Source organism: Pongo pygmaeus, chromosome 7 (assembly GCF_028885625.2).
Source record: "Pongo pygmaeus isolate AG05252 chromosome 7, NHGRI_mPonPyg2-v2.0_pri, whole genome shotgun sequence".
NCBI lineage: Eukaryota > Metazoa > Chordata > Mammalia > Primates > Hominidae > Pongo > Pongo pygmaeus.
Genome location: NC_072380.2, coordinates 7502710 through 7781223, shown reverse-complemented (window position 1 = coordinate 7781223; position 278514 = coordinate 7502710). Strand labels below are relative to the sequence as shown.

The 278514-nt window shown below is 46.3% G+C and overlaps 22 protein-coding genes and 2 pseudogenes across 22 annotated transcripts; 2 read left to right on the top strand and 22 right to left on the bottom strand.

Annotated features, from left to right (window-relative positions):
- Positions 1-31909: 31909 nt before the first annotated feature.
- LOC129042014 (beta-defensin 134) lies at positions 31910-34181 on the bottom strand. The gene is made up of 2 exons (XM_054497582.1): positions 34124-34181; positions 31910-32052 (listed from the first exon to the last, which is right to left on the bottom strand). The coding sequence occupies exons 1-2, from the start codon at positions 34179-34181 to the stop codon at positions 31910-31912; spliced, it is 201 nt and encodes a 66-aa protein (XP_054353557.1).
- Positions 34182-41384: 7203 nt separating this feature from the next.
- Positions 41385-48740, bottom strand: LOC129042908 (beta-defensin 131A-like). Its single transcript, XM_054499228.1, has 3 exons — positions 48715-48740; positions 47438-47490; positions 41385-41536 (listed from the first exon to the last, which is right to left on the bottom strand). The coding sequence occupies exons 1-3, from the start codon at positions 48738-48740 to the stop codon at positions 41385-41387; spliced, it is 231 nt and encodes a 76-aa protein (XP_054355203.1).
- A 13567-nt stretch (positions 48741-62307) lies between these two features.
- Positions 62308-69651, bottom strand: LOC129041940 (beta-defensin 130B). The gene is made up of 2 exons (XM_054497367.1): positions 69594-69651; positions 62308-62489 (listed from the first exon to the last, which is right to left on the bottom strand). The coding sequence occupies exons 1-2, from the start codon at positions 69649-69651 to the stop codon at positions 62308-62310; spliced, it is 240 nt and encodes a 79-aa protein (XP_054353342.1).
- A 23571-nt stretch (positions 69652-93222) lies between these two features.
- Positions 93223-97660, bottom strand: LOC129042907 (beta-defensin 108B-like). The gene is made up of 3 exons (XM_054499226.1): positions 97573-97660; positions 93322-93493; positions 93223-93235 (listed from the first exon to the last, which is right to left on the bottom strand). The coding sequence occupies exons 1-3, from the start codon at positions 97658-97660 to the stop codon at positions 93223-93225; spliced, it is 273 nt and encodes a 90-aa protein (XP_054355201.1).
- A 6517-nt stretch (positions 97661-104177) lies between these two features.
- Positions 104178-108665, top strand: LOC129042906 (zinc finger protein 705A-like; annotated as a pseudogene).
- Positions 108666-111289: 2624 nt separating this feature from the next.
- LOC129042593 (uncharacterized) lies at positions 111290-160509 on the top strand (annotated as a pseudogene).
- Positions 131688-138881, bottom strand: LOC129042594 (beta-defensin 109). Its single transcript, XM_054498803.2, has 2 exons — positions 138824-138881; positions 131688-132036 (listed from the first exon to the last, which is right to left on the bottom strand). Exons 1-2 carry the CDS (start codon positions 138879-138881, stop codon positions 131831-131833), a joined length of 264 nt encoding a protein of 87 aa, XP_054354778.1. The 3' UTR covers positions 131688-131830.
- Positions 153688-156611, bottom strand: LOC129042592 (protein FAM90A3-like). The gene is made up of 4 exons (XM_054498801.2): positions 156462-156611; positions 155797-155996; positions 155230-155338; positions 153688-154650 (listed from the first exon to the last, which is right to left on the bottom strand). The coding sequence occupies exons 1-4, from the start codon at positions 156588-156590 to the stop codon at positions 153688-153690; spliced, it is 1401 nt and encodes a 466-aa protein (XP_054354776.2). The 5' UTR covers positions 156591-156611.
- A 707-nt stretch (positions 160510-161216) lies between the features above and the next one.
- Positions 161217-164140, bottom strand: LOC129042591 (putative protein FAM90A26). The gene is made up of 4 exons (XM_054498800.2): positions 163991-164140; positions 163326-163525; positions 162759-162867; positions 161217-162179 (listed from the first exon to the last, which is right to left on the bottom strand). The coding sequence occupies exons 1-4, from the start codon at positions 164117-164119 to the stop codon at positions 161217-161219; spliced, it is 1401 nt and encodes a 466-aa protein (XP_054354775.2). The 5' UTR covers positions 164120-164140.
- A 4605-nt stretch (positions 164141-168745) lies between these two features.
- LOC134739986 (putative protein FAM90A26) lies at positions 168746-171669 on the bottom strand. Its single transcript, XM_063668504.1, has 4 exons — positions 171520-171669; positions 170855-171054; positions 170288-170396; positions 168746-169708 (listed from the first exon to the last, which is right to left on the bottom strand). The coding sequence occupies exons 1-4, from the start codon at positions 171646-171648 to the stop codon at positions 168746-168748; spliced, it is 1401 nt and encodes a 466-aa protein (XP_063524574.1). The 5' UTR covers positions 171649-171669.
- A 4605-nt stretch (positions 171670-176274) lies between these two features.
- On the bottom strand, positions 176275-179198 carry LOC134740079 (putative protein FAM90A26). Its single transcript, XM_063669438.1, has 4 exons — positions 179049-179198; positions 178384-178583; positions 177817-177925; positions 176275-177237 (listed from the first exon to the last, which is right to left on the bottom strand). The coding sequence occupies exons 1-4, from the start codon at positions 179175-179177 to the stop codon at positions 176275-176277; spliced, it is 1401 nt and encodes a 466-aa protein (XP_063525508.1). The 5' UTR covers positions 179178-179198.
- A 4605-nt stretch (positions 179199-183803) lies between these two features.
- Positions 183804-189861, bottom strand: LOC134739985 (protein FAM90A3-like). The gene is made up of 4 exons (XM_063668503.1): positions 186578-189861; positions 185913-186112; positions 185346-185454; positions 183804-184766 (listed from the first exon to the last, which is right to left on the bottom strand). Exons 1-4 carry the CDS (start codon positions 186704-186706, stop codon positions 183804-183806), a joined length of 1401 nt encoding a protein of 466 aa, XP_063524573.1. The 5' UTR covers positions 186707-189861.
- A 1473-nt stretch (positions 189862-191334) lies between these two features.
- Positions 191335-194228, bottom strand: LOC129042588 (protein FAM90A5-like). The gene is made up of 4 exons (XM_054498796.2): positions 194109-194228; positions 193444-193643; positions 192877-192985; positions 191335-192297 (listed from the first exon to the last, which is right to left on the bottom strand). Exons 1-4 carry the CDS (start codon positions 194226-194228, stop codon positions 191335-191337), a joined length of 1392 nt encoding a protein of 463 aa, XP_054354771.2.
- A 4084-nt stretch (positions 194229-198312) lies between these two features.
- On the bottom strand, positions 198313-201759 carry LOC129042585 (protein FAM90A5-like). Its single transcript, XM_054498794.2, has 4 exons — positions 201640-201759; positions 200975-201174; positions 200408-200516; positions 198313-199828 (listed from the first exon to the last, which is right to left on the bottom strand). Exons 1-4 carry the CDS (start codon positions 201757-201759, stop codon positions 198866-198868), a joined length of 1392 nt encoding a protein of 463 aa, XP_054354769.2. The 3' UTR covers positions 198313-198865.
- Positions 201760-205864: 4105 nt separating this feature from the next.
- LOC129042582 (protein FAM90A5-like) lies at positions 205865-209290 on the bottom strand. Its single transcript, XM_054498792.2, has 4 exons — positions 209171-209290; positions 208506-208705; positions 207939-208047; positions 205865-207359 (listed from the first exon to the last, which is right to left on the bottom strand). The coding sequence occupies exons 1-4, from the start codon at positions 209288-209290 to the stop codon at positions 206397-206399; spliced, it is 1392 nt and encodes a 463-aa protein (XP_054354767.2). The 3' UTR covers positions 205865-206396.
- A 4397-nt stretch (positions 209291-213687) lies between these two features.
- Positions 213688-216178, bottom strand: LOC129042584 (protein FAM90A5-like). The gene is made up of 3 exons (XM_054498793.2): positions 216036-216178; positions 215469-215577; positions 213688-214889 (listed from the first exon to the last, which is right to left on the bottom strand). Exons 1-3 carry the CDS (start codon positions 216176-216178, stop codon positions 213927-213929), a joined length of 1215 nt encoding a protein of 404 aa, XP_054354768.2. The 3' UTR covers positions 213688-213926.
- Positions 216179-221217: 5039 nt separating this feature from the next.
- LOC129042577 (protein FAM90A5-like) lies at positions 221218-223708 on the bottom strand. Its single transcript, XM_054498782.2, has 3 exons — positions 223566-223708; positions 222999-223107; positions 221218-222419 (listed from the first exon to the last, which is right to left on the bottom strand). Exons 1-3 carry the CDS (start codon positions 223706-223708, stop codon positions 221457-221459), a joined length of 1215 nt encoding a protein of 404 aa, XP_054354757.2. The 3' UTR covers positions 221218-221456.
- A 5039-nt stretch (positions 223709-228747) lies between these two features.
- LOC129043069 (protein FAM90A3-like) lies at positions 228748-236302 on the bottom strand. Its single transcript, XM_054499600.2, has 8 exons — positions 236180-236302; positions 234066-234151; positions 233326-233532; positions 231998-232067; positions 231761-231892; positions 231096-231295; positions 230529-230637; positions 228748-229949 (listed from the first exon to the last, which is right to left on the bottom strand). Exons 1-8 carry the CDS (start codon positions 236300-236302, stop codon positions 228987-228989), a joined length of 1890 nt encoding a protein of 629 aa, XP_054355575.2. The 3' UTR covers positions 228748-228986.
- Positions 235964-239440, bottom strand: LOC129042552 (protein FAM90A3). Its single transcript, XM_054498746.2, has 4 exons — positions 239291-239440; positions 238626-238825; positions 238059-238167; positions 235964-237479 (listed from the first exon to the last, which is right to left on the bottom strand). The coding sequence occupies exons 1-4, from the start codon at positions 239417-239419 to the stop codon at positions 236517-236519; spliced, it is 1401 nt and encodes a 466-aa protein (XP_054354721.2). The 5' UTR covers positions 239420-239440; the 3' UTR covers positions 235964-236516.
- A 1789-nt stretch (positions 239441-241229) lies between these two features.
- On the bottom strand, positions 241230-246999 carry LOC129042557 (protein FAM90A3). The gene is made up of 4 exons (XM_054498750.2): positions 246821-246999; positions 246156-246355; positions 245589-245697; positions 241230-245009 (listed from the first exon to the last, which is right to left on the bottom strand). Exons 1-4 carry the CDS (start codon positions 246947-246949, stop codon positions 244047-244049), a joined length of 1401 nt encoding a protein of 466 aa, XP_054354725.2. The 5' UTR covers positions 246950-246999; the 3' UTR covers positions 241230-244046.
- A 4025-nt stretch (positions 247000-251024) lies between these two features.
- Positions 251025-254501, bottom strand: LOC129042564 (protein FAM90A3). Its single transcript, XM_054498760.2, has 4 exons — positions 254352-254501; positions 253687-253886; positions 253120-253228; positions 251025-252540 (listed from the first exon to the last, which is right to left on the bottom strand). Exons 1-4 carry the CDS (start codon positions 254478-254480, stop codon positions 251578-251580), a joined length of 1401 nt encoding a protein of 466 aa, XP_054354735.2. The 5' UTR covers positions 254481-254501; the 3' UTR covers positions 251025-251577.
- A 4367-nt stretch (positions 254502-258868) lies between these two features.
- Positions 258869-261359, bottom strand: LOC129042555 (protein FAM90A5-like). Its single transcript, XM_054498748.2, has 3 exons — positions 261217-261359; positions 260650-260758; positions 258869-260070 (listed from the first exon to the last, which is right to left on the bottom strand). Exons 1-3 carry the CDS (start codon positions 261357-261359, stop codon positions 259108-259110), a joined length of 1215 nt encoding a protein of 404 aa, XP_054354723.2. The 3' UTR covers positions 258869-259107.
- A 5039-nt stretch (positions 261360-266398) lies between these two features.
- On the bottom strand, positions 266399-268889 carry LOC129042553 (protein FAM90A5-like). Its single transcript, XM_054498747.2, has 3 exons — positions 268747-268889; positions 268180-268288; positions 266399-267600 (listed from the first exon to the last, which is right to left on the bottom strand). Exons 1-3 carry the CDS (start codon positions 268887-268889, stop codon positions 266638-266640), a joined length of 1215 nt encoding a protein of 404 aa, XP_054354722.2. The 3' UTR covers positions 266399-266637.
- A 4725-nt stretch (positions 268890-273614) lies between these two features.
- Positions 273615-277091, bottom strand: LOC129042518 (protein FAM90A3). Its single transcript, XM_054498671.2, has 4 exons — positions 276942-277091; positions 276277-276476; positions 275710-275818; positions 273615-275130 (listed from the first exon to the last, which is right to left on the bottom strand). The coding sequence occupies exons 1-4, from the start codon at positions 277068-277070 to the stop codon at positions 274168-274170; spliced, it is 1401 nt and encodes a 466-aa protein (XP_054354646.2). The 5' UTR covers positions 277071-277091; the 3' UTR covers positions 273615-274167.
- Between the last annotated feature and the right edge of the window lie 1423 nt (positions 277092-278514).

Here is a 278514-nt window from a genome sequence, read left to right as displayed (position 1 = left end):
TGATATTACATTCAATATCACAGTAGGTGTACACCCACCCAGTGATATTGATCCGAATATAATCTCCAGGGGGTGGAGTATGACGTTACTCCCAATATTGCAGTGGGTGTACATCCACCCGGTGGTATTGCTCCTCATATTCACGGAAGAAGAGAATGCTATTACTCCCAGTACACCCCCTTCTGTGATACTGTTCCTAATATCTGGAGGGTGAGAGGGCGATATTACTGATATTACTGGGAGCCTCTAGGCACCCTGCAGAGGCAAGCAAAATAGTTTTTGGAGCAAGGTAGTGTCATCCTGGACCTGAAATGATTACTATAAATATATTTTTAGTGGAATGAGCAGCACACAATGAAAGGTAACCTGACACCAAAAGAAAATAAGATACTGTGAGGAGAACAAGGAGAAAGAACAGGCAAGAGAATCAGATCTACAAATGCTTTGACTGCTGGAATAGTCAGAGTGGGACCCTCCCACTGACACATACAAAAATAAAACCCACCAAAAATATAATTAGCATACTTAAGGAAATATAGAAGAAGCTAGGAAATATCTGCAGGAAACTTTCAAGAGCAATATACCAGAATTTTTTTTCCTTCTCTTTCAATGACTTTGAAACACAGCAGATTTTAAAAGGAAGCAAAAAGAACTTGTGCAAATGAAAAATACAATAACTGAAAATTAAAAGTTCAGTAATGAATGGGTGTAACAGCAGATTGGACACAATTAAAGAAAGAATTAGTGAGTAGGAAGTTATCCAGAAGAAATTAACCAGAATGCGACATGAAGAAATGAGACAATGGAAAACAGAGAAGAAAGGATAAGATATATAGAAGACAGAATCAGTTTAGTTGAATCCCAGAAGAGAGAACAGAATAGAGGCAATAATTGAAGTGATAATAGTTAATTATTTTCTAGAACTGATAAAAGGCCCAAATCCACAACTCAAGTCTAATAGAATAAATTGCTACCTGAATAAATAAAACATACTTCCACACATCTTAATAAAGCTGGAGAAAACCAAAGACAAAGAAAAAAATCTTAAAGTAGCCAGACAAAATTAATAATAGAATTCCGAAGGTAATCAAATTCTTTCTTTCTTTCTTTCCTTTTATTTTATTTATTTATTTTTTTGAGACACAGTCTTGCTCTGTCACCCAGGCTGGAGTCAAATGGCACAATCTTGGTTCACTGTAGCCTCCACCTCCTGGGTTCCAGTGATTCTCCTTCCTCAGCCTCCTGAGTAGCTGGGATTACAGGTGCATGCCACCACACCTGACTAATTTTTGTATTTTTAGTAGAGATGGGGTTTCACTATGTTGGCCAGGCTGGTCTTGAATTGACCTCAGATGATCCGCCCACCTTGGCCTCAAAAATTGCTAGGATTACAGATGTAAGCCAATGAGCCCAACTTATTTTTTCTTGAGACAGAGTTTGGCTCCGTCACTCAGGCCATAGTGCAGTGGCATGATCACGGCCCAATGCAGCCTCAACCTTTCAGGCTCAAGTGATTTTTCTGCCTCAGTCTCCATAGTAGCTGGGACCACCCATGTGCACTACCACCACACTCTACTAATTTTTAATTTTTACTTATTTATTTATTTAACTTTTTATTTTGAGTAGAGATGAGGTCTTGGTATGCTACCCAGGCTGGTGTCGATCTCCTGAGATAGAATGATCCTCCCACCTTGGCCTCCCAATATGTTGGGATTACAGGCAAGTGCCACCACTCACAGTCAATAGCACTCAATTTTATACTTTGATGAGAAGTTAACTCTGTATGTTTAATTGCTAGACTAATCATGATAAAATAGTGCATATACTTTTCAAATTAGTAGAGGGAAAGAATGGAATGATAACATTAAATAAAGTGACGAAGAGCCAGGTGTGGTGGCTCATGCCTGTAATCTCAGCACTTTGGGAGGCTGAGGCAGGTGGACTGTTTGAACCCAGGAGTTTGAGATCAGCCTGGTCAACATGGTGAAACCATCTCAACAAAAAATTTTAAAATTGGCTGGGTGTAGTCGCTTCCACCTGTAATTCTAGCTATGCAGGAGGCTGAGGCAGGAGAATTCCTTAAACACAGGAGGTTGAGGCCATAGTGAGCTGTAATCATGCCACTGCACTACAGCCTTAGGCAACAGAGCAAGATTCTGTCTCAAAAAAATAAATAAATAAAAAATAAAAAAAGCGATGGTAAGAAGAGAGAGAAAAACAAACATAGAACAGTCAGGACAAATAGAAAATTACAAAAGAGGCGAGCACAGTGGCTCAAGCCTGTAATCCCAGCACTTTGGGAGGCTGAGGCAAGTGGATCACGAAGTCAAGAGATCGAGACCATCCTGGCCAACATGGTGAAACTCCGTCTCTACTAAAAATACAAATATAAGATGGGCATGGTGGCGCACACTTGTAGTCCCAGCTACTTGGGAGGCTGAGGCAGGAGAATCGCTTGAACCTGGCAGGCAGAGGAGAGATCGCACCACTGCACTCCAGCCTGGTGACAGAGTGAGACTCCATCTCAAAAATAAATAAATAAATAAATTAATTAATTAATTAAAAAAAGAAAATGACAAAAGTAGTGGTAGATTTAACTCAAATATGTCAGTAATGACATTAAATGTAAATGCACTAAGTGCTCTTCTTAATAGACAGATCTTAAGACCATAGAAGGTAACTCCACCTGGACCATAGAGAGGAAACTCACCTCCCTCAGGTCCACCAGGAGCCATGGCAGGGCCAGCAGCTCGGGTGACATGCTTCCTGGTCCTGTGTTCTGTCAACTCTGCTCAATTCAATTCAACCCAGCCCGTTTATGTAGAACAGCCTGTGCTGGTGAGGCCGGGGACAATTTCGGAACATACAAATATATCAAACAAGGTTTCTATCCTAAAAGCATTTTCCCAAGTGAGGAGAAAGTACGGTGTAGCATGAATTCTCGGGATACATATTCCTGTAACGGCATATGGACACATCATATCTTCACGGGGTGCCGAAAACAGCTCGGTCATGGAGACCCTAACCCAGTGGCACTAGAGGAATTAAAGACACCCACACAGAAATATAGTGTGGAGTGGGAAATCAGGGGTCTCACAGCCTTCAGAGCTGAGAGCCTGGAACAGAGATTTACCCATGTATTTATTGACAGCAAGCCAGTGATAAGCATTGTTTCTATAGATTATACATTAACTAAAAGTATTCCTTATGGAAAATAAAGGGATGGGCAAAAGTAAAGGGATGGGTCTGGCTCATTATCTGTAGCACGAACATGTACTTAAGGCACAGATCCCTCATCCTATCATTTGTGGTTTAAGAACGCCTTTAAGCGGTTTTCCGCCCTGGGTGGGCCAGGTGTTCCTTGCTCTCATTCCGGTAAACCCACAACCTTCCAGCGTGGGTGTCATGGCCATCACGAAAATGTCACAGTGCTGCAGAGATTTTGTTTATGGCCAGTCTTGGGGTAGTTTATGGCCAGATTTTGAGGCCAGTTCCCGAACAACGGGGGCTGGGTTGGGGGTGGTGATGTTTTGGGGCTGTGCCCAAGAATGGCTCTGCCTGTGCCTGGCTGTCCACCACATTGGACACATGCAGGCAATGGGCAGGGCCGGAGTAGGTGCTTTTCTGAATGGAAATTCATCAATACACTTCTGCCTGCTGTGGTTATCAGTGTTGCTATATCAGTGAGTAATGGTAAAGCCTTCACCGGGCTCATGCCAGATGCAGAGGGTGGGGGTGCGGGCCTGTGATAGGCTGGGGTCCTCTGTCATCAGAAAACATGAGCTCATGCCAAGGTTTCCGCAGGTCACTGAGATAGCACCGGCTCTCTGGAGACAGGCGTGACCCCCAGGTCGGCTCCTTGTCATTGAACTAAGTGGGCTCAGTGTCAGCTTGAATGTTAGTGGTGATAAGGGCCAGATAATGGTAGCCAAACTCCCACGGCCTCTTTAGGCCTCCCCTGGGGCCCTGAGGCCAGCAAGAGGGCAGGTCAGGGAGGGGCCAGTAGGAGGAGCAGGCAGGGAGGCTGCTGGTGCCTTTGGCTCAGCCAGTGGGGCTCTCAGCCCTCTGGAGTGTGCCCTGGGGACCAGTTTGTCCATGCCCCTGCCTCCAGGCCAGTCACTAGGACCAACAGATTTCCCAAGGAAGACACCGGCCACGACTGCATCCTGGAACCGTATCAAACTGGCAGCACTTACTTCTCTGGACTTGTTTTTGTTTCATCAAATTTGCTGGATCTGTTGGCAAATTTGAGTGAGTGGGGAAGCTGTGGATGTGTGTTCAGGCTCTGCCATGGACCTGGGGGCCAGGGTTAATCTGCTGGCGGTTTCAGGAGGGAAAGACCAGAGCTTGATCACAGCACACACAGCACCTAGGGATATTTCTCAGCCTCTGCGCTCCCTGGTCCTGAGTCTGTCACCTGTGAAGTCAAGCTTCCTAAGCCTTCCTGGGCCTGAAAGTAAGCCACAACACTTCCAAAATAATGACATCTGTGTGCAACCCAGATGGGAGCATGGTCCTGGCCGTGGGTCTGAATCTCTGGGCTGCTCCCCAGCACACAGAGAAGGGCAGGAGGTGGGTTTTATGCTAGGAGGGCCTTAGTTGGCCTCCTGGGTTAGCAGCATGCATGCTGCCCCATCCCTCTCATGCCCCTCTATTGCTGGTCCAGGACTGAACCTTTTCTTTCTCTGCCCAGAGCAGCCTCCAGGGAGCCACTGTCAGTGGACAAGAGGCGGCATGTGACATGGGAGGATTTGCCACCCCTGAATCAGTCCAACTCTCCCATTCTCAGAGGAGAGCACTGAGGCAGGGAGGGTCCTGGCCAGCTGAAGCCCTGTCTGCTGCTCGGCTGAGCAAGAGGGACATGAACGCAGCTCTCCGTCCTCTGCCCTGTGATTGCATTCTCTTGAGCTTTCTCTCTAGGTAAAGAAATCATTCTTTTAGTTAATTTTTTTTAATTTTATTTTTAAATTTTTATTTATTTATTTTGATTCGGGGTTATGAGACTGGCTAATTTTTGTATTTTTGCTGGAGATGCGGATCTTGCTATGTTGCCCAGGCTGATCTCGAACTCTTGGCCTCAAGTGATCCACCTGCCTCATCCTCCCAAAGTGCTGGGATTACAGGCGTGAGCCACCGCACCCAGTCACAACTGAAATCATTCGAGGTGTCATTGTTTCCGATGTTACTTTACATTTTGAAAAATAAAGCTACTGCATTTTGCAGGTGAACAGTTTCAGACTGCAAAGCGAGTCAGCACTACCACAGAGGGAATCCCAAACTCGCTGCTGAGAACAGAACAGCTGTGCCCTCACCGACTGGGACCCGAGTGACATCTACTGGAGCAAGCAGGCGCTGCACGTGAGCAGGCAGCCATTCAGTCACTCCGTCATTCCAACACAATCGAATTTATGTAGAAAATTTACATGCATCGTAGGCTATTTATGAATATATGCACACGTAGAAAGAGGACAAATGCGCTTGGAAATAGTAAACATAACTTCAAGATAGTAGTTACCTTTGGGTTGGGTAGGGGTGAAGGAGTGGTAAGGGTTTTAGTTTTATCTGTAACCATTTCTTTTTTCACTGATTTATTGGTAGAGATGGGAGTCTCACTATGTTGCCCAGGGTAGTCCTGGTCTCAAGCAATCTTCCCACCTTGGCTTCCCGAAATGCTGGGATCACAGGCGTGAGCCACCATACCTGGCCACAACTTGCTTTCTCTTTCAAAACATCCGATACCAGTGTGCCAAAGTATTGACATCTATTAAATCCTTCATGTGGTCCTACTGAGGTCTGTTTTTCTGTGCTTATCTCTATGTTTATAATAGTTCATAATAAATATATAGTTTATATTAAGAGTAATATTATACAGTATATATTTATTACACTATATATTTATTACATTGTATACATTTTATATTCGTTATATATTGTATACTAACATTTATGGAGGGAAAATAAAAAATAAAAATGGAAAATTTGTGGTCCAGATTCTTGGTCCCAATGGTAGCAGGGCAGTTTAATAGCAAAAGTTCTTAATACTTGTTGGCTGCTGTTATCATCATTAATAAGTATCCTGGAGTTTACTGGAGTAACTGAACAGCAGTCGAAGCTCATGTATAGGCTAGAGGAGAATCACGCTCTTCAGCAGCGGTGACAAGATGAAGATACACTGAGAAGACTCATTTATTTGCTATTATTGAAAAATTGTTCATATCCCATAGGAAGATGTGGCATAGAATATCAGAATGGTCTTAGAATTGGGAAACTGTCATGTAGGAGGCTGAAAGAGAAAGCCAAAATGACTATTTTATTTCCAGATTAAAGTTGTGCCTAGAAATGATCACAAACACAACCTCCCACTGTTAGAACCAGAGTCCAGAAGCACCTAACACAGGCAGCAGTACTAGAGCAGGGCTCACAATATTTTGATAGCTCAAGTTATAACTTTATGAGTTTTTACATATCCAGGTACCTATTGTACTATTATTCGTATAATATATTTTTAAAACCTCACTTTTTATGCCAGAGCTTTGAATGTAATCGGTCTGGGTTGTGTCTTGGGCTTTTAAAAAATGTCCCCAGTTGCGTAAATATAAGCCAAGATTGAAAACCATTTCTTCAAATCAAGAAAGAGGAGTCCCAGATGCCAGAGATGAAGAGGACATGGAAAGGTAGAGTGGCGGTGGGGCGTGGGCGCTCACGCTTGTAATCCCAGCACTTTAGGAGGCCGAGGTGGGCAGATCACAAGGTCAGGAGATCGAGACCACAGTGAAACCCTTTCTCTACTAAAAATACAAAAAATTAGCCAGGCGTGGTGTCATGCACCTGTAATCCTAGCTACTGGGAGAGGCTGAGGCAGGAGAATGGCGTGAACCCAGGAGGTGGAGCTTGCAGTGAGTGGAGATCATGCCACTGCACTCCAGCCTGGGCGACAGAGTGAGACTCTGTTTCCAAACAAACAAACAAACAAAACAAAAAACAAAAAGAAAGGTAGAGTGGCAAGTGTGAGAGCCGATGTGGGGGAGCCGGAGCCTGGGTGGGGCACATTCTGATGCATGCTCACAGGGACAGGTGATGAGGCCTTAGAAAGGGGAGCTGGATCTGAGATTTGTGCAAAAGTCAGGACCCTTGAAAAGCTGCCTGCTCAGTGAATGGGAGACCAGACAAATCCTGCTTGCTGGTGAGGGAGACTTCAGTTGCTTAGGCTCTCTGTGGGGAAAAAAAATCTCTCTCATGTAATAAACCAAAATCTAAGCTGAGAAATTCACTTAAACATTGGTCCAAACAACTCAAATATCCATCCATGGATGAATGGACAGACTAAACGTGGAATATACGTACAATGGAATATTATTCTGCCTTAAAAAAGAAAGGAAATTCTGATACATACCATAACACGGATGAACCTTGAGGACATTATGCCAAGTGAAAGAAGCCAGATGCAGAAGGACAAATACTGTATAATTCTGCTTATATGAGGTACCTAAAGAAGTCAAATTAATAGAGACAGAAGGTAGAATTGTGGTTATCAGGGCTGGGAAAGAGTGGAATGGGGAGTTAGTGTTTCATGTGCACAGAGTTTCAGTTTGGGATGATGAAAAAGTTGTGGAAATGGATGGTGGTGATGGTTGTCCAATAATGCAAATATACTTGATGCCACTGAACTGTACACTTACAAATGTTTAAAATGGTCAATTTATGTTATGTGTATTTTATCACAATAGACAAAAATGATCCCAAGTTTATGATACCCTTCATGGAGCATCTGGAAGAATCAAATAGTAAAGTACATGATTCTCTTCCCAGTGTGCAGAATTTCTACAATAGAATGGCAGGGAGTGGGGTGGCAAGTCCTCACTGAAATAAGTGAAAAAATGAATAAGTAAATCCTCACTGAAAAAAGTTCAGTAAATTAAAGTTCAATAAATTAATAGTTCAACAAATTTCTACAATAGAATGGCAGGGAGTGGGGTGGTAAATCCTCACTGAAAATAAGTTCAGTAAACTAGAGTTCAATAAATTAATAAATTAAAGTTCAATAAATTAAAGTTCAGTAAATTAAAGTTCAATAAATCCACACTGAAAATACATCACAAAACACATAGAAAAATAGCCTGCCATGATAGTCAGTAGACACCATGAATACCAGGATTACTGCCAAAGATACTGAGATAATGGTACAATCTGAAAGCAAACAAATAAACATGTGAGAGATGAAACTATAAGAAAATGCTATTATGAGAAAGATGAGCTATTTACATACAGCTAAATAGAAAATCAACAAATAAGAATAGAGAGCTGAGGAAACTGCCACATTTGAGGCTCAGAGCTAAAAAGCAATGAAAAATATAGAAATGAAGCCAAGAGATATGAAAGATCAAATGAGAAGTTTCACTATAAATTTGAAGATGATGCTGGTCATGCATTGTGCTAATTTGCTTGACCTATCTGATTTTGTGCAGCCGTAGTTCAGTGCCAACATTTCATGCACATTTCATGGGCAATGCCAGCATCCCTTCCCAACAGCAGACCACAGTGTCTCTCTGTTCTTCTGACTCTGGGCTTTTCCCAACACTGCAAAAGCCCATTTAGCTTATGCACAAATAGTTCAGACATTTGAAGGTGTAGACACAGCTGGCAGCAGCCCTCAACTAATGAGGGATGAGAATAAGTAGATAAATGTATCAACTCAACTGTCCTTTGGTGAGATAATTTAAGTCATTCTCTATTAATTTATTCAAAGAATCCTCAGCAGGACTGAACCCCAGGGAATCTCAGTGGTAGCCAGCTCATAATACAGCTTTATTGGATTTTCTGTTTTACTCTTCTGATTCCATCTCTTCTGTTCACTGTGACCACCTCTAAAATTAACTCAAGTCTTCCTTTCAGGTTCTGCTTTCATAGGAACTTAAACTAAGGCAAAAGGGGGAAATGCAAAGAATTAGGGAAAGGCAATATTTGAAACGATAATACTTGAGAGCTTTTCAGAAATGTTGAAGGACAGATATCCTTAGATTCAGGAAACACAAGTCCTAAAAAGGTTTTAAAAAATTGATTTCCGTATGCATTGTAGAATACCAAAGATAGGGGGAAAATTTCTAAAGCAACTAGAGAGAAAGAATGGATTAGCATGCCAAGGCACAGCATTCTGATGGTCAATAGACATTTAAACAGTTATAAAAAACCAGAATACAATGGAATAAGTATTGAAGGAAAATGACTGGTGACCTGGAATTTTGTACCCAACGAAACTGGGTACAGCTTGAGAATAACGGGGGGGAAAATAAACCCAAAAAACCAAAAATATGTTCATACAAAGATGGAGTTTATCTATTCACACACACTAATTGAAAGAACTATTACATTATGTACCCTTGATGCTGGTTCTATTCCTTGTGGCCACAAGAGCAAAATTCAATCTCATTTTCCAGAGGATCCTCTTATATTTCTTCTTTGGGCCTGTGGTGGAGGGGTGAGGGATGATTTCTTCTTCAATAGCTCTGTTTAACCTTGGCAGCCCCCTTCTGAATAAACTTGCCATCTTCACAAGGAGATTTGGGACGGGGTGGTTCAGTAGGCACTGGGAGCTTTAGTCTTCAGCTTCTGGTTCTAGGCTTCCTGGTTCCCCTCTCTCCTCATAGAGTTAGATTTTGGATTGTGCTGGCACTCAGTATCTGTGGGTCTGCTCACATTCAAGAACTTTGCCAGAATTTCTCCTTGGGAGGAGGAATGAACACTCACTGGTGTCTACAAATTGAATTTCCCTCTCCTCCTCCACTTACACAGAGAGAAAGAGAAATAATTGTAGACTTGCAGAAATTAATTTTTACTTTGGGTGTGATACTCTACCTCATTTTTCTCAGTCCAGGCCTCAGTTTCACCATTGATAAAGACACAATGTTGACTCAAATTAAACCCTTTCCTGAATTTAACACTGAGGAACACTTCCAGCCACCCCCCCCCCCACCCCAAGTTCTTTGCAGTGGTAGCTATTTTTCCAGGATATCCTGGCATTGGGGCTGCCTTCTTCCCGCCTGCCTCTGCTCCTGTGTCCCTCTCCACCCCATCTGGAGAATGGGAATCAGGCTGCATCACAGTTGCCACAGAAAACAAGGCATTTATTTTCTTTCTTGGCCTTTGTTTAGATCATAGTATCTACAGTGACTGGATTCTACTCTTGCTGATTTTAAAAAATCAAAAAGTGTTTATAAATTCATAAGTAATACAGAAACTTACTTCCATTGCAGAATAATTCAGATAATGCACAGAAAGCAAAAGATACTTTTCCCACCTTCAATTCTAGTCCTTCCATTTAAAGATGACCACCACTGTCATTTTAGTGTATACTCCTTCCAGCTCTCTCTCTCTCTCTCTCGAGATATATATACACACATACACACACACATATATGTGCTTTTTCCCTTTTGTTGCTTACATGGTATAATCCATATACATTTTGCAATTTTTAAGAACTTACATATTTGGGGAATCTTTTCATTCTGGTATAAAGACTTTTCTTATTCTCTCTGACTGGTACATAGTATTCCAGAGCATTGTTATACTGTGCTATAATATAATTTATCTAAGGAAACATCAGATATAAGAAAGAAAGAAAAAAACTAAAGGAAAGATATAAAAGCAACAATAAAATACTATATTTAACCACTCCCTTGTCAATTAACATTTAGGTTGTTTATAATTTTCGCTACTAAATTCTGCATGAGCATTCTTGTACATATTTCTGTGTGTCTAGATGCAAGCATTTCTCTTGGGAAGATATGGAAGGTACACTTCCAATCAAGAGAAGACACATTTAACATTTCAAGATTTTAGCATTTAGAGATTGCTCTCCATAAATGCTGTATCAATACACACCCTCATAATCAGTGTATGAAAATACCCACTGCTTCATCCTTTTACCCAAACTAGTTGTTTTCCGTTTTTAAAATGTTTTTTCCTTCTGATTGTTGTCTTTCTCCTCAGCATCTTCCACGTCTTGTCTCCCTTCTTGCCATCTTCTTTTCATACAGCACGCCCCAGACAGACATGATTCACAGAAAATGGTCGCAATGTATAGCCATGTGGTCAGAAGTCATGGGATGAAAACACTCAAATAGACACACACAAGAGTTTGCAAAATCACACGCGCACGTCTTCACACACAAGCACAGTATTCTTTCCAGTCAAGATAAGAATATTAGTGGGAAAAGTCGTGCTGGACTATCTCATTTCCCTGTGTGGGCGGCCCAGATAAGTGGCCTCAGCCCGACAGCTTGTCTGCGGCCTCTCCCGCCCCTCCAGAGAAGCCTCTGCAATGATGACTGTTCTGGGGTGGGGACCAGCAAGGGGTGTACAGCTCTGAGCAGACCCAATGGGCAGACAGTGATGGCAAGAGGAGCTCTTGGGGCCTGGGAGGGGGATGCAGCTCATGGCGGCGGCAGTGCAGGGGATACACCAGAGCCAGACCGGTGCCCAGAATCACCCGGAGTGTGATGGCGGGGCAAATCAGAGTCATTAGAGTAACAGGGAGGCCAATGAATCATACTAGGAAGCAGGGATGTGAGGTGGCTCAGCTTGTGGGTGGCCACAGCAGCTTTGAAAACCTCCTTCCTCCCTTTCTTCCATTCCCAGGGCACACGGGCAGGATGGTGCCTGAAAACAAGGCCTCCCACTTCCTCCGCTGCATTCATCCTCTCCCACACTTCTCAGGCTCTATGCCTCTTCTTCAGCAGTTTAGGAGGTTCCTGGAACTCTGCTGGTTCTGGAGAATACAAAGAATAAGCCCCATTCCTGCATCCGAGAAACTCAAGATATCGGGGGCCCTCCAGGGCCCATCTGCCACTGCAACTCTAGACAGTCTCTCCCGCTTCTTGTGGTGCAAGGAGTTGCACACAGCCCCTTGCAGTTCTGCCTGATATTTATGGTCTTGGTCCCACTGATTCAGGTTGCTTTTGTTATCCATTTTAAGTCATTTTGTCTTCTTTTTAAAAGTTCTTTTAAAACAAATTTTTATTTTTGTAGAGACAGGGTCTTGCTATGTTGCTCAGGCTGGTCTCAAATTCCTGGCCCCAAGTGATCCTCCTGCTCTGGCCTCCAAAAGTGCTGGTATTACAGGTGTGAGCCACTGTGCCCAGCCATCATTTCCTCTGCATGTCAAATGAAGTCATGGGGAAGGGTGTCTGGAGTGGTGAGTGGGGCTCTCACTTCCTCAGGATGGTGGGAAGTTCTATCTTGATCTGAGGTGGGGGATCAGGTTGCTCCTTGTCCCCATATCCAGGGTTGGGAGGAGAGGCTGGAGCCCAGGAGAGTCTGCTTGGAAACCTGGAGACTGTGGCAGGCATTGCAGAGTGTGGAGTCGTCCACATTTGTGGTCTTGTTTGATTCCTACCACCTGGAAGGGAGAAAGAGCAAGACTTCTTGTATCTGTCACAGATGAGGAAACTGTAGCCTGCAAAGGTTAAATGACTCACTCACGGTTGCACAGCCGGGAAGGAAAGAACCTAGGTCTCTGGACTTGAAATCTGGGGTCCTAGCCATGGGCCATGTTCTTGGAAACTTGCACCATATGGCAGCAACCTAGAAGGAGGAGAGGGAGGAAAGGGAGGAAAGGGAGGCCAACTGCTCTGGAGGGCGTGCTCTCAGGACTTAGACCCTGTGGACACCCTTAGTGAGGGGTGGACAGAGAAAGTTACACTTATGTGCTACGCAGCCCCTAACACCGGTAGTAGATATCACATTGTTAAAAAGGGGGAAAGAAACATTAAGGGTGAACTTGAGGGGCAGCCTGTCTGGAAGTTGGTTATGGGCTGCCTGGAAATATGCCTAATATTTTCAGCTCTAGTTGATGAAGTTACTGGCCTTTTTCTTACACAGAGCCTGAGTCATTTTCTCTCCAGTCTGATTGAAACCCCAAACCCTCAGATTTTTTTTTTTTTTTTTTTTTTTTGAGACTGAGTCTTGCTCTGTCACCCAGGCTGGAGTGCAATGGTGTGATCTTGGCTCACTGCAACCTGCATCTGCCGGGTTCAAACAATTCTCCCGCTTCCCAAGTAGCTGAGATTACAGGCATCTGCCACCAAGCCACCATGCCCGGCTAATTTTTTGTATTTTTAGTAGACAGAGTTTTGCCATGTTGGCCAGACTGGTCTTGAACGCCTGACCTCATGTGATCACCTGCCTCAGTCTCCCAAAGTGCTGGGATTACAGGCATGAGCCACTATGCCTGGCCTGACTTTTTACTTTTTATTTTCTCCTTTCCTTCCTCCTTTCCTTCCTTCCTCCCTTCCTCCCTTCCTCCCTTCCTCCCTTCCTCCCTTCCTCCCTTCCTCCCTTCCTCCCTCCCCTCCCCTCCCCTTCCCTTCCCTTCCGTTCACTTCCCTTCCCTTCCCTTCCCTTTCCAACAGGGTCTTGCTTTATCACCCAGGCAGGAGTGCAGTTGTGCAATCACAGCTCATTGCAGCATCAACCTCCCACACTCCAGAGATCCTTCTGCATCAGCCCCCCAAGTAGCTGGGACTATGCACACCACCACATTGGGCTCGGATAATTTTTAAATTTTTAGTAGAGACCGGGACTCATTTTACCCACGCTGGTCTCGAACCTCTGGGCTCAAGCAATCCTCCCACCTCAGTCTCTCAAAGTGCTGGGATTACAGGTGTGAGCTATTGTGCTCAACCTAGACCCACCCTTCCTTCCTTCCTTCCCTCCTTCCTTCCTTCCTTCCATCCCTTTCTTTTTTTGAGACAGAGTCTCACTCTGACGCCCAGGCAGGAGTGCAGTGGTGGAATCTCAGCTCACTGCAGACTCCGCTTCCTGGGTTCAAGCAATTATCCTGCCTCAGCCTCCCGAGTAGCTGGGAGTACAGGTGTACACCACTACACCTGGCTAATTTTTGTATTTTTATTAGAGATGGGGTTTCTCCATGTTGGCCAGGCTGGTCTCAAACTCCTGAATACAAGTGGTCCCCCCACCTCGGCCTCCCAATGTGCTGGGATTAGAGGCATGAGCTGCCGCACCAGGCCTACTTTCTTATTTACTGAATAGCTGATACCCTCATCGCAGTAGCAGTCACATCCCTGGTGCCATGTGCTCAGGCATGAGGGGCCATTGGAAGCATCCTACCAGGGTCCGTCTGTCCTGGGAAGAGTCAGAGAGGTGAATCTAAGCCAAAATTTTGTAAAAGAATTGAGGGTTAGGTTGGGAGCAGTGGCTCATGCCTGTAATCCTAGCACATTGGGAGGCTGAGGCGGGCAGATCACGAGATCAGGAGTTCGAGACCAGCCTGGCCAACATGGTGAAACCCCATCTCTACTAAAAATACAAAAATTAGCTAGGCATGGTGGCACGTGTCTGTAATTCCAGCTACGTGGGAGGCTGAGGCATGAGAACCCCTTGAAACCAGGAGGCAGAGGTTGCAGTGAGCTGAGATCGCGCCACGCACTCCAGCCTGAGCAACAGAGTGAGACTCCATATCAAAAAAAAAAAAAAGAAAGAAAAAAGAAAATTCAGGGTTAATGTCAGGTGCACAGAAAACCAAAGGCATACAATGGGTTCAGGGCAGGAATGAAGCTGAGGAGAGCAGCCAGGGATTTGGAGTTGTGTTGAGAGGAGATTTGAGTTGCACATGAGGTTTGAAATGACAGGGGAGGGTCAAGGAGAACACTGGAAGTGCCTTTGGCACCTGGTTTTTAAGTGTTCTGAGCTGCAGAGTCCACTTTCGTCCCAAAAGGTTTGTTTTGGGTTTGCTATTCCCCGTGAAGTGTGGCAGTGTCTGTTGATGAGCACTTTCACCAACACTCATTCTCACCATTAAAAAATGGCATCTCATGAAGACCGTGGGCCTGGAGGGTCTTCCCGTCTAGGGGCATGTAGGTGCCTGGGGCTTTCCCAGTGCTCAGCGCATGGCAGGGCCTCCATGGCCTCAGCAGGAATCTCTGCAGGTCATCACTGACCATGACTCCCGGGCTGTGCAGAGGGAGGCACAGAAGTCAGCCCTCTGGGACCTCACTCAACTGTCACTCTAGGGACAGAGTGAGTATCCTCTCTTGGGGTAACTGGCTGGACATTGAGGCTCCTCTCCAAAACCAGAACCAGGAAACCCTGATCTTATTTTGGAACAAGCTGCTTGGTGGGGTGGTCACTGGCTCTCTCCTTTCTGTGTTCACAAGCACAAGATGGAGACCCGTAAACACCCTCCCAATCTACGGAGGTGTTGTGGGGCAGAGAACGCATGCTAATCAGGTAGAGAGACAGAAGAGCCTAATGCACATGCAAGGATCCCTCAGAGGCAGGCAGAAGATGGGTAAAAACATGAAATCTGATGAGAAACAGTGTCCACGGCCCTTCCTGCTCCTGGGGTTACTCCCTGACCCTGTCCCACATCCACCCTTTAAGAGACAGGAGCAGGCTCTACCATGGAGATGATTCCCAGCCACAAAGAGGTGAATGAGAGTCACTCAGAGTCTGCACAAAGGCTCAACAGAGTAAACTGGCCTCTGGTGCCCTGAGATGCATAGGAAGTAGCTCCCAGGGAGTGGTGTCTGGGTGAGAACATTGACTTGGGGAGATTCGAGAAGGGGAGTGCATTCTCCATCCATTGGCATCTGCCCCTCTGGGTGCAGAAGAGGCATGACACAGTTCTCTTCTGTTTTTTGGTTTGTTTTTTGAGACACAGTCTCACTCTGTCACCCAGGATGGCACAATCTTGGCTCACTGCAACCGCCGCCTCCCTGGTTCAAGCAATTCTCATGCCTCAGCCTCCCAAGCAGCTGGGACTACAGGCATGTGCCACCATGCCTGGCTAATTTTTTGTAATTTTAATAGAGATGGGGTTTCGCCATTTTGGCCAGGCTGGTCTCAAACTCCTGGCCTCATATGATCCACCCACCTCGGCCTCCCTAAGCACTGGGATTACAGGTGTGAGCCACCACGCCAGGCCCAGTTCTCTTCTCATGTTGGGCAAAGCCTGCTTCTCCATCTAGTGATTCTGATGTGTCTGGGCACCAGGAATTGCAGTGTGTCCCATCCCAGGCTGAAACAGAGAGGGACACCTGAAACCCACGATCCAGCACGTGGGAGTCCGGGGCTACCTTGGGGGTCCAGAGCCCCCACTTATACACTCAAAGGGTGGTGTAGTCGAACTGAGAAAGTCAGGCTGAAGCTGACTACCCCACCAAGGCCATCGTATATCATAGAAACCCTCACCACCAGACAGACCCAGGTAATAAAAGTAACTCATGGAGGTCAAGGCTGCAGTGAGCTATGATCGTGTCTCTGCACTCCAGCCTGGGCAATAGAAGGAGACCTTGACTCTATTTAGAACAAAACAAAACAAAAAAACTCGCATTTATTGAGTGCTTACTACGCACTGGGCACAAAGCAGTAATTGTTACAACAATGTGCTGAGATGGTAACAGTTATGTCCCCATTTTACAGATGAGACCACTGAGGTCCAGCAAGGTTAGGTAACTTACTTGGCGCAAGCTCACATGGCTGTGGGAAACCCAAGCCCAGCTCCAGCCGGTGCCCGCTTAGGGGTGACAGCACGTGCTCCATTCCGTCCAGGGCAGCAACCGGTACTTGTAAAGCATTGGACCAGCTGGAAAAAGACCAACAGTAAAGCCACCAGTGCAGTGACATGCCGAGGTGGGATGTAGCCCTTTCCCTGGGGCCACTGCCTGCCTGAGCAACTCTCTCCACACTCCCTGTGGGCCCCTCCATAGTCACGTATGGTGCCATCAAGGAAGGGGGCTGAGGAGCAGGAGAGTGGACACCCGGATCTAGACAGTGATCGAGGCTTTAATTCCTGCTCTGGATTAAAAACGACTGGACTGGACTGACACTTCCAACCTGGACCAAATGAATGGACTGTGGTCAGCAGCTTGGGGGCTCAGGACCGGGAGCAAGGACTCAGAAAGGGAGGCTCCTCTGTTATCTGTTCCTAACTCAGCTGCTGTGCACCCCAGCGCAGTGTGGAGGAGGGAGGAGGTCAGGCTGGGAGAGGCGGCCACGTGCAGGGGCAGTGCTGGTCCCGGGTGGCAGGGACCCTGGAGCAAGGCTGTGGCTCCTCTGATTTGAAGGCTGTGGCTGACACTCCACAGAGCCTCGTCCTGTGCCAAAGTAACCAGAGCAGAGGCCAGCCTTGGTGCTCCCTTCCGCTCCCTTTCCGGAGGCCTGGCTGGCTGATAGGAGCTGTATCCCTCAGATGAAGTCATCTGTTTTGGTGCCAGGGAAGGGAAGGGCTGGGGGAGCTGGCGGAGGGGCCATCAGGGCCCGTGCTCTGTCTGCTTTTCCCAGGCTGGCGCCGCAGGGAGGAAAGCCTGGGTCTTGTCTGGGAGTGCCCATCGCTCGGGAGGCAGTGGGTGGGTGGCTCGAGGGCGGGGCCTGGGCATTGTTAGAAAATTAGGAAGGGAGAACAGGAGCTTGGTTGAAATGTCAGCGGGGCGGTGGGGCGTTGGCGGGGGGCGGGGCGGTCTGTAGGCTTCTCGCTAATGTTGTCTAGCTAATGTTTTGAATGATTTCCTCAGTGATCGGATGTGAGCACGCATCTTGGAAGACACACTGTCCTACAGTCTATGGAAGATGAAAAGGACTGAAAGGGCATTCAGCACTGTAAACACTTGGCCCTGCTCTCAGGCGCTTCTGTGATTTGTTGCTCTTTGAGGGAAGCCCTACGCAGTTTGCAAGTTTTCTATCTAGACCTCAGCAAAGCTTGGATTTTTGATAAATTCTATCTTGTCAAAAGGAATCTGGGTGTAGGTCTGACATGTGCTATCAATTCTTATCATCCATGAATAGAATCAGATGCACTCAACATCTATTGAACTCACATGAGGTACTAGATATTGTGCTAACTGCATTAACTTCCTCATGCTGTACTGTGCAATTATTATTTTTCTGTTTAGCAGTGAGTAACTGAAGTTCAGAAAGTTCAATACCTTCCAGAATGTCACGTAGCTAGTAAGTGACACACTGAGCAGAGCCCAGGCTGACTGCATCCAAGTCTCTAACATCTTTCAGTGCTGCTCTCTTGGTACTCTTTTTTTTTTTTTTTTTTTTTTTTTTTTTGAGAGGGTCTCACTCTCACCCAGGCTGGAGTGCAATGGTCCAATCTCGGCTCACTGCAGCCTCTACTTCCTGGGGTCAAGTGATCCTCCCATGTCAGCCACTGGAGTAGCTGGGACCACAGGTGTGCACCACCACATCTGGCTATATTTTTTTCTTTTTTTTGAGAGAGGGTCTCACTCTGTCACCCAGGCTGGAGTGCAGTGGTGCGATCCCGGGTCACTGCAACCTCTGCCTCCCAGGTTCAAGCAGTTCTCCTGCCTCAGTCTCCCAAGTAGCTGAGATTACAGGCACGCACCACCACACCTGGCTAATTTTTGTATTTTTAGTGTGGGGTTTCACCATGTTGGCCAGGCTGGTCTTGAACTCCTGACCTCAAGTGATCTGCCCACCTCTGCCTCCCAAAGTGTTGGGATTACAGGTGTGAGCCACTGCACCTGGCCCCAGCTGTGTTTTTATTTTTTGAAGAGATGGGCGGTGGTGGTGGGGTCTCTCTATGTTGCCCAGGCTGGAATCAGACTCCTAGATTCAAGTGATCTCCTCACCTCAGCCTTCCAAATTGCTTGGATTACAGCCGTGAGCCACCGGGCCAGCACGGTGCTGTTCTGTTCACTGATTATTATTACTTTTGTTTTGCCTCCACCTGCCTTGTTTTCCAAATTTGTGTCTTTCCTTTTATATACATTTTGAATGTACAACTTTTTACAGAATTAAACCCAATTGATACATCTTATCAACTTATCTTTGCTAAGGATTTCCACTTTCTAAGTGGTCAGAAATTGATTTCCACCCATTGTTTTTGCCAACTTCCTTCCTTAAATGCACATGGTGTGGTGCATGGGGCACTGGGCTGCCCCTCCGCAGACCTGAGATCCAGTGAGGTTTCTGGCCTCCCTCACAGTGTGGTCCTGGCAATGTTCCTTCACCTCTCTGAGCCTCAGTTTACTCATCTTCAGAGGTGATTTCCAAGGGCCTTGCCAGATCCATCTCCAGGCATGTGTGTGTGTGTTTGCAGGCGAGGGAGCTGTCATGGGCAGCTTGGCCTTCTGGCAGCTGTCTCATGGGCCCACAGCAGGGGTGGCTTTTCTGGGTCAGACCCAGCAGTGGCAGGAGGGTCTCCCCTGGGACGGCCTCACCCAGTGCTCAGTCTCCCGCTATCCCACCATTAGGACACTCACTGCTGTGCTCCTTGGTTTGAATGCTTATTTGGGCCCTAGCTCCCCCTTGCTGTGAGAGGAAGGCCACAGCTGTAACCTCTTGTGCCTTTAGTGTTGTAAACTGTCACGTTCTGCAAACAGGTCACAGACAATTTGGAGAGTGGACATTCTTGTAGAGAAATTATGCAAAGAGAGGCTTTGCCTTTATTAATCTACTTTGCATTTATTTATTAATTTATTTGAGATGAGCCTCGCTGTGTTGCCCAGGCTGGAGTGCAATGGTACGATCTCGGCTCACTGCAACCTTCGCCTCCTGTGTTCAAGCGATTCTCCTGCCTCAGCCTCCCAACCAAGTAGCTGGGATTACAGATGTAGGCCACCATGCCCAGCTAATTTTTGTATTTTTAGTAGAGACAGGGTTTCACCATGTTGGCCAGGCTGGTCTCGAACTCCTGACCTCAGGTGATCCACCTGCCTCAACCTCCCAAAGTGCTGGGATTACAGGCACAAGCCACCATGCCCAACCCATTAATCTACTTTGCTTTTAAATTTTGTGTTATTGTTATTATTTTTGATAGAAATGATAACAGGAGGTGTAAGCACACGATGATGAGCACCACCTTGGGGTTGGGGTTGGGTAAAGAAAGGCCTGATTTATTTATTTATTTAGTCGCAGTTTCACTCATGTTGCCCAGGCTGGAGTGCAATGGCATGATCTTGGCTCACTGCAGCCTCCACTTCCTTGGTCCAAGCAGTACTCCTGCCTCAGCCTCCCAAGTAGCTGGGACTACAGGCACATGCCACCACACCCAGCTAATTTTTTGTATTTTTAGTAGAGACGGCATTTCACCGTGTTGGCCAGGCTGGTCTCAAACTCCTGACCTCAGGGAACTCACCCACTTTGGGCTCCTAAAGTGCTAGGATTACAGGCATGAGCCACCACCCCCTGCCAATAGCTCTATTTTTAATAATGAAAAAGTGGAGGCAAGCCAAATGCTCATCAATAGGAGAACAGACACACTGTGTTATAGACAGTAATAAAAAAGAATGAACTGCTCTTTCACAAGCAGAATGAACCTAATAAACATAACCTTGACCAAAAGAAACCAGTCACACGAGACTGCACATAGTGTGATTCCGTTAACGCCAAGTTCAGCCACAGACAAAATTCACTGATGGTCACATAATTTAGAGTAGTAGCTGTCTCTGGTAGGGTTAATGCCTGAGAATGGCATGAGGGACTTTTCTGGGGTTGTGGGAACATCTGATACCTTGATCTGTGTATGGTACGTATGTTGTGCAGCACATTACACGTGTGTATGTATGTACACATGTTCGTACATGTACATATATAAATCTTTCCCTGCACTCTTCCTTCAAAACAATTGCCATTTTTGTAATTATTAACTTGTTTATTTTTATTTATTTTTTAGTTTATCATCTCTATTATGCTGTAAACTCAAAGAGGATAGACCTCCAGGCTTTTTGGAGGGTGTCTACTTACATAGTAGGTGTGAATTATATGTTTGTAAGATGAATACCTGAATGAATGAATAAACAAATGAAATTTGGCATTTTGGGATGCTTTATTCTTGCTCTAGAGGGAATAACACTGCTCAGAATTGCATGGAATGGTCAGGAGTAGTGTTCATCGGAAAGCTTTTTGAAAAATTTTTAAATTATTTTTAAATTAAAAAAAATTTTTTTTGAGACAGGGTCTTGCTATGTTGCCTAGGCTGGTTTTGACCTCCTAGGTTCAAGTGGTCCTCCCACCCTGGCCTCCCAAATGCTGGGATTACAGGATTGATCCATCTTGCACGGCCCCATTGGGAAGTGTTTTTTATTCTTTCATAGTTAAGGAAACAAAAGTATCAACTAGTAAGCATCTAACATGTGTCAGGCCCTGTGCTTTGCAAATGTGTCATTTAAGCTCCATAACAATCCTTGGGGATAAGCATTGTTTCCTCAAATAGGAGGAGAAGCTGAGATTTAGAGTTCATAACTCATCCAAATTCACACTGGAGGGCTGAGGACAGAAGGTTTGTGGATGATTCAGGCACTCCCTTCTTGCTATTCCTCCTTTGCCCTCTGGTGTCTGTGCTCCCTTTGGTATTCCTGGAGAGAAGACCAGAGCCTTGTTCACAGAGCTCCAATGGGAGTGGGGTACTCCCTGGGGCAGCATGGGGACTTCATCTCTACCTCCCCACGGGCCAAGCACAGTGCCTGGCACACAGCGAGTGCAGGGCAAACCCTCTAGGAGTGAATGGAAAAGCTGTGATGATATGAAAGAATATTATTGCATGTTCCCCCTTCCTATACTTACTCATCTTTCACAAACGTGTAGATTAGAAGCTGCTTGAGGGCAGAGTCTTGGTGCAAGCTTCTCTGTATGGCGCTCTGTGGTAGGCCACAGCAGCTGAAATGTCCCATTGGAGTAGGAGTTGGCAAACTGCACCCTGTGGGCTAAATCTGACAACTGTCTGTTTGTATAAATAAAGTTTTATTGAAACACGGCTTCACTCATATATTGTCTATGGCTACTTTCACTCCATCGTAGAGCTGAGTAGTTGTAATGTGGACCGCATGCCCTGCAAAGCCTACAATATTTACTCTCTGGCCTTCACAGAAAAAGTTTGTTGATCCTTACAATTGAGATTCCCTTGTGGATTCAGCTTGTCTCAGCCTCTTTGAGATGAACATTGCTGAGAGTGGGGTGGCAGGTGCTCTGGTAAAGGAGGAAGTAACCAGCAGTAGACAAGGGCAGAAGCCTATAAACCTTGACCTACTCCACTTCATAGTTTACTCATTATTGCCCCAAACTTACACAACTCAAGACAGGAATCCCAGGATGAAGTCTTTGAGACAAAGCATGACTGGCTTTTGTAGATGGAAAATTCATATTAGTAGTCGGTGGTGCGACTCCCACAAAATGAGTTTGGTTTCAAGCTGTATTCATGGAATTTTGGGATCTGAGATTAGAGACAAGAGCATCCCATTCTTTCTCTGTCTTCAGGCTGGACCAGATGTAAAATATCCTGCTTGAAACAAACGGGAGCTCAGCAGGAGTGGGGGCCGCTCAGACACAGCTCTGAGCAGTGTCCTGGGAATCAGAGCAGCTGGGTGCTTTAGCCTGGAGATCAGAGCGAAGTGAGGGCTGAGAAGAGGAGTGAGCTCACTTGTCTTGGGAGGTCCCCAGGGTTGGATGTGGAATATGTGTCCTGAAGTTCTGGGCAGAAATTGCAATGTCCATCTCTCTTCCCTGGAAGTTCGATCTTTGAGCCCATGAGTACTTTCTGGACACATTCTGGGCAGCAAGAGAGTTTGGGGAGATGGGGTTGGGATTAGCTTTTAGTAGGTGATAAAGCTTAGGCCAAAATAATCAACCTAGTTCTTCGTTTTTCACAGCATTCAAATGGAAAGAGCACTAGACTGTGAGTCAAGACAGCTGCCTGGACGCCCCAGCTCCCCTATTCTCTAGCTATATGTCTTTGTATAGATCATTTTACTGTTTGCGCTGTGGTTTCCTTCTCTAAAAGAAAATGGAATAATGAACTCTGTCCACGTTATGTGAAAGCAGCTCATGAATCCTGCCGTGCTCTGTGGGTGAGGGCCTAGCTCAAGAGTGCTGTTGGGAGAAGCCTTCAGGTGCAGTTCCTTGGCTCCCTGGACACTCAGCTGGGGGCCCAGGGGTCCTGGGGAGGGCTCTGCGCTGTGTATTTCTGCAATGCCTCCACGCTAGTCATGAGCTGGTGCTTCCTGGGCACCGTCTACTGTCTCCAGATGTTTTCTAGACTGGTGCCCTCTTTCTTCCTTAGTAGAGAGTACCATGGTACCTCAGTCCAACCCTTCACATTGCAGGCAGTTGAGGTGATGTGCCTAGAGTCACAGAGATGGTCAGTGCATGGGTGAGGAAACCGCTGACTCCCAGACCTGGGCTTTGCTCATGAGCCACACGACCTCCTAGCAGGCTGGTGTGAGGCTGCCAAGGGAAGGGTGATTGTGGGGGAGGGGTGCTGCTGTGGCTGGGAAGACAGGATGGCTGTGGGAACTCTCTCCCTAATGGGTGGGCCACGGACTCTCCTGTCCATTAATGGGTACATCTAGGAACAGGTCCTTCTAACGGTTAGTGAATCTGAGCCTACGGGGCACTGGAGGTGGCTGCCTTGACCCGTTGTGCCATTGATGTGGTGCAGTGAGAAGATAATTCGGCAAGAATTAGAAGGCAAAAACCACTTCCAAATAACAGCAGCAGCAGCAGCAGCAGCAACAGCTACTACCTGCTGAGTGCTTACTTACTGGTTAATACTCATCGAGCACTTGCTATTTGCCAGCCGTCATGATCAGTACTTTTTAAGCTCACTTAATCCTCCCAACAGTCCTGTGAATTAACTTCTCTTATTATCCCTGTTTTAGGGAAGAGCACATTGAAGCTGAAAGAGGTTAAATGACTCATTCCTATCATCCAGCTAACAAGTGGCTCAGGAAGAATCAGGTTTGAGATCCAGCTGTTCAATACTAAAGCCCACTCAAAACCAGCCCATGGCCCTGTGGCCACGGATGAGATTTGGATGGCATCCCAGGCCCCTGTTCCCAGGACAGGCAGCCAGCAGCCCTGGGAGCAGCATGTGCTCCCCACTTGCCCTGTCCCTACTGCCTCTCATGCACTCTGTCATCAGATATTTCTTGAGTCCCACACCAGTGTCCTGCAGGCACAGGTCAGGATGCAGCCTGGGCTAAGTGGGCAGAGGGGTGTGGAGAATGAGTTCTTAGCCATGGTGGTTTGCCATGGGCTGAGCAAAAAGTCAGCATACCCTGGGCCAGCACAACCCCGTATTTATTTGTAATTACTCTGTGTATCCTCCAAAGATTCTGCTTTACATGAAACAGAGGGGACTAAGAGAAGGAGAGCAAGAGTGAGGGTGGGGGATCTTCATGGCTTAGACATTTGCCTAAGCATCCTTTCCTTTAGAGAAACAAAGGGGAAATATCATGTTCTTCCTCAATGAAGATGTGGAGCATTGCATTACTTTCCATTTTCCTTTGAGACATTGAGAGAAGAATAAATAGATTTTGGCCTAAAATGAACCTCTTGCTGCTTCCAGAATAACTAAGGCTTCTGAGCCCACAGCAGGGAATTGCAGAACTGGGAGGGATTTTAGATTCCCCTAGAGCAAAGGTGAAGAAAAGCACAAGTATGTTCAGTAATATTAGGCTGGGTCTCCTGAGGGGCTTTTTTAATTTTAATTTTTGGGACAGGGTGTTGGTGTCTCACCCAGGCTGTATGCAGTGGTGCAATCATGGCTCACTGCAGCCTCAATCTCTGCAGGCTCAAGCGATCCCCCCACCTCAGCCTCCTGAGTAGCTGGGAGTACTGGTGCGAGCCACCACACCTGGCTAAGTTTTGTATTGTTTGTAGATACAGCCATGTTGCCCAGGCTGGCCTTAAACGCCTGTGCTCAAGCAATCTGCCCCACTTTGGAGTTCCAAAGTGCTGGAATTACAGGCATGAACCATGGCACTCAGCCCCAAGGGGCTTTTATATTTGGGCCTGGCTCACAGTTCTCAGCATTTGAGATGAAACAAACCCAGCAAATAGAAGTTCAGAAAGTTTATTTGGCCGGGTTCCCTAGAAGCAATTTAGATTGTGGTTACCAAGCCCACAAGATATCTGGCTGTAAAGTCAGAAAGCCACTTATTTCTGGTGTGTGTGAAGGGAACATCCTATACAGAACACCTGCTCAGTGTCAGGAGGCCAGCTACAGATGACAGGGCCTTGTGAGTATACAAGGAGAGAGTGTAAGACTTTCGATATTCTGCCAAATCCAATAAACACCTTTCCCCATTCCAGGGAGTTTTTGGTCTGTGAAAGAGACCTGGGACACCAGCAACATTTGTACTCCTTCTGCCCTTTTCCAGGCCCATTGAAGGCCATCAAGATACAGGTTGCTCCTGTCAGGACTCAAGCTGGAGCCGGCCAGACACCTGACAGTCAGCCTGCCCCTGAGGTTGTGGGAGGAAAAGCACCATCAAGTGCAGCCCAAAGAACTTGATTCAAGGTCTTTTATCCCTCTGGGAGTGAGCTAACTCCAGGGCAGTTGAAGGAAAGGTCAGTTTCTTCTGCAGCTTCTCCTTCTTCTCAATTCCTCTCTTGTCTAGCTCCTCAGTTGAGCAGAGCTGAGCAGTGCTAACCTGTGGAGAAAACCAGACAGAAGCTAGAAATCTCCTGTCCGGATACTGGGAAGGGAATTTCTTAGATGAGGTTCAACCTGTAAGGTCCTGTCAAAGTACCAGGCTATGAGCTTAAGGATCCCTGCCTCATGATCTGGTTTGAAGGGTGGATTTCTCCTGACATCCTGACCCATGCTTTTCTAACCTGACTCCACATCTCCAGAAAGTTGCAGTTCACCTCTTCCCCTTCCTGTTACAGCAGTGCTCTCAGAGAGACCGAGGCTTCATGTTACAGATCAGGAAGCAGAAAGGGAGTGGCTAGATTTGTGTTTGAATCCCAGTTTTGCACACTGATGAGTTGTGTGGTCCTGGGAAAATGTCTTGCCTGCTCTGAATGTTAGCTTTTACACCTGTACTTTAGTTATGAAAGATTTTACACTATCAGGTCCCCTGATGGGTTGGCAATTAGTTGAGTAATCTGCTTCAATATTTTTTTTTGAGATGGAGTCTTGTTTTGTCTCCCAGGCTAGAGTGCAGTAGTGCCATCTTGGCTCACTGCAACCTCTGCTTTCCAGGTTCAAGCAATTCTCCTGCTTCAGCCTCCCAAGTAGCTGGGATTACAGGCACCTGCCACCATGCCCAGCTAATTTTGGTATTTTTAGTAGAGACCGGGTTTCACCATGTTGGCCAGGCTGGTCTTGAACTCCTGACCTCGTGATCTGCCCGCGTTGGCCTCCCAAAGTGCTGGGATTACAGGCATGAGCCACTGCACCCAGCCAATTTGCTCCATTTTTTTTTTTTTTTTTTTTTTTGAGACAGAGTCTCGCTCTGTTGCCCAGGCTGGATGGAGTGCAGTGGTGTGATCTCGGCTCACTGCAAGCTCTGCCTCCTGGGTTCACGCCATTCTCTGTCTCAGCCTCTGGAGTAGCTGGGACTACAGGCGCCCGCCACCACAGCTGGCTAATTTTTTGTATTTTTTGTAGAGATGTGGTTTCATCGTGTTAGCCAGGATGGTCTCGATTTCCTGACCTCGTGATCTGCCTGCCTTGGCCTCCCAAAGTGCTGGGATTACAGGCGTGAGCCACTGCACCCGGCCAATTTGCTCCAATTATAGAGAACAAGATTGGAAGACTTTCTCACATACAACCTCAGGAATCAGGGTGAGGAATCCATCTGAACACCTCATGCTCACAGTCAATTACTCCTGTATTGTGCACTGGTCGTGATTCCAGCCTGAGTTAAGAAGCCATGACATAGGCTGGGCGCGGTGGCTCATGCCAGTAATCCCAGCACTTTGGGAGGTCGAGGCTGGTGGATCACCTGAGTTCAAGGTCTCAAGACCAGCCTGGCCAACACAGTGAAACCCCTTCTCAACTAAAAATACAAAAAAATTAGTTGGACGTGGTAGCACTTGCCCATAGTCCCAGCTACTTAGGAGGCTGAGGCAGGAAAGTTGCTTGAACCTGGGAGGTGGAGGTTGCAGTCAGCCAAGATCGCACCACTTCACTCCAGCCTGGTGACAGAGCGAGACTCCATTTCAAAAAAGAAAATAAAAAAGAAGAAGCCATGACTGAGGTCTAGAATACTAAGTCATTGTCCCTTCAGAATGTGGCCATTGGCATTGCCTGCTTAAACCCCAAACTGTGAGTGTTGGCACAGCTTGTGAAACATGCTGCAATATGAAGCAATCAGGTATCTTTTGGAGGGAGCTTAAGGAACTGCTACTCCCATCAACTCTGTGCGATGGAATTGCTTTTGTCCTCAGAAGCAGATGAGTGGGCTAAGAAGAGCTGGGATATCTCATAATTTGAGAAAAAACCTGTCTGTGTCCCCAAACCAAAGCACCAGCAGATAAAGAAGGCACTGTTGTCCCAACGTGTTGACTCCAGCCTTTCCTGCCTGATCGGGTCAGAAGCTCTCTGCTGGTGCTAGCGGAGAAGGACTGAGCAGCAGAGGCTTCTACCAAGGTTTTGTGGGGATAACACAGCACCCGGATCTGACAGGTGGAGCTGACTATTGCTCGATTGTCGGGGGAACAAAGGCAGGGAATTTAGCTTCTATACCGCTGTGGCTGACCGTACTTTCCAATAGGCCAAGCCTGAACCTCAGGGTCTGCCTGTGACTCAGCAGCCATGCCTTGCTCAGTCCCATCTGCTGGGATGTCTGGGCATGAACCCAGCACAGTGGGCAGTTATTGTGGAGATGGGAGACATGTGTTCCCTGCCAAAGGCCAGTTTCAGGAAACTGATGAGACCTCTGCTCTTATTCGGGATCTCTGAACATCCAATGGTAGGGACAGCTAGTCGCTAACAGAATCCTGCCTTTCTTAGGGTCTGACACCGTCTCAGTGATGGTGGACATCATAATGATCTCAGGGGACACAACATGACCTGGTTCTGTTGTGCAGGAGTTGATTGCTCTTCTCAAGTCCCCTCACTCCCAGACCAATGACCAGAGGGAGAAGTTGAACTGGTTTCTAGAAGGGCCCCACAGAGGCAATAATAAAACAGCGCCCTCTCCTTTTCACTCCTCTCATCTCACTTGCTCATTCCACTAAAAATGGTTGTTTCCAGCATGGTTTTTGGAGTTCTTGAGATGCAACATCAGGAACTGGGTGGTAAGAGGAGTCTGATGTTTGTTGAACAAAAGCTGAGCTTCTGCATACCTGGAACTTGAAAGGCAGAGATGCTGGCTTTTGGAAAAGTGCCGTGGCTCCAGATCTGAACCCTTTAATGTAACTTGACAGACACAGGATGGGGAGTCCTCAGTGATTATTATTTGACAGCTGAGTACTTTTGAAAAGATGTGATTTGGCCAGTTGCGGTGGGTCTATCTGTAATCCCAGCACTTTGGGAGGTCGAGGTGGATGGATCACCTGAGGTCAGGACTTCAAGACCAGCCCGGCTAGTTTTTGTATTTTTGTAGAGATGGAGTTTCACCATGTTGGCCAGGCTAGTATCGAACTCCTGACCTCAGATGATCTGCCCACCTCGGCTTCCCAAAGTGCTGGGATTACAGGTGTGAGCCACCGCACCTGGCCAGAATTCTTGGTTTCAAGTAACAGACACTAACTCTGGATATCTTAAGCATACAGAAAGTGTACTGGGAATATATCTTACCACCACAGAATAGATGTGAGATGTGCCTATACACCAAGGGGGCTCTGCAGGGCTGTTCTGTCGAATCAATGTCCTGAAACAGTTTGCTGCATCGGGACGAACGGATATCTCAATGGCACCCATGTGATTCTGTCATTCACCCCAGTAAAATTTCTGGGGATATAGGTCTCTAAGCCTAAATTGTGGACCCTCCTCATGGCTGTCCTGGGACTTGGAGAGTGAGATTGACACCTGTGGCCCCCTCAGAGATGCTGCCCACTGACTCAGAGTCCACACCCAGTGGGCTACAGGGTCAATACATTATGCTGTTTGTGTGTGATAATTTAGTATTCTTGTTTCTTGTGTGGGTTTTCAGCAAAAGTAATTGTAAATGTTTCAGTCCTCTCTGAATGCTGCTGGAGAGAGTTGTGTCTTTTCTGCACCCCACTGTCAAAGTTACAGCAGCATCTCCATCAGGCTGGAGTGACCATGGCCTTAGAAACTGCAAGAAAAGGGTTGGGGTTTTTAGCTTTTTTGAGCATTAGATCCTTTTGACATCTGGTGAAAGAATATCTGCTTTTTCCCTTCACCCAGTTTTCTCTTTTGTTTTCTATTTTTATGTTAATTTCATTGAATTTATATTGTTTGGTGAACTTTTGCAATGTCCTTCCCTGTATTTTTTTTTCTTTTTTTTGATAAGGGGGTGGTTTGAAATGAGCACGTGCAGGTGTCTGATGCCACAGGACCACTGTAGACACACAGACACGAAGGGATCAGCTGAAGCATGATGCCCTCGGAGGCTCAACTCATGGACCATGATGATCTCTGATTTTTCTTCTTTGGTGGAATTTGGGTGATTGATGTTGAGGCTGGGCTCTGAGTAGTCAGCTCACCCCTGCTTAGCATTCAGTGCAGACTTTCAGAGTGCAACATTTATTAGGCAATCATATCTCAATAAAACTGGAAAAAATGTCAAAAATTAGCTCTAAGTAAAAATGAGTTTCCCTAAAGACAGAGCTTGTTCTTACCTTTGAGGCTTCTCAGAATCTCTATTACAAATTCTAGATATCCCAGATAAATGCTAGATGTTGCTTTTAGACAATGCAGTTTTCACTACTGAATGTGTAAGATTTCAGGGAACGATATTCAGAAAGTATTTTGAAGAGAGTTTGCTCCGTATTGTGACAAATCCCTTCCCCATTTTCTTTCTATACAGATAGATTTGGTAAATACTTAAGTTATGTTTTAAAAAGCTTTGGATCTTGGAATTGGGTTTCTTTTGGAAGTGTCAATGTACAGAGACCAACCAAAGTTAGTGAATATCTGTTCAGGTTCCTTCAGCAAGGCTGGAGGGTGGGCATATAACAAACACATTTTCTCTCAAAAGAATAAAGTTTGCAGCTACCTTGGTTGTTACAGAGTTCATTTCCTGACAGGGTATATGGCTTGTCAAGGGTAAGGTGAAGGCAGTGCAGGATTAGCAAATTTCCATGGGAAGGAGCCGGGAGGTGGGATAAGGAGGTTTAATATTGGCTGGTGCAAATAGTAGAGCAGAGTCTAAGGCATAGAGGTTGCCTGGCCCTGATGTAATAGCCTTATTTTGATATCATGAAGCAGTGGAAAGTTCTGTCCATGCAGAGCTTAACCAGATTCCAGAGAGTACTTTCTAGCACAGAGAATGTAGACTCTCTTCCTGGCTTTGGGGATCAGCTTTCTACTTAGTCTGTAAAGTGTCATCACACCTCATTCTTCAGAGTGTCAGCAGGCTGGATTGTTTTCAGGTTTCTCTTTATCTGTATGTGTAGAGAACTTGCACCCAACTAGGAGGAGTGAGATGAAAAGCAAGCCTAAGACTGTCCACGATGTTATGAGGCCAATGTTTCAGAAGATTTGGTGCTCTTCCGGTAGGGACCCCTCTACCTCCCTCAGTGGCAGTTTTCCTGGCCATGTCTGGATGCATTTACTCTGCACACTTAGTAACGATAGTTACAATTCCAGGCCATCTCTGTTCCCATTCAATTTTAACCAAACTTCTCTACAGTCTATATAGGGAGTCTGGGCCTCAGAGAGGACATATTCCACTGGATTTTTAGTATCTTCCTCTCCAAAGACACCAACACTGAATTTGCTTAAAGGTTGGACATTTGCTGGAAGTACAGAACTCCTTACAACCCATCATGCTTTTTCTCCAGCTGTTCTCTTTTCATCCCTTCCCAGCAGCCATGTGTGGTTGGGCAGGCAGCACTGTCATCTCAGCCCCAGAACTAAGATACTGTATCCTTATCCTTGTACCACATCAGCAACTGGCTATTTGTGGCAAGAGCCCCACACTGTCAATCCCACATCACTAGAGAGCCTGAGCCATATCCATCACTGAAGATCATGAAAGTTGCTCCACAGCCAGAATCTACTTTCCTTTGCCACCCAGTCTTTAGCCTGAACAGCAGATACAGAACTCACACATTCATGCATCTATAAGAGTGAATGTTGTTGAAAAATGAAGCAAGAATTCACCAGCGTAGCCAGTAGGGCCAGAAGCAACATGACAGAAGTTGCTAAGTTTTCCTGTTACACCTTCATAAAGTTTATTGGTAAAGAAAACCATGAGTCCAAATGGATTTAGGCAGTTTATTAGTTACACATATAGCAGAGCAAGATCAGCATGGTGTTAGCTCTTAAGCCACAGGATGACACCCATCCAGAAGGGTCAGATGATGGGCAGCAGAGGTGGCATCACTCTGCTGCTAAGGAACCAACACTAAACCACAGGATTGTCATCTTATAGCCTGTAGCTGAACCCTAGGGGCTCAGGTGGGAAGTTCCATTGCTCAACTGAAACTAGGGAGGTGGATGAGAAATTACTTTGTGCTAGCCCATCACAAGATGGCCTCTCCTGTTCCAAAGGAATTTCAGGGTCAGACTTAGTTCAGACTTAGGCCAGCCTGTAATGAAGCCCTGCCTGTGTGGTTTATGTGAGAGATGTACAAGGTTGTCAGAAGGCCATGGCAAATCTGCTTCTCTAAAGTTGGGAATTTCACAGAAATGGGAAATGGGAAGCTGAAGTGAAGGTAAGACATGACTTAGATGTCAAAATTTGTTTCTCTTGAAGCCTCTCTAAATAATAAGAATATCCTCTATGATTAGAGGGAGAAACAGGTGCTGATGAGCACACTGGACACCACTTTGAAGTGAGAAAATATCTTCTACATTGTTTTTGTGAAAAACCAAGCTCTTTTAAAGAAAGCTAAAGCTCAGCTCTTTAAATTTAAGACCACAAGAGTCTGCTGGCTTATAAAAATGCTAAAAACCAGTAGTCATGGACATATCATGGTATCACAGTTTGATCTAAATTCCCTGGTTTTGTGAAAGATGATAGAATCAAGGGCCTTTAGGATAGTGGCCATTCACTGGTTTCTTATGTCAGGGTGCAGGATTTCCTTTGACACAGCACTCCAGCTGAAACATACAGTAGGCAACTAACATTTCACTCTTATAGCATTCAAGTCTGCAGATGCCCTTTTTATAGCATTTCTTGTGCATTTCTGATGATAATGAATTTATACCTGGAAGGAAAATGAGTAGAAAGACAATTCACTACAGGTCTTTTTGGACCATAAAATTGCTAGTCCCTCAATTTTTATCCAACTGGATTCCAAGGAGATTTGGTTATGATAATTGATCCTGTAACTGAAAAAAATAATTAGTGGTAGGGGCTGAATTGTGTCACCCCAAAATTCATATGCTGAAACCTTAACCCCTGATGTGACTGTCTTTGGAGATAGGGCCTTCATGAAGCAATGTAAGTTAAATGAGGTCATGATGGTGGAACCCTAATCCAATAAGATTGATAGGCTAATCCAATAGGATTGATGGTCTTGTTAGTGAAGCTCACAGCAAAAAGATGGCCATCTAAAAGCTTGAAAGCAAGCCCTAATCAGAAATTGAATCAGCTAGCACCTTGATCTTGGATTTCTCATCTTCTGGAACTATGAGAAAATAAATTTTGTCTAAGCCACAGTCTGCGGAATTTTGTTATCGCAGCCCAAGCTGACTAAAACAACTAATAATTTGGAAGTTTCCCTGAATTTGTCAATGAATATAACCCAAACAATCAAGCTAGCTATTCACATAGTCATTCACTCATTATTTTTTAAATAATTCCTTACTCATTATTATTCATAAACCAATTTTTATAAATCCTGTGAATCAAGGACTGTTGGGGTACAGATTTCAGTATGATATAGAGTTTAACCTCAATGAATTTTCATTCTAGACAAAAAGAGAAGAAATATAAAATATCTCTGAGAGAGGAAAAAACATGACAAGTGCAGTGATGTATTTGCAATGTGGAATGGTCTTGTGAGTTTGGAGGAGGATGAAATCAATTCTGAAGATTTGAGAAGTCTTATTGAGGCTCAAGGAATCCGCAGAAATTTTGAGCAAACACATACCCTATCTGAGTCATAATGCCCTGGAAGTTAATTGTCCTACAGGAACAAGAAGGGATCAGTGTTACTTAGTTTGCAAGACAGGAGCCCTAGAGGACAATCTGTAACACTTTTGGGAAGATGAAATATAATGGTCTATGAAATGAGACAAGAAATTTTGATGGAAATGACAAGTTATGAGAATGCAAAAGGAATGGAAGGGAATATTGTACACTAGATGGGGTTCTTTGTCTGGAGACCACAAATCCATTGCCACAAACCATAGTGGAATTGGTTCCATCAACAGCTTTAAGAGGCCATGATACCATGAATTCTTAAATTTAGCCTGGTGAGTCACATAACCTGAACATCTGATTCATTTGCCTGGAGAATACTTCAGGTAAACACTTCAGTCCATCTAGGCAGATGAACCAATCTGACTGGACCGATTCAGTAACACTGAGTGAAAAGAATTTTCAAGATAAGATTGCTAAAGTCAGAAAGGATATGGTGAAGCTAGAGTACAGGGCCACTCACACTCTCTGTCATGTCTCCCTGGCTGCTATCTCATCTGATCAGGCATTTCTTCTATCGCAGAAAGCTCAGTGATTCTCTTGAAACTAGCCATTCTAAATGTGTTTCCTCATGTAACTAATGGATTCACAAATAGTAAATTAACTGTAGGAAATTTCAGTATATTAGAAAATTAACAAATTGTGTTGTCACTATTTTCTGGTTTTGACTATTATACTTAGATACGTTCTTGAATTAGAGACAAAATAACAGCAGGAAGACAGGTTGGGCATTACTAATGAAAATACAATGATAGCTCTCATGAGCCAGGTACTTTTCATATTATGTATGGACATATTCCATATATGATCCGACTTAATCCTTGTGAGACTATTCATTTCCATTTTTCAAATGAAGAAACTAAGGCTCATTGGTGCTGATCAGTTCAGCCAAAAAAAAAAAAAAAAAAAGGAAACTAAGGCTCAGAGAAGCTTAGACCTTTGTCCAAAGCTATATAGTTAACAAGTTGGACAGCCAGATTCAAGCCCAGGTCTTGCTGACATCAAAAGTAGTTGATGCTTTCTTCTAGTTTGAAAATTAAATGGCCCATGGGTGGAGTATGTTTATTGGGTTGTTTAGTGGCACTGTTCTTCTATATGAAGCACCCCTAACCCCCAAAATATGCCAGTTTTACCTGCCAGCACTGGATCCCAAAGGAAAAGAAAGACAAACATAACGAGGAGAGGCTTCATGGCTGGGAACTTCTGTTGAGGAGGCTAGTGGCAGGGTCTGACGTTGGCTGTCAGGGAATAGAGAGAAGGGGTTGAGCACACAGTCCTATACAAACCTCTCAGGGCTGGGGTATGCCTCACTTCAGGTAGATATGCTACACTGAACACCCCTGAGGCAGCTGTGTTGGCAATGCTCATCTGAGGAAAAAACTGGACAGCGCTTTCTTGTTTGACAGCTTTTCCTATTGACAAAGACACTGTTCTCCCACCCAGTTTTTCCAAAAGTACACGGAGGCCTGAGAACTATGTGCTCTTACTCTATTAAATGAATAAAATTAAAATTTGATAGGCTTTTGTTACAATAAAAATGTAAATGCTAATTTTAGCATATTGGTAAAATATTAAACATGACAAGGATGGACAAGTTACACTTGAACTTCTCTTCTCAGAGACAAACTGTCATTCTAAATAAAGTTTCATTTATGCCTAGTTTGTTGTTTAATATTTTGTTTTACATAGCTGTAAACAATATTCTTATAATTAGATATCCTGCTTTGTAACTTGATATACACTATATATCAGTATCACTATAAACTTCATAAATAGTATTTTTAAATGTTGCACAATATTTTGTCAAGGTTATTTAAAATAATTGTCACTATTTAAAAAAACATTTTTATTGAAGTATAAATGACATACAATAAACTTCAAACAGTAAAGTGTACAATCGGATAACTTTTGCCATATCTATACATTTGTGAAACTATCGTCACATTCAAAATAATGAACAGATCCATTCCCCCTAACATTTCTTCATGCCTTTTGTAATATTCCCCTCCTGATTCTCTTTCACCTCAGTCTCCAGGCCACAACTTTTCTGCTGACACTGTAGATTACTTTGTATTTTCTTGCAATTTTATGTGAATAGAGTAATATATTCTATACTCTTTCTTGTTGGGTTTCTTTTACTCAGCATAATTATTTGAGATTCCTCCTTGCTATAATATGAATTAGTTGTTCATTCCTTTTCATTGCTGAACACCATTGCATGGATATACATCCGTGTGTTTATCCAGTCACGTATTGATGGATGTTTGATTATTTCCAGTTTTTGGCTATTGTAAATAAAGCTGCTATGGACATTCATGTACAAGTCATGGTATGGATATATGCTTTCATTTTTCTTTTGCAAATATTCAGGAGTAGAAAGGCTGGCCACAGCTCTATGTTGTCATCAAGAGATCTCACATGCAATGACATTCATAGCCTCAAAGTAAAGGGATGGAGAAAGATCTAGCAAGCAAATGGAAAAGAAAAAGAACAGTGGTTGCTATTCTTATTTCAGACAAAACAGACTAAAAGCAATAATGATCAAAAAGGACAAAGAAAGGCATTACAAAATGGTAAAGTGTTCAATTCAAAAAGAAGACTTAATAATCCTAAATATATATGCACCCAACATTGGAGCACTGAGATTTATAAAACAAGTTCTTAGAGACCTATGAAGAGACTTAGATAACCACACAATAATAATGAGAGACATTGACACCCCACTGACAGTGTTAAGCAGACCATTGAGGCAGAAAACAAATAAAGATATTGAGGACCTAAACTCAACCCTTGACCAAATGGACTTAACAGACATCTATGGAGCATTCCACTGCACACCAACAGAATACACATTCTTGTCATCTGTACATGGCACATGCTCTAAGATCAACCACATGCTTGGCCATAAAGCAATTCTTAACAAATTAAAAAGAACTCATACCAGTAACATTCTCAGACCGCTATGCAATAAAGATAGAAATCAATACCAAGAAGATCTCTCAAAATGATACAAGTACATGGAAATTAAACAATATGCTCCTTAATGATTTTTGGGTAAAGGATGAAATGAAGGCAGAAATCAAGAAATTCTTTGAAACTGGGCCAGGTGCAGTGGCTCACACCTGTCATGCCAGCACTTTGAAAGGTTAAGGAAGGTAGATCGCTTGAGTCCAGGAGTTTAAGGCCAGCTTGTGCAACATGGTGGGACTCTGTCTCTACAAGATTAAAAAAAAAATTAACCAGGTGTGATGGTGCACGACTGTAGTCCCAACTACTTGGGAGGTCGAGGTGGGAGAATTGCTTGAGCCTAAGGGGCTGGGACTACAGTAAGCTGTGGTTGTCCTGCTGCACCCAAGCCTGGGTGATAGAGTGAGACACTGTCTAAAAAAAAAAAAAGAAGTTCATTGAAACCGATGAAAACAAAGGTCCAATACCAGAATCCCTGAGACACTAAAGCAGTGTTAAGAGGAACATTTATAGCCCGAAAATGCCTACACTAAAAAGTTAGAAAGATCTCAAATTAAGAACCTAACATCACACTTAGAAGAACTAAAAAAACAAGAGCAAATCAACCCAAAACAGCCGAGGAAAGAAATAACCAAAATCAGAGCTGAACTGAATGAAATAGAGACATGAACCAATACAAAAGATTAATGAAACCAAAAGTTGGCTCTTTAAAAGAATGAATAAGTCTGCTTATTTAGACTGCTGCTAGACTAAAAAAAGAAGATCCAAATAAACACAATCAGAAATGAGAAAGAGAATATTACCACTGACGCAAAAGAAATGCAAAAAACCGTCAGAGACTATTAGGAGCATCTGCATGCATTCATGCTACAAAGCCTAGAAGAAATTGATAAATTCCTGGAACAGTACAACCTCCCAAGATCGAACTAGAAAGAAATTGAATGCCTGAACAAACCAATAATGAGATCTGAAATAGAATCAGTAGTAAACCACCTACCCAACAAAAAAAGCCCAAGGCAGTAATCCATCATTTCTACCTTGTGTTCCTACCTTGGTTTCAAGTGAGAACCAGCTGGAAGTTCATACTAAAATTGACACAAGGGGTGCCTGGTCATATCATGTCCAATTTCTTAGCAACCAGCTAGTGAGGGCATGGGTTTGTGAAAAGCAGGTATGGGAGTATAAAAGTCATAAACAGTATAAAGAATTACTGGCTGAGGCTCCCAAACAAGTCAGCAATCATTCTGAGAAACAAAAGACCTGGAAACCTCAACCTCAGAGAGGACATGCTCAATGGGATATTGGCATTGCCCATGCAAAGAAAGCATTGAATATGACTCAAGAAGAAATAATAAAGCAATATACTTTTATCTATGTTGATAAACAGCTGGAAGAGGCTTTAACCCAAGCAAAAATAAAGTTGCTTACAAAGCCAAAGTTAAAAAACCCCAAGACCACTGTAGTGCCACATTCTTTTCCCCAGAACGGACTATTACTATTATTCTCTCACTATTGATAAGGACCTGGTTCACTGACTAGGTCACCAACTACAAGCAATTCCTGATTGTACTTAAATATCAGAACAGGACAGCCTCTGAGTTTTGCTCTAAGAGGTAAAGAAGAATTTCAACAACTGTCAGAGATCATCTCTTGTTATCTAGAGCTCCCCTGTCTCAGTGTCTGGTTCACTGTGGGTGCCACGAGTTGGGAGCTGACCTAGTTCATAGACTTTGGGGATAAAGAGGAGAGATCTGTGCATCATTTGAAAACAAGTTTGTGGTTTAAAAAGCCAGCACACCAGCTTTTTTTTTTCATCCATATATTCCCCTAAGGCCACATGGTGCTCTGGGACTAGAAAATGGAGAAGTACAGTATGCTCCATGCTAGGACTAGATGGCTCTTTCTTCTGCCTCCTGGGTTTGGTATTTATTTAGGGTCATCATGTTACTCTTCTCATCTTCCTCATCTGTGGTTGTTCTGCAACGCCATACTCTCAGCTGCAATGGAAATGTCGCTGTCTGACCCTCAGAATTACAGATTCAATATGCAGCCTTTCCAAATAACAATCCTAATAAACAGAAATGTATTCTAGCCAACAGTGGGAGATGCAGAAGGAAGCAGTTTCTGTATCCTCTGTGAAGAGATGGTCTTCCTTCCCATTACACATTTTCAGAGCACCCATTCCTTTTTTTCATAGCACTTGTCACAATTGTAGCTATATAAATTAGTTGTGTCTCTATGATTAGACTGTGAGATCCGAGTACAGATTTCCATGACTGTCTTATTTATCATTTTACACCAGTATTGGGCTCAAAGTCTAGCAGGCCATCAATGCCAAAGGTATATTTGCTGAAGAAATAAATGAACTCTAGATGTTAGGTTTATACTTTAACTTTACAATATATAGTAGTTATCCCTTATTCACGGGGCTGTGTTCCAAGACCCCCAGTAGATGCTTGAAACAGTGGATAATACAGAACTCTATATATACTGTGTTTTTTTCTATACAGGCAGACCTATGATAAAGTTAAATTTATAAATTTGGCACAGTAAGATTTTAATAGCAATAACTAATAATAAAATAGAACAATTATAACAATATGCTATAATAACAATACTATAAAAGTTATGTGAATGTGAATTCTGTCTCCCACAAAATATCTTATTGTGCTGTGCTCACTCTTCTTCTTGTGCTGATGTAAGATGATAAAATGCCTATGTGATGAGAGGAAGTGAGGAAAATCACATAGGCATTGTGACATAGCATTAGGCTACTGCTAATCTTCTGACCATACGTCAGAAGGAGGATCGTCTGCTTCGGGTGATCCTGGGTCACTGAGCCATGACGATGTTAATGGCCGGATCTCAGAAGCAGATGATTTCGATAACTAATGGGCATGCAGTGTTTACAGTCTGGATACACTGGACAAAGGGATGATTCACATTCTGGGTGCATGGAGCTGCGTTGTGCAAGATTTCGTGTTACTCAGAACAGCCTGCAATTTAAAACATTAATTGTTTATTTATAGAATTTTGTGTTTATTCATTTATTTTTTTTGAGATGGAGTCTTGCTCTTTCGCCCAGGCTGGAGTGCAGTGGCATGATCTTGGCTCACTGCAACCTCTCCCTCCCGGGTTCAAGCAATTCTCCTGCCTCAGCCTCCTGAGTAGCTGATTACAGGCACCTGCCACCACACCCGGCTGATTTTTGTATTTTTAGTACAGATGGGGTTTCACCCTGTTGGCCAGGCTGGTCTCAAACCCTTGCCATCCAGTGATCCACCCACCTTGGTCTCCCAAAGTGCTGGGGTTACAGGCGTGAGCCACTGCACACAGCGTATGTAATATTTTGGACTGTGGTTGACTGTAAGTAACTAGAACTGTGGCTGTGTGGGGAACTACTGCAGATATATTCCTAACAACTGGTATTTGGGGCACTTTGAGGCATCAACGATTGTAGTATGTATTTTTTTTAATATTGCCTCACTTAATCTTACAAATGCTCTTTTAACTAGACATTTTCGCCATTCACATTTTCAAGATGTTGAAGCAGAGATTTGAGTAATTCTTCTAAAATCACACATGTGGGACTGAGAAGTCTTACAGAGATTCTAGAACCCAAATTTATTAACCACTGTTCTATATTGTCTCCTGGGATAAAGGGGTTCTGAAATATAGCAAAAATTCTAGTTTGAATCTAGTCTGGGCCAGTCAGGAAGAATTAGTAGATGCCAGGGCCTGGGGAACTAGAACTTATGGTAAGGAAGTGACACTAAAAAAGCTAAAGAAGCTTTCTCTTTCCTTCCTTTTTTCTTTTTCCTTTCTTTCTTTCTTTCTTTCTTTCTTTCTTTCTTTCTTTCTTTCTTTCTTTTTCTTTCACAGATGTCTTGGGACGCAAAGGGCCAAGGCATCGGCAACACTTGGTACCAGCTTCCACAACAACAATGAGAGGTAACCCCAGTGCTTCCACTACCAACAGGACATTATCACTTGCAGGCAGAAAAACAGACAAGAAAAATAGTGTATGCCACATATTAGGACTCATCTGAGATGTGATGCAAGACTTTTTAGAAAGAATTTGAGGTGAGATGAGGCTGGGCTCTCTGCAGTAGTACAAGAGAAATACTATTTTGTGGCCCTTATTGGGACTTACTTGTAACCTAAGGACCTAGGATGCTGCTTGAGGAGCAGGACCAACCAATGTACCAAAGAATGGGCCTCACCCAAAGAGCTTTACAAATTTTATTAAAAATAAGAATGAGACACAACTCAGCAGTTGTACCTAGATTAGTGACAGAAGATCAGATGAGAATGAAGATGTTTTAGTAGGTTAACATAATAAATGCTCTCCCAGATACCTCATCACTGCTTACTTCTTTTGGAACTTAAAAATAACTTGGAGAAGATATGATCAACTATTAATTGGCTAAGTTTATGTTTCTGTGACCAGGCAAAATAAGATTCCTAATAGGAATTCAGTTAATTTATAGAACAGGAAAATTATACTTTTGTAAATATGCCTAGTAGACTGACATATCCCTTACATGACTAAAACCCTATTATGCCAAAACATCTCTTCATTGACTCTCCCCACATTCCCAACCTCCTTTCTCTTCTGGCCCTTCTAGTTTAGTGAGTTATATTGGCATCCATCTTTTTATCAGCTTTGAAATCTCAGAATCATCATTCATGCCTTCTCAATATATCATATGGCCAATAAATCCTGCCAATCCTAATTCTAAAATTCACCTTGCATCTCTTCTTTCTTTTTAGTTCTCACTACTAGTGATCAAGTCCTAGATTACTGGAATAGAATAATGTTGCATTAATAGATTGTGTTTATATAAAATTATATATCTCATAACCTGAAAAATATACCTTATTTTCAAAACCACCTAACATTTTAACAAATATGAACTCTCAGGCCACACAGAATAATTATATAAAACCCCAAAAGCAATAAGATGGATCAGATTCTTGGGTTTCATGAAATTATAGCTAACATTTATATAATGTCTATAATAGGGTCAAATGCTGTTTAAGAACTTCACATATACTAACTCATATAATCCTAACAGTACCACAATGTAGGTACCTATTGCTATACCATTTTATAAATAAGGAAGCTGAGATAGACAGAAAAGAAATAGCTTGCCCAAGCTTGAACAGGTAATAAGTGGTAGGGCTGGGATATAGTACTATGGGTGAAACAACAATGTGGTTGTGGATGTAAATTAAGGGAGTAAATGTTAAAATGCACAAATGAAAATAGAGTGTGAGCATTTATAAAATTTATATTTATTTTCACCTGACCATCTAAACATGCAACTATAATAATTTTCATCCATCATGTTAATTATTCATAGATAAGAGAGTTTAAGACACGTTTTTTTCTCCCGGAGTCTGAAGAAGATGGAGTTAGAATTTTCACTTCTTCTGTCCATCAATTTCAATGATCTTCAGTTTGCAGCAGATGCTGAAGTCAGCACAGTATCTAATTGCATGTTCATCAGCATTGCACTTCAGTCTGCAATGATAATGTTCTGAAGGACATTCATCATTAGAAATGAAGCTTCTGGCTTTAAAAAGAGAAGACTACTTATATGACCCAATATTACTTACTTTTTATTTTTAAATATCTGAAATGTTTTATAATAAATTAAAAACATTAAAGAACTTTCCCAGAAAAACAAAAACAACAGCAAATGAATGCAAGAGAAAAAGTGGAGATGCTGAATAAAGACAAATGATGATTTCTTCTATAAAGAGAGTAGACAAATGAGGCAGTAGCTGGAAATATACACAATTTTAAATGAGAACTATTGCCACATATTTCTACCTAAAATGAATTATCCAGCTTGGGGGTCGTGTAGAGATTCATAATGCAGGAAATAATGTTTAACTTCTGGAGTTAAATTCTTAAAACGTCATTGGGGATGGAATCTAGTGTAAGTGGAGGGGTTGGCCTTGAATCAGAGAGTGAAGAGAAGGTAGATTATAGATAAAGATAAAACTATGTGAAGAGATATGGTGGTGGAAAAGTGGAAAATCTATCTTTGGTTGCTTCTCTATTCTTGATGAAATGAGAAAAAAGAATCCTTAATTGAGAGAAGGAGTCAGAAGGAGTTGAGTCTTAGTTCCAGCTTCCCAGTGTATTTGGGCTCAAGGCCATGTCTTCTTTACTGAGGAAGTTACTGAGATATGCACAGGAGCCTATAACCCATAATCTCCCATAAATATTCCCTTTAAACCTATCAGTCCTTCCCAAATCCTTTTGTTACAATTTATAAGTTAAAATAATTGCCATGACCAACATCATGAAAGTTTCTCCTTATGTTTTCTTCTATAAGTTTTACAGTCTCAGGTAATTATGTTTAAATGTGTAGTTCATTTTGAGTTGCTTTTTGTGTGTAGTGTAAGATACAGGCCCAATTTTATTCTTTTGCATGTGAACATTCAGTTTTCTCAGTACCATGTATTGAAGAAACCATCTTTTCCCCATTATATATTCTTCACATGTTTGTGGAAGGACAGTTGACTGTAGAAGTGTGGGTTTATTTCTGGGCCCTTTATTCTCTTCCACTGGCCTATTGTCTGTCTTTATGCCAGTAGCACACAGTTTTGATTACTCTATCTTTATAATACATTTTGAAATTAGAAAATGTGATGCCCCTAGCTTTGTTTTTCTTGCTCATTGTTTTGACTATTCTGGGTCCTTTGTGGTTTTATATGAATTTTAAGATTGTTTTTTCTATTTCTGTCAAGAGTGCCATTAGGATTTGGATAGGGATTGTATATAATCTATAAATTGCTTTGAATAGTATGGATATTTTAATATTATTATGTCTTCCAATTCATGAACTTGGGATATCTTTCCACTGATTTGTGTCTTCTTTAATTTCTTTCATGAATGTCTGCAATTTTTAATGTACCAGTCTTTCATCTTTTTGTTGTTTATTCTTAAGTATCTTATCTTTTTCTTGCTATTGTGAATGGGATTTTCTTTACTTGCTTTCCAGTTGCTTGTTGTTAGTGTTATAGAAACACAACAGATATTTGTATGTTGATTTTCTATCCTGCAACTTGACTGAATTTGTTATTAGTTTTAATAATTTTGGGGGAGTGAAGTTTTGGGTTTTTTACAAAAAAATTATGTCATTTGGAAATAGATAGTTTTACTCATTCCCCACCACCCCAACAGTTTCAATGCCATTTATTTCCTTTTCTTGCCTAATTGTTCTTGCTAGAACTTTTAGTATCATGTTAAATAAATGTGGCAAGAAGGGGCACTTTTGCTTGTTCCTGATCTTAGAAGAAAAGCTTTTAGTTTTTCACCATTGAGTATGAGTGAGGAATTTATTTTTACTTTTATTGTAAGGTAGGACTACTGGTGACAAACTCTATTTTTGTTTACCTAAGAAAATTATGCATTTTTACTTTAAATTTAAAGGGTAGGCTGGGTGCAGTGGCCTGCACCTTTAATCCTGGCAATTTGGGAGGCCAAGGCAGGCAGATCACCTGAGGTCAGGAGTTCGAGACCAGCCTTGCCAACATAGCGAAAGCCAGTCTTTACTAAAAATACAAAATTAGCCAGGCATGGTGGTGGCTGTCTGAGACATGAGATTGCTTAGACCCAGGAGGCAGAGGCTGCAGTGAGCCAGGGTCACTGCCACTGCACTCCAGCCTGAGTGACAAAGTGAGACTCTGTCTGAAAAAAAAAAAAAGATAATTTTGCTAGGTAGAGAGTTTTAAGATAGTGTTCTTTTTTTTTTTTTTTAAACACTTTAATATTTCACTATCTTCTCTTTTTGCTTATGTGGTTTAAGGGAAGTCTGATGTAATTCTTATCCTTGGTTGTCCATAGATAAAGATATTTTCCCCTCCTGGCTTCTTTTAAGATTTTCTTTTTGTCTTTGATTTTTGGCAGTTTCAATATAATATGCCTATGTTTAATTTTTTTGTATTTATCTTGCTTGGTATTCTCTCAGCTTCCTAGATATGTAGATTTTGTTTATTTTCAATTTTGGGAAAATCTCAGTCAGAATTTCTTCAAATATTTCTTCTGTTCCTTTCTTTCTCCTCCTCCTGATACTTCATTACACATATATTGTTCCTTTTGTAATTGGCCTACACTTATTAAATATTCTGTTCTTTTTAATTCTTTTTTCTTTGCTTTTAAGTTTTGGAAGTTGCTATTTAAACTTCTTTAAGCTCACTGATTCTTTCCTTGATCATATCAGTCTATTGATGAATTCATCGTTATGGGCTAACCAGTGTTCCTCCAAAATTTGTATGTTGAAGTTCCAATCTTTAGTATCTCAGAATGTAATCATATTTGAAGATAAGTTTTTTTTTTTTTTAAGGAGTGATAAATATAAAATGACACTCCCAGGGTATGGCCCTCATGCAATATGGCTGATGTCCTTATTAGAAGAGGAAGAGACACCAGGAATGCATGTGCACAGAAAAAATGCCATCAGAGGACATGGCAAGAAGGCAACCAGCTGCAAGCCAAGACAGGCCTCAGGAGGAACCAAATGTGTTGACATCTTGATCTTAGACTTATAACTTCCAGAACTGTGAGAAAATGAACTTTTGTTATTTAAGGCACCCATTCTGTGGTACTTTATTATGATAACCCTATAGCAATGCAAGAATGGCCTAATACATCTATATTTATATTGGACAAAATTGACTTTAAGTGAAAAAACATAAAAAGAGACAAAGAAGGTGATCATATAATGATAAAAGGGCCAATTCAGCAAGAGGGTATAAAAGTCCCAAATGTGTATATATATGTACTCAGTAGTGGAATACTTAGATATATTAAAAATGTCATTAGAGCTAAAGAGAGAGATACACCTCAACATAATGATAACTGAGGACTTCAACACCCGACTTTCAGCATTGGACAGATCATCTAGGTAGAAAGCTAACAAATAATCATCGAATTTAATCTGTACCACAGACCAAATAGACTAAACAGACATTTACGGAACATTTCATCCAATAGCTGTGGAATACACATTCTTCTCCTCATCACATAGAGCATTCTCCAGGCTAGAACATATGTTAAGACACAAAACAAGTTTCAACAAATTTTGAAAAATCAACATTATATCAAGTATATTCTAGACAAAAATAGACTAGAACTAGAAATGAATACTAGGAAGAACTTTGGAAACCATACAGATAACATGGAAATTAAACAACATGCTTCTGAACAACCATTGAGTCAATGGAAAAACTAAGAAGAAAATAACAAATGTTCTTGAAATAAATGCAAATGGAAACACAACATACCAAAACCTATGGAATACAACAAAGACAGTGCTAAGAGAGAATTTTATAGCAATAAATGCCTACTGCAAGAACATAGTAAGATTATAAACAAGCTACTATGCACCTCAAGGAACAAGAAAAACAAGAAAAAATGAAATCCAAACTTAGGAGAAGGAAAGAAATAATAAAAATCAGAGCAGAACTAAGTGAATTAGAGATTTAAAAAATGCAAAGAATTAATGAAACAAAAAGTTGACTTTTGGAAGAGATAAACAGACTTTATAAACTGCTAGCTAGAATAACCAAGAACAAAGAGAGAATGCCAAATAAATAAAATCAGAAGTAAAACAGGAGACGTTACAACTGATATAAGAGAAGCACAATGGATCATTAGAGTCTGTTATAAACAACCATATGCTAAATAATCCATACGATGAATTTTTTTTACCAACGCCAATAATCAATCTAACTTTCCCAAATTAATTTTAAAATCCACCAATACTTTATAATAAATACATATTAAACCGTGGTTTATACCAGAGATTTAGATTATCAATTGACTTATTTATCTTTTCTGAAGCACATATTACGTCAGAGCACATTTTAATATTTATGTCAAGATTCCATCGTTTATACAATTATACAGAATTATACTTTTCCTCCGTGAATGTTGGTGTTTTATATTTTTATTGAGATATAATTTACTATAAAATTCACTCCTTTAGAGTGTTCCATTTAGTGAGTATCAGTGGATTCTTAAAATGGGATATACTGATGACCACTGAATGAAGGAATGAAGTACGAATATATGCCACAACATGGATGAATCTTGAAAACATTATGCTAAATGAAAGAAGACAGACATGAAGGATCACATATTTATTATTCTGTTCAGAGTAAATGTCCAGAATAGGAATATACATAGAGACAAAAATTAGATCAGTGGTTGCTAGGGACTGGGAGGAGGAGAGATTTCTTCTTGGGGTTATAAAAATATTCTAGAATTAGATAGTGGTGAGGGTTGCACAATTTTAAGAATACACTGATAACCACTGAATAGAACACTTTAAGGCAATGAATTTTACGGTAAATTGTGTCTCAATAAAAATATAAAAAACCCACTAACATTCATGGAGGAAAGGCATAATTATTTGTAATTATATAAATAAGGGAACCTGGAATCATGAAGTATGACATAAATGAGGAAATCTTGAATTGTGAAGTATTAAAATGTGCTTCAGAAATGATAAATAAGTCAACCAGTACTCTAAATCTCAGGTATAAACCACAGTTTAACATGTTTTTATTATGGAATATTGATGAATTTTAAAATTAACTTGGGAAAGTCATATTGATAAATAAATATGTTTATATATAATTGGCTAGTTATGTGGTTAAAAATTAAGGTGGAATCCTAACTCTCACCATACAAAAAGTAATTTCCATATACATTAAATGATATCATATGAATTTTATTCAACTTTAAAGGAACACAGAGGCTAGGTCCTTGCCTGGATCAGTGGTGAAAGTATCCTGTGAACCAAGGATTATGGTGGAGTACCCACCTGTTCACCTCTAGCCCTTCTTCTAGTCATCATTCGCTTTTCATTTTTCCAATTCTTTAAATTTCCTGTGTTCTGTGTGCACCCTTTCACCATCTTTTGATCAAACACAACTCTCAAGTAAGTTTATTTTTTATTATTATTATTTTTTGAGACAGGGTCTCACTCTGTTGCCCAGGCTGGTGTTCAGTGGCATGACCTAAGCTGAATGCAGCCTTGACATCTCAGGCTCAAGCGATCCTCCTGCCTAGGCTTCCTGAGTAGCCAGAACCACAGGCACGTACCACTATACCTGACTAATTTTTTGTATTTTTTTTTTGTAGAGATGGGGTTTCACCCTGTTGCCCCCACTGGGCTGGTCTAGAACTCCTGAGCTTACCCACCTCAAACTCCCCAAATGCTGGGATTATAGACATGAGCCACTGTGCCCAGCCTCAAGTGAGTTTATCATAGGTTAAATCACTGCAGTGAACCACCTTATTGATTTCTTTAGTATCAACTCTTCAATCCTCTGAGCAGCCTTCATGGTACAGTAAAATCTGCCCATGCCTAATTTATTTTCAGACTCTTGAAAGACCTTGCATTTTCTTTTACTTATATTTTTAGAACTTTGGAATAAAAAAGTTTCTGTCTTACCTGGAAGAACTGTGGACATCAAGGAAAGGACTCCAAAGACAAAAAACAAGACCCTTATAGTTGAATAGGTAAAGCACGTTAGAGAGAATCAGTAGCTGAGATGAAGGCGACTTCTGTGTACATTCATTCCTCTTAAGAGGTGAGTTGCTGAGTGATTATTGAACCTTTCAGGAGCAAGAACATGTCTGTGTTTCAATGAGATTTTATATCAGGAGACAGCATGCAATCATCATGACTATCAGTCATTTAAAGTACATTTATCAAAGGTCAACAGGGTGTGTGCAAAGGTAGTAGAAAGCACAGCCATGGCAAAGGCAGGAGAGAGACTGTTGAAATATCGGCATTGTCTTATGCATTCTGGAGGAACTGTAAAATTTAAGGAAGCAGTTATAGAGGAAAAGCATTCATTTTATTTTTCTGATAATAGGAAGAAGAATGTAATGCAACAGCATGCCTATTTATTAATATTTTGGCACTGTGTGTTAGCATGCTTAAGCAATGGAATTCAATTTGAAATTATAAACAGACTAGTGAGATACAGAAAAGCTTTTATTTGCTCATCTTTCTGTCCAATCAATCGAATGAGATAAACTAACTTTTATATGGAAATCTAAGTTAACACAAACTGTTTGCACATCAGTTATATGGAATATGAGAGGAATTAAAGAAAGAAGAGTGGGCCTTAGGGAATCTGTAATATACTTTGGAAAGCAAATAATATATAGAAAGAAACGGCAATGCAACACGAGTATATTTCTGACAAAGATGCACAAATTACTTCTTAGACACTAAGGAAATGAACATAAACACCAGAATACTCTGGGTGCCGTAGGGAATGCTTAAAGAGGGTATGAGTAAACTTTATTTATTTATTTATTTTTTATTTAGAGACAGGGTCTCACACTTTCGCCCAGGCTGGAGTGCAGTGGTGCGATCTTGGCTCACTGCAACCTCTGCCTCCCGGGTTCAAGTGATTCTCCTGCCTCAGCCTCCCATGTAGCTGGGAATAGAGGCACATGTCTTCATGCCTAGCTAAGCTTTGTATCTTTAGTAGCAACAGGGTCTTGCCATGTTGGCCAGGCTGGTCTCGAATGCCTGGCCTCAAGTGATCCACCCGCCTCGGCCTCACAAAGTGCTGGGATTACAGGGGTGAGCCACCACGTCTGGCCAGAATATCAACTTCAGAAACTGCAAAGTACATGCACATTCCTGGTCTTACTTGACCTTCATTCCTTTCTAGATGGTCTCACTACAGGTGAAGTAACTTTTCTCTGTACCAAGAAGGAAGGTCTCTTTCTGCCATGGCTTCTTCTTGGTGCCACTTCTATAATACTTCAGACTGTTAGTGAATGGAACATGTGGTTACATTATTTCAGCAGGTCCTCCCTGCCTTTAGAGACTTTGAAAATGAAATCTTGAGTCAGGGATTGGGAGGTCTTGGAAGAGGCAAACTTCCCAAGTCTTAGCCTAAGGAGGGCCAGTGAGGGGCATGAAAGCTCTGGGGATGTTTTTCCCTAAACCTCCATTCAGGTCATTCCTCCTGAGTTGCTGGGGCAGCGGTTCCTGGGCACAAGCCTCTGCCAGCACCCTAGAAACTCAGAGGGGGATCTTAGGGTCATTGTGCTGGTTATTGCTGACTATTCCATTTACTGAAGCCAGAATGGCCTAGGATCATTAGCATCTCTGATCAAGAATCCAGAATTTACTGATTTTTCTCACCTATCTGAGAATTATTTCTTTCTTGATCATGAGGGAAAGCTTTGGAAGTACAGTTTACACTGCAAAGCAATACAATGTATGAGAACAGATAATTGAAATCCTTTATGGAACACTAAGGGCATAATTTTCACTGCTTGATATTTTCTATGAACATTTGTTTGCCAGCCTGATACAGGTTGCTGCAAAGGTAATTGCGGTTTTTGCCATTAATTTCAATGGCAAAAATCGCAATTATGTTTGCACCAACCTAAGAGATTTGGAGCAAGGAGGCAGGCTTGGAATCCTGCCCAGGAAGCCCAAGAACATTGTGTAACCCATGGGCTGGCAATCAGGGATATCAAAGAAGGGTCAGAGGGAGGTTCATTGCATTCTGGGGGTGGACCAGTAGGTACCAGATGAGCATTGAAAGATGGCTTAGATTGCAGAGGGCTTCAGCAAAGAAAGATAAAGTGCTTTGACCAATGACTTTCCTTAAAAGAACACCAAGAAGAAAATCAGATAGCTATCAAGGTATCAAATATAAGTTGTCACAGTAGAAAAAGAAAGAAGGCAATTTACCATTAGATAATTACATGTGACCCAGAAATTATTGCGTTTTATTGCACATAACTCTCCAGGAAGGCACCAGATTTTCAACAAACAATTTATAATCAAGTATTCATTGTTTATCTTCCTTCCCTGCCTTCAGCAGTACTGACAGTTTTGGGGACTTTGATGCATTAATTATCTATTTTTCTTCTTGTTGTTGCTGGTTTTCTTTTTCTTATTTATTTATTTATTTGAGACAGAGTCTTACTCTGTCACTGAGGCTGGAGGGCAGCGGCATGATCTAAGCTCACTGCAACCTCCACCTCCAGGTTCAAGTGAATCTCCTGCCTCAGCCTCCCGCATAGCTGGGATTACAGGGGTGTGCCACTACACCCAGATAATTTTTGTATTTTTGGTAGAGATGAGGTTTCACCATGTCCACCAGGCTGGTCTTGAACTCTTGGCCTCAAGCGATCTGCCTGCCTCTGCCTCCCAAAGTGCTGGGATTACAGCAGTGAGCTATGTGCCTGGCTGCTGCCAGCTTTCTAAATCCATTGTTTTCCTTACTTTAAGTCTATCAATATCCTCAAGTTCCTGCCATGTTAAAAACAAAACACAAAATTGTCTTTCCTGTATTTAGTTTTTTTTTTAATGAATGCCCTAGCCTTTTCCCTTTCTCCCTCAGGAAAATCATAGTCTCTATGCTTCATTTTCATTTTATCTTTCATTCACTTCTTATCCCACACGTGGCTGACATTTTCCCTCAGCTTTCCATTGAATATACTTTTGCTAAATCACTCACAAATTTTTCTCTGTATAAGAGTAGACAAACACATATATGCCTATATCCTATATGTATATTTATTTTTATTGATTCCTAAATAGTTTTTTATTTAAAAATTGGAAAAATAAGATTATCATGATAATAGATATAACACATTACTTGATAACTTAAAAGATCATTACTATTTTAGTTTATTTACTTTCCATTAAATTTCTCTCTCTCTTATTCTTGTGATTCACCTATAGCTTTATTTATTTAATAGGTATTACTTTATTGTAAATATTTTCCTATGCTATTTTCAAATACTCCAAAAGAGTAATTTTTACTTTCTGCATAATATTCCATATTATGGATATTTCATAATATATTTATGTAATCATCCTTTCATTGTTGGGCATTGTTTGGTGTTTATACTTTCACTATTGAAATGTTATGCGATTGTCCCAAGGGGCTTCTCTACTGTTTCTAAATCAGTTTCTGACTAGGTCTCCAGACTCAAGTGGCTGCTGGAGTTGCAGGTGTGCTTAAATTATATAGAGTGAGTGAAATCTTTAGTTCAATACATTGTTAATTGAAAGGGGAATCTTAGTATAGACTATTTTCCAATATGGGTAAGAAATGGATAATAACTTTGTTCAACTAGCAAAATAAGAGAAAAAGATAAAAAATAAGGTAAAAATAAATGATAGACATAAGGTCAAACAAAATGAGTAAAATCACTCCATCAGTTGTTAGGAGACATTTTTTTTTCTCTTTCTATGCTTGAGTTGATCAAGTCTATAGATAGATTCTCTTCATAGCTATGAGAAGCATATTGGCACAAGGTTGCTGTCTCTCTCTGTGTAAATGAAGTATTAGCTCTAGCCTGGATGTACCCCATAAGCTTCAGAATAAAAAAATTCAACTATTGACTTGACATCTACTGTTGGATGTCTAATAAGCAACTCAAGAATTCCAGAATGAGTTTTTGATTCATACCGCTTTCTCTGTTAATACTCACACTCTCCTTAGTCTTGCTCTCTCAATGATGGGCTCATGTACCTAGTTGTTTAGGTTAAAAAACAAAAACAAACAAAAACTCTGGGTGTACCTTTGATTCTCTCATTTCATAATTACAACCCATTAGCAAGCCCAGTTCTATCTTTAAAATATCTTTTTTATTTTTTATTTTTTAAAATTTTTGAGACAGAGTTTCACTCTGTTACCTAGGCTGGAGTACAATGGTGTGATCTCTGCTCACTGCAACCTCTGCTTCCCAGTTTCAAGCGATTCTTGTGTCTCAGCCTCCCGAGTAACTGGGATTACAGGTGCTAGCTACCAATTCTCAGCTAATTTTTGTATCTTATTTTTGTAGAGATGGGGTTTCGCCATGTTGGTCAGGCTGTTCTCAAACTCCTGTCCTCAGATGATCCGCCTGCCTTGGCCTCCCAAAGTGCTGGGATTATCGGTGTGAGTCACTGGGCCCAGCCTAAAATGTGTCTTAAATCTAACCTTTGTTCACTTCATCTGTCATTGCAACATTGTCCAAGTCACTAGTGTCTCTGGAGAGAGCCCTCTAACTTGTCTCTATGTTTCTATGAGAGCTTTGCATACTCTAATTTGTGTTCAGACACCAGAGATATGTTTCTAAAATGCAAATTAAATCAAATTATTTCCTTATTGAAAATCTAATTACTTTTTTAAAAAAACTACATAGAATAAAATCCAGTCTGTTTACATGGCACACAATGTCCTACCTGATTTGGTTGCTGAATATTTCTCCAATCTTTTTTTTCCCGCTAGTGTTCCCTCTTTTCATTCTGTTCCACACGTATTAGTTTTCTTGCTCTTCCATTAACATTTCAAACTCATTTCTACCTCATAGCCTCTGTTTTTACTATTACCATTGCAAGGATTATTCTTTTCTAAGATATTTCTATGGAAACTCTGTCTGCCTATTTCATTCAGTCTTTGTTCCTGTGTCACCATCACAGAGAGGCTTTCCATAATTATTGAATAAATTCTAAAATAAAATTGATATTAAAAAGGTCATGCTCCCTGCAGCAAGTTGCTAATATCAGAAATCAATAACAATAAGATATATTCCCAAATTCATACACAGAGATATTAAAACACAACACATTCCTACATAACATTTGGGCTAAGGCGTATATAAAAATGAATACAAAATAATTAGATCTGAAAAAACGGAAAGCACTATAAATGAAATCCTGTGGAATGGAGCCAAAGTGGTATAAAAACAGACATTTATGGTCTTCAAGACATTTACTAGGATTCACGAAAGTATGAAAGCAGCATACTGCTCAACTGAAGACTCGAAATAAATAACAAAATAAAAAGAAGCAAAATCTGAAACAAAATAGGAAGCAGTAAACAAAAATAATATCACACATAAATAAGAAACAAAACAAAGCAAGAAACATTGTAGAGTTATTTAGTCAGACCACTAGGTAGTTTATGGGAAGATTCATATATTAGATGAGTCTTAGGAAAACATCATGAGAAAAAGAGAAAAAAAAATAATACAGGGAAGAAAACGAACATAGACTACAGATAGAGCTTTGATATCATGATAGAATACTTTAAACCCTCTATCCTGAATATGTGAATGAAATGGACACTTTTAGGGAAATATAAATGAATAATATTGACCAAAACAAACTTACAAGTAGTCAATGTTCTATCTTTTTACATCCAAAAGGTGCTAGAACTAGCAAGATTTTATGTACAATCCTGAGGGAATAGATAATTCCTATTTCTTTTTTTTGTTTTTTTGAGACGAAGTCTTGCTCTGTCACCCAGGCTGGAGTGCAGTGGCGCGATCTCGACTCACTGCAAGCTCCGCCTCCCGGGTTCACGCCATTCTCCTGCCTCAGCCTCCCGAGTAGCTGGGACTACAGGCACCCGCCACCACACCCGGCTAATTTTTTTTTTTGTATTTTTTAGTAGAGACGGGGTTTCCTCCTGTTAGCCAGGATGGTCCCGATCTACTGACCTCCTGATCAGCCCGCCTTGGCCTCCCAAAGTGTGATAATTCCTATTTCTTAAGAATAGAGATTACAGATGGAGCTAGGTGGTTACTCAACACATTTTATGAAAGAGAATAAGCACAATATAGAAATTTCACAGGGGTAGTGTATTAGTTATTGTTGCATAACAAGATATTCCAAAATGTAGTGGCTTAAAACAACAAACTGATTATCACAAGTTTCTGTGCGATGAGGCTTAACTGGGTGCTTTTGGCTAAAGGTCTGTGTTGAGGTTGCAGACAAAAGCTGTCAGCTGGGGCTGCATTTTAATCTGAAGACTGGGAGTGTGGGGGTTATATATAAACTCATTCACTGGCTTTTTTCATGCAGCATAATGTTGTGGAAGTTCATCCATGATGTATCATGTACTAGTATTTGTTCTTTTTTATTACGAAATAGTATTTCTCTGTATAGATATAGTACATTTTGTTTATCCTTATACTAATATATGGGATAGAAACCTAAGAATAGTATCATTAAATTGCATGATATATTCATATTTATCAGCTTTAAGAAAAGGCCAAAGTATTTTCCAAAGCGGTGATATTATTTTATATTTCCATCAGCACTGTAAAGGGCCCTCATTTAGCCACATCTTCATGGACATATTTTACCACTGGTCATTTTTATTATAGTTACTCTAGTGTGTGTTAAGTGGCTTCTCATTGTGGTTTTAATTTGCATTTCACTAATGACTAATGATTCTGATAATCTTTTCATGTGTTTATGCCCATTCACATATTTTCTTTGGTGAAATGTGTACTCAAATCTTTTGCCTGTTATCTTATTTATTAACAAATTATTAATTATAAATTGATAAATTATAGTTGTCTTATTTATTGTGTACAAAGTGATGTTATGATTTATGAATTCAATGTGGAATAATTAGATCAAGCTAATTAACACACCAATCACCTAAAATCATTATTTTTTTGTCTTGAGAATGGTTGAAATGTACTCTCTTGGCAATTTCGAAATGTATAATACATTTTTTACTATATTCACCATGCTGTGCAGTATATCTTAAAGAAACCTTATACTCCTGTCCAGTTGAGGCTTTGTACTGTTTGACCATGATGTCCTCATCCCTTTACCATCCCCAGTCTCTGGTAACCACTGTTCTACTCTCTGCTTATTTGAATTTGATTGTTTTAGATTCCACAAATAAGTGAAACATGTAATATTTTTCTTTCTGTGCCAGCCTTATTTCACTTAGCATAATTCTCCAATTCCATCTTTGTTGCTGCAAATAAAAAAGTTTCTTTTCTTTAAGGTAGAATAGTATTCTACTGTGTATATATACTATATTTTCTTTATCCATTTATCTGTTGATAGACACTTAGGTTGATTCCAAAACTTGACTATTGCAAAAAGTGCTGCAATGAATATGGAAATGCAGACATCTCTTCAATATACAAATTTCCAGTCTTTTCAGTAAATACCCAGACGTGAGATTGCTAGGTCATATGTAATTTTATTTTTATTTTTGTTGAGAAACTTATAAGTTTTACATAATGGCTACAGTAATTTACATTCCTACAACAGTGTGCAAGTGTTCCCTTTTCTACACATCCTCTCCAACAACTGTTATATTTCCTTTATTCAGTAGTAGCCATTCTTGCAGGTGTGAGGTGATATCTCATTGTGGTTTTAATTTCCGTTTCCCTAATGATTAGTGATGTTGAATACTTTTTCATATGTTTGTTTGTCATTTTTATGTCTTCTTTTCAGAAATGCCTATGCACCTCCCTTGCCCATTTTTTAATTGGACTATTTGTTTTCTTTCTGTAGAGTTGTTTGAGTTCCTTATAAATGTTGTCTATTAACCCCTTATCAGATGTATGGCTTGCAAATATTTTCTCCCAATCTGTAGATTGTCTCTTTAATTGTTTTGTTTGGTGTGCATAAGCTTTTTATTTTGATTATAATCGAATTTGTCTATTTTTGCTTGCATTGTCTGTGCTTTTGAGGCTAGAACTTAAGTTAGAACTTAAAATGTCCAATGTCAAGTGCAGCAGGTTTCTCACCTCAAGGGACAAGAGAACAAAGCCAGGAGCCTGGTACCAGCTTCCCAGCATTAGGGAACACAGCCCAGGTGTAATGAGCTGAGACTTGGCCCCCAGAGGTTTCCCAGAAATGAAGCCAGTCAACGGAACACACCTTATTCCACAATCAAACCGTCAAAGATGTCAAAGAATATAAGAGCAAAAACACCATCCAAAGGACAGTGATATGGTTTGGCTGTGTGTCCCCACCCAAGTGTCACCTTGAATAAATCCCCATGTGTCAAGGGCAGGACCAGATGGAGATAACTTAATCATGGTGGTGGTTCCCCCATGAGTGAGCTCTCATGAGATATGATGATTTTATTAATGGGAATTCCCCTGCACAAGCTCCCTTGCCTGACACCAGGTAAGATGTAACATTACTCCTCATTTGCCATGATTGTTAGGCCTCCCCAATCATGTGGAATTGTGAGCAAATTAAACCTCTTTCCTTTTAAATTACCCAGTTTCTGGTATGTCTTTATTACCAGATTGAGAACAGATTAATACAGACAGCAACACCAAAGATTAAAGAAACATCAGTCTACACCGATTAAAAAGAACCAGCACAAGAACTCTGGCAACTCAAAAAGCCAGAGTGTCTTCTTACCTTCAAGGGACTGCAGTAGCTCCCCAGCAATGGTTCTTAACTGGGCTGAAATGACAGACATATAATTTAGAATCAGGATAGGAATGAAGATCATCGAGATTCAGGAGAAAGTTGAAACCAAATTCAACAAATCTAAGGAATCTAATAAAATGATATGAGTTGAAAGACAAAATAGCCCTTTTAAGAAAGAACAAAACTGGTCTGACAGATATGAAAAACTCACTATGAGAATTTAATAATACAATCACAAGTATTAACAGCAAAATAGGCCATGCTGATGCACACGTGTTTATTGCGGCACTATTCACAACAGCAAGACTTGGAACCAACCCAAATTTCCATCAGTGATAGACTGGATTAAGAAAATGTGGCACACATACACCATGGAATATTATGCAGCCATAAGAAAAGGATGACTCCATGTCTTTTGTAGGGACATGGATGAAGCTGGAAATCATCATTGTCAGCAAACTATCCCAAGGACAGAAAACCAAACACCGCATGTTCTCACTCATAGGTGGGAATTGAGCAATGAGAACACTTGGACACAGGAAGGGGAACATCACACACTGAGGCCTGTCATGGGGTAGTGGGAGGGGGGAAGGATAGCAATAGGAGATATACCCAGTGTAAATTATGAGTTAATGGGTGCAGCATACCAGCATGGCACATGTATACATATGTAACAAATGTACACATTGTGCACATGTACCCTAGAACTTAAAGTATAATAATAATAAAAAAATAGGCCATGCTGAGGGAAGAAATCTCAGAGATCGAAGACTTGTTCAGTTAGACAAAAATAAAGAAAAAATAATTCAAAAAAATGAACAAACCTCTGAGAAATATGGAATTATGTAAAGCGACCAGATATATGACTCACTGGCATCCTTGAAAGAGCAGGAGAGAAAGCAAACAACTTGGGAAACATATTTGAGGATATCTTCCACAAAAATTTCCCCAACCTCACTAGAGAGGTTGATTCAAATTTAGGAAATGCAGAGAACCCCTGCCAGATACTACACAAGACAACCATCCCCTAGACATATGTCATCAGATTCTCCAAGGTCGACATGAAAGAAAGAGTATTAAAGGCAGCTAGAGAAAAGGAGCAGGTAACCCAAAAAGGGAATCCCATTAGGCTAACAGCTGACTGTTAAGCTGAAACTCTATAAGCCAGAAGAGATTGTGGGCCTACATTCAGCATTCTTAAAGACAAGAAATCCCAACCAAGAATTTTATATCCATCTAAACTAAACTTTATAAGCAAAGGAGAAATAAAATCCTTTTCAGACAAGCAAATGCTAAGGAAATTTGTTACCATCGGACATGCCTTACCAGAGGTCCCTAAGGGAGTGCTAAATATGGAAATGAAAGAGTACCAGCCACCACAAAACACAATTAATCACATAGATATTGACACCACAGAGCAACACACAATGAAGTCTGCATAATAACCGGCTAACAACACAATAACAGGATCAACTCCACACATAGCAATATTAACCTTGAACGTAAATGGACTAAATGCCCTACTTAAAAGGCACAAAGTGACACGTTGGATAAAGAAGCAAGCCCCAACTGTATGCTGTCTTCGGTGTCATTGCATGTAAGACTCGTCACTCATAGGCTCAAAGTAAAGGCTCAAAGAATGATCTCCCAAGCAAATGGGAAACTAAAAAGCAGGGGTTGCCATTCTAATTTCAGACAAAAGAGACTTTAAGCCAACAAAGATAGAAATAGACAAAGAAGGGCATTACATAATGGTAAAGGGTTCAATTCAACAAGAAGACTTAGCTATCTTAAATGTATATGCACCCAAGACAAGTGTGTGCAAATTCATAAAACAAGTTATTAGGGACCTACAAAAAGACTTAGATAACCACACAGTAGTACTGGGAGACTTCAACACCTCACTGACAGCATTCGACAGATCATTGAGAGCGAAAACTAACAAAGATATTTAGGCCTTAACTAGACATTTGACCAAATGGACCTAAAAGACATCTACAGAACAGTCCACCCAACAACAGAATATACATTCTTCTCATCTGCACATGGTACACACTCTAAAATCAACCATGTGATTGGCCATAAAACAATATTCAGCAAATTCAAAAAACTCGAAATTATACCAACCACCCTCTCTGATCACAACCCAATAAAAATAGAAATAAATATTAGGAAAATCACTAAAAACCATACAATTACATGGAAATTAAACAACCTGCTCCTGAATGACTTTTGGGAATGACTTTTGAGGCTGCATCTGGAACCACATGTAAGCAGGGCTGCAGCAGGGTCCACAGGCAGATGGCGGTGTTTCTGTGTTCATGGCCAGGTCTATGATTGGTGAGCCTACTCCCGGGGCATGGGCCTGCCTTCTCAAAGCAGTTTTCCTTGGTCTTGGGCTTCAGTGGGTTGTCATGACCTCCTGACTGGGTCCTGACGTTCCCACAAAGACATTTTATCCATGGATGGTTGCCAAATCAGTGTTCCGTGGGTGGATGAAGGCTGGGGACCTTCTACTTAGCCATCTTACAGATGTCCTGTTTCATTTGTTCTTTGATTTCTTTTTCTTCTTTTTTTCAAGTAGTTGGGTCATTGTGATTATTCAATTTTTTTTGTAATTAAACTGTTGTGTTATTTAAGAGTTGCTTTAGTGTTCATAGTATTGCTCTTTAACCCATCGCAGTCTATCATTGGGTGTCATACAACTTTACATATAATATAAAAACCTTTCAAGGTTATATGAGCTATGGTTCTTACAGCAGCAGAAATATTTTATTTTGTATTTTGAATATGGAAATTGCAATCTTTTTCTAGTGATAGTAAAATCCATTTTACTTGGACTATTTTCAAGTATTTTTGTGACTTGCCATTTATTCGGAAACTCTATTGTCTCGATCATATCAAATTTTCCAGAAAGATAGAAAGAACAAAACAAACTTCTAAATGTACAACTGGCAAAGGTCTGAGAGTATCTCAGGCCTTCATGATATATAGTATTGCCCTTGCCTTTTTTTTTTCTTTTTTGAGATGGAGACTCGCTCTGTCGCCCAGGCTCGAGTGCAGTTGTGCAATCTCGGCTCACTGCAACCTCTGCCTCCTGGGTTCAAGCAATTCTCCTGCCTCAGCTTCCCGAGTAGCTGGGATTACAGGCACCCACCATCATGCCTGGCTAATTTTTGTATTTTTACTAGAGATGGGGTTTTGACATGTTGGCCAGGCTGGTCTTGAACTCCTGACTTTGGCCTCCAAAATTGTTGGGATTACAGGTGTGAGCCACTGCATCCAGCCAGCCTTTGCCTTTATATAACAATAAAATTAACTTCTTTGGGGTTTATCAACTATGCCCTCATAAATTAGTATCAATATAATATGTTCCATGCACAGAATCATATCATTGTATACAGTAAACATGGCCTTCTCCAGAAGATATAGTCAAGTACTCCAAGAGATTGCATGTAATTCACCCAGTCTTATTATCAAAAGGCACAGACAGCCTTTTCCCAGAAATCTTTTAAATGTCCCTAAAACGTGGATTTCTCCACCTCTGGATGAGATATCAGAGCAATATTGCCCTAAAATCTGAATGGTTAAGATATGGTCAGGTATTTATAACAACTAGCACAGCAGTAAAAAAACCAAAGGGGTTATCTCTAGATCTATCTCTTTCAGATAAAGAGACATAATTCATCTTTGGATTGTCAGAAGAATTTTCTGATCTATTATTTTATATGTGAAGCTGTCTTACTTTTTGAAAGTTTACAGGCAAAGGGCTCTATTTGAGTGAATTTTCTAACTCCTATTTACTTTCAACTTTGATGATTTCTTTACTATAGCGGTTTGCAACTAGGGACAATGTTGCCCTCAGAGGACTTTTAGTAATGTGTAGAGATTTTTCATTGTTTGTTTGTTTATTTATTTTTTGGTCACAGGTGGGAGAAATGTTTTAGATGCAAGAGAGGCTGCTAAACATTCTACAATATACAGGAAAGCTCCCCACAGCAAAAAAAAAAAAAAAAAAAAATTGTTCTCAAAATGTTGACAGTGCTGGAGATGAGAGACATTGCTTTACTTTATATTTTATTGTCTGTCCCTGAACTTATTTATTAAATGGCCAATATTTTATGGTAAAATCGAGAGTATCATTAGAAAAAAAATTAAGAAAAACAATCAGAATTAGAAATTAGAGGCTCCCCTGCCTATGGATAGCCATTCTTTTATTCCTTTACTTTCTTAATAAACTTTGTCTCACTTAAAAATAAAAAGAAATTAGATTTTCTGGACTGATTCTTTTTGTTCCTTATCTTTTTCATTTCCTTTACCTGTTTTTTCTTCTTGCTCAGAGATAAAAAACGTTCTGTCCAGGCGCGGTGGCTCACGCCTGTAATCCCAGCACTTTGGGAGGGCGAGGCGGGCGGATCACGAGGTCAGGAGATCGAGACAATCCTGGCTAACAGGGTGAAACCCTGTCTCTACTAAAAATACAAAAAATTAGCCAGGCGTGGTGGCAGGCACCTGAAGTCCCAGCTACTTGGGAGGCTGAGGCAGGAGAATAGCGAGAACCCGGAAGGCGGAGCTTGCAGTGAGCAGAGATGGCGCCACTGCACTCCAGCCTGGGTGACAGAGCGAGACTCCGTCTCAAAAAAAAAAAAAAAAAAAAAAGTTCTTTTTGCTTCAGTGAGTTGAGATGTTATATTAATTCAATGCCAAGTCTCTGAAGAAACTTTCACTAATTCACTAAGACGGAGAATAAGAAATGAGTGATTTTTTTTTTTTTTTGCTTACATTTAATAGAAAAATTTGGACTTAACAAGGGGAAGATAATTTCATTTCAGGCAGTAATTCATTTGGATTCTAATGTCGTTGGGCTTTAACATAGAGATTGAAGAGATTCAATCTTTGACCTTCAATTTATGCCTAGAAATTTTATAAGAAAACTTGTTTATATTCAAAGGTGGGAAATTTTTCTTTTTTAGCATTTTAATATAGGAGGGTATTTATGATTTTTAAAGTCTCTTAATGTCATTTAATTATCAAAGAATCTCTAATGTACTACACTGGAGAATGTAGTGGCACATAACTTAAGATGACAAAGAAGAGGAGATGTAAATTTTCAGCTATGTGTAAAATGTATATGGTAAAAATTGTATTAGTGTATTATTCTGAGATTAGCTTAGAATCTGATCTCAGAGTAATATGCTGTTCATGAGTGCTTCTGAGAAGATATAGAAAAAGTAATGACTAGTATTAAAGAAACAGATCCATGAAGATGAGATTAGAGTTATTTTAATAGACTCCTGACATCTCATCTGCATAGGGAGATAACCCATCCTCCCCTGATTGATTGACCATAAGCTTCGTGGTTACAGAAATACAAAATCTTGAATTTTGTTTGTGGGGTAATTTGGCCTCATTCTAGATGTTTTCCATCTTTGTGACACTCATGGCATGTCATACTCCTGGTATCCTCCCTGCCCTTTAATTTTCTTGGCCCCAGGAAAAGGAGTTATCTAATGGAGGGTTTGGAAAGAACTAACCAGGCATGCTGCTGAGTTAGCAACTCTTCAGCTCTACAGCTCCTCCTAGTGAGCCTACTTGTAGAAAGAAGGTCTTCTTTTCTACTTCTCTAGGGGCAGGGGGCAGTAGAGGGGAGACCCGCTTCAAGTGCTGGAATGACTGGAATGATCATGCGCCTAATTCTCAGGTGCAATGTTAGCAAGGTCACATGACTAGCAGGCTTTAACCCTTATTATCTAAGTACGTCTCTATTAGTAATGAAAATGATATTTCTTCAGAACTGGATGAGGAAGAAGACTGACATTGCACTTCAAATAATCAAAGACTGCCTACTGATACTTCATATTCTTATTGTTTTACATATTTAACATTTTTATATTTTTTCTTAGAAACTTATTTTTATAAGTACCTGTAGGGTATGAGATTCTTCTGTTATTTACTTTATTCTTATAGTTCTTAAGAGGCTTGCATGTGCATCAAGAAGAAATGCTCCAGGAGGCAGTCGGTACATGTGGGATTAGGACAACATTTATTTCCAGTCAAGGAAGAATAAGAAATTGGGTTAAACAGGAGTCTGCAAAATTTATCCATCCATTCTGGAGTTCAAAGGGCTTAACGTTTGCTCCCACCTAAGGAGATTTTCCTTTGGGAACCGGAGTTGGATACGGCTCAAATATCCACCACCTTCTACAACATTTTTTTTCTTCATTACATATACCAATGGTATCATCTAGTGTGCTGCATAGTTTGTCTCTGCACACCCCTTTCAAAGCAATACACTGTTTTTGTCCTGGAATAACGCCAGTCTTTCCTACACAGGAAGAGATTTAAGAACATCATTAATTCACTATTGAAAATATACATAAAACAATAAACCCCCAGAAGAATGGCTTTGGGATAGGAAAGAAAACATTGTCTGTATGAAAGGATCAGACCCGTAGACAGAAATTGTGCCTTTTTATGGGAAGGGAGCTAAGATTTTAGATTATATACACCTTGGAGGAAATAGGCCAATTTCTAAAATCCTTTAAAGGGATTGTCCTCCCCCAGCACAGTACATTTTGAAATGTGTGGGACCATTTGTTCTTGCCACCATGCCTAGGGAAGGTGTCTTTGGTATTTAGCAGATAGCACAGCATTGCTAAATTTTTCACCTAAGGAATTGTCTTGCACCAAACACCAACAATGCCACCAATAAGAAACTGTTTCAAAGGAAGTATGTGTCCCTCTAAATTCCCATCTCTGCATACATCATCCCTATCAAATGGTTCATGTTCATATCTTTATCTCCTTTAATAGAAAGCCTATCAATCCTTTAGATTTTATCTAAAGTAATTTCCTCATTTCAGGACTATGTAAGAAGTACCTTTCCTATTTTGCTCAATACCTCATAGATAGATGGAGGGATGGATGGATAGATAGATAGATAGATAGATAGATAGATAGATAGATAGACAGACAGATAGACACCTGGGGAGAATTACTCACAGAGCTAAAATGTATTTTCCCTTAAGTGTATCCACATGTTCTCTTAATTCATCTGGTTGTTGAGAAGCATATTGCTAAGGGTGTGCTCTAATTCAGTAGTTCTCTCTATGCTTACTATCCTTTCTCTTGCCTTCTCAGCACAACCATAGTTTATTTTTCATACTGTATATCACTGCAGATGTTATATAAGAAAGACACTTTTGCTGATGTTCATTAACAGACATTAGTTCCTTAACCATCCTGTTAACACACCTGGATCTTATTTTGTTTTTACTGTCCTCTAATATACTACCTCTGGCTTCTTTGCTTCTGTAGATGAGTAACAGTTTGGTGGCCTTTTCAGCTCTCAATCTTTTTGTTGCTGTTTGTTATTGTTTTGTATTTAAACTAGGCTATCATTATTGTTTCTCTACTCTGTAGAAATAGATCCATAGCCAGAAAAACCAATGCAGCCTTTTGGAACTGAGTGCTCACAATCTATGCAAGATTGTCTTCTACTCTTGTTAGAAGCTTCAACCTAGTGCAATCTGGTATTATACTCTACTATCAGACTAACAGTTCATAAACTCAGGGTTTCTGTGCAGCAAGAGAATATCATGATGCGGGAGTTGGGTAATATCTTGTAATATTCTCTCTTTTTTCCAAAACTATTGTGGAAGAGAAAGTGGCTGCCTTTCAGAGAGAGACCTGAAGTCTCCCCAGCCAGTTGTGGAAGGTGCTGGTTCAACTGCATTGTCTACACAGAACACAGGCTTCACGCTCAGAAGCATAGCAGACCTGTTGCTAGCCATTGGTCTTTTCCCTGATAACTTCATCCATACATTTAACGTCTGGCAACATTGTCAGACTTTTTAAATGAAGCTAAAATCAGGGGTTATTAGTACTGGGAAAGATATAGTAAGAGACAGAGTATGGTATCAAGGAGGCCTATGCATGTGAACTTAGAGGCATCCATGCAAAATGAGGTGGAATGTGAATCTTCAGCTGAAGCCAAAAGAGTGAACTTCCTCTCAGTAGTATGCGTCACCTACGATACTGTAAAGTTCAGCCTAATGACACAGCATGTAGCCTAAGACAGTGCCAATTCCTCTATTTGGGAGATGTCCCTTGCTTCACTCAAAAGGAGTGGAACAGTTCATCACTGGTAGGCCAGTGATGCGCTTCTTGCTACATGAGAAGTTTAATTTAAGGAGATATGCTTTGAGCATGAAGCCAAAGAGTTATAATCTCCCTTTTTACCGATGACAGTGACATATCATCATGCCAAGGGCACTAGTTTAAGTCAAAAAGATAAGATTAAATTACTTAATTCATATTCAGACTCATATTCCTCATTCATGAGGAAGGAAATTTCTTCCCAGATACTCACATTTATTTTCAGACTTATTGACAGAAGTATATACATATAGAGCAAAAGAAGAGAGGCACTCTCTAATACGCTTCAGAATTTATTTGACATGAATATGTTATAATGGTTATATCACATGGCAGTTGAGGAAAGGATGCATATTTAATAAGTGCCTTTGGAAACAATTTAGATGTTCACTTCATATTATATCACAACATTAATTTCTGTGGATGCAGTGAGAAGGACTTAGAATCACACTGGAAAAGACCCTTAATAGCACATTCATCTACTTTCTAAAAGGATATAACTTTCTTAGCATTAGAACTCATTGAGTTAGTAACTTTTAAGTTTTTTTTTGGGTGATGTAGAGGATTTAAATGGAACAGGCTCTTCCTGGAACTTTATCAATCAAAAAATGGAAGTGAAGTTTCCTTTTCTCTACATAATGTGAGTTCAAGCTGCCTTCTGCTCCTGTCCAATGTCGTGTATTTAGATATTATGTTATTCTCCACAGTCAGTGTAAGAAGAATGCTATAATTTTCTTAATTCTCAGAGAGCTAATGCAGCAATCCAAGATTTATGCCATTCTAACCTCCTTAGACTCATATTCCCAGCATATATATGTATGTTTGTGTGTATATATAAATCTATATGAGCTATTCCAATTTTTTGTAGGATACCATGGATTCTTTTTGGAATAAATATAAGGATATATAAAAACATATATTCAAGTAGCTATAACTTAATATTCATCAGACATTAAGCTGATAAACTAATATTTCAGATTATGTAGTTTCTTTGGAGAAATTTTTTCATGGAAACAATAACTTTTTTACTTAATTGGATATTTTTGGTGTAAAAATGTCTTTAACGAAACTCTTCATGATCTAGCCACTCAATTTTTCTTAAAAGAATTTTATGAGATAAAAGTTATATAGGAGTTATAAAATTTCTAAGATTATCAGAATGCTTCTAGACACCTGATAAATTCTACATGCCCAACAGTCACAGCAGAGATTAAGATCAGAATTTTTGGAGTGCGGTATTATTAAATTGTATAGACAGCTCAGCAATTAACTATTCAGTACTAAGAGACCACACAAAACTGATAATGAAATTCCTATTTTTTGACCTGAGTGTTCTGGGTCCCACTTCATAATGTGTCCAAGAACATCTCAATATGCACAAGTAAGGTATTTTGACCTTTACATATGGTTTTAATATCCTCTGATCACAAGAAACTTGGCTATTCAAAAGTGATTCCCTCCTGTGCAGAATTATAGGACCTTCATTTAGTCCTTCTTCGTGGTATAACTGATTTGGAAGGAACAAAGAAGGGCTGATATATGCATTCCTGCAGGAAGATGTCACGGCTTGAAAGACAGGCCTCTGAAGGATTCTTGTCATATTTGTGGGGAGATTAACTCAGCTTTCAACCTCAAATAACCTCTTGTTCTTCATCTTTTATTTTATTGTGGTAATAACAATTAAAGTGAGACCTACCTTCTTAAGAAATTTTTAAGTGCTATAGGTATAATACTATATAGTTGATATTTAGAGCTTATTCATCTAATAAAACTGAAAACTTTTACTCATTAAATAGCAGCTCCCTATTTCCTCCTCCCTCCCCAGTCCCTGGAAACCACCATTCTGCTACCTCTTTCCATGAGTTTGACTATTTTAGGCACCTCATATAAGTGGAATCATGCAGTATTTGTCTTCTGTGACTGGCTTATTTCATTTAGCATAATGTCCTCCAGGTTCATCTATGTTGTCACATATAGCAGAAAACCTCCTTAGTTTCCTCAATCTATAATTAGAAGATTTTGAGGAAAAAGTCTGGCAGAAATCAGAGTTATCATTTTTGTATGCATATCTACACCTATGGATTGATTAAAAACCACATTGACCCAGATTAAAGAGATTGGCTTTTAGCTGCAATATTGCTACTACCTATGTGATTGGAGTAAAATCACATTCTTTATCTGTACATGGGTTTTATTATCTAAAATAAAAACAATTGCCACTAAATTTTATTTTAATTTCAAATTATTACCATCATATAATTTCATATCAGATGTCACTACAAGTGTATCTGACCTCAATTGTATCTTCTGACCAAAGCTGAGAACCAAATAGAATTGCATAAGCTCCTTCAGAAGGAGGCAATCATATGTGAGGTGGATCTCAACATGTCCACAGATTAGTTAAAGATCAAACAATTGAGTGGCTTCGATTGCACTTAAAAGAATCTCAGAACTGGAACAAAACAAGAGTGATCTCTCTCACCATCCTAATCAACATAGTACTGGAAATATGAGCCAGACCAATCAGCTTTTTGAAATAAAAGGTATCTAAATAGGAAAAGAAGAAATCAAATTACCTCTTTTTATTGATGATATTATTCTGCACTTAAGAAACCCTAAAGATTGTTTCAAAGCCTCCTGGACCTGATAGACAACTTTAGTAAAGTTTCAGGATGCAAAATCAATGCACAAGATCAGTAGCCTTTCTATACACCAATAATGTTCAACCCGAGAGCTGAGTCAAGAATGCAATCCCATTTACAATAGCCACACAAAAAATTAAATATCCATGAATACATTTAACCAAAGAGGTGAAAGATCTCTACAAGTGACACTACAAATCACTACTGAAAGAAATCACAGATGACACAAATAGAAAAATATTCCCTGCTGTGGATTGGAAGAATCAATATTGTGAAAATGGCCATATTGCCCAAAGCAATTTATAGATACAGTGCTATTCCTATCAAACTACCAATGACATTTTTCACAGAACAGAAGAAACTATTCTAAAATTCATATGAAACCATAAAACAACTCAGACAACCAAAATAATCCTGAGGAAAAAGAACAACACTGGATGCATCATCCTACTTGACTTCAAATTATACTATAAGGCTACAGTAACTAAAACGGCATGGGACTGGAACAAAAGCAGACACATGAACCACTGGAACAGAATGGAGAACCCAGAAATAAAGCTGCACATTTATAACTATCTTCTCTTTGACACAGTTGACAAAAATAACAACGGGAAAAGGACTCCCTGTTCAATAAATGGTGCTGGGATAGCTAGCCAGCCATAAGCAGAAGAATAAAACTGGATGCCTATCTTTCACCATATACAAAAAATTAACTCATGATGGATTAAGTATTTAAATGTAAGACCTCAAACTATAAGAATCCTAGAAGAAAACCTAAGAAACACCATTCTAGATATTGGCCTTGGGGAATAATTTATGACTAAGTACTCAAAAGCAATTGCAACAAAAACAAAAGTTGACAAGTAGAGCTGAATTAAACTAAAGAACTTCTGCAGAGAAAAAGAAACTATTAACAGGGTAAACAGAAAACAACAGAATGGGAAAAAATATTTGCTAACTATGCATCTGACACAAATTTAATATCTGGAATCTACAGGGAATTTAAATCAACAAGCAAAAAACAAATAAAGTGGGGAAAAGACATGAAAAACATGAACAGATTCTTCTCAAAAGAAGACATAGAAGCAGCCAGCAAACATGAAAAATAGCTCAACATCACTAATCACTAGAGAAATGCAAATCAAAACCACAATGAGAACTATCTTACACCAATGAGAATGGCTATTTTTAAAAAGTCAAAAAATAACAGAAATGCAGATGAGGCTGTGGAGAAAAGGAGTGCTTATACACTGTTGGTGGAAATGTAAATTAGTTCAGCCACTGTGGAAAGCAGTCTGAAGATTTCTCAAAGAACTTAAAACAGAGCTACCATTCCACCCAGCAATTCCATTACTGGGTATATCATCCAAAAGAAAACAAACAATTCTACCCAAAACATACCTGCACTCCTATGTTCATCACAGAACTACTCACAATAGTAAAGACAAAGAATCAACCCAGGTGCTCATCAATGGTGGACTTGATAAAGAAAATGTGGTACATATAGACCATGGAATACTATGAAGCCATAAAAAAGAACAAAATCATATCCTTTGTAGCAACATTGATGCAGCTGGAGGACTGCAAATTAATGCAGAAATAGAAAACCAAATACTGCATGTTCTCACTTATAAGTGGGAGTTAACATTGGATACTCATGGACATGAAGATGGGACATTGGAGACCACTAGAGTGGGGAGGGAGGAAAACAAGGATTGAAAACCTATTTGGTACTATGCTCACTACTTGAGTGATGGGATTACCATCATGCCCCAAACCTCACATCACAAAATATACCAACATAACAAACCTGCACGTGCACCCCCTGAATCTACAATATAAGTTGAAATTATTTAAAAAATAATCTCAGAGATAAAGGGAGGAATAGATCTTTGTTCATTGACCACACACTTTATTTTGGGGAATATGAACATCCCACTATTAACAGTGGAGATAATAATTTTATCATATCTTACCAGGATCTGGATGAAACACCCTGAAGGTGTTTGATTCTACATTTCAATATTTAAACTTCTGAATCATGGACCCTAAGGATGCAACTAAGAGTCTTGTCTTATGCTTAAAATTTTACCATTAAAGCTTCATACCACTGTTTATTCTTTTCCAAATTCCCTTGCTCCCAAATTTCTATTGGTCTTTTATAATTTGATGCAAAATTTTCTTGTTGAACTCTGTCTTATTTGCCTAACTGCTACCCTTCACAAATATTCCTCACCAATAGACTCTACATCACTTCCATTCACTGCCGAGTCTCAACCAAGAACTGTCATCTTCACTCTCCTTTTTGGAGAGTGAAGCCTTGATGACAGCTGTTTGCTTTATTTACTAACCTTTAAATCACATATCGGAGCTTCTATACCCCTAACTCTATTTCAGCCCCATTTTCTAATTATCGAGCCCTTGAACCCCCATTTTCTGTTGAAAGAACTCCTTGTCCTGCTTCTCAATTGTGGCCTCATTAGTACCAAAGAAGATAAACATGTTGGATTTCTGAATTCCTAAGGCTGTGAATTGGGGTCTGAGTTAGGATGGCCACAGTGTAATTATCTCAGTAGACCTCCTCTGGTCTAGGCGTCCCAATAGACCTCTACAATCATTCACCGTCTTACCTTTTGGTATTAAAGTCACAAAGAGGAGGAGAACAGAAATAAGGGAATGGAGTTTCATGGTTGAGTGCCCAAGAGAGAGGTGAGTGATCAGGGCTGGTGGAACACAGGGGCTTTTATTTAATTCTGGGGCCCTGAGGTTCCTTTTGGTCAGTGAAGCTTAACAGAAAGGAAATAAAACAGCTTCCGTTGGAATATTTCCAAACTCTAGAGTCTCTAAATTTGGTGACAAATTAACCTAATTGTAGGAAACCAGATGGCTAACGCTTTCCTTTTTCTATGGCTCTCAATTTCACCAGAGGTTAATTCATACCTTTAGTTAATTTTCTTCCTTGAATGGGGCCAAGAAGTAAGGCCATGTGAGTACAGAACATCCTTATTGCAAAAGTCCTAGGGCTTGTAAGGAAATATTTCCATAATACACTATTTTTTTTTTTTTTTTTACAAGAGGGGCAAGAGTATTATCTAAGGTCCATTTATGAAAAGCTATGTTTTTTTTTTTGTTGTTTGTTTGTTTGTTTGTTTTTTTAAGTTAGTCCTTAAAAGAGAGGCTGTCACTTGTGTGAGGTGTTCTTTTTTTTTTTTTTTTTTTTTTGAGATGGAATCTCCCTCTGTCGCCCAGACTGCAGGCTGGAGTGCGGTGGCGTGATCTCGGCTCACTGCAAGCTCCGCCTCCCAGATTCACGCCATTCTCCTACCTCAGCCTCCCCAGTAGCTGGGACTACAGGCGCCCACCACCACGCCTGGCTAATTTTTTGTATTTTTAGTAGAGACGGGGTTTCACCGTGTTAGCCAGGATGGTCCTGATCTCCTGACCTCATGATCTGCCCGCCTTGGACTCCCAAAGTGCTGGGATTACAGGCGTGAGCCACTGCGCCCGGCCGTGAGGTGTTCTTAATCACATCTGAAAGGTGGATACATTTAATTCATATTGAAAACAAGTATTTTTTAATCGTTATTGATCCTTTGTATAATTATCTCATACAACAAGAGAAGTAAGATCAGGAGAGTTGAAAGATAAAAGAGTAAAGTGCACAGCTCCTGTCAAAAGACTCTGAGCCTATAGCTTAAAGAGATTCCCCTAACCTTTCACCCTAACCCACCACATAGCAACAAAATATCGAAATCTTCAGAGCATGCCTTTAATCAAGAATCAATTGAGGAAAATCCAACTTACCCAAAACAAATTTACCTTCTGTTAAATTCCTTATTGGCGTATTTCCCTGAATTGATATTTTTTTAAATTTGTCAACTTTCATATATGGTGTCAGTCTTTTTGGAAAAATTCTAGATACATATTATATATAACTTTTATATAGCTTTTATTTGACTACTTTTGATCATTTTCATGTTAGCTGATGTATTTATGAGCATTTGCTAATTTATTTCTTCATTAATAATTTATGCCTTAATAATTTTAGGTTTGCATAAATGTTCCAAAAGACTAAGATTCAAAATGTTTTTTGAAAAGGAACAAAGCCAGAGAATTTAGACTGCCTTGTTTCAAGACAAAGCTACAATAATGAAGACACTGTGATACTGGAATAAGGACAGACAGATAGTTCAACAGAACATAATAGAGAGTCAAGGATAAGACCATCATATGAATGGTCTGTATATGGGTAAGACCATACACATTTATCCATGCTCAATGATTTTGACAAAGGTGCTAAGTAAAGTTGTTTTTTTTTTTTTTTTTTAATGCCCTCATTCTTGTTATGTAACTCATTCAAGTGGTTCGTATGCAGGTTTGTAACATGGATAAACTGTGTGTCCTGGGGGTTTGGTATACAGATAATTTTCCCAAGTATTCAGCATGTTACTCAATAGGTAGTTTTTCAATCCTCACCCTCCTCCCACCCTCCACCCCCGGTAGGCCTTAGTGTCTGTTGTTCCCTTCTTTGTGTCCATGTGTATTCAGTGTTTAGCTTCCCCCCTTTTTTTTTTTTTTTGAGACAGAGTCTTGCTCTGTTGTCCAGGCTGGAGGGCAGTGGCATGATCTTGGCTCACTGCAACGTCCGCCTCCCGGGTCCAAGTGATTCTCCTGCCTCAGCCTCCTGAGTAGCTGGGACTACAGGTGTGTGCCACCATGCACAGCTAAATTTTTGTATTTTTAGTAGAGACAAGATTTCACCATGTTAGCCAGGATGGTCTCAATCTGCTGACCTCATGATCTGCCTGCCTCAGCCTCCCAATAGCTTCCCCTTTTATGTAAGAATATATGGTATTTGGCTTTCTGTTTCTGTGTTAATTTGGTTAGAATAATGGCCTCCAGCTGCATCCATGCTGCTGCAAAGGACAAGATTTTTTCTTTTTCATGGCTTCATAGTATTCCATGGTGCATATATGCCACATTTTCTTTATCTAGTCCACTGTTAATGGGCATCAAGGTTGATTCCATGTCTTTACTATTGTGAATAATGCTGCAATGAACATACACATGCATGTATCTTTATGGTGGAATAATTGATATTCATTTAGATATATACTAAGTAATGGGATTGCTGTGTCAAATATTGCTTCTATTTTAAGTGTTTTCAGAAATCTTCAGACTACTTTCCACTATAGCTGAACTAATTTATATTTCCACTAGCAGTGTATAAGCATTCCCTTTTCTCCAAAGCCTCACCAGGGTCTGTTATTATTTGACTTTTAATAATATCTATTCTGACTGGTGTGAGAGGGGATCTTACTGTGGTTTTGATTTGCATTTCTCTAGTTATTAGTGATATTGGGCATTTTTAAAAATATGTTGGGTGTCTCTCTGTATGTCTGCTTTTGAGAAGTGTCCATGTTTTCCAAATTTTTAAATAAAGGTTTTAGTTTTTGCTTGTTGATTTAAATTCCTTATAGATTCTGGATATCAGACTTTTGTCAGATGCATGGTTTGCAAATATTTTCTCCCATTCTGTAGTTTGCTGTTTACTCTGTTAATAGTTTTTTTTTTTTTTTTTCCTCTCTGCAGAAGCTCTTTAGTTTAATTCAGCTCCACTCATCAATTTTTGTTTTTGTTACAGTTGCTTTTGAGGACTTAGTCATGCATTATTTCCCAAGGCCAATGTCTAACATGATGTTTCCTAGATTTTCTTCTAGAATTCTTATAGTTTGAGGCCTTACATTGAAATCTTTAATCCATCTTGAGTTAGTTTTTTGTATATGGTGAAAGGTAGGCATTCAGTTTCATCCTTCTACATATGGCTAGCCAGCTATCTCAGCACCATTTATTGAACAGGGAGTCTTTTCCCCATTGTTTATTTTTGTCAACTTTGTCAAAGAGCAGATGGTTATAGGTGTGCAGCTTTATTTCTGTGTTACAGCAATCTGGAATAGAGATTCTGTTCCACCGGTCCATGTGTCTGCTTTTGTACCAGTCCCATGTTGTTTTGGTTTCTGCAGCTTTGTCATATAGTTTGAAGTCAGGTAGTGTGATGCCTCCAGTGTTGTTCTCTTTTGCTTAGGATTACTTTCACTCATCAGACTCTTTTTTTTTTTTTGGTCTCACATGAATTTTAAAATAGGTTTTCTATCTCTGTAAACATGTCATTGATAGTTTGATAGGAATTGCACTGAATCTGTAAATTGCTTTGAGCGGTATGGCCATTTTAAGAATATTGATTCTTCCTATCCGTGAGCATAGAATGTTTTTTCATTTGTTTGTGTCATCCCTGATTTCTTTCAGCATTGTTTTATAATTCTCATTTAGAGATCTTTCATCCTCCTGGTTAGCTGTATTCCTAGGTATTTTTATTTTTTCTTCCAGCTATTATGAATGGGATTTTGTTCTTGGTGTGGCCCACAACTTGGTGTGTAGAAATGATATTGATTTTTTATACATTGATTTTACATCCTGAAACTTTACTGATTATCAGGTCTATGGCCTTTGGGCAGAGACTGTGGAATTTTCTCATTATAGAGTCATATCGTCTGTGAAGAGATACAGTTTGACTTCCTCTCTTTCTAGTTGGATGCCTTTTATTTCTTTCTCTTACCTGATTGCTCTGGCTAAGATTTCCAGTCTTTCAGCTAGTGGTTCTGGGGAGGCAGATACAAACAGAAGTCATATAACCTATTATTATGTAGCCTGAGAAGTCAGAAAGCATCATCTGCACTGTATTTATTAGTTAATGCAGTTACAAAGGTTTGCCTCAGATCAAGCAGAGGGAACGTAGACTTCACCTCTTAGTGGAGGAGTATCTATGTTACATTATAAAAAGATCTTGTGGGATGGAATATGTATTTTTAGAAAACTACAATTTTTGGCAATGCATTTTTGAAAAATACAATGTGCCACTGTAGCTATAATTTTTTTTCAGTTTCAAAAATGTCAATTTTATGTGGTTCAATCCATTATGCTCTTGACTAAAATTGCCAGAATTTTATTGTCCCTCATTTTTAATATTGAGAATGTTGTGACTAATAATAATAGTATAATGAATAAATTATACTATACAAATAAATTTGTGCCATATAATGAATAAAGTATATGGTACAAATAATATAATAAAAAGGTTGTGGTGTAGTGACATCAGCAAAAATGGAATAAAAATGTTCAAAATTTTATCTCTTTATAAAATATACTAAAAAACTGGCAACGACTGTCAAAATAAAGCTTTTTAGAACTCTGAAAACTAACCTAAGGTTTTCAGCAATCTAGGGAGTGCTAATTCTATCAAAATATCTGGTCTCAGTAAGAACATCGACATGTGGTTTTTAACTTACCCTGTTTCCATTCTTCACAGAGAAGCAGCAGGCTTGAAAATAATGCCAGATTCTTAATACCAATGCCAGAAGAAACAGAAGGGACCTCATTCATGAAAAATTGATCTGCCTTTTGACTCCCTGGAATATATTCTCAAAAGCCTTGTTTTTTCACCTAATCTGGACCTCACGCAGTGGTAAAGCTGCTACTTGGTGTAGGGGGGTGTTAGAAAACATTTACAGAAAAACATTATAAATACTGCTGCCTGAACACTGGGGAAAACAATAGACTAAACAAAAATCTTGAGAGAAAGTACTGGGAATGAGATGCTTTGGGGAATATGGGCTTTGAAAATCTTCAACATATTTCTGAGAATTCGCAAAACTGTGTATGTCAGGGCTGTGTGCATGTTCAGTAACAACCTGGGAAATTTCTACCTTCTCTGTACAAGCAGAAAGTGTAGGCCAAGGCAGAGTTGTAAAGTGTCTGGCTGAGTGTTGAAAGCAGGGACCAACACATACACAAAGCCCCTCTGCAAGTTCCAAACACATATGGAAATCTTTGTCAAATTATTAGCTGACCTCTAAGCTAATGGAAAAAATATTTTACTCGACATAGGTGACAAAAAATAGAGATCACAAAGTTTATTCAGAAAAGATACTAAACAAACAAATAACTACAATGAGGAGTACAACGTGGGGAGGAGGGAGAATCTTATTTCTAGAGTGGCCACATTGTCATGTTTAAAAAGTCTGGTATTCAAAAAAAGTATGGGACATGCAAAATAAAAAACCCAAGAAATTATTGCACATGGAAAAGAAAAAATGCAGTTAATAAAAACTACCCCTGAAGAGATCCAGACACTGGCCTTAATAGAAACAGACTTTAAATCAACTATTTTAGATATGTTCAAAGAGCTAAAGGAAACGACATCTAAGGAACTAAAGAGAAACATGAGAAAGATATCTTACAAAAATAGATAACATCAATAAGAGACAATTTTTTTTAAAAAACATGAGAATGATATCTCACAAAATAGAGACTATCAATAATTTTTTTAAAAAAAATTATTTATTTTATAATGTTCTTTTAAAAAGAAATCAAACAGAAATTCTGGAGTTGAAAGATAAAATAATGGAAATGAAAAATGCTCTAGATGGCTAAACAACAGATTTGAGGAGGTACAAGAAATTAGTGAACATGAAAATAGGTCAATTGAGATTATCCAGTTAGAGAAAATCTCAGTTAGAGAAAAGAATGAAGAATAATAAATGGAGCCTAATAGACCTGTGGAACACCATCAAGATATCAACATAGGCATAATGGAATTTCCAAAAAGAAAAGAGAGAGAGAAAGGTACACAAAATATATTTGAAGATATAATTGTCTAATACTTACCAAATTTTATGAAAAATTTAATCTACATGTACAATAAGCTCAATGTACTCTAGATGGATAAACTCAAAGCGACCACCCAAAGACATATCATAACCAAATGGCTCAAATCCAAAGCCAAAGAGTAAATCTTGAAAACAGTAGGAGAGTAGAGACTTATCATTTATAGTAGTTCCTTCTTATCCATGAGGGATACATTTCAAAACTCCTAGTGAATGCCTGAAACCATGGATAGTATTGAATCATACACATATTATGTTTCTTAATACATACTTACAATAACATTTAATCAAAGTTTAAAATTTGATAATTTTAATATATAAATTAGGGGGAGTACTCTTGCATTTTGGGGCCATTATTAAGTAAAATTAGGGTTACTTGAATACAGGACTGTGATAGTGTGACAGTCAATCTGATAACCAGGACAGGTGCTAATTGACTAATGGGTCAGTAGCATATACAGGATGAATATTTTGGACAAAGGAATCGTTCACATCCCAAGTGGGATGAAGCCAGATAGCATGAGATTTCATCATGCTACTCAAATGGCATGCAACTGAAAATTGTTTATTTCTGAAATTTTCCATTTCATATTTTCAGGTGAAAGTTGACTATAGGTAACTGAAGCCATGGAAAGGAAAATTGCAGATAAGGGGAGATTAGTTATTCGTGATTTACAGTAAATTTACAGCTGACCTCTTTTAAGAATGGAGTGGGATGATAAAAAATTCTATGAGGAGTTATTTGGGTTGAAATGAAAGAACATTAGATAGTAATTTCAAACACATAAATGAGTAAAAATGCTGGGGAGGGTGTGTGTGTGTGTATCTTTAATAAAGGTAACTTTAGTATATATAAGCAATATCCTCTTTTCTTCTGATTTAAAAACAACTGCATATCACATGGCAGCATTACTCACAATACCCAAGATATTGAAAAAACCTAAGTGGTTATGAACAGATTGATAAAGGAATTACATACATAATAAAATATCACTCAGTTTTATAAAGAAGTTTCTTTCATTTGCATCAACATGAATGAACCTAGAAGACATTATGCTAATAATAAATCAGGCACAGAAAGAAAAATACTGCATTATCTCATTTATAGGTAGACCCTAAACAAAAAAGCCCCACAAAAGCCCTAAGAAATAGAAAGGTTAGAAAGAGGTGGGAGGCATGCGGAAGATGGAAGATGAAAGCTAAAGGGTACAAGTTTCAGCTATATAAAATAAATAATCTTAGAGATCTCATGTACAACACAAGAGCTGTAGTTAATAACGTATCATACTCCAGAAATTTGCCCAGAGTAGATTTTAGATACTTTTACCACGAAAAAGTAACTATGTGAGATGATGGATATGTTAATTTGCTTGATTATGGCAATCATTGCACTACATATACATGTATATGTATATATACACAAACATATTGTATGTCTTAAATACAATAAAAAGAAAGTCAATGCATAAAGCAATAAATATAAACCTATGTTAATGATCATTCAATGTATAAAGATGTGATTTAGGTCGGGCCCGGTTGCTCACGCCTGTAATCCCAGCACTTTGGGTGGCCGAGGCGGGCGGATCACCTGAGGTCAGGAGTTCGAGAGCAGCCTGACCAACATGGAGAAATCCCGTGTCTACCAAAAATACAAAATTAGCTGGGCATGGTGGCCCATGCCTGTAATCCCAGCAAAAAAAGGCAGGGGTTGCTATCCTAGTCCCTGATAAAACAGAGTTTAAACCAACAAAGATAAAAAAAGACAAAGAAGAGTATTACATAATAATAAAAGGATCAATTCAACAAGAAGAGCTAACTATCCTAAATATATATGCTCCCAATACAGGAGCACCTAGATTCATAAAACAAATTCTTAGACACTACAAAGAGACTTAGACTCCTGCAAAATAATAATGGGAGACTTTAACACCCCACTGTCAATATTAGATCAACAAGACAGAAAATTAACAAAGATATGCAGGATTTGAACTCAGCTCTGGATCAAGTGGACTTAATAGACGTCTACAGAACTCTCCACCCCAAATCAACAGAATATATATTCTAATCAGTGCCACATGACACATATTCTAAAATCGACTACATAGTTGGAAGTAAAACACTCGTCAGAAAATGCAAAAGAACTGAAAATACAACAAACCATCTCTCAGACCACAGTGCAACCAAATTAGACCTCAGGATGAAGAAACTCACTCAAAACCACACAACTACATGGAAATTGAACAACCTGCTCCTGAATGATTCCTGGGTAAATAATGAAATTAAGGCAGAAATCAAGAAATTATTTGAAACCAATGAGAACAAAGACAATGTACCAGAATCTCTGGGACACAGCTAAAGCAGTGTTAAGAGGGAAATTTATAGCACTAAATGCCCACATCAGAAAGCTAGAAAGATCTCAAAAATGACAGCCTAACATCACAATTAGAAGAGCTAGAGAAGCAACAGCAAACAAATCCTAAAGCTAGCAGAAGGCAAGAAATAACTAAGATCAGAGCAGAACTGAAGGAGATAGAGATACAAAAAAACCCTTCAAGAAATCAATTAATCTACAAGATGATTTCTTGAAGAAATTAACAAAATAGACCACTAGCTAGACTAATAAAGAAGAAAAGAGAGGAGAATCAAATAGACACAATAAAAATGATAAAGGGGATATCACCACTGACCCTACAGAAATACAAACTATCACTAGAGAATACTATAAATACCTCTATGCAAATAAACTAGAAAACCTAGAAGAAATGGATAAATTCCTGGACATATACACCCTCTCAAGACTAAACCAGGAAGAAGGTGAATCCCTGAATAGACTAATAAGAAGCTGTGAAATTGAGACAGTAATTAATAGTCTACCATCCAAAAAATGTCCAGGACCAGACTGATTCAGAGCTGAATTCTACCAGAGATAGAAATCCATCACAAGACAAGGATGCCCTCTCTCACCGCTCCTATTCAACATAGTATTGGAATTTCTGGCGAGGGCAGTCGGGCAAGAGAAAGAAATAAAAGTACTCAAATAGGAAGAGAAGAAGTCAAATTGTCTCTGTTTGCAGACGATGTGATTCCCTATTTAATAAATGGTGATGGGAAAACTGGCTAGCCATATTCAGAAAATTAAAACTGGACCACTTCCTTACACCTTATATAAAATTTAACTCAAGATGGATTAAAGACTTAAATTTAAAACCCCAAACCATGAAAATTATAGGAGAAAACCTAGGCAATGCCATTCAGGACCTAGGCATGGGCAAAGACTTCATGATGAAAATGCCAAAAGCATTTGCAACAAAAGTCAAAATTGACAAATGGGATCTAATTAAGCTAAAGAGCTTCTGCACAGCAAAAGAAACTATCATCAGAGTGAACAGGAAACCTACAGAATGGGAGAAAATTTTTGCAATCTACCCATCTGACAAAGTCTAATATCCAGAATCTAGAAGGAGCTTAAGCAAATTTACAAGAAAAAACAATCCCATTAAAATGTGGGCAAAGAATATGAACAGACACTTCTCAAAAGAAGACATTTATGTGGCTAACAAACATACAAAAAAAAAGCTCAACATCACTGATTATTAAAGAAATGCAAATCAAAACCACAATGACATACTATCTCATGCCAGTCAGAATGGTGATTATTAAAAAGTCAAGAAGCAATAGATGCTGGTGATGCTCTGGAGAAATAAGAATGCTTTTACACCATTGGTGGGAATGTAAATCAGATCAACCATTGTAGAAGACAGTGTGGCGGTTCTTCAAGGATCTAGAACCAGAAATACCATTTGTCCCAGCAATCCCATTACTGGGCATATACCCAAAGGAATAATAAATCATTCTATTGTAAAGACACACGCACATGTATGTTTATTACAGCACTATTTACAATAGCAAAGACATGTAACCAACCCAAATGCCTATCAATGATAGACTGGTAAAGAAAATGTGGTAAATATACACCATGGGATACTATGCAGCCATAAAAAGGAATGAGATCATATCCTTTGCAGGGACATGGATGAAGCTGGAAGCCATCATCCTCAGCAAACTAACACAGGAACAGAAAAACTAACACCACATGTTCTCACTCATAAGTGGGAGTTGAACAATGAGAATATATGGACACAGGAAGGGGAACAACACACACCAGGGCCAGTCAGGGGATGGGGGGCGCTAGGGGAGGGAGAGCATTAGGATAAATAGCTCATGCATGTGGAGCTTAAAACCTAAATGAGGGGTTGGTAGGAGCAGCAAACCACCAGGGCACAGGTAAACCTTGCAACAAACCTACACGTTTTGCACTTGTATCCCAGAACTTAAAGGAAAATGAAATAATAAAAAAAAAAGTAGTATAAGAACAAGATAATTAAAATGACACACTAGAAATATTTAATACAAAGGAAGGCAATAATGGAGGAATGAAAGAATTGAAGAACAAAAAACATATAAGATATATAGACAACAAATAGAAAAATGGCAGAAATCCTTCCTTATTAGTAATTATATTCCATGTAAATGAATTAAATTCTACAATTAAAGGCAGAGATTGAGAGAATATATTTAAAAACATGCTCCAATTATATGTTATCTATGGGGCTCATTTTAGATTAAAATACACAAGGAGTTTGAAAATAAAAGAATGGAAAATAATATTTCATGCAAATTGTGACCAAAAAAGAGCAGAAATAACTATATTGATGTCAGACAAAATAGACTTTGAGACAATTTCTTACAACCAAAAGGATATTATATAATGTTAAAAGGATGAATCCATTAATAAGATCTAATAATTATAAATATGTATGCACCTAATAAGAGAGCCCTGAAATACATATATGCTAATATAACTGAAGAGAGAATAGCTAAAAAGTATGGATATTCTGATACTCAAAATTTAATAATACAAAATAACTAGATAGAAGACTGGTAAGAAAATGGAAAACTTGAACAACACTATAAACCAGTAGACTAACAGACATCTATACAACACTCCAATTAACAACAGGGGAATACATATTTTTTCTTAAGTAAACACAAAACAGACTCCAAAATAGTCTGCCTTAGGCCATAAAATAAATCTCAGAAAATTTTAAAATATTAAAATCATACAAAATGCTTTCTCCAATCACTATGGGATGAAACTAAAAATAACAGAAAAAAACGGAAAAATTCACAAATATGTGAGAATTAAATACCATACCCCTACATAACCAATGTGTCCAAGAAGAAATCACAAAGGGAATTGAAAAATGCTTGGAGAAGAACCAAAATGAAAATACCATCAGGGATGCAGCAAAAGCTAAGCTCAGACAAAAATTTATAGATGTAAACTCTTACCTGAAAAAAGAATGAATAAAATAGATAGCTAACACTCTAAATTCAGAACCCAGGAAAAGAAGAACTAATTAAATTCATAGCAAGCAGGAAAAATAAAATAATAAATATTAGAGCAAAGTGAAATAGAGAATAACAGATCAGTAGAGAAATCAGCAAAACCAAAAGTTGATTATTTGAAAAGATCAAGAAACCTGACTAGCCTTTTGCTATACTGACCAAGGAAAAAAGGAAGAATACTTAAATTACCAAAATTAAAAATAAAGGCCAGGCGCAGTGGATCATGCCTGTAATCCCAGCACTTTGGAAGGCTGAGGCAGGCAGATCATGAGATCAGGAGATCGAGACCAGCCTGGTTAACACGGTGAAACCCCGTCTCTACTAAAAAAATACAAAAATTTAGCCTGGCATGGTGGTGGGCGCCTGGAGTCCCAACTACTTGGGAGGCTGAGGCAGGAGAATGGCATGAACCCGGGAGGCGGAGTATACAGTGAGCGGAGATGGCGCCACTGCACTCCAGCCTGGGCGACAAAGCGATACTCTGTCTCAAAAAATAAAGAGTTGGGATACTACTGCCAAACTTACACAGAAAAAAGGAATTATAAGCAAACCCTATGAATAATTGTATGTCAACAAATTAGATACCCTAAATAAAATGATGGACTATTTCTACAAATAAACTACCAAAACTGAGTCAAGAAGAAATAAAAAATACAGATAGACATATAACAAGTGACGATAGTGAGTCTGTGATTAAAAACTTCCAAAAAAATAATCCAGAACCAGATGGCTGTACTAGTGAATTTTATCACGTTTAAAGAATAATGAAGGCTAATCTTTCCTACAATCTTCAAAAAATTATGACACATTTCCAAACTAATTTTATGTGACCAGTATTACCCTGATATGAAAGAAAGACAAAGACATTACCAGAAATGAAAACTAGTCCAGTATTCTTTACAAATAAAGATACAAAAATTCTTAATAAAATACTTAAAAATGGAATCTAGCAATATACTAAAAGGATTATGCACTACAACCAAGTGCAATTTATTTTAAGAATTGGCTTGGGGGGGATGGCTCATGCCTGTAATCCCGGCACTTTGGGAGGCTAAGGCAGGCAGGTCACTTGAGGCGAGGAGTTCGAGACCAGCCTGGCCAACATGGCAATACACCATCTCCGCTAAAGATACAAAAATTAGCTGGGCACGGTGGCGCACGACTGTAATTTCAGCTACTCAGGTGGCTGAGGCAAGAGAATCGCTTGAACCCGGGAAGCAGAGGCGGCAGTGAGCTGAGATTGCACCACTGCCCTCCAGCCTGGGTGACAGTGCAAGACCCTGTCTCAAAAAAAAAAAAGAAGTTTTTTTAAATATGCAAAATCAATCAATATTAGTAGAATAAAGGGAAAAAAAGCCACAATCGTCTCAAAAGACATAAACAATTATTTGACAAAGTCCAGTGCCCTTTCATGATGACACTCAAGAAATCATAAATCCAAGACAATTTTCTCACCCTGATAACGAGCATCGATAAGAAAAGTGTAGCTAACATCATACCTAATAGTGAAAGACTAAAAGGTTTTCTCCTAAAAGCAGGAACAAGAAAAGAATGTCTGCCCTTGACACTTCCGTTCAACAATGTGCTGGAAGTTCTAGCAAAGGCAATTAGGCTAAGAAGAAACTAAAGGCATTCGGAGGAAAGGAAGAAGCATTATTATCTCCATTAAGCCATGGAATGATATTACATGTAGAATACTCAAAAGAATTCACAAAAATCTATTAGAGCTAATAAACAATTTCAACAAAGTTTGAAGATACAAGATCAATATGCAAAATTCAGCTGCATTTCTTTTCTGTAATTGCAATGAACATCTTGGAAGTTAAATGAAGTAAACAATGATACTTACAATAGCATAAAAAATTACATAGGAAATAGTACAATCAAGGAAGTGTAAGACTTGTATGCTGAGTCTACAAAATATTTTTGAAAGAAATTAAAGAAGACCCAAGTGAATGGAAAGATTTCTCATGCTCATGAGTTGGAAGATTTAATATAATTTAAATGAAAATACTTCCCAAATTGATTTACAGATTTAATGCAATCCCTATCAAAATTCTGTCTTTTTGCAGAAATTGACAAAAATTATTCTAAAATTTATATAGAAATGAAAAGACGATTAAATAGCCAAAACAATTTTGAAACAGAAGAACAAAGTGGGAGTACTCAAATTTCTCAATTTCAAAACTTACCTCAAAGTCACAATAATCTAAACAGTGTGATAATGGTGTAAGAATAGACATATAGACTGATAAAATCAAATTTAAAGTTCAGAAATAAACCCATTCACCTACATGCAATTGATTTTCAACAAGGGTTCTAAGACAATTTAATGAGGAAAGAATAGTCATCGACAAATGGTGCTGGGACAACTGGATATTCACATGTAAAAGGAAAAATTTGTCTACCTCATGCCATATATGTGGTGGGGGGAGGGGGGAGGGATAGCACTGTGAGATATACCTAATGCTAGATGACAAGTTAGTGGGTGCAGTGCACAAGCATGGCACATGTATACATATGTAACTAACCTGCACATTGCACACATGTACCATAAAACCTAGTATAATAATAATAAAAAAAAAGAAAAAAAAAAGAGAATTAATTCAAAACTGACCAAAGACCTTAACATAATAACTAAAATTGTAGATGTTTAGGAAAAAATGGTACAAATATTTGTGACCTTGGATTAGGCAATGGTTTCTTAAATATGGCACAAAAAACATAGCCACAAAAAATAGTTAAGTTGGACTTCATTTAATTTAAAAACTTGAGTGCATTAAAGGATACTACCAAGAAAGGGGAAAAAAGCCCACTGAATATGAGAAAAATGTTTGAAAATTGGATTAATATCCAGAATATATAAAGAACTACTACAAATCGGCAGCAGCAACAATGCCAATAAAACACAAATGATCCAAGAAATGATCAAAAGATTTGAAAAGTTTTTTGAAAAAGATATTTAAGTGGGCTATAAGCACATGAAAGGGAAATGAAAATCAAAACCACAATGACATACCATTTGATATCGAGTGGAATAACTATCATCAAGAAAGATGGAAAATAACAAGTGTTGTGGAAAATGTGGAGAAATTGGATTCACATACATTTCTGATGGAAACATAAAATGGTGGAGGTAGTTTGAAAAACAGCTTGGCAGTTCTTAAAGAATTAAAAATAGAGTTACCTTATAACCCAGCAATTCCACTCTTAGGTATATACTTAAGAAAATAGTTTGTACCTAAGAGTTGAAAAATTCTCAACGAATTCTTATAGCAGCATTATTCATAATAGTAAAAAAGCTGAAATAACCCAAATGCCCATCAGCTGATAAATATATAAACACAATGTGGTATATTTATATAATACAGTATTATTTATTGATAGAAGGAATGAAATAGCTAGGTATCCTACAACTTGGATGACCTTGAAAAATTATGCTAAGTTATGGAAGGCAGACACAAATGGGTATATATTTTATAATTCCAGTTATGTAATGTCCAGAATAGTCAAATCTATAGAGATAGAAAACAAATTAGTAGTTTCTGGGGATTAGAGAGGGAGTTTCTTTTTGGGGTGATGGAAAGGTTTTGGAATTAAATAGTGGTGATGTCTGCACAACATTGTAAATATACTAACATCTATTAAATTAAACAAATCAAAATTGTTGAAACAGTGAATATTTTGTTATGTGAATATTATCTTAATAAAAATTGTTTTGATAAATATGATGTTTTGGAGTGTCTCTTTTTCTTTGTTTTCTTAGAAGAGGTTGGATATAATTACAATTTTTTAAATTTCTGAAATGTGGTTGAAAATATAAGTTAAGGGCCCTCTTTTTTAGGAGGTTATTGATTACAGAATTAGTTGCTTTATTAATTCAGTAAAACATTCTTATTTTCTGTTTCATCTTGAGTTAATTTTGTCAAGTTTCTTTAATGGTTTTGCATATTTAAAGATGCTTCCTTTTTTCTTGTTATTTTTATTTGTGCATTTTATTTTCTTTGTAATTCATACTGCAAAGACTGAGATATTTTGGTTTTCTATTATTATTTTCTTCTGAGATCAGATGAGATCAGGAGTGTTCATGATGGTATTGCCAAAGACCCACCTTTTTAATTTTCTAATATCAGCATTTATGACTCTGAATGTCCTCTTTAATATTGTACCAATGGATTCCAAAAAGTCTTAATAAGTAATATTTTAATTTCAATATATTTTAGTTTTTCACTAAGATTTTTTTCTTTAATCAACTGGGTTTTAGAACCGTTTCTTATAATTTCATATCAGTGTCATAAATGAACACTTTCTGTAGAGTGTCAGTTATTTGACTTTTGTTAAGATTTGGCATGTAGAACAAATCGTTACATGGTCAATATTTGTGCATATTCAATATGTCCTATTAAAATTGTATTCTGTAGTTGTTGAATGAAGTTCTTTGTAATTATTCACTTCATAAAAATAGTAAATTTTTATTAATATCCAATGTGTTACTGATGTTTAAAGTCTTCTTTTTCTTTGAATGACTAAGAAAAATAAGTTATAATCTCCCTCTATAGTTTGGAATTTTTTCATTTTTCCTTGTAGGTTGCTCAATTTTTGTTTTATAAATTTGATGCTATGTTATTTAAGTGCATATATTTTAATGTATATATTTTTCGGGTACCACACTGTTTTGGTGACTATGATCTTATAGTATAGTTTGAAATCAGGTAGTGTGATGCCTCCAGATTTGTTCTTTTTGCTTAGTCTTGCTTTGGATATGTGAGCTCTTTTTTGGTTCCATATGAATTTTAGAATTGTTTTTTCTAACTCTGAAGAATGATGGTGGTGTTTTGATGACTCCATGGGGGTCATCCAAGTTGTAGAATATATAGCTATTTCATTCCTTCTATCAATAAATAATACTGTATTATATAAATATACCACATTGTGTTTATATATTTATCAGCTGATGGGCATTCGGGTTATTTCAGCTTTTTTACTATTATGAATAATGCTGCTATAAGAATTCACTGAGAGTTTTTCAACTCTTAGGTACAAACTATTTTCTTAAGTATATACCTAAGAGTGGAATTGCTGGGTTATATGGTAACTCTATTTTTAATTCTTTAAGAACTGCCAACCTGTTTTTCAAACTGCCTCCACCATTTTGGTGGTTTAAGGCTCTATTTTTTGTGCTGATGGGCCTCCTGCTGGAGGTGGCACTTTCCAGAAAGCATCCGCTGTAGTAATGTTGAGAGATGACAGCATGCTAGCAGCCCTCGCTTGCTCTCAGCGCCTCCTTGGCCTGGGCGTCCACTCTGGTTGCACTCAAGGAGCCCTTCAGCTCGCTGCTGCACTGTGTGGGACCCTCTCTGGGGCTGGTCAAGGCCGGAGCCGGCTCCCTCTGCTTGCGGGGTGCGGAGGGAGAGGTGCTGGTGGGAGCTGGGGCTGTGTGTGGCGCTTGTGGGCTGGCACGGGTTCTGGGTGGGCCCGCGCTCGGCGGGCCCCACACTTTTTGTAGCTGGCCTGTGCCTGCTGGGCTTGACTGGGGGATGAGCTCTCTCTAGGCTGCTGGAGTGCCTGGGCTGGGTGCTGCGAAGTCCTGTCTGGCGAGTGCCATCAAGAGGTGAAGCCGGCTGGGCTTCTGGGCCGGGTGGGGACTTGGAGAGTTTTTCTCTCTAGCTAAAGGATTGTAAATGCACCAATCAGCACTCTGTGTCTAGCTGAAAGTTTGTTAATGCACCAATCAGCGCTCTGTGTCTAGCTAATCTGGTGGGGACTTGAAGAATTTTGTGTCCAGCTAAAGGATTGTAAATGCACCAATCAGCACTCTGTGTCTAGCTAAAGGTTTGTAAATGCACCAGTCAGCATTCTGTCAAAACGGACCAATCAGCTCTTTGTAAAATGGACAAGTCAGCAGGATGTGGGTGGGGCCAGAGAAGGGAATAAAAGCAGGCCACCGGAGCCCACAGCTCAACAGGCTTGGGTCCCCTTCCATGCTGTGGAAGGTTTGTTCTTTCGCTTTTTGCAATATAGCTTGCTGCTGCTCACTCTTTGGGTCTGCGCTGTCTTTAAGAACTGTAACACGGCTGGGCGCGGTGGCTCATGCCTGTAATCCCAGCACTTTGGGAGGCTGAAGTAGCGGATCACGAGGTCAGGAGATTTACACCATCATGGCTAACACGGTGAAACCACGTCTGTACTGAAAATACAAAAAATTAGCCGGGTGAGGTGGCGGGCACCTGTAGTCCCAGCTACTCAGGAGGCTGAGGCGGGAGAATGGCGTGAACCCCGGGGGGCGGAGCCTGCATTGAGCCGAGATCGCGCCACTGCATCCAACCTGGGCAACAGCGACTCCATGTCAAAAAAAAAAAAAAAAAAAAAAGAGCTGTAACACTCACTGTGAAGGTCGGCAACTTCACTTCTTAGGCCAGAGAGACCATGAACCCACTGGGAGGAATGAGCAACTCTGGACATACCATCTTTAAGAACTGTTAACACTCACCCAGTGAGGGTCTGCGGCTTCATTCTTAAACTCAGTGAGACCAAGAACCCACCAATTCTGGACACTGTGGGGAGGGACCGGTGGTGGGCAGGGCTCTAGAACTCCAAAGATCATATGTTCTTTGTCTTCTGCTACCAGGGTGGATATGGAAGGACCATCAGGTGGCGGCGGAGCTAGGCATGCCTGAGCTCAGACTCTCGTTTGGTGGGTCTTGCTTTAGCTGCTGTGGGGGATGGAGGTGAGATTCCCAGGTCACTGGAGTTGTGTACCTAGAAGGATTATGGCTGCCTCTGCTGAGTCATGCATGTTGTCAGGGAAGTGGGGGAAAGCTAGCTTCCACACACACTGAAAGGCTGGTCTCACTCCCACAATGCCCCTGGCAATAGCCCGGAGTCTGTTTCCAGGCCGAAGGCGAATCTCGCTTGAAAACTTACCTGAGGCTTTCTGCCTCCCGACTGACAAAGAAATGGGCTTCAGTTTTTACCCCGCCTGTGAAGTCTGCAAGCCGGATTCACGCCCTCCCCTGAGTTCTGGCCAGGAGGCTTCTCACCCCATTCAATTTTTTACAAAGTTCAGGTAGAGAAGTCCTTCTCCCTGTGAAGTTTTACCACCTGCTCCTCTGGACACCCTCCTGATGGATGCCTGTTTTGCCAGGCAGGAATGGGCTACTTGGGGATCCAGCGGCCTTCCAGTGCCTTTCTGCTACTTCCTCTACTCCTGTATGTCACTCAGCTCGGCTCTCTAACTTGCCTCAGCTCCAGGTAAAGTCAGGAACTTCTCCTACAAACAGACTTTCAGCTTCTCCAGTGGGGGTGTGTGTTCAGGAGACGAGCGTCTCCCTTTCTCATTTCCGTGTTTAAGTGACTTAAAGTATTTGGGGTGTCTCACAGGTCCTGCAAGAGCAGTCTGCTTCCTTCGGAGGGTCTATGGGTCCTGTCAGCATTGCTGGTCTGTTCTTGCAGCCCATCTAGAGCTAAAATTCACAATGCAAGCCTCAGCATGCTGCTCTGTCCAGAGCTGGAATCTAGTTCTGCCTCCTGTCTGTCATAATCCCTCATGACCCTTGAGCTTTTTTTTTCCTATGATTGTTGGCAGCATGTATGTCTTCTTTTAAGAAGTGTCTGTTCATGTCTTTGCCTACTTTTTAAAGGTTTTTTTTTTTTTTTTGTAAATTTGTTTAAGTTCCTTGTAGATGCTATATATTGGATCTTTGTCGAATGCATAGCTTGCAAAAATTTTCTCCCATTCTGCAGGTTGTCTTTTTACTCTATTAATAGTTTCTTTCGCTGCCCAGAAGCTCTTTAGTTTAATTACATCCCATTCGTCAATTTTTGCTTTTGTCACAATTGCTTTTGGTGTCATTGTTACAAAATCTTCGCCCATGCCTATGTCCTGAATGGTATTGCCTAGGTTGTCTTCCAGGGTTTTTATAGTTTTGTGTTTCACATTTAAGTCTTTAATCCATTTAATCCTGTATATGAAGATTGATCTTTATGTTTAGAAAGTCTTTCATCTTAATCTAGTCTATTGTTGAGGTTCTCAAGTTGTATTATTTATTTTATGTATTGAATTATTCAATTTCTGTTGTTAAATTCCTTTTCACTCATTTTATGGATGTGTTTGATTGAAATCTGTTGCTGGAGAATTATTGTTTTTCCTTCAGAGATGCTGTGTTTCCTTGCTCTTTAATGTTTCTTATGTCCTTACATTGATATTTGAATATCTGGTAAAACAGTTGCTCCTTCTAATTTTATAGATTGGCTTTGGTAGTGAAAGACTGACTTCTGTAGCTGTATCTATACTGTTAAATCAGTAAGACACTTTGCCTTCAGTTCTGGGTTGGCTCAGTAGTTTAGACTTCTATGATTTCTTCAGCTATAATCAGCATCACTGATGTCTGTGAGCTCCTCAGTGTCTTAGCCTTCATTGTTAATGGAGGCTGTGGTGAGATTTTGCTGGGGAAAGACCGGCCAGGCAGTTTGGTCCTTGGGTACCAGTTGCGTTGGTCTTTGAACTTCTGGGTGATTTACGTGGGCACTAGTGGTTGAAGTTTCAGGCAGGCCATCCTTGGGCTTTCAGGTGGCTTTTTTTTTTGTTTGTTTTTTTGAGACGAAGTTTTGCTCTTGTTGCCCAGGCTGGAGTGCAATGGCGTGATCTCAGCTCACTGCAACCTCTGCCTCCCGGGTTCCAGCCATTCTCCTGCCTCAGCCTCCCAAGTAGCTGGGATTACAGGCATGCGCCTCCATGCCCAGCTAATTTTGTATTTTTTTTTTTTTAGTAGAGATGGAGTTTCTCCACGTTGGTCAGGCTGGTCTCGAACTCCTGACCTCGGGTCATCTGCCTCCCTCAGCTTTCCAAAGTGCTAGGATTACAGGCATGAGTCTGGTGGCTTTCTCAAGTGCCCGTAGTGACAGTGGTGAGCTAGGTAGATAGGTATGCCCTCAAGACCCTGGGAGGCATGTGTAGCATCAGCAGTTGCCGTAGTCATAGCAGGTCAACTATTGTGACCCCAGATGGCATGTGCAGACACCAACAGTCATGGCAACCTGATGGACAGAGTAGTCCTCGGGCTTTCACCTGCTGCAAATATGTGGGCACTGGTGGCAGCGGTGATGGCCAGCTGGGAAGTCCTATCCTTAGGCTCTCAGGAGACACACAGGTACTTGATGGTGATAGGCATGGTGGATTAATCCCCAGGCTCCCAGACAATGTGCACAGGCACCGCCAGGCTGGGTGGGTTCATACTCAGGTCACAAGAAGGCATGCAAAGGTGCCAATGACAGAGAGCAGTGTGGGTTGATCCCCAGCCTCCTGGACAAAGAGCTTGGGTAGTCGTAGTGACAGCAATGGGTGGGATGGGCCTGTGCTCTGGCCCTGGAATAGTGCCCAGGCAGGCGAGTCCCTAGGTCTCCTGAGGATGCCTGCAGGTGTGCAGTGACCCTGCTCCTGGGGGTCAGGATTGCTGTCAGTGTCAGTGGCCCTGGGAAGGTGACTCTCCACTTGTGAAGAGTGCCTGCTTCAGCTCCCTTTGTTCTGGGGGCAGCCTCCCTAGTGAATGGCACTGCCAGTTCCCTGGAGTGTAGGACACTGTGTAGGCTAGAGTGATGGGGACCAGGCTACACTGGTGAGTTCAGCTGGTATTGTGACTCTGCAGCACTCTGGATGTACATGAGGGAATGTCACTGGGGGTCCAGAGGTGTGGAGATGCAGGGGCTGTTTGGCCCTAGGGCAGGATGTAGTCTGTTGGGGGCTGGGCTCTCAAAATGGCACTGTGCCACAGCTCCCTGTATCTGGGGATGGGTGCAAACGATCCAGTGCCAACTCCTTCTCTGGGACAATGACCATCCCATGGACTCCAGGCAGCTCCCTATAGTAGTCTCAGGGCCTGCGAGGGCCAAGAGACTGTCCTTTGGCTAGAATTGCAGTGTCCATGGTGGGAATATGGGCCAATGGGGCTCTCTTTTTTACCTTTTCACCACACTGGAGAGCCTGTCCTGGTTTTAAGCTGATTCTGGCTGGGCTGCTGCTTCATTTTCCTTTCCTTCCACACCTCAGAGATTCCTTGTCACTTTGCTGCTGAATTCTAGTGCCCTCTCTCAAGCCCTCTTCAAGGTATGATTATCTACTTGCTGTTTTGGTCTTTCTTTGGGAGGACACAGTGCCTGGTGCCTCTAGTCAGCCATCTTGAAGGCCACCTCCTAGCAATGAGAGGATAATATTCTATGTGACGGCTTTAATATACGTGTCCAAACTGCTGCTTTTCTAGGGAAGCACTTACTCCAAGAAATAAATATTATATAGTGCAAAAATATATTAAAGGGTCAGTTGGTGATGTAATTTCAAGAGTGGCACTGAGGAAAACTTGGCACTTCTACAGGGTTGAGTTGGTTGGAATATATCTCAGTCTCTGAGATTTTGAACCCAATGTTTTGAACTTTTTGAGATTTCAAGTAGCTCATGTGACATAACTTAACATTCTTTCTTGGCCAAATCAGGCATGGTGAAAAATAAAATCCAGCTGATATACTTTTAAATATCTTGATTCTATACTCTTTAAATGTCCACGGGGAGGCCCCCCACTACTTTACACAAAAAAGAAAACTCTATGAATGAGAATCTCTTCACACAAAGCAACTAAAGTTGTGTCTAAATGGAGCAAAATGGTGACAGGTGGTAAAAGCACTCAGTGGCTGTGGTAGGCAGAATAATATCCCCTCTGTCTCCCGCCAAAGCTATCCACATTCTAACTGCTGGGTCCTGTGAATGTGCCACCTTGTAAGGCAAAGGGGAATTGAGGTTTCATGTGAAATAAAGGCTGTTAATCAGCTGACCTTAAAATAGGGAGATTATCTTAGATTATCCAGGTGGGCTCAATGTAATCATGAGTCCTAAAAAATGGAAGAGTGGGGAGAAGATGAATTCAGAATGATGGAATGTGAGGACTCAATGCTCCGTTGCTGGCTTTGAAAATGGATGAAGGAAAATATGGTGCACAGGAGTAACCTGCCATTGCTAGGATAAAGGTGCAGGAAGAAAACTGCAGAGCTTCCAGAAGAAAGCTCAGCCCTGCTGACACCTTGATGTTGGCCCACTGTGATCCAACTGAAGCCTGCAGCCTATAGAATGGTCAGAAAATGCATTTGTGTTGCTTTAAGCCACAAGTTTGTTGTAATTTGTGATAGCAACCATAGGAAGCCGATGCAGTGTTTTAAAAGATGGAAGAAAATGCTGAATGATTATGCCCAGTGAAAGTCAGGAACTAAAGGAATTCCCTGGATCTTGGCCAGGCATACATGTACAGACCCAGGGAATTGCCTTTGAAAAGGGTGCTGAAGAAATTGCCTTTAATCTGAGTGCACCTCTTTTTATAATTTAGATTTCTGGTGAAGTCTGGTTGATTTGATTGTGCAATTTTCCCATGCGCTCCACCTTTATCAGGGAGAGACAGACCCCTGCAAGGCTGCATGGAATAGGATGGTGCATTTTCCCAGTAAAAAAGGGGAGTAGTCTTCCCATATGCAGGGTGAAGGGTTACAGTGCTAGACAAAAGCAATAGGGATGGCGAAAATTCCCCCACCCTGCTGTAGGTCATTTTCAACTAAGAGCTCATCTAGATGGGATAGAAGGATACTGGAAACCAAACAGTAATCAAGTCATAACATGTAATATAAACTTCTTCCTTCCTTCCTTCCTTCCTTCCTTCCTTCCTCCTTCCTTCCTTTCTCTTTCTTTCTTTCTTTCTTTCATTCTTTCTTTCTTTCTTTCTTTCTCTCTTTTCCTTTTCTCTTTTTGGAGACACAGTCTTGTTCTGTCACCCAGGCTGGAATTCAGTGTTGGGATCTCGGCTCACAGCAGCCTCCACCTCATGGGTTCAAGCAATTCTTCTGCTTCAGCCTCCTGAGTAGCTGGGATTACAGGAGCCCACCACCATGCCTGGCTAAATATTTATATTTTTAAAAGAGACAGGGTTTCACCATGTTGGCCAGAATGGTCTTGATCTCCTGACCTCATGATCCACACACCTTGGCCTCCCGAATTGCTAGGATTACAGGCATGAGTCACCGCACCCAGCCAGTAATATAAACTTTTAAAAGAGGTTTCATGCTGGTTGGTTTTGCTTTATTCTTTTTTGAGGATTCAATAAAAATCCCTGTGAGAAAAATGGAGAGAGGGAAAGGGAGACAGGGAGACAGGGAGAGGGAGAGAGAAAAAGAGAACATAAAATCTCCAGAAAACAACAGGCTTCCTTCCTTTTTGGGTGTAGTGCTCTCAATTCTTTGTTGATGCCCCAGAGGAAGGCAGCAGGGTCGGCTATTTAAGCATCTCTCAACATGGATTTCTGTTTTGAGGCAAAAGTCCCGACAAGAGCCATTTGGACATTCAGAGATCTCGTTGAATTTGCCCCTGGCTACATGCAGAAGAGGGTTATTGTAATCATTCATCAGTCTTTCTTTACTTTGTATTGAATTACATGGACATAGGGGGCAGTGCCTGAAAATAATCTTGTGTGGATTTGTGTGTGTGCGTGTGTGTGTGTGTGTGTGTGTGTGTGTTATTTGATTTCTTCAACACTTAAAAATCTGCTGTCACACAAAAATTTGGATTTTTTGGTGTTCTTGAAAAATCTGAGAATATTGGGTGCACCTACATGACAAAAGGCTGGAGGTGAGTAGCCCACTCCCCTTTACAAGTTCTAGAGCCTGCACGTTTCAGTTTATTTCTTCCTTATTATCTTCTAACACTGATGGGAGATTTCAGCCTTTTAAAAAAATATAATGTCTTGTACTATGGATTTTCCTGGAGTGAAAGAGAAGAAAATCTCTTTTGGCTCATCTCTTTTTATTTCTACACACATAAACACACACACACACTCTATATGATAGGTTATAATAGATGTATTTTTTCAAAAGTAGAACTGAAATATAGACCTAAAAGATAATATACTTTAATTGTTAGGATATTTTTCCTGTGGAAGGGAACAATATTCCTATGTGTTTAATACACAAATATATCTGTGCCAGTACTTGTTACACCCTGAGACTTCACTCACTACTTATATCTCTGACACTGGTCTTTGAGGTTGCAATTTTTCTCTAGAAACCATTGCATATTTTAAGAGTGAAACATTCAAGATCTTCTTAAAGGCTCAAAAACTATACTTGTTGGAAACATTGAATAGTATTTCATTTATTTCCTAAGATATCACTGCTCTGGGAATAGGCCACACATATTGAGGTGTTTAGTTGGAAAAGTGTTTTAATTCTGAGCAGTCTTTGTATGTAACACAGAGCACCTTTTCCATGACAACTTCTTGGCAATAAGAGAGGTATAAAAACCAACACTTTTTTTTTTTTTTTCTGTTCTGGAACACAAAAGCGAATTCCAGAATAGCTTTCAATCAGTACAACAATTTTAATAAACATTCAATAAATGCCTATTTAATTGAACTGAAATCGAAATGCATTAAATTCAATTTAACTTTTCAATGGTCACAAAGCAATTAGTGGATTGATGTGAAGACCAAATATATGCAACATCATATTTATATCTATAATGCAAATTGGGAAATAAAGGTCATGCTTTTTTGAAGACAATGATAATTCTAAATGTTGACCACTTGGTAGAAACAAGCTGAAATCTGAGTTTTTTGATCCCTGAGCTTTCCATCTCTTCCTTTTATCTGTAAGTAGTCAGCTACTATGTATAGTAGTACCCCAGCCCACTGTCCTTGGGTTAAAATTGGCCCTTTGCAACTGGAAGAGTCATAAGAGATTAGTATAGTGTAGAGGATGAACAACTGACCTGTCTTGTCATATGTCAAAAATCACTCTTGAACATCCCTCTGTGGTAGTACTTCTCGCATTCTACTACAGGTGGTGTTTTCCCATCTGACCTCAATTCTTGATAATGAATTTCTTGAGGGCAGGAATCATATCTTATTCTCCTCTGTATGTATATTCCAGAATCTGATTAAAATCTTGGCTTACAATATCTGTTCAGTAAATGATTGTGGAATAATTGATTAAAATACAGCTATTTTCTAACTTGCAATATATTTGTGCAGAAATTTGTTGTTACTCTCGGTTCACAGGTCTTTGAATCATGTGTACTCTTTTACTATACCTGATTCTATTGAGCATTTTATTTTCAAGCCACTTTTCAAGAAATTTAATACAGAACTACCATGTGACCCAATAATCTCATTACTGGGTGTGTATCCATAGGAAAATAAATCAGTCTTGTAAAAAGACCTAAATTTGTATGTTCATCACAGTGGTGTTCACAGTAGCAAAGTTATGGAATCAAACTAGGTGTTCACCAACAGTGGATTGAATAAAGAAAATGTAGTACATATATGTCATGGAATACTATGCAGCCATAAAAAGAACAAAATTGTGTCCTTTTCAGCAACATGGATGAAGCTGGAGGACTTTATTCTAAGCAAATTAGCTCAGGAACAGGAAGCCAAATACCACATATTCTCAGTTATAAGTGGGAGCTGAGCAATGAGTGCACATGGACATAAAAATGGGAACAAGAGAGATTGGGTCTTACCAGGAGGAGAGGGAGAGGGAGTAAAGTCTGTAAAGCTACACTTTGGGTACACCCTACCTGCGTGACAGAGTTATTCATACCCCAAACCTCAATATCACACAATATACCCATGTAACAAATCTGCACGTGCACTCCCTGAATCTAAAATAAAGGTTGAAATTATTTTAAAAAGTTGAAATTACAAAGGGCTTTTTAAAATTATGATGTGCTTGTAAACCTTGTGTATTGCATATTGTGGACACTATGTCTTTTCCAGCCATTTGCTTTAGGAACAAAAGCTAGAGTAACAATGAACATCATAGGCTATCTTGTCTAGTCACTTACCTTAAAGATGAGGAAATAAGCTGATGGAAAGGAAGAAACTTGCCCAAGATTACCCAGTGATCGAGTGAGGCAGATGTTAGGGACAGCACTAAGGCTTGATATTCTGAGCCTCATTCTATTTTCCACTCTCGCCCTCTCTCTGTGTCCTCCTCTCCTCTCTAGCCTTCTACAAAAAGATTGCAGTTCTGCTTCAATGTCTACCTAAGGACATCCAGAGGAGATGCCACCTTTCATTAGGCTGCATTCTTTAGCACCATCCTGTGTTTTCTTCTCCAGTCTTGTTGTGTCCCATTTTTGACTGTCAGTAATGCTTCTGCCTGTGCTGTTCTATCCAATTAGTTTCTTCTATTTTGATTGAGTGACAGTGAAAACAAAAAAAAATTTATTTATCCAAATTTGTAATTTTTAAACCTTGATTAAAAGCATTGATTTTATGGGGGTTATAGATGTAAGATAAATATTTTAAAATATTTTTAACTGATTAAAAAAATGAAACCCATGTATTTAGCCAGGGTGACTATTTAACAAGTACTAGTGGGACAGGACTTCAGTAATGCCACAAGGATAATAATCTTATAAGTCAGTCCCCAATGTTGTGTGCTACTGAGTTAATATAATTGGATATGGTATCACCTTTTTTCAGGCTTTAGAAAGTCACACAAAGGAACAGCACAACAGAACTCTAGGGTGGGATGTATAGGAAAAGCCAGGATATTAAAACACAGCGTTGACTCTGACATTTACCCCACTGTTGGGAAAAGTACTTCAGTTTCCAGGGCCTTAATTTTTTCCTCTATAAAACAGCAAAAATAGAGGGAATAAGTTGCTTATTCATCCTTGAATACACATGTTCAGGAGTTCCAGAAAATTTTCAGATCCACTTTCGGAGTCTGGTAACCACCTTGGGCAAATCCAAGAAGTCCTATACACACTTCTCCAAAGCATGTCTGTGCAAGGGGCCTTCTACCTGTGATTAATGTTTGCATGCTGAATGCAGTAGGCTATGCTCTGGTGTGGGGTCACCCCTGGTCCCTGTGTTTAAATTCTACATTACAAGACTAGATGCTGAGAAGGAAGAGGGAAAGCCAGGGATGGAGATGGTGCCTTAAGGGGAAAAGTCAAGTCCCAGGGACCAACAGTACTGGGGAGCAATAGGTTAAAGATTTCTTAGATAATAGTAATATTTTCAAAGAGACTTCTTCCACCAATCCGTTCTGTCTGAGCCTACCACAGCTTTGGCATAGCTCTTATGCCAGGGTCTTAGGATAACTAACTTTTGCTGAAAGAAACTACAGGAGCTTTAGAGACCAAGATTTAGTAGAATAATGCCTGATTTTTAATTTTTGAGGTCTAGTAACTGCTAGTAAACTTGCCTAATTTAGAAATGGAATAAGAGGGTTTCAAAGACTTGAAACACCATTGACTTCATTTAACCGAGTTGCTATGGAGAATTAACGAATTAGATGGCTGCAGGCCTCTCAGCCTATATGTCTTCCAGATTTCCTATGAGACCCCCTTTTCTGGTCATAGGTGATGGTGATTTCTCTCTGAGTGTTGAATCCCTGTAAGGTGTTAGGCACTCTACTCTTACCAAGTTTATTTTGTTACCTGGTAGAACCTGGCTCATAAAGAAGAAAATCGTGAAGAGGAGGACAGCAATCCTCACGGTTGAAGAAAGAAGAAAGTTTGGCTTCATTTCCAGGAGGCAGAGAAAACTTCTGTCTGTGGCTCTCTAGCACCAGTGGAATGTCTCTGTTTGGATAATAAGAGCCTTTCTGTACCTCATTAGGGATATTCCTAGATAGAGGTGTTCTATGCATGCAAAATTGCTTTTATGGGAAGACTGAGAGTCCTTTTTTTATTGGACAGCCAGTTCATTAGGATGATGTGGGTGCACAGTTTTGGCCAGAAAACCTTGTTAAATGGGAACATAAGCTACAAACATTTTGGCAAAAGATGAAAGTTTATGAACAAGCAACCATTTATATTGTTACAATTAATTAGACTGTGTTGAGAAACCAGTAGGTTTCGTTAATGACCAGACATTTTGTTAGTGAACACTTCCCAGACTTTACTAGCCCTGCTAAGAATTAATCACCCCACTTGCTCCTGGTCTGAAATTCCAAAGTGCTTTGTTTATGTTACAGTGCTTACTGCCTTGTATGTTAGATTAGTGAATGTACATTTGCCTCATCCACTACTGTATGAGCTTGTTGCTTGCTAGGACAAGGTTATATTCCTCAGAGCTGAGGAGGGAGTTGAATCATGTGGCTATTGATTCTCAAATCCTCTTCACCAAGTGGAACAAAACAACAGCAAAAGACCACCGCACATGGAAGCAGGAGGTCTGGATTTGGGTTCTAGATCTCTAGATCTATTACTAACTGGAGGTATGGCTATAGTCAGGAAAATTGTCTTCCTTAGGTGCTTCCTTGATAGCACCTATAGAGGTCGAGATCTGTTGGATCTAGATCAGGGGATTCTCAAACATTACTATGCAGAAAATCAACTGGGAGAGTTACTTTGAAATACAGATGCTTAATTCCATCTCGTGATATTTTTATTTTTTAAAAAAATTGGTCAAGTATTTTTCATTAAATAATGTAAACTTTCTTAATCTACATCTAATAAAACTCCCACCGGCATACAAATACATTGAATGATATTAGCAGCAGAATCTTTAAATAAAGTAACCATACACAACTATGAGGCCACTTTTTTCATTGCTTATTATTTCATGCTGTTTTTCACCATTGTCGTCATAATCAGCCCCATCCTACATTGTTGAACACCCATCATGGACCCTATGGCATAAACATTTTTCCTACTCATAAAGGAGCATATGTTCTCTGTATGTATATAAAATTAACGTCTGAACAAAATGGCTTAAACAAGGCAGAAGTTTATTTCTCCCTCACTTAAATCTATAGTTATACCTACCATGGCTAGTACAGACACTTGCCAAATTCATTAGGGACGCAGGCCCCTTCCAGCTCTCTGTTCTGCTATACATTTGAAGAGGCTCTAGTTTGGCTGCTAAATCCCCACCTATCATTTTAGAATTCCAGGCAGCAGGAAAGAAAAAAGCCAAGAGAGAAAAACAAGGGAACATCTACCCCTCCTTTTAAATTTTTTAACCAACCCCCTCTTGTTTTTTTTTAACCGACTTTGTTGAGCTATGATTACATTTAAAAAGCTGTACATATTTAAGGTGTACATCTCAGTGAGTTTGGGGGTAAGTATACAACATGAACACATCACTACCATCAAGATTATAAACATATCCCTCACCTCTCAAAGTCCCCCCCCCTTTATTATTATTTGTTTTTGGTAAGAAATTTTGGTAAGAATAAAAAATCTACCCTATTAGCAATTTGTAAGCATGCAATACAGTATTCTTAGCTGTAAGCACTATGCTGTAAACGAGACCTCCAGAACTTACTCATGTGGTATATCTGAAACTTTGTGCTCTAACCACATCTACCCATTTCCCCAGCACCACGGCCCCGGGCAACCACCATTCTACTCTCTGCTTTTGTGAATTTGTCTATTTTAGAATTCAAATACAAGTGAAATCATATAGTAATTGTCATTCTGTTGTTGGCCTATTTCATATAACGTAATGCCCTCCAAGTCCATCCATGTTGTCACAAATGACAGGGTTTCATTATTATGTAACACTGAATAATATTCCATTGCATATATGTATTAGCCATTTATCCTGATACTCTCCCTCCACCTGCCTCCCAACAGGCCCCAGTGTGTGTTGTTCCCCTCCTAGTATCCATGTGTTCTCACTGTTCTGCTCCCACTTGTCAGTGAGAACATGCAGTGTTTGGTTTTCTGTTCCTGGGTTAGTTTGCTGAGGATAATGGCTTCCAGCTCCATCCATGTTCCTGCAAAGAACATGATCTCATTCCTTTTTATGGCTGCATTGTATTCCATGGTGTATATGTACCACATTTTCTTTATCCAGTCTGTCACTGATGGACATTTGGGTTGATTCCATGTCTCTGCTATTGTGAATAGTGCTGCAATGAACATATGTGTGCATGTATCTTTATAATAGAATGATTTATATTCCTTTGGATATATACCCAGTAATGGGATTGCTGGGTCAAGTGGTATTTCTCATTGTAGGTCTTTGAGGAATCTCCATACTGTCTTCCACAATGGTTGAACTAATTTGCATTCCCACCAACAGTGTAAAAGTGTTCCTATATCACAACAGCCTCATCAGTAGGTAGTTTTATTTTAAAATTTTTTGAGAGACATTCATACTATTATTGGAAATGGACATAGTAATTTGTTTTTCCACCACAAGTATACAAGGGTTATCTTTTCTCCACATCCTCGCTAATACTTGTTATACATCTTTTTGATAATAGCTATTCTAAGAGGTATCAGGTGATAGTTCATGGTGGTTTTTATTTGCATCCCCCTGATGATTAGAGATGGTAAGAATTTTTTCACATATTTGTTGGCCATTTGTATCTGTTCTTTTGGGAAATGTCTATTCAGATATTTGCCCTTCTTTTTTTTTTTTTTTTGAGATGGAGTCTCGCTCTATCACCCAGGCTGGAGTGCAGTGGTGTGATCTCGGCTCACTGCAAGCTCCACTTCCCAGGTTCACACCATTCTCCTGCCTCAGCCTCCCGAGTAGCTGGGACTACAGGCATCTGCCACCACGCCCAGCTAATTTTTTGTAATTTTTTTTTTTTTTAATGGAGACAGGGTTTCACCGTGTTAGCCAGATCTTTGTCCATTTAAAAAAAAATTCAACTTTTATTTTAGGTTCAGGGGATGCATGTGCAGGTTTTTACATTGACACATTGTGTGATGCTGAGGCTTGGAGTATGAATGATCTTGTGACCCAGATTGAAAACATAATACCCAATAGATAGTTTTTCAGGCCTTTGTCCCACCTTCCCTTCCCCCTTTTGTAGTCCCCAGTATCTGTTGTTCTGATCTTTACATCCATGTGTAACCAATGCTTTGTTCTCACTTATAACTAAGAACATATGGTATTTGGTTTTCTCTTCCTGCATTATTTTAGAATGATGGTCTCCAGCTGCATCCATGTTGGTGCAAAGGACATAATTTTTTTATGGTTGCGTAGTATTCCATGGTGTACATATACTGTATTTTCTCTATCCAGTCTAATATTGATGGACATCTAGGTTGATTCCATGTCTTTGCTATTGCAAATAATGCTATAATAAATATATGAGTGCACATGTCTTTATGGTAGAACAATTTATTTTCTTTTGGATACAAGGGTCAGTCCCCATGGCTGCTGTCAAGGGCCAGTGCTGAGTGCCTGCAGCTTTTCCAGGCTCAGGGTGCAAGCTGTCAGTGGATCTACCATTCTAGGGTCTGGAGGATGGTGGCTGTCTTCTCAGAGCTCCACTAGGCAGTGCCCCAGTGTGGACTCTGGGGGTTCCAACCCCACATTTTCCCTCTGCACTGCTGTAGTAGACATTCACAGTGAAATCTCCACCCCAGCAGACTTCTACTGGACATACAGGCTTTTCCATAAATATTTAGAAATCCAGGTGAAGGCTTCTGATATGGTTTGGCTCTGTGTTCCCACCCAAATCTCAGCTCAAATTGTACTCCCATAATTCCCACATGTTGTGGGGGGGGGGCTCAGTGGCGATAACTGAATCATGGGGCCAGTTTCTCCCATACTGTTCTCATGGTAGTGAATAAGTCTCACGAGTTCTGATGGTTTGATAAGGGGAAACCAGTTTTGCTTGGCTGTCATTCTCTCACTTGCCTGCTGTGATGTAAGACATGCCTTTTGCCTTCTGCCTCCCCTCAGCCATGTGGAACTGTAAGTCCAATTAAACCTCTTTCTTTTGTAAATTGTCCAGTCACAGGTATATCTTTATCAGCAGCATACTCCTGTACTTTGTGTACCTGCAGGTTTAATACCCCTTGGAAATTGCCAAGGCTTATGGCTTGCACCCTCTAAAGCAGTGCCCCAAACTGTGTCTAGGGCCCTTTAAGCCATGGCTGGAGCTGGAGTGGCTGAGACCTAGAATGCTGTGAGCACTGTCCTGCACTTGCACTGGGTGGTGTAGCCCTAGGCCCAGCCCACAAAACCATTCTTCCCTTCTAGGCCTCCAGGCCTTTGAGGAGAGGGGCTGCCACCAGCCAATGTCTCTGAAATGTCTTTGAGGCCCTTTCTTCATTGTCTTCTATTAGCATCTGCTTTCCTTTTAGTTACCCAAATTTCTGCAGCCTGCTTGAATTTCAGACAATACCAGTGGTTTACAAATACTACATGACCCCTATCACTTCCTGATTTCATTTCTGCAATATATTTTATTTTTTACATCATCATGAACATTGAAACTTTTTATATCTATTCACCTTCCATTTGTTTTCAAGTCTAGTTTACCGCCAAAGAATTTTAGAATATAGAGTCTCCATAAGACTCTAGTTTGTCTGGTTTCTTGCTGTATCCCTTGACCGCGAATGCAGTCATACATATCTATGTATGAATATATACATGGGCATCGGTATTTCTCAGCAAATATGTATCATGATAATCCGAGATATTGCAACTAACAAAGACTAATATAAACCATGATTGCAAGAATTTTAGATACCACATTAGTAAAATATCAGATTGAGCTGCTAAATTTCTCCCACCCCTAAGTCATTTTGTATTTTCTGAGCATCCTAGAGGATTGTGACTGTGTACACAGGACAGAAACACCATGACTCAGGGTACTCCTGCTAATTTCTGATGCAGGAGGTTTTAAGGGCTAGATTAGCAGGATAGGAGTGTTGACCCTCTAAGTGAAATAAATCCCTGAATTGATTATCCCCATCCTAAAACAGATTTTTTTTTGAGACAGAGTCTCGCTCTGTCACCCTCGCTGGAGTGCAGTGGTGGGATCTCGGCTCACTCTAATCTCTGCCTCTCGAGTTCAAGCGATTCTACTGCTTCAGCCTCCTGAGTAGCTGGGATTACAGGCAAGGACCACCATATCCAGTTAATTTTTGTATTTTTAGTAGAGACGGGGTTTCACCATGTTGGCCAGGCTAGTCTTGAACCCTTGAGCTCAGGTGATACGCCTGCCTTGGCCTCCCAAAGTGCTGGGATTACAGGCGTGAGCCACTGCACTTGACCCTAAAACAGATTCTTACTTGATTATTTCCAAGTTCCAAGGGGAAATACAAAAGTCAGAATTGAGTGAAAGTAAAAGTGGAGTAAGGCTTCAGAAGGCTGTAGTGGGTGTTGGAGAAACATTGCTAGGGCATAAAGCTAGGATAATAAAATCTGAGAAATCCCAGTGTTTATCTATAGGTGGAAATCATATTCCACATGTGGATGGAGTCAGGGATCCCTGTGTTTTAAAATCAGTGAGGGAATTGAATATCTGGACTTGTGCCAATTAACATACAAAACCTAGTGCTTTTGACGTTCTAATTCACAGATATCTGTGTTCCTTCTTTATTAGCAACCATAGCCATAGGCTTCCTAATTTTGACCACGGGAAAAGAGGAGAGGCCTCTGCTTGTTTGTGTCTGTTGGTTAGGCTGTGGTGCAAGTGATGTCACACTTCAGTGAAAGTCTGGCTTTTCATCACAGGTTGATCTGAAAATGGTGCGCAAGACTGGTGTCTCACATGTTCTTTCTCCAACCTCAGCTTTTCTTAGTGCCTAAAGTGTCTGCAAGTGGAAATCCAGAAGAAGACAGAGAGAAACTGAGTTCCTGACAACGCATTCACTAGTGAGTAGGGGATGCCTCTTTCTACTGAAATTATACCCATATTGCTGGCAAATGGGCAGTTTTCTCCAATTTGCATGGGTGTTTCATTTTTATTCTTTTTTTTGTTTGTTTTTACTATGTAAAATCCAACCAGCCTGGGTGTTCCAAATGCAATCAGGAGGCTTTTAGTTATCTGGCCTCCAATTAAGTTTTCTCAGGACTCTAGGTTGGGTATCGTGTGTCAAAGACTCCTAAATTATCAATATAATTTCTAATATTACATTACTTTATTCCAACCCCTATTAAGGCTATTTGCAAAAAAAAGATATGTGAGGTTTCATTTATATATTTCTTTTTCTTCTATCCATCCTATAATCTCATGGGAAATAATTGACCCATTAACTGTACTGTTGGCTGAAATAGACTTAGGATTGTGATGAATGCAGGCAATAGAGATGAGTGAAGAGCAGAACATCACAGCCCAACAATGAGTCTGATGTTCTACCAGCTGAGTTCAATAAATCCAGTGTGATAGGATTTGGGCAAGAGCTGTGCAGTGTTGAGGGAAAAGAAAAGTTTGATAAAATATAATTGAGTTTTTAAAAACTTTGCGAAAGGATAACTAAAGAAGTTATTATTATTCTTATCCCCATTCATTTTACCTTTTGGTAATTAAACTTTTTGCCTTCTGGTAACTGAAAGTAACATATGAGAAATATAATTATTTAATTATGGTTGCACACTCAGAAGAAGGAATATAGGAGATACAGTACAATTTAGGGTTCTGTGGAAATGCTTTATAAGGGCTGGTTAGAAAAAAAATAAATAAAGGGGCTTTTTTAATCCTTGAACAAGTGAAGTGACAGGTAAATTTAAAAGAGAAACAATGATAACTGATGTTTAGATTGCCGAGAGAAAGTTGAGAACAGGAGGCTTCATATCACAGGAATCATCAGACTAAGATTTCCTCAGTATAGCAACCTCAGCGGTCTTGTCTTGTGCTGCTGGACTGTCTTTAAGCCTTGTCATGAACACCTGAATTATATAACATTAGAGAGACTATATGTGTGAATTGAATCCTATATTCTGCATAAAGCTTGTTCAGTTCTGAAGAATGCTGGAGTCTGGTTCATTACTTTCTAACTTTTTAATGAATAAGGGACCAATGACTTATATTTAATAAATATTTGCTAGATAGGAAACACGTTTTCTATTAGTTCGTTAGATTATTCAAAACACATAATAGGTCTTTTAACCATTTGATTGGTGAGAAAACTGTGATTCATCTAGAGAAATTATTTATTTCATCACAGTCATGTTTAAAAAGTAGTAAATCATGGTTATTTGCCTTGTGACAAATCTGTAATTTACTTGAAATTCATGGTACATTTCATTTTATTTATGAATGTTCAAGTGAAAATTTTATAATCAGTTATGTAGAGGTGATTAACACATTACTGAAAAATATCTGGGTTATATTATGCCACACCTCATGCGATATTTCTTTATAGTAAAGTTTAATGGATTCAGAGTGGGTATATCTCTGTGAGTGAATATGAAAGGCAGATACCAGCTTAGTACTGAGAATGAACTGGCTGGAACCCAAAACACTGAGTATTCTGCATACCCAGCTCCTAGCTATGTCATCACAGCCTTCCTCTTCCAGACATTGAAAGGGATTTCTCTGTCTAAACTAAAATGTCTGTGATGTTTTAGAAGAAAGTGACTTTTGAAGATGTAGCTATTGACTTCACCCAGGAAGACTGGGCCAGGATGGACACATCCAGGAGAAAGCTGTACAGAGATGTGATGCTGGAAAATATCAGTCACCTGGTGTCCCTCGGTGAGTCCCTCAACATTCACGTACATATGTAGACACACATTCGCTCATTCATTCAACAAGTGTTAGAACAGCTTCCCCATATGTCACTCTAATCTCTTCTCTGATTCTCTCACAGATCTCATCTGAAAAAAGTTTGAACTCTCTAAATCTATCTGAAATAAATATCTTTCTTTTAATTTTATTTTATTTAGTTTCTCACTCAATTAGAATGTAATCTTGACAAGGATTTCATGGTTTCCTTGTTACTGAGTCTCTAATACTCATAACAGACCTGGGAACTTAATGAGTATTTTCAATGTATTAAATTAAATATTTTCTAAATAACTCTTCTGCTTTAGTGTATGCTTAGGCTGAGACCAATTAGTGAAAACAATAGCAATATCTTTTCCATATAGAACACCAATTATTTTTGTAAATCGAACGTTTTTTTTTTTTGTTCTGCATGAGAATAATAATAAACACACTGTGCAGAGATTTAATTACTCTCATTCTGAGAAGATTGTGTATTATGCATTGTGTCTTGGAACTTAGGCATGGAGTCAGCATTCGTAGGTCCTGACTGTTTTGAATTTTCTTTTCCTGATGGACCTTTAGTTTGGATTTGTTTTCTAGTCTCACGTTGGTTCAGAAAAATCCTGGGGAGTTTTCTGTGTTCTAGGTCTTGTGGCCTGAGCTGACCTTCACTGTTTTTATTCTTCCTTGATAGCCAGCCTTACACTTGGTGATAATGCACATTTATTGACAGTGAACTCAAAACACATGTATTCTTTCCACTAACAGGGTACCAGATAAGCAAATCCTGTATAACTTTGTAGCTGGAGCAAGGAAAAGGGCTGTGGCAGGAAGGAAGAGAATTTCTTCCAGACCAGAATCCAGGTAAGCAACAGGGTCCTGTGCTCTAATAGGAGGAGGTGCTTTGTCAATGAATAATATCAGTTGAATATTAATTAGTGGTTTTATTAAATGAGTGATAATTTCTAAAATGTAGGTTAGGCTACTGGAGCAGAATTCCTTAGATGTTATTATCATTTCGTTCATGTGTCAGATGCTACTCTTGTGTCCTCTTGCCTTTTCTTTTACTTTTGGGAAAAGAATAATTCATATACTTGTTGGGGTTAAACTTTCACTTGCTGACTCTTTTCCTGATACCCCTGTGAAGACTATCCCTCTATTTACCTGTCTCATATCTCATCTCCATTTTAACTCTTTCCACATTTTAATTTTAAAAATCTTTTCTAATTGCTGACACTGTACAATCTATTTCTTCTATTCAAGTAGTTTCTTCATTTGACACACTTGCCACATCTAAGTGTCAATTTTTGAAAAAAAGTAAATGGGCCTTGGGGCTTTTCAAACAATTTTATCACCATAATACCAATGTAACAATTTATTTTTCAATTATTTCAGACAGGGAAAGTGCCCTTAAGAAAAAACATATGACATCCATGCATCCTATCATCAGAAAAGACGCATCCACCAGTATGACAATGGTAAGTTTTATAGCTGTGTACACCAGTCATCTAAGTTAAAGACATGGTAATGGGCTAAGTTAGTAATGAAGCACAATCACCTGAGTGTAATTAGGCTGGCATTAAATGCTTTCTAAGCAAAAAAAATTGGATACTTTGAATTTAGTGAATAAATTGACCTGTGCTCTAAACCATAGCATGAGATCTCCAAAATAGAACAAGTGCATATACATTTCTCATGCCCAGACATTGAAAGATATTGATATCATCACAATTAATGCAATAAGTCTGCAGTTGGGATCTTACAGAACAGAACATATCTGTACCTGCAGGAGATAATGTGTATGCAAATGTCAATCAAGAAAAATGACAAGACAAGTCTCAATCATTTTAAGAGATTTATTTGCCAAAGTTAAGGACATCCACCCAGGAGACAGGTGTATGCCTTTCTCCAAAGATGATTTTGAAGTCTCCAAATTTAAAGGGGAAAGGGTGGGATATTGAGAAGTACACAATTTTCATGTAAAAGGTGGGTAGAAAAAATAGTCATTCATGCATTTTTCTGGCTCAGTGAATCTGGATTTTTGAACATAAGATGACATAGACAAATGAGGCAGACGAATAATGCAGGAAAGCTGCATTTTACATAAGACAACATAGGCAAAATTGAACAGGGAAATAATCAGATATGTATTTGTGTCTGGTGAACTGGGGATGACTGCACCTGTAAAGACAAGCTATCAGTCTGCATTGCCATGGTGTAATTTTAAAAGCTCATGAAGAATTTCCTTGTGGGCAAAATGTGGGGGAGGTGTGTAGCTTTTCATCTTGTAGCCATTTTATTTAGGAACCAGAAGAGGGAGGCAGGTTTGTGTGACCCAGTTCCCAGCTTGATTTTTCCCTTTGGTTAAATGAGTTTGGGGTCCCAAAATTTCATTTCCTTTCACACAAGTAACACTGGAAAGATTTCAACTGGGGTCTACCACTGAATGGTTGGTCTAGGATTCAAAGATAGTGAAATGAATGCATAGATATCTGTGGGTAAACCATTAAGAGCTTTTAATCTTTGCCCGCAAAGGAGAACTCTCTCATTCTGGAGGATCCTTTTGAATGTAATGATTTGGGAGAAGATTGCACTCACAGTTCCACAATAACTCAGTGTTTGTTAACTCATAGTGGAAAGAAACCCTATGTCAGCAAACAGTATGGAAAATCCCTTAGTAATCAGTTGTCCCCTAAACCACATAAACAAATTCATACTAAATGTAAATCATATCAATGTAATCTATGTGAAAAGGCGTATACTAATTGCTTTCACCTTAGACGGCACAAGATGACTCACACTGGAGAGAGGCCATATGCATGTGATCTATGTGGAAAAGCCTTCACTCAGTGTTCTCACCTTAGAAGACATGAGAAAACTCACATGGGAGAGTGATCGTATAAGTGTCATCAATGTGGGAAAGCCTTTATTCAATCCTTTAACCTTCGAAGACATGAGAGAACTCACCTTGGAAAAAAGTGTTATGAATGTGATAAAAGTGGGAAAGCCTTTAGTCAAAGCTCTGGCTTTAGAGGAAACAAAGTAATTCACACTGGAGAGAAACCACATGCTTGTCTTCTATGCAGGAAGGCCTTCAGTCTGTCTCCCGACCTTAGATGACATGAGAGAACATGCACTGGAGAAAAGCCATATGAATGCCATTTATGTGGGAAAGCCTTCAGTCAATGTACTAATCTTAAATAGCATCAGAAAATTCACCCTGGAGAGAAAATTATAAACTTCTTCAGAACATATTCTGACTTTAGATGACATGGTGTTAGGAATGACGAATGTAAGGAATGTGGAAGAGACTTCAGCTGTAGTTGTAACATCTAAACATACCAAAGGACTCATATTTTGAAGAAATACTGTAATCAACAAAGAAGATACTTCAGTTACCTTTATTCTTCAGTCCACATCAATAAATTCATATGGAAGAGAAATTGTATGATGTGTATGTACCAAAGACTTGTTAATGATCTGATCATAAATGACATGAGAGAGCTGAAACTGTCAACATAATAAACTAAAAGTCTTCAGCAACAGCTTTAACTTAAAACATGTGGGACTTTCAGGTAGAGAATCTCTAACTCTGCATTCAGTGTGAAAATGTTTTTATTTGCAATTTATTGTCAATTAACATGAGAAAACTTTACTTGGATGAACACTTTATTTGTATTTTCTGTGAATAAACATTCAGCCAAGAACCAGGCTTGTGGTTCACAAGAAAACACAGTGATAAAATGCTGCTAAAATGGAAAACAAGAGAGGAAAGCCTTTATAAGCTAAATAAGAAGGGAAATTCTTTCCAAGGGCAATGAATTCTCTTGGAATACCAAATACGTCTTACTGGAGAAGTTATACAATGAAAAATCATGAGAAATCCTTTCTTCATAGAGCAACACTTGTGGCACACGTGAGATTTCACACTGGACAAAACATGGTTAGCATCTTGAAAGGAGAAAATTCTTTAGTGGTAATTCATTTCTTAGTTGACATTAAGTTTCTCACATTGAGGAGCTATCAAACTTGAAAATCACTGTGGAGAAACCTGATAGATTTCTCATCAGAAAAGTGAGTCAAGAAGGTGGACCTCTAGAAAAAACTCTTAACACATACTTTAGCAAAATAATTCAGAAATTTGAGAAAATGTCTATTCATAAAAATGTGGCATGTAAATGTATAATAGCAAGGTGATCAGGGAATAAATTGAATGCAGAATTATATAAGAAATTTCATTAAACTTTTCCAAAATATCAATACTTACAAATATTGAAAGAATACAATCGGTCGTTGAAAAAACTTAGTATGTTGGAGAAGTCCTTGTTTCATTTATGCAGCCGTAACAAATCGATTTGCATCTGCACTCCTTGGCTGAGATTATTGTTTGAGATTCTACCCCAACTTCTGAGTCTCCCCAGTCTTCAACAGCTCTTTCCTCACAGGTCATCTCCCTTTATTTCAACGTCCACTAAAACCACTTGTTTCCATCCAACCCTCGAGTTGACACACCAGGGATCTTCAGCCCCACTTGCCAGATTTCTCAGTGGGTCATTGCATAGATTTAGCAGGGAAATGGAGGCTGTATCCAAGACACCTAGTATATGCATTTGGACATCCCCAGCCCTTGCCTCTGTCTCTGAGCAGTTACCTGGGATCAGAGAATAAGGCACCTCTTCTCTTCTATCCCTGAGAAGGCTGTTGAAATTTTGTTCCTGGAGCCTATCTAACTGGAGGTAGCAATTCATCTCATGACACCCCACATTTTATTCAGGTAAGTCGTGAGTCATTACACAGAGACAGACACAGCTGTGCTCCTTTTACTGCAGTCCAGAAGATAAAATACCAGCATGATAAAACAGCCAAACCTGTCAGCCACCTTGCAAGCCTTTCCTATATTTGATTCAATGTACTTTTCCCGAAGCAAAATGAAAGTTCTCACAAATGGGGCCTCCCTGCCTTGTCCTCAGTGTTGGAAAATGTATTGTCCATCAAGGAGCCTCAGTACTGAACCTAAACCTCAAGAGAAAATGTTTCCTGATTATGAAGTGGGATGGCTTGAAATTTTGCAAAACAGGCACAATCTTGATACGATAGGCATTACTAAGGCTAAATGGCCTTATCCATGGTTGAAATTGACACATCATTATATTAAAAAATCTCCACAAGTGGTTGACTTTACTCTGCAGCCAGGATTTATGTCAAGTGTGAGGATAATGAGCAAGAAATTCAAGCCCTTGGCAAACTGGTTGGAGAGACAAGGAATATGTCCAGGCAGAGCTCATATCATTATTTATTGTTTAATCTATTTAATTAAATGTGTAATTTACCCTCAAACTGTGGCTGACATTATATGTACTCCTGAGCCACATTAACATGTACTATTTGTGCTGTGAAATTCTACGGGATTTGATGAATGCATGGTGGCAGATCTCCAGCCATTATTAAAGCATAACACAGAATGCTTCTCTTATTCAAGCTCTTCTTCCCTCCACATAGAGGGAATCAATCGACTTTTGTATACTGATTTTTGAATTTGCTTCTTTATTTCCATCTTCTTTAATTAAAGCACATGATATCGTACTCAATTTCCATTTGATCTTCCAAAAGAAAAGTACTGAATAATCTACACCTGAATTTCAGTGATTCAGACTCAGGTCCACCACTAAGGACAAACGTCCTGTGCTGCCACCTCACGGCCGGCAGAGGGCAGTGAAACCCATCTTTCCTGCCATGCAGGGCGCATGCGCGATTTGCTTCCCGCGGCTGACCAAGTCTCCAGGAAGGACCTGAGTTTTCTTTACCCATAGTCAGGGAGGCGCCATCGCCCTGGCTTTGGGGCTGGGGCCTCCGGGGAGGTTCCGGGAGGGGCGTCGGAGAGGCCGCTCTTTTTGCAAGGCTCGAGACGGCGGGCCCTGTGCAGGCCGCCCTATTCCCCGCCCTCAGGGCGTCAGTATCCGGCGCGGATACCCCCGGTGGGCCCAGATGCCCCCGCTGGGCCCGGAGCATCCTCGGCGCTGCCCTCCCAGAGCCCCGCAGAGGCTGAGGTGGCGCGGGAGGGGCCCCGGCTCCGCGAGAAGCGGCGGCAGCGAGGGCTGGAGGACCCGGGCTCCCGGGCTCCGGGTCTCCGGGGCTCCGGGGGGTCTGGCCTGGGTGGGACTGAGCCCATCCAGGAACTGGGACTCCGGGGTTCTGGTGTGGATGGATCCGGGCAGGCTCAGGACCAAGTTCCTCTCCTTCCACCAAGAAGCGCCTAGAGGCCGGCGGGAGCTCCAGGTTCACCTCCTCCTCCTCCAGGTGTTTACTTTTCCTTTATTTCTGTGAGGCCAGAAATTGGCGCCATCCTTCACATCGTTGAATCGGGACCCTAACACTCATTACCTCAGGTTTATTTTTATTTCCATTAACAGTGTTGGTGGCATTATAACTAAGATCATCATTATTGTTATTATTGTCATTCATGATTATTAGCGGGTGTGTTCATCATTTTGTCTCACTATGCTTTTTTTTTTTTTTTTGTGATTGGTTTTGTATGACGTTGAATTGAGCTTCTTTAATCTTGACCAGTGTTGTCAGATTTCTGAGGAGCATTCCGGAGGACGACTCCTGCCTTTCAGCGCAATCACAGAATTTCGTGGGCACAGGAGAGCACCTAGAATATTCCCCTTTCATTGCACAGCAGCTTTGGGAAATAGTGGCTGCCTGGCTCTGAGATGAGGTAGAAAAGACTGGATACTGTTGATATCCAGTGCGAGTGATAGCACCTCCACTGGTGTTTTTATAAAGCTAATAGCACTGTCTCCCACGTAGACTTAGAATAAAATCTGATGGCTCTAAAGGGCCATGGCTGCCCTTCCTGGGATTTCCTGGGAACGTTTAAACCTTCCGTGGTTCCTGGAGTAGGTAGGTTGCCAAGTCTGTGCCTCATATGGTAGCATCAGTCTTTTCTGGGCCAACAAGGGCCCTTAGAATGTTTCCAGAAGCTCAGGCATGCTGTCTCTGTTCCTCCCTTCTGTTCAATGGCAATTCACTGGGTCCCTGGCTGACGTAGAACATCCTGCAGAAGGTTGGGCTTGGGTGACTTCCTGGCCAGCCTTCCCAGGAGTCATCTTTGAAAAACTTGAAGAGACTCACAGAGGCCGTTCACTGGTATTTCATGACTGCAAGTGGGGTTTCTGGATCCTTGAGTTTACTTAGAATATTTGAATGGCTCTGAATGGCCAAGAAACTCTCCCTGGTCTTAGAAGCTGCCAAAAGCTATCACTGGGCCTCTGAAGAGACTTTAAAATTTTTCCAAGTACATTTGGGCATAGGAAACTTTTCCAAGTCTAGCTGAGCCAGATCAGGTCGAGTCCCGAAAAACTGGTGGGTATTGGGGGATCTCATCTTACGAAAGAGCAATTGGTGGCAAAGCTGGGTCTCCAGGACAGCTGTGTGTGTATATGTCTGTAGAACATGCCTTGTAGTCATCTTTGGTAACTGAACACCATTTGTGAATGGATAAACCATATTCACTGCTGTACAATAATGAAAAATCCATATTAACAATGGCAGTAATAAAAATATTGATGGATATTAACAGTAATGATTATCATCATGATATTAGTATTAATGGTTTTAATACTGATAATAATACTAACCCTATGGACTTGGGACATATAAGTTTTCCATAAATGGATAATAGGAATAAATATTTGCCTGTGTAGGGTTATTTCAAGTCCCAAAAAGCAAGGATGAACATCTAGAATGAGAAGAAAAACAATCTGGAGATTGGTATGTGCACACCTGGGGACTCCTGTGTTAACTTCTGGGGTTTCAGACTAAGAGGGAATGTTAATATAACCCTAGTCCTGGAACACCATGCTGACCAACACCTGCCAGGTTCCAGGAGATAAGACAGCTGGCTGATGGGGCAGGGATCCAGAGAAGGCATGGGTCCAGACCCGCATATGTTGCCCAGTGGCAGAGTTCATAACAAGCAATAAGCCCCAGGACAATGTCATTCCCAGCCACCTGGCTGTCATCTGCTTTTTCATGGCCCCTCTCTACTGGTACCTCTAGGCACTGGCATGTCCTCCAGAGGCTGTAGGAGGGCATGATACTCAGTGCTCTCCCACCTGCAGGAGGCAAGAAAGATGGAAACAGCTAAATACCATGGCTCCTGGATTTTTTTTGTTGGGCATAGCATATTTTGCATTTGCTTTAATAATGGTGGAACCCAGTCAGTGGCTTGCAATACAGATCTAGATGACTCTGGACACCTGTAGAGATTTTGACAATTTCCAGAAGGTTACAAGTCCTTGGAGGACGTTTTCATGAGTTCTTTGACTGAAAAGGTGGTTCAAAGAGCTTCTATACTGACTTAGAAAATGTGGTAGAGGCCAGGTGCGGTGGCTTATGCCTGTAATCCCAGCACTTTGGGAGGCCAAGGCAGGCGGATCATGAGTTCAGGAGTTTGAGACCAGTCTGACTAACATGGTGAAACCCCCTCTACTAAAAATACAAAAATTAGCCGGACGTGGTGACACACACCTGTAATCCCAGCTACTCAGATGGGTGAGGCAGGAGAATCGCTTGAACCTGGGAGTCTGAGGTTGCAGAGAGCCAAGATCGCAACACTGGACTCCAGCCTGAGTGACACAGCGAGACTCTATCTCAAAAAAAATAAAATAATAAAATAAAATAAATAAGTAAATAAATAAATAAATAAAAAGGAAGAAAAAAGAAAATGTTGCAGACACTCTGGTGAACAGGTAGGCCCTCTCCTGCCACTCCAGGTAAAAGTTTCTTGGCCACAAACCTGATTTAGCAATATCCCTTCATCTTAGGTGGGTAACAGAAAGCCATTCATGACCTATCCAAGCATGGAGGGGGGATTTGACTTAGAAAACTTTTAGGTGGACTAGTTGGTGAAAGAAAGTGCATTCTAGGGCTCACAGGCCTATACATAGAGTTGCTATCGTATAAAGCATATGTATGAATTCTTTCTGAGCCCGTGGCAAGATGAGGGTGCACTTCATCAGTCTCCTATGCTGGTATGAATAGGTACTTGCCTGAAAAATAAAAGAATAATTCAGGAAGCCCATTCTTCTACAGGACACCAGGCAGTACAGTAGGAGTCCTGGGGTTGCTGTGGTATTTATGTTTTAAGGTTGTCTTTTAATCATCTTCAGGAAATTCAACAGTCTTCAGGAACATAAAAAAATTATTCAACATTGCATAAAAACTACCACGAATATATCCATGATAAAGAACTGTACCAGTATAATAATAACAGTAATAACAATCATAATGGTGATGATATAAATGTCAGTTTAATGAAGAGAGTAATTAAAAAAGCAGATATTTAAGAACATATTCCTGTAAGCCTGTTACAATATTCCCATACAAGCCCTCATGTTATTGATTAGAAGGAGAAGCTTAGGGCTACATCTTGAAATATGTTCTGTGATGGCAAAGAAGAGTGGCAGTAGGGAGAATAATTCTGAGCCACATGAGAGCATGGGCAAAAGTGGAGATACCTGTGCCATGTGGAAATACATTACAAATGGACTATGGCAAAGGGTCTGGCCAGAGTCTTGCCTGACACAGGTCATACAAAAGCCTTCAGTAGTTCACCCCAAGAAATAGCTGGTCCAGGCTGTAGATGAGAGGCACTGGGCAGACAGATCCACACCTGCCTCCTGAGTCTCAGAAGTCTGATGTGCATTGAATATTAATCCCCTAGCCTACTGAGACTTCACCTCCCAGCTGGTCTTCTACCATCTGATTCTTGAGCCCCATCATGTTAGAGTCATTTCCATACTGGAATTGCCAACAATGTCTGATGGAGGCTTTCACCCTGGGACTTGGTACCAGCAATGGATGAAATACCAGAAGGGAGGTTCCAGGGCTTCCATAGAAGACACATTCTAAAGTTACTCAGGTGATCAAATGGTCGTCTCAGAGATTTTCAGTAGAACTGCAGCATTTTGTGAATACCTGAGTGAATGCAGAAAATATCCAGAGGCACGGGCATTCTAGGAAGCTCCGTGTGTAAATCAAATACAAGGAATATCTACTTCTGGGCTCAAAAGCTAACTTAGAGGAAAAAAAAATGTGAGATGCTGGCAGAAGGCAAATAACTCCACTTCAGTCCCCAAGATAAAAATGGTTCTGTAACCTCTGAGTTTATTTAGAAAAATTTTGGAGCCTTAGGAAGACCGAGTATATCATTCCTGATGTTTCCAGGACAGATTGGACTTCTTAGGCCTTTGGGAATATTCTAAGTCCTCTCAGGTTTCCATGGAAGACTGTAACTCTACTCCTAGAGCACACACCACACCCGAGCAAGCTCAGTGTTTTCTAAATATTCCAAGGAAGCCCATCCAGGGTATGCCTGTATTGGTGAGTTTCACCTTGGACTGGCAGGAGAAGACTGAGAATGATACATCCAGAGTTCACTCGGTAAAGGTAGGGGAGCCAAGAAGTCCACATCTGGAGAGCACCTGAAACACCAGATGGCAGAAGGACAGTAAGGAGGTAAAGTCAGCTGTGGAGTTGGAGTTTCATGTTTACTGCATGTAGGATTCTGAGTTCCAGGACTGATGGACTGGTGGGGATCAGAGACGTGTCTGCTTTGCAGGGAGCCAGGCCAAACCAGCCATCTGGTTGCACTACTGAAAGCTTTTGTGTGCCCAGTGGTAGGCAGGAGACAAACCAGAGTCCCTTCACCTCTGGCTGGTAGTTCTTGATGAGAGAGGTTTGCACTCAAGTGTTCATATTAGCCCATGGTCTCCTGCGGCTTGCTTTTCTTTCACCTCCTGTTTTTGATGTTTCCCATCATGGAACACATTTCATACAGAAATTCTTTGACTCTGACTCCAAATTACACAAGGAGGACCCAATTTGTGAAGTTTTCATATATTTAGGAGAATCTCCACATTAATTTTTGTATCCTTATGTTCATATTATCACTAGTATTAAAATTCATACTATTTAGGTCATTATGTTCGTTATCATTATTAATTATTTTTCATTTATCATTTCTTTTTATTGGTTAATTTTTGTGGCAGCTGTTATATAACAATCCCTAGAGTTTCCCTATTCATGAAAGATGTCCAAGTTAATGGAGATAACTAGGAGTGTTACTTTACAGGTATGTAAATACAGATAATCTTGGCTGAACTGTGGCTATATTGTCTGGTGTCCCTTTGAGGGTGAAGCCTCTTGTATTATTCTAAGTGACCTCTGGAGACAGCAACTGTCTCATAATTGCAGGGACGACTTGAGAAGGCATCCTGAGCCTACGCAGAAATACAGAAGCACTTCCATGATCTAAACAACCTATGTGAATGCCTGAAAGCCAAAGCAAGATCCTCTTATTACAAGCTGTCCAACAAAAAAGTTTTCCAAGTAACACTGGAGGTCCATCAGTCACTCTTCCTGGTCTGGAAATGCCAGAAATGTCCTCCTTGGTCCTTCTGAGAGTCAAGATCTTTTCAAAATCACCTCAGGAGCCACAGAACCACTCCATCCTACCTGATATTGCAGGATGACTCTTCTTTTGACCAGAGTCTCACAAATATATTCATTGATAGTTTTGATTCCTGGGAGCCGCCATTGCTTGCAAAAGATGTGCCAGAGACTAGACATTTTCTGTCTCCTTACTTGTCCGGGGAAGACTGAAGTTTTACTGAAACACAGAGATGGGAATCTGACCCTCTGAGCAGCCTCAGGATTTTCTAAGTCTTCCAAGCAGAGTGGAAATACCGGTAAGGACCCATAGCACCCCCTGATGGTCTGGAATCCCATAGGATGATGCTTTCAAAGAACTCTAGGTAGAGATACATTTTCTGAGATATTCCAAGGAGGAGGGACACAACTGGACCAGATGTTAGAAGGACAGCTGAGCATTAAATTGCCTATGTAGTGTTTGCAGCTTAGTGTCCCATGCAGAAGGGGAATCTGGGCCCTGGTGTTAGAATTCAGTGTAATTCTGGGTTCCTGCTTTCCTTCCAGGAAATCCCACTTCCAACTGGATGTCTGGATGAACTACTGAAAGCCACTGAGTGTCCTGCAGCAGGTGAGCTGTGGCCAGAGCCCAAAGATGAAGGGGGATCCCTCAGTCTGTGACTGTGAAGAGGAAGCCTGAGGTGTAGCAGGATCAGGTCCCAGAAGTATGGAAAAAATGAGGTAGGGAGGGAGGGGTCCTCAGGATAAGACTGAGGTCTACAGAATTCCAGGGTCAAAGGGATGATGCGGTGTCCTTGTGCTGTCCTTGATGTTCCAAGAGGGGAGAGAATCCATTTCCTGAGTAAAAGCTTCACATGGGGTGAGGAGGGGAGAAGTGAACAGAGAGGAAGCAGGGAAGGCCAAGACAGAGACCAGCCTTACAGCAATTTTAACCAGAAATGGACACAGACCCTGGACCCCATCACAGGGGTTCAGGCCTAGAACCATCTCCAGGTGATGCATAGCTCCCTTGTCAGGTTAGTGGGTGCAGGGATTGTGACTTCTGCAGGGATGTGGAAGGCTGGGCAATGGGAGCAGCTTACTGGGCTGGACCAGAAATACTGAACTTCTTTTCCATCAGTGAAATCCTCTTCCGGGTCAGAAAAAAACTGTGAATTCTAGAGAGGCAGGGCATAGGAGGAGGTCAGGGACTGAGCCTTCCTGGTTTGACCCCCACCACCACCACCTGTGTATCTGGGTCTGTCCTCACTTCCACCCAGCGGATCCTGAGTCTCCTCCTTTGAGTCCCTGCGAGTGTGTTATGTGCAGTGGGACCGAGCTGCTTCATCCACTGCACGTTAAATGTTTCCAATACTTTCCAGCCGAAGCTTAGAGTTGTCAGACCACTGACTTTGAATGTTGACCTGGTTCCTTGTGGAACAGAGTAATAGCTATTGAAGATTAAGGTCACTTTCCTGCGTGGATGGTGAAGAGGCAGGCTGTTCAGGCATAACTGCCCTCAGGCCTGGAGGGCTGTGGAGGTCACCGTGGGTGGTGGGTGGATCCGGAACCTCTGTGGCTCTAGACTTTCAAATATTTCATTTTTTCTTTTGTAGTTTTTGTTTGTTGCTTGCTTTTTTACAATGGGAACTGGAATGTAAGATGCCAAACTCAGCCTGTGGGGAACATGGATTTTCACAACAGCAACCACAGAGCATGGTTTCCATTTCTATTCCCTGTTCAGGTGGGAAGCAGAGAAGAAAATCAGGTGCTCAGTTCCAGGGACGTCACAGGACTAGGACATGTGCAGTGAGAGTGGAAGGCAGAGGCATTGCTTTGGGAGAACAAAATTACTGCATGCACACACATATGTATGTATATGGATGTATGTACACAAACATGCATATTTATAGATTCTGTTCTCCCTCTCTCTATATAATTTTCTTTATTTCACACTTGTTATGATTTCTAAACTTAAACACCTTTGAGACAAACGTGAATTGTGAAGGGATTTAAAAATGTCAGTGAAAAATGGAATTAAAAATAAAAATATAAATATAAAGTTTATTTCTCAATATAAGCTCTACTGAGGTCAAGACACTCAATTAAGGGATGATCCCAGCCATTCAGTCCATTGCTAAAGAACTGAGGGTAATGGGAATTGAACCGTGTCAATGCAGTCTTCTATTATTAACTAAAGAAAAATGGGTGCCCTTTACAGTTATTTTAAGACTAGGGAAAAAATGGTCAGAAGAAACCAAATCAGGATTGTAATGTTGATGCCTAATAATTTCCCATGAAAACTCTTGCAAAATTACCCATGTTTGATGAGAGGAAGGAAGAGAAGTGTTGTTGTGGTGCAGAGGGACTCTCTAGTGAAGCTTTACAGGGCGCTTTTCTGCAAAAGTATTTGCTAATTTTCTCTAAGAACTCTCCTAGTAAGCAGATGTTATGGTGCTTTGATTCTACAGAAAGTTAACAAGAAAAATGCCTTGAGCATCCCCAAAACCTCCATGGCTTTTGCTTTTGAGAAGTTTGCTTTTGCTTTGACTGGACCACTTCTACCTCTTGGTAGCCATTGTTTGAATTGTGATTTGTCTTCAGGATCTTATTGATAAAGCCAGTTTCACTCCCTGTTATAATTCTTCAAAGTAATGCTTCAGGATCTTGATTCCACTTTCTCAAAATAATCACTAATAGCTCTGCTTTTGTCCACTGCTGATCTAGGCACAAGGGTATTTGGGACTTATCAAATGTAAAGTTTCTCAACTTTCATGTTATACTCAGTATTGTGTAAGCTGAACCAATTGAGATGTCTGTGGTGTTGGCTATAATATCTCTTGTTAATTGTCAATCCTCCTCAATCAGGGCATAGAAATATTTTTTTTTCTCAAAAATTGATATGGATGTCCCTCCTCTGTTGACTTCATCTTCAACACTGTATTATCACTTCTTAGAATAAGTTATCCATTTGTAAATGACTGATTCTTCCAGTCATTGTTCCCATAGACTCTTCATAAAGAATAATTTATTTCACCATTTTTTGTACCCCAGCTTCACCATGAATTTGATGTTTGTTCTTGCTTCAGCTTTGGCAGAATTCATGTTGCTGTCATAGAGGGGCTCTTTTCAAACTGATGTCTTAAATCTTGTTCAGATATGATAAAACAGGGCCAGGCACAGTGGCTCATGCCTGTAATCCCTGCATTTTGGAAGGTTAGAAAAAATAAAGTTTTTTAAAATTTTATTTTATTTCATTTTAAGTTCTGGGATACATGTGGAAGATATGCAGGTTTGTTACATAGGTAAATGTGTGCCATGGTGGTTTGCTGTACCTATCAACCCATCACCTAGGTATTCAGCCCACATGCATTAGCTATTTATCCTGATGCACTCCCTCCCCACTCACCCCCAGACAGGCTCCAGTGTGTGTTGTTCCCCTCCCTTTGTCTATGTTCTCTCATTGTTCATCTCCCACTTATAAGTGAGAACATGTGTAGTTGGTTTTCTGTTCCTGCATTAGTTTGCTGAGAATAATGGCTTCCAGCTTCATCCATGTCCCTGCAAAAGACATGATCTCATTCCTTTTTATGGATGCATAGTATTCCATGGTGTATATGTATCACAGTTTCTGAATCCAGTCTATCATTGATGGGCATTTGGGTTGATTCCATGTCTTTGCTATTGTGAATAGTGCTGCAATGAACATATACATGAATGTATCTTTATAATACAAGAATTTATATTCCTTTGGGTATATACCCAGTAATGGGATTGCTGGGTCAAATGGTATTTCTGATTCTAGGTCTTTGAAAAATTACCACAGTCTCCCAATGTGGTTGAACTAACTTACATTTGCACCAACAGTGTAAAAGTGTTCCTATTTCCCCACAGTCTCACCAGCATCTGTTGTTTTTTGACTTTTTAATAATCACCATTCTGACTGGCATGAGATGGTATCTCACTGTGGTTTTTGATTTGTATTTCTCTAATGATCAGTAATGTTGGGCTTTTTTTTTTCATGTTTGTTGGCTGCATAAATGTCTTCTTTTGAGAAGTGTCCACTCATGTCCTTTGCTTACCTTTTTAAATTTTTATTTTTTAAGACCGAGTCTTGCTCTGTCACTCAGGATGGAGTTCAGTGGCACAATCTTGGGTCACTGCAACCTCTGCCTCCCAGATTCAGGCGATTCTTCTCTCTCAGGCTCCTGAGTAGTTGGGATTACAGGCGCGCACCACTACATCCGGCTAATTTATTGTATTTTCAGTAGAGACGTGGTTTCAGCAGCTTGGCCAGGCTGATCTTGAACTCCTGGCCTCAAGTTATCTGCCCACTTCACCCTTCCAAACTGCTGGGATTACAGGCATGAGCCACTGCACCCAGCTATTGCCCACTTTTATATGGGGTTGGATTTTTTATAGTTTTGGGTTTTACATTTAAGTCTTTAATCCATTGTCAGTTCATTTTTGTATAAGGTATAAGGAAGGGGTACAGTTTCAGTTTTCTGCATATGTCTAGCCAGTTTTTCAAGCACCATTTATTATTAAATAGAGAATCCTTTCCCCATTGCTTGTTTTCATTAAAAATAAAATGGTTGTGGATATGCAATCTTATTTCTGATATTTCCATTCCATTCCATTGATCTATATGTCTGTTTTGTACCACTGCCATGCTGTTGGGTTACTGTAGCCTTGTAATGTAGTTTGAAGTCAGGTAGCATGATGCCTCTAACTTTGTTATTTTTGCTTAGGATTGTCCTGGGTATATGGGCTCTTTTTTCATTCCATATGAATTTAGAATTAGTTTTTTCCAATTTTGGAAAGAATGTCCATGGTAGTTTATGGGAATAGCATTGAATCTATGAATTACTTTGGGAAGTATGGCGTTTTCATGATATTGATTCTTCCTACCCATGAGCATGGAATGTGTTTCCATTTGTTTGTGTCCTCTCTTATTTCCTTGAGTAGTTGTTTGTAGCTCTCCTTAAAGAATTCCTTCACTTGCCTTGTTAGCTATATTCCTATGTATTTTATACTCTTTGTAGCAATTGTAAATGGGAATTCATTTGTGATTTGGCTCTCTTCTTGTCTACTGTTGGTGTATAAGAATACTTGTGATTTTTGCACACTGGTTTTGTATCTTGAGACTTTACTGAAGTTGCTTATAAGCTTAAGAATCTTTTGGGCTGAGATGATGGGATTTTATAGATATAGGATCATGTCATCTGCAAACAAAGACAGTTCAACTTCTTTTACTATTTGAATATGCATTACTTCTTTCTCATGCCTGATTGCCTTGGCCAGAACTTCCTGTACTATATTGAGTAGGAGTGGTGAGAGAGGGCATACTTGCCTTGAGGCGAATTTCAAACGGAATAATTCCAGCTTTTGCCTATTCAATATGATATTGGCTGTGAGTTTGTCATAAATGTCTCTCATTATTTCGAGGTATGTTCCATCAATAAATAGTTTCATGAGGTTTTTAACATAAAGGAATTTTGAATGTTATCAAACACCTTTTCTGAGTCTACTGAAATAATCATGGGGTTTTTGTCTTTAGTTCTGTTTACGTGCTGAATTACATTTATTGATTTCCATATGTTGAACCAGCCTTTCCCCAAAGGGTTGAAGCTGACTTGATCTTGGTGGATAAGCTTTTTGATATGTTGCTGGATTTGGTTTGCCACTATTATATTGAGAATTTTTGCATCAAACTTTATCAGAAATATTAAACTAAAGTCTAGTAAATACATTGAAAAGAATAACAGACTGATTAAAAGACTAAATAATATGAATCCTAAGTGTTCTCACAACTGATTTATAGAGTAAAAGAATTGTCAAACCAAATGAGCTTGGCCAGAAACTGTATAGTGTCTGACATGTCTGAACTTCCAGATACTCATTGTGAGGTGGAAATGCAGTATCTATATTTGGTGCAAAATTTCATGTTAATGGAAGCTGAGATGTACCGCAGTCTCAGAGGGACAGAATTCTCGTGTATCTCCCTTTGGCCTATGAGGAATGAAGATTTAGGCTCTGAGGGTTTTGTCAAAATTTACAAGCTGTGAGAAATGGGGACATATTTAGGCCATGAGGAAAGGCCTAGAGGTGTAAAGAAACAGCTTCTGACACAGGGCTCATGAAATCAGGATAGTTTCAGAGTCGATGGTGGAGTGAGCAGAGTATGGTCTTTGGAACCATTACATCCCCTTATTTTTTCATAGGCCAGGGATGTGCAACATACTCAGTTTTCCTGAGAGAAAAGAAAAGAGAGAGCAAGGGACTGATGTGTTATCAGTTTCCACCATCTGCAGTGATTCTGAAATATAGGAGGACAGGAGAATTATCTTTAGAATCATGAGCAATCCAGATGCCATGGTTACACACAAGACACTGGAAGTTCTTACTTCTGGGGCGTAGGCACAAGGCATTGATATTTGTTAAAGCTCATTCACTGATTACAAAGAGAGACAAACAAATAATCTGCTGCAAGATATACTCATGATATTTTACTTCAAACACAATTCACTTGTCTGCAGCGCCAAGGGCTCTTGGCTCCCTGACTCTTGACACACTCTCACTGTGTCTTTCCAATTCACTCTTCTGGATGTAAAATACGACATAGGCCTGCTGACTCAGGATAGAAGTGATGCCAGAGGCAGCGACCTCGGCATCATCCATTTTATACCACTGGCCTTCTTGAGCTTTGACATAAGAGAAGTAATGTCCATTGTGACAGCTCCACCCGGCGTGGACCAGCACAGCATAGAGGACATAGACAAGAGGTCCTGGGTTCTGCTGAGACATGTATGGCTGCATGTCAAGGCACTCAGGATATTGCACATTCTTGGCAAGTTTGTTGCCTGTGACATGGGAGAATCTCTTCAATACAAGGATGAAGACCTTGGCAGAAGTGTGTAAAGTTAACGTCTTGGAGGCAGGCGCCTTCTGGAGACAAAGACCACAGTGATAGGCATTCTCTTTATTGAGTTCTTCGGGCTTCACCAACTGTTCCAAAGCTTGCTTCACACTCTGAGCTGCCTGGATATCCAGGGCGATGTCCAGGTAAGGGTCAAAGGTGTCTGAAATGCCCTGGCAGTGGAGACACTTGATTTGAGATCTCCAGTACCCTTCAAATATTTGGTACATGAGGGTGGTGTCCTTAGAGTGATGATCTACCTGCTTGTGCCCGGGAAGGCATGCCTTTTTCATGGCATCCACAGTGAACATCAGAAATTCATGGGCGTCTTCCTGCTTGCCTCAAAGGAAGTCAGCAGCCAATGCCTGTGAAGGCTGGATGACATGGCCAGGACGGTGGAGGGCCCGTGTGATGTGAGCTTGCATAGTACAGAGCATGCAGCACTTGCGACCATGACAAGTTTGAGAGTGCTCCCGGGACAGCATGTAGTTGGCAAGGGGCCGTGTGTATGTCAGGCACTGCAGGGAAGCATTCACGTAGCAGGTATTTCCCATATTCTGGAGCCCAGACCCCACCACAGCAGGTCTCCTGCTACTCAGAGGAAGCTTCTCCCTGGGAGCAAGCTGTCTTGCCACAGGAGCCAAATCATCACAGAGGTCGACACAGGTCTCAGATGAGAGTGGTGACTTCTCCGGGAGAGAAGTCCGCTTGATTTCAGCAAAAGCTGCATCTGGCCGGGAACATGTGAATTTTGAAAAGTGGTTGAACTGCCACTCACCTCCCAAGTAGAGTGAGTCGTCCTCCATGTTGCCTGGAGCAAGGATCACAAGGTTTTTCTGCTGGGACCGCGGGTTGCAGAAAGACGCTATCTCTTCCGAGAGGGTGTTCCAATGAGTAGCTGTCTAGCCGCATCAGCCCTTATATACCTCACCCCCACCAACCTCGAACACCCCACCCACCCATCAGGTTCGCGAAAAACCAATCAAATATCAGCACTCAATTAAGGAAGGAGTCACAGGGTGTGTCCCCTTGCATTGCTGGGAATTCAACAGACACAGCCCACATCACGCTTTCTAGAACACCTGAATCCAATTAGTCCTCAGGATGATAGGCACATATAATACGAGTGTAACCGGGTTAGGACAGTGGCCACACACTTGCCTTATTTTAGGTAAAACAATTTCAGGGAAGAAATCTTTACCTATGAAACCGTGTGTGTGCGCTTGTGTGTGTGTGTCTGTGTGTGTGTGTGTGTGTTTGTGCTGAGATGTGCTTCCAAGTGAGTGCTTTTGGCAGATATCATCCTCCTTTCAGCGATTGAAGGACAAGAAGTCAGAAGTGTGCTTTCTGTCTGGAGAATAGTCAATGAATTATAGTAATTAGCACAGCGTATTTTTTTCCTGAATAAAAAAGGAGAGATCCGTGGAATCAAACAGACCTTCCAGCGATAACCTTTCCATGCTCAGCCTATTGATTGTGTATCCGAGTGAAATTACCTGCCAGTAGGGAACAAGACAAGTCTTTGCATGAAATGCTCTTATGGAAGTTAGATTCCCAAAGAATAAAGCATCAAGTGGTAGAAACATGCACTGAAGTTTGAAGAGATACTCAGTGCACAAAGTAGAATGTGAAAGACTTTTGGGACATCATGCAATCACCGAGAGACTAATTGATGACATTCCCCAAATTTATGTTTACCGGAAAAGAAAAATAGTAATGACATGGTACAGTCAGTGGTTTCAGACGTCCGACGGCAGTTTAAGAAAACATGAAACAAAAAACTTGAGACATCAGAAGTATCCCAACTAAAACCTTTGGTTTATGAGAGAAATGATGAAAATAGAAGCAACATATCTCCCAGTATGGGTGATAATATTTTCATACCTATGTGCTAATGGATCAACATTGGATAGAGATGAAATAAAAAGTTCTCAATTTGACCAAAGCAAAGAAGGAAAATTATACCGTAGAAAATCCTGGGTGATGGGAGTGAGGCCCTGTCTCAAGAAGAAACCGTCGGAGAGGTTTAAAAGCAGGGAGTGAATCAGAGGATTGTATAACATTGTTAATGCTGGCCCTTGTTTCAGTGGCAAAAGGCCCAAATAGGCCGTGTGTCTCATGGATTCTCGCATCAATTGTTCAGGATCTGAGATATTGCCTCCATTTCCAGTTAGGCATTGTATGGTGGAATTGCAGTTAGCACATCTGGTGCAAAAATTTTAATGCTGACGAACGTGGACATGTTCCCTGAGCTAAGAGAGTCGGAATGTAGGTGTGTCTTCAGGCTCTCTGGCTTACCAGGAATGGAGATCCTGGCTCTAGGGGTTTTCCCAAAGTGTCTTAGACAGTAAGCAGCAGGGCAGAATTGAGGCCCGGCGCCAAGCCCTCGAGGTGTAAAGAAACAGCCCTGGCCTCGAGGCCCATGAAATTAGGATGATTTTAAGGAGGATGGTGGAATGAGAGGACTATGACCTTTGGCCCCATTTCTTTCCCTTGTCTTTTCATGGGCCAGGTGTGCTCAATCAGAAGGCTTCCTGTGCCTGATGTCAAGTGTCCTGGGGGAAGAAAGGAGCACTGTTTGGAAAGATGCTCCACAGGGAGAAAGGAGCCACCATTTTCAGGAGAATGATCCCCGGAAGCCTGAGCAATCCAGATGCCGTGGCTTCACACAAGACGTTGGAGGGTCTTATTCCTGGAGCCGGGACCTGGGCATCGGTGTCCTTTCATACTCATAACTGATTTTGAGGGGAGCCCAACGGATAACCTCTCTGCGAGTCATGCTCATCACACTGTAGTTTTCACACATGTCACACAGAGACCCTGTTCGTATGCACATTTGGGTGCTTGAGCAGGGTTGCACCCAAGTTTCTGCGGTTCTACGGAGCCCTGGGTTGTGCACTGGACAACCTTCCTCAGGGGTTGGTCAACTTTGATCACTGCACCTAATGAGAAAGGGACCATGAAATCTAATCAGCAAATACAGAAAAGGAAGGGGCCATTTCCCAGAATCATTTCCACTGGAACACCACGTCGGATAAATAAGTCTGATTGCAGGACAGGGACTGTGCTTCAGAGATGCACCTTTCGCAGCTGGACAGATGACCCGGAATCTCCCCAGATACAATTTGTAAACACACCAAATGAGATTGATTTCAGGGCTTTCTGAATTTATTTTCATTGAAGACACACAGTCCTGTGTGTGATTTCCTTGACTATCAATACGACTTACTTCCAAATGACTTACATGCCAGTGGGAAAATTTTCCGTTTCAACTCATTGGAAGTGGACACCGTGAAACAGGCAAGTCGGTCTGTTTGTTTCTGGCGTAGTGTGGGTTCCACCAAGAGCACAAGTCCTAGGGCGCCTGAGGTCCTTTCAAAAACCCATGTAAAAACAGCGAGCCAGGGTAAGAAAGAAGAGCACCGTTCCAATCTTCCAAATGCATTCCAGTTTCCACGATTCAAGGTGGCTAGAAGGATCCACGGATGTCCCACATTAGCAAAATTTCACCTTCTCATGCCGACAAACAACTGCGGAATGAAACACACCCCAGGAGAAAATAGTAAACCCAATCCCCTGCAATAACCTCACACGCAAACCTACACGTCAACAGGTCATCATTGATGATGAGACCCTGAGGAAACCACATCATGGAGATCAGCCCTTCTCTCCTGTAAGGAACTCATCCTATGAAAGAGCAATTGGTGGCTGCAGGAGCTGTCTCTGGGACAGCTGTTCATGTCTATATCTGCAGGGTAACCCTCATAGTCATATGCAGTCTTATCCATAGTCATATCTGTAGTCAGACTCCAGTTTGACTGAGTGAAAGGAGAAACTAAACATTTATTACTGAATAATAACATTAATAAACCATCTTAATGATAGTAATAATAAACATATTGATGAGCATTAACAAGAATGATGATGATTATTATGATACTAATATCCATAATTAATCATTTTAATATTGATAATAATACTAACACTGTGGACTTGGGACCTAAAGAGCAGTTTCTCCTGACAATTATCCCATATTTGGCCACATGGGGTAATATCGAGTTCCAGAAGGCAAAGATTAACATTCAGAAAAATAGGAAAAACAACCTGCAGGTAGACATGTGCACACATGGGGACTCTATGGATAAATACTAAAGTGACTCTTGTTCTGGATCTCCATGCTAACAAACATGCACCAGCTTTCAGGAGGTAGCACAGCTGGCTGATGGGGCAAGGCTTCTTGAAAACATGGCAGGAGTCAGAAATCACACATGCTGCCCAGCAGCAGAGCTCATGACAAGCAGTAAACCCCAGCAAAAGGACCTGGCTGCCCTTCTGCCATCTGCTCTCTCATGGCCCCTCTTGACTAGTACATCTAGGCACTGGCGTAACCTTCACTTGCTATAGGAGGGCATAATCCTCAGTATTTTCCCACCTGCAAGAAAGACAAAAATTAACTGAATACCATGGCTTCTGGGTATCCTTAGTGGGCTTAGCGTATTTTGCATTTGCTTTAACAGGCCAGTTATCCAGGCAGTGACTTTCAGTACAGCTACAGTCACCTCTGGACACCTGCAGAGACTTTAAAAATTTCCAGAAGGTCAGGAATTTTTGGAGACCTTTCTCATGGCTAAGTTGCCCGCAAAGGTGAATTAATAAGCTTCTGAACTGACTTAGAAAATGTTGCAGAGACTCTGGTGGGCAGATAGACCCTCTCCTGCCACTCCGGATAGATGTATCTGCGTCACACACACCTGATTTAACAACATCTTATTATCTCAGGTGGGTAACAGACAGCAATTTAGGACCTTTCCCAGTGTGGATAAGAGATATTGAGTTGGCTTAGAAATATGTTAAATAGACTAGATGAGGCAAGAAAGCCCATTCTGGGGCTCGAAAGCCTGCACATAGAGTTGCTGGCACATAAAGGGTATGTATAACTTCTTTCTCAGCCCATGAGAAGATCAGGATGTACTTCATCAGTATACCATGCTGGTATGAAGAGACTCTTGCCTCCAAAGGGACTCAGATCTATTTCAGGGAACCTGCATTAGTCCATTTTTACATTGTTGTAAAGACACTACCCCAAACTGGGTAATTTACAAAGGGAAGATGTTTAATTAATTCACAGTTCTGCATCACTGGGGAGGCCTCATGAAACTTACAGTCATGGTGGAAGGCAAGACAGAAGCAGGCACCTTTTTTCACAAGGTGGCAGGAGAGAGAAGTGAGTGCACAGAAAAAAAAAAAACCTCCTACTTTTAAAACCATCAGATCTCCTAAGAATTCACTCACTATCATGAGGATAGCATGAAGTAAACTTCTTCGACACATGGCAATTACAGGACCCTCTGTCGATGTGTGGGGATAATAATTTGAGATGAGGTTTGGGTGGGGACACAGAGCCAAACCATATTATTCTGCTCCTGGCACCTCCCAAATCTCATGTCTTTTATATATATTTCAAAACCAATCATGCGTTCCCAACAGTTCCCCAAAGTCTTAACTGATTCCAGCATAACTCAAAACCTCAAGTCCAAAGTCTTATTTGAGACAAGTCCCTTCTGCCTATCAGCCTATAAAATTAAAAAAAAAAAAGTTAGTTACATCCACAATGGGGACCTCATGACCCTGACCAGTGCCCTATCCTACTGTGGCTCAACTGATATCCAAGATGCAAGACAAAGTCCTTTTTACTCTTTCCTCTAATCTCTAGCAGAAGGAAGCGGTCTTTTTTGGAGCTGCAAGCTGTGCTGCCTGGGGTTGGGGGAGTGGTAATGCAAGTACTCCTTTAGCTGTCCTGGCTGGTGTCTCAGTAGGTTTTATGGCTGCTCACCTCAGTACACTGGCTCTGAGCACAGTACTATTGTGTCTGCAGTAGTGTATGAGATGGAAGATAAGCCTCCATTCTCCAAGACCCTTCTTGAACATCAAGGCTGCCTGATTGTTGGGATATAGCTACAGACTTCCCTCACTTAGCCTAGCATGCACATGTTCCTCTGCTGGAAAAAAACCAAAAACAAACAAACCACCAAACAACTTCCCACAAGTGGAATGTTCTGGGACTCAAGGCCATCTAGATTATTTTGTCCCCAGGGTGCTCCCTTGATGTGGTGTGCTTCCTCTTTCCTCAGTGTAGGAGTCCCTGAAATTCAGATTACTGCATATGCTGCTGCTGCTTCTCTGGGTCTAGCTACCCAGTGGGGCTGCCACACACCAGGCTGGTGGTCAAGAATGTCTGCAATGGATCCAGTGATGTAATCTGTCCTCAAGTCTCACAGCAGTGTGTATCAGCAGCTGATCAGATGGGGATGGCAGGGGAGTGATGTAGACTCTGAGAGATTCCTTGGTTATAAATAGTCCTAGTGTGTTGTGTGTTGGATTTCTCAAATGCCAGTTGTAGTAGTAATGAACTTATCACATGGACAGACTCAGGGCCTCCTGGTTAGCCAGAGTGATGCAAGCAATGGTAACAGTTATGGTCAATCACAACTTTTCTCCTTCCTGGGTGCTATGTTATTCTGCCTGCAGATGCTGTAAAGGACTGTGTCAGTAGGTCTTCAGCCAGGAAGTGGTGCTTCCAAAAGACTGCCAGCTGTGGTGGTAGTGGTGAGATTTGGACTTGCCTTATGTTACCCATGGGAGGCACTCTGGTGTCTCAGGAAATCGGTGGAGCCATAGAGCTTCTAAAAGTTTCTTCTGTTATTTGTGTTAATCTACCAGGGTAGGTGGTTGAGCAAAGCCAGGTGGGAACTAGGTCAGGTAAGGTGATGCTCTGGCTCTCTACGTGTGGGACAAGCCGTGGCTCCAGTGGCAATTGGAAGGCAGTTCTTGGGCCACTGGGGTAATTTTCCAGAGAGAAGTGAAGCTGTCTCTGCCACTGTACAAGGAGAGTCCATATGAAGAATGGGGAGTAGCAGCTTGGTAGTAAGCCCCATCCAGCTCCCACACACTTGGCAAGGCAGGTCTCACACCCACAGTGTTCCACTGGGAGTAGCTAGCTAAGTTTCAAGAAGTCTGAGCTCAGAACTCAAAACTGACCCATACTATAAGCCTCTCCTATGGAGACAGCAACTGCAACCTTCAGGCCACACCCTTCCTGATCCACCTGCAGAGCAGGGGCCCCCAGCTCCTGTGCTTGCTGCTGCAGCAGACTTCCCACTCACTTCTCAGTTCTGGCCTGGGGAGTTAGTCCCCAGTCAAGATTATATCAAACATTTCAGTTGGGAGGTTCTCTCAACCTGTGACCACCGTCTGAGTTATCTGGCAGACTTCTAGGAGGTCCTCTCTGAGGTAGAATCAGAAATGGCTTCCCTCCATCCTGCCAGAAACTGGGAATGTGCTGGAGATTCAAAGCACATCCCAATGCCACTCCTCATATACTCACCACTCTTCCCTAAATCAGCTCCAGCGCTGCGTAGGGTTAAGGCCTTCCCTCCCGGCCTGGACTGATAGGTTTCCCAGTGGAAGTGTATATCTTAGAGTCAGTTTACCCCCATCTCACACCCTGGAAACTTACAATTTTCTGCCTAGCTTATGGCATAAGCTGCATCCTGCTTCTTCTTTCAAATGGTCCGTGGCTTATTTCAATTTTCCTGTTAAATTCCTGTGTTGCTTCTTGAAAGAAAGTTCACAGTGTGAATCTCTACACAACATTTTGTCTTTCCAAGGGCAAGAGGCAGACTAACAATGCCTTCAATCCACCATCTTGGAAAACAAAAGTAACAGTTTTCTCATTTTTAAAAGTTTTGTTAAGATCTGTTAATGACTTACAAAGAAATAGTACTTGGGTATATTTGAAATTAGTATTTATTCATTTATGTTGTTAAGTGAAAATGCAAGATGGTTATCAAGATGGAAGTACTTAATATGTATATTTTAATATTCTTAGATGCAAATAACTTCACTTTTGATGTGTTTTTATTTTATCTCAGTTTCATTTCAACTTTGGTTTAAGGGGTTCTTGATAATCTGACATGATAAGTGGTGTTGGAATTGGCATTAAAATCCACCATGCTCTACAGCACTTCATCCTTCTTCGGCAGGCACCAATTTGATCTTCTACTACTTTACAGACATCTCTTCTGCAAACACCAGACAAATTGAGACAATGACCTTCAGCAGCACCCAAACCACCTCTTACTGCAGGAAAGAAGATCCAGTGAGACAGTTAGTCCACAATTGGAATGTAAATCCATAAACACTCTTAAGTAATAGAATAAATTTAGTATGAGCATTTTTATGTGGGAGCTCTTGAAATGGTTGCTGCTCATATGTCAGAGACACATGCAGATTAAGAAAGGTAGCAGTACCAATCCTGGTTTGGCCCAAGAGTCACTACATTTTTGGTGGGGAAAAGCGATGTGAGAGGAGATGGTACATCTTCATCTTTTTCTCTGTTTTCTGTCAGAAAGTGCTGTTGCTTACCCCAGTGGCAAAAAATGTCAGTGTCTTCTGCCAGAGTGGGTTACTGAGGACCATGGTGGTTCCACCTTGTGGCTGATACAGATAGTCCCTTTCTGCTTTTGTTTCTAGCCAAAAAAGATGTTTCTGGCATCTCAGGTATGCTGATTTCAGCAGTTGTTTTTTCTATGTGGCTATTCTTTTTTCTTTCACTCTCTCTCTCTCTCTCCCTCTTCTTCTTTTTTTTTTTTTTTTTTGGCTTCACTGTGTTGCCATAGTTTCTAAAATGGTCCCTTGAACACTCTCAGGGCTATTTTGGTTTGCACAAAGCTATCTATATATTTTTTCTTGGGGGGAGGGTATAGAGCTAAAGGTTGGTATATCCTGCTCCTGCTCCCCCAAGTGACATTATTCCCCCAAGCTAATATTTCAGGCTTTCAATTCATTCATGCTTTCATCTGTTCAAACATAAGTAGAAATTACTTTTTCTCCCCACATTTAGATTTAATCTACTTTAATTGCTAATAGTGTCTTAATCGTAGAATACATTAGTTAGAAAAAAGATATTTTTGACATTATAAATTATTATTTCAATTTGTGTCTAAAAGTGGAAAATATTAGAATGCTTAACATTTATTATTGTGTTCAGACCAGTATTTTCTCCAGATGACCTTTATTACGATAAAGATAATTTAATGAAGATTTCTCTAATGGTAAAGCTGATGGCTTTGTGCTATTATAATATCCTTAAAATAAACTGACAGTCTGGTGAAAAGAACAACTAAAGCAAGGATTAGGAAAGAAACAGTTAATACCTTCATTTTGATCTCACTCTGCATTAAGAGTCTTCATTGTGTCAAAGTTTTATTATACTTTAAGTAATTTAATGTTTATTTAATAATAAATGGATCCTATTAAATATGATTTTAAAAATTATAATCACATTACTTTTATTCACATCTGTCTACTGATGCCATTCCTAGATGAGAATGGTATAACATTATTTTATTTTTTTTCATTTTGCCACGTCTTTATTTACTTAGGTTTATGCTGTATCAAACAATGTATGTGTGGGAGTAATGGGTGATTCAGGAATGCATGAGGAGGAGATTTAAGCTCTTTAACCTTGAATAATTAAAATTAGCAACGTAGTATTGAAATACATACATAACACTCAAGTGGTACTTTCAAAATAATGTATATTTCTTCTGTTTATTTGTAGCTTTTAAACTCAGCTAGAAGCATTCTATTTACTTTAGGCACCATAAGTCTGAAAGTCTGTAGTGAAAACTACGTAGTAAATGATGCTAATTCATGTGCTCCCACCTGTGGAAGAATTGAATGTCTTAGATAAAAAAGGTGGTGCAATTGGTGTACAAAGTATCTTAGAATATAATTTGGTGGTGGTTTTTCTGTTTCTGTAGTAGAGTAACATATATAATATACCCATTTCATCAAGTTATTTAAATAAGCCTTCGAATGGGGAGAATTGAAAATAATACTGTGAATCCTGGTAAACATTTAAAAATAATGAGAAGAATTTTGCCTTTACAAAGTCAAAATTTGTCTGAATACAACTCATATAGCAATTTCATAGCAAAACACTTCCTTCAATCCTATTAAAGTCAGAAGGAAAAGAAGAATGCCCACTGTCAATGCTGTATTAATATAGTTCTAAAAGTTTTGGACAATGAAATATGTTGTAAGAAGAGAAGTCAGGGGAGACTTGAGCCCATTGTTTTTCCTCTCCTTCTATACCTCCAAAAATACAACTGGAATGTAACGTTTTGAAGAATCTATAGTAGTGTCCCAAATCATAGAATACTATGAATGCATCTGAATCTGAGATATCCCCAAAAGATACAAAATAAGTGTGATTACAATGAAAGAGATTTAGGCTTTTGGCCATGACTGCAAGTTAGCTGCTCTCAAGTGACTGCTGCTATAAAACAAATATATTTTAGAGGATCTCTTTGAGACATTTCTATTCTTGAAAATGGTTAGGCAAGTTCTTAAAATATCTCCTCTTTCAAACACAAAAATAGTCTGTGAACTGGAGCTTGAGCACTGGGCACTTTGTATTGGATAGCTGATGGAGGGGGATGAGGGTTTCCCAGATCTTCTGGGAAGATCTGCTATTATCAGCAATGCTAATGGTGGTACTACTGACTCTTGGGCCATCAGAAATTCCAGTTTGTTAATCCTGGAACTTGTATATTGAGATAAAGCATTGAGTCAGTTTTGCAGAGGAAGTTTGGATAATAGCATTCTCATTTCAGACCGTAGAATGATGGTAGATTAAGGATGAGCAATGAGTTCAGTATTAAAAATGATCAGGTAAGCAAGACACCATGAATAAAAGTTAATGAAATGAATAGCATATTTAAACCCTTGTAAACTAAATGTATTGAAATTGTCAATGAGGAGAAATAATTAAGCAGCTATGTATCGATTGTTTAAAGAAACAATCTACTATTACAAAGATGTAAACAATAGTAAAACAATATAGATGATAGAAAAAATGGGCAGGTCTGGCTGGGCATTGTGGCTCATGTCTGTAATCCTAGCACTTTGGGAGGCTGAGGTGGGTGGATCATGAGGTCAGGAGTTCCAGACCAGCATGCGCAAGATGGTGAAAACTTGTCTCTACTAAAAAAAAAAAAAATATATATATATATATATATAAATTAGCCGAGCATGGTGGTGGGCATCTGTAGTCCCAGCTACTCAGGAGGCTGAGGCAGGAAAATCACTTGAACCCGGGAGGCGGAGGTTGCAGTGAGCCAAGATCGCACCACTGCACTCCAGCCTGGGTGACAGAGCAAGACTCTATCTCCAAAAAAAAAAAGGCAGGTCTGAAACAAAAAAATAATTTAAAAATAAATGCAAGTTATTAATGATATATTAGACACAGGTAACAGGACAGTTAGTAAAGAAAAAATGTTTGAATGATATACCCAGAATGTAGCACGGAAACAGAAGATCTAACATTTATTTAATTCAAATATGGGGGGAGAGAAGTGTAAGAGGATTCACTGTTTCAAGAGAGTCTTAAAAAGAAATTAGGAAAAAGTATAAATCCATTGATTCAAAGAATGTATTTCTAACAGATGATATAAAAATAAATTCACATTATTAAATTATAAATTATAAAACATTAAAACCAAACACCAGACCACACAAACATTGAAAAAATGACAATTTATAATGAAATAATATTTATCTGATTATTATAGTAAAGCAAAAACTAAAAACGAGTAAACTAGTATCAACAAATATTGAGAGAAAATAACTGTTAGTATAGAATTGGGTACTCAGTAATGCTGTCTTTCAAGAACAAAAATAACAATATGGAATTGACAGATAAAAATTGTTCACTATCAAGAGATCTGCAGCAAATAAAATTTCAAAGGCTACATATCAGGAAGAAAGAATTTAACCCAAAAGCTGATCTCAGAGTCAACTTGGAATTCCATAAATATCACCAAACTGATGATAATAGTAATACTTTCTGACATGGGGGGATTCTGAAAAGACGTGAACTTTTACTTTTGTTTAGAATTTAGAAAGTTATAGAAAAATGCTCTTGCCCTGACAAAGAGAATAAGCTGGATAATCTATAGATCATAGATTTCATTTTAAAAGACAGAGCTGAGGTCTCAAAAAAAGCTAATTAACTTAAATTCAGAGTGATGAAGCCCTACTGAAAAAAGAACGGATCCACAGATGCTTTGTGTGTACCTGAGTTGCAGCAGCAGAAGCAGGAGGAAGCTGCCCTTGATGGAGATAAGAAGCAAACAAGTGAACCTCAAGCAAATATTGAAAGGCTGAGTGTGGGCTTGTGATAGTTTAGCATCAGTAGGGGCCCAGACACACTCACTCTCACTCACTAATGCTTTAATGCTTTTCTTTTCTTTCTCTTTCTTTCTTTCTTTTCCTTCTTTCTTTTTTTTTTTTTTTTTTTTAAGGAAGTGTCACTCTGTCGCCCAGGCTAGAGTGCAATGGCGCGATCTCGGCTCACTGCAACCTCTGCCTCCAGGGTTCAAGCGATAGTCCTGCCTCAGCCTCCCGAGTAGCTGGGACTACAGGCACGTGCCACCACGCCCGGCTAATTTTTTGTATTTAGTAGAGACAGGGTTTCACCGCGTTAGCCACTGACCTCGTGATCTGCCCGCCTCGGCCTCCCAAAGTGCTGGGATTACAGGCGTGAGCCACCGCGCCCGGCCCCACTAATGGGTTTTTCATGACCTATCTTGTGTGCTCTCCTAGGTAAGATCAGACGGAGAGCAGAACTACCTGAGACCCTTTTGAGGGACAGGAATGTAGGAACTGCTGCAATTTGAGGTCAGAGCATGGTAAAGGTCTCACTGTGAGAATCGGGGAAAATCCACTGTTACTGGGGAGTGGGTTGGGGAGCTGAGAGAATCCCCCCTTCACTCTCTTTTCTCACAGGTGCATAAGAAGAGAGGCCTGATGAGGTCTGAAGGCAGGGCAGGGCAGGTAGCTGAGAGAAAAAGATTCTCTGGTCTTTCACTGAGTGTGAGGCAGCTACTGCCCGAGGTTGGGCAAGGGATGGGAGCCCTGAGAGATTCTTGAGGTGCAGAGATAGAGGCTTGCTGAGGATGAAAGTGGACAGGAAAGCTAAGAGAGGCTCCAATGCTGATGGTGGCACTCTGCAAGAAGAGAAAATCTGTTTGTAGAGGTTTATGAGGGAAAATCGTGAGTTCAGTTTTGGATATACATTACTTTTGAAGTCAAGTGTCCAAGTAGATATACCAGTTATGCAGTTGGATAATTTATTATAAGCCTGGAGTTCAAAAGGAGGTCCAAAAGGAGAATTTAAAGGGATGAGACTTGCTGAGCCCCTCCAAAGAGTGTGTGGTGAGGGAGAAGAGAAGAGGACCAGGAACTGAGCTCTGGAGCTCTCCTATAGGAGGTGTGATACAAAAAGATGAGGAAGAAACAAAGGAAGCCGAAGTGGTAGCTCCGGTGAGATAGGCTGAGAATCAAGTGAATGTGCTGTCCTGGAAGCCAAGTGAGGAAAGTATACTGTGAAGAAGGAAGTGATTATTTGTGTCAAATGCTGCTAATAGGCCAATTAAAGTTGTAGTGAAAAATGATCATTGGATCTAGCAATATGGAGATTATTCATAACTTTGACAAAAGTGGTGTCAATAGCATGATCGAAAAAGGGGGAGAGAGCCTGATTGGGATATATTTAAGAAACAATGAGAGGACAGGAATTGAAGACAGAGAGTATGGACAACTATTTTAAGATGTTTTGCTGAAAAGTAGAGCAAAAAATGGAATGACAGCTGGCATCAGAAGAAAAGCAAGGACATTCTTTTACTTAGATCAGAAAAACAACAGCATATTTGTATGCTGATGGTAATAATTTACTAGCATCAAAATTAATGGCACAGTCATGATATAGTGAACTGCAACAGGAAAATCCCCAAGTACACAGTGAAGAGGGAATATAATACACAAATTTAAAAATTATTTGAATCTCTGAAACATCTGTTTCAATATTAACCTTTCATTCCTGCAATAGTTATTTTAAGCATGTTCTCATTTTCTCTTGTTCAGTGTTGCCAGGTTATTATAAAGTGTATTAGACTTTTTGAAAAACGTTTTTTAAAATACTACTTTTTCTCATTTGTTTCATTAATTTATATTTTGTATTTATAATTTTCCCTTTATCTTCTTTAGGTTTATTATGCTGTTTTTTTCCAAAAGCCCCCAAAATTAATGCTTAGCCCATTAAATTTTAGCCATTTTTGTATTGAAAGTTATGTTACCCATTTCTTTGTGGTTACCTGTAATATACCATGAGCAGCACTTCTCGGTGTCTTTGCTCCTTATTAATTCACTTGTCTGAAGTTCCTTTAACTCTCCTTTCTAGTCCTCAGTTTCACTTTGCAAATCATTTTTTATTCATAACCACATAAAACAATTTATTTTGAAAAGTCCCTCATATAATTTTCTCTTATTCTAGGATTATAATTTTTCTGTTTGTCCCTTCGAATAAAACTTTCAGATTTGTCAACACTCATTTAGCAGTAGCTCCTATTGATAGGATTCCATCCATCTCTTTTGACCTAGTGAGTGAATATAATTATAGATGCCACAGAAATTTAATCCTGTCAGATCTAACTGCCTGCGTATAAATTCCATGTCCCACAAAGGCATCTCATTGAGGTCACATTCTGTTGTATCCTTACTTTGTATCTTGAGATGTCTTGGTGGGGCATCAAAATTTATATGTAGGCAGTTTGATCTGACAGGATTGAATTTCAGCAGCATCCATTATTATATCCGCTCACTAAGTCAAAAGACATGGATGGAATCTTATCAACAGGAGCTACTGCTAAATGAGTCTCTTTTCTATTTTTCCCTATTATAATCCTAGTGAAGCTGTAAATATTAGGTTCTTGAACCCACAGGACTGTTTCTAGGATCTTGTCTGGCCAGGGATATAGCCTTCTAATCTGCAGAACCTTATAGTAATCAGCTACCAACTTACCTGGGGATAAGAGAATTGAAAAGAGAAGGAGAATAAGGAGAAGCAAATGGAGTCTCATTGCTGAAGGGCCAGCATCAATGTGGGTTGAGCCTGGAGTCTCGGCATTGTGGATCTGGGCCTTTTTATGATGCTGTCTGAGTCTGTGATTTGTCCTTGATTAGTAGAGCCTAACGAAAAGAGAATAACTAAATCTCCCACAGGAAACTTCCAGGGACACACAAGTACATAAATGTGGTGATATCTCAATGGATGAGAAAGCAGGTGAATGCTATTTATTTCCCAAAGACTCAGGATGTCTTTGTTGTCACCTGCTTTCTTTATTATTTTCGACATGCACATGCAATAATCATTGATCTTACTTTATACATCTATTGTTTGCCAGGCAACATAGTAGGAACTGAGGTAAAATTGTTATACACAAACTGTACATAATTAATGGATATAGTTTGGCAAGTTTGCACGTATATATTACTCTTGTTACCACAACCAATATCCAGGTAATAATATATCCATCACCTCCAAATGTTTCCTACGTCCTTTTGTTGTTGTTGTTATTGTTGTTGTTGTTGTCAGAACCCCTAAGATCGACCCTTTTAACAAATTGTTAGATATAAATACCTCATTGTTAACTATAGGTACTATGTTTTGGAGCCTATCTCTGTAATTGACTCATTTTGTATAGCTTTAACCCTTGAACAATAACTCCCCATGTTGCTCTTTCCCCAGTCAATAAAACACCAAACTCTTTTAAAGCACATTCTACATAATCCACTTTATGAAGCTTTTCCTAACATTCTTTTATCTGCTCCCCCCCCCCCCAGTAAAGGGAACTACTAATATAACAATTACCTATTTTGTATTATTGTGTCTTTTCCATACATTCCTTCATGAACCCATTATCTCCCATTTCTTTATTATGAAGTAAAATAAAATGACATGATTTTAAAAATGAAATCACAAAAGGGCTTTGTAAAATTATGATGTACCACTGCTTATTTGTAAGAATTCAAGTTACATTAGGGGTTTTTAAAAATCTTTTGTTTTTATTTGTTGCATATTGTGAGCACATTGTATTTTCCAGCTATTTGCTTTAGGAACAAAAGCTAGAGTTACAATGAACATCATAGACTGTCTTGTCTAGTCACTTACCTTACAGATGAGGAAATGAGCTGAGGGAAAGGAAGAAACTTGCCCAAGATCACCCAGTGATCTAGTGAGGAAGGTGATAGGGACAGCACTAAGGCTTGGTATTCTGAGCCTCATTCTATTTTCTCCTCTTGCCCCTTCTCTCTTTCCTCCTCTCTTCCCCAGCTTTCTAGAAATACTTTACAGTTCTGCTGCAATGTCTACCTAAGGACATCCAGAAGAGACCCCACTTTTCATTAGACTCCTTTTTTAAGCACTGTCTTGCGTTTTCTTCTCCAGTCTTCTTGTATTCCATTTTTGGCTATAAGTAATGCTTCTGCTGTGCTGTTCTATTCGATTAGTTTCTTCTATTTTCATTGAGTGAAAATTAAAACAAAAAAACCATTAGTTTATCTAAATTTGGAAGTGTTAAAACTTGATTAGAATTTCCTGGGGATATGGATGTAAGACATATATTTTTTTTTCATTTTCAAAATTAAAAATCAAACCCATATATTTAGCCAGGATGACTATTTGATAACTACTCATCAGATGTGTCTTCAGGAATGCCACAAGGATAAAAATCTTATAAATCAATTCCCTGGTGTTGTGTGCTACTGAGTTAATACAATTTGATATGGTATCACCTTTAACCAGGCTTTACGGAGTCACACAAAGAAACAGCACAATAGAACCACAGGGTGGAATGTATAGGGAAAGCTGGGATGTAAAACCCAGCCTTGACTCTGACATTTACTCCACTGTTGGGAAAAGCACTTCAGTTCCTAGAGCCTTAATATTTTCCTCTATAAAACAGGAAAAATAGAGCCATATTTAAGGTTTTGTCAAATCTTTTTGCTGAGTGATCTTACAGTGTCTGCAGCTATCCTCTCTGCTAATCATAACAAGGCTAACAAACTGTTCTTTTGTTTAGTTAAAGATATTTTTCCATTTGTTTACAAATTCTTATTCTTCCCTTCACAGAAAAGGAAACATTTTAAAGGTAATTTATAAAATGTTAAGAGTCTCTTACATATCAACTCTTCACAATGTGATAGAGTAGCTTAACCCCATCCATAAGAGTATAGTTTCAGATCAGCCCCAAACCTATGTGGAGTGTGGGATACAGAATATATTTCAAACACATGCAAAGGCACACACACATGCACACACACACACACACACACAGTATTACCTAAGGCAGAGGTGCAGATGAAAATCTTGGATAGACAGCTCAAAACTCTTAGTACTAAAATAATCCTAATAAAAATTTTCCTTCCAAAGTCACCACCGACAATCAGATCTCTTAATGGTTGGTGCCTTAGGTTTTTGAGCCTTGTGTAACTTTTGGCTTTCTTTTTTGGTTGTGTGCTATTTATCTCATAGAAACCTCTTCTTCATCCTATGCCAGTGCTGTATTGTAGGGGCTTGTTGACGTCTTCCTGGTATGTAGCAATCCAGGTGACTGGCCTCTGGCTTCTTAGGAGCAAGGCCATCACATGCTTTTGTTCTTTGTCTGCTTGTTTCCTTGTAAGGGCCCCACATACAGTGGGTGCTTGACAAATATTTGATCAACTGAACTCATTTTCCATCTCCGTTCTCTCCTCTTCAATCTCTCCCTTTTACTTCTTCCAGATTAGATTTCCTACAGCAAAATGGGAATTGTCCAAAACCTGCCCTTCATCTTTATAACTAGAAGGATTCATTAACCCTAAGCAGTCCTTTTAAATTTACTATCACAGACTAGATAAAAAAGTCTGGGTTCACCAAGAATAGGCATGTGTGCCATCATATTTTCTGCTGAAAACTTTGTAAAGTGTCTTTTAGCAAACAACATAAAGCATAGAATTTGACCATCCCTGACAATGTAAAAGGATCATCCACATTCTCACATGTCCATGGCTACCTTCCCACTCCTTCCCCAACCTTGACATCCTGAATTCAAAAGAAAATATGAGGAGATAGTTTGCCTCATATAAGGCAACAGGTTGCTTAATCTTTCTTGCCTATACACATTCAAGAGCTCCAGAAAATTTTCTGATCTACTTAGAATGCCTGATCTTCTTCTTGGGTAAAAGCAATAAGTCCTACACGTAATCACCAAAACCATGTCTGTTCAAGGGGTCTTACACCTGTGATTCATGATTGCATGCTAAATGTAGAAGGGTATGCTCTGTTGCAGGGTCATATCTGGTCATTGTGTTTAAGTTCTAATTTAGAAGACTAGTTGCTGAGAAGGAAGAGGGAATGATAATGTTAGGAATTGGAATCAAACTTAAGGGGAAAAGTCAAGTACAGGGGACCAACAGTACTGAGGGGCAATAGGTGGAAGATTTCTTAGATTATTGTAATATTTTCAAGGAGACTCCCATGAATCCTTCCTGGCTGGCCCCATCAAAGTTTTGGCATAGCCTTTATGCCAAATGTTTTAGGTTAACTAACTTTTCCTAAAGAAAATAGAGGAGTTATGGAGACCAATATTTAGTAGAATAATGCCTGATTGTTTTGCTTTTGAGGTCTAGAAAGTGCTAGTAAACTTGCCTAATTAATTCACATTTAGAGGTAGAGTAAAGAGGGTTTCAAGCACTTGAAACACCACTGACTTCATTTCATGTGAGAGTTGCTATGGAGAGCTAATGAACTATGAGGCTGCAGGTCTCTCAGCCAACAGGTCTTCTAGATTTCCTATGTGACTCCCTTTTCTGGTCATAGGTGATTTTGCTTTCGCTTTGAGTATTACACCACCATAAGGTGTCAGACACTCTACTCTCACCAAGTCTTACACAAAGTTTATCTTGTTATTTGGTGGAGCTTGGCTGATAAAAAAAAAAAAGAGAGAATGATAAAGAGGAGGTCAGCAATCCTCACGGCTGAGGAAAGAAGAAAGCTTGGCTTTATTTCCAGTAGGCAGAGAAAATTTCCGTCTGTGGCTCTCTAGCACCAGTGGAATGTCTCTGTTTGGATAATAAGTGTCCTTCCATACCTCATTAGGCATATTCACAGAGATGTACTATGCACACAAAATCACCTTCGTGGGACGACTGAGAGTCCATGTTTTATTGGACACTAAGTTCATTAGAATGATGTGGGTGCACAGTTTTGACCAGAAAACCTTGTTAAATAGGAACATAAGCTACAAATATTTTGGCAAAAGATTAAGGTTTATGAACAAACAACCATTTATATTAAGTTACAATTAATTAGTCCATGTTGAGAAACTGTTTAGTTTAGTTAATGATTAGACATTTTGTTAGTGAACACTTCCTAGACTTTACTAGCCCTATTAATCCCCGCTTTGCCCCTGGTCTGAACCCCCACAGTGCCTTGTTTATGGTACAGTGCCTACTGCCTTGTATGTTAGATTAGTGAATGTATATTTGCCTCTACTACTGCAGGAGCTTCTTGTTTGCCAGGACAGGGCTACATTCCTCAGAGCTGAGGAGGAGTTGAATCATGTGGTCATTTATTCTCAAATTCTCTTCATCAAGTGAAGCAAAACAGGACAGTGAAAGGTCACTGCACATGGAAGCAGGAGGTCTGGATTTCGGTTCTGAATCTCTAGATCTATTACTAACTGGAGGTATGGATAGAGTCAGCAAAATTTTCTTCCTTAAGTCTTGATAGCACTTATGTATGTCCAGATCCATTGGATCTAGATAAGGGGATTCTCAATAATTACAGTGCATGAAATCAACTGAAAGATTTAGTTTGCAATTCAGATTCTTAGCCCCATTCTATGAAATTTTTACTGTTTTATAAATTGATTAATAATTTTTATTAGCAGATGTAAATTTCCTTACTTGCACCAGCATACAAAAATATTGAATAATATTAGCAGCAGAATCTTTCAACAAAATAACTATGTATAGCTATTAAACCACTTTGTTTCACTGCTTTTTATTTTCTTTTATTTATCACCATTGTCTTCATTATTATCATCATCACACATTGAACACCCATCATGGACTATATGGCATCAACATTGTTTCTGCTCATAAGGAGTATGTATTCTCTACATGTTTATAAAATTAATGCCTGAATAAGTTCGCTTAAACAAGGCAGAAGTTGATTTCTTTTTCACTTAAAATTAACCTGTAGTTATACCATTCAGGGCTAGTACAGATACTTTCTAATATCATTAGGGATGCAGGTCCCTTCCAGCTCTCTGCTCTGCTTTACTTTAGAAAAGGCCCTAGTTTGGGTGCTAAATTCCCACCTATTATTTCTGAATTCTAGACAGCAGGGAGAAAAAAGGCATGAGACAAGGGCAAAGGAACATCTACCCTTCCTTTTTAAATTTTTTAACCAACCCACCTTAAAAACACTTTGTTGAGACCTGACTACATTCAAAAAGCTGTACCTATTTAATGTGTATATCTCAGTGAGTTTGAGAATAAGGATACATTGTGAAAGCATCACTACCATCAAGATTATAAACATATTCATCACCTCCTAAAGTTCTCCCTCTCATTCTAATTATTACTTTTATTGGTAAGAATAATTAACATAAAATTCACCCTCCTATTATATTTTAAGTATGCAATACAGTATTCACAGCTATAAGCACTCTGCTGTAAATTAGACCTCCTGAACTTATTTATGTGGTATATCTAAAACTTTGTACTCTAATCACACCTATGCACCACAGCTCCTGGCCAGTCTACCCTCTGCTTCTGAGTTTGTTTTTTTGATATTTCAAATATAAGTGGAACCATTTAGTATTTGTCATTCTGTGTTTGGTTTATCTCACATAACTTCATGCCCTTCAGATCCATCAATGTTGTCACAAATGACAGGGTTTCATTATTATATAATATCCATTGTGCATATATATATATATATATATATATATATATATATACAACATTAATTCAGCCATCCATGAATGAATGATAACCTGTATGTCTTCTTCGTAGATCTTGACTATTGTGAACAGTGCCAAAAGGAACATAGGAGCGCAGATATCTCTTTCATATACTGATTTCAATGACTTCATATATATATATATATTTATATATATATGGATATATATATTATATATAAAATAAGTGGGATTGCTGGAACAAAATGGTATTTTTATTGTTAATTTTTTGAGAAAACTCCATACTATTTTCCAAGGTGACCATACTAATTTACATTCCCACCACCAGTATACAAAGGTTCCCTTTTCTCCACATCCTTACCGACACTTGTTATCATCCATCTTTTTGATAATAGCTATTCTAACAGGTGTGAGGTGATATTTCTTGGTAGTTTTCACTTGCATTCCCATGATGACTAGAGAGGGTAAGAATTGTTTATATATATGTTTTCCATTTGTATCTCCTTTTTCGAGAAATGCCTGCTCATATATCTTTGTTCATTTTTTACGTTTTTAATTTTTATTTTAGACACAGAGGATACATGTGCAGGTTTGTTACATGGATGTATTGTGTGCTGCTGAGGTTTAGAGTATGAATGATCTCATCACACACGTAGTGAACATAATACCCAATAGGTAGTTTTTCAGGCCTTGCACCCAACCCTCCCTCCTCCCTCTAAGAATATCCAGTGTCTGTTGTTTCCATGTAAGTGAGAGCTAAACAGTGTATAACCCAATGTTTAGCTCTCACTTATACATGAGAACATGTAGTATTTGGTTTTCTGTTCCTGCGTACCACACCACACGGGGCTAATTTTTGTATTTTTGGTGAAGATGGAGTAGCTTCAGCATGTCGGCCAGGCTGGTCTTGAACTCCTGAACTCATGCGATCCACCCACCTCACAAAGTTCTGACATAACAGGCATGAGCCACTGCACCTGGCTTTTCTGAACTTTTTTAGCTTATATTACATTTGTCTGTTCTAGAATTTTGTAAACATTTATTTATATTATAGGACACTTTTTAGCTTAGCTTTCCCCACTCAGGGTTAGAAAGATTATATTGATCCATGATCATGATGTTGATTAATAGAGTTGATTATTCCCCTTTATTGCTAAATATTACTCTATAATATGCATATAATTTATCCATTTCCTCTCAATAGACATTTGAGCTGTTCCCAGGCTTCAGCTATTGTTAATAGAACTCAAGGACACATTTTTAAAAGAAAAAAATTCAACCCAAAATGTCCTTTCCTTTTGGCTCTCCAATATTGTGTCAGAGTTATGTTTTTGTTGTCTTGAAAATCCAATTACATTGAACAGGATGTGTCTCTAGAATCAAGGTTCAGTGTATGTGTGGTCTGGCTGTGTCCTGGAATGTAGCCCTTATTAGTTTTATTAACCATTTTCCTATATAAATTGAAGTCAAGTAGAAGACTCATTTTTCCAGAGTAGGACAAATGGAACAGTTTAGGACTTTGGAGAGGTAGCAACTTGCTGCTTGCCTGTGCAACCCGCCTCAAAAGATACAACTCCTCCAACTTTTGATTTCTGGTGACTTGTCCAAACACTTAGATGTGAATTGACCTTATTCCCTTACATTAGTACAAGTTGATCTTCTGCCCCTGGCCAAATACAGTATAAAATTGATGAGCATACGTTTCTTTTGGTTTCATACTTTCTATTTAAAGCTATTCTCTTTGGCTGGGCACTATGGCTCATGCCTGGAATCCCAGCAGTTTGGAAGGCCAAGATAGGTGGATCACTTGAGGCCAGGGGTTTGAGACCTGCCTGGTCAACATGATGAAAGCTGTCTTTCTGAAAAATACAAAAATTTTCTGGGCATGGTGGCACGTGCCTGTAATCCCAGCTACTCAGGAGGCTGAGGCAGGAGAATCACTTGAACCCAGGAGGCAGAAGCTGCAGTGAGCCAAGATCCCGCCTCTGCATTCCATCCTGGATGACAGAATTAACCTTCATCTCAAAAAAATAAAAAGCTAATCTATACTTTTCTTTTGGTGCATTATTAGAACATAGAAGGCAATAAGGCAAAACTATTGTGGGTATATTAGTGCGTATCTGTAGCACCTAGCACAGTGCCTAGCCCATAATTTGTGTTGAAAATTAAGAGAACCTTCTTAATATCACTTTTCCACACTCTAGTTCTGAATTTAAAGACAAGAAAAGGTAGGTTAGCAAATATAGGTATCAGTTATTTCCATTGACAGATCATTTGGAGAACATGTTTTTGGGTGTGGGAGAAAAAAGGTCCCTAACTCTCCACCCCAGAAATAATTTTGCTGATACAAAAATCAGCCAGACATGGTGGCACATGCCTATAATCCCAGATACTTAGGAGGATGAGTTTGAGGATAAGGATACATTGTGAAAAAGGTAGGAAAATCACTTGAACCCAGGAGGCAGAGATTGCAGTGAGCCAAGAGTGCCCCACTGCACTCCAGTCTAGGCAACAGAGAAAGACTCTGTCTGAAAGAAAAAAAAAAGTTGTTGCTATATAGCACATAATTTCATTGCCATCTCATTTAAAATTGAATAGTTCATTTGGGTTGAATTCTTAGGCCTGCAGAGACATTTGCTTCTGGCTTAAAATCACTGGCTCTAGGAGGAAATTTCAGCAGAGGGCATTGTAAGGATTTCATAGTGTCTACGGTCATCTTGGTAATTCCTCAAATAATTCCTGGCAATTCTGTTAGGTCTTGAACTTCACTTACTTCTTACATGTTTAATACGAAGAAGTTCAAAACGTTGCCATGGCTGTTGAATTTCCACAGGCTTGTCTTCCCCTTAAAATTTTATCACATGGTTTGTACTCTTTTGCAGATATAATACGTAAGTTTGGAGGTGGATGCTTTCAGCCATTAAGTTCAAAAGTACTGCTACATGGGCCAGGTGTGGTGGCTCACACCTGTAATCCCAACCCTTTGGGAGGCCAAGGCAGTCAGATCACGTGATCGGGAAACTGAGACCATCCTAGCCAACATGGTGAAACCCCGTCTGTACTAAAAATACAAAAATTAGCTGAGTGTGATAGTGTGTGCCTGTAGTGCCAGCTACTCGGGAGGCCAAGGCAGGAGGATTGCTTGAACCTGGGAGGCAGAGGTTGCAGTGAGCCGAGATTGCACCATTGCAGTGCAGCCTGGTTACAGAGTGAGACTCCGTCTCCAAAAAAAAAAAAAAAAAACGTACTGCTACATGGACATCCATTGTCCCAGCATCTCCGCCATAATAGCTGAGGAATTATCGAGAATGTCTGTTGATTTCTTTAACTCCAAATTTGTGTTTTGTCCCTTGGTCTCCTGTCATACCATAAATTGTATTATTCATAAAATGGACACTTTATAATTATTTCTGGACACTGTATCTATAGTTATTTCTTCTCGGTATACTACATACCTTTAGAATTTAAACATACAGTGTCTCCCAACATGAAATTTGAAGTTTTGAAAAACCAGAAAAATGTTTTCTGATACCTTTTATTTCCAGCTGTCTTTATGTCCTCTCCTGAATCCAAGTTGAGGGTAAAGTCCATTCATCAGCATTTCTCCTCAACTCACAACAACTTCATCCCACTCCAATATGATGTTTGTCCCCACAAATTGATGCACATAATTCTTGCTGGCAGTGGTAATGTCCTAATAAAAAAAAATCATGAGATGGCATCAGACTTTACCTTATTTTCTAGCTCAGCAGAATTTGATTCCTGTCTGATAAGGAAACCCTATTTTCCCTAGAAACTTTTCACTTTTGTCACAGGTTTGGTTCCCAGGGAACTGGATATAGATGAAGTTTAGTGTGCAGGATGTTTATTAGGAAGTGATGTCAGGATCCACATCCGTGGAAAGGATTGGAGGGAAGCCTTATGTGCAAAGGGACAAATCAAATGGCAGTGCAGCCTGGCATTGTCAGCTGGCTGCACGGACAGAGCTGTAGAGCTAAGAAGACCTCCCCTATTTGTCCCAACTGAATCAAATGGCAAAGCTTATGCACCCCTTGCCTTCATTAATGATTGTGTGCTTGCCACTTGTGGAGGATGAGACTTTGAAGCAGGTGGCTTTCTGTGGCTGAAGAAAACCTTAAATGTGCTGACAAAGTTTTCCAAAGAGACAGAGAATGGCATCTGCCATGTATGCTGCCCCTTTCCAAAGAGGAAGCAACAAGGGTAATGGCCTCCAATGGCTCTGTATGCAGATAGGTGGACAGTAATATCTGTCCCTCCTGTGACCTAAGAACAGATGGCAGACATGCAGCCAGGCAGTTTGAGTTGACACAGTGTTAGGAGATAAATATCTGTCAGAAGCGGTGCTTCTTTGAATCAGGTGTGACAGGAGGCGTGCATCCCTTGCATTGAACCCTTCCCCATTAACCTGCTGTCCTACCTCATAAAGGTGGGTGGGGGCTGCCTGGTGGGCAGTCCCAGTACCAGGTACACTTTGCCTGCAGTGTTGCCACATGAGTTCCAAGGTAGCCCATGTGGTCATCCATGAACTTTTTGTTTTCCTTATGCTGCTTGTCCTTTGCCTTTGAGGAACACGTTTCATTTGACTCTGAGTCCAAACAACTCATGTGTCCCTATATCTGTACATTGTCCTTCACTTAGGGGAATCCCTAATCTCTAAAGCCTTTGTTTTATTTTTACTATTAATAATATAAAAATTAACATTGTCATTATCTTCATTGTTGATATTCAGTTATTTTTATTAATAGAGTTACTATGAATTATTATATTGTGGCTACTTACACCAAGATGAAGATAATTTATTAGCTCAGGAAGAATCTGCATTCTGAAGGCAAATAGAAGTTCCAGATACAGATGGGAAGATGCATGCCCTCTCAATTCCTGATGGACCTCCTAGTGCCTCCTGGACCTAAGGGGCCTCCTGCAATGTTCCAAGACGCCACCAAGGCAGGGATCAGCTCGTGCATTCCTGAGAACTTCCAGGATGAAGGGAGGCTCTGGAAAAATGCAAGAGTTTCCACATAATCCCAAAAAACCCTACAGGTGAACTGGATGCCACAGAAAGATGAGTGGTCTTTGACACAACAAAATCAACAAAATTATTTTGAAGTCAAACAGGAAACTCAGAAATCACTCTTGCTGCCATTAAGTGGAAGAACAGGAGCCTGTGAATGGCATCCCTGGCCTACATGAGACTCCACAGATATTTCTATGTGGCCTCAGACACCAGAAATCTCTGTGATTTTCAGAAAGGCAGGGACAGCTCATGCCAGCCCGTCCCTCTGCAGAATGTGTCCCAGCAGATCAGCGGCATGGAACCATCATGGACAGCACAAAGGCTCAAGGGCAGATTCCCAGGACTGCCTGTGACTCTAGATAAGTTCTGAGTCCCTGCGGGTGCCCAGGAAATGTTAGTGATGACCTCGAAAGAAGGGATAAGATGAAACCACCCCTAAGCAATCTGCAGGATTCCAACTTCAGCAGGAAGCCAAGGACCAGCTCATACCACACTTGTGCCCCGTGAAAACCCCGGATGCAATGCCACTCTGCAGAAAGTTCCATGTAGAAGTGGCTGGGAATTTTGCATTCTAGAATGCATTTTTGCAGTGCCTCTGGACACATGATGAGAAATTTAACATTGGTTTATCTAACTCTGTCATTTTTCACGAAGTGATTTTTTAAAATGTGGTAAAATAGACAAAATATAATTCGAACATATGCATTATAGGTCAAAGTATGCTTCACTGGCATCAAATAGACTCACTTTGAGATACAATCTTGGACAACCTACATCTTCAAAATATCTATTTTTTCTAACTGAAACTCTCCAACCAAAAATCAATAACATCAAAAGTTTGCAACTACAAGCCAACGGAAAATAAATACATGAAGTCTACCACGGCGAAATGGACTGCACTAGGAAACACAGATGAAGAAAGTCAACATCGCTTTGTCCTTCAGCGCCTGGCTCCTTTTTCAGCTCGTCTTGTGACTCCAGGCATCATGCCTGAGAACTCTCCCGGACGACTGTGAGGCTCTAATTCCCTGGGTCCCATTGCCGTTTCTCTGGATATGCGAAGATCCACTGGACCCTCTGTGGAACCACCATCTCAGTGAATTTTGTGCCACGTCCGCTACTTGTGCCCATGGTCATCTGCACCTGCACGAGTTAGGGTCCATGTCCCTTGGACGGGAAGAGACAGGCAGGAGTCGGAATGCTGAAGCAGCACACTGGGGCGTTTTCTCATGTAGCCCAAGTGACCCCATGGTCTTCTTGAGCTTTGGAACCAGTCGCGTCCCCCTTGACACTGCACCCGACTCCCAGTTTCTCAATCTTGTTGGCCCTCCGGCGATCTCCCGTTGGATGAATTGCACCTGCTGAGACTCGATTCCCCTTTGATTTGCGCTTCATTAATTATTCATGATTCAGGTTGGAAGCCCTGCTTACGACCCCCTGTGGCCGTTCTCTGAGCTTTCTGGTCTCATATCGTTTCCTTCCACCCTCTTTGGTTCATTGTGGTCATGCTCCTTCTGCTGTCAGAGGAGCAGAGAGTTGATCTTATGGATTCTGGATACGGATACTTTCTAGGTGATCTGGATAATCAAGATAACGACCCTCATCAGCGGTGCAAAGGGAGCAGCCATTTGGTGTGTCTCAGAAAATCCCGCTCCGTTCCGAGGCCTCCTAGATGTGGAATCCCGCTCAGAGTTGTTCCCAGGTCAGAGAATGGAGATAGCCTGTGCATGATGGGATATCCCTGCCTAGATCTTTCAGTGAGTCTCTACCTCAGCTACTCTTAGGATCAGGGGGAGAACCATGGAAAGGCCCGGTGTCAGACATCCGGAAAGAAGACGGGATGAATGTTTTACCTCGGAAGGACATCCCAAATCTGGGAGTTAACTTCAGCTTTGCTGGGGTCTATTTGGCCAATGAAACTCTGCCTGGTTCGTTCGCACATCCGGAAGCCACTTCACGGGGGCCGTCGCAACTGGGGCCACACACTTGGCATCGGCAGTTGAGCCAAATGGGGACTCGTGGTGCAAGCAACCCTCCCCACGTGTTAGCGTGCGTGAGATTCAGTTGGCGGAATTTTACTAGGTGCGTGTCGGTAGAGTGGGGCTGAGGTTTTCTTGCTCCTGTGGATGGATAAGAAGTCAAAGGTCCTGCCCAGCCCTGCGGTGCCCTCAGTCAACTCTGTTTCGGAGACATAACGATTTGGGTTGCTAACAAGTCAAGAAATTTTCAAGCCCTTGGATGTAGGGAAAAGAAAGAGAGATCAGACTCTCACTGTGTCTATGTAGAAAGGGAAGACACAAGAGACTCCATTTTGAAAAAGACCTGTACCTTAAACAATTGCTTTGCTGAGATGTTGTTAACTTGTAGCTTTGCCCCAGTCACTTTGCCCCAGCCGCTTTGACCCAGCTTGGAGCTCACAAAAACCTGTGTTGTATGAAATGAAGGTTTAAGGGATCTAGGGCTGTGCAGGACGTGCCTTGTTAACCAAATGTTCACAAGCAGTATACTTGGTAAAAGTCATTGCCATTCTCTTCTCTCAATAAACCAGGGGCACAATGCCGTGGAAAGCCGCAGGGACCTCTGCCCTTGAAAGCAGGGTATTGTCCAAGGTTTCTCCCCATGTGATACTCTGAAATATGGCCTCGTGGGATGAGAAAGACCTGACTGTCCCCCAGCCTGACACCCGTTAAGGGTCTGTGCTGAGGTGGATTAGTAAAAGAGGAAAGCCTCCTGCAGTTGAGATGGAGGAAGGCCACTGTCTCCTGCTTGCCCGTGGGAACCGAATGTCTCGGTGTAAAACCCCATTGTACCTTTGTTCAACTCTGAGATAGGAGAAAAGCTGCCCTGTGGCGGGAGGCAAGCCATGTCTGCAGTAATGCTGCCTCGCTATTCTTTACTCCGCTGAGATGTTTGGGTGGAGAGAAACATAAATCTGGCCTACGTGCACGTCCAGGCAGAGTACATTCCCTTGGACTTAATTATGATATAAATTCCTTTGCCCACATGTTTTTTGTTGACCTTCTCCTTATTCTCACCCTGCTCTCCTACTACCTTCCATTTTGCTGAAATAATGAGAATCGTAATCAATAAAAACTGAGGGAAATCGGAGGCCGGTGCCGCTGCAGGTTCTCGGTGTGCTGAGTGCCTGTCCCCTGGACCCACTGTTGTTTCCCTATACTGTGTCTCTGTGTCTTACTTCTTTTCTCCGTCTCTCATCCCACCCGACTAGAAACACCCACAGGTGTGGAGGGGCAGGCCACCCCTTCGCTGGGAAAATCAGTTAAACACAAACACGGAATGAGAGTCAAAAGACAATATGTCATCTTTTTGAGAATTTTATTCACTTCAAAACCAATGAAACACACATATTTACAAAGGCATTCCAGAGCCCAGTTTTCGAGGCTGAGGAAAGACCCCGAGAGCGCTTTGCACAGCACGCTTCACAGCGTCCGAAACACTGCTCTCAGGGCGGGGCACAGCGGGAGGGCTGCACCTCTCAGGGTTCCCTAACTTTTCCCTTATTCAGTCATCTAGAGAGCAAATACACAGTAGTTCCCCAGTTTCCTATTGACGTCCCAGCGGAAGTCTGACTCCTGCGCGTCAGGCAGTTTCTGAGACAACGAATCATTGGCACGGAAGCTTTTCCTGGCGCGTTTCCGGATACCCATGCGAACTACAATGTCCCTCACCAGAATTCAAGGAGGCAGAGTCCCCGCATCTTCTCCCTGCCTGGCCTGGGCTCCCACATCCACAGAGGTGCGGCAGCCGGGGAGCTTCGGAGTCACCGCACAGAGTCTGCTCCGTGCTCTGCCGCTCCTCAGTCCCACAGTCCCCTCCAAGTCACGGGAGCTGGAGGCCAAGGAGCCCCTGCCACCTGCAGTCTCACTCCAGGTCAGAATCGTTGTCCTCTGAGGAGGAGGAAACCCGAAGGTCCTCATAGAGGACGCTCGGTGGGACACGAACACAGGGACCCTCGGACTTCTTTGAGACACGTGGGCCCTGAGAGAGGAAGGCTCCCGGCTTCTCAGGAGAGTGAAATGAGGGGGCTGTCAGGAGGCTGGAGCTCCAGCATCCGTTTTCCAGTCTCCGAAAGAGCACTCTGAGAGGCTGGGCCAGATCATGGCTGGCCGCTGGGTGATGGGACATGGTGCAGGCCTGGGCAGTAGGCAGGCAAGGTCTGCTGTGCGGTGGCTGCCGGTCGACGCTGGGCACCTGGGCGGGTGTCCTCCTGCCCATCTGGGGCGACCTACTTGGTCCAAGTTCCGTTGCCGCTGGCGGAGGTTGGAGATTCTCCGGGGCCCCCAGCTCACCTCCCTGGGTGGCGTTTTCGGGGATCTGGAAGCGACCCAGTCTCGGTTTCTTGGGGAAGTTCGGGCAAGCCTGAATCGGAGCCTGGGCAGGTCTCTTGGCTCCTGGCCTGAAGCTGAGATTGGAGCCGAGGCCCAAGCCCTGTGTGGGGGCTGGTGGGCAGGGCTGTGAGGTCACCGCAGGATGTTGGTCTTGTGCCTGGGGGCTGATGGCATGGAGCAGGCCGTGGGTTTTGGAGGCGGCCTGGGGAAATTCTCGGCAGCCACCCTCAGGGCTGCTGTGTGTCGGCTTCACCACGAGGAGAGGCTCGGGGCCTTGGTGCCTCACTGCTGGCTGAGGGATGTCGGCTACAGCCCCTGTCTGTCTTTCCTTTGCTCCAAGACTTGAGGAGGAGCTCCGACTGGCTTTTCTGAGGGGAGACAGTGAAGCCAAGGCGGAGCCCCCGTCAGACATTTCGGTAGCTGAGCGATCAGTGAGGACAGGGTCCACGCGCGGCCTCTTACTGGTTGTGTGTACCGGCATTGGCCCGCTTGCAACCTGAAAGAAAGGAAACAACACAGGTTAGAAGTTCCTCAGCGTGGAGCCGACATGAAAATCAACCACATCCAAAGACAAGGTGCACACGCCATGAAATTCTTAGTACAGTATCGACAGGCGGTCCTTGGAAGTAGGGACAGACCCTCCACCTGAGTGCTGATCAGGACAAGACACATGAACTTCCACTCAGCCTTCCATGAAGTGGAACGGACTAATGCCCTTCTGAAGGCAGGTTGGTGGCTCAGGGGTACTCAGGACGTCTTCTCTGAAAACATGCATGTTCCTGAGTTTAGCCTTCTCCGTGTTTGGGGCCTCCGAGGGACTAATTTCCTCATGCCGCTGGGAACATGTTGTTGGCAGGCTTGCCATAATTGGACAGAAAGAAAGCAGCAGGAAATACGGCATCTTCAGATGCCTTCGCCTGGAATTAAATTGACCCGGAAGGATCGTGGAGTCCCCGACCCCGAGAAGGCAAGAAAGAGAGGTTCCCCGATTCCCTCCCGCAGATGGGAAGCTGAAAGGAAATCAACCAGGGGGACCTAGAGGAGAAAAAGACCAGGGGCCCAGGGTGACACTCACCCTCAGATAATCCGAAGATTCCGTGGATCCTTTTCGATTTGGCAGCGGCTTCTCTGGAGGTTTGCCGGAAAATATGTGGAGGAGAGCCTTCCTCTGCGGGTCTCGTTGCCTGCAGAAGAGAAAAAGGTCAGGCCGTGACCCCTGGTTTTCCCCAGGAGACAGGGAGAACCCTGTACGGGGCCCAGTCCCATTCCGTGTTTTGTTCTACACAAATGGACATCTGGTGCCATTTCCGCCTCTGCACCTTCCCTCACGTGCCAACCTTCCCATCCTCCAGGTGGCCCTCTAGGCTTCCCATCTAAGGACTGTGATTTGGATCCCATTGCTTTTATCCCCGTCGTGGGGAAAGTGCACGAAGCGCCCCCGCCTCTCCCCGTCCCTGAATCTCCCAGAGCCAAAGGAGCTCCTGGGTGTGGAACCCCGGAGGAAACGGAGCTCCGGTCTATTTCTCTGCAGCGTTCCTTCCCTGGCCCAGAGACGGAAAGGCACACGCTGTGCAGGTGCAGAGACACCATGTCCTTAGGAGGCACTACCCTGAGAGTGGTGAAAACCCCTCCCTCTGCTCACCTTGGTCTCTCTTCCTTCTCTCCCTTATCCTTGTTCAAGGGCCCCGGCTTCGCTTCAATCCGGGGCTTCCACGGCTTCAGGTTTTCCTTCCCTTCCTTTTTCCCAAAGGTCTGTGGGACCAGGGCTGCGTTCCAGCACTTCATGGGGCACCTGGTACTTCTGGCCGTGTGGCCAAAGGCCCCGCAGTTTTTGCACTTGAGCTGTGGGTGGAAAGGAAGTGATGTCAGTGAGTGAGCTGAAGCCAGGGACTGTGAATTCAGAGCTTAATAAGGATTCCAAAGAGGGGACACCGGCATGGGGGCCGTTAAGTGCTGAGAGAGTTCGGATACGATGTTCTCTCCCAAAGCCCATGTGACGGAGGAACTCTAAAAGGAAGCACTCAAGGTTCTAAAGGGCACGATGGTGAACCCGATGTCAACAACACGGCCAAACGTGGCTACACAGGATTCTAAGTAGAAAGGGAGGTTGCTCCCAAGAGTCTCTGAAGGGACCTGTGGGGCCGGGGAGGAGGTCCCAAGCCACGCCCACCTTGGACGGGAAAAGCAGCCTGGGTGGTGGTGACAGAACTCTTTGGAATCCAACCCAGTCTCTGAGGACCGTGTGACACCCCCTCCCCCCGCTCCCACCCCCACCCCGATACCCAAGAGATCCAGGGCTAGACTTACCCTGGGGTCTTCTTCATCGGACGGGGGAGCCCTTGGCCCAACTGGGGCCCTCCGCTGCTTCTGGAGGGTCTGGGCTCGCACGAGTCTGTTTGCCCCGGTTTTGGGGTCACGACGTGCCATCGTCTTCATCCCCTGGGGGTTTTATGACCGCCTTTTTCAGGGGTTGATTGTTGGGTCACCTGAAACACACACAAACACACACATGTCGATGGTTAAGCACATTGGATATTCACACACCCACAGGAAGCCCCCAGCTAACTCCTTTCCGGTGTGGTGGTGAGCAGACCTCACCACCAGTCGGTCAGATCTGTGGAAAGCAATGTGCTGTGTGCATCCTCAGATATTGTGTGTTCCTCTGCCATGATTACCTAGTCCAAGAGTAAACCTCGCCTGCCACAGGGCCCGTGGCCTAGGTATGGGGAGTGGAGCTTTCAACCCCAAACAAACAACTGATTCTGGAGACTGGACTTAGGTCTATCACGATTCACTCCGGTAGAAGACCCGATGATTCTAGCTCCCTGACGGACAGAACGATCAAAGCCACAGGGCATGGCCTATGTCACCCTTTGGCAGGTCTGTGTGAAATCAGGGATAAGGGACGCTTCCCGTCACAACTTGAATCGCTACTCTTGCCATTTCATTAGGCGACTTCCAAACACAAATTCATAGAGAGAAGTTATCTTCCTCTCTACCACAATAGCAGGTGATGGTCTTTCCTGTTGTAGCTTTCTGGCTTTCGCTCCAGCCCCTCTTTATTTATTGTTCTGGTATTTTACACATGCCACACGAATTCATCTAAACAAACGGTGAACACGTGCCATATCGTATCGATTTCTTACACGGCTGAAGGCAAACCACCCTTTTTTTCCAAAGTCCTTTTTCCATTTACCCAACCATTCAGCATGCTGCAGTACATTTCTTTTCGCATTCCCATCTTGGTCTTATCCCACCCATGGAGACGGAAATGTTTTCTCGTTTTCTCTTCCAAGAATTACTGGAAACGAGAGCAAGCACATCCTACCCCATCAGCAAGCCCCAGTGTGATCGGTTTCTTTCAGTCTCCTTTGTCTCTTTTCCCCCCACCCCTCAGGGATTGCGGGAAACAAACAACTGTTCAGTGAAACGAACCTGAAATTACCCGTCTACTTTCTTTCCCCGGCTGGCGCTGAGATGGGCAGGTGCTGGAGCAGCCCCGCTGGAAGCGATGCAGCATCCACGAAGACGGAGGAAGGGGCGGAGAGGGACCTCTGCTTTCCAGGCTGCCTTTTATACTGCCTCTGGTCACCTGACGTGGAACGTACCCTAACCTAATCAGTTACATGCACCTTAATTACCATTAACTTAATCCAATCACATGACCCGGAAAGGTCTGTCTGCACAGCCCACTCTAAGATCATGTCCACTGCTGACAGACATTCTAAAACCTAGGTGTACAGCTGCAAGCTTTGAAGAATAGATGTTCCCCGTCAGACATGTAACACTGGTGCCTGTACCCCTGTCTTCTTTTCCATCTTTTTGGTTTTTTTGTTTTGTTTTGTTTTAAAAAATGTGGTAAAACAGACACCTTTTAATTGGACCGTATTTACTATATCTCCACGTAGGCCTCAGTGTCAGCAAGGAGATTCTCCTTGACATGCAGTCATGGCCATGATCCATCTTCAGAGCTTCTCTTTCTTCCCCACCGTAAGTCTGTCAGCAGAGAACCCTAACAACACCCTCATGTGTCTTCTCCTCCAGGAGGCGCTTGGAAACCACCGTGAATTGGACTGCACTGGGGAACACAGATGAAGAAAGTCAACACCGCTTTGTCCTTCGGTGCCTGGCTCCTTTTTCAGCTGGTCTTGCCACTCCAGGCATTATGCCTGAGAAGTCTCCCGGACGCCTGCGAGGCTCTAATTCCCTGGGTCCCATTGCCATTTCTCTGGATTTGCGAAGATCCACCGGACTTCCTGTGGAACTCCCGTGTCGGTGAAATTTTGTGCCACGACCCTTAATTCTGCCCATGGTCATCTGCACCTGCAGGAGTTAGGGTCCATGTCCCTTGGACGGGAAGAGACAGGCAGGAGTCGGAATGCTGAAGCAGGACACTGGGGCGTTTTCTCATGTAGCCCAAGTGACCCCATGGTCTTCTTGAGCTTTGGAACCAGTCGCGTCCCCCTTGACACTGCACCCGACTCCCAGTTTCTCAATCTTGTTGGCCCTCCGGCGATCTCCCGTTGGATGAATTGCACCTGCTGAGACTCGATTCCCCTTTGATTTGCGCTTCATTAATTATTCATGATTCAGGTTGGAAGCCCTGCTTACGACCCCCTGTGGCCGTTCTCTGAGCTTTCTGGTCTCACATCGTTTCCTTCCACCCTCTTTGGTACATTGTGGTCATGCTCCTTCTGCTGTCAGAGGAGCAGAGAGTTGATCTTATGGATTCTGGATACGGATACTTTCTAGGTGATCTGGATAATCAAGATAACGACCCTCATCAGCGGTGCAAAGGGAGCAGCCATTTGGTGTGTCTCAGAAAATCTCGCTCCGTTCCGAGGCCTCCTAGATGTGGAATCCCGCTCAGAGTTGTTCCCAGGTCAGAGAATGGAGATAGCCTGTGCATGATGGGATATCCCTGCCTAGATCTTTCAGTGAGTCTCTACCTCAGCTACTCTTAGGATCAGGGGGAGAACCATGGAAAGGCCCGGTGTCAGACATCCGGAAAGAAGACGGGATGAATGTTTTACCTCGGAAGGACATCCCAAATCTGGGAGTTAACTTCAGCTTTGCTGGGGTCTATTTGGCCAATGAAACTCTGCCTGGTTCGTTCGCACATCCGGAAGCCACTTCACGGGGGCCGTCGCAACTGGGGCCACACACTTGGCATCGGCAGTTGAGCCAAATGGGGACTCGTGGTGCAAGCAACCCTCCCCACGTGTTAGCGTGCGTGAGATTCAGTTGGCGGAATTTTACTAGGTGCGTGTCGGTAGAGTGGGGCTGAGGTTTTCTTGCTCCTGTGGATGGATAAGAAGTCAAAGGTCCTGCCCAGCCCTGCGGTGCCCTCAGTCAACTCTGTTTCGGAGACATAACGATTTGGGTTGCCAACAAGTCAAGAAATTTTCAAGCCCTTGGATGTAGGGAAAAGAAAGAGAGATCAGACTCTCACTGTGTCTATGTAGATAGGGAAGACACAAGAGACTCCATTTTGAAAAAGACCTGTACCTTAAACAATTGCTTTGCTGAGATGTTGTTAACTTGTAGCTTTGCCCCAGTCACTTTGCCCCAGCCGCTTTGACCCAGCTTGGAGCTCACAAAAACCTGTGTTGTATGAAATGAAGGTTTAAGGGATCTAGGGCTGTGCAGGACGTGCCTTGTTAACCAAATGTTCACAAGCAGTATACTTGGTAAAAGTCATTGCCATTCTCTTCTCTCAATAAACCAGGGGCACAATGCCGTGGAAAGCCGCAGGGACCTCTGCCCTTGAAAGCAGGGTATTGTCCAAGGTTTCTCCCCATGTGATACTCTGAAATATGGCCTCGTGGGATGAGAAAGACCTGACTGTCCCCCAGCCTGACACCCGTTAAGGGTCTGTGCTGAGGTGGATTAGTAAAAGAGGAAAGCCTCCTGCAGTTGAGATGGAGGAAGGCCACTGTCTCCTGCTTGCCCGTGGGAACCGAATGTCTCGGTGTAAAACCCCATTGTACCTTTGTTCAACTCTGAGATAGGAGAAAAGCTGCCCTGTGGCGGGAGGCAAGCCATGTCTGCAGTAATGCTGCCTCGCTATTCTTTACTCCGCTGAGATGTTTGGGTGGAGAGAAACATAAATCTGGCCTACGTGCACGTCCAGGCAGAGTACCTTCCCTTGGACTTAATTACGATATAGATTCCTTTGCTCACATGTTTTTTGTTGACCTTCTCCTTATTGTCACCCTGCTCTCCTACTACCTTCCTTTTTGCTGAAATAATGAGAATCGTAATCAATAAAAACTGAGGGAACTCAGAGGCCGGTGCCGCTGCAGGTTCTCGGTGTGCTGAGTGCCCGTCCCCTGGACCCACTGTTGTTTCCCTATACTGTGTCTCTGTGTCTTACTTCTTTTCTCCGTCTCTCATCCCACCCGACTAGAAACACCCACAGGTGTGGAGGGGCAGGCCACCCCTTCGCTTGGAAAATCAGTTAAACACAAACACGGAATGAGAGTCAAAAGACAATATGTCATCTTTTTGAGAATTTTATTCACTTCAAAACCAATGAAACACACATATTTACAAAGGCATTCCAGAGTCCAGTTTTCGAGGCTGAGGAAAGACCCCGAGAGCGCTTTGCACAGCACGCTTCACAGCGTCCGAAACACTGCTCTCAGGGCGGGGCACAGCGGGAGGGCTGCACCTCTCAGGGTTCCCTAACTTTTCCCTTATTCAGTCATCTAGAGAGCAAATACACAGTAGTTCCCCAGTTTCCTATTGACGTCCCAGCGGAAGTCTGACTCCTGCGCGACAGGCAGTTTCTGAGGCAACGAATCATTGGCACGGAAGCTTTTCCTGGCGCGTTTCCGGATACCCATGCGAACTACAATGTCCCTCACCAGAATTCAAGGAGGCAGAGTCCCCGCATCTGCTCCCTGCCTGGCCTGGGCTCCCACATCCACAGAGGTGCGGCAGCCGGGGAGCTTCGGAGTCACCGCACAGAGTCTGCTCCGTGCTCTGCCGCTCCTCAGTCCCACCGTCCCCTCCAAGTCACGGGAGCTGGAGGCCAAGGAGCCCCTGCCACCTGCAGTCTCACTCCAGGTCAGAATCGCTGTCCTCTGAGGAGGAGGAAACCCGAAGGTCCTCGTAGAGGACGCTCGGTGGGACACGAACACAAGGACCCTCGGACTTCCCTGAGACACGAGGGCTCTGAGCGAGGAAGGCTCCCGGCTTCTCAGGAGAGTGAAATGAGGGGGCTGTCAGGAGGCTGGAGCTCCAGCATCCGTTTTCCAGTCTCCGGAAGAGCACTCTGAGAGGCTGGGCCAGATCATGGCTGGCCGCTGGGTGATGGGACATGGTGCAGACCTGGGCAGGAGGTAGGCAAGGTCTGCTGTGCGGTGGCTGCCGGTCGACGCTGGTCACCTGGGCGGGTGTCCTCCTGCCCATCTGGGGCGACCTACTTGGTCCAAGTTCCGTTGCGGCTGGCGGAGGTTGGAGATTCTCCGGGGCCCCCAGCTCACCTCCCTGGGTGGCGTTTTCGGGGATCTGGAAGCGACCCAGTCTCGGTTTCTTGGGGAAGTTCGGGCAAGCCTGAATCGGAGCCTGGGCAGGTCTCTTGGCTCCTGGCCTGAAGCTGAGATTGGAGCCGAGGCCCAAGCCCTGTGTGGGGGCTGGTGGGCAGGGCTGTGAGTTCACCGCAGGAAGTTGGTCTTGTGCCTGGGGGCTGATGGCCTGGAGCAGGCCGTGGGTTTTGGAGGCGGCCTGGGGAACTTCTCGGCAGCCACCCTCAGGGCTGCTGTGTGTCGGCTTCACCACGAGGAGAGGCTCGGGGCCCTGGTGCCTCACTGAAGGCTGAGGGATGTCGGCCGCAGCCTCTGTCTGTCTTTCCTTTGCTCCAAGACTTGAGGAGGAGCTCCGACTGGCTTTTCTGAGGGGAGACAGTGAAGCCAAGGCAGAGCCCCTGTCAGACATTTGGGTAGCTGAGCGATCAGTGAGGACAGGGTCCACGCGCGGCCTCTTACTGGTTGTGTGGACCGGCATTGGCCCTCTTGCAACCTGAAAGAAAGCAAACAACACAGGTTAGAAGTTCCTCAGCGTGGAGCCGACATGAAAATCAACCACATCCAAAGACCAGGTGCACACGCCATGAAATTCTTAGTACAGTATCGACAGGCGGTCCTTGGAAGTAGGGACAGACAGTCCACCTGAGTGCTGATCAGGACAAGACACATGAACTTCCACTCAGCCTTCCATGAAGTGGAACGGACTAATGCCCTTCTGAAGGCAGGTTGGTGGCTCAGGGGTACTCAGGACGTCTTCTCTGAAAACATGCATGTTCCTGAGTTTAGCCTTCTCCGTGTTTGGGGCCTCCGAGGGACTAATTTCATCATGCCGCTGGGGACATGTTGTTGGCAGGCTTGCCATAATTGGACAGAAAGAAAGCAGCAGGAAATACGGCATCTTCAGATGCCTTCGCCTGGAATCAAATTGACCCGGAAGGATCGTGGTGTCCCCGACCCCGAGAAGGCAAGAAAGAGGGGTTCCCCGATTCCCTCCCGCAGATGGGAAGCTGAAAGGAAATCAACCAGGGGGACCTAGAGGAGAAAAAGACCAGGGGCCCAGGGTGACACTCACCCTCAGATAATCCGAAGATTCCGTGGATCCTTTTCGATTTGGCAGCGGCTTCTCTGGAGGTTTGCCGGAAAATATGTGGAGGAGAGCCTTCCTCTGCGGGTCTTGTTGCCTGCAGAAGAGAAAAAGGTCAGGCCGTGACCCCTGGTTTTCCCCAGGAGACAGGGAGAACCCTGTACGGGGCCCAGTCCCATTCCGTGTTTTGTTCTACACAAATGGACATCTGGTGCCATTTCCGCCTCTGCCCCTTCCCTCACGTGCCAACCTTCCCATCCTCCAGGTGGCCCTCTAGGCTTCCCAATTAAGGACTGTGATTTGGATCCCATTGCTTTTCTCCCCGTCGTGGGGAAAGTGCACGAAGCGCCCCCGCCTCTCCCCGTCCCTGAATCTCCCAGAGCCAAAGGAGCTCCTGGGTGTGGAACCCCGGAGGAAACGGAGCTCCGGTCTATTGCTCTGCAGCGTTCCTTCCCTGGCCCAGAGACGGAAAGGCACACGCTGTGCAGGTGCAGAGACACCATGTCCTTAGGAGGCACTACCCTGAGAGTGGTGAAAACCCCTCCCTCTGCTCACCTTGGTCTCTCTTCCTTCTCTCCCTTATCCTTGTTCAAGGGCCCCGGCTTCGCTTCAACCCGGGGCTTCCATGGCTTCAGGTTTTCCTTCCCTTCCTTTTTCCCAAAGGTCTGTGGAACCAGGGCTGCGTTCCAGCACTTCATGGGGCACCTGGTACTTCTGGCCGTGTGGCCAAAGGCCCCGCAGTTTTTGCACTTGAGCTGTGGGTGGAAAGGAAGTGATGTCAGTGAGTGAGCTGAAGCCACGGACTGTGAATTCAGAGCTTAATAAGGATTCCAAAGAGGGGACACCGGCATGGGGGCCGTTAAGTGCTGAGAGAGTTCGGATACGATGTTCTCTCCCAAAGCCCATGTGACGGAGGAACTCTAAAAGGAAGCACTCAAGGTTCTAAAGGGCACGATGGTGAACCCGATGTCAACAACACGGCCAAACGTGGCTACACAGGATTCTAAGTAGAAAGGGAGGTTGCTCCCAAGAGTCTCTGAAGGGACCTGTGGGGCCGGGGAGGAGGTCCCAAGCCACGCCCACCTTGGACGGGAAAAGCAGCCTGGGTGGTGGTGACAGAACTCTTTGGAATCCAACCCAGTCTCTGAGGACCGTGTGACACCCCCTCCCCCCGCTCCCACCCCCACCCCGATACCCAAGAGATCCAGGGCTAGACTTACCCTGGGGTCTTCTTCATCGGACGGGGGAGCCCTTGGCCCAACTGGGGCCCTCCGCTGCTTCTGGAGGGTCTGGGCTCGCACGAGTCTGTTTGCCCCGGTTTTGGGGTCACGACGTGCCATCGTCTTCATCCCCTGGGGGTTTTATGACCGCCTTTTTCAGGGGTTGATTGTTGGGTCACCTGAAACACACACAAACACACACATGTCGATGGTTAAGCACATTGGATATTCACACACCCACAGGAAGCCCCCAGCTAACTCCTTTCCGGTGTGGTGGTGAGCAGACCTCACCACCAGTCGGTCAGATCTGTGGAAAGCAATGTGCTGTGTGCATCCTCAGATATTGTGTGTTCCTCTGCCATGATTACCTAGTCCAAGAGTAAACCTCGCCTGCCACAGGGCCCATGGCCTAGGTATGGGGAGTGGAGCTTTCAACCCCAAACAAACAACTGATTCTGGAGACTGGACTTAGGTCTATCACGATTCACTCCGGTAGAAGACCCGATGATTCTAGCTCCCTGACGGACAGAACGATCGAAGCCACAGGGCATGGCCTATGTCACCCTTTGGCAGGTCTGTGTGAAATCAGGGATAAGGGACGCTTCCCGTCACAACTTGAATCGCTACTCTTGCCATTTCATTAGGCGACTTCCAAACACAAATTCATAGAGAGAAGTTATCTTCCTCTCTACCACAATAGCAGGTGATGGTCTTTCCTGTTGTAGCTTTCTGGCTTTCGCTCCAGCCCCTCTTTATTTATTGTTCTGGTATTTTACACATGCCACACGAATTCATCTAAACAAACGGTGAACACGTGCCATATCGTATCGATTTCTTACACGGCTGAAGGCAAACCACCCTTTTTTTCCAAAGTCCTTTTTCCATTTACCCACCCATTCAGCATGCTGCAGTACATTTCTTTTCGCATTCCCATCTTGGTCTTATCCCACCCATGGAGACGGAAATGTTTTCTCGTTTTCTCTTCCAAGAATTACTGGAAACGAGAGCAAGCACATCCTACCCCATCAGCAAGCCCCAGTGTGATCGGTTTCTTTCAGTCTCCTTTGTCTCTTTTCCCCCCACCCCTCAGGGATTGCGGGAAACAAACAACTGTTCAGTGAAACGAACCTGAAATTACCCGTCTACTTTCTTTCCCCGGCTGGCGCTGAGATGAGCAGGTGCTGGAGCAGCCCCGCTGGAAGCGATGCAGCATCCACGAAGACGGAGGAAGGGGCGGAGAGGGACCTCTGCTTTCCAGGCTGCCTTTTATACTGCCTCTGGTCACCTGACGTGGAACGTACCCTAACCTAATCAGTTACATGCACCTTAATTACCATTAACTTAATCCAATCACATGACCCGGAAAGGTCTGTCTGCACAGCCCACTCTAAGATCATGTCCACTGCTGACAGACATTCTAAAACCTAGGTGTACAGCTGCAAGCTTTGAAGAATAGATGTTCCCCGTCAGACATGTAACACTGGTGCCTGTACCCCTGTCTTCTTTTCCATCTTTTTGGTTTTTTTGTTTTGTTTTGTTTTAAAAAATGTGGTAAAACAGACACCTTTTAATTGGACCGTATTTACTATATCTCCACATAGGCCTCAGTGTCAGCAAGGAGATTCTCCTTGACATGCAGTCATGGCCATGATCCATCTTCAGAGCTTCTCTTTCTTCCTCACCGTAAGTCTGTCAGCAGAGAACCCTAACAACACCCTCATGTGTCTTCTCCTCCAGGAGGCGCTTGGAAACCACCGTGAATTGGACTGCACTGGGGAACACAGATGAAGAAAGTCAACACCGCTTTGTCCTTCGGTGCCTGGCTCCTTTTTCAGCTGGTCTTGCCACTCCAGGCATTATGCCTGAGAAGTCTCCCGGACGCCTGCGAGGCTCTAATTCCCTGGGTCCCATTGCCATTTCTCTGGATTTGCGAAGATCCACCGGACTTCCTGTGGAACTCCCGTGTCGGTGAAATTTTGTGCCACGACCCTTAATTCTGCCCATGGTCATCTGCACCTGCAGGAGTTAGGGTCCATGTCCCTTGGACGGGAAGAGACAGGCAGGAGTCGGAATGCTGAAGCAGCGCACTGGGGCGTTTTCTCATGTAGCCCAAGTGACCCCATGGTCTTCTTGAGCTTTGGAACCAGTCGCGTCCCCCTTGACACTGCACCCGACTCCCAGTTTCTCAATCTTGTTGGCCCTCCGGCGATCTCCCGTTGGATGAATTGCACCTGCTGAGACTCGATTCCCCTTTGATTTGCGCTTCATTAATTATTCATGATTCAGGTTGGAAGCCCTGCTTACGACCCCCTGTGGCCGTTCTCTGAGCTTTCTGGTCTCACATCGTTTCCTTCCACCCTCTTTGATACATTGTGGTCATGCTCCTTCTGCTGTCAGAGGAGCAGAGAGTTGATCTTATGGATTCTGGATACGGATACTTTCTAGGTGATCTGGATAATCAAGATAACGACCCTCATCAGCGGTGCAAAGGGAGCAGCCATTTGGTGTGTCTCAGAAAATCTCGCTCCGTTCCGAGGCCTCCTAGATGTGGAATCCCGCTCAGAGTTGTTCCCAGGTCAGAGAATGGAGATAGCCTGTGCATGATGGGATATCCCTGCCTAGATCTTTCAGTGAGTCTCTACCTCAGCTACTCTTAGGATCAGGGGGAGAACCATGGAAAGGCCCGGTGTCAGACATCCGGAAAGAAGACGGGATGAATGTTTTACCTCGGAAGGACATCCCAAATCTGGGAGTTAACTTCAGCTTTGCTGGGGTCTATTTGGCCAATGAAACTCTGCCTGGTTCGTTCGCACATCCGGAAGCCACTTCACGGGGGCCGTCGCAACTGGGGCCACACACTTGGCATCGGCAGTTGAGCCAAATGGGGACTCGTGGTGCAAGCAACCCTCCCCACGTGTTAGCGTGCGTGAGATTCAGTTGGCGGAATTTTACTAGGTGCGTGTCGGTAGAGTGGGGCTGAGGTTTTCTTGCTCCTGTGGATGGATAAGAAGTCAAAGGTCCTGCCCAACCCTGCGGTGCCCTCAGTCAACTCTGTTTCGGAGACATAACGATTTGGGTTGCCAACAAGTCAAGAAATTTTCAAGCCCTTGGATGTAGGGAAAAGAAAGAGAGATCAGACTCTCACTGTGTCTATGTAGAAAGGGAAGACACAAGAGACTCCATTTTGAAAAAGACCTGTACCTTAAACAATTGCTTTGCTGAGATGTTGTTAACTTGTAGCTTTGCCCCAGTCACTTTGCCCCAGCCGCTTTGACCCAGCTTGGAGCTCACAAAAACCTGTGTTGTATGAAATGAAGGTTTAAGGGATCTAGGGCTGTGCAGGACGTGCCTTGTTAACCAAATGTTCACAAGCAGTATACTTGGTAAAAGTCATTGCCATTCTCTTCTCTCAATAAACCAGGGGCACAATGCCGTGGAAAGCCGCAGGGACCTCTGCCCTTGAAAGCAGGGTATTGTCCAAGGTTTCTCCCCATGTGATACTCTGAAATATGGCCTCGTGGGATGAGAAAGACCTGACTGTCCCCCAGCCTGACACCCGTTAAGGGTCTGTGCTGAGGTGGATTAGTAAAAGAGGAAAGCCTCCTGCAGTTGAGATGGAGGAAGGCCACTGTCTCCTGCTTGCCCGTGGGAACCGAATGTCTCGGTGTAAAACCCCATTGTACCTTTGTTCAACTCTGAGATAGGAGAAAAGCTGCCCTGTGGCGGGAGGCAAGCCATGTCTGCAGTAATGCTGCCTCGCTATTCTTTACTCCGCTGAGATGTTTGGGTGGAGAGAAACATAAATCTGGCCTACGTGCACGTCCAGGCAGAGTACCTTCCCTTGGACTTAATTACGATATAGATTCCTTTGCTCACATGTTTTTTGTTGACCTTCTCCTTATTGTCACCCTGCTCTCCTACTACCTTCCTTTTTGCTGAAATAATGAGAATCGTAATCAATAAAAACTGAGGGAACTCAGAGGCCGGTGCCGCTGCAGGTTCTCGGTGTGCTGAGTGCCCGTCCCCTGGACCCACTGTTGTTTCCCTATACTGTGTCTCTGTGTCTTACTTCTTTTCTCCGTCTCTCATCCCACCCGACTAGAAACACCCACAGGTGTGGAGGGGCAGGCCACCCCTTCGCTTGGAAAATCAGTTAAACACAAACACGGAATGAGAGTCAAAAGACAATATGTCATCTTTTTGAGAATTTTATTCACTTCAAAACCAATGAAACACACATATTTACAAAGGCATTCCAGAGTCCAGTTTTCGAGGCTGAGGAAAGACCCCGAGAGCGCTTTGCACAGCACGCTTCACAGCGTCCGAAACACTGCTCTCAGGGCGGGGCACAGCGGGAGGGCTGCACCTCTCAGGGTTCCCTAACTTTTCCCTTATTCAGTCATCTAGAGAGCAAATACACAGTAGTTCCCCAGTTTCCTATTGACGTCCCAGCGGAAGTCTGACTCCTGCGCGACAGGCAGTTTCTGAGGCAACGAATCATTGGCACGGAAGCTTTTCCTGGCGCGTTTCCGGATACCCATGCGAACTACAATGTCCCTCACCAGAATTCAAGGAGGCAGAGTCCCCGCATCTGCTCCCTGCCTGGCCTGGGCTCCCACATCCACAGAGGTGCGGCAGCCGGGGAGCTTCGGAGTCACCGCACAGAGTCTGCTCCGTGCTCTGCCGCTCCTCAGTCCCACCGTCCCCTCCAAGTCACGGGAGCTGGAGGCCAAGGAGCCCCTGCCACCTGCAGTCTCACTCCAGGTCAGAATCGCTGTCCTCTGAGGAGGAGGAAACCCGAAGGTCCTCGTAGAGGACGCTCGGTGGGACACGAACACAAGGACCCTCGGACTTCCCTGAGACACGAGGGCTCTGAGCGAGGAAGGCTCCCGGCTTCTCAGGAGAGTGAAATGAGGGGGCTGTCAGGAGGCTGGAGCTCCAGCATCCGTTTTCCAGTCTCCGGAAGAGCACTCTGAGAGGCTGGGCCAGATCATGGCTGGCCGCTGGGTGATGGGACATGGTGCAGACCTGGGCAGGAGGTAGGCAAGGTCTGCTGTGCGGTGGCTGCCGGTCGACGCTGGTCACCTGGGCGGGTGTCCTCCTGCCCATCTGGGGCGACCTACTTGGTCCAAGTTCCGTTGCGGCTGGCGGAGGTTGGAGATTCTCCGGGGCCCCCAGCTCACCTCCCTGGGTGGCGTTTTCGGGGATCTGGAAGCGACCCAGTCTCGGTTTCTTGGGGAAGTTCGGGCAAGCCTGAATCGGAGCCTGGGCAGGTCTCTTGGCTCCTGGCCTGAAGCTGAGATTGGAGCCGAGGCCCAAGCCCTGTGTGGGGGCTGGTGGGCAGGGCTGTGAGTTCACCGCAGGAAGTTGGTCTTGTGCCTGGGGGCTGATGGCCTGGAGCAGGCCGTGGGTTTTGGAGGCGGCCTGGGGAACTTCTCGGCAGCCACCCTCAGGGCTGCTGTGTGTCGGCTTCACCACGAGGAGAGGCTCGGGGCCCTGGTGCCTCACTGAAGGCTGAGGGATGTCGGCCGCAGCCTCTGTCTGTCTTTCCTTTGCTCCAAGACTTGAGGAGGAGCTCCGACTGGCTTTTCTGAGGGGAGACAGTGAAGCCAAGGCAGAGCCCCTGTCAGACATTTGGGTAGCTGAGCGATCAGTGAGGACAGGGTCCACGCGCGGCCTCTTACTGGTTGTGTGGACCGGCATTGGCCCTCTTGCAACCTGAAAGAAAGCAAACAACACAGGTTAGAAGTTCCTCAGCGTGGAGCCGACATGAAAATCAACCACATCCAAAGACCAGGTGCACACGCCATGAAATTCTTAGTACAGTATCGACAGGCGGTCCTTGGAAGTAGGGACAGACAGTCCACCTGAGTGCTGATCAGGACAAGACACATGAACTTCCACTCAGCCTTCCATGAAGTGGAACGGACTAATGCCCTTCTGAAGGCAGGTTGGTGGCTCAGGGGTACTCAGGACGTCTTCTCTGAAAACATGCATGTTCCTGAGTTTAGCCTTCTCCGTGTTTGGGGCCTCCGAGGGACTAATTTCATCATGCCGCTGGGGACATGTTGTTGGCAGGCTTGCCATAATTGGACAGAAAGAAAGCAGCAGGAAATACGGCATCTTCAGATGCCTTCGCCTGGAATCAAATTGACCCGGAAGGATCGTGGTGTCCCCGACCCCGAGAAGGCAAGAAAGAGGGGTTCCCCGATTCCCTCCCGCAGATGGGAAGCTGAAAGGAAATCAACCAGGGGGACCTAGAGGAGAAAAAGACCAGGGGCCCAGGGTGACACTCACCCTCAGATAATCCGAAGATTCCGTGGATCCTTTTCGATTTGGCAGCGGCTTCTCTGGAGGTTTGCCGGAAAATATGTGGAGGAGAGCCTTCCTCTGCGGGTCTTGTTGCCTGCAGAAGAGAAAAAGGTCAGGCCGTGACCCCTGGTTTTCCCCAGGAGACAGGGAGAACCCTGTACGGGGCCCAGTCCCATTCCGTGTTTTGTTCTACACAAATGGACATCTGGTGCCATTTCCGCCTCTGCCCCTTCCCTCACGTGCCAACCTTCCCATCCTCCAGGTGGCCCTCTAGGCTTCCCAATTAAGGACTGTGATTTGGATCCCATTGCTTTTCTCCCCGTCGTGGGGAAAGTGCACGAAGCGCCCCCGCCTCTCCCCGTCCCTGAATCTCCCAGAGCCAAAGGAGCTCCTGGGTGTGGAACCCCGGAGGAAACGGAGCTCCGGTCTATTGCTCTGCAGCGTTCCTTCCCTGGCCCAGAGACGGAAAGGCACACGCTGTGCAGGTGCAGAGACACCATGTCCTTAGGAGGCACTACCCTGAGAGTGGTGAAAACCCCTCCCTCTGCTCACCTTGGTCTCTCTTCCTTCTCTCCCTTATCCTTGTTCAAGGGCCCCGGCTTCGCTTCAACCCGGGGCTTCCATGGCTTCAGGTTTTCCTTCCCTTCCTTTTTCCCAAAGGTCTGTGGAACCAGGGCTGCGTTCCAGCACTTCATGGGGCACCTGGTACTTCTGGCCGTGTGGCCAAAGGCCCCGCAGTTTTTGCACTTGAGCTGTGGGTGGAAAGGAAGTGATGTCAGTGAGTGAGCTGAAGCCACGGACTGTGAATTCAGAGCTTAATAAGGATTCCAAAGAGGGGACACCGGCATGGGGGCCGTTAAGTGCTGAGAGAGTTCGGATACGATGTTCTCTCCCAAAGCCCATGTGACGGAGGAACTCTAAAAGGAAGCACTCAAGGTTCTAAAGGGCACGATGGTGAACCCGATGTCAACAACACGGCCAAACGTGGCTACACAGGATTCTAAGTAGAAAGGGAGGTTGCTCCCAAGAGTCTCTGAAGGGACCTGTGGGGCCGGGGAGGAGGTCCCAAGCCACGCCCACCTTGGACGGGAAAAGCAGCCTGGGTGGTGGTGACAGAACTCTTTGGAATCCAACCCAGTCTCTGAGGACCGTGTGACACCCCCTCCCCCCGCTCCCACCCCCACCCCGATACCCAAGAGATCCAGGGCTAGACTTACCCTGGGGTCTTCTTCATCGGACGGGGGAGCCCTTGGCCCAACTGGGGCCCTCCGCTGCTTCTGGAGGGTCTGGGCTCGCACGAGTCTGTTTGCCCCGGTTTTGGGGTCACGACGTGCCATCGTCTTCATCCCCTGGGGGTTTTATGACCGCCTTTTTCAGGGGTTGATTGTTGGGTCACCTGAAACACACACAAACACACACATGTCGATGGTTAAGCACATTGGATATTCACACACCCACAGGAAGCCCCCAGCTAACTCCTTTCCGGTGTGGTGGTGAGCAGACCTCACCACCAGTCGGTCAGATCTGTGGAAAGCAATGTGCTGTGTGCATCCTCAGATATTGTGTGTTCCTCTGCCATGATTACCTAGTCCAAGAGTAAACCTCGCCTGCCACAGGGCCCATGGCCTAGGTATGGGGAGTGGAGCTTTCAACCCCAAACAAACAACTGATTCTGGAGACTGGACTTAGGTCTATCACGATTCACTCCGGTAGAAGACCCGATGATTCTAGCTCCCTGACGGACAGAACGATCGAAGCCACAGGGCATGGCCTATGTCACCCTTTGGCAGGTCTGTGTGAAATCAGGGATAAGGGACGCTTCCCGTCACAACTTGAATCGCTACTCTTGCCATTTCATTAGGCGACTTCCAAACACAAATTCATAGAGAGAAGTTATCTTCCTCTCTACCACAATAGCAGGTGATGGTCTTTCCTGTTGTAGCTTTCTGGCTTTCGCTCCAGCCCCTCTTTATTTATTGTTCTGGTATTTTACACATGCCACACGAATTCATCTAAACAAACGGTGAACACGTGCCATATCGTATCGATTTCTTACACGGCTGAAGGCAAACCACCCTTTTTTTCCAAAGTCCTTTTTCCATTTACCCACCCATTCAGCATGCTGCAGTACATTTCTTTTCGCATTCCCATCTTGGTCTTATCCCACCCATGGAGACGGAAATGTTTTCTCGTTTTCTCTTCCAAGAATTACTGGAAACGAGAGCAAGCACATCCTACCCCATCAGCAAGCCCCAGTGTGATCGGTTTCTTTCAGTCTCCTTTGTCTCTTTTCCCCCCACCCCTCAGGGATTGCGGGAAACAAACAACTGTTCAGTGAAACGAACCTGAAATTACCCGTCTACTTTCTTTCCCCGGCTGGCGCTGAGATGAGCAGGTGCTGGAGCAGCCCCGCTGGAAGCGATGCAGCATCCACGAAGACGGAGGAAGGGGCGGAGAGGGACCTCTGCTTTCCAGGCTGCCTTTTATACTGCCTCTGGTCACCTGACGTGGAACGTACCCTAACCTAATCAGTTACATGCACCTTAATTACCATTAACTTAATCCAATCACATGACCCGGAAAGGTCTGTCTGCACAGCCCACTCTAAGATCATGTCCACTGCTGACAGACATTCTAAAACCTAGGTGTACAGCTGCAAGCTTTGAAGAATAGATGTTCCCCGTCAGACATGTAACACTGGTGCCTGTACCCCTGTCTTCTTTTCCATCTTTTTGGTTTTTTTGTTTTGTTTTGTTTTAAAAAATGTGGTAAAACAGACACCTTTTAATTGGACCGTATTTACTATATCTCCACATAGGCCTCAGTGTCAGCAAGGAGATTCTCCTTGACATGCAGTCATGGCCATGATCCATCTTCAGAGCTTCTCTTTCTTCCTCACCGTAAGTCTGTCAGCAGAGAACCCTAACAACACCCTCATGTGTCTTCTCCTCCAGGAGGCGCTTGGAAACCACCGTGAATTGGACTGCACTGGGGAACACAGATGAAGAAAGTCAACACCGCTTTGTCCTTCGGTGCCTGGCTCCTTTTTCAGCTGGTCTTGCCACTCCAGGCATTATGCCTGAGAAGTCTCCCGGACGCCTGCGAGGCTCTAATTCCCTGGGTCCCATTGCCATTTCTCTGGATTTGCGAAGATCCACCGGACTTCCTGTGGAACTCCCGTGTCGGTGAAATTTTGTGCCACGACCCTTAATTCTGCCCATGGTCATCTGCACCTGCAGGAGTTAGGGTCCATGTCCCTTGGACGGGAAGAGACAGGCAGGAGTCGGAATGCTGAAGCAGCGCACTGGGGCGTTTTCTCATGTAGCCCAAGTGACCCCATGGTCTTCTTGAGCTTTGGAACCAGTCGCGTCCCCCTTGACACTGCACCCGACTCCCAGTTTCTCAATCTTGTTGGCCCTCCGGCGATCTCCCGTTGGATGAATTGCACCTGCTGAGACTCGATTCCCCTTTGATTTGCGCTTCATTAATTATTCATGATTCAGGTTGGAAGCCCTGCTTACGACCCCCTGTGGCCGTTCTCTGAGCTTTCTGGTCTCACATCGTTTCCTTCCACCCTCTTTGATACATTGTGGTCATGCTCCTTCTGCTGTCAGAGGAGCAGAGAGTTGATCTTATGGATTCTGGATACGGATACTTTCTAGGTGATCTGGATAATCAAGATAACGACCCTCATCAGCGGTGCAAAGGGAGCAGCCATTTGGTGTGTCTCAGAAAATCTCGCTCCGTTCCGAGGCCTCCTAGATGTGGAATCCCGCTCAGAGTTGTTCCCAGGTCAGAGAATGGAGATAGCCTGTGCATGATGGGATATCCCTGCCTAGATCTTTCAGTGAGTCTCTACCTCAGCTACTCTTAGGATCAGGGGGAGAACCATGGAAAGGCCCGGTGTCAGACATCCGGAAAGAAGACGGGATGAATGTTTTACCTCGGAAGGACATCCCAAATCTGGGAGTTAACTTCAGCTTTGCTGGGGTCTATTTGGCCAATGAAACTCTGCCTGGTTCGTTCGCACATCCGGAAGCCACTTCACGGGGGCCGTCGCAACTGGGGCCACACACTTGGCATCGGCAGTTGAGCCAAATGGGGACTCGTGGTGCAAGCAACCCTCCCCACGTGTTAGCGTGCGTGAGATTCAGTTGGCGGAATTTTACTAGGTGCGTGTCGGTAGAGTGGGGCTGAGGTTTTCTTGCTCCTGTGGATGGATAAGAAGTCAAAGGTCCTGCCCAACCCTGCGGTGCCCTCAGTCAACTCTGTTTCGGAGACATAACGATTTGGGTTGCCAACAAGTCAAGAAATTTTCAAGCCCTTGGATGTAGGGAAAAGAAAGAGAGATCAGACTCTCACTGTGTCTATGTAGAAAGGGAAGACACAAGAGACTCCATTTTGAAAAAGACCTGTACCTTAAACAATTGCTTTGCTGAGATGTTGTTAACTTGTAGCTTTGCCCCAGTCACTTTGCCCCAGCCGCTTTGACCCAGCTTGGAGCTCACAAAAACCTGTGTTGTATGAAATGAAGGTTTAAGGGATCTAGGGCTGTGCAGGACGTGCCTTGTTAACCAAATGTTCACAAGCAGTATACTTGGTAAAAGTCATTGCCATTCTCTTCTCTCAATAAACCAGGGGCACAATGCCGTGGAAAGCCGCAGGGACCTCTGCCCTTGAAAGCAGGGTATTGTCCAAGGTTTCTCCCCATGTGATACTCTGAAATATGGCCTCGTGGGATGAGAAAGACCTGACTGTCCCCCAGCCTGACACCCGTTAAGGGTCTGTGCTGAGGTGGATTAGTAAAAGAGGAAAGCCTCCTGCAGTTGAGATGGAGGAAGGCCACTGTCTCCTGCTTGCCCGTGGGAACCGAATGTCTCGGTGTAAAACCCCATTGTACCTTTGTTCAACTCTGAGATAGGAGAAAAGCTGCCCTGTGGCGGGAGGCAAGCCATGTCTGCAGTAATGCTGCCTCGCTATTCTTTACTCCGCTGAGATGTTTGGGTGGAGAGAAACATAAATCTGGCCTACGTGCACGTCCAGGCAGAGTACCTTCCCTTGGACTTAATTACGATATAGATTCCTTTGCTCACATGTTTTTTGTTGACCTTCTCCTTATTGTCACCCTGCTCTCCTACTACCTTCCTTTTTGCTGAAATAATGAGAATCGTAATCAATAAAAACTGAGGGAACTCAGAGGCCGGTGCCGCTGCAGGTTCTCGGTGTGCTGAGTGCCCGTCCCCTGGACCCACTGTTGTTTCCCTATACTGTGTCTCTGTGTCTTACTTCTTTTCTCCGTCTCTCATCCCACCCGACTAGAAACACCCACAGGTGTGGAGGGGCAGGCCACCCCTTCGCTTGGAAAATCAGTTAAACACAAACACGGAATGAGAGTCAAAAGACAATATGTCATCTTTTTGAGAATTTTATTCACTTCAAAACCAATGAAACACACATATTTACAAAGGCATTCCAGAGTCCAGTTTTCGAGGCTGAGGAAAGACCCCGAGAGCGCTTTGCACAGCACGCTTCACAGCGTCCGAAACACTGCTCTCAGGGCGGGGCACAGCGGGAGGGCTGCACCTCTCAGGGTTCCCTAACTTTTCCCTTATTCAGTCATCTAGAGAGCAAATACACAGTAGTTCCCCAGTTTCCTATTGACGTCCCAGCGGAAGTCTGACTCCTGCGCGACAGGCAGTTTCTGAGGCAACGAATCATTGGCACGGAAGCTTTTCCTGGCGCGTTTCCGGATACCCATGCGAACTACAATGTCCCTCACCAGAATTCAAGGAGGCAGAGTCCCCGCATCTGCTCCCTGCCTGGCCTGGGCTCCCACATCCACAGAGGTGCGGCAGCCGGGGAGCTTCGGAGTCACCGCACAGAGTCTGCTCCGTGCTCTGCCGCTCCTCAGTCCCACCGTCCCCTCCAAGTCACGGGAGCTGGAGGCCAAGGAGCCCCTGCCACCTGCAGTCTCACTCCAGGTCAGAATCGCTGTCCTCTGAGGAGGAGGAAACCCGAAGGTCCTCGTAGAGGACGCTCGGTGGGACACGAACACAAGGACCCTCGGACTTCCCTGAGACACGAGGGCTCTGAGCGAGGAAGGCTCCCGGCTTCTCAGGAGAGTGAAATGAGGGGGCTGTCAGGAGGCTGGAGCTCCAGCATCCGTTTTCCAGTCTCCGGAAGAGCACTCTGAGAGGCTGGGCCAGATCATGGCTGGCCGCTGGGTGATGGGACATGGTGCAGACCTGGGCAGGAGGTAGGCAAGGTCTGCTGTGCGGTGGCTGCCGGTCGACGCTGGTCACCTGGGCGGGTGTCCTCCTGCCCATCTGGGGCGACCTACTTGGTCCAAGTTCCGTTGCGGCTGGCGGAGGTTGGAGATTCTCCGGGGCCCCCAGCTCACCTCCCTGGGTGGCGTTTTCGGGGATCTGGAAGCGACCCAGTCTCGGTTTCTTGGGGAAGTTCGGGCAAGCCTGAATCGGAGCCTGGGCAGGTCTCTTGGCTCCTGGCCTGAAGCTGAGATTGGAGCCGAGGCCCAAGCCCTGTGTGGGGGCTGGTGGGCAGGGCTGTGAGTTCACCGCAGGAAGTTGGTCTTGTGCCTGGGGGCTGATGGCCTGGAGCAGGCCGTGGGTTTTGGAGGCGGCCTGGGGAACTTCTCGGCAGCCACCCTCAGGGCTGCTGTGTGTCGGCTTCACCACGAGGAGAGGCTCGGGGCCCTGGTGCCTCACTGAAGGCTGAGGGATGTCGGCCGCAGCCTCTGTCTGTCTTTCCTTTGCTCCAAGACTTGAGGAGGAGCTCCGACTGGCTTTTCTGAGGGGAGACAGTGAAGCCAAGGCAGAGCCCCTGTCAGACATTTGGGTAGCTGAGCGATCAGTGAGGACAGGGTCCACGCGCGGCCTCTTACTGGTTGTGTGGACCGGCATTGGCCCTCTTGCAACCTGAAAGAAAGCAAACAACACAGGTTAGAAGTTCCTCAGCGTGGAGCCGACATGAAAATCAACCACATCCAAAGACCAGGTGCACACGCCATGAAATTCTTAGTACAGTATCGACAGGCGGTCCTTGGAAGTAGGGACAGACAGTCCACCTGAGTGCTGATCAGGACAAGACACATGAACTTCCACTCAGCCTTCCATGAAGTGGAACGGACTAATGCCCTTCTGAAGGCAGGTTGGTGGCTCAGGGGTACTCAGGACGTCTTCTCTGAAAACATGCATGTTCCTGAGTTTAGCCTTCTCCGTGTTTGGGGCCTCCGAGGGACTAATTTCATCATGCCGCTGGGGACATGTTGTTGGCAGGCTTGCCATAATTGGACAGAAAGAAAGCAGCAGGAAATACGGCATCTTCAGATGCCTTCGCCTGGAATCAAATTGACCCGGAAGGATCGTGGTGTCCCCGACCCCGAGAAGGCAAGAAAGAGGGGTTCCCCGATTCCCTCCCGCAGATGGGAAGCTGAAAGGAAATCAACCAGGGGGACCTAGAGGAGAAAAAGACCAGGGGCCCAGGGTGACACTCACCCTCAGATAATCCGAAGATTCCGTGGATCCTTTTCGATTTGGCAGCGGCTTCTCTGGAGGTTTGCCGGAAAATATGTGGAGGAGAGCCTTCCTCTGCGGGTCTTGTTGCCTGCAGAAGAGAAAAAGGTCAGGCCGTGACCCCTGGTTTTCCCCAGGAGACAGGGAGAACCCTGTACGGGGCCCAGTCCCATTCCGTGTTTTGTTCTACACAAATGGACATCTGGTGCCATTTCCGCCTCTGCCCCTTCCCTCACGTGCCAACCTTCCCATCCTCCAGGTGGCCCTCTAGGCTTCCCAATTAAGGACTGTGATTTGGATCCCATTGCTTTTCTCCCCGTCGTGGGGAAAGTGCACGAAGCGCCCCCGCCTCTCCCCGTCCCTGAATCTCCCAGAGCCAAAGGAGCTCCTGGGTGTGGAACCCCGGAGGAAACGGAGCTCCGGTCTATTGCTCTGCAGCGTTCCTTCCCTGGCCCAGAGACGGAAAGGCACACGCTGTGCAGGTGCAGAGACACCATGTCCTTAGGAGGCACTACCCTGAGAGTGGTGAAAACCCCTCCCTCTGCTCACCTTGGTCTCTCTTCCTTCTCTCCCTTATCCTTGTTCAAGGGCCCCGGCTTCGCTTCAACCCGGGGCTTCCATGGCTTCAGGTTTTCCTTCCCTTCCTTTTTCCCAAAGGTCTGTGGAACCAGGGCTGCGTTCCAGCACTTCATGGGGCACCTGGTACTTCTGGCCGTGTGGCCAAAGGCCCCGCAGTTTTTGCACTTGAGCTGTGGGTGGAAAGGAAGTGATGTCAGTGAGTGAGCTGAAGCCACGGACTGTGAATTCAGAGCTTAATAAGGATTCCAAAGAGGGGACACCGGCATGGGGGCCGTTAAGTGCTGAGAGAGTTCGGATACGATGTTCTCTCCCAAAGCCCATGTGACGGAGGAACTCTAAAAGGAAGCACTCAAGGTTCTAAAGGGCACGATGGTGAACCCGATGTCAACAACACGGTCAAACGTGGCTACACAGGATTCTAAGTAGAAAGGGAGGTTGCTCCCAAGAGTCTCTGAAGGGACCTGTGGGGCCGGGGAGGAGGTCCCAAGCCACGCCCACCTTGGACGGGAAAAGCAGCCTGGGTGGTGGTGACAGAACTCTTTGGAATCCAACCCAGTATCTGAGGACCGTGTGACACCCCCTCCCCCCGCTCCCACCCCCACCCCGATACCCAAGAGATCCAGGGCTAGACTTACCCTGGGGTCTTCTTCATCGGACGGGGGAGCCCTTGGCCCAACTGGGGCCCTCCGCTGCTTCTGGAGGGTCTGGGCTCGCACGAGTCTGTTTGCCCCGGTTTTGGGGTCACGACGTGCCATCGTCTTCATCCCCTGGGGGTTTTATGACCGCCTTTTTCAGGGGTTGATTGTTGGGTCACCTGAAACACACACAAACACACACATGTCGATGGTTAAGCACATTGGATATTCACACACCCACAGGAAGCCCCCAGCTAACTCCTTTCCGGTGTGGTGGTGAGCAGACCTCACCACCAGTCGGTCAGATCTGTGGAAAGCAATGTGCTGTGTGCATCCTCAGATATTGTGTGTTCCTCTGCCATGATTACCTAGTCCAAGAGTAAACCTCGCCTGCCACAGGGCCCATGGCCTAGGTATGGGGAGTGGAGCTTTCAACCCCAAACAAACAACTGATTCTGGAGACTGGACTTAGGTCTATCACGATTCACTCCGGTAGAAGACCCGATGATTCTAGCTCCCTGACGGACAGAACGATCGAAGCCACAGGGCATGGCCTATGTCACCCTTTGGCAGGTCTGTGTGAAATCAGGGATAAGGGACGCTTCCCGTCACAACTTGAATCGTTACTCTTGCCATTTCATTAGGCGACTTCCAAACACAAATTCATAGAGAGAAGTTATCTTCCTCTCTACCACAATAGCAGGTGATGGTCTTTCCTGTTGTAGCTTTCTGGCTTTCGCTCCAGCCCCTCTTTATTTATTGTTCTGGTATTTTACACATGCCACACGAATTCATCTAAACAAACGGTGAACACGTGCCATATCGTATCGATTTCTTACACGGCTGAAGGCAAACCACCCTTTTTTTCCAAAGTCCTTTTTCCATTTACCCACCCATTCAGCATGCTGCAGTACATTTCTTTTCGCATTCCCATCTTGGTCTTATCCCACCCATGGAGACGGAAATGTTTTCTCGTTTTCTCTTCCAAGAATTACTGGAAACGAGAGCAAGCACATCCTACCCCATCAGCAAGCCCCAGTGTGATCGGTTTCTTTCAGTCTCCTTTGTCTCTTTTCCCCCCACCCCTCAGGGATTGCGGGAAACAAACAACTGTTCAGTGAAACGAACCTGAAATTACCCGTCTACTTTCTTTCCCCGGCTGGCGCTGAGATGAGCAGGTGCTGGAGCAGCCCCGCTGGAAGCGATGCAGCATCCACGAAGACGGAGGAAGGGGCGGAGAGGGACCTCTGCTTTCCAGGCTGCCTTTTATACTGCCTCTGGTCACCTGACGTGGAACGTACCCTAACCTAATCAGTTACATGCACCTTAATTACCATTAACTTAATCCAATCACATGACCCGGAAAGGTCTGTCTGCACAGCCCACTCTAAGATCATGTCCACTGCTGACAGACATTCTAAAACCTAGGTGTACAGCTGCAAGCTTTGAAGAATAGATGTTCCCCGTCAGACATGTAACACTGGTGCCTGTACCCCTGTCTTCTTTTCCATCTTTTTGGTTTTTTTGTTTTGTTTTGTTTTAAAAAATGTGGTAAAACAGACACCTTTTAATTGGACCGTATTTACTATATCTCCACATAGGCCTCAGTGTCAGCAAGGAGATTCTCCTTGACATGCAGTCATGGCCATGATCCATCTTCAGAGCTTCTCTTTCTTCCCCACCGTAAGTCTGTCAGCAGAGAACCCTAACAACACCCTCATGTGTCTTCTCCTCCAGGAGGCGCTTGGAAACCACCGTGAATTGGACTGCACTGGGGAACACAGATGAAGAAAGTCAACACCGCTTTGTCCTTCGGTGCCTGGCTCCTTTTTCAGCTGGTCTTGCCACTCCAGGCATTATGCCTGAGAAGTCTCCCGGACGCCTGCGAGGCTCTAATTCCCTGGGTCCCATTGCCATTTCTCTGGATTTGCGAAGATCCACCGGACTTCCTGTGGAACTCCCGTGTCGGTGAAATTTTGTGCCACGACCCTTAATTCTGCCCATGGTCATCTGCACCTGCAGGAGTTAGGGTCCATGTCCCTTGGACGGGAAGAGACAGGCAGGAGTCGGAATGCTGAAGCAGCGCACTGGGGCGTTTTCTCATGTAGCCCAAGTGACCCCATGGTCTTCTTGAGCTTTGGAACCAGTCGCGTCCCCCTTGACACTGCACCCGACTCCCAGTTTCTCAATCTTGTTGGCCCTCCGGCGATCTCCCGTTGGATGAATTGCACCTGCTGAGACTCGATTCCCCTTTGATTTGCGCTTCATTAATTATTCATGATTCAGGTTGGAAGCCCTGCTTACGACCCCCTGTGGCCGTTCTCTGAGCTTTCTGGTCTCACATCGTTTCCTTCCACCCTCTTTGATACATTGTGGTCATGCTCCTTCTGCTGTCAGAGGAGCAGAGAGTTGATCTTATGGATTCTGGATACGGATACTTTCTAGGTGATCTGGATAATCAAGATAACGACCCTCATCAGCGGTGCAAAGGGAGCAGCCATTTGGTGTGTCTCAGAAAATCTCGCTCCGTTCCGAGGCCTCCTAGATGTGGAATCCCGCTCAGAGTTGTTCCCAGGTCAGAGAATGGAGATAGCCTGTGCATGATGGGATATCCCTGCCTAGATCTTTCAGTGAGTCTCTACCTCAGCTACTCTTAGGATCAGGGGGAGAACCATGGAAAGGCCCGGTGTCAGACATCCGGAAAGAAGACGGGATGAATGTTTTACCTCGGAAGGACATCCCAAATCTGGGAGTTAACTTCAGCTTTGCTGGGGTCTATTTGGCCAATGAAACTCTGCCTGGTTCGTTCGCACATCCGGAAGCCACTTCACGGGGGCCGTCGCAACTGGGGCCACACACTTGGCATCGGCAGTTGAGCCAAATGGGGACTCGTGGTGCAAGCAACCCTCCCCACGTGTTAGCGTGCGTGAGATTCAGTTGGCGGAATTTTACTAGGTGCGTGTCGGTAGAGTGGGGCTGAGGTTTTCTTGCTCCTGTGGATGGATAAGAAGTCAAAGGTCCTGCCCAGCCCTGCGGTGCCCTCAGTCAACTCTGTTTCGGAGACATAACGATTTGGGTTGCCAACAAGTCAAGAAATTTTCAAGCCCTTGGATGTAGGGAAAAGAAAGAGAGATCAGACTCTCACTGTGTCTATGTAGAAAGGGAAGACACAAGAGACTCCATTTTGAAAAAGACCTGTACCTTAAACAATTGCTCTGCTGAGATGTTGTTAACTTGTAGCTTTGCCCCAGTCACTTTGCCCCAGCCGCTTTGACCCAGCTTGGAGCTCACAAAAACCTGTGTTGTATGAAATGAAGGTTTAAGGGATCTAGGGCTGTGCAGGACGTGCCTTGTTAACCAAATGTTCACAAGCAGTATACTTGGTAAAAGTCATTGCCATTCTCTTCTCTCAATAAACCAGGGGCACAATGCCGTGGAAAGCCGCAGGGACCTCTGCCCTTGAAAGCAGGGTATTGTCCAAGGTTTCTCCCCATGTGATACTCTGAAATATGGCCTCGTGGGATGAGAAAGACCTGACTGTCCCCCAGCCTGACACCCGTTAAGGGTCTGTGCTGAGGTGGATTAGTAAAAGAGGAAAGCCTCCTGCAGTTGAGATGGAGGAAGGCCACTGTCTCCTGCTTGCCCGTGGGAACCGAATGTCTCGGTGTAAAACCCCATTGTACCTTTGTTCAACTCTGAGATAGGAGAAAAGCTGCCCTGTGGCGGGAGGCAAGCCATGTCTGCAGTAATGCTGCCTCGCTATTCTTTACTCCGCTGAGATGTTTGGGTGGAGAGAAACATAAATCTGGCCTACGTGCACGTCCAGGCAGAGTACCTTCCCTTGGACTTAATTACGATATAGATTCCTTTGCTCACATGTTTTTTGTTGACCTTCTCCTTATTGTCACCCTGCTCTCCTACTACCTTCCTTTTTGCTGAAATAATGAGAATCGTAATCAATAAAAACTGAGGGAACTCAGAGGCCGGTGCCGCTGCAGGTTCTCGGTGTGCTGAGTGCCCGTCCCCTGGACCCACTGTTGTTTCCCTATACTGTGTCTCTGTGTCTTACTTCTTTTCTCCGTCTCTCATCCCACCCGACTAGAAACACCCACAGGTGTGGAGGGGCAGGCCACCCCTTCGCTTGGAAAATCAGTTAAACACAAACACGGAATGAGAGTCAAAAGACAATATGTCATCTTTTTGAGAATTTTATTCACTTCAAAACCAATGAAACACACATATTTACAAAGGCATTCCAGAGTCCAGTTTTCGAGGCTGAGGAAAGACCCCGAGAGCGCTTTGCACAGCACGCTTCACAGCGTCCGAAACACTGCTCTCAGGGCGGGGCACAGCGGGAGGGCTGCACCTCTCAGGGTTCCCTAACTTTTCCCTTATTCAGTCATCTAGAGAGCAAATACACAGTAGTTCCCCAGTTTCCTATTGACGTCCCAGCGGAAGTCTGACTCCTGCGCGACAGGCAGTTTCTGAGGCAACGAATCATTGGCACGGAAGCTTTTCCTGGCGCGTTTCCGGATACCCATGCGAACTACAATGTCCCTCACCAGAATTCAAGGAGGCAGAGTCCCCGCATCTGCTCCCTGCCTGGCCTGGGCTCCCACATCCACAGAGGTGCGGCAGCCGGGGAGCTTCGGAGTCACCGCACAGAGTCTGCTCCGTGCTCTGCCGCTCCTCAGTCCCACCGTCCCCTCCAAGTCACGGGAGCTGGAGGCCAAGGAGCCCCTGCCACCTGCAGTCTCACTCCAGGTCAGAATCGCTGTCCTCTGAGGAGGAGGAAACCCGAAGGTCCTCGTAGAGGACGCTCGGTGGGACACGAACACAAGGACCCTCGGACTTCCCTGAGACACGAGGGCTCTGAGCGAGGAAGGCTCCCGGCTTCTCAGGAGAGTGAAATGAGGGGGCTGTCAGGAGGCTGGAGCTCCAGCATCCGTTTTCCAGTCTCCGGAAGAGCACTCTGAGAGGCTGGGCCAGATCATGGCTGGCCGCTGGGTGATGGGACATGGTGCAGGCCTGGGCAGTAGGCAGGCAAGGTCTGCTGTGCGGTGGCTGCCGGTCGACCTTGGGCACCTGGGCGGGTGTCCTCCTGCCCATCTGGGGCGACCTACTTGGTCCAAGTTCCGTTGCGGCTGGCGGAGGTTGCAGATTCTCTGGGGCCCCCAGCTCACCTCCCTGGGTGGCGTTTTCGGGGATCTGGAAGCGACCCAGTCTCGGTTTCTTGGGGAAGTTCGGGCAAGCCTGAATCGGAGCCTGGGCAGGTCTCTTGGCTCCTGGCCTGAAGCTGAGATTGGAGCCGAGGCCCAAGCCCTGTGTGGGGGCTGGTGGGCAGGGCTGTGAGGTCACCGCAGGAAGCTGGTCTTGTGCCTGGGGGCTGATGGCCTGGAGCAGGCCGTGGGTTTTGGAGGCGGCCTGGGGAACTTCTCGGCAGCCACCCTCAGGGCTGCTGTGTGTCGGCTTCACCACGAGGAGAGGCTCGGGGCCCTGGTGCCTCACTGCAGGCTGAGGTATGTCGGCCGCAGCCCCTGTCTGTCTTTCCTTCGCTCCAAGACTTGAGGAGGAGCTCCGACTGGCTTTTCTGAGGGGAGACAGTGAAGCCAAGGCGGAGCCCCTGTCAGGCATTTGGGTGGCTGAGCGATCAGTGAGGACAGGGTCCGCGCGCGGTCTCTTACTGGTTGTGTGGACCGGCACTGGCCCGTTTGCAACCTGAAAGAAAGGAAACAACACAGGTTAGAAGTTCCTCAGCGTGGAGCCGACATGAAAATCAACCACATCCAAAGACAAGGTGCACACGCCATGAAATTCTTAGTACAGTATCGACAGGCGGTCCTTGGAAGTAGGGACAGACCCTCCACCTGAGTGCTGATCAGGACAAGACACATGAACCTCCACTCAGCCTTCCATGAAGTGGAACGGACTAATGCCCTTCTGAAGGCAGGTTGGTGGCTCAGGGGTACTCAGGACGTCTTCTCTGAAAACATGCATGTTCCTGAGTTTAGCCTTCTCCGTGTTTGGGGCCTCCGAGGGACTAATTTCCTCATGCCGCTGGGAACATGCTGTTGGCAGGCTTGCCATAATTGGACAGAAAGAAAGAAGCAGGAAATAGGGCATCTTCAGATGCTTTCGCCTGGAATCAAATAGACCCGGAAGGATCGTGGATTCCCCGACCCCGGGAAGGCAAGAAAGAGGGGTTTCCCGATTCCCTCCCGCAGATGGGAAGCTGAAAGGAAATCAACCAGGGTGACCTAGAGGAGAAAAAGACCAGGGGCCCAGGGTGACACTCACCCTCAGATAATCCGAAGATTCCGTGGATCCTTTTCGATTTGGCAGCGGCTTCTCTGGAGGTTTGCCGGAAAATATGTGGAGGAGAGCCTTCCTCTGCGGGTCTTGTTGCCTGCAGAAGAGAAAAAGGTCAGGCCGTGGCCCCTGGTTTTCCCCAGGAGACAGGGAGAACCCTGTCCGGGGCCCAGTCCCATTCCGTGTTTTGTGATACACAAATGGACATCTGGTGCCATTTCCGCCTCTGCCCCTTCCCTCACGTGCCAACCATTCCATCCTCCAGGTGGCCCTCTAGGCTTCCCAACTAAGGACTGTGATTTGGATCCCATTGCTTTTCTCCCCGTCGTGGGGAAAGTGCACGAAGCGCCCCCGCCTCTCCCCGTCCCTGAATCTCCCAGAGCCAAAGGAGCTCCTGGGTGTGGAACCCCGGAGGAAACGGAGCTCCGGTCTATTTCTCTGCAGCGTTCCTTCCCTGGCCCAGAGACGGAAAGGCACACGCTGTGCAGGTGCAGAGACACCATGTCCTTAGGAGGCACTACCCTGAGAGTGGTGAAAACCCCTCCCTCTGCTCACCTTGGTCTCTCTTCCTTCTCTCCCTTATCCTTGTTCAAGGGCCCCGGCTTCGCTTCAATCCGGGGCTTCCACGGCTTCAGGTTTTCCTTCCCTTCCTTTTTCCCAAAGGTCTGTGGAACCAGGGCTGCGTTCCAGCACTTCATGGGGCACCTGGTACTTCTGGCCGTGTGTCCTAAGGCCCCGCAGTTTTTGCACTTGAGCTGTGGGTGGAAAGGAAGTGATGTCAGTGAGTGAGCTGAAGCCACGGACTGTGAATTCAGAGCTGAATAAGGATTCTAAAGAGGGGACACCGGCATGGGGGCCGTTAAGTGCTGGGAGAGTTCGGATACGATGTTCTCTCCCAAAGCCCATGTGACGGAGGAACTCTAAAAGGAAGGACTCAAGGTTCTAAGGGGCACGATGGTGAACCCGATGTCAACAACACGGCCAAACGTGGCTACACAGGATTCTAAGTAGAAAGGGAGGTTGCTCCCAAGAGTCTCTCAAGGGACCTGTGGGGCGGGGGAGGAGGTCCCAAGCCACGCCCACTTTGGACGGGAAAAGCAGCCTTGGTGGTGGTGACAGAACTCTTTGGAATCCAACCCAGTATCTGAGGACCGTGTGACACCCCCTCCCCCCGCTCCCACCCCCACCCCGATACCCAAGAGATCCAGGGCTAGACTTACCCTGGGGTCTTCTTCATCGGGCAGGGGAGCCCTTGGCCCAACTGGGGCCCTCCGCTGCTTCTGGAGGGTCTGGGCTCGCACGAGTCTGTTTGCCCCGGTTTTGGGGTCACGACGTGCCATCGTCTTCATCCCCTGGGGGTTTTATGACCGCCTTTTTCAGGGGTTGATTGTTGGGTCACCTGAAACACACACAAACACACACATGTCGATGGTTAAGCACATTGGATATTCACACACCCACAGGAAGCCCCCAGCTAACTCCTTGCCGGTGCGGTGATGAGCAGACCTCACCACCAGTCGGTCAGATCTGTGGAAAGCAATGTGCTGTGTGCATCCTCAGATATTGTGTGTTCCTCTGCCATGATTACCTAGTCCAAGAGTAAACCTCGCCTGCCACAGGGCCCGTGGCCTAGGTATGGGGAGTGGAGCTTTCAACCCCAAACAAACAACTGATTCTGGAGACTGGACTTAGGTCTATCACGATTCACTCCGGTAGAAGACCCGATGATTCTAGCTCCCTGACGGACAGAACGATCGAAGCCACAGGGCATGGCCTATGTCACCCTTTGGCAGGTCTGTTTGAAATCAGGGATAAGGGACGCTTCCCGTCACAACTTGAATCGCTACTCTTGCCATTTCATTAGGCGACTTCCAAACACAAATTCATAGAGAGAAGTTATCTTCCTCTCTACCACAATAGCAGGTGATGGTCTTTCCTGTTCTAGCTTTCTGGCTTTCGCTCCAGCCCCTCTTTATTTATTGTTCTGGTATTTTACACATGCCACACGAATTCATCTAAACAAACAGTGAACACGTGCCATATCGTATCGATTTCTTACACGGCTGAAGGGCAAACCACCCTTTTTTTTCCAAAGTCCTTTTTCCATTTACCCACCCATTCAGCGTGCTGCAGTTCATTTCTTTTCGCATTCCCATCTTGGTCTTATCCCACCCATGGAGACGGAAATGTTTTCTCGTTTTCTCTTCCAAGAATTACTGGAAACGAGAGCAAGCACATCCTACCCCATCAGCAAGCCCCAGTGTGATCGGTTTCTTTCAGTCTCCTTTGTCTCTTTTCCCCCCACCCCTCAGGGATTGTGGGAAACAAACAACTGTTCAGTGAAACGAACCTGAAATTATCCGTCTACTTTCTTTCCCCGGCTGGCGCTGAGATGGGCAGGTGCTGGAGCAGCCCCGCTGGAAGCGATGCAGCATCCAGGAAGACGGAGGAAGGGGCGGAGAGGGACCTCTGCTTTCCAGGCTGCCTTTTATACTGCCTCTGGTCACCTGACGTGGAACGTACCCTAACCTAATCAGTTACATGCACCTTAATTACCATTAACTTAATCCAATCACATGACCCGGAAAGGTCTGTCTGCACAGCCCACTCTAAGATCATGTCCACTGCTGACAGACATTCTAAAACCTAGGTGTACAGCTGCAAGCTTTGAAGAATAGATGTTCCCCGTCAGACATGTAACACTGGTGCCTGTACCCCTGTCTTCTTTTCCATCTTTTTGGTTTTTTTGTTTTGTTTTGTTTTAAAAAATGTGGTAGAACAGACACCTTTTAATTGGACCGTATTTACTATATCTCCACGTAGGCCTCAGTGTCAGCAAGGAGATTCTCCTTGACATGCAGTCACGGCCATGATCCATCTTCAGAGCTTCTCTTTCTTCCCCACCGTAAGTCTGTCGGCAGAGAACCCTGACAACACCCTCATGTGTTTTCTCCTCCAGGAGGCGCTTGGAAACCACCGTGAATTGGACTGCACTGGGGAACACAGATGAAGAAAGTCAACACCGCTTTGTCCTTCAGTGCCTGGCTCCCTTTTCAGCTGGTCTTGCCACTCCAGGCATTATGCCTGAGAAGTCTCCCGGACGCCTCTGAGGCTCTAATTCCATGGGTCCCATTGCCATTTCTCTGGATTTGCGAAGATCCACCGGACCTCCTGTGGAACTCCCGTGTCGGTGAACTTTTGTGCCACGACCCTTAATTCTGCCCATGGTCATCTGCACCTGCAGGAGTTAGGGTCCATGTCCCTTGGATGGGAAGAGACAGGCAGGAGTCGGAATGCTGAAGCAGCACACTGGGGCGTTTTCTCATGTAGCCCAAGTGACCCCATGGTCTTCTTGAGCTTTGGAACCAGTCGCGTCCCCCTTGACACTGCACCCGACTCCCAGTTTCTCAATCTTGTTGGCCCTCCGGCGATCTCCCGTTGGATGAATTGCACCTGCTGAGACTCGATTCCCCTTTGATTTGCGCTTCATTAATTATTCATGATTCAGGTTGGAAGCCCTGCTTACGACCCCCTGTGGCCGTTCTCTGAGCTTTCTGGTCTCACATCGTTTCCTTCCACCCTCTTTGATACATTGTGGTCATGCTCCTTCTGCTGTCAGAGGAGCAGAGAGTTGATCTTATGGATTCTGGATACGGATACTTTCTAGGTGATCTGGATAATCAAGATAACGACCCTCATCAGCGGTGCAAAGGGAGCAGCCATTTGGTGTGTCTCAGAAAATCTCGCTCCGTTCCGAGGCCTCCTAGATGTGGAATCCCGCTCAGAGTTGTTCCCAGGTCAGAGAATGGAGATAGCCTGTGCATGATGGGATATCCCTGCCTAGATCTTTCAGTGAGTCTCTACCTCAGCTACTCTTAGGATCAGGGGGAGAACCATGGAAAGGCCCGGTGTCAGACATCCGGAAAGAAGACGGGATGAATGTTTTACCTCGGAAGGACATCCCAAATCTGGGAGTTAACTTCAGCTTTGCTGGGGTCTATTTGGCCAATGAAACTCTGCCTGGTTCGTTCGCACATCCGGAAGCCACTTCACGGGGGCCGTCGCAACTGGGGCCACACACTTGGCATCGGCGGTTGAGCCAAATGGGGACTCGTGGTGCAAGCAACCCTCCCCACGTGTTAGCGTGCGTGAGATTCAGTTGGCGGAATTTTACTAGGTGCGTGTCGGTAGAGTGGGGCTGAGGTTTTCTTGCTCCTGTGGATGGATAAGAAGTCAAAGGTCCCGCCCAGCCCTGCGGTGCCCTCAGTCAACTCTGTTTCGGAGACATAACGATTTGGGTTGCCAACAAGTCAAGAAATTTTCAAGCCCTTGGATGTAGGGAAAAGAAAGAGAGATCAGACTCTCACTGTGTCTATGTAGAAAGGGAAGACACAAGAGACTCCATTTTGAAAAAGACCTGTACCTTAAACAATTGCTCTGCTGAGATGTTGTTAACTTGTAGCTTTGCCCCAGTCACTTTGCCCCAGCCGCTTTGCCCCAGCTTGGAGCTCACAAAAACCTGTGTTGTATGAAATGAAGGTTTAAGGGATCTAGGGCTGTGCAGGACGTGCCTTGTTAACCAAATGTTCACAAGCAGTATACTTGGTAAAAGTCATTGCCATTCTCTTCTCTCAATAAACCAGGGGCACAATGCCGTGGAAAGCCGCAGGGACCTCTGCCCTTGAAAGCAGGGTATTGTCCAAGGTTTCTCCCCATGTGATACTCTGAAATATGGCCTCGTGGGATGAGAAAGACCTGACTGTCCCCCAGCCTGACACCCGTTAAGGGTCTGTGCTGAGGTGGATTAGTAAAAGAGGAAAGCCTCCTGCAGTTGAGATGGAGGAAGGCCACTGTCTCCTGCTTGCCCGTGGGAACCGAATGTCTCGGTGTAAAACCCCATTGTACCTTTGTTCAACTCTGAGATAGGAGAAAAGCTGCCCTGTGGCGGGAGGCAAGCCATGTCTGCAGTAATGCTGCCTCGCTATTCTTTACTCCGCTGAGATGTTTGGGTGGAGAGAAACATAAATCTGGCCTACGTGCACGTCCAGGCAGAGTACCTTCCCTTGGACTTAATTACGATATAGATTCCTTTGCTCACATGTTTTTTGTTGACCTTCTCCTTATTGTCACCCTGCTCTCCTACTACCTTCCTTTTTGCTGAAATAATGAGAATCGTAATCAATAAAAACTGAGGGAACTCAGAGGCCGGTGCCGCTGCAGGTTCTCGGTGTGCTGAGTGCCCGTCCCCTGGACCCACTGTTGTTTCCCTATACTGTGTCTCTGTGTCTTACTTCTTTTCTCCGTCTCTCATCCCACCCGACTAGAAACACCCACAGGTGTGGAGGGGCAGGCCACCCCTTCGCTTGGAAAATCAGTTAAACACAAACACGGAATGAGAGTCAAAAGACAATATGTCATCTTTTTGAGAATTTTATTCACTTCAAAACCAATGAAACACACATATTTACAAAGGCATTCCAGAGTCCAGTTTTCGAGGCTGAGGAAAGACCCCGAGAGCGCTTTGCACAGCACGCTTCACAGCGTCCGAAACACTGCTCTCAGGGCGGGGCACAGCGGGAGGGCTGCACCTCTCAGGGTTCCCTAACTTTTCCCTTATTCAGTCATCTAGAGAGCAAATACACAGTAGTTCCCCAGTTTCCTATTGACGTCCCAGCGGAAGTCTGACTCCTGCGCGACAGGCAGTTTCTGAGGCAACGAATCATTGGCACGGAAGCTTTTCCTGGCGCGTTTCCGGATACCCATGCGAACTACAATGTCCCTCACCAGAATTCAAGGAGGCAGAGTCCCCGCATCTGCTCCCTGCCTGGCCTGGGCTCCCACATCCACAGAGGTGCGGCAGCCGGGGAGCTTCGGAGTCACCGCACAGAGTCTGCTCCGTGCTCTGCCGCTCCTCAGTCCCACCGTCCCCTCCAAGTCACGGGAGCTGGAGGCCAAGGAGCCCCTGCCACCTGCAGTCTCACTCCAGGTCAGAATCGCTGTCCTCTGAGGAGGAGGAAACCCGAAGGTCCTCGTAGAGGACGCTCGGTGGGACACGAACACAAGGACCCTCGGACTTCCCTGAGACACGAGGGCTCTGAGCGAGGAAGGCTCCCGGCTTCTCAGGAGAGTGAAATGAGGGGGCTGTCAGGAGGCTGGAGCTCCAGCATCCGTTTTCCAGTCTCCGGAAGAGCACTCTGAGAGGCTGGGCCGGATCATAGCTCGCCGCTGGGTGATGGGACATGGTGCAGGCCTGGGCAGTAGGCAGGCAAGGTCTGCTGTGCGGTGGCTGCCGGTCGACGCTGGGCACCTGGGCGGGTGTCCTCCTGCCCATCTGGGGCGACCTACTTGGTCCAAGTTCCGTTGCGGCTGGCGGAGGTTGCAGATTCTCTGGGGCCCCCAGCTCACCTCCCTGGGTGGCGTTTTCGGGGATCTGGAAGCGACCCAGTCTCGGTTTCTTGGGGAAGTTCGGGCAAGCCTGAATCGGAGCCTGGGCAGGTCTCTTGGCTCCTGGCCTGAAGCTGAGATTGGAGCCGAGGCCCAAGCCCTGTGTGGGGGCTGGTGGGCAGGGCTGTGAGGTCACCGCAGGAAGCTGGTCTTGTGCCTGTGGGCTGATGGCCTGGAGCAGGCCGTGGGTTTTGGAGGCGGCCTGGGGAACTTCTCGGCAGCCACCCTCAGGGCTGCTGTGTGTCGGCTTCACCACGAGGAGAGGCTCGGGGCCCTGGTGCCTCACTGCAGGCTGAGGGATGTCGGCCGCAGCCCCTGTCTGTCTTTCCTTTGCTCCAAGACTTGAGGAGGAGCTCCGACTGGCTTTTCTGAGGGGAGACAGTGAAGCCAAGGCGGAGCCCCTGTCAGACATTTGGGTAGCTGAGCGATCGGTGAGGACAGGGTCCACGCGCGGCCTCTTACTGGTTGCGTGGACCGGCATTGGCCCGCTTGCAACCTGAAAGAAAGGAAACAACACAGGTTAGAAGTTCCTCAGCGTGGAGCCGACATGAAAATCAACCACATCCAAAGACCAGGTGCACACGCCATGAAATTCTTAGTACAGTATCGACAGGCGGTCCTTGGAAGTAGGGACAGACCCTCCACCTGAGTGCTGATCAGGACAAGACACATGAACCTCCACTCAGCCTTCCATGAAGTGGAACGGACTAATGCCCTTCTGAAGGCAGGTTGGTGGCTCAAGGGTACTCAGGACGTCTTCTCTGAAAACATGCATGTTCCTGAGTTTAGCCTTCTCCGTGTTTGGGGCCTCCGAGGGACTAATTTCCTCATGCCGCTGGGAACATGTTGTTGGCAGGCTTGCCATAATTGGACAGAAAGAAAGCAGCAGGAAATACGGCATCTTCAGATGCCTTCGCCTGGAATCAAATTGACCCGGAAGGATCGTGGAGTCCCCGACCCCGAGAAGGCAAGAAAGAGGGGTTCCCCGATTCCCTCCCGCAGATGGGAAGCTGAAAGGAAATCAACCAGGGTGACCTAGAGGAGAAAAAGACCAGGGGCCCAGGGTGACACTCACCCTCAGATAATCCGAAGATTCCGTGGATCCTTTTCGATTTGGCAGCGGCTTCTCTGGAGGTTTGCCGGAAAATATGTGGAGGAGAGCCTTCCTCTGCGGGTCTTGTTGCCTGCAGAAGAGAAAAAGGTCAGGCCGTGGCCCCTGGTTTTCCCCAGGAAACAGGGAGAACCCTGTCCGGGGCCCAGTCCCATTCCGTGTTTTGTGATACACAAATGGACATCTGGTGCCATTTCCGCCTCTGCCCCTTCCCTCACGTGCCAACCATTCCATCCTCCAGGTGGCCCTCTAGGCTTCCCAACTAAGGACTGTGATTTGGATCCCATTGCTTTTCTCGCCGTCGTGGGGAAACTGCACGAAGCGCCCCCGCCTCTCCCCGTCCCTGAATCTCCCAGAGCCAAAGGAGCTCCTGGGTGTGGAACCCCGGAGGAAACGGAGCTCCGGTCTATTTCTCTGCAGCGTTCCTTCCCTGGCCCAGAGACGGAAAGGCACACGCTGTGCAGGTGCAGAGACACCATGTCCTTAGGAGGCACTACCCTGAGAGTGGTGAAAACCCCTCCCTCTGCTCACCTTGGTCTCTCTTCCTTCTCTCCCTTATCCTTGTTCAAGGGCCCCGGCTTCGCTTCAATCCGGGGCTTCCACGGCTTCAGGTTTTCCTTCCCTTCCTTTTTCCCAAAGGTCTGTGGAACCAGGGCTGCGTTCCAGCACTTCATGGGGCACCTGGTACTTCTGGCCGTGTGGCCAAAGGCCCCGCAGTTTTTGCACTTGAGCTGTGGGTGGAAAGGAAGTGATGTCAGTGAGTGAGCTGAAGCCACGGACTGTGAATTCAGAGCTGAATAAGGATTCTAAAGAGGGGACACCGGCATGGGGGCCGTTAAGTGCTGGGAGAGTTCGGATACGATGTTCTCTCCCAAAGCCCATGTGACGGAGGAACTCTAAAAGGAAGGACTCAAGGTTCTAAGGAGCACGATGGTGAACCCGATGTCAACAACACGGCCAAACGTGGCTACACAGGATTCTAAGTAGAAAGGGAGGTTGCTCCCAAGAGTCTCTCAAGGGACCTGTGGGGCGGGGGAGGAGGTCCCAAGCCACGCCCACCTTGGACGGGAAAAGCAGCCTGGGTGGTGGTGACAGAACTCTTTGGAATCCAACCCAGTATCTGAGGACCGTGTGACACCCCCTCCCCCCGCTCCCACCCCCACCCCGATACCCAAGAGATCCAGGGCTAGACTTACCCTGGGGTCTTCTTCATCGGGCGGGGGAGCCCTTGTCCCAAATGGGGCCCTCCGCTGCTTCTGGAGGGTCTGGGCTCGCACGAGTCTGTTTGCCCCGGTTTTGGGGTCACGACGTGCCATCGTCTTCATCCCCTGGGGGTTTTATGACCGCCTTTTTCAGGGGTTGATTGTTGGGTCACCTGAAACACACACAAACACACACATGTCGATGGTTAAGCACATTGGATATTCACACACCCACAGGAAGCCCCCAGCTAACTCCTTTCCGGTGCGGTGATGAGCAGACCTCACCACCAGTCGGTCAGATCTGTGGAAAGCAATGTGCTGTGTGCATCCTCAGATATTGTGTGTTCCTCTGCCATGATTACCTAGTCCAAGAGTAAACCTCGCCTGCCACAGGGCCCGTGGCCTAGGTATGGGGAGTGGAGCTTTCAACCCCAAACAAACAACTGATTCTGGAGACTGGACTTAGGTCTATCACGATTCACTCCGGTAGAAGACCCGATGATTCTAGCTCCCTGACGGACAGAACGATCGAAGCCACAGGGCATGGCCTATGTCACCCTTTGGCAGGTCTGTTTGAAATCAGGGATAAGGGACGCTTCCCGTCACAACTTGAATCGCTACTCTTGCCATTTCATTAGGCGACTTCCAAACACAAATTCATAGAGAGAAGTTATCTTCCTCTCTACCACAATAGCAGGTGATGGTCTTTCCTGTTCTAGCTTTCTGGCTTTCGCTCCAGCCCCTCTTTATTTATTGTTCTGGTATTTTACACATGCCACACGAATTCATCTAAACAAACAGTGAACACGTGCCATATCGTATCGATTTCTTACACGGCTGAAGGGCAAACCACCCTTTTTTTTCCAAAGTCCTTTTTCCATTTACCCACCCATTCAGCGTGCTGCAGTTCATTTCTTTTCGCATTCCCATCTTGGTCTTATCCCACCCATGGAGACGGAAATGTTTTCTCGTTTTCTCTTCCAAGAATTACTGGAAACGAGAGCAAGCACATCCTACCCCAACAGCAAGCCCCAGTGTGATCGGTTTCTTTCAGTCTCCTTTGTCTCTTTTCCCCCCACCCCTCAGGGATTGCGGGAAACAAACAACTGTTCAGTGAAACGAACCTGAAATTACCCGTCTACTTTCTTTCCCCGGCTGGCGCTGAGATGGGCAGGTGCTGGAGCAGCCCCGCTGGAAGCGATGCAGCATCCAGGAAGACGGAGGAAGGGGCGGAGAGGGACCTCTGCTTTCCAGGCTGCCTTTTATACTGCCTCTGGTCACCTGACGTGGAACGTACCCTAACCTAATCAGTTACATGCACCTTAATTACCATTAACTTAATCCAATCACATGACCCGGAAAGGTCTGTCTGCACAGCCCACTCTAAGATCATGTCCACTGCTGACAGACATTCTAAAACCTAGGTGTACAGCTGCAAGCTTTGAAGAATAGATGTTCCCCGTCAGACATGTAACACTGGTGCCTGTACCCCTGTCTTCTTTTCCATCTTTTTGGTTTTTTTGTTTTGTTTTGTTTTAAAAAATGTGGTAGAACAGACACCTTTTAATTGGACCGTATTTACTATATCTCCACGTAGGCCTCAGTGTCAGCAAGGAGATTCTCCTTGACATGCAGTCACGGCCATGATCCATCTTCAGAGCTTCTCTTTCTTCCCCACCGTAAGTCTGTCGGCAGAGAACCCTGACAACACCCTCATGTGTTTTCTCCTCCAGGAGGCGCTTGGAAACCACCGTGAATTGGACTGCACTGGGGAACACAGATGAAGAAAGTCAACACCGCTTTGTCCTTCAGTGCCTGGCTCCCTTTTCAGCTGGTCTTGCCACTCCAGGCATTATGCCTGAGAAGTCTCCCGGACGCCTCTGAGGCTCTAATTCCATGGGTCCCATTGCCATTTCTCTGGATTTGCGAAGATCCACCGGACCTCCTGTGGAACTCCCGTGTCGGTGAACTTTTGTGCCACGACCCTTAATTCTGCCCATGGTCATCTGCACCTGCAGGAGTTAGGGTCCATGTCCCTTGGATGGGAAGAGACAGGCAGGAGTCGGAATGCTGAAGCAGCACACTGGGGCGTTTTCTCATGTAGCCCAAGTGACCCCATGGTCTTCTTGAGCTTTGGAACCAGTCGCGTCCCCCTTGACACTGCACCCGACTCCCAGTTTCTCAATCTTGTTGGCCCTCCGGCGATCTCCCGTTGGATAAATTGCACCTGCTGAGACTCGATTCCCCTTTGATTTGCGCTTCATTAATTATTCATGATTCAGGTTGGAAGCCCTGCTTACGACCCCCTGTGGCCGTTCTCTGAGCTTTCTGGTCTCACATCGTTTCCTTCCACCCTCTTTGGTTCATTGTGGTCATGCTCCTTCTGCTGTCAGAGGAGCAGAGAGTTGATCTTATGGATTCTGGATACGGATACTTTCTAGGTGATCTGGATAATCAAGATAACGACCCTCATCAGCGGTGCAAAGGGAGCAGCCATTTGGTGTGTCTCAGAAAATCTCGCTCCGTTCCGAGGCCTCCTAGATGTGGAATCCCGCTCAGAGTTGTTCCCAGGTCAGAGAATGGAGATAGCCTGTGCATGATGGGATATCCCTGCCTAGATCTTTCAGTGAGTCTCTACCTCAGCTACTCTTAGGATCAGGGGGAGAACCATGGAAAGGCCCGGTGTCAGACATCCGGAAAGAAGACGGGATGAATGTTTTACCTCGGAAGGACATCCCAAATCTGGGAGTTAACTTCAGCTTTGCTCTGGTCTATTTGGCCAATGAAACTCTGCCTGGTTCGTTCGCACATCCGGAAGCCACTTCACGGGGGCCGTCGTAACTGGGGCCACACATTTGGCATCGGCGGTTGAGCCAAATGGGGACTCGTGGTGCAAGCAACCCTCCCCACGTGTTAGCGTGCGTGAGATTCAGTTGGCGGAATTTTACTAGGTGCGTGTCGGTAGAGTGGGGCTGAGGTTTTCTTGCTCCTGTGGATGGATAAGAAGTCAAAGGTCCCGCCCAGCCCTGCGGTGCCCTCAGTCAACTCTGTTTCGGAGACATAACGATTTGGGTTGCTAACAAGTCAAGAAATTTTCAAGCCCTTGGATGTAGGGAAAAGAAAGAGAGATCAGACTCTCACTGTGTCTATGTAGAAAGGGAAGACACAAGAGACTCCATTTTGAAAAAGACCTGTACTTTAAACAATTGCTTTGCTGAGATGTTGTTAATTTGTAGCTTTGCCCCAGTCACTTTGCCCCAGCCGCTTTGCCCCAGCTTGGAGCTCACAAAAACCTGTGTTGTATGAAATGAAGGTTTAAGGGATCTAGGGCTGTGCAGGACGTGCCTTGTTAACCAAATGTTCACAAGCAGTATACTTGGTAAAAGTCATTGCCACTCTCTAGTCTCAATAAACCAGGGGCACAATGCCGTGGAAAGCCGCAGGGACCTCTGCCCTTGAAAGCAGGGTATTGTCCAAGGTTTCTCCCCATGTGATAGTCTGAAATATGGCCTCGTGGGATGAGAAAGACCTGACTGTCCCCCAGCCTGACACCCGTTAAGGGTCTGTGCTGAGGTGGATTAGTAAAAGAGGAAAGCCTCCTGCAGTTGAGATGGAGGAAGGCCACTGTCTCCTGCTTGCCCGTGGGAACCGAATGTCTCGGTGTAAAACCCCATTGTACCTTTGTTCAACTCTGAGATAGGAGAAAAGCTGCCCTGTGGCGGGAGGCAAGCCATGTCTGCAGTAATGCTGCCTCGCTATTCTTTACTCCGCTGAGATGTTTGGGTGGAGAGAAACATAAATCTGGCCTACGTGCACGTCCAGGCAGAGTACCTTCCCTTGGACTTAATTACGATATAGATTCCTTTGCTCACATGTTTTTTGTTGACCTTCTCCTTATTGTCACCCTGCTCTCCTACTACCTTCCTTTTTGCTGAAATAATGAGAATCGTAATCAATAAAAACTGAGGGAACTCAGAGGCCGGTGCCGCTGCAGGTTCTCGGTGTGCTGAGTGCCCGTCCCCTGGACCCACTGTTGTTTCCCTATACTGTGTCTCTGTGTCTTACTTCTTTTCTCCGTCTCTCATCCCACCCGACTAGAAACACCCACAGGTGTGGAGGGGCAGGCCACCCCTTCGCTTGGAAAATCAGTTAAACACAAACACGGAATGAGAGTCAAAAGACAATATGTCATCTTTTTGAGAATTTTATTCACTTCAAAACCAATGAAACACACATATTTACAAAGGCATTCCAGAGCCCAGTTTTCGAGGCTGAGGAAAGACCCCGAGAGCGCTTTGCACAGCACGCTTCACAGCGTCCGAAACACTGCTCTCAGGGCGGGGCACAGCGGGAGGGCTGCACCTCTCAGGGTTCCCTAACTTTTCCCTTATTCAGTCATCTAGAGAGCAAATACACAGTAGTTCCCCAGTTTCCTATTGACGTCCCAGCGGAAGTCTGACTCCTGCGCGTCAGGCAGTTTCTGAGGCAACGAATCACTGGCACGGAAGCTTTTCCTGGCGCGTTTCCGGATACCCATGCGAACTACAATGTCCCTCACCAGAATTCAAGGAGGCAGAGTCCCCGCATCTGCTCCCTGCCTGGCCTGGGCTCCCACATCCACAGAGGCGCCGCAGCCGGGGAGCTTCGGAGTCACCGCACAGAGTCTGCTCCGTGCTCTACCGCTCCTCAGTCCCACAGTCCCCTCCAAGTCACGGGAGCTGGAGGCCAAGGAGCCCCTGCCACCTGCAGTCTCACTCCAGGTCAGAATCGCTGTCCTCTGAGGAGGAGGAAACCCGAAGGTCCTCATAGAGGACGCTCGGTGGGACATGAACACAGGGACCCTCGGACTTCTCTGAGACACGAGGGCTCTGAGCGAGGAAGGCTCCCGGCTTCTCAGGAGAGTGAAATGAGGGGGCTGTCAGGAGGCTGGAGCTCCAGCATCCGTTTTCCAGTCTCCGGAAGAGCACTCTGAGAGGCTGGGCCGGATCATAGCTCGCCGCTGGGTGATGGGACATGGTGCAGGCCTGGGCAGTAGGCAGGCAAGGTCTGCTGTGCGGTGGCTGCCGGTCGACGCTGGGCACCTGGGCGGGTGTCCTCCTGCCCATCTGGGGCGACCTACTTGGTCCAAGTTCCGTTGCGGCTGGCGGAGGTTGCAGATTCTCCGGGGCCCCCAGCTCAACTCCCTGGGTGGCGTTTTCGGGGATCTGGAAGCGACCCAGTCTCGGTTTCTTGGGGAAGTTCGGGCAAGCCTGAATCGGAGCCTGCGCAGGTCTCTTGGCTCCTGGCCTGAAGCTGAGATTGGAGCCGAGGCCCAAGCCCTGTGTGGGGGCTGGTGGGCAGGGCTGTGAGGTCACCGCAGGAAGCTGGTCTTGTGCCTGTGGGCTGATGGCCTGGAGCAGGCCGTGGGTTTTGGAGGCGGCCTGGGGAACTTCTCGGCAGCCACCCTCAGGGCTGCTGTGTGTCGGCTTCACCACGAGGAGAGGCTCGGGGCCCTGGTGCCTCACTGCAGGCTGAGGGATGTCGGCCGCAGCCCCTGTCTGTCTTTCCTTTGCTCCAAGACTTGAGGAGGAGCTCCGACTGGCTTTTCTGAGGGGAGACAGTGAAGCCAAGGCGGAGCCCCTGTCAGACATTTGGGTAGCTGAGCGATCGGTGAGGACAGGGTCCACGCGCGGCCTCTTACTGGTTGCGTGGACCGGCATTGGCCCGCTTGCAACCTGAAAGAAAGGAAACAACACAGGTTAGAAGTTCCTCAGCGTGGAGCCGACATGAAAATCAACCACATCCAAAGACAAGGTGCACACGCCATGAAATTCTTAGGACAGTATCGACAGGCGGTCCTTGGAAGTAGGGACAGACCCTCCACCTGAGTGCTGATCAGGACAAGACACATGAACCTCCACTCAGCCTTCCATGAAGTGGAACGGACTAATGCCCTTCTGAAGGCAGGTTGGTGGCTCAAGGGTACTCAGGACGTCTTCTCTGAAAACATGCATGTTCCTGAGTTTAGCCTTCTCCGTGTTTGGGGCCTCCGAGGGACTAATTTCCTCATGCCGCTGGGAACATGTTGTTGGCAGGCTTGCCATAATTGGACAGAAAGAAAGCAGCAGGAAATACGGCATCTTCAGATGCCTTCGCCTGGAATCAAATTGACCCGGAAGGATCGTGGAGTCCCCGACCCCGAGAAGGCAAGAAAGAGGGGTTCCCCGATTCCCTCCCGCAGATGGGAAGCTGAAAGGAAATCAACCAGGGTGACCTAGAGGAGAAAAAGACCAGGGGCCCAGGGTGACACTCACCCTCAGATAATCCGAAGATTCCGTGGATCCTTTTCGATTTGGCAGCGGCTTCTCTGGAGGTTTGCCGGAAAATATGTGGAGGAGAGCCTTCCTCTGCGGGTCTTGTTGCCTGCAGAAGAGAAAAAGGTCAGGCCGTGGCCCCTGGTTTTCCCCAGGAGACAGGGAGAACCCTGTCCGGGGCCCAGTCCCATTCCGTGTTTTGTGATACACAAATGGACATCTGGTGCCATTTCCGCCTCTGCCCCTTCCCTCACGTGCCAACCATTCCATCCTCCAGGTGGCCCTCTAGGCTTCCCAACTAAGGACTGTGATTTGGATCCCATTGCTTTTCTCGCCGTCGTGGGGAAACTGCACGAAGCGCCCCCGCCTCTCCCCGTCCCTGAATCTCCCAGAGCCAAAGGAGCTCCTGGGTGTGGAACCCCGGAGGAAACGGAGCTCCGGTCTATTTCTCTGCAGCGTTCCTTCCCTGGCCCAGAGACGGAAAGGCACACGCTGTGCAGGTGCAAAGACACCATGTCCTTAGGAGGCACTACCCTGAGAGTGGTGAAAACCCCTCCCTCTGCTCACCTTGGTCTCTCTTCCTTCTCTCCCTTATCCTTGTTCAAGGGCCCCGGCTTCGCTTCAATCCGGGGCTTCCACGGCTTCAGGTTTTCCTTCCCTTCCTTTTTCCCAAAGGTCTGTGGAACCAGGGCTGCGTTCCAGCACTTCATGGGGCACCTGGTACTTCTGGCCGTGTGGCCAAAGGCCCCGCAGTTTTTGCACTTGAGCTGTGGGTGGAAAGGAAGTGATGTCAGTGAGTGAGCTGAAGCCACGGACTGTGAATTCAGAGCTGAATAAGGATTCTAAAGAGGGGACACCGGCATGGGGGCCGTTAAGTGCTGGGAGAGTTCGGATACGATGTTCTCTCGCAAAGCCCATGTGACGGAGGAACTCTAAAAGGAAGGACTCAAGGTTCTAAGGGGCACGATGGTGAACCCGATGTCAACAACACGGCCAAACGTGGCTACACAGGATTCTAAGTAGAAAGGGAGGTTGCTCCCAAGAGTCTCTCAAGGGACCTGTGGGGCGGGGGAGGAGGTCCCAAGCCACGCCCACCTTGGACGGGAAAAGCAGCCTGGGTGGTGGTGACAGAACTCTTTGGAATCCAACCCAGTATCTGAGGACCGTGTGACACCCCCTCCCCCCGCTCCCACCCCCACCCCGATACCCAAGAGATCCAGGGCTAGACTTACCCTGGGGTCTTCTTCATCGGGCGGGGGAGCCCTTGTCCCAAATGGGGCCCTCCGCTGCTTCTGGAGGGTCTGGGCTCGCACGAGTCTGTTTGCCCCGGTTTTGGGGTCACGACGTGCCATCGTCTTCATCCCCTGGGGGTTTTATGACCGCCTTTTTCAGGGGTTGATTGTTGGGTCACCTGAAACACACACAAACACACACATGTCGATGGTTAAGCACATTGGATATTCACACACCCACAGGAAGCCCCCAGCTAACTCCTTGCCGGTGCGGTGATGAGCAGACCTCACCACCAGTCGGTCAGATCTGTGGAAAGCAATGTGCTGTGTGCATCCTCAGATATTGTGTGTTCCTCTGCCATGATTACCTAGTCCAAGAGTAAACCTCGCCTGCCACAGGGCCCGTGGCCTAGGTATGGGGAGTGGAGCTTTCAACCCCAAACAAACAACTGATTCTGGAGACTGGACTTAGGTCTATCACGATTCACTCCGGTAGAAGACCCGATGATTCTAGCTCCCTGACGGACAGAACGATCGAAGCCACAGGGCATGGCCTATGTCACCCTTTGGCAGGTCTGTTTGAAATCAGGGATAAGGGACGCTTCCCGTCACAACTTGAATCGCTACTCTTGCCATTTCATTAGGCGACTTCCAAACACAAATTCATAGAGAGAAGTTATCTTCCTCTCTACCACAATAGCAGGTGATGGTCTTTCCTGTTCTAGCTTTCTGGCTTTCGCTCCAGCCCCTCTTTATTTATTGTTCTGGTATTTTACACATGCCACACGAATTCATCTAAACAAACAGTGAACACGTGCCATATCGTATCGATTTCTTACACGGCTGAAGGGCAAACCACCCTTTTTTTTCCAAAGTCCTTTTTCCATTTACCCACCCATTCAGCGTGCTGCAGTTCATTTCTTTTCGCATTCCCATCTTGGTCTTATCCCACCCATGGAGACGGAAATGTTTTCTCGTTTTCTCTTCCAAGAATTACTGGAAACGAGAGCAAGCACATCCTACCCCATCAGCAAGCCCCAGTGTGATCGGTTTCTTTCAGTCTCCTTTGTCTCTTTTCCCCCCACCCCTCAGGGATTGCGGGAAACAAACAACTGTTCAGTGAAACGAACCTGAAATTACCCGTCTACTTTCTTTCCCCGGCTGGCGCTGAGATGGGCAGGTGCTGGAGCAGCCCCGCTGGAAGCGATGCAGCATCCAGGAAGACGGAGGAAGGGGCGGAGAGGGACCTCTGCTTTCCAGGCTGCCTTTTATACTGCCTCTGGTCACCTGACGTGGAACGTACCCTAACCTAATCAGTTACATGCACCTTAATTACCATTAACTTAATCCAATCACATGACCCGGAAAGGTCTGTCTGCACAGCCCACTCTAAGATCATGTCCACTGCTGACAGACATTCTAAAACCTAGGTGTACAGCTGCAAGCTTTGAAGAATAGATGTTCCCCGTCAGACATGTAACACTGGTGCCTGTACCCCTGTCTTCTTTTCCATCTTTTTGGTTTTTTTGTTTTGTTTTGTTTTAAAAAATGTGGTAAAACAGACACCTTTTAATTGGACCGTATTTACTATATCTCCACGTAGGCCTCAGTGTCAGCAAGGAGATTCTCCTTGACATGCAGTCACGGCCATGATCCATCTTCAGAGCTTCTCTTTCTTCCCCACCGTAAGTCTGTCGGCAGAGAACCCTGACAACACCCTCATGTGTTTTCCCCTCCAGGAGGCGCTTGGAAACCACCGTGAATTGGACTGCACTGGGGAACACAGATGAAGAAAGTCAACACCGCTTTGTCCTTCAGTGCCTGGCTCCCTTTTCAGCTGGTCTTGCCACTCCAGGCATTATGCCTGAGAAGTCTCCCGGACGCCTCTGAGGCTCTAATTCCCTGGGTCCCATTGCCATTTCTCTGGATTTGCGAAGATCCACCGGACCTCCTGTGGAACTCCCGTGTCGGTGAACTTTTGTGCCACGACCCTTAATTCTGCCCATGGTCATCTGCACCTGCACGAGTTAGGGTCCATGTCCCTTGGATGGGAAGAGACAGGCAGGAGTCGGAATGCTGAAGCAGCACACTGGGGCGTTTTCTCATGTAGCCCAAGTGACCCCATGGTCTTCTTGAGCTTTGGAACCAGTCGCGTCCCCCTTGACACTGCACCCGACTCCCAGTTTCTCAATCTTGTTGGCCCTCCGGCGATCTCCCGTTGGATAAATTGCACCTGCTGAGACTCGATTCCCCTTTGATTTGCGCTTCATTAATTATTCATGATTCAGGTTGGAAGCCCTGCTTACGACCCCCTGTGGCCGTTCTCTGAGCTTTCTGGTCTCACATCGTTTCCTTCCACCCTCTTTGGTTCATTGTGGTCATGCTCCTTCTGCTGTCAGAGGAGCAGAGAGTTGATCTTATGGATTCTGGATACGGATACTTTCTAGGTGATCTGGATAATCAAGATAACGACCCTCATCAGCGGTGCAAAGGGAGCAGCCATTTGGTGTGTCTCAGAAAATCCCGCTCCGTTCCGAGGCCTCCTAGATGTGGAATCCCGCTCAGAGTTGTTCCCAGGTCAGAGAATGGAGATAGCCTGTGCATGATGGGATATCCCTGCCTAGATCTTTCAGTGAGTCTCTACCTCAGCTACTCTTAGGATCAGGGGGAGAACCATGGAAAGGCCCGGTGTCAGACATCCGGAAAGAAGACGGGATGAATGTTTTACCTCGGAAGGACGTCCCAAATCTGGGAGTTAACTTCGGCTTTGCTCTGGTCTATTTGGCCAATGAAACTCTGCCTGGTTCGTTCGCACATCCGGAAGCCACTTCACGGGGGCCGTCGTAACTGGGGCCACACATTTGGCATCGGCGGTTGAGCCAAATGGGGACTCGTGGTGCAAGCAACCCTCCCCACGTGTTAGCGTGCGTGAGATTCAGTTGGCGGAATTTTACTAGGTGCGTGTCGGTAGAGTGGGGCTGAGGTTTTCTTGCTCCTGTGGATGGATAAGAAGTCAAAGGTCCCGCCCAGCCCTGCGGTGCCCTCAGTCAACTCTGTTTCGGAGACATAACGATTTGGGTTGCTAACAAGTCAAGAAATTTTCAAGCCCTTGGATGTAGGGAAAAGAAAGAGAGATCAGACTCTCACTGTGTCTATGTAGAAAGGGAAGACACAAGAGACTCCATTTTGAAAAAGACCTGTACTTTAAACAATTGCTTTGCTGAGATGTTGTTAATTTGTAGCTTTGCCCCAGTCACTTTGCCCCAGCCGCTTTGACCCAGCTTGGAGCTCACAAAAACCTGTGTTGTATGAAATGAAGGTTTAAGGGATCTAGGGCTGTGCAGGACGTGCCTTGTTAACCAAATGTTCACAAGCAGTATACTTGGTAAAAGTCATTGCCACTCTCTAGTCTCAATAAACCAGGGGCACAATGCCGTGGAAAGCCGCAGGGACCTCTGCCCTTGAAAGCAGGGTATTGTCCAAGGTTTCTCCCCATGTGATAGTCTGAAATATGGCCTCGTGGGATGAGAAAGACCTGACTGTCCCCCAGCCTGACACCCGTTAAGGGTCTGTGCTGAGGTGGATTAGTAAAAGAGGAAAGCCTCCTGCAGTTGAGATGGAGGAAGGCCACTGTCTCCTGTTTGCCCGTGGGAACCGAATGTCTCGGTGTAAAACCCGATTGTACCTTTGTTCAACTCTGAGATAGGAGAAAAGCTGCCCTGTGGCGGGAGGCAAGACATGTTTGCAGTAATGCTGCCTTGCTATTCTTTACTCCGCTGAGATGTTTGGGTGGAGAGAAACATAAATCTGGCCTACGTGCACGTCCAGGCAGAGTACCTTCCCTTGGACCCAATTATGATATAGATTCCTTTGCTCACATGTTTTTTGTTGACCTTCTCCTTATTGTCACCCTGCTCTCCTACTACCTTCCTTTTTGCTGAAATAATGAGAATCGTAATCAATAAAAACTGAGGGAACTCAGAGGCCGGTGCCGCTGCAGGTTCTCGGTGTGCTGAGTGCCCGTCCCCTGGACCCACTGTTGTTTCCCTATACTGTGTCTCTGTGTCTTACTTCTTTTCTCCGTCTCTCATCCCACCCGACTAGAAACACCCACAGGTGTGGAGGGGCAGGCCACCCCTTCGCTTGGAAAATGAGTTAAACACAAACGCGGAATGAGAGTCAAAAGACAATATGTCATCTTTTTGAGAATTTTATTCACTTCAAAACCAATGAAACACACATATTTACAAAGGCATTCCAGAGCCCAGTTTTCGAGGCTGAGGAAAGACCCCGAGAGCGCTTTGCACAGCACGCTTCACAGCGTCCGAAACACTGCTCTCAGGGCGGGGCACAGCGGGAGGGCTGCACCTCTCAGGGTTCCCTAACTTTTCCCTTATTCAGTCATCTAGAGAGCAAATACACAGTAGTTCCCCAGTTTCCTATTGACGTCCCAGCGGAAGTCTGACTCCTGCGCGTCAGGCAGTTTCTGAGGCAACGAATCACTGGCACGGAAGCTTTTCCTGGCGCGTTTCCGGATACCCATGCGAACTACAATGTCCCTCACCAGAATTCAAGGAGGCAGAGTCCCCGCATCTGCTCCCTGCCTGGCCTGGGCTCCCACATCCACAGAGGCGCCGCAGCCGGGGAGCTTCGGAGTCACCGCACAGAGTCTGCTCCGTGCTCTACCGCTCCTCAGTCCCACAGTCCCCTCCAAGTCACGGGAGCTGGAGGCCAAGGAGCCCCTGCCACCTGCAGTCTCACTCCAGGTCAGAATCGCTGTCCTCTGAGGAGGAGGAAACCCGAAGGTCCTCATAGAGGACGCTCGGTGGGACACGAACACAGGGACCCTCGGACTTCTCTGAGACACGAGGGCTCTGAGCGAGGAAGGCTCCCGGCTTCTCAGGAGAGTGAAATGAGGGGGCTGTCAGGAGGCTGGAGCTCCAGCATCCGTTTTCCAGTCTCCGGAAGAGCACTCTGAGAGGCTGGGCCGGATCATAGCTGGCCGCTGGGTGATGGGACATGCTGCAGGCCTGGGCGGTAGGCAGGCAAGGTCTGCTGTGCGGTGGCTGCCGGTCGACGCTGGGCACCTGGGCGGGTGTCCTCCTGCCCATCTGGGGCGACCTACTTGGTCCAAGTTCCGTTGCGGCTGGCGGAGGTTGCAGATTCTCCGGGGCCCCCAGCTCAACTCCCTGGGTGGCGTTTTCGGGGATCTGGAAGCGACCCAGTCTCGGTTTCTTGGGGAAGTTCGGGCAAGCCTGAATCGGAGCCTGCGCAGGTCTCTTGGCTCCTGGCCTGAAGCTGAGATTGGAGCCGAGGCCCAAGCCCTGTGTGGGGGCTGGTGGGCAGGGCTGTGAGGTCACCGCAGGAAGCTGGTCTTGTGCCTGGGGGCTGATGGCCTGGAGCAGGCCGTGGGTTTTGGAGGCGGCCTGGGGAACTTCTCGGCAGCCACCCTCAGGGCTGCTGTGTGTCGGCTTCACCACGAGGAGAGGCTCGGGGCCCTGGTGCCTCACTGCAGGCTGAGGGATGTCGGCCGCAGCCCCTGTCTGTCTTTCCTTTGCTCCAAGACTTGAGGAGGAGCTCCGACTGGCTTTTCTGAGGGGAGACAGTGAAGCCAAGGCGGAGCCCCTGTCAGACATTTGGGTAGCTGAGCGATCGGTGAGGACAGGGTCCACGCGCGGCCTCTTACTGGTTGCGTGGACCGGCATTGGCCCGCTTGCAACCTGAAAGAAAGGAAACAACACAGGTTAGAAGTTCCTCAGCGTGGAGCCGACATGAAAATCAACCACATCCAAAGACAAGGTGCACACGCCATGAAATTCTTAGGACAGTATCGACAGGCGGTCCTTGGAAGTAGGGACAGACCCTCCACCTGAGTGCTGATCAGGACAAGACACATGAACCTCCACTCAGCCTTCCATGAAGTGGAACGGACTAATGCCCTTCTGAAGGCAGGTTGGTGGCTCAAGGGTACTCAGGACGTCTTCTCTGAAAACATGCATGTTCCTGAGTTTAGCCTTCTCCGTGTTTGGGGCCTCCGAGGGACTAATTTCCTCATGCCGCTGGGAACATGTTGTTGGCAGGCTTGCCATAATTGGACAGAAAGAAAGCAGCAGGAAATACGGCATCTTCAGATGCCTTCGCCTGGAATCAAATTGACTCGGAAGGATCGTGGAGTCCCCGACCCCGAGAAGGCAAGAAAGAGGGTTTCCCCGATTCCCTCCCGCAGATGGGAAGCTGAAAGGAAATCAACCAGGGTGACCTAGAGGAGAAAAAGACCAGGGGCCCAGGGTGACACTCACCCTCAGATAATCCGAAGATTCCGTGGATCCTTTTCGATTTGGCAGCGGCTTCTCTGGAGGTTTGCCGGAAAATATGTGGAGGAGAGCCTTCCTCTGCGGGTCTTGTTGCCTGCAGAAGAGAAAAAGGTCAGGCCGTGGCCCCTGGTTTTCCCCAGGAGACAGGGAGAACCCTGTCCGGGGCCCAGTCCCATTCCGTGTTTTGTGATACACAAATGGACATCTGGTGCCATTTCCGCCTCTGCCCCTTCCCTCACGTGCCAACCATTCCATCCTCCAGGTGGCCCTCTAGGCTTCCCAACTAAGGACTGTGATTTGGATCCCATTGCTTTTCTCGCCGTCGTGGGGAAACTGCACGAAGCGCCCCCGCCTCTCCCCGTCCCTGAATCTCCCAGAGCCAAAGGAGCTCCTGGGTGTGGAACCCCGGAGGAAACGGAGCTCCGGTCTATTTCTCTGCAGCGTTCCTTCCCTGGCCCAGAGACGGAAAGGCACACGCTGTGCAGGTGCAGAGACACCATGTCCTTAGGAGGCACTACCCTGAGAGTGGTGAAAACCCCTCCCTCTGCTCACCTTGGTCTCTCTTCCTTCTCTCCCTTATCCTTGTTCAAGGGCCCCGGCTTCGCTTCAATCCGGGGCTTCCACGGCTTCAGGTTTTCCTTCCCTTCCTTTTTCCCAAAGGTCTGTGGAACCAGGGCTGCGTTCCAGCACTTCATGGGGCACCTGGTACTTCTGGCCGTGTGGCCAAAGGCCCCGCAGTTTTTGCACTTGAGCTGTGGGTGGAAAGGAAGTGATGTCAGTGAGTGAGCTGAAGCCACGGACTGTGAATTCAGAGCTGAATAAGGATTCTAAAGAGGGGACACCGGCATGGGGGCCGTTAAGTGCTGGGAGAGTTCGGATACGATGTTCTCTCCCAAAGCCCATGTGACGGAGGAACTCTAAAAGGAAGGACTCAAGGTTCTAAGGGGCACGATGGTGAACCCGATGTCAACAACACGGCCAAACGTGGCTACACAGGATTCTAAGTAGAAAGGGAGGTTGCTCCCAAGAGTCTCTCAAGGGACCTGTGGGGCGGGGGAGGAGGTCCCAAGCCACGCCCACCTTGGACGGGAAAAGCAGCCTGGGTGGTGGTGACAGAACTCTTTGGAATCCAACCCAGTATCTGAGGACCGTGTGACACCCCCTCCCCCCGCTCCCACCCCCACCCCGATACCCAAGAGATCCAGGGCTAGACTTACCCTGGGGTCTTCTTCATCGGGCGGGGGAGCCCTTGGCCCAAATGGGGCCCTCCGCTGCTTCTGGAGGGTCTGGGCTCGCACGAGTCTGTTTGCCCCGGTTTTGGGGTCACGACGTGCCATCGTCTTCATCCCCTGGGGGTTTTATGACCGCCTTTTTCAGGGGTTGATTGTTGGGTCACCTGAAACACACACAAACACACACATGTCGATGGTTAAGCACATTGGATATTCACACACCCACAGGAAGCCCCCAGCTAACTCCTTGCCGGTGCGGTGATGAGCAGACCTCACCACCAGTCGGTCAGATCTGTGGAAAGCAATGTGCTGTGTGCATCCTCAGATATTGTGTGTTCCTCTGCCATGATTACCTAGTCCAAGAGTAAACCTCGCCTGCCACAGGGCCCGTGGCCTAGGTATGGGGAGTGGAGCTTTCAACCCCAAACAAACAACTGATTCTGGAGACTGGACTTAGGTCTATCACGATTCACTCCGGTAGAAGACCCGATGATTCTAGCTCCCTGACGGACAGAACGATCGAAGCCACAGGGCATGGCCTATGTCACCCTTTGGCAGGTCTGTTTGAAATCAGGGATAAGGGACGCTTCCCGTCACAACTTGAATCGCTACTCTTGCCATTTCATTAGGCGACTTCCAAACACAAATTCATAGAGAGAAGTTATCTTCCTCTCTACCACAATAGCAGGTGATGGTCTTTCCTGTTCTAGCTTTCTGGCTTTCGCTCCAGCCCCTCTTTATTTATTGTTCTGGTATTTTACACATGCCCCACGAATTCATCTAAACAAACAGTGAACACGTGCCATATCGTATCGATTTCTTACACGGCTGAAGGGCAAACCACCCTTTTTTTTCCAAAGTCCTTTTTCCATTTACCCACCCATTCAGCGTGCTGCAGTTCATTTCTTTTCGCATTCCCATCTTGGTCTTATCCCACCCATGGAGACGGAAATGTTTTCTCGTTTTCTCTTCCAAGAATTACTGGAAACGAGAGCAAGCACATCCTACCCCATCAGCAAGCCCCAGTGTGATCGGTTTCTTTCAGTCTCCTTTGTCTCTTTTCCCCCCACCCCTCAGGGATTGCGGGAAACAAACAACTGTTCAGTGAAACGAACCTGAAATTACCGGTCTACTTTCTTTCCCCGGCTGGCGCTGAGATGGGCAGCTGCTGGAGCAGCCCCGCTGGAAGCGATGCAGCATCCAGGAAGACGGAGGAAGGGGCGGAGAGGGACCTCTGCTTTCCAGGCTGCCTTTTATACTGCCTCTGGTCACCTGACGTGGAACGTACCCTAACCTAATCAGTTACATGCACCTTAATTACCATTAACTTAATCCAATCACATGACCCGGAAAGGTCTGTCTGCACAGCCCACTCTAAGATCATGTCCACTGCTGACAGACATTCTAAAACCTAGGTGTACAGCTGCAAGCTTTGAAGAATAGATGTTCCCCGTCAGACATGTAACACTGGTGCCTGTACCCCTGTCTTCTTTTCCATCTTTTTGGTTTTTTTGTTTTGTTTTGTTTTAAAAAATGTGGTAAAACAGACACCTTTTAATTGGACCGTATTTACTATATCTCCACGTAGGCCTCAGTGTCAGCAAGGAGATTCTCCTTGACATGCAGTCACGGCCATGATCCATCTTCAGAGCTTCTCTTTCTTCCCCACCGTAAGTCTGTCGGCAGAGAACCTGACAACACCCTCATGTGTTTTCTCCTCCAGGAGGCGCTTGGAAACCACCGTGAATTGGACTGCACTGGGGAACACAGATGAAGAAAGTCAACACCGCTTTGTCCTTCAGTGCCTGGCTCCCTTTTCAGCTGGTCTTGCCACTCCAGGCATTATGCCTGAGAAGTCTCCCGGACGCCTCTGAGGCTCTAATTCCCTGGGTCCCATTGCCATTTCTCTGGATTTGCGAAGATCCACCGGACCTCCTGTGGAACTCCCGTGTCGGTGAACTTTTGTGCCACGACCCTTAATTCTGCCCATGGTCATCTGCACCTGCACGAGTTAGGGTCCATGTCCCTTGGATGGGAAGGGACAGGCAGGAGTCGGAATGCTGAAGCAGCACACTGGGGCGTTTTCTCATGTAGCCCAAGTGACCCCATGGTCTTCTTGAGCTTTGGAACCAGTCGCGTCCCCCTTGACACTGCACCCGACTCCCAGTTTCTCAATCTTGTTGGCCCTCCGGCGATCTCCCGTTGGATAAATTGCACCTGCTGAGACTCGATTCCCCTTTGATTTGCGCTTCATTAATTATTCATGATTCAGGTTGGAAGCCCTGCTTACGACCCCCTGTGGCCGTTCTCTGAGCTTTCTGGTCTCACATCGTTTCCTTCCACCCTCTTTGGTTCATTGTGGTCATGCTCCTTCTGCTGTCAGAGGAGCGGAGAGTTGATCTTATGGATTCTGGATACGGATACTTTCTAGGTGATCTGGATAATCAAGATAACGACCCTCATCAGCGGTGCAAAGGGAGCAGCCATTTGGTGTGTCTCAGAAAATCCCGCTCCGTTCCGAGGCCTCCTAGATGTGGAATCCCGCTCAGAGTTGTTCCCAGGTCAGAGAATGGAGATAGCCTGTGCATGATGGGATATCCCTGCCTAGATCTTTCAGTGAGTCTCTACCTCAGCTACTCTTAGGATCAGGGGGAGAACCATGGAAAGGCCCGGTGTCAGACATCCGGAAAGAAGACGGGATGAATGTTTTACCTCGGAAGGACATCCCAAATCTGGGAGTTAACTTCAGCTTTGCTCTGGTCTATTTGGCCAATGAAACTCTGCCTGGTTCGTTCGCACATCCGGAAGCCACTTCACGGGGGCCGTCGTAACTGGGGCCACACATTTGGCATCGGCGGTTGAGCCAAATGGGGACTCGTGGTGCAAGCAACCCTCCCCACGTGTTAGCGTGCGTGAGATTCAGTTGGCGGAATTTTACTAGGTGCGTGTCGGTAGAGTGGGGCTGAGGTTTTCTTGCTCCTGTGGATGGATAAGAAGTCAAAGGTCCTGCCCAGCCCTGCGGTGCCCTCAGTCAACTCTGTTTCGGAGACATAACGATTTGGGTTGCTAACAAGTCAAGAAATTTTCAAGCCCTTGGATGTAGGGAAAAGAAAGAGAGATCAGACTCTCACTGTGTCTATGTAGAAAGGGAAGACACAAGAGACTCCATTTTGAAAAAGACCTGTACTTTAAACAATTGCTTTGCTGAGATGTTGTTAATTTGTAGCTTTGCCCCAGTCACTTTGCCCCAGCCGCTTTGACCCAGCTTGGAGCTCACAAAAACCTGTGTTGTATGAAATGAAGGTTTAAGGGATCTAGGGCTGTGCAGGACGTGCCTTGTTAACCAAATGTTCACAAGCAGTATACTTGGTAAAAGTCATTGCCACTCTCTAGTCTCAATAAACCAGGGGCACAATGCCGTGGAAAGCCGCAGGGACCTCTGCCCTTGAAAGCAGGGTATTGTCCAAGGTTTCTCCCCATGTGATAGTCTGAAATATGGCCTCGTGGGATGAGAAAGACCTGACTGTCCCCCAGCCTGACACCCGTTAAGGGTCTGTGCTGAGGTGGATTAGTAAAAGAGGAAAGCCTCCTGCAGTTGAGATGGAGGAAGGCCACTGTCTCCTGCTTGCCCGTGGGAACCGAATGTCTCGGTGTAAAACCCGATTGTACCTTTGTTCAACTCTGAGATAGGAGAAAAGCTGCCCTGTGGCGGGAGGCAAGACATGTTTGCAGTAATGCTGCCTTGCTATTCTTTACTCCGCTGAGATGTTTGGGTGGAGAGAAACATAAATCTGGCCTACGTGCACGTCCAGGCAGAGTACCTTCCCTTGGACCTAATTATGATATAGATTCCTTTGCTCACATGTTTTTTGTTGACCTTCTCCTTATTGTCACCCTGCTCTCCTACTACCTTCCTTTTTGCTGAAATAATGAGAATCGTAATCAATAAAAACTGAGGGAACTCAGAGGCCGGTGCCGCTGCAGGTTCTCGGTGTGCTGAGTGCCCGTCCCCTGGACCCACTGTTGTTTCCCTATACTGTGTCTCTGTGTCTTACTTCTTTTCTCCGTCTCTCATCCCACCCGACTAGAAACACCCACAGGTGTGGAGGGGCAGGCCACCCCTTCGCTTGGAAAATCAGTTAAACACAAACGCGGAATGAGAGTCAAAAGACAATATGTCATCTTTTTGAGAATTTTATTCACTTCAAAACCAATGAAACACACATATTTACAAAGGCATTCCAGAGCCCAGTTTTCGAGGCTGAGGAAAGACCCCGAGAGCGCTTTGCACAGCACGCTTCACAGCGTCCGAAACACTGCTCTCAGGGCGGGGCACAGCGGGAGGGCTGCACCTCTCAGGGTTCCCTAACTTTTCCCTTATTCAGTCATCTAGAGAGCAAATACACAGTAGTTCCCCAGTTTCCTATTGACGTCCCAGCGGAAGTCTGACTCCTGCGCGTCAGGCAGTTTCTGAGGCAACGAATCACTGGCACGGAAGCTTTTCCTGGCGCGTTTCCGGATACCCATGCGAACTACAATGTCCCTCACCAGAATTCAAGGAGGCAGAGTCCCCGCATCTGCTCCCTGCCTGGCCTGGGCTCCCACATCCACAGAGGCGCCGCAGCCGGGGAGCTTCGGAGTCACCGCACAGAGTCTGCTCCGTGCTCTACCGCTCCTCAGTCCCACAGTCCCCTCCAAGTCACGGGAGCTGGAGGCCAAGGAGCCCCTGCCACCTGCAGTCTCACTCCAGGTCAGAATCGCTGTCCTCTGAGGAGGAGGAAACCCGAAGGTCCTCATAGAGGACGCTCGGTGGGACACGAACACAGGGACCCTCGGACTTCTCTGAGACACGAGGGCTCTGAGCGAGGAAGGCTCCCGGCTTCTCAGGAGAGTGAAATGAGGGGGCTGTCAGGAGGCTGGAGCTCCAGCATCCGTTTTCCAGTCTCCGGAAGAGCACTCTGAGAGGCTGGGCCGGATCATAGCTGGCCGCTGGGTGATGGGACATGCTGCAGGCCTGGGCGGTAGGCAGGCAAGGTCTGCTGTGCGGTGGCTGCCGGTCGACGCTGGGCACCTGGGCGGGTGTCCTCCTGCCCATCTGGGGCGACCTACTTGGTCCAAGTTCCGTTGCGGCTGGCGGAGGTTGCAGATTCTCCGGGGCCCCCAGCTCAACTCCCTGGGTGGCGTTTTCGGGGATCTGGAAGCGACCCAGTCTCGGTTTCTTGGGGAAGTTCGGGCAAGCCTGAATCGGAGCCTGCGCAGGTCTCTTGGCTCCTGGCCTGAAGCTGAGATTGGAGCCGAGGCCCAAGCCCTGTGTGGGGGCTGGTGGGCAGGGCTGTGAGGTCACCGCAGGAAGCTGGTCTTGTGCCTGGGGGCTGATGGCCTGGAGCAGGCCGTGGGTTTTGGAGGCGGCCTGGGGAACTTCTCGGCAGCCACCCTCAGGGCTGCTGTGTGTCGGCTTCACCACGAGGAGAGGCTCGGGGCCCTGGTGCCTCACTGCAGGCTGAGGGATGTCGGCCGCAGCCCCTGTCTGTCTTTCCTTTGCTCCAAGACTTGAGGAGGAGCTCCGACTGGCTTTTCTGAGGGGAGACAGTGAAGCCAAGGCGGAGCCCCTGTCAGACATTTGGGTAGCTGAGCGATCGGTGAGGACAGGGTCCACGCGCGGCCTCTTACTGGTTGCGTGGACCGGCATTGGCCCGCTTGCAACCTGAAAGAAAGGAAACAACACAGGTTAGAAGTTCCTCAGCGTGGAGCCGACATGAAAATCAACCACATCCAAAGACAAGGTGCACACGCCATGAAATTCTTAGGACAGTATCGACAGGCGGTCCTTGGAAGTAGGGACAGACCCTCCACCTGAGTGCTGATCAGGACAAGACACATGAACCTCCACTCAGCCTTCCATGAAGTGGAACGGACTAATGCCCTTCTGAAGGCAGGTTGGTGGCTCAAGGGTACTCAGGACGTCTTCTCTGAAAACATGCATGTTCCTGAGTTTAGCCTTCTCCGTGTTTGGGGCCTCCGAGGGACTAATTTCCTCATGCCGCTGGGAACATGTTGTTGGCAGGCTTGCCATAATTGGACAGAAAGAAAGCAGCAGGAAATACGGCATCTTCAGATGCCTTCGCCTGGAATCAAATTGACCCGGAAGGATCGTGGAGTCCCCGACCCCGAGAAGGCAAGAAAGAGGGGTTCCCCGATTCCCTCCCGCAGATGGGAAGCTGAAAGGAAATCAACCAGGGTGACCTAGAGGAGAAAAAGACCAGGGGCCCAGGGTGACACTCACCCTCAGATAATCCGAAGATTCCGTGGATCCTTTTCGATTTGGCAGCGGCTTCTCTGGAGGTTTGCCGGAAAATATGTGGAGGAGAGCCTTCCTCTGCGGGTCTTGTTGCCTGCAGAAGAGAAAAAGGTCAGGCCGTGGCCCCTGGTTTTCCCCAGGAGACAGGGAGAACCCTGTCCGGGGCCCAGTCCCATTCCGTGTTTTGTGATACACAAATGGACATCTGGTGCCATTTCCGCCTCTGCCCCTTCCCTCACGTGCCAACCTTTCCATCCTCCAGGTGGCCCTCTAGGTTTCCCAACTAAGGACTGTGATTTGGATCCCATTGCTTTTCTCGCCGTCGTGGGGAAACTGCACGAAGCGCCCCCGCCTCTCCCCGTCCCTGAATCTCCCAGAGCCAAAGGAGCTCCTGGGTGTGGAACCCCGGAGGAAACGGAGCTCCGGTCTATTTCTCTGCAGCGTTCCTTCCCTGGCCCAGAGACGGAAAGGCACACGCTGTGCAGGTGCAGAGACACCATGTCCTTAGGAGGCACTACGCTGAGAGTGGTGAAAACCCCTCCCTCTGCTCACCTTGGTCTCTCTTCCTTCTCTCCCTTATCCTTGTTCAAGGGCCCCGGCTTCGCTTCAATCCGGGGCTTCCACGGCTTCAGGTTTTCCTTCCCTTCCTTTTTCCCAAAGGTCTGTGGAACCAGGGCTGCGTTCCAGCACTTCATGGGGCACCTGGTACTTCTGGCCGTGTGGCCAAAGGCCCCGCAGTTTTTGCACTTGAGCTGTGGGTGGAAAGGAAGTGATGTCAGTGAGTGAGCTGAAGCCACGGACTGTGAATTCAGAGCTGAATAAGGATTCTAAAGAGGGGACACCGGCATGGGGGCCGTTAAGTGCTGGGAGAGTTCGGATACGATGTTCTCTCCCAAAGCCCATGTGACGGAGGAACTGTAAAAGGAAGGACTCAAGGTTCTAAGGGGCACGATGGTGAACCCGATGTCAACAACACGGCCAAACGTGGCTACACAGGATTCTAAGTAGAAAGGGAGGTTGCTCCCAAGAGTCTCTCAAGGGACCTGTGGGGCGGGGGAGGAGGTCCCAAGCCACGCCCACCTTGGACGGGAAAAGCAGCCTGGGTGGTGGTGACAGAACTCTTTGGAATCCAACCCAGTATCTGAGGACCGTGTGACACCCCCTCCCCCCGCTCCCACCCCCACCCCGATACCCAAGAGATCCAGGGCTAGACTTACCCTGGGGTCTTCTTCATCGGGCGGGGGAGCCCTTGGCCCAACTGGGGCCCTCCGCTGCTTCTGGAGGGTCTGGGCTCGCACGAGTCTGTTTGCCCCGGTTTTGGGGTCACGACGTGCCATCGTCTTCATCCCCTGGGGGTTTTATGACCGCCTTTTTCAGGGGTTGATTGTTGGGTCACCTGAAACACACACAAACACACACATGTCGATGGTTAAGCACATTGGATATTCACACACCCACAGGAAGCCCCCAGCTAACTCCTTGCCGGTGCGGTGATGAGCAGACCTCACCACCAGTCGGTCAGATCTGTGGAAAGCAATGTGCTGTGTGCATCCTCAGATATTGTGTGTTCCTCTGCCATGATTACCTAGTCCAAGAGTAAACCTCGCCTGCCACAGGGCCCGTGGCCTAGGTATGGGGAGTGGAGCTTTCAACCCCAAACAAACAACTGATTCTGGAGACTGGACTTAGGTCTATCACGATTCACTCCGGTAGAAGACCCGATGATTCTAGCTCCCTGACGGACAGAACGATCGAAGCCACAGGGCATGGCCTATGTCACCCTTTGGCAGGTCTGTTTGAAATCAGGGATAAGGGACGCTTCCCGTCACAACTTGAATCGCTACTCTTGCCATTTCATTAGGCGACTTCCAAACACAAATTCATAGGGAGAAGTTATCTTCCTCTCTACCACAATAGCAGGTGATGGTCTTTCCTGTTCTAGCTTTCTGGCTTTCGCTCCAGCCCCTCTTTATTTATTGTTCTGGTATTTTACACATGCCACACGAATTCATCTAAACAAACAGTGAACACGTGCCATATCGTATCGATTTCTTACACGGCTGAAGGGCAAACCACCCTTTTTTTTCCAAAGTCCTTTTTCCATTTACCCACCCATTCAGCGTGCTGCAGTTCATTTCTTTTCGCATTCCCATCTTGGTCTTATCCCACCCATGGAGACGGAAATGTTTTCTCGTTTTCTCTTCCAAGAATTACTGGAAACGAGAGCAAGCACATCCTACCCCATCAGCAAGCCCCAGTGTGATCGGTTTCTTTCAGTCTCCTTTGTCTCTTTTCCCCCCACCCCTCAGGGATTGCGGGAAACAAACAACTGTTCAGTGAAACGAACCTGAAATTACCGGTCTACTTTCTTTCCCCGGCTGGCGCTGAGATGGGCAGCTGCTGGAGCAGCCCCGCTGGAAGCGATGCAGCATCCAGGAAGACGGAGGAAGGGGCGGAGAGGGACCTCTGCTTTCCAGGCTGCCTTTTATACTGCCTCTGGTCACCTGACGTGGAACGTACCCTAACCTAATCAGTTACATGCACCTTAATTACCATTAACTTAATCCAATCGCATGACCCGGAAAGGTCTGTCTGCACAGCCCACTCTAAGATCATGTCCACTGCTGACAGACATTCTAAAACCTAGGTGTACAGCTGCAAGCTTTGAAGAATAGATGTTCCCCGTCAGACATGTAACACTGGTGCCTGTACCCCTGTCTTCTTTTCCATCTTTTTGGTTTTTTTGTTTTGTTTTGTTTTAAAAAATGTGGTAAAACAGACACCTTTTAATTGGACCGTATTTACTATATCTCCACGTAGGCCTCAGTGTCAGCAAGGAGATTCTCCTTGACATGCAGTCACGGCCATGATCCATCTTCAGAGCTTCTCTTTCTTCCCCACCGTAAGTCTGTCGGCAGAGAACCTGACAACACCCTCATGTGTTTTCTCCTCCAGGAGGCGCTTGGAAACCACCGTGAATTGGACTGCACTGGGGAACACAGATGAAGAAAGTCAACACCGCTTTGTCCTTCAGTGCCTGGCTCCCTTTTCAGCTGGTCTTGCCACTCCAGGCATTATGCCTGAGAAGTCTCCCGGACGCCTCTGAGGCTCTAATTCCCTGGGTCCCATTGCCATTTCTCTGGATTTGCGAAGATCCACCGGACCTCCTGTGGAACTCCCGTGTCGGTGAACTTTTGTGCCACGACCCTTAATTCTGCCCATGGTCATCTGCACCTGCACGAGTTAGGGTCCATGTCCCTTGGATGGGAAGGGACAGGCAGGAGTCGGAATGCTGAAGCAGCACACTGGGGCGTTTTCTCATGTAGCCCAAGTGACCCCATGGTCTTCTTGAGCTTTGGAACCAGTCGCGTCCCCCTTGACACTGCACCCGACTCCCAGTTTCTCAATCTTGTTGGCCCTCCGGCGATCTCCCGTTGGATAAATTGCACCTGCTGAGACTCGATTCCCCTTTGATTTGCGCTTCATTAATTATTCATGATTCAGGTTGGAAGCCCTGCTTACGACCCCCTGTGGCCGTTCTCTGAGCTTTCTGGTCTCACATCGTTTCCTTCCACCCTCTTTGGTTCATTGTGGTCATGCTCCTTCTGCTGTCAGAGGAGCGGAGAGTTGATCTTATGGATTCTGGATACGGATACTTTCTAGGTGATCTGGATAATCAAGATAACGACCCTCATCAGCGGTGCAAAGGGAGCAGCCATTTGGTGTGTCTCAGAAAATCCCGCTCCGTTCCGAGGCCTCCTAGATGTGGAATCCCGCTCAGAGTTGTTCCCAGGTCAGAGAATGGAGATAGCCTGTGCATGATGGGATATCCCTGCCTAGATCTTTCAGTGAGTCTCTACCTCAGCTACTCTTAGGATCAGGGGGAGAACCATGGAAAGGCCCGGTGTCAGACATCCGGAAAGAAGACGGGATGAATGTTTTACCTCGGAAGGACATCCCAAATCTCGGAGTTAACTTCAGCTTTGCTCTGGTCTATTTGGCCAATGAAACTCTGCCTGGTTCGTTCGCACATCCGGAAGCCACTTCACGGGGGCCGTCGTAACTGGGGCCACACATTTGGCATCGGCGGTTGAGCCAAATGGGGACTCGTGGTGCAAGCAACCCTCCCCACGTGTTAGCGTGCGTGAGATTCAGTTGGCGGAATTTTACTAGGTGCGTGTCGGTAGAGTGGGGCTGAGGTTTTCTTGCTCCTGTGGATGGATAAGAAGTCAAAGGTCCTGCCCAGCCCTGCGGTGCCCTCAGTCAACTCTGTTTCGGAGACATAACGATTTGGGTTGCTAACAAGTCAAGAAATTTTCAAGCCCTTGGATGTAGGGAAAAGAAAGAGAGATCAGACTCTCACTGTGTCTATGTAGAAAGGGAAGACACAAGAGACTCCATTTTGAAAAAGACCTGTACTTTAAACAATTGCTTTGCTGAGATGTTGTTAATTTGTAGCTTTGCCCCAGTCACTTTGCCCCAGCCGCTTTGCCCCAGCTTGGAGCTCACAAAAACCTGTGTTGTATGAAATGAAGGTTTAAGGGATCTAGGGCTGTGCAGGACGTGCCTTGTTAACCAAATGTTCACAAGCAGTATACTTGGTAAAAGTCATTGCCACTCTCTAGTCTCAATAAACCAGGGGCACAATGCCGTGGAAAGCCGCAGGGACCTCTGCCCTTGAAAGCAGGGTATTGTCCAAGGTTTCTCCCCATGTGATAGTCTGAAATATGGCCTCGTGGGATGAGAAAGACCTGACTGTCCCCCAGCCTGACACCCGTTAAGGGTCTGTGCTGAGGTGGATTAGTAAAAGAGGAAAGCCTCCTGCAGTTGAGATGGAGGAAGGCCACTGTCTCCTGCTTGCCCGTGGGAACCGAGTGTCTCGGTGTAAAACCCGATTGTACCTTTGTTCAACTCTGAGATAGGAGAAAAGCTGCCCTGTGGCGGGAGGCAAGACATGTTTGCAGTAATGCTGCCTTGCTATTCTTTACTCCGCTGAGATGTTTGGGTGGAGAGAAACATAAATCTGGCCTACGTGCACGTCCAGGCAGAGTACCTTCCCTTGGACCTAATTATGATATAGATTCCTTTGCTCACATGTTTTTTGTTGACCTTCTCCTTATTGTCACCCTGCTCTCCTACTACCTTCCTTTTTGCTGAAATAATGAGAATCGTAATCAATAAAAACTGAGGGAACTCAGAGGCCGGTGCCGCTGCAGGTTCTCGGTGTGCTGAGTGCCCGTCCCCTGGACCCACTGTTGTTTCCCTATACTGTGTCTCTGTGTCTTACTTCTTTTCTCCGTCTCTCATCCCACCCGACTAGAAACACCCACAGGTGTGGAGGGGCAGGCCACCCCTTCGCTTGGAAAATCAGTTAAACACAAACACGGAATGAGAGTCAAAAGACAATATGTCATCTTTTTGAGAATTTTATTCACTTCAAAACCAATGAAACACACATATTTACAAAGGCATTCCAGAGCCCAGTTTTCGAGGCTGAGGAAAGACCCCGAGAGCGCTTTGCACAGCACGCTTCACAGCGTCCGAAACACTGCTCTCAGGGCGGGGCACAGCGGGAGGGCTGCACCTCTCAGGGTTCCCTAACTTTTCCCTTATTCAGTCATCTAGAGAGCAAATACACAGTAGTTCCCCAGTTTCCTATTGACGTCCCAGCGGAAGTCTGACTCCTGCGCGTCAGGCAGTTTCTGAGGCAACGAATCACTGGCACGGAAGCTTTTCCTGGCGCGTTTCCGGATACCCATGCGAACTACAATGTCCCTCACCAGAATTCAAGGAGGCAGAGTCCCCGCATCTGCTCCCTGCCTGGCCTGGGCTCCCACATCCACAGAGGCGCCGCAGCCGGGGAGCTTCGGAGTCACCGCACAGAGTCTGCTCCGTGCTCTACCGCTCCTCAGTCCCACAGTCCCCTCCAAGTCACGGGAGCTGGAGGCCAAGGAGCCCCTGCCACCTGCAGTCTCACTCCAGGTCAGAATCGCTGTCCTCTGAGGAGGAGGAAACCCGAAGGTCCTCATAGAGGACGCTCGGTGGGACACGAACACAGGGACCCTCGGACTTCTCTGAGACACGAGGGCTCTGAGCGAGGAAGGCTCCCGGCTTCTCAGGAGAGTGAAATGAGGGGGCTGTCAGGAGGCTGGAGCTCCAGCATCCGTTTTCCAGTCTCCGGAAGAGCACTCTGAGAGGCTGGGCCGGATCATAGCTGGCCGCTGGGTGATGGGACATGGTGCAGGCCTGGGCGGTAGGCAGGCAAGGTCTGCTGTGCGGTGGCTGCCGGTCGACGCTGGGCACCTGGGCGGGTGTCCTCCTGCCCATCTGGGGCGACCTACTTGGTCCAAGTTCCGTTGCGGCTGGCGGAGGTTGCAGATTCTCCGGGGCCCCCAGCTCAACTCCCTGGGTGGCGTTTTCGGGGATCTGGAAGCGACCCAGTCTCGGTTTCTTGGGGAAGTTCGGGCAAGCCTGAATCGGAGCCTGCGCAGGTCTCTTGGCTCCTGGCCTGAAGCTGAGATTGGAGCCGAGGCCCAAGCCCTGTGTGGGGGCTGGTGGGCAGGGCTGTGAGGTCACCGCAGGAAGCTGGTCTTGTGCCTGGGGGCTGATGGCCTGGAGCAGGCCGTGGGTTTTGGAGGCGGCCTGGGGAACTTCTCGGCAGCCACCCTCAGGGCTGCTGTGTGTCGGCTTCACCACGAGGAGAGGCTCGGGGCCCTGGTGCCTCACTGCAGGCTGAGGGATGTCGGCCGCAGCCCCTGTCTGTCTTTCCTTTGCTCCAAGACTTGAGGAGGAGCTCCGACTGGCTTTTCTGAGGGGAGACAGTGAAGCCAAGGCGGAGCCCCTGTCAGACATTTGGGTAGCTGAGCGATCGGTGAGGACAGGGTCCACGCGCGGCCTCTTACTGGTTGCGTGGACCGGCATTGGCCCGCTTGCAACCTGAAAGAAAGGAAACAACACAGGTTAGAAGTTCCTCAGCGTGGAGCCGACATGAAAATCAACCACATCCAAAGACAAGGTGCACACGCCATGAAATTCTTAGGACAGTATCGACAGGCGGTCCTTGGAAGTAGGGACAGACCCTCCACCTGAGTGCTGATCAGGACAAGACACATGAACCTCCACTCAGCCTTCCATGAAGTGGAACGGACTAATGCCCTTCTGAAGGCAGGTTGGTGGCTCAAGGGTACTCAGGACGTCTTCTCTGAAAACATGCATGTTCCTGAGTTTAGCCTTCTCCGTGTTTGGGGCCTCCGAGGGACTAATTTCCTCATGCCGCTGGGAACATGTTGTTGGCAGGCTTGCCATAATTGGACAGAAAGAAAGCAGCAGGAAATACGGCATCTTCAGATGCCTTCGCCTGGAATCAAATTGACCCGGAAGGATCGTGGAGTCCCCGACCCCGAGAAGGCAAGAAAGAGGGGTTCCCCGATTCCCTCCCGCAGATGGGAAGCTGAAAGGAAATCAACCAGGGTGACCTAGAGGAGAAAAAGACCAGGGGCCCAGGGTGACACTCACCCTCAGATAATCCGAAGATTCCGTGGATCCTTTTCGATTTGGCAGCCGCTTCTCTGGAGGTTTGCCGGAAAATATGTGGAGGAGAGCCTTCCTCTGCGGGTCTTGTTGCCTGCAGAAGAGAAAAAGGTCAGGCCGTGGCCCCTGGTTTTCCCCAGGAGACAGGGAGAACCCTGTCCGGGGCCCAGTCCCATTCCGTGTTTTGTGATACACAAATGGACATCTGGTGCCATTTCCGCCTCTGCCCCTTCCCTCACGTGCCAACCTTTCCATCCTCCAGGTGGCCCTCTAGGTTTCCCAACTAAGGACTGTGATTTGGATCCCATTGCTTTTCTCGCCGTCGTGGGGAAACTGCACGAAGCGCCCCCGCCTCTCCCCGTCCCTGAATCTCCCAGAGCCAAAGGAGCTCCTGGGTGTGGAACCCCGGAGGAAACGGAGCTCCGGTCTATTTCTCTGCAGCGTTCCTTCCCTGGCCCAGAGACGGAAAGGTACATGCTGTGCAGGTGCAGAGACACCATGTCCTTAGAAGGCACTACGCTGAGAGTGGTGAAAACCCCTCCCTCTGCTCACCTTGGTCTCTCTTCCTTCTCTCCCTTATCCTTGTTCAAGGGCCCCGGCTTCGCTTCAATCCGGGGCTTCCACGGCTTCAGGTTTTCCTTCCCTTCCTTTTTCCCAAAGGTCTGTGGAACCAGGGCTGCGTTCCAGCACTTCATGGGGCACCTGGTACTTCTGGCCGTGTGGCCAAAGGCCCCGCAGTTTTTGCACTTGAGCTGTGGGTGGAAAGGAAGTGATGTCAGTGAGTGAGCTGAAGCCACGGACTGTGAATTCAGAGCTGAATAAGGATTCTAAAGAGGGGACACCGGCATGGGGGCCATTAAGTGCTGGGAGAGTTCGGATACGATGTTCTCTCCCAAAGCCCATGTGACGGAGGAACTCTAAAAGGAAGGACTCAAGGTTCTAAGGGGCACGATGGTGAACCCGATGTCAACAACACGGCCAAACGTGGCTACACAGGATTCTAAGTAGAAAGGGAGGTTGCTCCCAAGAGTCTCTCAAGGGACCTGTGGGGCGGGGGAGGAGGTCCCAAGCCACGCCCACCTTGGACGGGAAAAGCAGCCTGGGTGGTGGTGACAGAACTCTTTGGAATCCAACCCAGTATCTGAGGACCCTGTTACACCCCCTCCCCCCGCTCCCACCCCCACCCCGATACCCAAGAGATCCAGGGCTAGACTTACCCTGGGGTCTTCTTCATCGGGCGGGGGAGCCCTTGGCCCAACTGGGGCCCTCCGCTGCTTCTGGAGGGTCTGGGCTCGCACGAGTCTGTTTGCCCCGGTTTTGGGGTCACGACGTGCCATCGTCTTCATCCCCTGGGGGTTTTATGACCGCCTTTTTCAGGGGTTGATTGTTGGGTCACCTGAAACACACACAAACACACACATGTCGATGGTTAAGCACATTGGATATTCACACACCCACAGGAAGCCCCCAGCTAACTCCTTGCCGGTGCGGTGATGAGCAGACCTCACCACCAGTCGGTCAGATCTGTGGAAAGCAATGTGCTGTGTGCATCCTCAGATATTGTGTGTTCCTCTGCCATGATTACCTAGCCCAAGAGTAAACCTCGCCTGCCACAGGGCCCGTGGCCTAGGTATGGGGAGTGGAGCTTTCAACCCCAAACAAACAACTGATTCTGGAGACTGGACTTAGGTCTATCACGATTCACTCCGGTAGAAGACCCGATGATTCTAGCTCCCTGACGGACAGAACGATCGAAGCCACAGGGCATGGCCTATGTCACCCTTTGGCAGGTCTGTTTGAAATCAGGGATAAGGGACGCTTCCCGTCACAACTTGAATCGCTACTCTTGCCATTTCATTAGGCGACTTCCAAACACAAATTCATAGAGAGAAGTTATCTTCCTCTCTACCACAATAGCAGGTGATGGTCTTTCCTGTTCTAGCTTTCTGGCTTTCGCTCCAGCCCCTCTTTATTTATTGTTCTGGTATTTTACACATGCCACACGAATTCATCTAAACAAACAGTGAACACGTGCCATATCGTATCGATTTCTTACACGGCTGAAGGGCAAACCACCCTTTTTTTTCCAAAGTCCTTTTTCCATTTACCCACCCATTCAGCGTGCTGCAGTTCATTTCTTTTCGCATTCCCATCTTGGTCTTATCCCACCCATGGAGACGGAAATGTTTTCTCGTTTTCTCTTCCAAGAATTACTGGAAACGAGAGCAAGCACATCCTACCCCATCAGCAAGCCCCAGTGTGATCGGTTTCTTTCAGTCTCCTTTGTCTCTTTTCCCCCCACCCCTCAGGGATTGCGGGAAACAAACAACTGTTCAGTGAAACGAACCTGAAATTACCGGTCTACTTTCTTTCCCCGGCTGGCGCTGAGATGGGCAGCTGCTGGAGCAGCCCCGCTGGAAGCGATGCAGCATCCAGGAAGACGGAGGAAGGGGCGGAGAGGGACCTCTGCTTTCCAGGCTGCCTTTTATACTGCCTCTGGTCACCTGACGTGGAACGTACCCTAACCTAATCAGTTACATGCACCTTAATTACCATTAACTTAATCCAATCGCATGACCCGGAAAGGTCTGTCTGCACAGCCCACTCTAAGATCATGTCCACTGCTGACAGACATTCTAAAACCTAGGTGTACAGCTGCAAGCTTTGAAGAATAGATGTTCCCCGTCAGACATGTAACACTGGTGCCTGTACCCCTGTCTTCTTTTCCATCTTTTTGGTTTTTTTGTTTTGTTTTGTTTTAAAAAATGTGGTAAAACAGACACCTTTTAATTGGACCGTATTTACTATATCTCCACGTAGGCCTCAGTGTCAGCAAGGAGATTCTCCTTGACATGCAGTCACGGCCATGATCCATCTTCAGAGCTTCTCTTTCTTCCCCACCGTAAGTCTGTCGGCAGAGAACCTGACAACACCCTCATGTGTTTTCTCCTCCAGGAGGCGCTTGGAAACCACCGTGAATTGGACTGCACTGGGGAACACAGATGAAGAAAGTCAACACCGCTTTGTCCTTCAGTGCCTGGCTCCCTTTTCAGCTGGTCTTGCCACTCCAGGCATTATGCCTGAGAAGTCTCCCGGACGCCTCTGAGGCTCTAATTCCCTGGGTCCCATTGCCATTTCTCTGGATTTGCGAAGATCCACCGGACCTCCTGTGGAACTCCCGTGTCGGTGAACTTTTGTGCCACGACCCTTAATTCTGCCCATGGTCATCTGCACCTGCACGAGTTAGGGTCCATGTCCCTTGGATGGGAAGGGACAGGCAGGAGTCGGAATGCTGAAGCAGCACACTGGGGCGTTTTCTCATGTAGCCCAAGTGACCCCATGGTCTTCTTGAGCTTTGGAACCAGTCGCGTCCCCCTTGACACTGCACCCGACTCCCAGTTTCTCAATCTTGTTGGCCCTCCGGCGATCTCCCGTTGGATAAATTGCACCTGCTGAGACTCGATTCCCCTTTGATTTGCGCTTCATTAATTATTCATGATTCAGGTTGGAAGCCCTGCTTACGACCCCCTGTGGCCGTTCTCTGAGCTTTCTGGTCTCACATCGTTTCCTTCCACCCTCTTTGGTTCATTGTGGTCATGCTCCTTCTGCTGTCAGAGGAGCAGAGAGTTGATCTTATGGATTCTGGATACGGATACTTTCTAGGTGATCTGGATAATCAAGATAACGACCCTCATCAGCGGTGCAAAGGGAGCAGCCATTTGGTGTGTCTCAGAAAATCCCGCTCCGTTCCGAGGCCTCCTAGATGTGGAATCCCGCTCAGAGTTGTTCCCAGGTCAGAGAATGGAGATAGCCTGTGCATGATGGGATATCCCTGCCTAGATCTTTCAGTGAGTCTCTACCTCAGCTACTCTTAGGATCAGGGGGAGAACCATGGAAAGTCCCGGTGTCAGATATCCGGAAAGAAGACGGGATGAATGTTTTACCTCGGAAGGACATCCCAAATCTGGGAGTTAACTTCAGCTTTGCTGGGGTCTATTTGGCCAATGAAACTCTGCCTGGTTCGTTCGCACATCCGGAAGCCACTTCACGGGGGCCGTCGTAACTGGGGCCACACATTTGGCATCGGCGGTTGAGCCAAATGGGGACTCGTGGTGCAAGCAACCCTCCCCACGTGTTAGCGTGCGTGAGATTCAGTTGGCGGAATTTTACTAGGTGCGTGTCGGTAGAGTGGGGCTGAGGTTTTCTTGCTCCTGTGGATGGATAAGAAGTCAAAGGTCCCGCCCAGCCCTGCGGTGCCCTCAGTCAACTCTGTTTCGGAGACATAACGATTTGGGTTGCTAACAAGTCAAGAAATTTTCAAGCCCTTGGATGTAGGGAAAAGAAAGAGAGATCAGACTCTCACTGTGTCTATGTAGAAAGGGAAGACACAAGAGACTCCATTTTGAAAAAGACCTGTACTTTAAACAATTGCTTTGCTGAGATGTTGTTAATTTGTAGCTTTGCCCCAGTCACTTTGCCCCAGCCGCTTTGCCCCAGCTTGGAGCTCACAAAAACCTGTGTTGTATGAAATGAAGGTTTAAGGGATCTAGGGCTGTGCAGGACGTGCCTTGTTAACCAAATGTTCACAAGCAGTATACTTGGTAAAAGTCATTGCCACTCTCTAGTCTCAATAAACCAGGGGCACAATGCCGTGGAAAGCCGCAGGGACCTCTGCCCTTGAAAGCAGGGTATTGTCCAAGGTTTCTCCCCATGTGATAGTCTGAAATATGGCCTCGTGGGATGAGAAAGACCTGACTGTCCCCCAGCCTGACACCCGTTAAGGGTCTGTGCTGAGGTGGATTAGTAAAAGAGGAAAGCCTCCTGCAGTTGAGATGGAGGAAGGCCACTGTCTCCTGCTTGCCCGTGGGAACCGAGTGTCTCGGTGTAAAACCCGATTGTACCTTTGTTCAACTCTGAGATAGGAGAAAAGCTGCCCTGTGGCGGGAGGCAAGACATGTTTGCAGTAATGCTGCCTTGCTATTCTTTACTCCGCTGAGATGTTTGGGTGGAGAGAAACATAAATCTGGCCTACGTGCACGTCCAGGCAGAGTACCTTCCCTTGGACCTAATTATGATATAGATTCCTTTGCTCACATGTTTTTTGTTGACCTTCTCCTTATTGTCACCCTGCTCTCCTACTACCTTCCTTTTTGCTGAAATAATGAGAATCGTAATCAATAAAAACTGAGGGAACTCAGAGGCCGGTGCCGCTGCAGGTTCTCGGTGTGCTGAGTGCCCGTCCCCTGGACCCACTGTTGTTTCCCTATACTGTGTCTCTGTGTCTTACTTCTTTTCTCCGTCTCTCATCCCACCCGACTAGAAACACCCACAGGTGTGGAGGGGCAGGCCACCCCTTCGCTTGGAAAATCAGTTAAACACAAACACGGAATGAGAGTCAAAAGACAATATGTCATCTTTTTGAGAATTTTATTCACTTCAAAACCAATGAAACACACATATTTACAAAGGCATTCCAGAGCCCAGTTTTCGAGGCTGAGGAAAGACCCCGAGAGCGCTTTGCACAGCACGCTTCACAGCGTCCGAAACACTGCTCTCAGGGCGGGGCACAGCGGGAGGGCTGCACCTCTCAGGGTTCCCTAACTTTTCCCTTATTCAGTCATCTAGAGAGCAAATACACAGTAGTTCCCCAGTTTCCTATTGACGTCCCAGCGGAAGTCTGACTCCTGCGCGTCAGGCAGTTTCTGAGGCAACGAATCACTGGCACGGAAGCTTTTCCTGGCGCGTTTCCGGATACCCATGCGAACTACAATGTCCCTCACCAGAATTCAAGGAGGCAGAGTCCCCGCATCTGCTCCCTGCCTGGCCTGGGCTCCCACATCCACAGAGGCGCCGCAGCCGGGGAGCTTCGGAGTCACCGCACAGAGTCTGCTCCGTGCTCTACCGCTCCTCAGTCCCACAGTCCCCTCCAAGTCACGGGAGCTGGAGGCCAAGGAGCCCCTGCCACCTGCAGTCTCACTCCAGGTCAGAATCGCTGTCCTCTGAGGAGGAGGAAACCCGAAGGTCCTCATAGAGGACGCTCGGTGGGACACGAACACAGGGACCCTCGGACTTCTCTGAGACACGAGGGCTCTGAGCGAGGAAGGCTCCCGGCTTCTCAGGAGAGTGAAATGAGGGGGCTGTCAGGAGGCTGGAGCTCCAGCATCCGTTTTCCAGTCTCCGGAAGAGCACTCTGAGAGGCTGGGCCGGATCATAGCTGGCCGCTGGGTGATGGGACATGGTGCAGGCCTGGGCGGTAGGCAGGCAAGGTCTGCTGTGCGGTGGCTGCCGGTCGACGCTGGGCACCTGGGCGGGTGTCCTCCTGCCCATCTGGGGCGACCTACTTGGTCCAAGTTCCGTTGCGGCTGGCGGAGGTTGCAGATTCTCCGGGGCCCCCAGCTCAACTCCCTGGGTGGCGTTTTCGGGGATCTGGAAGCGACCCAGTCTCGGTTTCTTGGGGAAGTTCGGGCAAGCCTGAATCGGAGCCTGCGCAGGTCTCTTGGCTCCTGGCCTGAAGCTGAGATTGGAGCCGAGGCCCAAGCCCTGTGTGGGGGCTGGTGGGCAGGGCTGTGAGGTCACCGCAGGAAGCTGGTCTTGTGCCTGGGGGCTGATGGCCTGGAGCAGGCCGTGGGTTTTGGAGGCGGCCTGGGGAACTTCTCGGCAGCCACCCTCAGGGCTGCTGTGTGTCGGCTTCACCACGAGGAGAGGCTCGGGGCCCTGGTGCCTCACTGCAGGCTGAGGGATGTCGGCCGCAGCCCCTGTCTGTCTTTCCTTTGCTCCAAGACTTGAGGAGGAGCTCCGACTGGCTTTTCTGAGGGGAGACAGTGAAGCCAAGGCGGAGCCCCTGTCAGACATTTGGGTAGCTGAGCGATCGGTGAGGACAGGGTCCACGCGCGGCCTCTTACTGGTTGCGTGGACCGGCATTTGCCCGCTTGCAACCTGAAAGAAAGGAAACAACACAGGTTAGAAGTTCCTCAGCGTGGAGCCGACATGAAAATCAACCACATCCAAAGACAAGGTGCACACGCCATGAAATTCTTAGGACAGTATCGACAGGCGGTCCTTGGAAGTAGGGACAGACCCTCCACCTGAGTGCTGATCAGGACAAGACACATGAACCTCCACTCAGCCTTCCATGAAGTGGAACGGACTAATGCCCTTCTGAAGGCAGGTTGGTGGCTCAAGGGTACTCAGGACGTCTTCTCTGAAAACATGCATGTTCCTGAGTTTAGCCTTCTCCGTGTTTGGGGCCTCCGAGGGACTAATTTCCTCATGCCGCTGGGAACATGTTGTTGGCAGGCTTGCCATAATTGGACAGAAAGAAAGCAGCAGGAAATACGGCATCTTCAGATGCCTTCGCCTGGAATCAAATTGACCCGGAAGGATCGTGGAGTCCCCGACCCCGAGAAGGCAAGAAAGAGGGGTTCCCCGATTCCCTCCCGCAGATGGGAAGCTGAAAGGAAATCAACCAGGGTGACCTAGAGGAGAAAAAGACCAGGGGCCCAGGGTGACACTCACCCTCAGATAATCCGAAGATTCCGTGGATCCTTTTCGATTTGGCAGCGGCTTCTCTGGAGGTTTGCCGGAAAATATGTGGAGGAGAGCCTTCCTCTGCGGGTCTTGTTGCCTGCAGAAGAGAAAAAGGTCAGGCCGTGGCCCCTGGTTTTCCCCAGGAGACAGGGAGAACCCTGTCCGGGGCCCAGTCCCATTCCGTGTTTTGTGATACACAAATGGACATCTGGTGCCATTTCCGCCTCTGCCCCTTCCCTCACGTGCCAACCTTTCCATCCTCCAGGTGGCCCTCTAGGTTTCCCAACTAAGGACTGTGATTTGGATCCCATTGCTTTTCTCGCCGTCGTGGGGAAACTGCACGAAGCGCCCCCGCCTCTCCCCGTCCCTGAATCTCCCAGAGCCAAAGGAGCTCCTGGGTGTGGAACCCCGGAGGAAACGGAGCTCCGGTCTATTTCTCTGCAGCGTTCCTTCCCTGGCCCAGAGACGGAAAGGCACACGCTGTGCAGGTGCAGAGACACCATGTCCTTAGGAGGCACTACCCTGAGAGTGGTGAAAACCCCTCCCTCTGCTCACCTTGGTCTCTCTTCCTTCTCTCCCTTATCCTTGTTCAAGGGCCCCGGCTTCGCTTCAATCCGGGGCTTCCACGGCTTCAGGTTTTCCTTCCCTTCCTTTTTCCCAAAGGTCTGTGGAACCAGGGCTGCGTTCCAGCACTTCATGGGGCACCTGGTACTTCTGGCCGTGTGGCCAAAGGCCCCGCAGTTTTTGCACTTGAGCTGTGGGTGGAAAGGAAGTGATGTCAGTGAGTGAGCTGAAGCCACGGACTGTGAATTCAGAGCTGAATAAGGATTCTAAAGAGGGGACACCGGCATGGGGGCCGTTAAGTGCTGGGAGAGTTCGGATACGATGTTCTCTCCCAAAGCCCATGTGACGGAGGAACTGTAAAAGGAAGGACTCAAGGTTCTAAGGGGCACGATGGTGAACCCGATGTCAACAACACGGCCAAACGTGGCTACACAGGATTCTAAGTAGAAAGGGAGGTTGCTCCCAAGAGTCTCTCAAGGGACCTGTGGGGCGGGGGAGGAGGTCCCAAGCCACGCCCACCTTGGACGGGAAAAGCAGCCTGGGTGGTGGTGACAGAACTCTTTGGAATCCAACCCAGTATCTGAGGACCCTGTTACACCCCCTCCCCCCGCTCCCACCCCCACCCCGATACCCAAGAGATCCAGGGCTAGACTTACCCTGGGGTCTTCTTCATCGGGCGGGGGAGCCCTTGGCCCAACTGGGGCCCTCCGCTGCTTCTGGAGGGTCTGGGCTCGCACGAGTCTGTTTGCCCCGGTTTTGGGGTCACGACGTGCCATCGTCTTCATCCCCTGGGGGTTTTATGACCGCCTTTTTCAGGGGTTGATTGTTGGGTCACCTGAAACACACACAAACACACACATGTCGATGGTTAAGCACATTGGATATTCACACACCCACAGGAAGCCCCCAGCTAACTCCTTGCCGGTGCGGTGATGAGCAGACCTCACCACCAGTCGGTCAGATCTGTGGAAAGCAATGTGCTGTGTGCATCCTCAGATATTGTGTGTTCCTCTGCCATGATTACCTAGCCCAAGAGTAAACCTCGCCTGCCACAGGGCCCGTGGCCTAGGTATGGGGAGTGGAGCTTTCAACCCCAAACAAACAACTGATTCTGGAGACTGGACTTAGGTCTATCACGATTCACTCCGGTAGAAGACCCGATGATTCTAGCTCCCTGACGGACAGAACGATCGAAGCCACAGGGCATGGCCTATGTCACCCTTTGGCAGGTCTGTTTGAAATCAGGGATAAGGGACGCTTCCCGTCACAACTTGAATCGCTACTCTTGCCATTTCATTAGGCGACTTCCAAACACAAATTCATAGAGAGAAGTTATCTTCCTCTCTACCACAATAGCAGGTGATGGTCTTTCCTGTTCTAGCTTTCTGGCTTTCGCTCCAGCCCCTCTTTATTTATTGTTCTGGTATTTTACACATGCCACACGAATTCATCTAAACAAACAGTGAACACGTGCCATATCGTATCGATTTCTTACACGGCTGAAGGGCAAACCACCCTTTTTTTTCCAAAGTCCTTTTTCCATTTACCCACCCATTCAGCGTGCTGCAGTTCATTTCTTTTCGCATTCCCATCTTGGTCTTATCCCACCCATGGAGACGGAAATGTTTTCTCGTTTTCTCTTCCAAGAATTACTGGAAACGAGAGCAAGCACATCCTACCCCATCAGCAAGCCCCTGTGTGATCGGTTTCTTTCAGTCTCCTTTGTCTCTTTTCCCCCCACCCCTCAGGGATTGCGGGAAACAAACAACTGTTCAGTGAAACGAACCTGAAATTACCCGTCTACTTTCTTTCCCCGGCTGGCGCTGAGATGGGCAGCTGCTGGAGCAGCCCCGCTGGAAGCGATGCAGCATCCAGGAAGACGGAGGAAGGGGCGGAGAGGGACCTCTGTTTCCAGGCTGCCTTTTATACTGCCTCTGGTCACCTGACGTGGAACGTACCCTAACCTAATCAGTTACATGCACCTTAATTACCATTAACTTAATCCAATCGCATGACCCGGAAAGGTCTGTCTGCACAGCCCACTCTAAGATCATGTCCACTGCTGACAGACATTCTAAAACCTAGGTGTACAGCTGCAAGCTTTGAAGAATAGATGTTCCCCGTCAGACATGTAACACTGGTGCCTGTACCCCTGTCTTCTTTTCCATCTTTTTGGTTTTTTTGTTTTGTTTTGTTTTAAAAAATGTGGTAAAACAGACACCTTTTAATTGGACCGTATTTACTATATCTCCACGTAGGCCTCAGTGTCAGCAAGGAGATTCTCCTTGACATGCAGTCACGGCCATGATCCATCTTCAGAGCTTCTCTTTCTTCCCCACCGTAAGTCTGTCGGCAGAGAACCCTGACAACACCCTCATGTGTTTTCTCCTCCAGGAGGCGCTTGGAAACCACCGTGAATTGGACTGCACTGGGGAACACAGATGAAGGAAGTCAACACCGCTTTGTCCTTCAGTGCCTGGCTCCCTTTTCAGCTGGTCTTGCCACTCCAGGCATTATGCCTGAGAAGTCTCCCGGACGCCTCTGAGGCTCTAATTCCCTGGGTCCCATTGCCATTTCTCTGGATTTGCGAAGATCCACCGGACCTCCTGTGGAACTCCCGTGTCGGTGAACTTTTGTGCCACGACCCTTAATTCTGCCCATGGTCATCTGCACCTGCAGGAGTTAGGGTCCATGTCCCTTGGATGGGAAGGGACAGGCAGGAGTCGGAATGCTGAAGCAGCACACTGGGGCGTTTTCTCATGTAGCCCAAGTGACCCCATGGTCTTCTTGAGCTTTGGAACCAGTCGCGTCCCCCTTGACACTGCACCCGACTCCCAGTTTCTCAATCTTGTTGGCCCTCCGGCGATCTCCCGTTGGATAAATTGCACCTGCTGAGACTCGATTCCCCTTTGATTTGCGCTTCATTAATTATTCATGATTCAGGTTGGAAGCCCTGCTTACGACCCCCTGTGGCCGTTCTCTGAGCTTTCTGGTCTCACATCGTTTCCTTCCACCCTCTTTGGTTCATTGTGGTCATGCTCCTTCTGCTGTCAGAGGAGCAGAGAGTTGATCTTATGGATTCTGGATACGGATACTTTCTAGGTGATCTGGATAATCAAGATAACGACCCTCATCAGCGGTGCAAAGGGAGCAGCCATTTGGTGTGTCTCAGAAAATCCCGCTCCGTTCCGAGGCCTCCTAGATGTGGAATCCCGCTCAGAGTTGTTCCCAGGTCAGAGAATGGAGATAGCCTGTGCATGATGGGATATCCCTGCCTAGATCTTTCAGTGAGTCTCTACCTCAGCTACTCTTAGGATCAGGGGGAGAACCATGGAAAGGCCCGGTGTCAGACATCCGGAAAGAAGACGGGATGAATGTTTTACCTCGGAAGGACATCCCAAATCTCGGAGTTAACTTCAGCTTTGCTCTGGTCTATTTGGCCAATGAAACTCTGCCTGGTTCGTTCGCACATCCGGAAGCCACTTCACGGGGGCCGTCGTAACTGGGGCCACACATTTGGCATCGGCGGTTGAGCCAAATGGGGACTCGTGGTGCAAGCAACCCTCCCCACGTGTTAGCGTGCGTGAGATTCAGTTGGCGGAATTTTACTAGGTGCGTGTCGGTAGAGTGGGGCTGAGGTTTTCTTGCTCCTGTGGATGGATAAGAAGTCAAAGGTCCTGCCCAGCCCTGCGGTGCCCTCAGTCAACTCTGTTTCGGAGACATAACGATTTGGGTTGCTAACAAGTCAAGAAATTTTCAAGCCCTTGGATGTAGGGAAAAGAAAGAGAGATCAGACTCTCACTGTGTCTATGTAGAAAGGGAAGACACAAGAGACTCCATTTTGAAAAAGACCTGTACTTTAAACAATTGCTTTGCTGAGATGTTGTTAATTTGTAGCTTTGCCCCAGTCACTTTGCCCCAGCCGCTTTGCCCCAGCTTGGAGCTCACAAAAACCTGTGTTGTATGAAATGAAGGTTTAAGGGATCTAGGGCTGTGCAGGACGTGCCTTGTTAACCAAATGTTCACAAGCAGTATACTTGGTAAAAGTCATTGCCACTCTCTAGTCTCAATAAACCAGGGGCACAATGCCGTGGAAAGCCGCAGGGACCTCTGCCCTTGAAAGCAGGGTATTGTCCAAGGTTTCTCCCCATGTGATAGTCTGAAATATGGCCTCGTGGGATGAGAAAGACCTGACTGTCCCCCAGCCTGACACCCGTTAAGGGTCTGTGCTGAGGTGGATTAGTAAAAGAGGAAAGCCTCCTGCAGTTGAGATGGAGGAAGGCCACTGTCTCCTGCTTGCCCGTGGGAACCGAGTGTCTCGGTGTAAAACCCGATTGTACCTTTGTTCAACTCTGAGATAGGAGAAAAGCTGCCCTGTGGCGGGAGGCAAGACATGTTTGCAGTAATGCTGCCTTGCTATTCTTTACTCCGCTGAGATGTTTGGGTGGAGAGAAACATAAATCTGGCCTACGTGCACGTCCAGGCAGAGTACCTTCCCTTGGACCTAATTATGATATAGATTCCTTTGCTCACATGTTTTTTGTTGACCTTCTCCTTATTGTCACCCTGCTCTCCTACTACCTTCCTTTTTGCTGAAATAATGAGAATCGTAATCAATAAAAACTGAGGGAACTCAGAGGCCGGTGCCGCTGCAGGTTCTCGGTGTGCTGAGTGCCCGTCCCCTGGACCCACTGTTGTTTCCCTATACTGTGTCTCTGTGTCTTACTTCTTTTCTCCGTCTCTCATCCCACCCGACTAGAAACACCCACAGGTGTGGAGGGGCAGGCCACCCCTTCGCTTGGAAAATCAGTTAAACACAAACACGGAATGAGAGTCAAAAGACAATATGTCATCTTTTTGAGAATTTTATTCACTTCAAAACCAATGAAACACACATATTTACAAAGGCATTCCAGAGCCCAGTTTTCGAGGCTGAGGAAAGACCCCGAGAGCGCTTTGCACAGCACGCTTCACAGCGTCCGAAACACTGCTCTCAGGGCGGGGCACAGCGGGAGGGCTGCACCTCTCAGGGTTCCCTAACTTTTCCCTTATTCAGTCATCTAGAGAGCAAATACACAGTAGTTCCCCAGTTTCCTATTGACGTCCCAGCGGAAGTCTGACTCCTGCGCGTCAGGCAGTTTCTGAGGCAACGAATCACTGGCACGGAAGCTTTTCCTGGCGCGTTTCCGGATACCCATGCGAACTACAATGTCCCTCACCAGAATTCAAGGAGGCAGAGTCCCCGCATCTGCTCCCTGCCTGGCCTGGGCTCCCACATCCACAGAGGCGCCGCAGCCGGGGAGCTTCGGAGTCACCGCACAGAGTCTGCTCCGTGCTCTACCGCTCCTCAGTCCCACAGTCCCCTCCAAGTCACGGGAGCTGGAGGCCAAGGAGCCCCTGCCACCTGCAGTCTCACTCCAGGTCAGAATCGCTGTCCTCTGAGGAGGAGGAAACCCGAAGGTCCTCATAGAGGACGCTCGGTGGGACACGAACACAGGGACCCTCGGACTTCTCTGAGACACGAGGGCTCTGAGCGAGGAAGGCTCCCGGCTTCTCAGGAGAGTGAAATGAGGGGGCTGTCAGGAGGCTGGAGCTCCAGCATCCGTTTTCCAGTCTCCGGAAGAGCACTCTGAGAGGCTGGGCCGGATCATAGCTGGCCGCTGGGTGATGGGACATGGTGCAGGCCTGGGCGGTAGGCAGGCAAGGTCTGCTGTGCGGTGGCTGCCGGTCGACGCTGGGCACCTGGGCGGGTGTCCTCCTGCCCATCTGGGGCGACCTACTTGGTCCAAGTTCCGTTGCGGCTGGCGGAGGTTGCAGATTCTCCGGGGCCCCCAGCTCAACTCCCTGGGTGGCGTTTTCGGGGATCTGGAAGCGACCCAGTCTCGGTTTCTTGGGGAAGTTCGGGCAAGCCTGAATCGGAGCCTGCGCAGGTCTCTTGGCTCCTGGCCTGAAGCTGAGATTGGAGCCGAGGCCCAAGCCCTGTGTGGGGGCTGGTGGGCAGGGCTGTGAGGTCACCGCAGGAAGCTGGTCTTGTGCCTGGGGGCTGATGGCCTGGAGCAGGCCGTGGGTTTTGGAGGCGGCCTGGGGAACTTCTCGGCAGCCACCCTCAGGGCTGCTGTGTGTCGGCTTCACCACGAGGAGAGGCTCGGGGCCCTGGTGCCTCACTGCAGGCTGAGGGATGTCGGCCGCAGCCCCTGTCTGTCTTTCCTTTGCTCCAAGACTTGAGGAGGAGCTCCGACTGGCTTTTCTGAGGGGAGACAGTGAAGCCAAGGCGGAGCCCCTGTCAGACATTTGGGTAGCTGAGCGATCGGTGAGGACAGGGTCCACGCGCGGCCTCTTACTGGTTGCGTGGACCGGCATTGGCCCGCTTGCAACCTGAAAGAAAGGAAACAACACAGGTTAGAAGTTCCTCAGCGTGGAGCCGACATGAAAATCAACCACATCCAAAGACAAGGTGCACACGCCATGAAATTCTTAGGACAGTATCGACAGGCGGTCCTTGGAAGTAGGGACAGACCCTCCACCTGAGTGCTGATCAGGACAAGACACATGAACCTCCACTCAGCCTTCCATGAAGTGGAACGGACTAATGCCCTTCTGAAGGCAGGTTGGTGGCTCAAGGGTACTCAGGACGTCTTCTCTGAAAACATGCATGTTCCTGAGTTTAGCCTTCTCCGTGTTTGGGGCCTCCGAGGGACTAATTTCCTCATGCCGCTGGGAACATGTTGTTGGCAGGCTTGCCATAATTGGACAGAAAGAAAGCAGCAGGAAATACGGCATCTTCAGATGCCTTCGCCTGGAATCAAATTGACCCGGAAGGATCGTGGAGTCCCCGACCCCGAGAAGGCAAGAAAGAGGGGTTCCCCGATTCCCTCCCGCAGATGGGAAGCTGAAAGGAAATCAACCAGGGTGACCTAGAGGAGAAAAAGACCAGGGGCCCAGGGTGACACTCACCCTCAGATAATCCGAAGATTCCGTGGATCCTTTTCGATTTGGCAGCGGCTTCTCTGGAGGTTTGCCGGAAAATATGTGGAGGAGAGCCTTCCTCTGCGGGTCTTGTTGCCTGCAGAAGAGAAAAAGGTCAGGCCGTGGCCCCTGGTTTTCCCCAGGAGACAGGGAGAACCCTGTCCGGGGCCCAGTCCCATTCCGTGTTTTGTGATACACAAATGGACATCTGGTGCCATTTCCGCCTCTGCCCCTTCCCTCACGTGCCAACCTTTCCATCCTCCAGGTGGCCCTCTAGGTTTCCCAACTAAGGACTGTGATTTGGATCCCATTGCTTTTCTCGCCGTCGTGGGGAAACTGCACGAAGCGCCCCCGCCTCTCCCCGTCCCTGAATCTCCCAGAGCCAAAGGAGCTCCTGGGTGTGGAACCCCGGAGGAAACGGAGCTCCGGTCTATTTCTCTGCAGCGTTCCTTCCCTGGCCCAGAGACGGAAAGGCACACGCTGTGCAGGTGCAGAGACACCATGTCCTTAGGAGGCACTACCCTGAGAGTGGTGAAAACCCCTCCCTCTGCTCACCTTGGTCTCTCTTCCTTCTCTCCCTTATCCTTGTTCAAGGGCCCCGGCTTCGCTTCAATCCGGGGCTTCCACGGCTTCAGGTTTTCCTTCCCTTCCTTTTTCCCAAAGGTCTGTGGAACCAGGGCTGCGTTCCAGCACTTCATGGGGCACCTGGTACTTCTGGCCGTGTGGCCAAAGGCCCCGCAGTTTTTGCACTTGAGCTGTGGGTGGAAAGGAAGTGATGTCAGTGAGTGAGCTGAAGCCACGGACTGTGAATTCAGAGCTGAATAAGGATTCTAAAGAGGGGACACCGGCATGGGGGCCGTTAAGTGCTGGGAGAGTTCGGATACGATGTTCTCTCCCAAAGCCCATGTGACGGAGGAACTCTAAAAGGAAGGACTCAAGGTTCTAAGGGGCACGATGGTGAACCCGATGTCAACAACACGGCCAAACGTGGCTACACAGGATTCTAAGTAGAAAGGGAGGTTGCTCCCAAGAGTCTCTCAAGGGACCTGTGGGGCGGGGGAGGAGGTCCCAAGCCACGCCCACCTTGGACGGGAAAAGCAGCCTGGGTGGTGGTGACAGAACTCTTTGGAATCCAACCCAGTATCTGAGGACCCTGTTACACCCCCTCCCCCCGCTCCCACCCCCACCCCGATACCCAAGAGATCCAGGGCTAGACTTACCCTGGGGTCTTCTTCATCGGGCGGGGGAGCCCTTGGCCCAACTGGGGCCCTCCGCTGCTTCTGGAGGGTCTGGGCTCGCACGAGTCTGTTTGCCCCGGTTTTGGGGTCACGACGTGCCATCGTCTTCATCCCCTGGGGGTTTTATGACCGCCTTTTTCAGGGGTTGATTGTTGGGTCACCTGAAACACACACAAACACACACATGTCGATGGTTAAGCACATTGGATATTCACACACCCACAGGAAGCCCCCAGCTAACTCCTTGCCGGTGCGGTGATGAGCAGACCTCACCACCAGTCGGTCAGATCTGTGGAAAGCAATGTGCTGTGTGCATCCTCAGATATTGTGTGTTCCTCTGCCATGATTACCTAGTCCAAGAGTAAACCTCGCCTGCCACAGGGCCCGTGGCCTAGGTATGGGGAGTGGAGCTTTCAACCCCAAACAAACAACTGATTCTGGAGACTGGACTTAGGTCTATCACGATTCACTCCGGTAGAAGACCCGATGATTCTAGCTCCCTGACGGACAGAACGATCGAAGCCACAGGGCATGGCCTATGTCACCCTTTGGCAGGTCTGTTTGAAATCAGGGATAAGGGACGCTTCCCGTCACAACTTGAATCGCTACTCTTGCCATTTCATTAGGCGACTTCCAAACACAAATTCATAGAGAGAAGTTATCTTCCTCTCTACCACAATAGCAGGTGATGGTCTTTCCTGTTCTAGCTTTCTGGCTTTCGCTCCAGCCCCTCTTTATTTATTGTTCTGGTATTTTACACATGCCCCACGAATTCATCTAAACAAACAGTGAACACGTGCCATATCGTATCGATTTCTTACACGGCTGAAGGGCAAACCACCCTTTTTTTTCCAAAGTCCTTTTTCCATTTACCCACCCATTCAGCGTGCTGCAGTTCATTTCTTTTCGCATTCCCATCTTGGTCTTATCCCACCCATGGAGACGGAAATGTTTTCTCGTTTTCTCTTCCAAGAATTACTGGAAACGAGAGCAAGCACATCCTACCCCATCAGCAAGCCCCTGTGTGATCGGTTTCTTTCAGTCTCCTTTGTCTCTTTTCCCCCCACCCCTCAGGGATTGCGGGAAACAAACAACTGTTCAGTGAAACGAACCTGAAATTACCCGTCTACTTTCTTTCCCCGGCTGGCGCTGAGATGGGCAGCTGCTGGAGCAGCCCCGCTGGAAGCGATGCAGCATCCAGGAAGACGGAGGAAGGGGCGGAGAGGGACCTCTGTTTCCAGGCTGCCTTTTATACTGCCTCTGGTCACCTGACGTGGAACGTACCCTAACCTAATCAGTTACATGCACCTTAATTACCATTAACTTAATCCAATCGCATGACCCGGAAAGGTCTGTCTGCACAGCCCACTCTAAGATCATGTCCACTGCTGACAGACATTCTAAAACCTAGGTGTACAGCTGCAAGCTTTGAAGAATAGATGTTCCCCGTCAGACATGTAACACTGGTGCCTGTACCCCTGTCTTCTTTTCCATCTTTTTGGTTTTTTTGTTTTGTTTTGTTTTAAAAAATGTGGTAAAACAGACACCTTTTAATTGGACCGTATTTACTATATCTCCACGTAGGCCTCAGTGTCAGCAAGGAGATTCTCCTTGACATGCAGTCACGGCCATGATCCATCTTCAGAGCTTCTCTTTCTTCCCCACCGTAAGTCTGTCGGCAGAGAACCCTGACAACACCCTCATGTGTTTTCTCCTCCAGGAGGCGCTTGGAAACCACCGTGAATTGGACTGCACTGGGGAACACAGATGAAGGAAGTCAACACCGCTTTGTCCTTCAGTGCCTGGCTCCCTTTTCAGCTGGTCTTGCCACTCCAGGCATTATGCCTGAGAAGTCTCCCGGACGCCTCTGAGGCTCTAATTCCCTGGGTCCCATTGCCATTTCTCTGGATTTGCGAAGATCCACCGGACCTCCTGTGGAACTCCCGTGTCGGTGAACTTTTGTGCCACGACCCTTAATTCTGCCCATGGTCATCTGCACCTGCAGGAGTTAGGGTCCATGTCCCTTGGATGGGAAGGGACAGGCAGGAGTCGGAATGCTGAAGCAGCACACTGGGGCGTTTTCTCATGTAGCCCAAGTGACCCCATGGTCTTCTTGAGCTTTGGAACCAGTCGCGTCCCCCTTGACACTGCACCCGACTCCCAGTTTCTCAATCTTGTTGGCCCTCCGGCGATCTCCCGTTGGATAAATTGCACCTGCTGAGACTCGATTCCCCTTTGATTTGCGCTTCATTAATTATTCATGATTCAGGTTGGAAGCCCTGCTTACGACCCCCTGTGGCCGTTCTCTGAGCTTTCTGGTCTCACATCGTTTCCTTCCACCCTCTTTGGTTCATTGTGGTCATGCTCCTTCTGCTGTCAGAGGAGCAGAGAGTTGATCTTATGGATTCTGGATACGGATACTTTCTAGGTGATCTGGATAATCAAGATAACGACCCTCATCAGCGGTGCAAAGGGAGCAGCCATTTGGTGTGTCTCAGAAAATCCCGCTCCGTTCCGAGGCCTCCTAGATGTGGAATCCCGCTCAGAGTTGTTCCCAGGTCAGAGAATGGAGATAGCCTGTGCATGATGGGATATCCCTGCCTAGATCTTTCAGTGAGTCTCTACCTCAGCTACTCTTAGGATCAGGGGGAGAACCATGGAAAGGCCCGGTGTCAGACATCCGGAAAGAAGACGGGATGAATGTTTTACCTCGGAAGGACATCCCAAATCTGGGAGTTAACTTCAGCTTTGCTGGGGTCTATTTGGCCAATGAAACTCTGCCTGGTTCGTTCGCACATCCGGAAGCCACTTCACGGGGGCCGTCGTAACTGGGGCCACACATTTGGCATCGGCGGTTGAGCCAAATGGGGACTCGTGGTGCAAGCAACCCTCCCCACGTGTTAGCGTGCGTGAGATTCAGTTGGCGGAATTTTACTAGGTGCGTGTCGGTAGAGTGGGGCTGAGGTTTTCTTGCTCCTGTGGATGGATAAGAAGTCAAAGGTCCTGCCCAGCCCTGCGGTGCCCTCAGTCAACTCTGTTTCGGAGACATAACGATTTGGGTTGCTAACAAGTCAAGAAATTTTCAAGCCCTTGGATGTAGGGAAAAGAAAGAGAGATCAGACTCTCACTGTGTCTATGTAGAAAGGGAAGACACAAGAGACTCCATTTTGAAAAAGACCTGTACTTTAAACAATTGCTTTGCTGAGATGTTGTTAATTTGTAGCTTTGCCCCAGTCACTTTGCCCCAGCCGCTTTGCCCCAGCTTGGAGCTCACAAAAACCTGTGTTGTATGAAATGAAGGTTTAAGGGATCTAGGGCTGTGCAGGACGTGCCTTGTTAACCAAATGTTCACAAGCAGTATACTTGGTAAAAGTCATTGCCACTCTCTAGTCTCAATAAACCAGGGGCACAATGCCGTGGAAAGCCGCAGGGACCTCTGCCCTTGAAAGCAGGGTATTGTCCAAGGTTTCTCCCCATGTGATAGTCTGAAATATGGCCTCGTGGGATGAGAAAGACCTGACTGTCCCCCAGCCTGACACCCGTTAAGGGTCTGTGCTGAGGTGGATTAGTAAAAGAGGAAAGCCTCCTGCAGTTGAGATGGAGGAAGGCCACTGTCTCCTGCTTGCCCGTGGGAACCGAATGTCTCGGTGTAAAACCCGATTGTACCTTTGTTCAACTCTGAGATAGGAGAAAAGCTGCCCTGTGGCGGGAGGCAAGACATGTTTGCAGTAATGCTGCCTTGCTATTCTTTACTCCGCTGAGATGTTTGGGTGGAGAGAAACATAAATCTGGCCTACGTGCACGTCCAGGCAGAGTACCTTCCCTTGGACCTAATTATGATATAGATTCCTTTGCTCACATGTTTTTTGTTGACCTTCTCCTTATTGTCACCCTGCTCTCCTACTACCTTCCTTTTTGCTGAAATAATGAGAATCGTAATCAATAAAAACTGAGGGAACTCAGAGGCCGGTGCCGCTGCAGGTTCTCGGTGTGCTGAGTGCCCGTCCCCTGGACCCACTGTTGTTTCCCTATACTGTGTCTCTGTGTCTTACTTCTTTTCTCCGTCTCTCATCCCACCCGACTAGAAACACCCACAGGTGTGGAGGGGCAGGCCACCCCTTCGCTTGGAAAATCAGTTAAACACAAACACGGAATGAGAGTCAAAAGACAATATGTCATCTTTTTGAGAATTTTATTCACTTCAAAACCAATGAAACACACATATTTACAAAGGCATTCCAGAGCCCAGTTTTCGAGGCTGAGGAAAGACCCCGAGAGCGCTTTGCACAGCACGCTTCACAGCGTCCGAAACACTGCTCTCAGGGCGGGGCACAGCGGGAGGGCTGCACCTCTCAGGGTTCCCTAACTTTTCCCTTATTCAGTCATCTAGAGAGCAAATACACAGTAGTTCCCCAGTTTCCTATTGACGTCCCAGCGGAAGTCTGACTCCTGCGCGTCAGGCAGTTTCTGAGGCAACGAATCACTGGCACGGAAGCTTTTCCTGGCGCGTTTCCGGATACCCATGCGAACTACAATGTCCCTCACCAGAATTCAAGGAGGCAGAGTCCCCGCATCTGCTCCCTGCCTGGCCTGGGCTCCCACATCCACAGAGGCGCCGCAGCCGGGGAGCTTCGGAGTCACCGCACAGAGTCTGCTCCGTGCTCTACCGCTCCTCAGTCCCACAGTCCCCTCCAAGTCACGGGAGCTGGAGGCCAAGGAGCCCCTGCCACCTGCAGTCTCACTCCAGGTCAGAATCGCTGTCCTCTGAGGAGGAGGAAACCCGAAGGTCCTCATAGAGGACGCTCGGTGGGACACGAACACAGGGACCCTCGGACTTCTCTGAGACACGAGGGCTCTGAGCGAGGAAGGCTCCCGGCTTCTCAGGAGAGTGAAATGAGGGGGCTGTCAGGAGGCTGGAGCTCCAGCATCCGTTTTCCAGTCTCCGGAAGAGCACTCTGAGAGGCTGGGCCGGATCATAGCTGGCCGCTGGGTGATGGGACATGGTGCAGGCCTGGGCGGTAGGCAGGCAAGGTCTGCTGTGCGGTGGCTGCCGGTCGACGCTGGGCACCTGGGCGGGTGTCCTCCTGCCCATCTGGGGCGACCTACTTGGTCCAAGTTCCGTTGCGGCTGGCGGAGGTTGCAGATTCTCCGGGGCCCCCAGCTCAACTCCCTGGGTGGCGTTTTCGGGGATCTGGAAGCGACCCAGTCTCGGTTTCTTGGGGAAGTTCGGGCAAGCCTGAATCGGAGCCTGCGCAGGTCTCTTGGCTCCTGGCCTGAAGCTGAGATTGGAGCCGAGGCCCAAGCCCTGTGTGGGGGCTGGTGGGCAGGGCTGTGAGGTCACCGCAGGAAGCTGGTCTTGTGCCTGGGGGCTGATGGCCTGGAGCAGGCCGTGGGTTTTGGAGGCGGCCTGGGGAACTTCTCGGCAGCCACCCTCAGGGCTGCTGTGTGTCGGCTTCACCACGAGGAGAGGCTCGGGGCCCTGGTGCCTCACTGCAGGCTGAGGGATGTCGGCCGCAGCCCCTGTCTGTCTTTCCTTTGCTCCAAGACTTGAGGAGGAGCTCCGACTGGCTTTTCTGAGGGGAGACAGTGAAGCCAAGGCGGAGCCCCTGTCAGACATTTGGGTAGCTGAGCGATCGGTGAGGACAGGGTCCACGCGCGGCCTCTTACTGGTTGCGTGGACCGGCATTGGCCCGCTTGCAACCTGAAAGAAAGGAAACAACACAGGTTAGAAGTTCCTCAGCGTGGAGCCGACATGAAAATCAACCACATCCAAAGACAAGGTGCACACGCCATGAAATTCTTAGGACAGTATCGACAGGCGGTCCTTGGAAGTAGGGACAGACCCTCCACCTGAGTGCTGATCAGGACAAGACACATGAACCTCCACTCAGCCTTCCATGAAGTGGAACGGACTAATGCCCTTCTGAAGGCAGGTTGGTGGCTCAAGGGTACTCAGGACGTCTTCTCTGAAAACATGCATGTTCCTGAGTTTAGCCTTCTCCGTGTTTGGGGCCTCCGAGGGACTAATTTCCTCATGCCGCTGGGAACATGTTGTTGGCAGGCTTGCCATAATTGGACAGAAAGAAAGCAGCAGGAAATACGGCATCTTCAGATGCCTTCGCCTGGAATCAAATTGACCCGGAAGGATCGTGGAGTCCCCGACCCCGAGAAGGCAAGAAAGAGGGGTTCCCCGATTCCCTCCCGCAGATGGGAAGCTGAAAGGAAATCAACCAGGGTGACCTAGAGGAGAAAAAGACCAGGGGCCCAGGGTGACACTCACCCTCAGATAATCCGAAGATTCCGTGGATCCTTTTCGATTTGGCAGCGGCTTCTCTGGAGGTTTGCCGGAAAATATGTGGAGGAGAGCCTTCCTCTGCGGGTCTTGTTGCCTGCAGAAGAGAAAAAGGTCAGGCCGTGGCCCCTGGTTTTCCCCAGGAGACAGGGAGAACCCTGTCCGGGGCCCAGTCCCATTCCGTGTTTTGTGATACACAAATGGACATCTGGTGCCATTTCCGCCTCTGCCCCTTCCCTCACGTGCCAACCTTTCCATCTTCCAGGTGGCCCTCTAGGCTTCCCAACTAAGGACTGTGATTTGGATCCCATTGCTTTTCTCGCCGTCGTGGGGAAACTGCACGAAGCGCCCCCGCCTCTCCCCGTCCCTGAATCTCCCAGAGCCAAAGGAGCTCCTGGGTGTGGAACCCCGGAGGAAACGGAGCTCCGGTCTATTTCTCTGCAGCGTTCCTTCCCTGGCCCAGAGACGGAAAGGCACACGCTGTGCAGGTGCAGAGACACCATGTCCTTAGGAGGCACTACCCTGAGAGTGGTGAAAACCCCTCCCTCTGCTCACCTTGGTCTCTCTTCCTTCTCTCCCTTATCCTTGTTCAAGGGCCCCGGCTTCGCTTCAATCCGGGGCTTCCACGGCTTCAGGTTTTCCTTCCCTTCCTTTTTCCCAAAGGTCTGTGGAACCAGGGCTGCGTTCCAGCACTTCATGGGGCACCTGGTACTTCTGGCCGTGTGGCCAAAGGCCCCGCAGTTTTTGCACTTGAGCTGTGGGTGGAAAGGAAGTGATGTCAGTGAGTGAGCTGAAGCCACGGACTGTGAATTCAGAGCTGAATAAGGATTCTAAAGAGGGGACACCGGCATGGGGGCCGTTAAGTGCTGGGAGAGTTCGGATACGATGTTCTCTCCCAAAGCCCATGTGACGGAGGAACTCTAAAAGGAAGGACTCAAGGTTCTAAGGGGCACGATGGTGAACCCGATGTCAACAACACGGCCAAACGTGGCTACACAGGATTCTAAGTAGAAAGGGAGGTTGCTCCCAAGAGTCTCTCAAGGGACCTGTGGGGCGGGGGAGGAGGTCCCAAGCCACGCCCACCTTGGACGGGAAAAGCAGCCTGGGTGGTGGTGACAGAACTCTTTGGAATCCAACCCAGTATCTGAGGACCCTGTTACACCCCCTCCCCCCGCTCCCACCCCCACCCCGATACCCAAGAGATCCAGGGCTAGACTTACCCTGGGGTCTTCTTCATCGGGCGGGGGAGCCCTTGGCCCAACTGGGGCCCTCCGCTGCTTCTGGAGGGTCTGGGCTCGCACGAGTCTGTTTGCCCCGGTTTTGGGGTCACGACGTGCCATCGTCTTCATCCCCTGGGGGTTTTATGACCGCCTTTTTCAGGGGTTGATTGTTGGGTCACCTGAAACACACACAAACACACACATGTCGATGGTTAAGCACATTGGATATTCACACACCCACAGGAAGCCCCCAGCTAACTCCTTGCCGGTGCGGTGATGAGCAGACCTCACCACCAGTCGGTCAGATCTGTGGAAAGCAATGTGCTGTGTGCATCCTCAGATATTGTGTGTTCCTCTGCCATGATTACCTAGCCCAAGAGTAAACCTCGCCTGCCACAGGGCCCGTGGCCTAGGTATGGGGAGTGGAGCTTTCAACCCCAAACAAACAACTGATTCTGGAGACTGGACTTAGGTCTATCACGATTCACTCCGGTAGAAGACCCGATGATTCTAGCTCCCTGACGGACAGAACGATCGAAGCCACAGGGCATGGCCTATGTCACCCTTTGGCAGGTCTGTTTGAAATCAGGGATAAGGGACGCTTCCCGTCACAACTTGAATCGCTACTCTTGCCATTTCATTAGGCGACTTCCAAACACAAATTCATAGGGAGAAGTTATCTTCCTCTCTACCACAATAGCAGGTGATGGTCTTTCCTGTTCTAGCTTTCTGGCTTTCGCTCCAGCCCCTCTTTATTTATTGTTCTGGTATTTTACACATGCCCCACGAATTCATCTAAACAAACAGTGAACACGTGCCGTATCGTATCGATTTCTTACACGGCTGAAGGGCAAACCACCCTTTTTTTTCCAAAGTCCTTTTTCCATTTACCCACCCATTCAGCGTGCTGCAGTTCATTTCTTTTCGCATTCCCATCTTGGTCTTATCCCACCCATGGAGACGGAAATGTTTTCTCGTTTTCTCTTCCAAGAATTACTGGAAACGAGAGCAAGCACATCCTACCCCATCAGCAAGCCCCAGTGTGATCGGTTTCTTTCAGTCTCCTTTGTCTCTTTTCCCCCCACCCCTCAGGGATTGCGGGAAACAAACAACTGTTCAGTGAAACGAACCTGAAATTACCGGTCTACTTTCTTTCCCCGGCTGGCGCTGAGATGGGCAGCTGCTGGAGCAGCCCCGCTGGAAGCGATGCAGCATCCAGGAAGACGGAGGAAGGGGCGGAGAGGGACCTCTGCTTTCCAGGCTGCCTTTTATACTGCCTCTGGTCACCTGACGTGGAACGTACCCTAACCTAATCAGTTACATGCACCTTAATTACCATTAACTTAATCCAATCGCATGACCCGGAAAGGTCTGTCTGCACAGCCCACTCTAAGATCATGTCCACTGCTGACAGACATTCTAAAACCTAGGTGTACAGCTGCAAGCTTTGAAGAATAGATGTTCCCCGTCAGACATGTAACACTGGTGCCTGTACCCCTGTCTTCTTTTCCATCTTTTTGGTTTTTTTGTTTTGTTTTGTTTTAAAAAATGTGGTAAAACAGACACCTTTTAATTGGACCGTATTTACTATATCTCCACGTAGGCCTCAGTGTCAGCAAGGAGATTCTCCTTGACATGCAGTCACGGCCATGATCCATCTTCAGAGCTTCTCTTTCTTCCCCACCGTAAGTCTGTCGGCAGAGAACCCTGACAACACCCTCATGTGTTTTCTCCTCCAGGAGGCGCTTGGAAACCACCGTGAATTGGACTGCACTGGGGAACACAGATGAAGGAAGTCAACACCGCTTTGTCCTTCAGTGCCTGGCTCCCTTTTCAGCTGGTCTTGCCACTCCAGGCATTATGCCTGAGAAGTCTCCCGGACGCCTCTGAGGCTCTAATTCCCTGGGTCCCATTGCCATTTCTCTGGATTTGCGAAGATCCACCGGACCTCCTGTGGAACTCCCGTGTCGGTGAACTTTTGTGCCACGACCCTTAATTCTGCCCATGGTCATCTGCACCTGCAGGAGTTAGGGTCCATGTCCCTTGGATGGGAAGGGACAGGCAGGAGTCGGAATGCTGAAGCAGCACACTGGGGCGTTTTCTCATGTAGCCCAAGTGACCCCATGGTCTTCTTGAGCTTTGGAACCAGTCGCGTCCCCCTTGACACTGCACCCGACTCCCAGTTTCTCAATCTTGTTGGCCCTCCGGCGATCTCCCGTTGGATAAATTGCACCTGCTGAGACTCGATTCCCCTTTGATTTGCGCTTCATTAATTATTCATGATTCAGGTTGGAAGCCCTGCTTACGACCCCCTGTGGCCGTTCTCTGAGCTTTCTGGTCTCACATCGTTTCCTTCCACCCTCTTTGGTTCATTGTGGTCATGCTCCTTCTGCTGTCAGAGGAGCAGAGAGTTGATCTTATGGATTCTGGATACGGATACTTTCTAGGTGATCTGGATAATCAAGATAACGACCCTCATCAGCGGTGCAAAGGGAGCAGCCATTTGGTGTGTCTCAGAAAATCCCGCTCCGTTCCGAGGCCTCCTAGATGTGGAATCCCGCTCAGAGTTGTTCCCAGGTCAGAGAATGGAGATAGCCTGTGCATGATGGGATATCCCTGCCTAGATCTTTCAGTGAGTCTCTACCTCAGCTACTCTTAGGATCAGGGGGAGAACCATGGAAAGGCCCGGTGTCAGACATCCGGAAAGAAGACGGGATGAATGTTTTACCTCGGAAGGACATCCCAAATCTCGGAGTTAACTTCAGCTTTGCTCTGGTCTATTTGGCCAATGAAACTCTGCCTGGTTCGTTCGCACATCCGGAAGCCACTTCACGGGGGCCGTCGTAACTGGGGCCACACATTTGGCATCGGCGGTTGAGCCAAATGGGGACTCGTGGTGCAAGCAACCCTCCCCACGTGTTAGCGTGCGTGAGATTCAGTTGGCGGAATTTTACTAGGTGCGTGTCGGTAGAGTGGGGCTGAGGTTTTCTTGCTCCTGTGGATGGATAAGAAGTCAAAGGTCCTGCCCAGCCCTGCGGTGCCCTCAGTCAACTCTGTTTCGGAGACATAACGATTTGGGTTGCTAACAAGTCAAGAAATTTTCAAGCCCTTGGATGTAGGGAAAAGAAAGAGAGATCAGACTCTCACTGTGTCTATGTAGAAAGGGAAGACACAAGAGACTCCATTTTGAAAAAGACCTGTACTTTAAACAATTGCTTTGCTGAGATGTTGTTAATTTGTAGCTTTGCCCCAGTCACTTTGCCCCAGCCGCTTTGCCCCAGCTTGGAGCTCACAAAAACCTGTGTTGTATGAAATGAAGGTTTAAGGGATCTAGGGCTGTGCAGGACGTGCCTTGTTAACCAAATGTTCACAAGCAGTATACTTGGTAAAAGTCATTGCCACTCTCTAGTCTCAATAAACCAGGGGCACAATGCCGTGGAAAGCCGCAGGGACCTCTGCCCTTGAAAGCAGGGTATTGTCCAAGGTTTCTCCCCATGTGATAGTCTGAAATATGGCCTCGTGGGATGAGAAAGACCTGACTGTCCCCCAGCCTGACACCCGTTAAGGGTCTGTGCTGAGGTGGATTAGTAAAAGAGGAAAGCCTCCTGCAGTTGAGATGGAGGAAGGCCACTGTCTCCTGCTTGCCCGTGGGAACCGAGTGTCTCGGTGTAAAACCCGATTGTACCTTTGTTCAACTCTGAGATAGGAGAAAAGCTGCCCTGTGGCGGGAGGCAAGACATGTTTGCAGTAATGCTGCCTTGCTATTCTTTACTCCGCTGAGATGTTTGGGTGGAGAGAAACATAAATCTGGCCTACGTGCACGTCCAGGCAGAGTACCTTCCCTTGGACCTAATTATGATATAGATTCCTTTGCTCACATGTTTTTTGTTGACCTTCTCCTTATTGTCACCCTGCTCTCCTACTACCTTCCTTTTTGCTGAAATAATGAGAATCGTAATCAATAAAAACTGAGGGAACTCAGAGGCCGGTGCCGCTGCAGGTTCTCGGTGTGCTGAGTGCCCGTCCCCTGGACCCACTGTTGTTTCCCTATACTGTGTCTCTGTGTCTTACTTCTTTTCTCCGTCTCTCATCCCACCCGACTAGAAACACCCACAGGTGTGGAGGGGCAGGCCACCCCTTCGCTTGGAAAATCAGTTAAACACAAACACGGAATGAGAGTCAAAAGACAATATGTCATCTTTTTGAGAATTTTATTCACTTCAAAACCAATGAAACACACATATTTACAAAGGCATTCCAGAGCCCAGTTTTCGAGGCTGAGGAAAGACCCCGAGAGCGCTTTGCACAGCACGCTTCACAGCGTCCGAAACACTGCTCTCAGGGCGGGGCACAGCGGGAGGGCTGCACCTCTCAGGGTTCCCTAACTTTTCCCTTATTCAGTCATCTAGAGAGCAAATACACAGTAGTTCCCCAGTTTCCTATTGACGTCCCAGCGGAAGTCTGACTCCTGCGCGTCAGGCAGTTTCTGAGGCAACGAATCACTGGCACGGAAGCTTTTCCTGGCGCGTTTCCGGATACCCATGCGAACTACAATGTCCCTCACCAGAATTCAAGGAGGCAGAGTCCCCGCATCTGCTCCCTGCCTGGCCTGGGCTCCCACATCCACAGAGGCGCCGCAGCCGGGGAGCTTCGGAGTCACCGCACAGAGTCTGCTCCGTGCTCTACCGCTCCTCAGTCCCACAGTCCCCTCCAAGTCACGGGAGCTGGAGGCCAAGGAGCCCCTGCCACCTGCAGTCTCACTCCAGGTCAGAATCGCTGTCCTCTGAGGAGGAGGAAACCCGAAGGTCCTCATAGAGGACGCTCGGTGGGACACGAACACAGGGACCCTCGGACTTCTCTGAGACACGAGGGCTCTGAGCGAGGAAGGCTCCCGGCTTCTCAGGAGAGTGAAATGAGGGGGCTGTCAGGAGGCTGGAGCTCCAGCATCCGTTTTCCAGTCTCCGGAAGAGCACTCTGAGAGGCTGGGCCGGATCATAGCTGGCCGCTGGGTGATGGGACATGGTGCAGGCCTGGGCGGTAGGCAGGCAAGGTCTGCTGTGCGGTGGCTGCCGGTCGACGCTGGGCACCTGGGCGGGTGTCCTCCTGCCCATCTGGGGCGACCTACTTGGTCCAAGTTCCGTTGCGGCTGGCGGAGGTTGCAGATTCTCCGGGGCCCCCAGCTCAACTCCCTGGGTGGCGTTTTCGGGGATCTGGAAGCGACCCAGTCTCGGTTTCTTGGGGAAGTTCGGGCAAGCCTGAATCGGAGCCTGCGCAGGTCTCTTGGCTCCTGGCCTGAAGCTGAGATTGGAGCCGAGGCCCAAGCCCTGTGTGGGGGCTGGTGGGCAGGGCTGTGAGGTCACCGCAGGAAGCTGGTCTTGTGCCTGGGGGCTGATGGCCTGGAGCAGGCCGTGGGTTTTGGAGGCGGCCTGGGGAACTTCTCGGCAGCCACCCTCAGGGCTGCTGTGTGTCGGCTTCACCACGAGGAGAGGCTCGGGGCCCTGGTGCCTCACTGCAGGCTGAGGGATGTCGGCCGCAGCCCCTGTCTGTCTTTCCTTTGCTCCAAGACTTGAGGAGGAGCTCCGACTGGCTTTTCTGAGGGGAGACAGTGAAGCCAAGGCGGAGCCCCTGTCAGACATTTGGGTAGCTGAGCGATCGGTGAGGACAGGGTCCACGCGCGGCCTCTTACTGGTTGCGTGGACCGGCATTGGCCCGCTTGCAACCTGAAAGAAAGGAAACAACACAGGTTAGAAGTTCCTCAGCGTGGAGCCGACATGAAAATCAACCACATCCAAAGACAAGGTGCACACGCCATGAAATTCTTAGGACAGTATCGACAGGCGGTCCTTGGAAGTAGGGACAGACCCTCCACCTGAGTGCTGATCAGGACAAGACACATGAACCTCCACTCAGCCTTCCATGAAGTGGAACGGACTAATGCCCTTCTGAAGGCAGGTTGGTGGCTCAAGGGTACTCAGGACGTCTTCTCTGAAAACATGCATGTTCCTGAGTTTAGCCTTCTCCGTGTTTGGGGCCTCCGAGGGACTAATTTCCTCATGCCGCTGGGAACATGTTGTTGGCAGGCTTGCCATAATTGGACAGAAAGAAAGCAGCAGGAAATACGGCATCTTCAGATGCCTTCGCCTGGAATCAAATTGACCCGGAAGGATCGTGGAGTCCCCGACCCCGAGAAGGCAAGAAAGAGGGGTTCCCCGATTCCCTCCCGCAGATGGGAAGCTGAAAGGAAATCAACCAGGGTGACCTAGAGGAGAAAAAGACCAGGGGCCCAGGGTGACACTCACCCTCAGATAATCCGAAGATTCCGTGGATCCTTTTCGATTTGGCAGCGGCTTCTCTGGAGGTTTGCCGGAAAATATGTGGAGGAGAGCCTTCCTCTGCGGGTCTTGTTGCCTGCAGAAGAGAAAAAGGTCAGGCCGTGGCCCCTGGTTTTCCCCAGGAGACAGGGAGAACCCTGTCCGGGGCCCAGTCCCATTCCGTGTTTTGTGATACACAAATGGACATCTGGTGCCATTTCCGCCTCTGCCCCTTCCCTCACGTGCCAACCTTTCCATCCTCCAGGTGGCCCTCTAGGTTTCCCAACTAAGGACTGTGATTTGGATCCCATTGCTTTTCTCGCCGTCGTGGGGAAACTGCACGAAGCGCCCCCGCCTCTCCCCGTCCCTGAATCTCCCAGAGCCAAAGGAGCTCCTGGGTGTGGAACCCCGGAGGAAACGGAGCTCCGGTCTATTTCTCTGCAGCGTTCCTTCCCTGGCCCAGAGACGGAAAGGCACACGCTGTGCAGGTGCAGAGACACCATGTCCTTAGGAGGCACTACCCTGAGAGTGGTGAAAACCCCTCCCTCTGCTCACCTTGGTCTCTCTTCCTTCTCTCCCTTATCCTTGTTCAAGGGCCCCGGCTTCGCTTCAATCCGGGGCTTCCACGGCTTCAGGTTTTCCTTCCCTTCCTTTTTCCCAAAGGTCTGTGGAACCAGGGCTGCGTTCCAGCACTTCATGGGGCACCTGGTACTTCTGGCCGTGTGGCCAAAGGCCCCGCAGTTTTTGCACTTGAGCTGTGGGTGGAAAGGAAGTGATGTCAGTGAGTGAGCTGAAGCCACGGACTGTGAATTCAGAGCTGAATAAGGATTCTAAAGAGGGGACACCGGCATGGGGGCCGTTAAGTGCTGGGAGAGTTCGGATACGATGTTCTCTCCCAAAGCCCATGTGACGGAGGAACTCTAAAAGGAAGGACTCAAGGTTCTAAGGGGCACGATGGTGAACCCGATGTCAACAACACGGCCAAACGTGGCTACACAGGATTCTAAGTAGAAAGGGAGGTTGCTCCCAAGAGTCTCTCAAGGGACCTGTGGGGCGGGGGAGGAGGTCCCAAGCCACGCCCACCTTGGACGGGAAAAGCAGCCTGGGTGGTGGTGACAGAACTCTTTGGAATCCAACCCAGTATCTGAGGACCCTGTTACACCCCCTCCCCCCGCTCCCACCCCCACCCCGATACCCAAGAGATCCAGGGCTAGACTTACCCTGGGGTCTTCTTCATCGGGCGGGGGAGCCCTTGGCCCAACTGGGGCCCTCCGCTGCTTCTGGAGGGTCTGGGCTCGCACGAGTCTGTTTGCCCCGGTTTTGGGGTCACGACGTGCCATCGTCTTCATCCCCTGGGGGTTTTATGACCGCCTTTTTCAGGGGTTGATTGTTGGGTCACCTGAAACACACACAAACACACACATGTCGATGGTTAAGCACATTGGATATTCACACACCCACAGGAAGCCCCCAGCTAACTCCTTGCCGGTGCGGTGATGAGCAGACCTCACCACCAGTCGGTCAGATCTGTGGAAAGCAATGTGCTGTGTGCATCCTCAGATATTGTGTGTTCCTCTGCCATGATTACCTAGTCCAAGAGTAAACCTCGCCTGCCACAGGGCCCGTGGCCTAGGTATGGGGAGTGGAGCTTTCAACCCCAAACAAACAACTGATTCTGGAGACTGGACTTAGGTCTATCACGATTCACTCCGGTAGAAGACCCGATGATTCTAGCTCCCTGACGGACAGAACGATCGAAGCCACAGGGCATGGCCTATGTCACCCTTTGGCAGGTCTGTTTGAAATCAGGGATAAGGGACGCTTCCCGTCACAACTTGAATCGCTACTCTTGCCATTTCATTAGGCGACTTCCAAACACAAATTCATAGAGAGAAGTTATCTTCCTCTCTACCACAATAGCAGGTGATGGTCTTTCCTGTTCTAGCTTTCTGGCTTTCGCTCCAGCCCCTCTTTATTTATTGTTCTGGTATTTTACACATGCCCCACGAATTCATCTAAACAAACAGTGAACACGTGCCATATCGTATCGATTTCTTACACGGCTGAAGGGCAAACCACCCTTTTTTTTCCAAAGTCCTTTTTCCATTTACCCACCCATTCAGCGTGCTGCAGTTCATTTCTTTTCGCATTCCCATCTTGGTCTTATCCCACCCATGGAGACGGAAATGTTTTCTCGTTTTCTCTTCCAAGAATTACTGGAAACGAGAGCAAGCACATCCTACCCCATCAGCAAGCCCCTGTGTGATCGGTTTCTTTCAGTCTCCTTTGTCTCTTTTCCCCCCACCCCTCAGGGATTGCGGGAAACAAACAACTGTTCAGTGAAACGAACCTGAAATTACCCGTCTACTTTCTTTCCCCGGCTGGCGCTGAGATGGGCAGCTGCTGGAGCAGCCCCGCTGGAAGCGATGCAGCATCCAGGAAGACGGAGGAAGGGGCGGAGAGGGACCTCTGTTTCCAGGCTGCCTTTTATACTGCCTCTGGTCACCTGACGTGGAACGTACCCTAACCTAATCAGTTACATGCACCTTAATTACCATTAACTTAATCCAATCGCATGACCCGGAAAGGTCTGTCTGCACAGCCCACTCTAAGATCATGTCCACTGCTGACAGACATTCTAAAACCTAGGTGTACAGCTGCAAGCTTTGAAGAATAGATGTTCCCCGTCAGACATGTAACACTGGTGCCTGTACCCCTGTCTTCTTTTCCATCTTTTTGGTTTTTTTGTTTTGTTTTGTTTTAAAAAATGTGGTAAAACAGACACCTTTTAATTGGACCGTATTTACTATATCTCCACGTAGGCCTCAGTGTCAGCAAGGAGATTCTCCTTGACATGCAGTCACGGCCATGATCCATCTTCAGAGCTTCTCTTTCTTCCCCACCGTAAGTCTGTCGGCAGAGAACCCTGACAACACCCTCATGTGTTTTCTCCTCCAGGAGGCGCTTGGAAACCACCGTGAATTGGACTGCACTGGGGAACACAGATGAAGGAAGTCAACACCGCTTTGTCCTTCAGTGCCTGGCTCCCTTTTCAGCTGGTCTTGCCACTCCAGGCATTATGCCTGAGAAGTCTCCCGGACGCCTCTGAGGCTCTAATTCCCTGGGTCCCATTGCCATTTCTCTGGATTTGCGAAGATCCACCGGACCTCCTGTGGAACTCCCGTGTCGGTGAACTTTTGTGCCACGACCCTTAATTCTGCCCATGGTCATCTGCACCTGCAGGAGTTAGGGTCCATGTCCCTTGGATGGGAAGGGACAGGCAGGAGTCGGAATGCTGAAGCAGCACACTGGGGCGTTTTCTCATGTAGCCCAAGTGACCCCATGGTCTTCTTGAGCTTTGGAACCAGTCGCGTCCCCCTTGACACTGCACCCGACTCCCAGTTTCTCAATCTTGTTGGCCCTCCGGCGATCTCCCGTTGGATAAATTGCACCTGCTGAGACTCGATTCCCCTTTGATTTGCGCTTCATTAATTATTCATGATTCAGGTTGGAAGCCCTGCTTACGACCCCCTGTGGCCGTTCTCTGAGCTTTCTGGTCTCACATCGTTTCCTTCCACCCTCTTTGGTTCATTGTGGTCATGCTCCTTCTGCTGTCAGAGGAGCAGAGAGTTGATCTTATGGATTCTGGATACGGATACTTTCTAGGTGATCTGGATAATCAAGATAACGACCCTCATCAGCGGTGCAAAGGGAGCAGCCATTTGGTGTGTCTCAGAAAATCCCGCTCCGTTCCGAGGCCTCCTAGATGTGGAATCCCGCTCAGAGTTGTTCCCAGGTCAGAGAATGGAGATAGCCTGTGCATGATGGGATATCCCTGCCTAGATCTTTCAGTGAGTCTCTACCTCAGCTACTCTTAGGATCAGGGGGAGAACCATGGAAAGGCCCGGTGTCAGACATCCGGAAAGAAGACGGGATGAATGTTTTACCTCGGAAGGACATCCCAAATCTGGGAGTTAACTTCAGCTTTGCTGGGGTCTATTTGGCCAATGAAACTCTGCCTGGTTCGTTCGCACATCCGGAAGCCACTTCACGGGGGCCGTCGTAACTGGGGCCACACATTTGGCATCGGCGGTTGAGCCAAATGGGGACTCGTGGTGCAAGCAACCCTCCCCACGTGTTAGCGTGCGTGAGATTCAGTTGGCGGAATTTTACTAGGTGCGTGTCGGTAGAGTGGGGCTGAGGTTTTCTTGCTCCTGTGGATGGATAAGAAGTCAAAGGTCCTGCCCAGCCCTGCGGTGCCCTCAGTCAACTCTGTTTCGGAGACATAACGATTTGGGTTGCTAACAAGTCAAGAAATTTTCAAGCCCTTGGATGTAGGGAAAAGAAAGAGAGATCAGACTCTCACTGTGTCTATGTAGAAAGGGAAGACACAAGAGACTCCATTTTGAAAAAGACCTGTACTTTAAACAATTGCTTTGCTGAGATGTTGTTAATTTGTAGCTTTGCCCCAGTCACTTTGCCCCAGCCGCTTTGCCCCAGCTTGGAGCTCACAAAAACCTGTGTTGTATGAAATGAAGGTTTAAGGGATCTAGGGCTGTGCAGGACGTGCCTTGTTAACCAAATGTTCACAAGCAGTATACTTGGTAAAAGTCATTGCCACTCTCTAGTCTCAATAAACCAGGGGCACAATGCCGTGGAAAGCCGCAGGGACCTCTGCCCTTGAAAGCAGGGTATTGTCCAAGGTTTCTCCCCATGTGATAGTCTGAAATATGGCCTCGTGGGATGAGAAAGACCTGACTGTCCCCCAGCCTGACACCCGTTAAGGGTCTGTGCTGAGGTGGATTAGTAAAAGAGGAAAGCCTCCTGCAGTTGAGATGGAGGAAGGCCACTGTCTCCTGCTTGCCCGTGGGAACCGAATGTCTCGGTGTAAAACCCGATTGTACCTTTGTTCAACTCTGAGATAGGAGAAAAGCTGCCCTGTGGCGGGAGGCAAGACATGTTTGCAGTAATGCTGCCTTGCTATTCTTTACTCCGCTGAGATGTTTGGGTGGAGAGAAACATAAATCTGGCCTACGTGCACGTCCAGGCAGAGTACCTTCCCTTGGACCTAATTATGATATAGATTCCTTTGCTCACATGTTTTTTGTTGACCTTCTCCTTATTGTCACCCTGCTCTCCTACTACCTTCCTTTTTGCTGAAATAATGAGAATCGTAATCAATAAAAACTGAGGGAACTCAGAGGCCGGTGCCGCTGCAGGTTCTCGGTGTGCTGAGTGCCCGTCCCCTGGACCCACTGTTGTTTCCCTATACTGTGTCTCTGTGTCTTACTTCTTTTCTCCGTCTCTCATCCCACCCGACTAGAAACACCCACAGGTGTGGAGGGGCAGGCCACCCCTTCGCTTGGAAAATCAGTTAAACACAAACACGGAATGAGAGTCAAAAGACAATATGTCATCTTTTTGAGAATTTTATTCACTTCAAAACCAATGAAACACACATATTTACAAAGGCATTCCAGAGCCCAGTTTTCGAGGCTGAGGAAAGACCCCGAGAGCGCTTTGCACAGCACGCTTCACAGCGTCCGAAACACTGCTCTCAGGGCGGGGCACAGCGGGAGGGCTGCACCTCTCAGGGTTCCCTAACTTTTCCCTTATTCAGTCATCTAGAGAGCAAATACACAGTAGTTCCCCAGTTTCCTATTGACGTCCCAGCGGAAGTCTGACTCCTGCGCGTCAGGCAGTTTCTGAGGCAACGAATCACTGGCACGGAAGCTTTTCCTGGCGCGTTTCCGGATACCCATGCGAACTACAATGTCCCTCACCAGAATTCAAGGAGGCAGAGTCCCCGCATCTGCTCCCTGCCTGGCCTGGGCTCCCACATCCACAGAGGCGCCGCAGCCGGGGAGCTTCGGAGTCACCGCACAGAGTCTGCTCCGTGCTCTACCGCTCCTCAGTCCCACAGTCCCCTCCAAGTCACGGGAGCTGGAGGCCAAGGAGCCCCTGCCACCTGCAGTCTCACTCCAGGTCAGAATCGCTGTCCTCTGAGGAGGAGGAAACCCGAAGGTCCTCATAGAGGACGCTCGGTGGGACACGAACACAGGGACCCTCGGACTTCTCTGAGACACGAGGGCTCTGAGCGAGGAAGGCTCCCGGCTTCTCAGGAGAGTGAAATGAGGGGGCTGTCAGGAGGCTGGAGCTCCAGCATCCGTTTTCCAGTCTCCGGAAGAGCACTCTGAGAGGCTGGGCCGGATCATAGCTGGCCGCTGGGTGATGGGACATGCTGCAGGCCTGGGCGGTAGGCAGGCAAGGTCTGCTGTGCGGTGGCTGCCGGTCGACGCTGGGCACCTGGGCGGGTGTCCTCCTGCCCATCTGGGGCGACCTACTTGGTCCAAGTTCCGTTGCGGCTGGCGGAGGTTGCAGATTCTCCGGGGCCCCCAGCTCAACTCCCTGGGTGGCGTTTTCGGGGATCTGGAAGCGACCCAGTCTCGGTTTCTTGGGGAAGTTCGGGCAAGCCTGAATCGGAGCCTGCGCAGGTCTCTTGGCTCCTGGCCTGAAGCTGAGATTGGAGCCGAGGCCCAAGCCCTGTGTGGGGGCTGGTGGGCAGGGCTGTGAGGTCACCGCAGGAAGCTGGTCTTGTGCCTGGGGGCTGATGGCCTGGAGCAGGCCGTGGGTTTTGGAGGCGGCCTGGGGAACTTCTCGGCAGCCACCCTCAGGGCTGCTGTGTGTCGGCTTCACCACGAGGAGAGGCTCGGGGCCCTGGTGCCTCACTGCAGGCTGAGGGATGTCGGCCGCAGCCCCTGTCTGTCTTTCCTTTGCTCCAAGACTTGAGGAGGAGCTCCGACTGGCTTTTCTGAGGGGAGACAGTGAAGCCAAGGCGGAGCCCCTGTCAGACATTTGGGTAGCTGAGCGATCGGTGAGGACAGGGTCCACGCGCGGCCTCTTACTGGTTGCGTGGACCGGCATTGGCCCGCTTGCAACCTGAAAGAAAGGAAACAACACAGGTTAGAAGTTCCTCAGCGTGGAGCCGACATGAAAATCAACCACATCCAAAGACAAGGTGCACACGCCATGAAATTCTTAGGACAGTATCGACAGGCGGTCCTTGGAAGTAGGGACAGACCCTCCACCTGAGTGCTGATCAGGACAAGACACATGAACCTCCACTCAGCCTTCCATGAAGTGGAACGGACTAATGCCCTTCTGAAGGCAGGTTGGTGGCTCAAGGGTACTCAGGACGTCTTCTCTGAAAACATGCATGTTCCTGAGTTTAGCCTTCTCCGTGTTTGGGGCCTCCGAGGGACTAATTTCCTCATGCCGCTGGGAACATGTTGTTGGCAGGCTTGCCATAATTGGACAGAAAGAAAGCAGCAGGAAATACGGCATCTTCAGATGCCTTCGCCTGGAATCAAATTGACCCGGAAGGATCGTGGAGTCCCCGACCCCGAGAAGGCAAGAAAGAGGGGTTCCCCGATTCCCTCCCGCAGATGGGAAGCTGAAAGGAAATCAACCAGGGTGACCTAGAGGAGAAAAAGACCAGGGGCCCAGGGTGACACTCACCCTCAGATAATCCGAAGATTCCGTGGATCCTTTTCGATTTGGCAGCGGCTTCTCTGGAGGTTTGCCGGAAAATATGTGGAGGAGAGCCTTCCTCTGCGGGTCTTGTTGCCTGCAGAAGAGAAAAAGGTCAGGCCGTGGCCCCTGGTTTTCCCCAGGAGACAGGGAGAACCCTGTCCGGGGCCCAGTCCCATTCCGTGTTTTGTGATACACAAATGGACATCTGGTGCCATTTCCGCCTCTGCCCCTTCCCTCACGTGCCAACCTTTCCATCTTCCAGGTGGCCCTCTAGGCTTCCCAACTAAGGACTGTGATTTGGATCCCATTGCTTTTCTCGCCGTCGTGGGGAAACTGCACGAAGCGCCCCCGCCTCTCCCCGTCCCTGAATCTCCCAGAGCCAAAGGAGCTCCTGGGTGTGGAACCCCGGAGGAAACGGAGCTCCGGTCTATTTCTCTGCAGCGTTCCTTCCCTGGCCCAGAGACGGAAAGGCACACGCTGTGCAGGTGCAGAGACACCATGTCCTTAGGAGGCACTACCCTGAGAGTGGTGAAAACCCCTCCCTCTGCTCACCTTGGTCTCTCTTCCTTCTCTCCCTTATCCTTGTTCAAGGGCCCCGGCTTCGCTTCAATCCGGGGCTTCCACGGCTTCAGGTTTTCCTTCCCTTCCTTTTTCCCAAAGGTCTGTGGAACCAGGGCTGCGTTCCAGCACTTCATGGGGCACCTGGTACTTCTGGCCGTGTGGCCAAAGGCCCCGCAGTTTTTGCACTTGAGCTGTGGGTGGAAAGGAAGTGATGTCAGTGAGTGAGCTGAAGCCACGGACTGTGAATTCAGAGCTGAATAAGGATTCTAAAGAGGGGACACCGGCATGGGGGCCGTTAAGTGCTGGGAGAGTTCGGATACGATGTTCTCTCCCAAAGCCCATGTGACGGAGGAACTGTAAAAGGAAGGACTCAAGGTTCTAAGGGGCACGATGGTGAACCCGATGTCAACAACACGGCCAAACGTGGCTACACAGGATTCTAAGTAGAAAGGGAGGTTGCTCCCAAGAGTCTCTCAAGGGACCTGTGGGGCGGGGGAGGAGGTCCCAAGCCACGCCCACCTTGGACGGGAAAAGCAGCCTGGGTGGTGGTGACAGAACTCTTTGGAATCCAACCCAGTATCTGAGGACCCTGTTACACCCCCTCCCCCCGCTCCCACCCCCACCCCGATACCCAAGAGATCCAGGGCTAGACTTACCCTGGGGTCTTCTTCATCGGGCGGGGGAGCCCTTGGCCCAACTGGGGCCCTCCGCTGCTTCTGGAGGGTCTGGGCTCGCACGAGTCTGTTTGCCCCGGTTTTGGGGTCACGACGTGCCATCGTCTTCATCCCCTGGGGGTTTTATGACCGCCTTTTTCAGGGGTTGATTGTTGGGTCACCTGAAACACACACAAACACACACATGTCGATGGTTAAGCACATTGGATATTCACACACCCACAGGAAGCCCCCAGCTAACTCCTTGCCGGTGCGGTGATGAGCAGACCTCACCACCAGTCGGTCAGATCTGTGGAAAGCAATGTGCTGTGTGCATCCTCAGATATTGTGTGTTCCTCTGCCATGATTACCTAGCCCAAGAGTAAACCTCGCCTGCCACAGGGCCCGTGGCCTAGGTATGGGGAGTGGAGCTTTCAACCCCAAACAAACAACTGATTCTGGAGACTGGACTTAGGTCTATCACGATTCACTCCGGTAGAAGACCCGATGATTCTAGCTCCCTGACGGACAGAACGATCGAAGCCACAGGGCATGGCCTATGTCACCCTTTGGCAGGTCTGTTTGAAATCAGGGATAAGGGACGCTTCCCGTCACAACTTGAATCGCTACTCTTGCCATTTCATTAGGCGACTTCCAAACACAAATTCATAGGGAGAAGTTATCTTCCTCTCTACCACAATAGCAGGTGATGGTCTTTCCTGTTCTAGCTTTCTGGCTTTCGCTCCAGCCCCTCTTTATTTATTGTTCTGGTATTTTACACATGCCCCACGAATTCATCTAAACAAACAGTGAACACGTGCCGTATCGTATCGATTTCTTACACGGCTGAAGGGCAAACCACCCTTTTTTTTCCAAAGTCCTTTTTCCATTTACCCACCCATTCAGCGTGCTGCAGTTCATTTCTTTTCGCATTCCCATCTTGGTCTTATCCCACCCATGGAGACGGAAATGTTTTCTCGTTTTCTCTTCCAAGAATTACTGGAAACGAGAGCAAGCACATCCTACCCCATCAGCAAGCCCCAGTGTGATCGGTTTCTTTCAGTCTCCTTTGTCTCTTTTCCCCCCACCCCTCAGGGATTGCGGGAAACAAACAACTGTTCAGTGAAACGAACCTGAAATTACCGGTCTACTTTCTTTCCCCGGCTGGCGCTGAGATGGGCAGCTGCTGGAGCAGCCCCGCTGGAAGCGATGCAGCATCCAGGAAGACGGAGGAAGGGGCGGAGAGGGACCTCTGCTTTCCAGGCTGCCTTTTATACTGCCTCTGGTCACCTGACGTGGAACGTACCCTAACCTAATCAGTTACATGCACCTTAATTACCATTAACTTAATCCAATCGCATGACCCGGAAAGGTCTGTCTGCACAGCCCACTCTAAGATCATGTCCACTGCTGACAGACATTCTAAAACCTAGGTGTACAGCTGCAAGCTTTGAAGAATAGATGTTCCCCGTCAGACATGTAACACTGGTGCCTGTACCCCTGTCTTCTTTTCCATCTTTTTGGTTTTTTTGTTTTGTTTTGTTTTAAAAAATGTGGTAAAACAGACACCTTTTAATTGGACCGTATTTACTATATCTCCACGTAGGCCTCAGTGTCAGCAAGGAGATTCTCCTTGACATGCAGTCACGGCCATGATCCATCTTCAGAGCTTCTCTTTCTTCCCCACCGTAAGTCTGTCGGCAGAGAACCTGACAACACCCTCATGTGTTTTCTCCTCCAGGAGGCGCTTGGAAACCACCGTGAATTGGACTGCACTGGGGAACACAGATGAAGAAAGTCAACACCGCTTTGTCCTTCAGTGCCTGGCTCCCTTTTCAGCTGGTCTTGCCACTCCAGGCATTATGCCTGAGAAGTCTCCCGGACGCCTCTGAGGCTCTAATTCCCTGGGTCCCATTGCCATTTCTCTGGATTTGCGAAGATCCACCGGACCTCCTGTGGAACTCCCGTGTCGGTGAACTTTTGTGCCACGACCCTTAATTCTGCCCATGGTCATCTGCACCTGCACGAGTTAGGGTCCATGTCCCTTGGATGGGAAGGGACAGGCAGGAGTCGGAATGCTGAAGCAGCACACTGGGGCGTTTTCTCATGTAGCCCAAGTGACCCCATGGTCTTCTTGAGCTTTGGAACCAGTCGCGTCCCCCTTGACACTGCACCCGACTCCCAGTTTCTCAATCTTGTTGGCCCTCCGGCGATCTCCCGTTGGATAAATTGCACCTGCTGAGACTCGATTCCCCTTTGATTTGCGCTTCATTAATTATTCATGATTCAGGTTGGAAGCCCTGCTTACGACCCCCTGTGGCCGTTCTCTGAGCTTTCTGGTCTCACATCGTTTCCTTCCACCCTCTTTGGTTCATTGTGGTCATGCTCCTTCTGCTGTCAGAGGAGCAGAGAGTTGATCTTATGGATTCTGGATACGGATACTTTCTAGGTGATCTGGATAATCAAGATAACGACCCTCATCAGCGGTGCAAAGGGAGCAGCCATTTGGTGTGTCTCAGAAAATCCCGCTCCGTTCCGAGGCCTCCTAGATGTGGAATCCCGCTCAGAGTTGTTCCCAGGTCAGAGAATGGAGATAGCCTGTGCATGATGGGATATCCCTGCCTAGATCTTTCAGTGAGTCTCTACCTCAGCTACTCTTAGGATCAGGGGGAGAACCATGGAAAGGCCCGGTGTCAGACATCCGGAAAGAAGACGGGATGAATGTTTTACCTCGGAAGGACATCCCAAATCTCGGAGTTAACTTCAGCTTTGCTCTGGTCTATTTGGCCAATGAAACTCTGCCTGGTTCGTTCGCACATCCGGAAGCCACTTCACGGGGGCCGTCGTAACTGGGGCCACACATTTGGCATCGGCGGTTGAGCCAAATGGGGACTCGTGGTGCAAGCAACCCTCCCCACGTGTTAGCGTGCGTGAGATTCAGTTGGCGGAATTTTACTAGGTGCGTGTCGGTAGAGTGGGGCTGAGGTTTTCTTGCTCCTGTGGATGGATAAGAAGTCAAAGGTCCTGCCCAGCCCTGCGGTGCCCTCAGTCAACTCTGTTTCGGAGACATAACGATTTGGGTTGCTAACAAGTCAAGAAATTTTCAAGCCCTTGGATGTAGGGAAAAGAAAGAGAGATCAGACTCTCACTGTGTCTATGTAGAAAGGGAAGACACAAGAGACTCCATTTTGAAAAAGACCTGTACTTTAAACAATTGCTTTGCTGAGATGTTGTTAATTTGTAGCTTTGCCCCAGTCACTTTGCCCCAGCCGCTTTGCCCCAGCTTGGAGCTCACAAAAACCTGTGTTGTATGAAATGAAGGTTTAAGGGATCTAGGGCTGTGCAGGACGTGCCTTGTTAACCAAATGTTCACAAGCAGTATACTTGGTAAAAGTCATTGCCACTCTCTAGTCTCAATAAACCAGGGGCACAATGCCGTGGAAAGCCGCAGGGACCTCTGCCCTTGAAAGCAGGGTATTGTCCAAGGTTTCTCCCCATGTGATAGTCTGAAATATGGCCTCGTGGGATGAGAAAGACCTGACTGTCCCCCAGCCTGACACCCGTTAAGGGTCTGTGCTGAGGTGGATTAGTAAAAGAGGAAAGCCTCCTGCAGTTGAGATGGAGGAAGGCCACTGTCTCCTGCTTGCCCGTGGGAACCGAGTGTCTCGGTGTAAAACCCGATTGTACCTTTGTTCAACTCTGAGATAGGAGAAAAGCTGCCCTGTGGCGGGAGGCAAGACATGTTTGCAGTAATGCTGCCTTGCTATTCTTTACTCCGCTGAGATGTTTGGGTGGAGAGAAACATAAATCTGGCCTACGTGCACGTCCAGGCAGAGTACCTTCCCTTGGACCTAATTATGATATAGATTCCTTTGCTCACATGTTTTTTGTTGACCTTCTCCTTATTGTCACCCTGCTCTCCTACTACCTTCCTTTTTGCTGAAATAATGAGAATCGTAATCAATAAAAACTGAGGGAACTCAGAGGCCGGTGCCGCTGCAGGTTCTCGGTGTGCTGAGTGCCCGTCCCCTGGACCCACTGTTGTTTCCCTATACTGTGTCTCTGTGTCTTACTTCTTTTCTCCGTCTCTCATCCCACCCGACTAGAAACACCCACAGGTGTGGAGGGGCAGGCCACCCCTTCGCTTGGAAAATGAGTTAAACACAAACACGGAATGAGAGTCAAAAGACAATATGTCATCTTTTTGAGAATTTTATTCACTTCAAAACCAATGAAACACACATATTTACAAAGGCATTCCAGAGCCCAGTTTTCGAGGCTGAGGAAAGACCCCGAGAGCGCTTTGCACAGCACGCTTCACAGCGTCCGAAACACTGCTCTCAGGGCGGGGCACAGCGGGAGGGCTGCACCTCTCAGGGTTCCCTAACTTTTCCCTTATTCAGTCATCTAGAGAGCAAATACACAGTAGTTCCCCAGTTTCCTATTGACGTCCCAGCGGAAGTCTGACTCCTGCGCGTCAGGCAGTTTCTGAGGCAACGAATCACTGGCACGGAAGCTTTTCCTGGCGCGTTTCCGGATACCCATGCGAACTACAATGTCCCTCACCAGAATTCAAGGAGGCAGAGTCCCCGCATCTGCTCCCTGCCTGGCCTGGGCTCCCACATCCACAGAGGCGCCGCAGCCGGGGAGCTTCGGAGTCACCGCACAGAGTCTGCTCCGTGCTCTACCGCTCCTCAGTCCCACAGTCCCCTCCAAGTCACGGGAGCTGGAGGCCAAGGAGCCCCTGCCACCTGCAGTCTCACTCCAGGTCAGAATCGCTGTCCTCTGAGGAGGAGGAAACCCGAAGGTCCTCATAGAGGACGCTCGGTGGGACACGAACACAGGGACCCTCGGACTTCTCTGAGACACGAGGGCTCTGAGCGAGGAAGGCTCCCGGCTTCTCAGGAGAGTGAAATGAGGGGGCTGTCAGGAGGCTGGAGCTCCAGCATCCGTTTTCCAGTCTCCGGAAGAGCACTCTGAGAGGCTGGGCCGGATCATAGCTGGCCGCTGGGTGATGGGACATGCTGCAGGCCTGGGCGGTAGGCAGGCAAGGTCTGCTGTGCGGTGGCTGCCGGTCGACGCTGGGCACCTGGGCGGGTGTCCTCCTGCCCATCTGGGGCGACCTACTTGGTCCAAGTTCCGTTGCGGCTGGCGGAGGTTGCAGATTCTCCGGGGCCCCCAGCTCAACTCCCTGGGTGGCGTTTTCGGGGATCTGGAAGCGACCCAGTCTCGGTTTCTTGGGGAAGTTCGGGCAAGCCTGAATCGGAGCCTGCGCAGGTCTCTTGGCTCCTGGCCTGAAGCTGAGATTGGAGCCGAGGCCCAAGCCCTGTGTGGGGGCTGGTGGGCAGGGCTGTGAGGTCACCGCAGGAAGCTGGTCTTGTGCCTGGGGGCTGATGGCCTGGAGCAGGCCGTGGGTTTTGGAGGCGGCCTGGGGAACTTCTCGGCAGCCACCCTCAGGGCTGCTGTGTGTCGGCTTCACCACGAGGAGAGGCTCGGGGCCCTGGTGCCTCACTGCAGGCTGAGGGATGTCGGCCGCAGCCCCTGTCTGTCTTTCCTTTGCTCCAAGACTTGAGGAGGAGCTCCGACTGGCTTTTCTGAGGGGAGACAGTGAAGCCAAGGCGGAGCCCCTGTCAGACATTTGGGTAGCTGAGCGATCGGTGAGGACAGGGTCCACGCGCGGCCTCTTACTGGTTGCGTGGACCGGCATTGGCCCGCTTGCAACCTGAAAGAAAGGAAACAACACAGGTTAGAAGTTCCTCAGCGTGGAGCCGACATGAAAATCAACCACATCCAAAGACAAGGTGCACACGCCATGAAATTCTTAGGACAGTATCGACAGGCGGTCCTTGGAAGTAGGGACAGACCCTCCACCTGAGTGCTGATCAGGACAAGACACATGAACCTCCACTCAGCCTTCCATGAAGTGGAACGGACTAATGCCCTTCTGAAGGCAGGTTGGTGGCTCAAGGGTACTCAGGACGTCTTCTCTGAAAACATGCATGTTCCTGAGTTTAGCCTTCTCCGTGTTTGGGGCCTCCGAGGGACTAATTTCCTCATGCCGCTGGGAACATGTTGTTGGCAGGCTTGCCATAATTGGACAGAAAGAAAGCAGCAGGAAATACGGCATCTTCAGATGCCTTCGCCTGGAATCAAATTGACCCGGAAGGATCGTGGAGTCCCCGACCCCGAGAAGGCAAGAAAGAGGGGTTCCCCGATTCCCTCCCGCAGATGGGAAGCTGAAAGGAAATCAACCAGGGTGACCTAGAGGAGAAAAAGACCAGGGGCCCAGGGTGACACTCACCCTCAGATAATCCGAAGATTCCGTGGATCCTTTTCGATTTGGCAGCGGCTTCTCTGGAGGTTTGCCGGAAAATATGTGGAGGAGAGCCTTCCTCTGCGGGTCTTGTTGCCTGCAGAAGAGAAAAAGGTCAGGCCGTGGCCCCTGGTTTTCCCCAGGAGACAGGGAGAACCCTGTCCGGGGCCCAGTCCCATTCCGTGTTTTGTGATACACAAATGGACATCTGGTGCCATTTCCGCCTCTGCCCCTTCCCTCACGTGCCAACCTTTCCATCCTCCAGGTGGCCCTCTAGGTTTCCCAACTAAGGACTGTGATTTGGATCCCATTGCTTTTCTCGCCGTCGTGGGGAAACTGCACGAAGCGCCCCCGCCTCTCCCCGTCCCTGAATCTCCCAGAGCCAAAGGAGCTCCTGGGTGTGGAACCCCGGAGGAAACGGAGCTCCGGTCTATTTCTCTGCAGCGTTCCTTCCCTGGCCCAGAGACGGAAAGGCACACGCTGTGCAGGTGCAGAGACACCATGTCCTTAGGAGGCACTACCCTGAGAGTGGTGAAAACCCCTCCCTCTGCTCACCTTGGTCTCTCTTCCTTCTCTCCCTTATCCTTGTTCAAGGGCCCCGGCTTCGCTTCAATCCGGGGCTTCCACGGCTTCAGGTTTTCCTTCCCTTCCTTTTTCCCAAAGGTCTGTGGAACCAGGGCTGCGTTCCAGCACTTCATGGGGCACCTGGTACTTCTGGCCGTGTGGCCAAAGGCCCCGCAGTTTTTGCACTTGAGCTGTGGGTGGAAAGGAAGTGATGTCAGTGAGTGAGCTGAAGCCACGGACTGTGAATTCAGAGCTGAATAAGGATTCTAAAGAGGGGACACCGGCATGGGGGCCGTTAAGTGCTGGGAGAGTTCGGATACGATGTTCTCTCCCAAAGCCCATGTGACGGAGGAACTCTAAAAGGAAGGACTCAAGGTTCTAAGGGGCACGATGGTGAACCCGATGTCAACAACACGGCCAAACGTGGCTACACAGGATTCTAAGTAGAAAGGGAGGTTGCTCCCAAGAGTCTCTCAAGGGACCTGTGGGGCGGGGGAGGAGGTCCCAAGCCACGCCCACCTTGGACGGGAAAAGCAGCCTGGGTGGTGGTGACAGAACTCTTTGGAATCCAACCCAGTATCTGAGGACCCTGTTACACCCCCTCCCCCCGCTCCCACCCCCACCCCGATACCCAAGAGATCCAGGGCTAGACTTACCCTGGGGTCTTCTTCATCGGGCGGGGGAGCCCTTGGCCCAACTGGGGCCCTCCGCTGCTTCTGGAGGGTCTGGGCTCGCACGAGTCTGTTTGCCCCGGTTTTGGGGTCACGACGTGCCATCGTCTTCATCCCCTGGGGGTTTTATGACCGCCTTTTTCAGGGGTTGATTGTTGGGTCACCTGAAACACACACAAACACACACATGTCGATGGTTAAGCACATTGGATATTCACACACCCACAGGAAGCCCCCAGCTAACTCCTTGCCGGTGCGGTGATGAGCAGACCTCACCACCAGTCGGTCAGATCTGTGGAAAGCAATGTGCTGTGTGCATCCTCAGATATTGTGTGTTCCTCTGCCATGATTACCTAGTCCAAGAGTAAACCTCGCCTGCCACAGGGCCCGTGGCCTAGGTATGGGGAGTGGAGCTTTCAACCCCAAACAAACAACTGATTCTGGAGACTGGACTTAGGTCTATCACGATTCACTCCGGTAGAAGACCCGATGATTCTAGCTCCCTGACGGACAGAACGATCGAAGCCACAGGGCATGGCCTATGTCACCCTTTGGCAGGTCTGTTTGAAATCAGGGATAAGGGACGCTTCCCGTCACAACTTGAATCGCTACTCTTGCCATTTCATTAGGCGACTTCCAAACACAAATTCATAGAGAGAAGTTATCTTCCTCTCTACCACAATAGCAGGTGATGGTCTTTCCTGTTCTAGCTTTCTGGCTTTCGCTCCAGCCCCTCTTTATTTATTGTTCTGGTATTTTACACATGCCCCACGAATTCATCTAAACAAACAGTGAACACGTGCCGTATCGTATCGATTTCTTACACGGCTGAAGGGCAAACCACCCTTTTTTTTCCAAAGTCCTTTTTCCATTTACCCACCCATTCAGCGTGCTGCAGTTCATTTCTTTTCGCATTCCCATCTTGGTCTTATCCCACCCATGGAGACGGAAATGTTTTCTCGTTTTCTCTTCCAAGAATTACTGGAAACGAGAGCAAGCACATCCTACCCCATCAGCAAGCCCCTGTGTGATCGGTTTCTTTCAGTCTCCTTTGTCTCTTTTCCCCCCACCCCTCAGGGATTGCGGGAAACAAACAACTGTTCAGTGAAACGAACCTGAAATTACCCGTCTACTTTCTTTCCCCGGCTGGCGCTGAGATGGGCAGCTGCTGGAGCAGCCCCGCTGGAAGCGATGCAGCATCCAGGAAGACGGAGGAAGGGGCGGAGAGGGACCTCTGTTTCCAGGCTGCCTTTTATACTGCCTCTGGTCACCTGACGTGGAACGTACCCTAACCTAATCAGTTACATGCACCTTAATTACCATTAACTTAATCCAATCGCATGACCCGGAAAGGTCTGTCTGCACAGCCCACTCTAAGATCATGTCCACTGCTGACAGACATTCTAAAACCTAGGTGTACAGCTGCAAGCTTTGAAGAATAGATGTTCCCCGTCAGACATGTAACACTGGTGCCTGTACCCCTGTCTTCTTTTCCATCTTTTTGGTTTTTTTGTTTTGTTTTGTTTTAAAAAATGTGGTAAAACAGACACCTTTTAATTGGACCGTATTTACTATATCTCCACGTAGGCCTCAGTGTCAGCAAGGAGATTCTCCTTGACATGCAGTCACGGCCATGATCCATCTTCAGAGCTTCTCTTTCTTCCCCACCGTAAGTCTGTCGGCAGAGAACCCTGACAACACCCTCATGTGTTTTCTCCTCCAGGAGGCGCTTGGAAACCACCGTGAATTGGACTGCACTGGGGAACACAGATGAAGGAAGTCAACACCGCTTTGTCCTTCAGTGCCTGGCTCCCTTTTCAGCTGGTCTTGCCACTCCAGGCATTATGCCTGAGAAGTCTCCCGGACGCCTCTGAGGCTCTAATTCCCTGGGTCCCATTGCCATTTCTCTGGATTTGCGAAGATCCACCGGACCTCCTGTGGAACTCCCGTGTCGGTGAACTTTTGTGCCACGACCCTTAATTCTGCCCATGGTCATCTGCACCTGCAGGAGTTAGGGTCCATGTCCCTTGGATGGGAAGGGACAGGCAGGAGTCGGAATGCTGAAGCAGCACACTGGGGCGTTTTCTCATGTAGCCCAAGTGACCCCATGGTCTTCTTGAGCTTTGGAACCAGTCGCGTCCCCCTTGACACTGCACCCGACTCCCAGTTTCTCAATCTTGTTGGCCCTCCGGCGATCTCCCGTTGGATAAATTGCACCTGCTGAGACTCGATTCCCCTTTGATTTGCGCTTCATTAATTATTCATGATTCAGGTTGGAAGCCCTGCTTACGACCCCCTGTGGCCGTTCTCTGAGCTTTCTGGTCTCACATCGTTTCCTTCCACCCTCTTTGGTTCATTGTGGTCATGCTCCTTCTGCTGTCAGAGGAGCAGAGAGTTGATCTTATGGATTCTGGATACGGATACTTTCTAGGTGATCTGGATAATCAAGATAACGACCCTCATCAGCGGTGCAAAGGGAGCAGCCATTTGGTGTGTCTCAGAAAATCCCGCTCCGTTCCGAGGCCTCCTAGATGTGGAATCCCGCTCAGAGTTGTTCCCAGGTCAGAGAATGGAGATAGCCTGTGCATGATGGGATATCCCTGCCTAGATCTTTCAGTGAGTCTCTACCTCAGCTACTCTTAGGATCAGGGGGAGAACCATGGAAAGGCCCGGTGTCAGACATCCGGAAAGAAGACGGGATGAATGTTTTACCTCGGAAGGACATCCCAAATCTGGGAGTTAACTTCAGCTTTGCTCTGGTCTATTTGGCCAATGAAACTCTGCCTGGTTCGTTCGCACATCCGGAAGCCACTTCACGGGGGCCGTCGTAACTGGGGCCACACATTTGGCATCGGCGGTTGAGCCAAATGGGGACTCGTGGTGCAAGCAACCCTCCCCACGTGTTAGCGTGCGTGAGATTCAGTTGGCGGAATTTTACTAGGTGCGTGTCGGTAGAGTGGGGCTGAGGTTTTCTTGCTCCTGTGGATGGATAAGAAGTCAAAGGTCCTGCCCAGCCCTGCGGTGCCCTCAGTCAACTCTGTTTCGGAGACATAACGATTTGGGTTGCTAACAAGTCAAGAAATTTTCAAGCCCTTGGATGTAGGGAAAAGAAAGAGAGATCAGACTCTCACTGTGTCTATGTAGAAAGGGAAGACACAAGAGACTCCATTTTGAAAAAGACCTGTACTTTAAACAATTGCTTTGCTGAGATGTTGTTAATTTGTAGCTTTGCCCCAGTCACTTTGCCCCAGCCGCTTTGCCCCAGCTTGGAGCTCACAAAAACCTGTGTTGTATGAAATGAAGGTTTAAGGGATCTAGGGCTGTGCAGGACGTGCCTTGTTAACCAAATGTTCACAAGCAGTATACTTGGTAAAAGTCATTGCCACTCTCTAGTCTCAATAAACCAGGGGCACAATGCCGTGGAAAGCCGCAGGGACCTCTGCCCTTGAAAGCAGGGTATTGTCCAAGGTTTCTCCCCATGTGATAGTCTGAAATATGGCCTCGTGGGATGAGAAAGACCTGACTGTCCCCCAGCCTGACACCCGTTAAGGGTCTGTGCTGAGGTGGATTAGTAAAAGAGGAAAGCCTCCTGCAGTTGAGATGGAGGAAGGCCACTGTCTCCTGCTTGCCCGTGGGAACCGAATGTCTCGGTGTAAAACCCGATTGTACCTTTGTTCAACTCTGAGATAGGAGAAAAGCTGCCCTGTGGCGGGAGGCAAGACATGTTTGCAGTAATGCTGCCTTGCTATTCTTTACTCCGCTGAGATGTTTGGGTGGAGAGAAACATAAATCTGGCCTACGTGCACGTCCAGGCAGAGTACCTTCCCTTGGACCTAATTATGATATAGATTCCTTTGCTCACATGTTTTTTGTTGACCTTCTCCTTATTGTCACCCTGCTCTCCTACTACCTTCCTTTTTGCTGAAATAATGAGAATCGTAATCAATAAAAACTGAGGGAACTCAGAGGCCGGTGCCGCTGCAGGTTCTCGGTGTGCTGAGTGCCCGTCCCCTGGACCCACTGTTGTTTCCCTATACTGTGTCTCTGTGTCTTACTTCTTTTCTCCGTCTCTCATCCCACCCGACTAGAAACACCCACAGGTGTGGAGGGGCAGGCCACCCCTTCGCTTGGAAAATGAGTTAAACACAAACGCGGAATGAGAGTCAAAAGACAATATGTCATCTTTTTGAGAATTTTATTCACTTCAAAACCAATGAAACACACATATTTACAAAGGCATTCCAGAGCCCAGTTTTCGAGGCTGAGGAAAGACCCCGAGAGCGCTTTGCACAGCACGCTTCACAGCGTCCGAAACACTGCTCTCAGGGCGGGGCACAGCGGGAGGGCTGCACCTCTCAGGGTTCCCTAACTTTTCCCTTATTCAGTCATCTAGAGAGCAAATACACAGTAGTTCCCCAGTTTCCTATTGACGTCCCAGCGGAAGTCTGACTCCTGCGCGTCAGGCAGTTTCTGAGGCAACGAATCACTGGCACGGAAGCTTTTCCTGGCGCGTTTCCGGATACCCATGCGAACTACAATGTCCCTCACCAGAATTCAAGGAGGCAGAGTCCCCGCATCTGCTCCCTGCCTGGCCTGGGCTCCCACATCCACAGAGGCGCCGCAGCCGGGGAGCTTCGGAGTCACCGCACAGAGTCTGCTCCGTGCTCTACCGCTCCTCAGTCCCACAGTCCCCTCCAAGTCACGGGAGCTGGAGGCCAAGGAGCCCCTGCCACCTGCAGTCTCACTCCAGGTCAGAATCGCTGTCCTCTGAGGAGGAGGAAACCCGAAGGTCCTCATAGAGGACGCTCGGTGGGACACGAACACAGGGACCCTCGGACTTCTCTGAGACACGAGGGCTCTGAGCGAGGAAGGCTCCCGGCTTCTCAGGAGAGTGAAATGAGGGGGCTGTCAGGAGGCTGGAGCTCCAGCATCCGTTTTCCAGTCTCCGGAAGAGCACTCTGAGAGGCTGGGCCGGATCATAGCTGGCCGCTGGGTGATGGGACATGGTGCAGGCCTGGGCGGTAGGCAGGCAAGGTCTGCTGTGCGGTGGCTGCCGGTCGACGCTGGGCACCTGGGCGGGTGTCCTCCTGCCCATCTGGGGCGACCTACTTGGTCCAAGTTCCGTTGCGGCTGGCGGAGGTTGCAGATTCTCCGGGGCCCCCAGCTCAACTCCCTGGGTGGCGTTTTCGGGGATCTGGAAGCGACCCAGTCTCGGTTTCTTGGGGAAGTTCGGGCAAGCCTGAATCGGAGCCTGCGCAGGTCTCTTGGCTCCTGGCCTGAAGCTGAGATTGGAGCCGAGGCCCAAGCCCTGTGTGGGGGCTGGTGGGCAGGGCTGTGAGGTCACCGCAGGAAGCTGGTCTTGTGCCTGGGGGCTGATGGCCTGGAGCAGGCCGTGGGTTTTGGAGGCGGCCTGGGGAACTTCTCGGCAGCCACCCTCAGGGCTGCTGTGTGTCGGCTTCACCACGAGGAGAGGCTCGGGGCCCTGGTGCCTCACTGCAGGCTGAGGGATGTCGGCCGCAGCCCCTGTCTGTCTTTCCTTTGCTCCAAGACTTGAGGAGGAGCTCCGACTGGCTTTTCTGAGGGGAGACAGTGAAGCCAAGGCGGAGCCCCTGTCAGACATTTGGGTAGCTGAGCGATCGGTGAGGACAGGGTCCACGCGCGGCCTCTTACTGGTTGCGTGGACCGGCATTGGCCCGCTTGCAACCTGAAAGAAAGGAAACAACACAGGTTAGAAGTTCCTCAGCGTGGAGCCGACATGAAAATCAACCACATCCAAAGACAAGGTGCACACGCCATGAAATTCTTAGGACAGTATCGACAGGCGGTCCTTGGAAGTAGGGACAGACCCTCCACCTGAGTGCTGATCAGGACAAGACACATGAACCTCCACTCAGCCTTCCATGAAGTGGAACGGACTAATGCCCTTCTGAAGGCAGGTTGGTGGCTCAAGGGTACTCAGGACGTCTTCTCTGAAAACATGCATGTTCCTGAGTTTAGCCTTCTCCGTGTTTGGGGCCTCCGAGGGACTAATTTCCTCATGCCGCTGGGAACATGTTGTTGGCAGGCTTGCCATAATTGGACAGAAAGAAAGCAGCAGGAAATACGGCATCTTCAGATGCCTTCGCCTGGAATCAAATTGACCCGGAAGGATCGTGGAGTCCCCGACCCCGAGAAGGCAAGAAAGAGGGGTTCCCCGATTCCCTCCCGCAGATGGGAAGCTGAAAGGAAATCAACCAGGGTGACCTAGAGGAGAAAAAGACCAGGGGCCCAGGGTGACACTCACCCTCAGATAATCCGAAGATTCCGTGGATCCTTTTCGATTTGGCAGCGGCTTCTCTGGAGGTTTGCCGGAAAATATGTGGAGGAGAGCCTTCCTCTGCGGGTCTTGTTGCCTGCAGAAGAGAAAAAGGTCAGGCCGTGGCCCCTGGTTTTCCCCAGGAGACAGGGAGAACCCTGTCCGGGGCCCAGTCCCATTCCGTGTTTTGTGATACACAAATGGACATCTGGTGCCATTTCCGCCTCTGCCCCTTCCCTCACGTGCCAACCTTTCCATCCTCCAGGTGGCCCTCTAGGTTTCCCAACTAAGGACTGTGATTTGGATCCCATTGCTTTTCTCGCCGTCGTGGGGAAACTGCACGAAGCGCCCCCGCCTCTCCCCGTCCCTGAATCTCCCAGAGCCAAAGGAGCTCCTGGGTGTGGAACCCCGGAGGAAACGGAGCTCCGGTCTATTTCTCTGCAGCGTTCCTTCCCTGGCCCAGAGACGGAAAGGCACACGCTGTGCAGGTGCAGAGACACCATGTCCTTAGGAGGCACTACCCTGAGAGTGGTGAAAACCCCTCCCTCTGCTCACCTTGGTCTCTCTTCCTTCTCTCCCTTATCCTTGTTCAAGGGCCCCGGCTTCGCTTCAATCCGGGGCTTCCACGGCTTCAGGTTTTCCTTCCCTTCCTTTTTCCCAAAGGTCTGTGGAACCAGGGCTGCGTTCCAGCACTTCATGGGGCACCTGGTACTTCTGGCCGTGTGGCCAAAGGCCCCGCAGTTTTTGCACTTGAGCTGTGGGTGGAAAGGAAGTGATGTCAGTGAGTGAGCTGAAGCCACGGACTGTGAATTCAGAGCTGAATAAGGATTCTAAAGAGGGGACACCGGCATGGGGGCCGTTAAGTGCTGGGAGAGTTCGGATACGATGTTCTCTCCCAAAGCCCATGTGACGGAGGAACTCTAAAAGGAAGGACTCAAGGTTCTAAGGGGCACGATGGTGAACCCGATGTCAACAACACGGCCAAACGTGGCTACACAGGATTCTAAGTAGAAAGGGAGGTTGCTCCCAAGAGTCTCTCAAGGGACCTGTGGGGCGGGGGAGGAGGTCCCAAGCCACGCCCACCTTGGACGGGAAAAGCAGCCTGGGTGGTGGTGACAGAACTCTTTGGAATCCAACCCAGTATCTGAGGACCCTGTTACACCCCCTCCCCCCGCTCCCACCCCCACCCCGATACCCAAGAGATCCAGGGCTAGACTTACCCTGGGGTCTTCTTCATCGGGCGGGGGAGCCCTTGGCCCAACTGGGGCCCTCCGCTGCTTCTGGAGGGTCTGGGCTCGCACGAGTCTGTTTGCCCCGGTTTTGGGGTCACGACGTGCCATCGTCTTCATCCCCTGGGGGTTTTATGACCGCCTTTTTCAGGGGTTGATTGTTGGGTCACCTGAAACACACACAAACACACACATGTCGATGGTTAAGCACATTGGATATTCACACACCCACAGGAAGCCCCCAGCTAACTCCTTGCCGGTGCGGTGATGAGCAGACCTCACCACCAGTCGGTCAGATCTGTGGAAAGCAATGTGCTGTGTGCATCCTCAGATATTGTGTGTTCCTCTGCCATGATTACCTAGTCCAAGAGTAAACCTCGCCTGCCACAGGGCCCGTGGCCTAGGTATGGGGAGTGGAGCTTTCAACCCCAAACAAACAACTGATTCTGGAGACCGGACTTAGGTCTATCACGATTCACTCCGGTAGAAGACCCGATGATTCTAGCTCCCTGACGGACAGAACGATCGAAGCCACAGGGCATGGCCTATGTCACCCTTTGGCAGGTCTGTTTGAAATCAGGGATAAGGGACGCTTCCCGTCACAACTTGAATCGCTACTCTTGCCATTTCATTAGGCGACTTCCAAACACAAATTCATAGGGAGAAGTTATCTTCCTCTCTACCACAATAGCAGGTGATGGTCTTTCCTGTTCTAGCTTTCTGGCTTTCGCTCCAGCCCCTCTTTATTTATTGTTCTGGTATTTTACACATGCCACACGAATTCATCTAAACAAACAGTGAACACGTGCCGTATCGTATCGATTTCTTACACGGCTGAAGGGCAAACCACCCTTTTTTTTCCAAAGTCCTTTTTCCATTTACCCACCCATTCAGCGTGCTGCAGTTCATTTCTTTTCGCATTCCCATCTTGGTCTTATCCCACCCATGGAGACGGAAATGTTTTCTCGTTTTCTCTTCCAAGAATTACTGGAAACGAGAGCAAGCACATCCTACCCCATCAGCAAGCCCCAGTGTGATCGGTTTCTTTCAGTCTCCTTTGTCTCTTTTCCCCCCACCCCTCAGGGATTGCGGGAAACAAACAACTGTTCAGTGAAACGAACCTGAAATTACCGGTCTACTTTCTTTCCCCGGCTGGCGCTGAGATGGGCAGCTGCTGGAGCAGCCCCGCTGGAAGCGATGCAGCATCCAGGAAGACGGAGGAAGGGGCGGAGAGGGACCTCTGCTTTCCAGGCTGCCTTTTATACTGCCTCTGGTCACCTGACGTGGAACGTACCCTAACCTAATCAGTTACATGCACCTTAATTACCATTAACTTAATCCAATCGCATGACCCGGAAAGGTCTGTCTGCACAGCCCACTCTAAGATCATGTCCACTGCTGACAGACATTCTAAAACCTAGGTGTACAGCTGCAAGCTTTGAAGAATAGATGTTCCCCGTCAGACATGTAACACTGGTGCCTGTACCCCTGTCTTCTTTTCCATCTTTTTGGTTTTTTTGTTTTGTTTTGTTTTAAAAAATGTGGTAAAACAGACACCTTTTAA

What these genes read in the sequence shown, in the direction of transcription:
- LOC129042908 (XM_054499228.1), bottom strand. Translation starts at nt 48,740, where the DNA reads ATGGCAGAAAGAGACCTTCCTTCTTG. An exon ending in GAAAGAGACCTTCCTTCTTG is followed by an intron (nt 47,491 to 48,714) that starts GTACAGAGAAAA and finishes TTCAACTATAAG; the next exon opens with GGTCTTGTTTTTTGTCTTTG. An exon ending in GATGTCCACAGTTCTTCCAG is followed by an intron (nt 41,537 to 47,437) that starts GTAAGACAGAAA and finishes CTCTTTTTAAAG; the next exon opens with CCAGAAGCTTCATTTCTAAT.
- LOC129042592 (XM_054498801.2), bottom strand. Translation starts at nt 156,590, where the DNA reads ATGAAGACGATGGCACGTCGTGACCCCAAAACCGGGGCAAACAGACTC. An exon ending in CCGATGAAGAAGACCCCAGG is followed by an intron (nt 155,997 to 156,461) that starts GTAAGTCTAGCC and finishes TTCCACCCACAG; the next exon opens with CTCAAGTGCAAAAACTGCGG. An exon ending in AATCTTCGGATTATCTGAGG is followed by an intron (nt 154,651 to 155,229) that starts GTGAGTGTCACC and finishes CCTTTCTTTCAG; the next exon opens with GTTGCAAGCGGGCCAATGCC.
- LOC129042557 (XM_054498750.2), bottom strand. Translation starts at nt 246,949, where the DNA reads ATGAAGACGATGGCACGTCGTGACCCCAAAACCGGGGCAAACAGACTC. An exon ending in CCGATGAAGAAGACCCCAGG is followed by an intron (nt 246,356 to 246,820) that starts GTAAGTCTAGCC and finishes TTCCACCCACAG; the next exon opens with CTCAAGTGCAAAAACTGCGG. An exon ending in GAGAAGGAAGAGAGACCAAG is followed by an intron (nt 245,698 to 246,155) that starts GTGAGCAGAGGG and finishes TCTCTTCTGCAG; the next exon opens with GCAACAAGACCCGCAGAGGA.
- LOC129042577 (XM_054498782.2), bottom strand. Translation starts at nt 223,708, where the DNA reads ATGAAGTGCTGGAACGCAGCCCTGGTTCCACAGACCTTTGGGAAAAAG. An exon ending in GAGAAGGAAGAGAGACCAAG is followed by an intron (nt 223,108 to 223,565) that starts GTGAGCAGAGGG and finishes TCTCTTCTGCAG; the next exon opens with GCAACAAGACCCGCAGAGGA. An exon ending in AATCTTCGGATTATCTGAGG is followed by an intron (nt 222,420 to 222,998) that starts GTGAGTGTCACC and finishes CCTTTCTTTCAG; the next exon opens with GTTGCAAGCGGGCCAATGCC.
- LOC129042518 (XM_054498671.2), bottom strand. Translation starts at nt 277,070, where the DNA reads ATGAAGACGATGGCACGTCGTGACCCCAAAACCGGGGCAAACAGACTC. An exon ending in CCGATGAAGAAGACCCCAGG is followed by an intron (nt 276,477 to 276,941) that starts GTAAGTCTAGCC and finishes TTCCACCCACAG; the next exon opens with CTCAAGTGCAAAAACTGCGG. An exon ending in AATCTTCGGATTATCTGAGG is followed by an intron (nt 275,131 to 275,709) that starts GTGAGTGTCACC and finishes CCTTTCTTTCAG; the next exon opens with GTTGCAAGCGGGCCAATGCC.
- LOC129042588 (XM_054498796.2), bottom strand. Translation starts at nt 194,228, where the DNA reads ATGGCACGTCGTGACCCCAAAACCGGGGCAAACAGACTCGTGCGAGCC. An exon ending in CCGATGAAGAAGACCCCAGG is followed by an intron (nt 193,644 to 194,108) that starts GTAAGTCTAGCC and finishes TTCCACCCACAG; the next exon opens with CTCAAGTGCAAAAACTGCGG. An exon ending in AATCTTCGGATTATCTGAGG is followed by an intron (nt 192,298 to 192,876) that starts GTGAGTGTCACC and finishes CCTTTCTTTCAG; the next exon opens with GTTGCAAGCGGGCCAATGCC.
- LOC129042014 (XM_054497582.1), bottom strand. Translation starts at nt 34,181, where the DNA reads ATGAAGCCTCTCCTCGTTATGTTTGTCTTTCTTTTCCTTTGGGATCCA. An exon ending in TTGGGATCCAGTGCTGGCAG is followed by an intron (nt 32,053 to 34,123) that starts GTAAAACTGGCA and finishes TTTTCCTTCCAG; the next exon opens with GTATAAATTCATTATCATCA.
- LOC134739986 (XM_063668504.1), bottom strand. Translation starts at nt 171,648, where the DNA reads ATGAAGACGATGGCACGTCGTGACCCCAAAACCGGGGCAAACAGACTC. An exon ending in CCGATGAAGAAGACCCCAGG is followed by an intron (nt 171,055 to 171,519) that starts GTAAGTCTAGCC and finishes TTCCACCCACAG; the next exon opens with CTCAAGTGCAAAAACTGCGG. An exon ending in GAGAAGGAAGAGAGACCAAG is followed by an intron (nt 170,397 to 170,854) that starts GTGAGCAGAGGG and finishes TCTCTTCTGCAG; the next exon opens with GCAACAAGACCCGCAGAGGA.
- LOC129042564 (XM_054498760.2), bottom strand. Translation starts at nt 254,480, where the DNA reads ATGAAGACGATGGCACGTCGTGACCCCAAAACCGGGGCAAACAGACTC. An exon ending in GAGAAGGAAGAGAGACCAAG is followed by an intron (nt 253,229 to 253,686) that starts GTGAGCAGAGGG and finishes TCTCTTCTGCAG; the next exon opens with GCAACAAGACCCGCAGAGGA. An exon ending in AATCTTCGGATTATCTGAGG is followed by an intron (nt 252,541 to 253,119) that starts GTGAGTGTCACC and finishes CCTTTCTTTCAG; the next exon opens with GTTGCAAGCGGGCCAATGCC.
- LOC129041940 (XM_054497367.1), bottom strand. Translation starts at nt 69,651, where the DNA reads ATGAAACTCCATTCCCTTATTTCTGTTCTCCTCCTCTTTGTGACTTTA. An exon ending in TGTGACTTTAATACCAAAAG is followed by an intron (nt 62,490 to 69,593) that starts GTAAGACGGTGA and finishes CTTCCTGTGTAG; the next exon opens with GAAAGACTGGCGTTATTCCA.
- LOC129042591 (XM_054498800.2), bottom strand. Translation starts at nt 164,119, where the DNA reads ATGAAGACGATGGCACGTCGTGACCCCAAAACCGGGGCAAACAGACTC. An exon ending in CCGATGAAGAAGACCCCAGG is followed by an intron (nt 163,526 to 163,990) that starts GTAAGTCTAGCC and finishes TTCCACCCACAG; the next exon opens with CTCAAGTGCAAAAACTGCGG. An exon ending in AATCTTCGGATTATCTGAGG is followed by an intron (nt 162,180 to 162,758) that starts GTGAGTGTCACC and finishes GCTTTCTTTCAG; the next exon opens with GTTGCAAGAGGGCCAATGCC.
- LOC129042555 (XM_054498748.2), bottom strand. Translation starts at nt 261,359, where the DNA reads ATGAAGTGCTGGAACGCAGCCCTGGTTCCACAGACCTTTGGGAAAAAG. An exon ending in GAGAAGGAAGAGAGACCAAG is followed by an intron (nt 260,759 to 261,216) that starts GTGAGCAGAGGG and finishes TCTCTTCTGCAG; the next exon opens with GCAACAAGACCCGCAGAGGA. An exon ending in AATCTTCGGATTATCTGAGG is followed by an intron (nt 260,071 to 260,649) that starts GTGAGTGTCACC and finishes CCTTTCTTTCAG; the next exon opens with GTTGCAAGCGGGCCAATGCC.
- LOC129042582 (XM_054498792.2), bottom strand. Translation starts at nt 209,290, where the DNA reads ATGGCACGTCGTGACCCCAAAACCGGGGCAAACAGACTCGTGCGAGCC. An exon ending in GAGAAGGAAGAGAGACCAAG is followed by an intron (nt 208,048 to 208,505) that starts GTGAGCAGAGGG and finishes TCTCTTCTGCAG; the next exon opens with GCAACAAGACCCGCAGAGGA. An exon ending in AATCTTCGGATTATCTGAGG is followed by an intron (nt 207,360 to 207,938) that starts GTGAGTGTCACC and finishes CCTTTCTTTCAG; the next exon opens with GTTGCAAGCGGGCCAATGCC.
- LOC129042585 (XM_054498794.2), bottom strand. Translation starts at nt 201,759, where the DNA reads ATGGCACGTCGTGACCCCAAAACCGGGGCAAACAGACTCGTGCGAGCC. An exon ending in CCGATGAAGAAGACCCCAGG is followed by an intron (nt 201,175 to 201,639) that starts GTAAGTCTAGCC and finishes TTCCACCCACAG; the next exon opens with CTCAAGTGCAAAAACTGCGG. An exon ending in AATCTTCGGATTATCTGAGG is followed by an intron (nt 199,829 to 200,407) that starts GTGAGTGTCACC and finishes CCTTTCTTTCAG; the next exon opens with GTTGCAAGCGGGCCAATGCC.
- LOC129042907 (XM_054499226.1), bottom strand. Translation starts at nt 97,660, where the DNA reads ATGAAGCCAAACTTTCTTCTTTCTTCAACCGTGAGGATTGCTGTCCTC. An exon ending in TATGAGCCAGGTTCTACCAG is followed by an intron (nt 93,494 to 97,572) that starts GTAACAAAATAA and finishes TTCTGCATGTAG; the next exon opens with CCAGGGGCAAATTCAACGAG.
- LOC134739985 (XM_063668503.1), bottom strand. Translation starts at nt 186,706, where the DNA reads ATGAAGACGATGGCACGTCGTGACCCCAAAACCGGGGCAAACAGACTC. An exon ending in GAGAAGGAAGAGAGACCAAG is followed by an intron (nt 185,455 to 185,912) that starts GTGAGCAGAGGG and finishes TCTCTTCTGCAG; the next exon opens with GCAACAAGACCCGCAGAGGA. An exon ending in AATCTTCGGATTATCTGAGG is followed by an intron (nt 184,767 to 185,345) that starts GTGAGTGTCACC and finishes CCTTTCTTTCAG; the next exon opens with GTTGCAAACGGGCCAGTGCC.
- LOC129043069 (XM_054499600.2), bottom strand. Translation starts at nt 236,302, where the DNA reads ATGGGTATCCGGAAACGCGCCAGGAAAAGCTTCCGTGCCAGTGATTCG. An exon ending in GGAAACTGGGGAACTACTGT is followed by an intron (nt 234,152 to 236,179) that starts GTATTTGCTCTC and finishes CTCCTCTGACAG; the next exon opens with CAGAAGGAGCATGACCACAA. An exon ending in AAATACGGTCCAATTAAAAG is followed by an intron (nt 232,068 to 233,325) that starts GTGTCTGTTTTA and finishes TGCTTTCCACAG; the next exon opens with ATCTGACCGACTGGTGGTGA.
- LOC134740079 (XM_063669438.1), bottom strand. Translation starts at nt 179,177, where the DNA reads ATGAAGACGATGGCACGTCGTGACCCCAAAACCGGGGCAAACAGACTC. An exon ending in CCGATGAAGAAGACCCCAGG is followed by an intron (nt 178,584 to 179,048) that starts GTAAGTCTAGCC and finishes TTCCACCCACAG; the next exon opens with CTCAAGTGCAAAAACTGCGG. An exon ending in AATCTTCGGATTATCTGAGG is followed by an intron (nt 177,238 to 177,816) that starts GTGAGTGTCACC and finishes GCTTTCTTTCAG; the next exon opens with GTTGCAAGAGGGCCAATGCC.
- LOC129042552 (XM_054498746.2), bottom strand. Translation starts at nt 239,419, where the DNA reads ATGAAGACGATGGCACGTCGTGACCCCAAAACCGGGGCAAACAGACTC. An exon ending in GAGAAGGAAGAGAGACCAAG is followed by an intron (nt 238,168 to 238,625) that starts GTGAGCAGAGGG and finishes TCTCTTCTGCAG; the next exon opens with GCAACAAGACCCGCAGAGGA. An exon ending in AATCTTCGGATTATCTGAGG is followed by an intron (nt 237,480 to 238,058) that starts GTGAGTGTCACC and finishes CCTTTCTTTCAG; the next exon opens with GTTGCAAGCGGGCCAATGCC.
- LOC129042553 (XM_054498747.2), bottom strand. Translation starts at nt 268,889, where the DNA reads ATGAAGTGCTGGAACGCAGCCCTGGTTCCACAGACCTTTGGGAAAAAG. An exon ending in GAGAAGGAAGAGAGACCAAG is followed by an intron (nt 268,289 to 268,746) that starts GTGAGCAGAGGG and finishes TCTCTTCTGCAG; the next exon opens with GCAACAAGACCCGCAGAGGA. An exon ending in AATCTTCGGATTATCTGAGG is followed by an intron (nt 267,601 to 268,179) that starts GTGAGTGTCACC and finishes CCTTTCTTTCAG; the next exon opens with GTTGCAAGCGGGCCAATGCC.
- LOC129042594 (XM_054498803.2), bottom strand. Translation starts at nt 138,881, where the DNA reads ATGAGACTCCATTTGCTTCTCCTTATTCTCCTTCTCTTTTCAATTCTC. An exon ending in TTCAATTCTCTTATCCCCAG is followed by an intron (nt 132,037 to 138,823) that starts GTAAGTTGGTAG and finishes TCTTTCCTGCAG; the next exon opens with TAAGAGGTGGTTTGGGTGCT.
- LOC129042584 (XM_054498793.2), bottom strand. Translation starts at nt 216,178, where the DNA reads ATGAAGTGCTGGAACGCAGCCCTGGTTCCACAGACCTTTGGGAAAAAG. An exon ending in GAGAAGGAAGAGAGACCAAG is followed by an intron (nt 215,578 to 216,035) that starts GTGAGCAGAGGG and finishes TCTCTTCTGCAG; the next exon opens with GCAACAAGACCCGCAGAGGA. An exon ending in AATCTTCGGATTATCTGAGG is followed by an intron (nt 214,890 to 215,468) that starts GTGAGTGTCACC and finishes CCTTTCTTTCAG; the next exon opens with GTTGCAAGCGGGCCAATGCC.